This window comes from Lethenteron reissneri, chromosome 10 (genome assembly GCF_015708825.2).
Source record: "Lethenteron reissneri isolate LAM-NWPU_2019-01 chromosome 10, ASM1570882v1, whole genome shotgun sequence".
Classification (NCBI taxonomy): Eukaryota; Metazoa; Chordata; class Hyperoartia; order Petromyzontiformes; family Petromyzontidae; genus Lethenteron; species Lethenteron reissneri.
In genome coordinates this window covers 13,812,885-14,101,242 of record NC_083788.1, presented here as the reverse complement: position 1 = coordinate 14,101,242, position 288,358 = coordinate 13,812,885, and the positions used below count along the sequence as shown (strand labels likewise).

At 52.2% G+C, this 288,358-nt stretch overlaps 1 protein-coding gene across 1 annotated transcript; it reads right to left on the bottom strand.

The window, feature by feature from the left end:
- Positions 1–67,693: 67,693 nt before the first annotated feature.
- Positions 67,694–241,420, bottom strand: CA10 (carbonic anhydrase 10). The gene is made up of 10 exons (XM_061549546.1): positions 240,525–241,420; positions 237,624–237,780; positions 217,750–217,833; positions 139,323–139,465; positions 89,418–89,603; positions 86,847–86,942; positions 85,908–85,980; positions 82,233–82,387; positions 71,842–72,016; positions 67,694–70,593 (listed from the first exon to the last, which is right to left on the bottom strand). Exons 2-10 carry the CDS (start codon positions 237,685–237,687, stop codon positions 70,571–70,573), a joined length of 999 nt encoding a protein of 332 aa, XP_061405530.1. The 5' UTR covers positions 237,688–237,780; positions 240,525–241,420; the 3' UTR covers positions 67,694–70,570.
- Positions 241,421–288,358: the final 46,938 nt, after the last annotated feature.

Genomic DNA, 288,358 nt, shown 5'->3' with positions numbered 1-288,358 from the left:
GATTAGCAAAAGCTGATATATTTTCCAAACAAATAACTAATGAGGTGGTGTACATGACTTTTAAAATCTCTATTCTGCCTCCTGTGTAAAAAAAATGTCAATCCAATCAATAATTAAGGCCACCCCATGTCTTTCATACGAGTGGACACTCATTAATAGGCCGAGAACACCATATATAGAGGATCGCAGAGCTTGGGAGGGTGAATTTGGCGCCAGCTCACTGCTTGTGGCTGCCTTTCCCGCTTGTCTGTGGTTCCTCGCGCCTCTAGAGTCGGTCTCCCTCTTTATCATCATTAGACCTCCTTTGCCAGTACCAAAATGTAATAATAGGGTTTTCCCCTTATTTTCTGGCAACAAAACTGAAACCTTTTTACAAGGATTCATGTCTGCACTAACCACAATACTTGCAGTCAAAATGCAAACAAAAAAACACTGATAATATATGCATTGTCCTTGAAACTGGTCCACACCAGGGACGGCTCTCTTCCAGAGCGAGCGAATGCTGTGCGCGTCACAAGTCGCAATGATTGTCTTCGACTGAACCACGCTGGTCAGTGCGGGATGGTGAGGGAGCTCGGACCACTTTCGATTTCACTTCGCCACCCATGTTAACCGTGACAAGAGCACCAACTCGCTTCACCGGATTCTTAGCGCGGGGCACAAATCACTTCACCACTGACACCCCCCCTCTTCCATTCAACACCCGCACTGGCCAGTATGGTGAAGTATGGTCAAACAACCCCCTGTAGCGGACATGGCATGGGGAGGCCCGCATTGACAAAGGGCTGCACGTGCATGAGCCAAAGTGCAACTCTACTCACCACTACAAACACTATCGATCCATTTTGGAACAGTGTTCTCTGACCGCATGCTAAGTCCGCCCCCGCCACTACTCTGGCAGTTCAGCCAAAAAGTTCACAACAAAGACGAGGGGGTGGGGCAGTGCAATGATATTAGCGCAAGCAGCAGCAGCATAATCTGTTACGACGCAGCCCGATAAGGACGACACGTGGACAGGTCGTCCTGCAGTGTCTGCAAGTTGTGGTTGGGGGGCTACATCGCGTGAGTAATGGCATTGTCGTCGGTGACGGTGGGGGGGGGCATAGGCTGCGGGAGAATCGATAAACAACTCGGCAATGGGTTTGCTGCATTGCTCTGTGCTAAAGCACCGCAAAACCCGCAGCCTATAACACCTGTTGTTGCTGGTGATCGTTCAACTCAAGCATGAATCAGGCTCAAAGCTATACTCTGGTTCTTTCGGTAAAGTCACGTCATTAATTTTTTGTTTATTCTGATTTTCTACCTCCGTGACTTTACCGAAAGAACCAAAGAGTGTGTGGAGTCCTGCAGTCACGAAAGGTTCGAATCAAGATCGGCGCAAAGCTGCTGAGCTCATACGAGACCGGGCAAATTTTTGGGCAATGCCATGTGGTCCATTGGCTCTATGTACACGCACATAAATACAAGTAATGTAATGTACAGATATTTATCAATCCTCTGCTGGATGGTGCAGGTTGGTGATGTGGGGTGGGGGAGGATCAGAAATGGCTCGCCACTGAGGTGAGAGGCTGTTCAACACGCGCTGCGCAGACAATTTGCCACGACTCCTCCGCGTACGCAGTATATGCACAACGAGCAAGAACTATCTCCTCAAACTATTCGACCCGCGTGAAATCCAATTCGGTCTAAACAATTAAGATTGTTTTTCTCTGCTGGGGTATCTTCACCTGATTTACCTTCGACTCCTTCTTACACATAAAAAATAAAATCCCCACGAAAACCGACCCCATTGTGTTGCCTAGTCTCGGAGTCTCACTCCGTTTGAATCGTTTGCATTTTGCCAGCTGCTCCGCTTGCAGAACTCATGCGCATGAAATATTAATTCGCTAAAAAACGTCATTGCACAATGCTCAATATATTTGTGCCAGCATCCACCCGGGGATAAAGTCGGCATGTGTAAACTTTTAATTGAGCTTACGATGGCTTATTTAGCTCAAACGATCAACACCACAGCATAAGACAGTGGATTGAACCCGGCCGGCGAGCAGAGTTCGATTTCTAGCCAAGGCGACTCTTGCAAACGAGTTCTCAGCGGGTGAACGAGAACAGGGTGCTTCACCATTTATTTTACCACTCATATGGGACTATCGTTTTAAAAGGAAAAATAACGGATAATACACTGTAGAATGATAACAAATGTAATGCTAATAGCTTCAAAAAGTCTAAGTCTCCACTTGTTCGCCGTCATTGTTAACACGTGCCAGGAATCTTCTCCAGGTGGTCTCCAGAGCCCGGAGGCACATTCATTGTGGTGTTGTTGCAAATTCTCGGAAGTGTTCACATTTTTTTGAAGCACCCCCACCGTTCTGCCACCTGCCCTGGCCAGCGCGAGGAGGTGCGTGCAGGAAATGCCCGGATGTTGTACGCGGAGAGACAAAGGACGCGAAGGAGACCATCGCTCGCTTATTTGTTTTGTGTTCTCCACGATGACCGCTCATTATTATTTTGTGTTGTGAAATGTGATCAAACAAGCCACGAAACCAACGTGGTATGATGTTGCCTTTACGCAGCAGTGAATTGAGGGCTGTAAATTATGGTAACCAAATTGAAGGTGTGAGTTGGGAACGAGGAGGTGGAGATTGCGAGTGCATGTCGGCAAAGCAAGGGGAGAGAGGCGGTTCTGGCCTCAGCTTTAACCCAATATGACTCAGTCGGGCCGGCTATTTACAAAAATAGCTGAACTGTCAAGATATAGAAACCCCTTGGGTTCACGAAATCGACAAACTGAGCAGCCGGCTACGAATGTCAAGGTTCTGTCTTCAGCGTCAGGGGCTGCACAGAATTTCATTTCAGTTGGATACACCAGAATCACAGCCAAAAAGCACGTCAAGAAAATAAAATGAGTGCGAGTGCGAAACAACTAAACATTTTTGGCAATTTTCAAGCCAATTAATTTTCGCTTGTGTGAACTTTAGTGCAACTTATTTACACTACGGTGCACAATCCCAGAAGAATGCAAATGGTGCTGTTGGTGTCACGTGACGGGACAACAATCTTCCAGCAGCCCCACTCTCACGGTGGTGCATCGTCATCACGCAGCACAGAACAATACCCGGAAGCAGACATCACAGAACCGCTCCTGAAATGTCTTCAAGTGACATTGTAGCCAAAAATCTGTCCTATCTATCTATATAGGACAGAGTCTATATAAATACATATACATTGGAGTACGCGTTAACTTTTAGTTTTACTATCGTCAACTTATTAACAATGCTGATAATTTATCCAGGAAAGCTTCGCGGAGCATGAACTCTTGTTCAGGTGACGTTTGACCAATACCAAGGTAGCGTTGTGCTCCAAGCAGGAGGAACACGGGGAGGGGACTCCGATAAAGTTCATCCCCAGGTCGACACTCAACACCGCCCTCTCCTGGACACATCTGGGAGCCTCAGGCCTCCTCTCACACCAGACCACTCCTTTTGGTCCATCAATCCGAACTCCAACCCTGATAATTATGCAGAAATAACCCAACCGGTAATGGCTATCCATTGTGATTTACATGCAGACATTAACCCCCCTGTGGCCTTCGCACCCGATTGGTTCACAAGTGATGACATCACATGTACCCCCCGTCTATTTGAGACCGACACAGGAAGAGGATTTCTCCACAACTCTGGCTCACGCCTGATGATGCTCGTTGTAATTACTTGCAAAACGTCATACACGAATTGTAAACTTCGTGGGTTTCCTCTCCAACACACGAGTGTGCTGAACTAGTAACTAATTGGCATGTTCTGTTCACGTGACAAACCTTACTAATTGGCAATCTAGCCCAAAAACCTCTTATGAACCCTGATTAGCTTCTCACATATAGCGCAATGAGGCCGGTTGCATGCAGGGTGATCCGCATCTTATTAAAGCCACCGTAGAACATATGGGTTTAATGAAGCTTACGCATCTGCACCACCACCATGTGACTTTAGCCCCCCACCCAGGTTCACGCTCGTTAGCGCTGTAGGGCGAGATGTTGACTCCCTCGCCTGGTATGCAGGAGGACGTGGGTTCTATCCTGCGGTCGTGTGGATTTTCCTCCGGGTCCTCCGGTTTTTCCCTCCACATTTATAAACATTTAGAGTATTTGGCTGCTATAAATGTCCACGTGGTAAGCCGCCACTGCTACTGAGCTATCATTTGTGGCCAAGTCACTGCTGAAGAAGCTCAGTGGGCCTTGCCTGGTAAAATAAAACAAAATCACAGTTTACGGTGGCCCCGCACACAACAGATCTAACCCCCACCCCTCTCCAGGACGTGCAGCCAGGCCTGGTGCGAGCTGAAGGTTCGGAATAACAAGATGCCTCAATTGCACGGTCGGCAATCGAGGCATGTTGGCTACGTATGGTGCGAAAGAAGTTCAACGCACGTACGTACAACTTGCTTTATCTTTGCAGAATTCATACGCGGACGACGCCCACCCAGACTGTGCACCCATCGCAATTTCGTTCACATCCAGCTTCGAATCGAGGACACGGCCGACACCTCGGCCCCACCAAGCTGGACGTCGGCGAGGCTCATCGTGCCGTGTGCCGCCTGAGAGTTCCTCAAAAAAGGGGTTCGCTCGAGGAACCGCGTCAAGTCCCCTTCGCTTTGCCCCAAGGCACCATCACACGTCCGCCGTGGAGTTAGTTCGAGCGCTTTCTGTTGTTGTTAAGAGTTCTTACCGAGACATATTTCAAACTGGCCTTTATCTTGGCAGATCAAACGTTTACACGTGACGTCCAGAAGAAACTGATCAACGAAGAAGCTGGACATGACCAAAATAAATACGATTATGCAAAACAGCGCAGAGTGGCAATGCTTTAAACATGTGTGCAGTGCAGACAAATGCTTCCCGAATAACAGTTAATCGCACTGAAGCCTCTTTGTAAATGCCGAGACTGATGGCAATATTACGCGAGACAATGAATGTTGGACTTTATGCGCGCTACAATCTGCAATGTCATAATATACAGGCATGCTGCTGCAGATCTCACACGTGCAGATTTATACAGCAATTGATATTCAGCCCAGTGTCTATTCACTGCTGGATGCAGGCCCGCCGTGGGTGTTGCTGCATCATACTTCACCGAGCTGGCCAGAGCAGGTTGGTGAGGAGTAGCCCAAGATGGGTACACAGGCAAGGATATACGACGAGAGTCAAATACAACGACACGTGAAGCTATAAAAAATATATCCACAGCTTCGCATCAAACTGCGATTGAGATGTGAGAGGAAACAAGGACGCGAGAAGCGATGGGGTTTGGGGATCCACACACAGACGGCGTGAGACCCACGCGAGGCGTGCACTCGGTACAGTGTACTCCAGCACTGCGGGTCTCTGTGCGAGTCGGTGGGTCTCCGTGCGAGTCGGTGGGTCTCCGTGCGAGTCGGTGGGTCTCTGTGCGAGTCTGTGGGTCTCCGTGTGGCACGTCTAGGAGTTTGAAAGTTTTGGTTCTGACCGAAAAAACACTGGATAGGTGAAGGACGTAGTAACGTGTGTCAGTGTGCATTAGAGATGAACTTGGCCCAATGAATCACCCACAAAGTTGAAAGCGGAGGTGACAAGCGGTCTTGGTGTAAAGATCACAGTGATGAGTGGAGACGTGGATTTAGCAAATCCCAAGTGGTGTTGAAAGTTGATTTGTACCTGTCAGCAAAGTCTATCAGAGGTACAGAGGGAGCAGCTACCCGATGTTTCCGTGTAGATGAGATGAGAAACAGGATTTGTTTCCGTAAAACGTCCTCTCGTCATTCTTCATTTAGTATTACAATTTTCGATGTGAGCTTTGAAGTTGGGATGGCACTTAAGTCGGATGCCAAGAGGCTTGTACGAAGCAACATCTCGGTTGTTGTGCTGCAGAGAGAGAGAGAGCGGCTCTGGACGGCACACGAGGTGGGTGGCCAGCACCACGCCCGGCCGTCTTTGTCTCTCTAGTGGCGAAGGTTTACTACACACATCAGGTACTCATTTAAGCCTGCGTCGACCGAGGGGAGGCCCAAGACCGGTTCAGATGATCATCACTGTTATTGGCCACGAGCGGTAACCAAACTTGGGTCACCGGGTTCGTAGCGCAGTGCGCTTACCATTGCGCCACCGCTCCCCGCACACGCACACACTCACCCACGTGTGCATGTACAACACGGATGCTCTTACTAAGCAAGTGCTCCCAGATGGATCATATTTCCCACCACGTGTAGCAAAGTTTCTGGGTACGATGTTGCATTTTAAAACCGTTCTCTCTTTCCTGAAATTTGTGATGCTGGAATAATCCAGAAAGAGAGAGAGAAATTACCAATTCCTTCTCATGTATATTTTATAGGTTCCCAGGGCAGGGCTCCCGAACCCCGGGCTGAAATGCCAAGCAGACCTAAATTACAATCGCGCTCTGGTGCATCTTTAATTCATGACATTTTTGTATGTGTGTACGTGCGTGCACGTCTGCATGCGTACACTCACAAACGACAACAGAATGTGTGTAAGGAACGAAACAGTTAGACTTCTCCACAAATCTGGCTGTCGCCTGATGAAGCTAGTTGTAATTACTGGAAAAACGTCACTCAGGTTGTAATGTTGTGGCTTGGCTCTCCAACACACCATTGTGCAACGCCATCGATTTTTGCTTGTGTAAGGAGCCGTGGTTTGTTCCCAAACTGATGATCAACAAACGGCAGCGTTAGCTCCCAGAGCCGCTTACAGCGCACCGCCGGTGCCCACACAACAATAAAATTGAAGCATGGAGGGGGGGGGGGGAGCTCCTAATGAAGTGCACGCTGTCCCAGCCAATTCTGCCACACTTCATCACCACGATCCTCGCCGAGTTACAGTTGCGTGCACGACCGCTGAATTGGGTAAAACACTTGTTGAGTCATCATCATCATGAGTCTGAAAGGTTCTCCCCACGTTGTTCCGGGGTTTTGGTCCCGTTCATGAGCCGATCTCATCACTCCGATGCCTGCGGTCGCCATGCTTTAGTAATGGGTTCATTATTTCTCTACAATTGTCTTAGAAGGCCTTGGTTTGTGAACACTTATTTTACTGCATCGGTTTCCGATGCATAAAAAAGTATTTTCATCGTCCTCAAAACCCAGGCATGGTGGAATGAGATCATGAGAGGGATATAACCACAAAAATCACGAGAAAAAAGTACCTTTTTGACGCCGAGTCAACTACTGAAATCAAAATACACTTCAAAACAACAAATTATTGTTGTTTGACAGAGGCGCTCTCCTTTACGCGTTAACTCAAGGGCACCCCCAGTAGCAGCTGTCCCTGTGCGGCACAAACCGACTCGGCACCCGGCCTGCCGGTGGGGGCATTCATCTCCAAGTAGTGTGGGGGGGGGGGGGGGGGATCGCCGTTGCGTGCAATCCCACGGCTGGTGCACAAACCGGTGATAGGCCTCGGCGTTGATCCGTGGAGCTTCCCTCTGCAGGAGTTCAAAAGCATTCCATTGCCCCGGGCCTCAAGAACGAGAACAAACTTTGCCTGTACGGCGGCCCTCCTTGCTTCCACAGAAAATGTCGAAAACCGTATCGCAGACGAGTGCACGAGCTGCACATCACGACCGATTATACGGCACACCTTTTACATTTCCCGTTGCTAATACAGAGTATATCAAGCCCGCATATTGAGGTCATCTTGGCCTCTAAGCCAGGACCGGTCAAACCTTAGCCGCTGCTCTCATGGCGATGAGAAAGAGGCAGCTGTGGTAACTGGGTTCATGGCTCGGGTTGCCACCCGTCCTGGGCTTCCCAGGACAATCCTCCAGCCCACCCAATATGGATGTTTGGGGGCCTGTGGCACTCCAGTTGCCGGGGTGCGCAGTACGGTGGTCTTGACCACTCTGCCAACGCTCGCCCTTAACTCGGTACAATCAAAAGCATCACACTGGACTATCTGTGTGCTGTAAAAAAGTGCAATTGCTCCAAACATCAGCTATTTTATACTTCACATACAAGTGGCTATTATACACGAGGCGGTTTTAATGGCGAACGTGTGGAGTTTGTTATCTGTGCTTTTGCACCACTGCCAACGTCGTAGTAGCAGCATCACCACATTATTTGTTTTCTTAAAATCATATTGGTCCGTATTCAAAATAAGTTTAACACATAGTATTTAAAATCATATTGTTTCCCTGAATGAAAGCCTGCCCACTCTCGGGCTTGCTGGACCATTCTTCACTGCGCTGGTCAGTTACGTGACCCGGATTTGAACTCAGGTGCCCAGGTTCATCAGATAGTGACAGTCATTTGCAATGATGACTGCCGTTGCGGTGATGGCTAATTAATGAGCCGTCTCCCTCCCAGGGAGAGACACGGGAGGATGGATTGTGCAATGATAGTTTAACTTTTCTTATGCCAACAATTATTTTTATGGTCCAGAAATTAAATCTACACCAAACGACACAAGAACAATCATCACTCACCCGCATGTATTTGGTATTACCAATCCCCCATCAACACTGGAATTGTTGGTACTACATGGAGGGTAATCTTATGAATATGTAGAGTATTTTATAGTTTGTTAACAATATTTACCTGCATAATCCCTTGACATGGAACATCTCATTTGCAAGTGTGTCCAGGAATTTGATTTCATTGAATCGAGTCAAGCACAGGTGGAAAAGCTCTCCTGGCAAAACAATTGCATTATTATAATTATTACAACTCTAAAAATTAAGTCATGTAAATTTGATCATAATTACTTAGAAGGGAAAGAGCATGGAAAACGTCTCAAAGTGCAGTCAATTACTGCCTTTCATTCACGCAGGCATATTCAGGTTTGGTTTTAATGTCGGGTAAAGGTCGAGGGTTGTGGTTTTGCCATCTTCAGACCAATTTTAAAAAAACAAAAAACTCAGCCACTCTTGTTGTGGGGAGCAATTTGCAATTTGCGAGTGGAGTGAGACCCCAGATGCACCTTACACGGTGGCAATGAGAGAGAGAGAGGGAGATGGAGCGAGGGAGGCGGCACTGAAGAGTATTAAAATAAATGCAAGGACAAAGAGCTATGTCCATGTTTGTGCAGCCTATGAGACTTTGTGTCCAATATGCAGGGGGACCCCAAGGGAAATCTGTTTGGATCCAAAGGCGATTTGACCTGTTGTTTTACAGACATTAAATAAATAAATAAACCTGCCAACATGTGGCCGCTCAAAAGGATTTCCCAAATACCAGCACTGGTAGCCCTGCTGGCGTTACCTACAAGCACAAGAAACATCCACGGAGTGTAACTTTAGCCAAGCAGCTTGTATTCAAAGGCAGGAGGCCTTCATCTAGCAGCAGACGGACACAAAAGGGATGCAAGTTGTAAGTTATTAATACTCAAATTTATATTCGGGGGTTTCACTGTGGCAGACAGCCTTCATGACTCGGCAGTAGAGCGAGCGGAACGCAATCAGGAGGTTGCAAGTTCACATCCTGGTTGGCAGTTAACTCGGCTCATCATTTCTGCAGGGTCGATACATAGGTACAACTTTGTGAAGAAGTCAACAGTGGTTTTCCTATGAATATCTTTGCCCTCCCTCCCCACCATGGCTTTCACTTTCACAGTCATTCATCCTAAAGGCACCTAAATAATCTGACTCTGCAAGCCTTGGGGTACAGCATGGAACCCTAAGAATCAATAAGCCCAAACGGAGGTTGGAATTTTAGAAACAACTCGATTTCATTATCGGCACAATAAAAAGTTTAGGTATGATAGCGGCAAGCGGTCTCGTGCTGGTTTGTGTTCATGCGTCCGTTTTTAGTCCGAGCCAGACTCCGTCATCCTCGACTCAAAGAAGATTTGTATTTGCCTTTGGGGAAATAATTTAAATGAGGGTGAACATGCAGGCCTTGAGATGAGAAGTATATAATATTACAAACACAGGGCTGAGCCAGTGCCAGGGAATTTGAACGGAGGCAACATGTTTCTTTACATAACAAAGTCACGTTTAACGTTGTTCTTGTTGTTGTTGTTGTTGTTATTACACTTGTTTACCCAGGAGATGAAGGTCTCCCCTCCTGCCTTTGAACGCAAGCTGCTGCTTCGCTAAAGTTACACTCCGCAGGGCTTCCTTTGTGTTGTCGGAGCTGACACTGGCTGGTAAGGCGACCAGCATCATTATTTGGGAATTCCTTTGAGTGGCCAAATGTTGGCAGCTTTAGTTCTTTAATTGATATCTGTGATTATCAGGCACCAAAAGCATGTTTACCCAGGAAGGCCTCACAGGCTCTAGACGCTTCTGTCAGGAGGGTCCTGCCACGTCTGTCGCAGTTGGGAGTGATGCTCCTGCTCTGCGTAATTACAATCGAGTAATTTGAAGGTTGTTTTCAGCATGGCCATGTTTTGGCCAGTACCATTAGGATCATTTGTTTTTAGCTTGCACTAAAGTAACACTGGGCTTGGTAAATCAGATTGCTTGCCCGAGTCTGCACAGCTCAATATATGAACTCTCTATATAACAGCAGGAGGGCAACTCCCAATAAACGCCGCTTGACAAATTTCAATGACATCACAATGTAAATTGTAGCGTAATTTAACTAACGTCATGGGTGGCAGTGGTGGTAAATTGTCAGTGACAAGCTGCACCTGAGCCTTGGTCACAGCGGCAGGCTGCCGTAATTAGAGGCATCCCATCAATTTGGCAACCGAAGGGGGGCGAATTGTCAAGAGGCGGAGCTGTGCGACGACAGAGACACGTGGAGTGACATCACGATGACCAGGGCAAATCGAGTCTTCTCTGTCGCATGGACCAAATGTTGAGAGATGTATTCCAAAATAAAGGGGTGTCGTGTTGTACGGCATTGCTTCCCATCGGCTAGATGTGTCTTGTGCATGCATAATTACTCCCCGTCTCATGGACTAATTATATCGTGCCGCACACGCAGACGCACAAAACTTCCACGGCCGAACACAGCGCGAGAGATCCCAGTCTTGCGTACGGTGGCAACGCATTCAGGAGCCGCGTACGGTGGCAACGCATTCAGGAGCCGCGTACGGTGGCAACGCATTCAGGAGCCAAGTGCTGCCGCTAGCCACGACGAGAGGGCTTCAGCAGAGAGAGAGTTCGAGAGAGAGTTTTGTCCATTCTCCCTCCTCCTCGGTTGAAAGAGCACAGATTAGTGGGTTCACTATATGGTCCATAATTTTGGCTGCATGACCACAATTGTACGAGAGTGGCTTGTCTTTCATGATCCATTCATGACGGAGATGTGGGCAACGGTGTGTTGGTGCTCTGACGATGCGGTGGATGGCTCCACCGGTTTCGTTGAGCGAGAGAGACGAAGGGTGCCCCTTGACTTTGGCTGCGTGCCATCGTGTCCACATTATTTCCACGGACCGCAAATGGTAAAATGCAGCTTCCACGTTTGATGGTTTGATAGAATAGAAAGGGAGAGACGCCAAGGTAAGCGAATATTTACAAGATTAAGCGTTGTTGTATAATTGGTGGATTTGTGTATATGCTTGTACGTATCATGCCTGTTAAGCTCAGCGTATTCTCTTCTTTTCACTCAATAGTCTAGGAACAGCTATTTAACAGTTTTCACACACACACACATCGGACATTTAACAGTAGCGACAAGGCAGAACCCTTTCTCAACCCATTGTCAAAACTCGACCCCCCCCCCCCCCACAGCACGTTGGAGAACATGGTGTGGGGGGGGGCTGATTTCACATCAGCACGTTGCAGCGGCAGGGTGGTGAAGGAAGGAGGGGGGACCAATACCACCGATTGTGTGTTGGTTTTTGAAATCTGGCCACCGGGTTTATAGCGCAGTGGCAAGACCACTGCGCCACTGCTCCCTTCCGGGTAGTAAATAGGGCGCCGCGGTGGCGACACGTTTACTACCTCGCCTGGTCTACAGGAGGTCGTGGGTTAGATCGGACCCTGACGCCTGCTGCTGCTGTATATTTGGAGTCTTCGTGTCTCTCTCCCTGTGGTCACATGGCTTTTTCCCCTGGTCCTCCGTTTTCCCTCCAAATGTTGAATCGACGTGCGTATTTCCCTGCTATAAATTTCCACGTGATAAGCCACTTCGTTGAGCTATCATTTGTGGCCAGGTCGCTTCTGACAAATAGCTCAGGGAGCCTTACCTCGTAAAACTAAAATTGTGAATAGATATTTAAAATACGTAACGGTAAAGGTGCAGCCCTGCAATATCTCGCTCAGGCCACTGCTAGCGGAAGGGCCTCCACTCAAGGGAGCTGTGGAGCCACTCTAGATCGTGTCTGGGCCTACCCTTCCATACGTCTTGGAAGAGGAATACCCACACCTTACCCCCCCCCCCAAACGGCACCTGCCGATCAAAAACTGCACACACGCGGAGTTAACGTCCCGTAAGAAATCGAAGAACTGTAAGCTGTTGGCTATCCGTGCTATATTGATGTAGGTCATTGTAATATTCGAGCAGAAAGGGGTCTAAGAGTTCAGCCTGGATAAAGATGAGCTCAAAAACACGAACTGGAATGAGGGTCATAGCGTGCGCCTGCTGTGTGCCAGATGACACCGGAGGCCGATGATATTAAACCGAACTCTGCCACCCAGGGGCTGATGAACTATCGGCAACAAGGCAGACGTGAGAATTGGTCAATCGCCACGGCGACACGTTTCACCCGACGAGTGCGGCCCCGCAAGTGGACCGGCTCACGTCACTGCTGGCAGAAGGGCCTCCAGTAAAAGGGGGTTCAAGATGGCCGGCCCCTCCGCAGGAGATTTGTACAAACATTCAACGATGGCTCGGAGACGTCTCAGAAGGGGTACGGCTACCCATACAGGATTCTTCAAAACAAATGTGAACACTTCTGAGAATTTGCAACAACACCACGAGAAATGTGCTGACTCCGGGCTCTGGAGACCAGCTGGAGAATATTCCAGGTACGTGTTGACAACGATGGCGAACAAGTGAAGACTCTTTGACTTTTTGAAGCTATTAACATACATTTTCTATCATGTTACAGTGTATTATCCGTTTATTTCCATTAAAAACGATAGTCCTATATAAGTGTTAAAATTGTTTGTTTAAAGCAGCCTGTACTTTTTACCCCACCGCCACACGCAACCTGCCGATCGACGAACGTGTAGCGTACCAATGTACACAGCTGGGAGGGCAGCGGGAGGGCAGATTCGAGCATCTGCTGTACAGGGAGATCGATCTGGTGGCTGGATTTTGTCCTCACGGTTACAAGATGGCACAACCTTGTGACATCAAGCCCGCAAAAAAAAGCTGTCATGAGCAGTGCTTTTTCTGATATGGTGCCAAAGCATCTAAAAATATAAAGAGCTCATATACATGCTTCTGTCACGTTAATATCCATAAAAATTGTCAGCGGAATAAGCGGCTCATTTAGACAAAACAGTGAATTGAACACATTAACAGGGCCCTGGGTGCACACGATATGCTGCAGAGCGACGGTGACCCACGAACAGTGAATGCAGGAACCAGAACATGACAGCAGATGTCACCATTTGCTGGAAACATGCTCGAGTCACGGCATGGGGGCTCGTGTGTGTGCTTGGGCCGTCCGTCGGCTTCGTAGTAAACACAACCAAGTCTCAGGATTGGAAGACGAACACTTTTTCGTCATGAATTTTAAAGCAAAACTTTGGGGCTGGTCACCAAAGTCACCCGACGTCCGCTCACCGCTCTGACCTGGTTTTGGAGACGTGTCGCTTGCGACAAGTCCAACTCATCCGTCTCCAAAGCGCGGCGGTGGGGCTGCGTGGCAGTCGAGTGGACGTTGAAGACCCCGGAACATCGGCAATGACAAAGCCAGACACAATACGAATATGGATTGTGAAGTCAGATTTACCGGGCAACGTTATTGTCATATATACTTATAAAAAATTGATTAACAGCTAATACGTCCCCTTCATATATGTCCCTCCACGCCTTTTTTTTTTTTACACAGCCTATCGGCCCCCGGCCTTCTGGAAATGCAACATTTCAGCAGCATTGATTCAACACGAGCAAAACTCCAAACCAGTTTGGACATTCAGCGTCACAAGGAGCATCCACTGAACACGGAGAGTGCATCAATTGGGTATTAATTGATGCTCGTACGGGGTTAAATCTGCCTGGATCAAGATGAAACCCAATTCAGAGCCTCACAACTCTCCTCCCTTACTCTCCCATTCATTCACATCCCGGCTCCAAAGCGGTACTCAACGTGGATCCAAGACATCGGCCCGAGGGAGGTGGCGACTCACGCTTGAGACGGCTCCAGACTTCCGGCTCAATGTGCAGGGTCTTGGCTCAAGGTGCAGAAGAGTCTCAAGGGGCTGTAGGCATGAGAGGCTGTACGGTCCTGGATTTCTCCCTTCATTATATTTCACGCCGCGACACACCGCGTGACTGTTCTACAATTCACCCGTTTACATCACCTGTACATGTCCCGAAGAGAACCACCGAACACCCAAGAAGCTTTTGTTTGGCTGGACAGAGGAGGCTAAACGGGGAAATGATGGGCTTGAGAGATGGTGCGGTACTGATGATGCGGTACAGAAAGATGTGAAGCTGAGAGGACTTGCCGATGACTGGTACACCTCTGAGAATGAGGCTCGTGAAGCATGCTACTGGGCAGTCGGAGGCAGTCGCACGCTAACAACAGTGGAGGATGGAGGAGCGAAGCTCGCAATGAGCGGAACGCCGGGCGGCTGAAACACCAGCAATTGGCACAGTAGATTGCACAGGTGGTTCATCAATGAAATCACGTTTTAATTTTTATGTAAATATGTTTAGATTTTAATAATTGAAGCAAGGGTGGCATCACTTCTGGTGGGAAAATCACAGAAGCAATGCCCACAGAAGTGACGCTAGTTCAATGTCACGTTTTCGGATCAATCCGAAACAATTTCAGACTCACAAAAATGTTGTATCTAGACCCAATTTTTAGATGTGTTTGATAAATCAAAATATCGGGAACATTCCCTACTGCAATGTGATTTGTGTGTGTGTATCTGATACAAGCTGTAATAGCTGCACGGCACACATTGAGCAAACCGAGGGGATTTGATCGCAAACGAAATAAAACGCACCGTGCGATATTCACAACTAAAATGTACCATGGAAAGTTTTCTTTTTTGCAAAACAAATTAAAATTTCAAACAAATCATTTTGGCGAGGATGATGTATCGATCGCGAGCCCACAGTCTGTGTTCTTTCGTGCCGGCATTTTACGCTAAAATGGCATTACTCATTAGGTGTAGCATTCTATATTTCTTTACAGAAGCCACTTGTCGATATATAATTTTAATTTCATTAAACTGCATGCGACTCTTTTGAATCGTTTGCTCATTGTGTTGAACTGGGATGTTTTCACACTTACAAACATATAATTGGCCACCTGCATTGCAAGTTTACATTTATACTGGGGAAAAAACCCAGTCATGCATCAAGAGCTCATCATGGACACTCGTTCTGAATCCCCCTCCATCATCTCACCACTGCTTCCTCTCTTCGTCGAGGCCCAGCAGTTGTTGCAGTGGACACCCGGTCCTGAAGGGCCACTCCTCATACCGTGCCATAATCACCACCACTACCATCTCTGGCTTTAGGTCTTCCCCTCCTTACACAGCTGACACATCTTACAAGGACAACTCTCACAGTGATATTGCAAAAATCCCAAAACAAAAATGTGAACTTTCACTACTCATCATAAAAATCTGTCAATGTAATAATGGTGCAGGTCAAAATCCTGCCTCTGAGACTCTCAAATATGTGACTATCCACTCTACAATGTCCAGGTGTTCAATATGCTCATGTAATATTGTCTGTCAGATCATAATGACCATGCCTAACCATTTCAGTGCCTACAAAATGCAGAAAGCGTACTCTGCGGTATCTCAATTCATTACAAATTTACACGGTACGCACAGCGTTTATCGAAATCGGCACAGAATATTCCTTTAGGCTTCCCTAGAGCAAAGATTACATATCCGTAATGCTTATGATAGGTTGAGAAATTCTTTGTCATTATGAATTATTTATTTTTCTCTCTTTGCCTTTCCAGATATTGATCTATTTTGCGAACTAGGGTGCATATCCTTAAAAAAAGAGGTTCCTTGCGTGTAACATTTGGCAGCTCACTAGTATTGTATTTTTTAAGTGGCGAGGTGGACGTGTGAAGGAGACATTATCTGCTTGTCTATTTTGTTCATAAAATTCGGTGCAGTTCGTCAAACTGACATGCAAGGGATACATGCAAATATAATGTTCTTCTCATCTAATTTCATATTTCTGGCCTTGCTTTTATAAAGACATTACAAAGTATCTCTCTCCCTCATTCAATCCTGCTTGTGGGCTATCGTCGTCACGAGATGAAGCGGTGCTCAGCGGTGCACCGTCGTCATCATCACCATCCGATGTCTGCAGGCATCTAACCAAAAAGAAGTTCATTAAACCCCCCCCCCCCCCCATCGCACGTGAAGGACTTACAAGTGACGCCATCACATCTACCCCTCTATTTAAGGAACGAAACAGGAGGATTTCTCCACAAATCTCGCCGTCCGCCTGGATGATGCTAGTTGGTATTACTGGCGAAACGTCGTACTCAAATTGTAAATGTTGTGGATTTGCTCTCCAACACACCGGTGTGCTGTACTAATGACGAATTGGCACGTTCTGTTAACGTGACAAACCTTACTCTATTGGCTGTGTCGGGTGTTGGCGGGTTTAACAACACATTTATATTTACGCGATCCAACCCAAAAAACCTCTATTATGGACAAAAGGAAGTTCAAAAGTCAATTAACATAGCAGCTTTTATTGTGCAGTCCTTAGTGACCAGGCTGAGACCATCAACTTCCTGCACTGGACAACCCTGCTGTAACTGTAGATGGCTGCCTGGATGACGACCCAGGACCTACACAGCGGGTGCCGGCTCAGTGCTCAGACTTCCTGAGCCGCACCGTCACCTCCATCACCGCCCCCCCCCCCCTACATTTCAAGGGTTGATCCATTGAGGAGGCCGAGTGGCCAAGGTGTGTTCCACCTGAATAAATCCATCCTGCTCAGCCGTCATCAGGAATGCAGCGTGGTAGCACGGTTGGCGATGCACCTCCAACTAGCATGGTTGGCTACGTACGGTGCAAAAGAAGTTCAACCTACATACGACATGCGTGGCAGCATAACGACGATTTGCGCTGTCTTCGAATTTATACATGGCACCAGAGCTGGAGTCTAAATTATACAAATTCATGAAATATGAATGCGCACGCATCATACAGTGCATGAAAGAAGTGGCCTTAACTGGCATATGCATGCAGTACAAACGTACAAAGGCGCTGCATTCTGTGGGAATGGTTGCAGCTGTTGAGGGTTACAAAAAAGAATGAATCACAAAAGTGCATCCCACTGTTGATGACCCCTCATTTGCACTCGGCCTGTGGCCTACAACAAGCCATTCGGTGTGTCTAGCCCATTCCATACCTCTTATCCTTGTAGAATGTGCAATTTGCCAGTTTTAGTTTATGGCTCACGGAGATCTGTTTATTTATATATTACGGTTTACCCAGGAGAGCCTCACCGAGTCTCATGACTGTTTTCAGGAGGGTCCTGTGAAATGTTCGAGAGGATGCTGCCCCTGTGTGTAAACCCAAATGTAGCCATCTGCAGGTACATTTGTCAGCACTGGGGTTGTCTCAGCATCGGTGTGGTTTGCTTACGCCTGGCACATAAGCAATCCAAGCAAATATATACACATATATCGTTTTTGCCGCAAAAAATAATAATGTCATCAGTAAAGTGAGAGATGTTGTACATGAACACGGGATGATTGTAATTCCTGCGTTTGGGTAAAGCAGTGCAAATACAACTGCGCGTGAACAATGGATGCATGTAATTCCTTCAGAGAACAATGGACGCACGTAATTCCTTCAGTGAAGAATGGATGCATGTAATTCCTTCAGTGAACACTGGATGCATGTAATTCATTCAGTGAACAATGGATGCATGTAATTCCTTCAGTGAACACTGGATGCATGTAATTCCTTCAGAGAACAATGGACGCACGTAATTCCTTCAGTGAAGAATGGATGCATGTAATTCCTTCAGTGAACACTGGATGCATGTAATTCATTCAGTGAACAATGGATGCATGTAATTCCTTCAGTGAACACTGGATGCATGTAATTCCTTCAGTGAACACTGGATGCATGTAATTCCTTCAGAGAACAATGGATGCATGTAATTCCTTCAGTGAACAATGGATGCATGTAATTCCTTCAGAGAACAATGAATGCATGTAATTCCTTCAGAGAACAATGGATGCATGTAATTCCTTCAGTGAAGAATGGATGCATGTAATTCCTTCAGAGAACACTGGATGCATGTAATTCCTTCAGAGAACAATGAATGCATGTAATTCCTTCAGAGAACAATGGATGCATGTAATTCCTTCAGTGAAGAATGGATGCATGTAATTCCTTCAGTGAAGAATGGATGCATGTAATTCCTTCAGTGAACACTGGATGCATGTAATTCCTACAGTGAACGCGGTAATTTTATCGAGGCACAAGTGCAGAGGAGTGCTTCTGCGTGCAATGTGCCACTTAAATTGGCGTGCAAAACCATTGAGGGCATTCTGTGAGAAAGTATCGCCGTAATTCTTAGCATATTGGTGGGCGAGCAGCCCTTGTTGCGAACCGACAACAGAGTTATTGAAACCGGTGTTTCTCGGTGGGGTGCGCCAACATTTTTGTTTTTTGTTTATGAACAGCATCTGGCTTGAAATGGATGTAAGCGGCACATGACTAGCTCAAACACACGCTTGGGGAATGTAAATTAGAGGTGAAGTTTTACTTGTGGCATCTATTTAATTAAACACAATGAATTAACATCTGCGTGAGAATATGTAATTGTTCCAGTATTTTTTCTTCGAATTATAGTAAAAACATTTTTTTTTACACAATGGTTGCCTTCTACCCTGCATCAAAATGTAGATAAGAATGATTGGCGTAAGTGGAACGTGTCTTGTGAGCTGTGATGTGTGTGCATAAATCGGAGATAAGGCAGTCATTTAAAGTGGCTGGATGTTCACCACTGGGTCAGTTTGTGCAAAGCACATGGTCCAATTTTCACAGCGGCCCAATAATTTCTGCAGAGGATTACCAAAGCGTGCCATTTGCTCCAGAGTAGACATTTAGAGCCCTCTGGTGAAAGCAATTTTCACTGTTAAATTTAGAAATATTAGAGAATACATTTTAAAATAACAATCGTAACTTTCCTCAAAAACTGTATGTCAGGTCTCCTTACAAAGAGAATAGATACGTGAACTTATGTTGCAAAGTAAACGTAACATTGACTATTAACGAATTTAGTGTGCTTATGTACACTAAGATACATTATTCCATCAATTGTTCATTCAGTGTAATACGCAAAATCGTGTCAATATTTTAAACTTATTTGAAGGCAGTGGAAAAGCTGCGGTTTGTGATCTGCACTACGAATCCGGTAGCCAGGGTTAGATTCCCGGCCATGGCTATCGTCATCAGTGTGGAGTGAAATCTGAATCGGTGCTACACCACACCTCATCACCAGCCCGCACTGACCGCGTGGGGTCAAAGTAGCAGACAGCCCCGTGACTGACACAGTTATGGGGAGGGAGGCCTTCGTCCACCAGTGGACATGACAGATGGACACAGGGCTGCTGGACACGAGTGTTTGTTCTATAATTCATTAGCTGACGTTACCTGGCCCGGCGGCTGTGATGGACGACCACTGGGGGGGGCGGGCGGGCTCCGTGCAATAAAAATGTGACGAGAGGATAATGACATGCTGTTAGAATTGATAATGTACAGAAATCGTGGAGTAACTTGAGTTGACCACTAGGGATAACATTGACATGCATGTTGCTAAGCATTGTTGTTGAATTGCCTGGGGCTCCAACCGTCAAATTGTGAGACGTTGACGAGACAAATACTGTAACCGGGCAGAAAGGTGTTTGTTTTTGTTGACACAAAGCAATCTTCCGCGATTAAAGCCTCGCCGCAACACAGCGACGAGCCAGCAAGGGCCGCGCGCAGGCTGGACACGGCACCTGCGGCGACACCTCGACGACTGACGCCACCTCTCTTTCGTCGCTTCGCCCTTCCGGCTGTTCTCAACTATCTCACCACATTTCAAATTTCGTACACGCGGCTCTCTCCCCTATTTCGTCCGATTTCATCCAAAACCTTCCACGGCGTTCGCGGCACGCGACGTCTTTTTCGTTCAGACTTTGAATCGAAGCCGTTCAGCGAGCATCTCGTATATTTGTGTTTATTCATAGATTTTTAATGTTGTACTTATTTCGGGGATTATACTGTAAACAATTAAGTTATTTTTTGTACCAACAGTATAATACTGCTAGTGCTTTCATATTCGTCCATGCTCTAATCCCTAACCAGACGAAAAAGTGCAAGATTCCTGCTGTGTGCGTCTGTCGCTCGGCTGGCAGTCGATGCGAGTTGCGGGTAACTGGAGTCCGATCTGCCTAGTCCGGGTCGAGATCATTCTTTAATCGTTACATAATCGTTACATAATCGTTACATAATTATGATATAATCGTTATATAATCATTATATAATCGATATATAACCATATTCTTGGTTCTTTCGGTAAAGTCACGTAGAAGGGTAATAATACAATTAAACAATAACGTTCCCACGATGTTTCGATTGCAACACAAGCAATCATCATCAGGTGTGAAAACCACAGCAAGAACATTTGAAAAAAGTGGCGGTTTTGTGTTGCAATCGAAACGTCGTGAGAATTGTATTGTTTTATTTATTTTATTTCCCTTCTACGTTACTTTACCAAAAGAACGAAGAATATAAATCCCTGCAGTCACGAAAGCTTTACATCGTTATATAATCGTTATAGAATAATTACATAATCGGTCGCCGATGTCGTAGTGCCACCACGAGGCCGGCCTCCCGGAGCACGCAGGGCACTGCCACTTACCTACAATGCACCGCGCCTCTACCCACAATGCAGCGAACCCTTGCCCAGAATGCACCGCGCCTGCTCTCATGACGACCCCCCCATCCCCCCCGCTGTGCGATGCCCTCTCGGGCGTGGGGGCCGAGGAGGGGGGAGGGGCGAGGAGGGGGGGGCGAGGAGGGGGGGGCGAGGAGGGGGGGGGCGAGGAGGGGGGAGGGGCGAGGAGGGGGGAGGGGCGAGGAGGGGGGGGGCGAGGAGGGGGGGGCGAGGAGGGGGGAGGGGCGAGGAGGGGGCGGGGAGGGGCGAGGAGGGGGCGAGGAGGGGAGGGCGAGGAGGGGGGGGGGCGAGGAGGGGGGGAGGGGCGAGGAGGGGGGAGGGGCGAGGAGGGGGGAGGGGCGAGGAGGGGTGGGGCGAGGAGGGGGATGGGCGAGGAGGGGCCGAGGAGGGGGGAGGGGGGAGGGGCGAGGAGGGGGGGGGCGAGGAGGGGGGGGCGAGGAGGGGGAGGGGCGAGGAGGGGGGGCGAGGAGGGGGGGGCGAGGAGGGGGAGGGCGAGGAGGGGGGAGGGCGCGAGGAGGGGGAGGGGCGAGGAGGGGGGAGGGGCGAGGAGGGGGGGGGGCGAGGAGGGGGGGGGGGCGAGGAGGGGGGAGGGGCGAGGAGGGGGCGAGGAGGGGGAGGGGCGAGGAGGGGGGGGGGCGAGGAGGGGGAGGGGCGAGGAGGGGGGGAGGGGCGAGGAGGGGGGGGGGAGGGGCGAGGAGGGGGAGGGGCGAGGAGGGGGAGGGGGCGAGGAGGGGGAGGGGCGAGGAGGGGGGAGGGGCGAGGAGGGGGGAGGGGCGAGGAGGGGGGAGGGGGCGAGGAGGGGGGGGGGCTCGATTTACGATCAATTTGGACTCATCAGGCATTGGTCCAATGTTCTCCCCTCCGCATCTCAACATATACATGAGGGGCCGTCCATAAATGACGTCACGCGATTTTGGATTATTTTTGACCCCCCCGCGCTCGTCACGCGGCGTCATAAAAAGTCAGACCCCCCCCCTTAAATATGACGTCACAAAGCTCTGCCCCCCCCTCCCAAAAAAATTAAACATGCTTCAAATCGCTTTAAATTATTGTCATTGTAGTGTGTATTTAATGTGGCGCTGCACTCTGATGTTGGAGGAGAAAACATTTATTTAAAAGTCTATTTAATTAAGTAGAACGTGTTGTCTATATTTATTTAAAGTTGCGCATTTTGATGTGACGTCACATTTCTCAACCCCCCCCCCCCTCGTCACACATCGTCACAAATGTCTGCCCCTCCCCCCCTAGGTGCGTGACGTCATTTATGGACGGCCCCTAACCCTTGGCTGAAGTGCTGACGCCCAGGGTGCCTGGGAAGAGAACCTAAAGGGGACATTTTTGAGTGGCTAACCGCCTCTTGCATGGTGTGTGTGTGGTATGGGGGCCTCTCTCGGGGCTCCACGGCGGCTAGGAGATGCTAACTACCTTGCCTGGTATGCAGGAGGTCGTGGGGTTCCCGACCCTGATGCCTGGTGAATATTGGAGTTTGCATGTTCCTCTCCACGTGGTTGTGTGGATTTTTCTGAGGGGCCCTCCACGTGGCCGAAATTTCGTGAGAATTATTTTATTATGTTTTATTTTTATTATTTTATTACTTCCCTTCGACGTGACTTTACCGAAAGAACCAAGAAGATGAATCCCCTGCAGTCACGAAAGCTTTAAATCGAAATTTAATGCTACTTTAATTAAACATAAATCTAGAACTAATCATTCAGAGCCTGCAGTAAGAGTCGCTAAATATCAAATCTTTAGGTGTTACTTAGTAATTATATCCAAACAAACGAATGTTCTAGTTATGAAAAAACAGTTTTTCTGCATTCAGCCAGACAGGCTGCCGTCTGTTGACCGGTCTATCTACAATAGCAGACCGTGGTTGCGGCTGTAACCTCGCTCCCAAGCTGCTGCTGCTGCTGACGTGTGTGTGTGTTTGCAGCCTATCGCATAGGATTGCCTAGCGCCGACTGACCGGCCGATAGGCAGAGTGATAGACGTAGCACTGGCGTTATATTCTAAAAATAGATCTTCGGTTGACGAATGACGACCGAAAGTCAGTATCAGTTTCGACCGAAACCGAAACCAGACCGAAAGTAAAACATTGACTTTCGGCCGAAACCGAAAGTTTGCCGAAAGAGGCCATTTGCCAACTTTCGGCGCCGAAACCGAAACCGAATTTCGGTCGCCCTCTAACGTACACCACTCCATTGTAGAATATGGAGGTATACACCGTACATTATAAAATCCGTTGACTTTTCCGTGACATTGGTAGCAGTGAGCGGACACGAATGGGGTTGTGCGCATGCCAGGCTGAGAGGGTTTGGTATTTCTAGGCGGCTAGAGTGACGAGCAACCTCTTGAGCTTTTTGTCAGAACACTGGCGGCTGATGGAGAGCATCGACTCACACCCGAGTGCTTCTGTAACAAAACATTGTTTGTTTACCGCCGTGCCTTGAGGCCAGTTCATGACACACCCCCACGGGATTGTGCTCGTGCGCGTTAGTTGTGCGAGATGGCTTTATTTACAAAACCTGCGCAGAGTACATTGGTCACGTGCGGGTCATGTAAACAATGCTCGTGCGGTGAATGGATGTGTTATTGGTCTTGCACGATGCACCAGCCCTCCATAAAGCACTGCAGTCGAATTCAGACCAATATCACTCATATGAAACTATAGCCAATCAGAGTTGTGCAACTGCTGATGGTCACGTGATTGCCGGCACCTTCGTTAGCAAGGCACAAATAATTAACATTTTTCATACAAGAAATAAATCAATTTACTGCCACGGCCTCGGTAAATCAAGAAATGCACCAAGGGTGCGTAATTCGGAAGTAGGTCAACCCCGCGGTCAGCGGGGTGTCAAGGTGAGGTTTGAGTCGATTGCCAAGCTGGGAGTTGTCTCGGAGAGCTGCTTGCGATGGTTAAATACCCTTCGAAAATCGCCGCCCTCGAGCAGACACGAGCATTTGTCCAGCGCCGAGGTCAACTCGGAATGGACTGCTTGATGTATCAATTTTAATGGCTTGTTGCCAATCATAATTTTACAATAATTGCAATTACTGTCAGAGTGAATACGAGGCATTGATTACCTTTCTTTTGGACAGTCGTGAACGGAAAATTCGATGACAACATTGAGGTCACTGAACTGTAATGAACACAGTCGCCACCGTCCAATTAATAATTCCAGTAATTTAATAATATTTTACATTGAGTCTCCGACGTGGGATTGCTATGTGGGATGACAGGAACTCATCGATGAAGCTTCAAGCTTCTTGCTTCAAGTTCTTTCCATCCTGTCTGACCTTGCTCCTCTTCATTGCATCCGCTTCTGAGAGGAGAGGAAGATGTCGGAGTTTCGACCGATTGGCATTCTTTTTTGGAAATATTTGAGGTTTGCAGGAGTCGTGTGAATCGCGTTGGCAGGTTGAGGTTTGGCGGTTGACGGTGTCGGATGTATGTTGGTTCGTTCCCGGAGTTAAGATGTTGACTATGCTAAGGGAATGATTCTCAGGGTGTGGGGTGCAAATGTGACTTGTTGCTCAAATGAGCATTGGAGGAGGCGGTGCTCATCTCTCGTTGACAGCCCTGAGCCAGTGGAGGACAATCCGCATTGGTGGGGGCGAGTCCACGTAACACAACCACTGCTGACCTCCCGACAACGTGGTACTCATTTTACCAAGCCTGGTGGGATGATGGGCTGAGACAACCCAACCACCCACAACCAGGTGTTGAACTCGCAACCTTCCCATCGTGAGCTGCTCGCTCCACCGCCGGGCCACGTGACCACCAACGAGGGGCATCGTTCAACAGCGTGAGGACCTATCACTGGCACCACTCGCTGTGCCCTGGTGATCAGCAGTGATGTGTTCGCGTTCTCTGTGTGTGTGCGGTTCACTTTTGTTTCACCCTCAAGCATTTATTTACGAAACGCATGCTCCAAAGAAACACAATTACGACGTGAAAGTTGGACCTCGAGATTCATTTAACTGGATTTTTGTTAACAATACTGTTAAAAAGCCAGCAATTGAATGTGAATGTGTGTGCATCTGTGGCATTGTGGTCTTTAATAAGCAGCATTGTCAGTAAAATAATGATATAACTGTTTGTATGTCGCCGTGCATTCAGTCAAAGCTAGATATAGCTAACCCCTTGGGAGAAAGGCCACGTGTGCTGATAGCCAAAGGAGTGTGCTTGCATCAGAAGTTGCCCTTTACCTTCCCCCACCAGTGTAAAGTAAGAATGTATTGCTTATATCAGGGTTTAGTTTATATCCAGCTTCTGCTGCAAGAAAAAAAACTATTCAATGAATTGTACACTCACGAAAATATATATTGCACGACATTTCCCCCCCTTTTATTTTGTGAGGCACTGCGTATGCATTTTCATAACAATTATTCAACATTCACGTTGTTCCCAATGTAACCAACCCTGCCTATGCACCGTACTCAAAGCACAATGTCCAGACTATGATAAAAAACACACAATCGGGCCTGGGAAGAGGATTAAGGCGCAGTTGCGTTGCCACGCGCACGCGTCGGTGAGTCCAACCGCCCAGAGCGTCTCATGCAATTGATTGCCTTTTAAGCCGCGTAAAAATCACAATAATATTGAGTATAACGCCCCAATAATTTGACCGCTATAGTCCACAATGCCCTTTGTAATCGCTGCGGCAACATCGTTACATTAAAGAAAAAACATGATAGAGGAATTTAGCAGAGCGTGCTCATTTAAAGGGCATCGATTTTGTGTCTGCGAGTGTGCCGCTTTGCTAGATGCCTCTTGCTATGGCTTGGTCGGAAAATTTCCCACGGGAATTTTCCTGTTTTCGGATTTCGGAAAAGCAGGTGTCTGGGAGGAGAGAGAGGGCATTGTGGTCACTCGGGAGGAGCTACTTGGTAACAAAACGTCTCTGCTCGTGATGCGGACCGTGCCGGCGAGAGCAATTCTGCCCATCCAAGGATCATTGCTCCATAAACCTTATTCGGAACGGTGTTGCAAGCCGAGCGGCCGTTAGGAGAGACCGACACTGCCCTTTGTGTCCTGTGGTAGCATCATTACCCGACTCGAAAAGCAAAAGAGGACAGTGGCGAGTGCTGTAATTTAGTGCTGCTCAATCACTCTCAAGGGCTAATCTACTCAACGCCGCCACCGATGCTTCCTAATCCGAGATCCACAGAATCTAAGCTCCCAACTCCGACCTCACCTCCTTCTCGGTGGATTTCCAAGATTCGATTCCATCTCACGAAGCTGCATTTGAAGCGATTGGGCACGTTTTTACCCCCCGCCATCTCCCGCCGCATCTGTCCACCCAACAGTAAAGGAGTGCACCGTAGCTGGTGAATCGGCAGGCCACGTGTGGTGGGGTACACGTGTGGTGGGGTACACGTGTGGTGGGGCACACGTGTGGTGGGGCACACGTGCTGTGGGGTACACGTGTGGTGGGGTACACGTGTGGTGGGGCACACGTGTGGTGGGGTACACGTGTGGTGGGGTACACGTGTGGTGGGGCACACGTGTGGTGGGGCACACGTGCTGTGGGGTACACGTGTGGTGGGGTACACGTGTGGTGGGGCACACGTGTGGTGGGGTACACGTGTGGTGGGGCACACGTGTGGTGGGGTACACGTGTGGTGGGGTACACGTGTGGTGGGGCACACGTGTGGTGGGGTACACGTGTGGTGGGGTACACGTGTGGTGGGGCACACGTGTGGTTGGGTAACACGTGTGGATTCTCACGCATCTTCAAAGACATCTGGCCAGCGTGGAAGAGTAGGCCAAATAACCTCTCGACTAGAAGGGCTCTTCAGAGCTCTGTCTAGTGGAAGCTCTTCTGCCAGCAGTGGCATAAGTGAGCATTTGCTGGGCTGTGCCTTTACCTTTCGCTTGTGAATAAGAAAATAAATAAAATTGTCTATACGTTGCACCTCGCCGGTGCATGATGAATTATGGTCTCTGACCCTGTAAAGAATGTCTGTATGGAGTGCGCACACAATAGTCCAACTGAACCAGTGTGTGCCTGTCTTGACACGTGGGTCAAAAACTGACAACAATGACAAAGAAAATGGAATAAAGCCTGAAAAGGCACACCTGGACAGATGCATGCTGGGAGTCGCACTGAGAGACAGAAAATGGAACACATTAATCAGGAAACATATGCACATTAGAGACATCACATTGCCTGTCATGAAAGTGAGTGGGCTGGGTTGGAATGGATTTGGCATTTGGGCAAGATTGGTGATGGAATAGCAGCCAAAGAAGGGTGTGCACCTGCTGAGAGGATGACCACCTCATGTGCAGGAGAGATATGGTTGCTGGCATCACAAAACTGTACGAGATGGTGTCAGCGTAGATAGGCCTTCATCCAGAAGTGGATAAACCATGGCTGATGATGAACAAAGTTGATGCTGCAAACCTTCGCTATGTGACAGCAGGTTCTTCAATTGGCGAGCTTCACCGTGTTGTTTGGTACACCGCTACGCATTTTGCAAATGTACATAAAGAGCAACCGTATTGTAACAGGATTTCGGTTGGCTTTTTCTTTTCGTTGATGTGACGACATTTCCACATTTTCCTTTTGTCGTTCCAACCCATCGACAAAGTCGACTGCAAGCTTTGAAATCCTGCGGTGCATGACAGACACAATCTGCAGCTGAAGTGGTTCTGGAATTCAACAATAAATGACTCACTACTACTCTTTGGTTCTTTCGGTAAAGTCACGTATAAAGATAAAATAATAAATTAAATAATAGCATACGATGTTTCGATTGCAACACAAGCAATCATCATCAGGTATATAGACAGACATATATGTCTGTCTATAGTTTTCTGGTTAGATTTTTGTTGCTATTTCATTTATACCTGATGATGATTGCTTGTGTTGCAATCGAAACATCGTATGCTATTATTTAATTTATTATTTTATCTTTATACGTGACTTTACCGAAAGAACCAAACAGTAATTCCTGCAGTCACGAAAGCTCCAAATTTAAGATCGACTCACTACTATTTCAGAATGTTGGAGGAAGCGCTGTTAGCGAGCGCCTCTGCAGGCTGGCACGGCACACGTAGGGGTGGGTGGCCAGCACCACGCCCGGCCGCCTTTGTCTTCAGGACCGGTTCAAATACATGAGCTGGAATCGAACTCGGGTCACTGGATTCAAAGCGCAGCGCGCTGATCACTAGCATCCCGCTTCCCACAATGATGAGACACAAAAGCTGCACTTGAAGTGGTCCTCACGAATAAAATGAATTACTCGCTAGTTTCGAAGACAAATCGTGCACACACGCGCGCGCGCGTACAGGCGCGTGCGTGCGCGCGTGTTGCCACTTCAGTTCCAATTTGTACGGGGGGGCATTGTGGACGTGTGCACATGCACACGCGTGCGTCATTAAGACATCTCGAGTCTGTTGACGATGTGCGGCCACTGGCCACGGTGACCAAATTAACCGCCGCGGCCTCCGTGCCCCGCTCCGCCTTCAAGCCCCATTATCCTGACGCCTCGCGGTAATTTATGTGTTCTTCACACGCCCTGTCAAAAATAACAAACAACAAATCCGCGATCTCGGTAACAGAGTACTAACAGCTTCACGTTTGACAATTCTCTTTCCTGCAAACGACAACTCGATGGCGATGTCACAATTTTCAGAACCATCCAACCTCCGTGGGAACACATCTCTCTCGACGATCAAGCTGACATCATGGTGGGCAGCAGCTCCCGTGTGATCGCACGCGAGGGATGAGTTTCGAATTTTAAAATTTCAGACTTTGGAGTAAGAAAAAAAATGACATTAACGACAATGTTTTGGATTTTCGGGTAATTTTACATGACATGGTAATTGAAGTTGTCTTCGCATGAACGAAAGCGATGTCACCCGATGCTAAGTGACGGCAAATAGTTGTTTTGTTGTGAGAGCGAGGTCGTGACATCGTGCGAAGTGACGAGATTTACGGTGAGATGACATTTTCGGATAAATCAGAAAGGAAGGAAACGTCGGGACAATGCAGAGTGCGGCATCGTGGCCCGAAATTAATCCAACACATCTTCGACCTCACCCCCGCCTCACGCGGTGAATTTTAAACCAATTTGCGACTGCGTGTTGGCGCGTGCCTGGTGCCGGCTAATGGAATCTCACACGTGAATCCGCTTAAAAACCGCTCTCATCTCCCGTGTGTGTGTGTGTGCAGGGCCGCAGTGATCACATTCACCCACCCCAGAGAAATACTTCTCCCGTTTCATTGTTGTGAACGTTACAAGAACAAGAAAGGCAATATGGTTACTTTGCCCCTGCAGAGTAGCACGGTTCAATTTGAGTGCGCTAATGTTTGGTTAAAGAAAACCAGCATTAGCTGTCATTGTCAACAAATGTACATTTCAACACATTTGCCGCTGCATGCTTCTTTCCCTTCAGGTGACTGACAAATTTATGCAGCGGCAACTTCCATCTAAAGGTTGCTGCCTTTCATTCCACCGTTGTACCGGGAGATTGTAGGCCTCCACAACTGTTGGTCAGCCAAAGCCTTTGTGACAGGCGACTTCACGAATAAAACCACACTCAAAAAACCCAGCAGTTGCAAGGGAATATTTGCAAAAGAAAAGTAACTATCGGTGGATTGGCATGGCAAGGCGAATATAATAACCTGCAGGCACTGGAGTTCGCTGGGTAGAGAGACCCAAGCCCGGGGCTTTTAGAGGTTGTGCCAGCAGATGACGGTGATAGCAGCTGCTGCTGCTGCTGTGGTGGCAGAGTTTCAAGAGTGAGTCAACTTCAACATGCAGAACAGTTTTGCGGCACCCAACGTTGAAAGATGTACAACACCGTACTTACAAAAGACAACCTATTTTTTGTATTTTATTGAAGTAAGCTGGTCACGATAAAATTAATGGTCCAACTTTTTACGTCAAAGTTCCAAGGGAAGAAACAGAGTGGAACCCAATGATGTAAAGTGTGGGAGGAATGTTGATGGTAATTTTTGACTCTTGACCCAAACAGATTGAAAGGAATGTCTAACCTCGAGGGCAACCAATGCTTAAGAGTGAAATGTATTTGACATCAAACATTTGGAATGTTGACATTTCTTATTAACCATCCAATTTTCTGGAAAGAACAGTATAACTCGATTAAATTCCCGTGTGACTGTTTTACATGTGCAGAGGAGCATAAAGTGAAAGTTACAAATTGTAAACGTTGAGATATTTAAAGTTGAAAAAAGGACATTAAAGGACATTTTGGTTACGTTGCATGGTAACACAATGGAGAGTTTTTTTTAGTGAACAGACAATCGATCCAAGGAGGACTGAGATAGAAACAAGGGACCTGGCGAGCCTTGGAGGGGACGAAGCAGCGTGCTGCATGTCACTGTGTTGGCAACACCACGCTGTGTCTACGTGACGAGCGTTATCGGTATATATAAAAACACAAAGCTACAGGTATTCTGCCAGGGGAGGTGGTGGGGGAGCCGTGATTGTTTTCCCTCTGCCTTGCTCCGGTGCTCGAATTGGACGTAGCGTGTAGCCCCAGCGGCGAGGTGCTACCCGGTGTTGAGATCAACGCTCTAGAGACCCATGAAGGACGTCAGTGCCCTTCGTGACAAGAATGCCAATGACAAATATACAAGTGGTGGGGGGGGGGGGGAAACACACACACGGTTGCGCATGCAAATATTGGTCGAACTCGCGAGCATCTACAAGTTACCCGAGCCGCATCTGCGACCAGCCCCGTGGTACCAACACAAATGGTTTTCACCTGCTGCCCTCCCTGTGTCTCCTCCCCATGATGGATCCTGGACACGGTCTCACTCGACCGCAGAGGAACCCTTGACCCCTTCGCAGACGCAAAGCGCAAGCACACGACGCCTGCCCGATCGATGCGTGGCGGGCCGACCGCTGCGCGCCGTGGCGAGCGGCTGGAGGAGGAGGCGGAGGCGGCGGCCCCGAGGAGACGCCGGCCCAGTTGGTGGGCCCTCGCACACGCACAAACACACAGGCCATTCGTCACCACCTCCACTCCCACCAGTGCCATTCATCGACCCTGCCATTGGTCGATGAATGGCAATCATGTATACATACGTACAGAATTCCACAGTATATGAATATGGTCCCTGCAATCCATCGAGCTGTGCTGCCATCTGCTGTCACCCCATGCCTATAACACCTGACATGGACTGGCGATCACCTATTCAAGTACGAGCCAGGCCCCCACCTGCTTAGCCTCCGATATCCCACGTGATCTGGTACATTCCGCGTAAATAGATGGCAGGATATGCACCCACAGTCAGTATCTTCATTTGTCTGCATTGAGGTTTGATTCAAGCGTTGAGCTTTGCAGTTTTTAATCAAGGTTTCACGACCAAGTGAAGATGATGCAGATATAAATATCATCATGTGTTTTACAATGAGCTGTTTTTGGGTAAATTAGGGATTATCATTGCAATGCAATGAAGCAAATAATGCTAATTAGGGATTTAGAATGTATGCCAATGATTACAATTCTGTGCGGGTCGCTAGCCCTTGCAATATCCACGTGATTGCTTGCGGTAGCTAGGCTTAACATTCACTTTAAATTACCGCGCTCACAGTCAAATCTCCCCGCAAGCGCCCGACCTCGATGGATCTCAGAAACTCGGCAGGTTTGAGCCTGGCAAGGGCTGTACTGCGCTTGTATGTGGGTGACCCCCAGTGCTGGCCAGGTGCTGTAGGCACGGGGCTGTGGTGGGTTATTCTGGTTTCCTTCAAGATGTTGAACACTAATATTTGGGATGTAGCCAAATATCCTCCTCTTGCATGACCCTCCAGGAAAACAGATATTGAGACGTAAAGGTTTTGTGGAAAAATAAATAATAAACCATGGTATTTTTTTTATATCAATATGATGAGATTTGCGAAAGCGAGTTTTACAATACCTGCCACTTTAAAATGTCTAATTTTCTATGCTCGGAGAAATAGCCCTGAAGCACCAGATCAAAAAGTTCCTCCAAATATTGTTTGCTGGCCTTGGGAGGATAACCCGGAACCCACGTGCGCTGCACCAACTGCTGAGAAATCAGCTGCACGGTGATCCTGACAGTTTCAGGCCAGCCCTATGCAGGCATCGTTAGTCCAAGAGAACAAATCTGTCCCAGAGCTGAGGTCTTGTGACTGCATCATCGATACTGAGAAGGCGAACTGATTAACAGGCAAAGGGCAACCATCGCCCAGCAGAGACCGTTCTGCGCTCCGCAGGGTAACGCGGATCGATCGCGCCGTCCGTTGCGGTGGTGCACACATTACTAATTTGTATCTCTACCCCGTAGTACATAGGTGGGGAGGGGGGTACAGAGCAATGGGTCTCGCTGCGCTCCCCTCTGCTGCCCTCAACGTCTACTGCACTGGTCTACTGTGCGCATGGTGGCCGTCACCCATCCCAAGCGCCGTCCAGGCTCAGACCTACTTAGCTTCTCAGCTCTAATGGGATCGACGAATTGCGGGTGATTTGGCCATTAGGCAAATTTTCTTGTTTATCTGTAAACTACTAAATCGAGTCTGGCATCTCTTTATCGTGGCTACAAAAACGAGATGAGTCCTTGCCTCTGATGCTTTGAGCAATATATCACTTTTTGACTGTCTCTTGAATTCAATTACCATCCAATTAAACGTGAGTTCATGGGTCTGCATCTCATCCAGCTAGAAAAAAAGTGGCTTCATTTGTCACTCGGCTTTGGACCGAGTGTCTGCTTTCAACGCAAGGTCCCGACGTGTCCGCTGTGGGGTAGTGAAGGGGCTCGATCCACACATGAGACACTTCAAAACCAGCCGAGATCCAACGGCTTTTCCCCCACGCTAAGAGGAAGAGTCGTCGTCTGCGAAAAAAAACCACGTCAACGTAAACATCAAAGATCTCGCGCACGCGTCAAATTGGTGTCTTGTGATGGGTTCTGTACAACACCGAGGCATTCTGAATTCGTGCTTTCGTTAATAAACCAACACGAACGCGACGACATCATTTGCCGGGTTAATGACCGCAGTGTGTACGTGTAAAGAGCGACTTCCGCGACACGTCGTGTAGAGGCTACTTCTTCTTTTATTTCTCACACTGGGTACAACACAGGCCAACCTTATTCTTCTCACTCTGAGTACAACAGTAGATATCAACGTCTCTACTGGCTACACAGCCGATCACTCGGCGTGGTCCCACCGCCCTAACTCGGCCACGCCGCTGGCTGGCGGCGTGACAAGGACGGCGATGGAAACCCCGCAGGAGATCTTCCACGTGGCTGGACGACGGAGAGAGATGATGGCGAGCGGCGACGCAGTCCGGACCCAAGAATCCACACGCGAACCCCGAGCCACGGTCCGCCCACCCGCCCTGATATCTCCCCAGGCATGGCTAGCCCCGCCTCCGGCAACGCCCTCTCGTGGAACCTTCGAGCAGGTTCCCGGAGCATTTCGACCAACCCCACCTGTTCCCTTTGCCCCAGATACCTCTGCCTCTCCGATTGGATGTTGTCTTAACCGTGCCCGTACCCGTGCTACCCTTTCCCAGCCAGTAGGTGTCATCATGTCATTGCATATGTATGTTGAACTTTTTTCTCACCGTACATAGCCAACCGTGCTAATCAGAGGTGCGGGGGAAGGATAACAAACTAACACACAAAGAGCAGTTCTAAAGAAATGAGTTTTCAATGATGTAAGGGTTGGGTGTGGATCCCTGTGATATCATGAGGATGGCCTCAGAGCTATTTTACATCGTTTAGCCAAACCAACTCTATCCCCTCTCGTATATTACAAACATTTCGAATCATAAATATATAATTTACAGCCCTTTGCCAGCCTACTGTTGGATGGATGCCTCTCCACATGTGTTGGCCATAGGGGTTGTTTGACTGTACATCTCGACAACGATCAGTAAGGCTTTGGTGAAGTGAGGACCCAGACATTGATTGAGATGAGATTCACCGTTGATGTTAACCATGTGGCCCAGGAAGTGAACTCGGTTCCCTGAGTTCACAGCATCACGTGATCACCACCACCACCCCACTGGGTGCATCTGTCTGCGCCAATTTGCACTGCAGGGAATTGAATCGTTAGCTTTTATTTAACATTGATTTTGTTAGCAATATTTTCATTCCCCACGTGATCGTTTTTTGGGATGCTTAACTTCACTGCTCTACTCATATATTCTGATAGAGTTCCATAACTCTGTTGTTCATACCAATCTGATGTTCATAAATGCCAACATTATGGCATGCAGTGCATGCTGCGGCGGTGTAAGGGCCACTGCGCTGGACTTGCAATCCAGAGGGCGCCGGTTGGACGCCGTCTCTCTTCTCGTGGACATCTCACGCGTGCCTCGTTGTGTTTGGGTTGTGCTTCTACGGGGATCTGGTGAGAGATGTTGCTGTCAAAGTTGGCTCGCTTCTCATTCCTCAGGTAAAGCTCCGTGCATACATTTAAATTGGGATGGTTCTTAGGGACTGAGGAACGCCGTCGCTTTTACTTAAACGTGCATCCGCACTTGAAGCCGCGGTAGGGCTGCTCTTCCTTGCATGGCTACACGCTCATTGACACGAATCAAATGTTGGGGTATTTGTGATTAGCCATGTAATTAACCCCAATTAGGCGCAGTGATTTGCAAAACATGCCGCCGCCGGGCGACGCACACCCGTGCGTGACTGCGCACGCGGCGGTAGATTTAACGTTGCCGTGAGTGGCTGCCAGGCCACTCAGAGGCAAAGGTGTTGGTCCAATTTATTTCGTAGATCGCATGATGTAATTGCAAATGTATTTCTGATATCGACGCATCTGTTTAAGGCGTATATTTAATCAGCAATTCATTTTTCTCTGCATGCACTGTTCAAATGATATGCTGATTATGCTTGCGAATTTAACTATCGAGTCGCCGACTCGCCGTAAGAAGATAGGAGCTTACAGTCGTGATGCTACGAGCGATCTAATATCGATGTGCACTTTAACCATCTGCTATTAACGTCGTAGGCATCAATACTGCTTTAGACATTTCGCAACTTGAGTTGGATTCCCGGTCACGGCTAACATCACGTGGTATTGTGTGAACCACTGCACCCCACCAAACTGGCCAGCCTTGTGAAGTATGGTCAAACGATCCACATTCAGCCCTTGATGAACGACGGGGATGTGATTACTTAATTCTGTAATCATGGTGAAATTGGTTGAAGTATTACTCTGGCGCAGATGGAACTACACACCTGTAATGATATATGTTTCACATGGCATGGGTGGAACCACGCACCAGTAATCATCTAGGGTTCACATGACATGGGTGGAACCACTAGTAATTATCTCGGTTTCACATGACACGCGTTTCTTCAGGGCCAGAGAGAACCAACTAAGACTAATTTATTCAAAGCGCAGCACGGGAATGTGAGAAAATAAAAATGTAAAACCGTTTCACCCACCAGCAGCAAGGGCAGGGGCGAGCGTGTTGACCATTGGCTCTGAGCCTCACAGAGATCGGCCTGTGTTGTCAAGCGCAGGGACGGGAAGCAAAGGAGCCACAGCCACTGTGGAAGTTGGGGGGGGGGGGTGCCCTTCTTCATCTCGTATCTTAGGTGTACAGAGCGCCTTATCCCCAGACCCAGGACCTGTGCACTCACACTCAGCAGTACCGGCAAGCGCATGCCAACTGCAACGAAAGGCGCCCGACTCTGGAATCGAACCGAGGCTTCTCGTTGCCGTGAGGAGGCTGTCGTCGCTCGGCAGTAACGAAGTGCAGGGAGACGCGCACGGAACCGCGACCCACCACGTGTCGATGTTTCAACGATTCAAAGGCGAACGTTGAAACAAACGGAAAGACCAAAAGAGACTCCAATATAAATTACAATCAAACATCAAATGGCACCACATCTAAAACACGACGCTGCTATTTGTTTTAATGACTACGTTGCAATGTTGAGTTACAAACCCCTTAGATCAAGATGTGTGTGTGTGTAGTTGCATGATAATTAAAAGCGTGCCTCGGTATTTTGTAACGGGGATAATGATGCGTCGCATCGAATTCTCACCAATCACGTCACGCTCAGCTCGCACAACTCACCGGCACTTACCACTCACCTTGCTCCGCTCACCGGAAGCACTCCGTCACTTACCACTAACCTGGCACTCGCCGTCCGCGACATGTCACGCGATCGCCTGCTAGTTTCAGGTAATTAAAGATGATATAAAAGGGGGTGACAATTTGTGATTCGACGCAGCGTGACACCACACCAATTATTGAGTCAAGTGCGTGAGCAAAAATGCGCGGTCGCATTGCATAATGTGACCAATTCACACTGGGCACAGCGCCGCGTATCCTGCACGAGGAATTCACGATCCCCCCGTGGTCATCCCTCTCTTAACCGTTTGCATCACAAACTTTGAAGTCGAGTCCTCCTCCACTGCCATTGTTGCATCCCACTCAATGATATTCCACTCCTCCCTTTTCTGTCGTGTTGTTCATTCATTACTCGAGTCGTGTCTTCGTTTCAGCAGTCTATTCGTGTATTCATTCATCAGGAGGTTCATTCATTCACAGCTTTGAAGCAACAGGCATAATCTTGTATTGGCATGGCTGGCCCCAATTACCAGTGATGGGTACGTGGCGTGGTGAAGGATGTCCATACAACGCCCACGATCCGCACGGGATGGGGGATTCAACAGTGGATAAGAACAGAGCTCTCGCCATGTCACTACGGCTGGCTGGTATTAGTTTGGTTATGCTTATTACGTCCTTTATGATAATTATTGTACTATTATTCCGCTTGTTCACCCAGGTACGTCACACAGAGTCTCACTACACTTTTTCAGAATCAGATCAGAATCTTTATTTATTCTGGAAGAATCCGATGAGCTATGAAGCTCTTTTTCACAGATGCCCAGTATGGGCGGGTCAGCAAGTTGCATCAACAAACAATACAGAAAAAGGGTCCTTCCAGGGTTTTACAAGTAAGGCGTAATGATTGCTTTCCAAATTTAGTAATTTTCTGGTAATTGTTTAAGTTTGGTAAACATGGGATCTTTAACGTCCACTGTGAGGACGCAGGCGTGTTTTTGTAAAGTTAACGCAGTACGCCCGCAGTATTAACCAGGGCGGCCGCTGGAATTCGAACCGTGAACCTCTTGCAACGAGAGGCAAACGCAGCGCCACCACCTGGGCCACATCACCGCCCACGTCACCTGGAAGCGTCGACACGGGAACGTGCTTATAAAATGCTCGCAGTGAAATCCGTTTTTTTCAGTTGACATATGAAGGAACATTAGAGGTGAAAAACAATAAAAAAAAATCGCTGCAAGGTGACTGTCACAGCGGGTGAGAAATTGAATAAAATCTATAACGCAATTTCAGATAATTAGATGACAATGTTAATTCGTGCCGCCGCGCGCGTGGGTGATTTCGCGACGTCGCAGTACAGCAGCGCTCGCCCTCGGTGACGTCTTTACCTCGGTAGGCTTATTCTACAACACAAGCACAAACAACAACAACAACAATGATTTTCCTCGAGACGTGACACATTCCCAAGAAGGTAATGGGTTATCTGATCATTTGGTTTTGCAAGTGCAACACTTTGTCGACATATCTTTGCTTTAACATGATGATTAGTCACAATTCAGCTGTCAATAGAAGCATGCGTTATGCAATCACTTAAAACACTTGCAGGTTTTTTTCTTGATGGAGTCTCAAATGAACAAAGCTATCAACCCGTTTAAAAACACAAACTCTAGGTAATTTCCACAAACTGCTCAACTGTGACGCTCATGTCATATTCAGTAAACTGCCAAATATTCAAGCGAGGGCCACGGATGGTGCCTCTAAAATGTACTTTGCTCCCTCTTCATACCACGAGCGACACATGTGCCGAGCGCGAGAAGCGTCGCATGCCGCTCTGATGTTGGGCCGCGCCGAGAGGCTTCTCAGCACGGCGGCTGCTCGGGGGGTAAGTCCCCTCGCTCAGCTCGAATCACCCCCCTGGGCCTGCAGGCCGGGCACAGAGAGGCGACCACAGCGCCGCTTGGCACTCAGCGCGGTCCTGTCGCTTGCTACTGCGCCACCCCCAGCAGTAAAGCCCTGCCCTGGGTTGCCCTTGGGCATTGGTGGTAATCAACGCGACATCGGCAACCACGTTCGTATTACGACCCCGTTTGTTTGATGGCTTCTGCTGCACGGGATATTTTGCACCGATTCACAAGACAAACGTTCCAGATGAGGTGCGCTCTGACAGCTGTGGCATGTATATGAATGTTTTTCTATTTTTTTTTCTATTTGACACGATACTCATGATGGCGTCGTCGTGGAGACTGCACATACATGTCAAACAAAGGAGATAAGCAGACAAGATGTGTCCTCTCCACATGAAAGTACAGTCGTATTCTTTATACAAGCCATTGGCCCCATGGCCTTGTGGGAGTCCATCAATGCAGCTGCATTGATTCAGTACAAGCAAACTTTGGACTGGAAAACTCTGCTGTGCTTAAATTTTATTTTCTCTGTTTTATTGCTTATATTTTCTACAACTGTCGAACGACAACCCATATCGGAAAGAGGGTCCTTGCCTGTAACATCTGGCATTTCAACGGCATTGACAGAAGCCTGACTATTGATGAGTGACTGTTGTGTTAAAATCGGCCCGGAGTTTGTCTGTATTAAATAAATGCTGCTGAGATGATGCACTCCCTGAAGGCCGTGGGGCCGATGGGTTGCATAATAAAAGTTTTTTTTATATACGTGGAGAGACAGACATACGAAGGAGGCATATTGTCTGCTAATTCATGTCGTTTATTTGTATGCAGCTATTTTTACTCTGCATTGTAATTGCTTAATTGTAGTACAATGTTTGTTTTAGTATTTTATTGCTTCTGTAATTGGGTGAGCTGGCTCCCTCTTGAATATGAGACTCATCCTGGTGTCTTGACCTCTCACGGCTGGTTCATACAAAATCAACGTGCATTACCTGAAGATAACATCGACCAAAGTAAAGCCTATATGTTAGGCACTTTTTCAGTACTGGGTGGTTAAAATGTACATTGACAATATAAAACCAGACTATGTTGTCGAGTATTTAGCAACAAACGTATTATTTATTTCAAAAATGCTAATTGTGCTGTTGCTTTGACTCGGCATGGGTAAACATTACATAGCGGTGCAATCCAAAAGTGCATGTCCTTGCTGTTGATACTCAAACCGTGTTTTTTTGTCTAAGGCTGTTGGACCCAACTTCGATCAAATCGCGACTTTAAAATCAGTTTGGCACGTTGCAGTGACGTCACGGTGACGTTACTCCCACGTCACCATGCCTCCCTAACATGGGTGTCGCGGCACGGCTCATCACCATTTATTTAAATGGGCTACGCTTCATTAAACATTGTAAAAAATTTAGAGATCACCCACTGCGCATAATATATGCTAGATGTATACTATGAATATTCTTTACAAATCACATTTTACAGCAAACTTACATATATTACACGATCTGAATGGACATTCCCAGCAGTCCTCGCGGTGCATTCGTGCAGTGCGGAGGCCGACGTCCACCCCACCGCCCTCGCTGGGCAGGTGGGGCGCAACGTCCGCCCCTTCCGCTCCCTCCTCCACCGCGTCGATCAGCTCCTGACAGGCCTCCGCCGACCGAATGATCGGCCCCTCCGCGCTAGCGACCTCTCCGAGGGACATGGCCAAACTGCTGGCTCTCCGCCGCACGGAGTGAACCCGCACTCGCCCGTGTACACCACCACCACCACCGCCACTCACGCCAACGCGGCGCACAGCTGCACGACCGCGCCCACACCTGCGGGCGATTACATCCTGACACGCGCACACACGCTGCGGCTCCGCGCTCACTCCTCTCGCAACGCGTCTCTCCACACGCAGTCGCTCCACACACAAATCACCGACACCACACCGATGCTCTGTGCTAACTTTGATTCGCGGCGCAAATACCCACTACCTGGGGGAATATTTTTCGAGAAGAGCCTCGCCTACTGCTGAACAAGTGCCCAGTCACTCACGCCTCCTACCACGTACCTCGAAGCTGTACTCGCGGCGTCGCACGGACGCGGTGAGAGTCGGGAGGGAGAAGGACGAGAGAAAACTTCACCTATCACTGCCTCGTAGCGGCACTCGCTGGCATCACACGGATGCTGCGAGTGGCTCGAGGAGGCAGGACGGCAGGGAGTGAGTCCTGGCGGCCCAGAGGTTGAAGACAAGCGACCCAAAATCGTCTACTCTTTTATTCCCTAAACTTCAAAGGCCCAGGGTGACGTCGTACCGCGCAGCCGATCGTGCGCGTACTTGCGCCGTCGCTCCTCTGGACCTTCTCTTCCGTGGCCTAATCCCCTCGCTCCAAAGGGCCGGGATGGCGTTTGTACCGCGCGACCAATCGTGCACCTACCTGTGGTTACCGCCCCCCTGTTACCGTGTCCTCCGTCGACTGCCGCGGTGGCGGCTCCGGGCACCCATTGTACCTCGTTGCTCAGTAACTGGAAGGGCGCCCGGCTGGCGAACATACAGCCTGCGAGTGTGTATTCCGTATGAGGGCCAAGATGGGGGCGGCAGTGGTGCTGCGATTCTCCTGACATCATGCTCTTCTTGCTTAATATTCCACCCTCAGTCCCCCCCCCCCCAATGTCGTGAATAACTTATTGTGGTTGGCCCAGTGAACCATTTCTTTCTGCGCCCATACAACTTAAGCCAATTTAGGGGCACCGCAATGTTACATGTCCGGCGGGGGTCGGCCAATCTCCTGGCACCGGGAAACCGTGGGACTTTCCCTCTAGGGGCCCTTCGGATTAAAACCCGATGTGCCAGGCAATCCCCCGCCAGGACACTACGTGGGTGCGCTGCGTGTGTGTGTGTGCGCTGCGTGTGTGTGTGTGTGCTGCCTGTGTGCGCGCTCAGTGTAGGGGCCAGGGGGGAGACGCGGCGCTTGCGGAGTTGCTCCATGGAACCACACATGGCATTGCTAGGCAGGGAGCCATACATTTGTAAGTATCCGCGAGGAGCCTAAACAGTGATGCACCTAAATTTTGACTTAAAATTTTCGTGACTGCAGGAATTCATATTCTTGGTTATTTTGGTAAAGTCACGTAAGTAGAAAAAAAATACAATTAAAAATAAAATAATAAATAAAAAAAAGAATTGAAAATTATAAAAGCAAAAAACCCACGACGTTTCGATCGCAACACAAGTGGTCTTTGCTCTCCGCCTGATGAAGACTGCTTGTGTTACGATTGAAACGTCGTGGGTTTTTTGCTTTTATAATTTTCAATTTATTATTTTTATATTATTTTGATTCTTTTAATTGTATTTTTTTCTTTCTATTCACGTGAATTTTCCCGAAAGAACCAAGAATATAGTGATGTGCCTGATCGTTATCGTGGCAGGCGCAATATTCGAGCTGTGTGCGTCCCGGTTGTGTCTGCCCTGAAGGTTATCGTGGACCCTGAAGCTTCAGTTTTCAGTTTCATGTTCATTTATTTGGTATAGCCTTGTGAGCCATTCGGCTCTTGAATCGGGTGCAACCGCAACAAACAAAAAACAAAAACATGAACAAGAAAACATCTTAAAGTGACTATGCGCAAACAGAAAAATCCAGGAAAAAACTGCAAAGTCTTCCAGAAAAAAAGCACCGTACACCAACGCTGTGCAACAATCCCAGTGGGATGCAAGTCAAACAACAACAACAACAACCACAAGACAACTTATATTAAAGGCATCATTCTAACTCCGTACTAAAACAAATAAACATGGCTAAACCAAAAAACTTTTCGAAATCACCAAAATAAAGCCATGAAAGCGATGTAACAGAAGCAAGGGGCAGTCTCTTGGATCGCTGTCTGCGCCTCGGTCTGTCTCTCGACAGCCCCATAGCGAAGGACGATGGACTTCCCCTTCCCTTAAACACCCAATTGTTGTTTGTTGTTGTTGTTCTCAAGCTTTAGGGAGACCTACATCTTTGATGTTGTGTGTCCCCGGAGAACTACTGCTGATTCATATTTTTTTCTTATTAAATAAAATATTAAGTTTTAACATCAAATCGCAATGAAACATTTCCTCTGTAGTGTAGCCAGCGTGAAGAATGAGAGTGCGCGCGCCGTTCACAGTTGCATTATGAAAAGACTTCCTCCATGAAGATGTAAACAACTGTGCAGTTGCGCGTACAACATTTCTCGGATAAAAAGGCGTTTAAAATACCTTCTCTCTACGGACATCAAAATCACTCCCTTTTTTTCTTCTTCCTGTGAGCCACTTGCAACAACCAAACGCTGCACTCCTTCCGCTCATTCACCACCAACAAACGCACAATTGCACCTACACAGAGATCCCGGCATACGCTGCATTCCCTGCCGCTGGTGATAATCGGGTTCGCAGATCGTGGCCCATTCCGGGTAGGGTGGCACCGACTAAGCGCCCGACGTGCGCTCAGACTAGCGCACATCGCGCCCTCTCTCTCTCTCTCTCTCTTTGTTATACATAAGCACAAAGCGTGCACAAAGGTTGATCACAAGGGAAGGGCAAATTAAAATGCACACCTCTCTCGTTAGAGGCACGTTGACCTCGTCACGCTGCCTTGCCCACGCGATGCGCCGCAGCAAACTGCGGCAAGCCGCGCTCGTCACGTAGGAGATGTACTGAAGAAGGCGACGCAGCCGTTTTGAAAGTGCAACTCACGCCGGCGACTTGGCCACACAAAGAGAAGCTGTGTCGGACCGTGGGGAGCAATGTCTACTGTAGCAACAAGGCCCAGGGTCTGGCCTGCTCTTAGAAACACGACGATAAAGGCGATGCCCTTATCAGGAGGACGTTATCCACCTCCACAGAAGAATGAATAATTCCTCGCGCTGCCATTGGCCCTTTACATCTCGACCCAAAACCCATCGCCGGTCTCTCCACCACCCTCTTTTCTTTAGCTCTGCACTTCCCGCAAAGAGTTCCTTTTTTTTCTTTCACCACGAAATAATTGGTGGCGATGACACTCATCGTCAGGTGACACGGGCCTCCCTTTTATCTGATGACGCCCTTGTGTTCCACAAAAAGGCAATACCGTGACATTTTTCACAAGAGAATGGCACACAACCCTTTGAATTTTTTTGTGACCTTTTAACTTTTCAAATCTAAGTATCTGTCCATTTGTTTGTTTATTTATTTTTTGCCGCCTCTTTGTTGATATCGATCTCAGTTTTATTTCTCTATCGTACGCAGCGGCTTCCCGACCTGCGGAGAGCTCTCGGTCGTAACATCCGTCGTCTTCTCGACACTTCGTTAGCGCCCAATGTGTTCATAACGTCGATTAAATGTGTGCCTGTGTGTATATATAAACAACAATTCGGAGCGTGCATGATATTCTTTTACATTGCAACGACTGTTTCGCTTCAAAGTGAGATCTAGCGGTAAATATTTTATGTCAGGTGTCAAATCAATCGCGGCGTGGATGGCGAACCCCCCCCCCCCGCCTGCAAATCCACGTTGTTTTGTTCTCTCATCGGCCGGTCTGTGGAACCTTTTAAAAAATGACCGCGAGGACCTGGACACGCATGGGCACTGGAGCCAAAGTGGCCGAGGCCAGCGAATGGGGGGGGGGGGGGGGGGGGTAACGACGATCCATCGATCCACCGGAGTACCGGATTCTCCGGGTTATAAGACGCTCCGGAAAGTAAGATGCACCCCAAAGTAAGATGCACCCCAAAGTAAGATGCACCCCAAAGTAAGATGCACCCCAAAGTAAGATGCACCCCAAACTTGAACTCGGGGTCGAGGAAGTTGCACAGATCTGGTCTCTGGTCTCGCACACGTGCACGCGCGCGCACACAGCTACCAGATTATAAGACGCACCACTGACATTTGCTTACAAATACCGGGGGGGGGGGGGTGTCTTGTAATGCAGAGAATGTGGTATCCGTGGCTCTCCGAGCTCAGCTCCAGATAGACAAAGTATTTTAATTCGTATAATTTAAATATGAATTGCAAAATACTAAAAGCAATGTAATTTAGTCACATGTCACCAATTACTTTGAGATGTGTAATAAGGATACCAATTACAAATTGCTAATGTAATGAAGTTACACGATTTATTATACAGATCATTGAGCTACCCACTTAACCTGCCAGGCAGCCGCGGCGAGGCTGCTCTGCCCGCCACGATGTTAAACAATCCAATCGTAACCCCGACATGCGACGACTCATCGTGAGATCAAACAAGACGGTGGAACACGTGGGACACACACTGGAACACTCGCGCTGTTGTGAAGTCTGACGTCTTCTAAACAAATGCGTCTTCTTCTCTCGTGCTGCTTCTCTTGAGTTTGTTTTTTTACCAGGTGGGGCCCACTCAGCTATGTCGCTCGTTTGCAGAAGTGACCTGCCGATCACATAGCAGGCAAATACTCTAAGCGCATATTACTCAATGTGGAGGGGGGGGGGGGGGAACCGGAGGACCGGGAGAAAACCCCACGCGGCCACAGGGAGAATGTGCAAACTACAAATATACAGCAGGTGTCAGGGTCCGGGTCGCACCCACGACTTCCTGTATCTAGGCGAAATAGTTAACATCTCGTCAATTCAGCGTAGCCGCAGGCCTCGTCCTCCAGTGGAACACTTTCATCCGAGAGCCTTAAAGGCAGCCCCGGGCGAGGTTGTGCGGCGCTTCAGGGGTCAGAACGCTGAGTTAGCCAGGGTTCGAACCCGTGTTGCGGAGACCTGCGATTAACCCGGGTTCGCAACTGCAATGATACCCATGCAATCAATGTGTGCTCACGTGAAGTTTATTCTTTGAAAAACAAAGCGACTTAATGGTCTCAGAGCGGTCGCTAACGTCTGCACACAAAAAAACCCCGCAACATTAAGAGTATATCACTAATTTTAACATATTCTAGCTCTGAAAACGGAACGCGTTCCGTCGGCGTGTGATGAGCACATCTTGCAGGGCCATATGCCACGACTTGGTGTTGCCCCAGAAGTAGGTCAGTACCAGCGCCCTTGCCTGACACAGCGTGGTGCACTGCTTAGCTGCGAGCGTTCTGCGCGGCAATGTGTGACAGGCTCGTGACGTCACGCCGCCCGCGCACGTGGCGTGCGACTGTGATCGGAACAGCACCGTTGATGTCTTTAGGTCTCTGCCAAAGCGTTGACGTCTATACGGTGAGACATCTCATTACACTTTACGGAGAGAATACAAAGATTCAATTTTGAAATGCTTCATCTCTTGTTGCAAATGCTGACGACTCTGCACCCCAGCGAGGCGATTATATCACAACCGTTACTCAACCTTACTCCCATTTTAAGGCTCTCTGTAAATTTCAATATTTCCTGGAAAAAAACCCAATTGGCTGAGACGTTCAATTATTACATTCCTCTCAGTAACAATAAAAATCGTGGCGTTTTATTTCAGTAGAGATTTGCTCTTTTAAATGTGCAATTGTACAATACCGACATCACCGGTTAATTTAGCGACTTAACTCCTCGCTTGACAAGACATTCCACCAAGCTAGACAAGTCGCTGTCGCATTAACGACGCAGCCACGGCAGTGCCACTGTGGCCATGCACTACAAACTAGGGGCTGTGTGTGCCACCCACCGTGGTAGCCTGCGCTCCGTCAACGGAGGAGGAGGAGGAGCAGCGACACGACACGAACTCTCTCTCTCTGCTGAAGCCCTCACGTCGTGGCCTGCAGCAGCAGCAGGCCGTGGCATCCTGGACGTGCTGGTGGTGTGTGCAGGGACGTGCTGGTGGTGTGTGCAGGGACGTGCTGGTGGCGTGTGCAGGGACGTGCTGGTGGTGTGTGCAGGGACGTGCTGGTGGTGTGTGCAGGGACGTGCTGGTGGTGTGTGCAGGGACGTGCTGGTGGCGTGTGCAGGGACGTGCTGGTGGTGTGTGCAGGGACGTGCTGGTGGCGTGTGCAGGGACGTGCTGGTGGTGTGTGCAGGGACGTGCTGGTGGTGTGTGCAGGGACGTGCTGGTGGTGTGTGCAGGGACGTGCTGGTGGTGTGGGCAGGGACGTGCTGGTGGTGTGTGCAGGGACGTGTTGGTGGTGTGTGCAGGGGAGGAACGGAGGAATCCACAGGATTTAGGGCTCTGCTTTTGGTAAACAAGCTGCATGCGATGTTCTCATATCGATGTCTGCCCTCCTCCCTCCTTCCTCCTCCTTGTCCACGTTATATTAAAATGAAGCTGCAACACCGTGCCACTGGCTCTATTCCTGTGCGGCACACAAATATTACCGCCGTATAGGAAGCGTCATGAAGGAAAAAAAACAACTCCTGAAGAAGCTACAGAGATTCACAAAGTTACATTTTACTCCCAATCTTAATTGCATCACATTGGTGTTTCAAATGCTCGATCTGGCAACATTCTAGCGTAGATTTCGATTTAAAGCTTTCGTGACTGCAGGGATTCATCTTCTTGGTTCTTTCGGTAAAGTCACGTAGAAGGGAAGTAATAAAATAATAAAAATAAAACATAATAAAACAATTCTCACGACGTTTCGGCCACAACGCAAGCAGCCGTCCTCAGGTGAAAACCAGGTCCGTCGAGGCGACAGAGTCTGAATGAAACAGCACACGGGCTTGGAGCATATATATAAGCTGGGCGCATTGACAAAGGAATTTGCATATCAACAGGAATTTAGCATATTTATGGGAAATGCAGGAATGTGATTAGTACTGCATATGCATGTGCATTATGCAGGATTAACAGCATCAAAGGGAGCTGCAGTTACTGCTGCTGCAGCAGTTGCTGCTGCTGCAGTTTCTGCTGCTGCTGCAGTTGCTGCTGCTGCTGCACTTGCTGCTGCTGCTGCTGCACTTGCTGCTGCTGCTGCACTTGCTGCTGCTGCTGCACTTGCTGCTGCTGCTGCACTTGCTGCTGCTGCTGCAGTTGCTGCCTTATCCATTTTAATATAACACTATGTATTATTCTACCCACCCTAATGTGTATCATACTGCTATATGTTTACTGTACAATTACGACACCATACATTACTCTGCACACTGCACCATGCCAGTGAGTGGAACGCGGTCTGAAAGTCACCGTTAACGTGAACACAATCAGTTAAGATCCGAAATGGTTTATTACGTCCTTCCAATGATTGCTAAGCCAGAATCCATCTTCTCGGTTGAAATTGTCTCTGTGTTTGTATATGTGGATCGCCTCATGAACGAATCTCTCATGATAGCCAGATGGCTTGCAGAGAACCTCTGTCTTGGAGAAGTCAATGTCATGTGAGCCCACTGAATTGTAACAGTGATCTGCCACGGCTGAGGTGTTTGTCCTACCGTGTTTCAGGTCTGCCTTATGTTCACGGATGCGGTCCGAGACATGTCGTTTGGTTTCTCCAATGTAACTGCTACCACAGAGGCAACTTAGTTTGTAGACGCCAGGGTACTGTATGTCTGGAACCACATCTTTTACAGACGGGACCAGATCACGGATTTTATGTACTGTGTTGAATCGGACCTGGATCTTGTGTTTAATCAGGATTTTGGAGATCTTTTTTGTGACCCCAGCAATGTAGGGTAAGGTGATGGTCTTGAAAGGCTCCTCAACAGGATCCTTCTTGATGGTTGGAGTGATGGCTTTGCGGATTGTGTAGTCGGAGTAACCATTAGCCTTAAGAGCTTGGCGTACGTGTTTGAGTTCACTGGAAATGTGTTCATGGTCGGAGATGCATTGGGCTCTATGATATAGAGTCTTGATGAGGGAATTCTTCTGGGATGGATGGTGGTGGGAATCCGGTTTTAGATAAGCATCCGTGTGGATGGCTTTCCTGTAGACAGAGTGGCTCATTGAACCATCAGGTCTCCTTTTGATTAGGACATCCAAAAAGGGTAGCTTGCCATCATTTTCGACTTCCATGGTGAATCTGATGGCTGGGTGTATGGAATTGATGTGGTCGAGAAATTGGTCTAGAGCAGGCCGGCCATGTGGCCAGATGACAAAAGTGTCGTCTACGTACCTCTTCCATAAGGTCGGGCGTAGAGTGGCAGTCTGGATGGCGTCCGTCTCAAATTTCTCCATGAAGATGTTGGCTACAACCGGAGATAGGGGGGAGCCCATTGGGGTGCCCTCAATTTGCTTGTAGAAGGTTCCATTCCAGGTGAAGTATGTATTGGTTAAGCAGTGTCTCACCAGGGGGGGTACCCCAGCATTCAGTCCTTGATGAACCAAGTCTTCAATGATTGCGATGGTGTCAGGCACAGGCACCTTGGTGAACAAGGAAACCACATCAAAACTGACAAGCAGGTCGTCTGGGGACAGGGCAATCCCCTTGATTGTCGATACCAGGTCAGTAAAGTTTAGTACTGCAGAGGTGGTTTTTCCAGTGAAAGGCCGTAGGATTTCGGACAAAAAACGAGCCAGTTTGTAAGTGGGGGAGTTGATAGTAGAGACAATGGGACGAAGAGGTGTATCTTCTTTATGTATCTTTGGCAAGCCGTACAATCTTGGTGGCCTGGCTGCAGAAGGTTTCAACGAGAACTGTTTGGTCTGATCAATTAATGCGGTTGAAGCAGAAATGATGTTGTTGGTTTTGGAGACGAGGCTGTTGGTGGGGTCTCTTTTTATTTTTGTATAGCTGCCATCGTTGAGTAGTTCTTGAATTTTGTTGTTGTATTCTATTTTGTCCATGATGACAGTGGCATTGCCTTTGTCGGCTGAGAGGATGACAATGTCATCCCTCTTTTTTAATTGAGCTAATTCAAAACGCTCATCTTTGCTAATGTTGCTAGCTGGCATCTTAGCATCTCCGACCATGAACACATTTCCAGTGAACTCAAACACGTACGCCAAGCTCTTAAGGCTAATGGTTACTCCGACTACACAATCCGCAAAGCCATCACTCCAACCATCAAGAAGGATCCTGTTGAGGAGCCTTTCAAGACCATCACCTTACCCTACATTGCTGGGGTCACAAAAAAAAAAAAAAAAAAAAAAAAAAAAAAAAGATCTCCAAAATCCTGATTAAACACAAGATCCAGGTCCGATTCAACACAGTACATAAAATCCGTGATCTGGTCCCGTCTGTAAAAGATGTGGTTCCAGACATACAGTACCCTGGCGTCTACAAACTAAGTTGCCTCTGTGGTAGCAGTTACATTGGAGAAACCAAACGACATGTCTCGGACCGCATCCGTGAACATAAGGCAGACCTGAAACACGGTAGGACAAACACCTCAGCCGTGGCAGATCACTGTTACAATTCAGTGGGCTCACATGACATTGACTTCTCCAAGACAGAGGTTCTCTGCAAGCCATCTGGCTATCATGAGAGATTCGTTCATGAGGCGATCCACATATACAAACACAGAGACAATTTCAACCGAGAAGATGGATTCTGGCTTAGCAATCATTGGAAGGACGTAATAAACCATTTCGGATCTTAACTGATTGTGTTCACGTTAACGGTGACTTTCAGACCGCGTTCCACTCACTGGCATGGTGCAGTGTGCAGAGTAATGTATGGTGTCGTAATTGTACAGTAAACATATAGCAGTATGATACACATTAGGGTGGGTAGAATAATACATAGTGTTATATTAAAATGGATAAGGCAGCAACTGCAGCAGCAGCAGCAAGTGCAGCAGCAGCAGCAAGTGCAGCAGCAGCAGCAAGTGCAGCAGCAGCAGCAAGTGCAGCAGCAGCAGCAAGTGCAGCAGCAGCAGCAAGTGCAGCAGCAGCAGCAACTGCAGCAGCAGCAGAAACTGCAGCAGCAGCAGCAACTGCTGCAGCAGCAGTAACTGCAGCTCCCTTTGATGCTGTTAATCCTGCATAATGCACATGCATATGCAGTACTAATCACATTCCTGCATTTCCCATAAATATGCTAAATTCCTGTTGATATGCAAATTCCTTTGTCAATGCGCCCAGCTTATATATATGCTCCAAGCCCGTGTGCTGTTTCATTCAGACTCTGTCGCCTCGACGGACCTGGTTTTCACCTGAGGACGGCTGCTTGCGTTGTGGCCGAAACGTCGTGAGAATTGTTTCATTATGTTTTATTTTTATTATTTTATTACTTCCCTTCTACGTGACTTTACCGAAAGAACCAAGAAGATTCTAGCGTAGCTCCACGGCACGGTGACCCACACCACGGTGACCCACACCACGGTGACCCACACCACTCCACGGTGACCCACCCCACGGCATGGCGACTCACCCCACGGCCTGGTGACCCACTCACACCACGCTGTTAATGTCGCGTGTCGGGCACCATCCACGTGGGGACGAGCCACGTGGCCCACCCGTCCGGTTCAAGGCTCCCCACGGCGCATCGCCACCTCCCGCAATCCGCCCAACTCCTGCGCGTGAGAACGATCCCGTCGCTCCATCTCCCACAGTGGCGGTCCCGACTCTGCTTAGAGCGACGGCCACCGGCCCCGAATCTCCTCGCGCCGCTGAGCTGCCGTGTTCCGGAGAAACAATTTGGGGCCGACGGACTAAAATACAAATTTTATTTTAAAATAAAAACGTGAAGTTCTACAAGGGAGATCGGCTGATGCCTGCGTTCATCCCAAGTGCTCCCCAAACAACGCGCGTTGAGTCCGCTCCGCGTTGTGTTCGTGCCTGGAGTTCGTATTCGACATTCCTGTGACAGAAGAAAAGAGTCGATGATTGGAGAGTGCCCTTTAAGGTAGAGAGACGTGCGCACGGACCACATAAATTATACTACGCTCTCTATTACCTCTTAATTATCCGTTAATTAACAGTGACCATTAATTAACGTGCGTTGTGTTGTATTTCATTGTTTTTATTGGTTATTACATTAATGAAACGTGAGTAATAGAGCATAATGACATCGCAACCTACGGGTGATTCACATGTAATTAAGTTAAACAACGTAAACTGCATTCAACATGAGGTCGTGACCTAACCTCGACACTTCATTGTAACTGAACTCTCACCTTACACGTAGCCCAACACACACATTGCAAGACGCGAGAAACAAAGCTGAATTCATCCATAATTGATCGGTATTCAGTTGAAGTGTCCATCCCACACACCACGCCCCTGCTCGCCAAGCGGAGTTGAGTGAACGTGAGGGACACAACGCGCCACAGGCGCGCTGCTCGGCCTCGCTGCGTCAGCCGATCGTCAGCAGCCGTCGAGACGCGGCCACGAACGGTGTCACGCGCGAACCTTCAATCGCCACCGAAGGAAAACGCAAAGTGCACGCGAAGGTTTGTCCCTTGGGTCGCCCATCTAGAGGACTCTGGTCTACCAAGCTGGCTGTTTGGTCTCATCCCACACTGCGTTCAACCACCACACTGCAGGTCACAACAACACACTCACTCACTCAGTCACCCACCACACAGCAGATCACAACAACACACTCAATCACCCACTCACTCACTCAGCCACCACATTGCAGATCACAACAACACACTCACTCAGCCACTCAGCCACTCACTCAGTCAGCCACCACACTGCAGATCACAACAACACACTCACTCAGCCACCAGACTGCAGATCACAACAACACTCTCAATCACCCACTCACTCACTCAGCCACCACACTGCAGGTCACAACAACACACTCACTCAGCCACTCACTCAGCCACTCAGTCACCTACCACACTGCATATCACAACACACACTCACTCAGCCACTCACTCACTCACTCAGCCACTCACTCACCCACCACACTGCAGGTCATAACAACACACTCACTCACTCAGCCACCACACTGCAGGTCACAACAACGCTCTCACTCAGCCACTCACTCAGCCACTCAGTCACCTACCACACTGCAGATCACAACAACACACTCAGCCACTCACTCACTCACCACACTGCAGGTCACAACAACACACTCACTCAGCCACTACACTCACTCAGCCACCACATTGCAGATCACAACAACACACTCACTCAGCCACTCAGCCACTCACTCAGTCAGCCACCACACTGCAGATCACAACAACACACTCACTCAGCCACTCACTCACCACAATGCAAATCACAACAACACACTCACTCAGCCACTCACTCAGTCACCCACCGCACTGCAGGTCACCCCACTCCTCTTTCTGCTTCTTCCTCCGCACTGCTCCGCTCTGAGCCGCCACCCATCGTGTCTGCCCCCGAGCTCTCATCACAGCCGTGCTCAATTCAAGACACGGAGTCGCGACTCAAATCTTCAGTTATTACAACTTTCATTGTGCTGCTTATTGCTAGCCAAGTGGAGTTTCGGGCCCTGCGCTCAGCAACTACTTATAGCATAAAAAGCAACCCAAAGTTGTAAGCCACATTAAATATTAAACAAACCTAAAAACCCCGGCAGCTGGTCACGGCGAAGCTCCCAGTGAGAACATTGCATCCATCAGTGGGGCTGGGGGGGGGGGAGTTGGTTTAGATGTTGGGATTGTCGACTGATTCGAGAGACACCGCATAAGCCCTCACGAGCACGGCGCCCGCAGAGACTGCAAGTCTCCCACGCGAGAGCACACGCACATTGATTTTGAACGTTGCCTGAGCTCACATTTCCGGAACGCGCGCGATTAATGGGATTCGTGGCAGAGGTAAGAGAACGGCAGCAGCAAGCAGCTAAACAATCTCGACCTTGTCACAGAAGCTGACGTTGTGTACAATGGCCCTCCTTCATACCCTGGCTTGCAGTGTCAGCCTTCAGCGTTACCGCGATCTCTCGATTCTAAGGCCCAATGAGGTGCTCGAGTGAACCAACTAAACATGGAGATACTCTCAAGACCTCGACATTGGCATCTAGCCAAACGCAAAAAGAAGGAGAAGAGTCGATTACCCCTGCTCTATAAATAATATCAATACATCATTTTATTGATGAGGCAACCCTCTGGTATTCATGGTCTATTCATGGGGAGCCCCCCCCCCCCCTGGTAGTCAAGGCGTGGGGTCTATTCACGGCGTCTCGTGCGTGTGAGTGAGCTGGCTGCAGAGGCCCCAACAGGTCCCCCCGTCACGCGCCAGGCAGACGCGCGCCTCTGGCAAGGGCAGACGGATTCCCGTGTTCAAGTTCAAGTTCATTTATTAGGTATAGCCCTGTGAGCCATTCAGCTCTTGAATCGGGATAGGAAAGTCCACAAGTTGTAGTGCCGTAAAGCAACCCACGATTTGTATTCACGAGGACACCCCGAGAATCCCTTTAGCATTCGCTGGAGCTGTCCACAGACATTGGATTGAAATCCAAACCGAGGCGGCCAGACGAAGCGCAGACAAGCAGCGCATTTGTCACAATTAGGAAGAAAGATTTCCGGAAGGAAAATAAAGTTTATTCCCAAACCTTTCACGTTGTTTGCAAGTTATGGTTACGCACTTTCCAACTTTAATATGATATTTTCGGCTGAGATATTATGTCCTTACCGGAAAAATAAGTGCAAATAATGTATATAATATATACATTTAGCGTACAAAGAGGTTGTATTTGTTGTTTAAGTTCGAAGATAATTTCAGCTGTGGTGACATGCAACGACACTCTAAATTACTTGGACACATTTGACTGCCTTGTGGAAGTGTTCTTGCTTGGGGTTTGACAATGTCTTGCATCCGATTTCTGAACGCGAAGCAATTTCACACGATGCAATAGCGAGCGGTTAACATGACATCTTGGATTGCCAGCGCTACGAGCCTGGCCACCTGAGTTTAATTCCCGGCCAAGGCTCACACCAGTGGCGAGTGATATCTGAAGCGACCCCCCTCCCTTCCCCTACCCCCAGCGATCAGCGAGGTCAAGGATGGCGAACAACCCCAATGACCTTGCTCGTTACTGTGGGTGAACGGTGGCGCAGTGGTTAGCGCACTGCTCTGTAGACCCGGGCCGCAGCTAACGGTAGCGGGTGATACCCGAACTGGTCCATATCGCCAAGTGCACTAACCCGGCACCGACCATCCTGGTGGAGCATGGTTAAACAAGTGCCATGCCCAACACAATGTGTTGAGGCTTTCATCGAGCAGTGGGTTGACAACGGCCTGTAAATTATTATTTTTCAAGATAATTCTTATCATTATTATTCAAAGAGAAGATTTACCCACACGTGTAAACACTCGTCGTCCACGTGAGGGTGAAGCACACGTGTAAACACTCGTCGTCCACGTGAGGGTGACCCACACGTGTAAACACTCGTCGTCCACCTGAGGGTGACCCACACGTGTAAACACTCGTCGTCCACCTGAGGGTGACCCACACGTGTAAACACTCGTCGTCCACCTGAGGGTGACCCACACGTGTAAACACTCGTCGTCCACGTGAGGGTGACCCACACGTGTAAACACTCGTCGTCCACGTGAGGGTGACCCACACGTGTAAACACTCGTCGTCCACGTGAGGGTGACCCACACGTGTAAACACTCGTCGTCCACGTGAGGGTGAACGGCTGGCGGCGAAGTGTTAACACGAGTGCCTCGCAGCAAGAACCGCCTGGGTTCGATTTCCGACTCGTACGTCTTTCTGTGCCAAGTTTGTGTGTTTGTATGTTTGTGTGTATGTTTGTAAGTTTGTAAGTTTGTATGCTCTCTCCCAGTTCTGCCTGGGTTTCCTGTGTGTCTCTGGTTTCAACTCGTGGCTAAAACAACAAACAACCCCAATACTGAAAATGAACTTACGAAGCCTCACAGTACACATTATCACAGACATTCATCAGGAAGCCACTACACTTTTAAATCTCGATTAAAAACAAATTTCTCTAGAGCTGCTTCTTGTGTTTAGTTTGTTGTCCTTCCCTCCCGCACACCCGATTGGAACGGTTGGCTACGTACGGTGCGAAAGAAGTTCAACGCACACGTGTTTTTTTATTACGTAAAGAAGCAGATGATGCGTAGTGCTCCGAGTAGAGAAGTCTGTGGAGACGGCTCGCGAGCACGACAGCTGCGGCTCACCCTCTGCGGCAGAGCCACGAGAGGAGAGAGAAGAGCCCCGTCCAGCTCGCTCGTACCCCGGGTACGGGACGTATCGTCTCGTACCCGGTTAGTTGGTGGCTGTGCTGGCGCGGTACGGGACGTATCATCACGTACCCGGTTAGTTGGTGGCTGTGCTGGCGCGGTACGGGACGTATCATCACGTACCCGGTTAGTTGGTGGCTGTGCTGGCGCGGTACGGGACGTATCATCACGTACCCGGTTAGTTGGTGGCTGTGCTGGCGCGGTACGGGACGTATCGTCTCGACCGCGCCAGCACAGCCACCAACTAACTCCTCATATTCGACGAAGAGATGACGATATGAGAAGTTTACGTGGATAGATGGTCATTTACAACGCTTTACAATTCCACGCAGGCCGAGTAAAATGTAACTCCTTTCATGGATAGCAGAGAAAAGCGGTTGAAAGTAGTGTAACCATACATCCCTTTTATTTCTGTAACCAGAATGTAAGTGCGAGAACCGATCAATTGTTGTGGGGGGTTTTTTTTCCCTGAGAACCTGGCTGTCTTGAAATTAGATTTTTATTTTTACACCACTGGAGTACGAGAAGAAAAATAAAATAAAGAATCTCTGAGGCTGCGTTTTATGCAGACATGAATTTCAATTACTGACAGGAGCATTCGGGAGCACCTCTCAAATTACCCCCCCCTCCCCCCACAGTGACTGAGAGGCAAATGTTTAATTCAAATGAGGCATTCAGTTGAAGGGATAGCACACGGGACGCACAATCCACAAGACACCCGCCTCACACCGCGGTTGTGTCTCTCTTGGGGCCGCCGTTCACAACGGCCCCGACTCAGCCCGCTCAGCAGTCGGATCGGGCGGTGGCACCACGAGGAGCCGGCTGTTCCACCCTCGTGTCGAGCGCGGCGATGACGCAGCGAGGACGCAGCGCTGCCTCCAGGAGCCAGGGGATGCCGCCAACGTCGAGCGCGGACTGCCGGCCGCAACGAGAGGGCTTCGGGAGAGCGTTCGTGCCGGTCTGCGGTCCCTCCTCCACTGAAGGAGCGCAACTGCAGTGGGTTGCTGTAGGTCCACAGTTCGGGCTCTGGTGGGGTAAACTCGTGGGTTACTCGCACCTTGTCCAAGAGGTCTCGACAGCAGGAAGAGACGGCCAAAGTCCTCTCTGGGGGACACTCCAAAGCTGCCACTAGCACAGCTGTCAACCCCCTATCAGTGCCCTACCTCGTTACAGACCAATTCAGACCTTATTGGTCACCCCGTGCCCCTTATACATCTCAACGTTCATCCTACAAAGTCCCATCACAAGGGAGAAACACAAACAAAGAGACATTTCTTGTTGTTGCCCGTATTGCAACGGCTGTATGCCGTAAGGACCTGAAAACTCAATGTCCCTGTACAAGAAAACGGGTGAAGCGTGTGGGTTGACACGGTGTGCACGAGTGGAGAAATATATTTCAGGGCTGCATTTTGATGCAATTCAAACAAACAGCCGATGGTTGTTGATGTTGATGCATCATTTAGAGTTTGTTGGTGTGACCTTTGACCGTCATTGTGCCTGTGGCCAAAAAGTCAACCTTTGTTATTTATTTTTCACAATCTTTCATGCAATCTTAACTTTCAGATTCTAGCACATCTCTCTGTCCATTAAACGGCAGATGAGCTGCTAAATTCCAGGGTCATCGATGGCCCATAACCTCCATCCCACTGAAATAAATCACAGCAATGAGTGAGCGACGCCGATGATGTTTCGCATAACAAGCCTTATCCACTTGTTGCAAACACGCGGTCAACAACAGGCTACATGTTGGCATCACGGCAATATGCGCACATTGCTCTCGAGTTGAAACCCAGCCCGAATGCCACGATGTTGCACAATTCTACACTTTAACACATGGGGTGACAGTTTAATTCTTTGGGCCGGAAAAATGAATGCAATGCAATGTTACGTGGGCACGTGTGTTGCCGCCGCGTCGTTCAGTGGCACACACTCCAGTGTAATAGAATGGCGCCACAGAATGCGTGTCATCGCTCAACGTCGTGTCAAACGATCTTGCTGCAGCTCAACTGTAATAGGTGTGCAGTCGGTCCCACTTGAGAGCTGGCTGGCACTGTGCATCTTCACAGGCCTCAGATAAAAGCAGAGCAACCAAGAGGGCAGCAGAATCTTAAAACGAGAGGATATTAATGAATAATTAAAATATGTCAACAAAATTGAAATAATAATATTTTATTAATGGCGGTAAATTATTTAGATGAAGTCAGCGTGGGGAGACTTGAGTTTGATGTCACAGCTCTCCGCGCCACCTGCGGTACGTTTATTCCGCACGTACGCCGAGTCGTGCCACGTCAGGGACTTGCAGGCCTCCTGTGAAGGTGGTCGCGCTGCTGCTGCTGCTGCTGCTGCTGCTGCTGCTGCTGCTGCTGCTGCTGCTGCTGCTGCTGCTGCTGCTGCTGCTGCTGCTGCTGCTGCTGCTGCTGCTGCTGCTGCTGCTGCTGCTGCTGCTGCTGCTGCTGCTGCTGCTGCTGCTGCTGCTGCTGCTGCTGCTGCTGCTGCTGCTGCTGCTGCTGCTGCTGCTGCTGCTGCTGCTGCTGCTGCTGCTGCTGCTGCTGCTGCTGCTCTCGGATGCGTCGGTCTGGCCGGTCCGAGTTCTGCTTGTCACGTGGTCCGACATTTCGCTCCACGTACTGGGAGCATCTTAAGTTCCTTGGTTGAGTTAATATTATTATATCACTGAACTGTGATATCTTGCAGTTATCTAGCATGCTATCTCCATGATACAATAGACTGGCACCAGCAATCCCAACTTCATCTTTTGCACAATAATCTACACAGAGAGATGCACCGCCCAGCAGAATGCGTACACCGCCCAACGCTGCATCGAGTTGGCTTCATCATTAAAATGTTTCCAAAATGCTATTCTCTGGAAACACACAAACGTACACAAATATAATTCCTCGAGCTATAGAAGAACCCCTGTTTGCAACTGAAATATAATGTTGTTCTGTGTTTGTTACACTGTTTCGTGCTGCTTGGTGTACATGCACAGTCGTGGCCTCTTAATGGTCATGAGGCCGGGCGCAGTCGCGCACAGCCACAGGGTTCCTTACGAGCTTATTTTCCGTAGAAAAGAGAAAATGACAAGGACAAAAGATCTGGACAAAAAAAACACCACACGCACACACACAAATGAAAATACTAATTTGAGACAGGCATGATGTGTCATGCGTTTTTCGGAAGTCACAACAATGGTAGTTGTACGAGGATGACCAAATACCCACAGGCATGAAACTAAAGTGGTAAGGAAATGATTCGGATGCAAAGAGGTCTGAAGCCTCGGGATGAAACTCGCTGTCCTGACCATGAATACATTGATGCGATTACACGTCAGGGCGCCCCACCGAGACAGCAGAGCGTCTTGTTACGGGAGAATTGACACCATGAGGACATTAAATTATCGAAGACATTGCTTGGTAATTAGTTTTATAGTTGATAGGCTATGCTTACCCACCGAAAGGTCCTTTCAAATTCCCAATTGCTGATCCTCCCCTAGATGGAACACGAAAGGACGCTGCTGCTGCTGCTGCTCTAGCTTGGTGCAAGGTTAGTGTTAGGGGTTTGTGTTTTAGGTGTGGGGTTAAGGTGAAGGTTCAAAGTTCGTGTTTGGGTGGCGGGTTTGAAGCGGTGAAGGTAGCAGTGCCCCAGGCCACGGTTTGGTGCCTCGCCTCTGTGGGGACAATACGTCTCAGTCGTCTGTGCAATAATACAAAAAACAAACCTAACGCCTTGTGATATTTGTAAAGTTACGCACATTTTTTGCCATTTCCGTTCGTAAAGCCGCTTGTGAGAATTCCATTTGTGGAATGACTGTTAATTAAAAATGGGTAACGCGACTTGAATCATTGCAGCGGTAAATGCCATTTTAAAGAGCGTGCATTTGATTCCTCTCCCTCGTGTTCTGCACAGCGCGACCAAAGTGGACTTCTCGATCCATTCCCATTGTACATCGTTCTGGTTTGTTTTATGCCGACGCGACTTTTCCGAGAGAACCCAAGAGTATAGTTCCGGTTGTTTCGCCTTATTTACGTGTCTTGTTTATAAAGTATCCCGACTTTTGTTCTGTGCAAACCTTCCCTTCCCATGTACAAGGTGCTGGCTACCGTCGTATCAGCCACAAAACGGAGCTTTTTAGCTCAGTGAGCCTAACGCAAAAGAATCCGGGTGCCTGATTTAGTTTTTACAATAAATATGAATGACATGCACAGCGCTTGGCAAAATAATAGTATGAAATGCGCATCACCAAATTGTATAATAACTTGTATCTATTTAAAATAATATTTTGTCACGTAATTAAGCGCCATAAGACACGATGTGTGAAGGCGATCATTTTTAGCCTAAAGCTGATTTCAGGATCACACTAAAAAAAAAACCCTGCAAATGTAAAACGGAAAATCTTGCCAGAGTCTCGACACGTGTGACATTCACACGTCGAAGTTTCAACTCGCCTTGTCAGACACAATACTATTCTTGATAATATATTCATGCCAGATTTAAATTACACTACTTTGCCCACCCCTTATAATAGGCACGGCACACTGTAAACGATCGCTGTGCCCACTTCCGCAGCTGTAACGAATAAGCGAAGTTTGTTGTCTGCGTCAAATGAATCGTGGGCGGACATAGCGGTAGACATGGTGAGGCTCGACTAAGGGCACGCTGGTGAGTAGAACACAACGAAGCTCTCACGGCACTTTGTCAACTCACTGCTGGATGAAACCCTCCCACTGCATGTGTCGGTCACGGGGGCTGCTCAGTGCGCGGTGGTGGCGTTGGGCACCAAGACACGGTTCAAGTATCACTCGCCGCTGATGCTGGCCAAGAATCGCGCTGTGTTCCACCGGGTTAATAGCGCACGCCAACACCGCGCCGTTGATGCCACGATGGTGAGTATACGGTCGCGGAATCAATTATAAATCTCTCACCCAAGTTGAACGAGAGGATATGCAGCATGGAACGCGAGCGTGGCGTCTTCTCCAGCTCCTCCAGTTTCCTCCCATATCAGCCCCAATTCTCATTCAGTGGAATTGGCCAAATGCCCAAAGAAGGTGCCTCCCGTGTGTTCTCGTGTTGTTCCGCTCGTTGTGTTGACCATCGTGTCCAACGTTTCGCTCCGCATGCTGGGAGCTTCTTCAGGGGCTGCGTATTCAATGTGACGCGCTGGGAAGGGAACGGTGGGCATCGTGCCGATGAAACGAACGAAGCGAGCGCGTTTCCACTCGGCAGAGAGAGACAGACACACCAGCAGCATCATCATCTTCACCGTCCGTTGTCAAGTTGAAGAGCGAGTCCTTATTCGTCAGCAAGTAGTCAGTGAACGACAATTACACCAGCGGGGCGCTGTGCACGGCGCTAATATCGCCTCGGGGAAGCAAGCCCGGCACGGAGTTGTTTGACTTCGTTGAATTTGTTTTCCACGGCGGAATTTTACATTGATGAATTGCGACAAAGCTAAATCCCGGCCGTACAGTGTTTCAAGAGCGTTCCCTTGTAGTACAGGAGAGGCCTGCCACTTTGATGGATCAGTTCGCCCAAATGTTTCGGTGTTTCAGGCGGACGTAGGAGCAGAAGAAAATATATAAAGCCTCTTCACGTGACTTGCAGTTTTTTTCTGTTGGTTTTTGATCCAAAGACTCGGCTGAATCAGTATTCTACGGGAGCGGACCCACTCCCGAACGATGCCAGGGCCGCAGAGTTTCAAAGCGCTCGCCGACGCGTGGGCGACAGCGAGTGAACGAGCGATATGAAGCAGATAGATGCTCCGCTCCGAGCGTTGTTTTGGGCATTTTTAAATGTCCACGTCTTTGCCGCATTTACGAACGCGGGCGAGAGTCGTTGCGGGCAGGAGGGGCAGGGGGGGCAGGGACCCCGCGCCGTGGCACGGCGGCCCGCGCACCGCACTCCGAACCGCGAGCCTGGAAGAGTTCGATTCCCAGGAAGTTCCATCCTTGATCCTAGTTCCTCCGTTCCATCAATCTGCCCTAGTCAGCATGGTGAAGTACGGTCAAACTGCCATGGCTGATACGGTGTGGGGAGGCTTAACATTCAGCAGTGGATCGACAAAAACCTGAAATATTTAACGTGGGGGGGGGGGGGGGGGGGGTTGCGGGGAGGAACGAATTCGTGGCCTTTTTGCACCTTCCCGTGATGCTCTACGGACTTGTCGGCTCCAGGAGCGGCTCGCGGCGTCAGTGCAGGAGGAGGCGGGTTGTGTTTGTGTGTGCGCAGTCGCCCGGTGACCAGAGCAGGGCCCAGGATCTCGGTGCTCCGCCCTCTGAGCCACTCGGCCACCGCGCACGTTCAGCTGTGAGTTGGAAGGCCCCGTTTGTCTGCGGCTCAAATCTCATTTCATTCTCGCGACCAAATGAAACCTCCCTTACCCGTTGAACCGCTTATTATTAGCCATGACAAGCAGGTGGCTCTGGGGAAGACGAGTGGCTCGTGTTGAAAAGGTTGTGAGTTCAACTCCTGGTTTTGGGTTTACTCAGCTCATTATCCTTCCAGGGTCGGTTAAATTAGTACCACCTCGTGGGGACTCAACCCTCGCCTTAGGAGTGTGGCATTTCCACCAGTGACTCAGGGATGTCAACAGGCCATAAGAAGCAACGGCATCGACACTCATTTGAGCAGCAGGACATCGCCACGACTATTGTCAGAAACGCTACAGGAACATCACTTGTAGAACACCCGGAGCTCTGCTGCTGAAGAACTGCCCACCGCCAGAAGGTCTTGTGGTCGCAGCTGCACGAGCGGAAACCACTTCGCCGCACACGCCTTGGGAGGACTCCTCCACTGAATTGGAGGCGCAAGAGACGATTTTATGGAAGCTGCGATTGTGGTCTCCATTCCTAATAGGGCTGAAGGCAAAGGGGTTTTCAAAACGAGAAACGAGGAGCTGCATTGGACACCGTTAATTAAATCTCTCTCCCTCCCTCTCTTTCTCTCTCTCTTTTTCTTCCTCTCACCCCTTCTCTCTCCCCCTCCCTTTCTCTCTCGCTCCCCCCTCTCCCTCCCCCTCTCGAACCCCTCCTCCACGCGCGACTCGGCTACGCGGGCTTGATTTCCACGGAAGGGGGAAACATGCATTACCCTTGGCGTGTAGTCCATCCCATCAGCGCAATCGCACGCACGCCTTTAATGGTCCGGTCCGCGAGAGTGAGAGGGCTGCCTTAATATTTTAATTTAATGAGACGATGGCTCCTTTAGTGGCTGCACGCTGTGAGTAATGAGTTTAGACCGAATGTGCCTCCGACTGCACGGCAATGCAGCGACTGCATCGTGGACTGAGCGCAACGCTAATTGGGACGGCAGTGGTGGCGGCGGCGGCGGCGGCGGCGGCGGCGGCGGCGGCGGCGGCGGCGGCGGCGGCGGCGGCGGCGGCGGCGGCGGCGGCGGCGGCGGCGGCGGCGGCGGCGGCGGCGGCGGCGGCGGCGGCGGCGGCGGCGGCGGCGGCGGCGGCGGCGGCGGCGGCGGCGGCGGCGGCGGCGGCGGCGGCGGCGGCGGCGGCGGCGGCGGCGGCGGCGGCGGCGGCGGCGGCGGCGGCGGCGGCGGCGGCGGCGGCGGCGGCGGCGGCGGCGGCGGCGGCGGCGGCGGCGGCGGCGGCGGCGGCGGCGGCGGCGGCGGCGGCGGCGGCGGCGGCGGCGGCGGCGGCGGCGGCGGCGGCGGCGGCGGCGGCGGCGGCGGCGGCGGCGGCGGCGGCGGCGGCGGCGGCGGCGGCGGCGGCGGCGGCGGCGGCGGCGGCGGCGGCGGCGGCGGCGGCGGCGGCGGCGGCGGCGGCGGCGGCGGCGGCGGCGGTGCTGGCGGCGGCGGCGGCGGCGGCGGCGGCGGCGGCGGCGGCGGCGGCGGCGGCGGCGGTGGTGGTGGCAGTGGTGGCAGTGGTGGCGGTGGCGGTGGTGGCGGTGGCGGTGGTGGTGGTGGCAGTGGCGGTGGTGGCAGTGGTGGCGGTGGTGGTGGTGGTGGTGGTAGGCGCGGTGGTAACATTCGTGGCTCGCAGCGAGAGGTGCCGGGGTTCCTCCTCCTCCTCACTGTCTTGAGTCTCGACGTTCTGTTTGGGCTTTCTCTGGGTTCTCCAGTTTGCTTCCATCGCTGATAAAAAAATTAAACAAGCCCACACAATGTAACTGGTATTTTACAAACATCCAAATGATGAAAATGTACCTGCAAATTACTCAACGTGCATGACACAATAACAATATCAATGTGCATGACACAATAACAATATAAATGTGAATGATACACACAATAACAATATCAATGTTAATGGGAATGACATACAATAACAATATAAATATGACATAATAATAACAACATCGGACTCCTAATTCGAAAACTTGGCAGGTGCCTCCTGATTCGTGAAGATTTCTTAGGCAAACGAGCGAGGTGATAACAATAACAACAACAACTAAGCCTTGTGCACGAACATCACCCTGACGCTTCACGCTGATGACCGATGTGCGCACAAAGAATTCGGTATTGGAGGCAAGAGCTGGAAAATCTGTTCATGAATACAATGCGATTTTAAATTCAATGTGTTTATTTTATTCTGGCCCTGCCTGAAGGCGCACATTTCTACGACTTCGCCGGCAATGCGAGTTTAAATTCACGAACCCACCCACACACGTGCGTATGTGGCACACACACGTGCCACATACGCACTGTGGGTGAGTGGCACTGGGAACTGGGTGAATCGAGTTTGATTTTCGGTCACGAATAAGAGGAGCGAGTTTTGCCTCCACTGGTCCTGGACATCTGCGTTGGTGAATCCGCGCTGGTCATAGTGGGGGACGGCGGCTGAACAGGTCCCGCAGTGTGGTGGAGTCCTCCATCCAGCAGTGGATTAATAAACGTGTAACAATTAGAGTGGTTCTTACTCTTCAAAATGCATCTCATAAATGGGATTGTTTCTTGTTGTTGAATTATGCGTACGTGTGACATGTTAGCCTAATCGAATGATGTTTAGGGGTCACTACCATGGTCCTTATTTGATATACCGTAAATCCTATATAAATTACGTACTATCGATGGAAATGTATCCCATTCAAAATGTTGTCTGAAAGGAAAACAAACTGTTGGAGGGACACGGAGTGGGGTAGAATATTGAAAAAAAGGAATGGGGGAGCTGGATGGAGTGTTTTTGTACAAATGAATCTGTGTACATGCAGAGTGACACTTTCAATCCATGCACACTACCCCGTGTACTCGGAGCACTGGGAATAATTACTCTTTTACGTAAAAAGAATAATAATAACAACAACAGCAATAAGAATATTATTGTGAGGTTTTTCACATTCTCTAGGATGTAAATAATATTCGGTCGAAAGAATGACATCAACAGGAGCACAAATTGAAATGTTTGAGGAATTGTAAATCACCCGTGGTTAGTCTTCTGTATTCGTTACTCCCACCTCTTTGGTGTCGCCATTATTATAATTGTAATGTCTTCCGAACGTCGTCGTCTTCTTCTTCGGTGGCAACGCAGCGCAGCCACGAACGATGGGGCCACTGTCGGGGTGAAGAGGGGCCCAGGAAACTCGAGGCGTGGGATCTTTAGAAGGAAAAAAAACAAGTACTGTGGTGTGATTATTTTGTTTTAATAATGACCCAGGTTTGCATTAAATTCACAAGAAGAGCAAATGAGTAATGTGTGAGACAGGGAGTTGACTGGATGTGACGTCAAGCAGACACTGTACAGAGGACAATTAATTTTAATTGCTCTCAATATCTGAGAATATGGCAGAAATTTTGGTGAGTTTTTTTAAAGTACACTTCTTCAAGAAAATAATTCTAGCTTTCTAATATGCACCACTTCTTCTCATGTGAAATGTGTTAATTGCGGCAGTAAAAAAACGAGGATTGTGCAAGCGACGGCATAATAGAGAAACAGCAAATTGGCTGCGGGACATTTCGCACTGCTCACTGCTCCACTCAGTCCGAGTGCCATGGTCGCACGGCACTGCAGCTCACGGACTCGTTACAATTTCCAGATGGACTTTTCGTCTTTCGCAATAAACCGTGCAGGCCAGCTGAAGCTACCGACGAGCCGAAGGCCACAGGTTTCTTGCGACACAATAAGTCGAGAAACATGCACATGGATGGACTATCATTGGCATTATGCATACGTCTTGCGATTGTCAGAGTGCAGTGACGGCCCTAAACCGCTCTATTGTAGAACAACTGATGGTGCCGCGAAGTGAGGCTTAGATAGCCGATCGGCATCACTTACGATGGGTGGACGAGAGACTCCGTGCCTGCCGAGGTGGCTCTGTGGCTCAATGAGGCTTGGAGAGCGCTGAGCTGGCGCCACCGCTGAGATCCCGGGCGGAGATTGGGGCTGCAGCCGTCTGCGATTGAACCTCAACCCGATGACGAAATGACATGCGGATTTTGGTTAAATTTAGCTGCATTCGAGCGATGTGAGAATTGAGTATTTCGGTGTTGTATTGTCATGCAAAGCGAGTGGGAGGAAATTGCTGCCCCCCGGTGTGGAGAAGAGGTCACTTGAGAGGTTTTCAGAAGCAGTTCTGTGACATTTCCTTCCATGGACCGTTCTCTAACGTGGGGTCTCGGAGAGTTCAGAATCGACCCTTCACCTCATGGTACAGAAACCCCGTTAAAGTAGAAGTGCTGTTCATTCACACAATGCAATAGCTGGCATTCAGACAAGTGTGTCTTTTTTACCGTATAAACATTTGTATTTAATTATGTTCACATACGGGGTGTGAGTAAACAACCACCTGACTTTGATTCCGGGCCACGGCTGACAAGGTGGCGAGTGGCTTCTGAACCGGTCCCGGGTTCTCTCTTCATGAAACCGTCACTGCAGCCTAGTGAAGTATGGTCACCCCCCCCCCCCCCCCCCACACACTAGTGGGGAGAGCCTTCATCCAGCAGTGGATTGACCAAGGGCAGTCAATGGTAATATATCGTAAGGTCTGTAAGCTGTGGACTAAGAGCAGCTGACAGTTTCTCAGTTCAATAGTTAAACAGGAATCTGGATCAGAATGGTTCACAGAGAATACAAATTCTCCCCAATTTTTTATTCACCCTAAGGTGACATTGTCTTCTCCACCTGCTTCCCGACACTAATAGGTCCACAGTGCGGACATGCTGTGTGTGGGTTTGTGTGTGTCCAGGGTGTGATGATATAATGCAATTTAACTTCACAGGCCATTGCTGCAGACATCTGACCCATCGGTAATTAAAAAATGGTTAAAAAGGTAAAAAAGGCACTTTAATGTAAGCAACCATTCCAATTTTTTCCTGCAATTATCATGGTAATTTGTATACGGCCACGGTAATTCAGTCCTCGACCCTTAAAGCCGCTGTATTCGTTGTTTGATTTCATGCAAACTGTAAACGCGCGCAGATATTCGTTAAGATGGGGAAAATGAAAAGAGATGCATTATCAGGGATGCCAAGAGTGTGCCGTCCCATGCCACGTTCCCGGCCAGATAAGCAAACACCTCGTTACAAATCACATTTCGCCTCGAAGTGACGATGCATTTTGAGATTCGATTTGAGTTTCGAGCGCGTGCCGTCGGTGCAAAATCTCCGTAGGGCGACGACGCCGACGAGAGGCCTCGTCCTCTTCTTGTCCCGCGCCGTTAGATTATTTATTTAGATTATTTATAGATTATTTATTTAGATTATTTATAGATTATTTATTTAGATTATTTACAGAATTTGGCCGCTGTGAATTTCCGCACGATAAGCCACTTTGTCGCGGTATCATTTGTGGCCAGGTCGCTTCCGAAAAACAAGTTAATTCCTCAGCTGGCCTTACCTGGTAACCTGGTAACTACATTTTGTTTCTATATTTGTTTATGTGATTTGTTTACCTTTCTTATACTTTGCACTCCGATCGTGTTTTTGGATTGTTTGATGTTGTAACCTTCTGACCCCGTGCCTCTACTGGACATCTGTGGCAAAGAGCTTCATAGCTCATCGGATTCCTCCTGCAGTCTAGATACATATGGCGATTCTGTTAACGATCACGGTCGACGTCTTCGAGAGCAGTGGCCGACCTACTGCCGCCGTGCTGAGCGACAGGCCGCTTGGGAGTGGCGGGTGGGGGCTTCGTTGACTCAGATGTGACGACGCTTCTGAATGCGTACGTCTCGTCTCTAATGATATCCACCTACAAGAGGGAAATCGTAGATTTGTGTTTTGTGCTGCTGTGCGTGAACAAACGGGGAGGGGGGGGGGGGTGCTGAAAGGGGGGGGGGGGTGTGACATCCTCATTGGGTTGCCGTGGAACTCTAGCAAGGTCACGTGGGGCTCACGCTGCCGCCCTTTGCCAAACATGCTCCCGGAGACCTTTAATGTCCACAGAGCACGCAGGGCCGCTCTGCACTGGCTCATCTGCAGGACGAGAGATTACGGTGAGAGATGTGAAACCTCCAGCACGCTGCCGAACCCTGAGCAGGGTGGCTTCCAAGCGCTCGCCTGTTATTGTGCCCTGCCTACCGCGCCTCTCGACCGTGTGCCTGCTGGCTTTGTACCAGAGTTCTAAGCAGCAGTGCAGTTCGTCAATGTTGAATTCTAATAGACCGTGCATATGGAATCTTTCGGAAAGCATTTTTAATGAAACACTCATAACAACGTGTTATTGTATTGTTCCTTCACTTATGTAACTCTGCATTTAATCCCAATCGTTGCGATAACGTGCTTTGAGATGTTTCACCCCCCCCCCCATCTCTGCAATTGATACAATGTATAGATTAAAATAACCAACATCAAGAGGTGACTTTTACGGCAAAATAATAATGCGACGGAAAATTAACTATCTAAATCACAAAATGTCAGCAAACGCACAGACATCAAATTAAATGTACTTTATTTCCAGATAAATTCATGTCTGATTAATAGTCCTGAACACCACTGCAATTCAAGTCAATATACTTAAATGGACTAGACGGGAAAACAAAGAAACTGTCAACAATTGGCATACTTTGAAAATTAACGGAACAACCGCTCGCCGCCCACGCCCACCATAACTAAATAAACAAACGCAAAATATACTTCATATCAAAGTTATCCAACTGACCGAAAGCTTTTCTAGGCTGCAATTGAAAGGAAAAAAAAACCCCAACGCAATACTTTGATATATTAAACTGGTCCATGCAATAATGTTCCCAATATCTGCTTATTCATTTCGACACATAACAGAGTATTTGCCTGTCTCTTTCAATCCTTGCGGGTGGCCTGCCTATTCAAGGGCTCGCTGGGCTCACGCGAAGCCTTCACGCAGCCTCCAAGCGTTCACGAGCGCAGGCGGCAGCGCTGGGGCTAAACGATGCCGCACGCCACGACGACCACCGTCTCGTCATCGCGCCTGTTCCCCTCGGGCACTCGACCTCCCCGACGTCGGCATCGCCGCACACCGGTGACGCGCGTGGCGAAAATAAAACAATGAAACGACGACGGAGTAACGCTCGAGCAATTCAGATAATAATATCTTCAAGATCATCGCTGGGGCTGAGAAGCGGACACAGCAAGGACGAGTCATACAAGCTGCTTTCCAATAAATTGTGCAGAGCATGGTAATAGAATTCTGCAAAATCACCTGCTTTCGACATTTTTCTGCAGGAGTAAATGAAAGCCAATCCATGGATGTCCGTGGGGTCGGATACAACCTTACACACAAGTGCCGCCTGATTGTTTTCATTGTCAGTGGCTTTGCGGAGAATGGGCCAAGTGACCAAACGTGTATCTCCTTGGCAGGCAATGGAGCAGCACGAGCGGTGATCCACGCGTCTCTGCCAAGGCCCCAGCTCGCTTGGCTGGGCCAGTCATTGCGCTGCCCGTGCGCCCCCATGCCCAGACTATTTTAGTTCCGACACTTTATGTGCGCCACCGAGCACACCCCCATGAGGCTGCAAACTGCAAACTGTTCATGTCATGCCAACAGAGACGACGACGACGACGACGACAATAACAACTTGTGCAACTTAAAAACACATTTATAAATGACAAAGTTTTGCCCATTGCTTTGTACTTGACAGGGTCCGAATGAATTCAAATTAGGTCCAAGAGGCTTGTCAGCCATTGCAATAGAATTATTTTATTTAGTTTAAACCACACAAACATATCTGGTCAAGAAAATTGCTTTGCTTTGTAGGCTGAGCCCTTTCTTGAAGAAGATTCTACTTTGGCTGTTGAGTTTGAGTGAATGGGCAAGTGTGGACTAAAAAACAAACACACTTTTAGGCAACTGTCAAAAAGCGATGAACTTGACGAGCTCCGTAACTTACTTCCGTTACCTCCGTTCCAACGCGACAACCTCTTCGCTCGACCTCATCTGCGATTGTACACAAGGCAGAAGCCGTTGGCCTCAAGCAGCCACCGGAGCGTGTCGAATGCTACCTATGCCTGAACCGCAGCCTCAAAAATGAATGCACTGGCCACAGAAGCTGAGCTGCACATTTTTTGTTTGCCAGAATATATTGATCAATAATTACCACCGCCGTCATTATCCACACGACAATAACCGCGGCATTCACAATTTGCGCGCAGCCGAGCCGTCTCGGGAGACCCCCCCCCCCCGGGTGGCTCGCACGCCGCCCGCCGGGGAGCGGACCATGAGCACGTGGGAGCGGACCATGAGCACGTGGGAGCGGACCATGAGCGCGTGGGAGCGCAGCGCGGCCCCGTCGCGACGCTTCCTCCCTCCGCTCGCCAGCTGGGAATAAAATAACAATGCCCCTGTGCACCCCTACCCCATACCCCTGTCCCCCACCGTACATATAACGTTGCATTCCCGAAGTTGGTCGCATATGCACTGTGGTCTAAGTGTACATCTACACACCACACGTGTGAGTGGAGGCCCTGGCGAGAGTGTGTGTGACGGGATGTGCTTTACGCAGGCCCAGTCCCCCCAGGCAGCAAAGGCTGTGACAGAACTCTTTGACTGAATCAGCTCGAGTGTGTGTGTGAGTGCGTGCACGTGTGTTCGTGTGTGTGTGCGTGTGCGTGAGTGTGCGTGCGTGAGTGTGCGTGCGTGTGCGTGTGTGAGTGAGTGTGTGCGCGTGCGTGCGTGTCCGTGTGCATGCGATGACCGTGGGCCCCCAGCAACCCCGCGTCTGTCCGCGCTGCAAGTGCACGCATCGTGCCGGCTCTCGCACCGTACCCAACGGCAGAATGCAGTCATTAGTCCGGTAAAGGTCCTTTGAAGTGGAGAGCGCACTTCCTCCTCCCTCGGATTGTCTGCTTCAAAACGCCCCTTTGATGCGCCTTTTGTCAAGCAGCATTTGTATTCGAAGTCGGGAACTTTCTGCCTTCATTACCGCCGGGTTTTGTGAATCGTTCCTGGCATCGTGGAATGGCACCGGGTATTTCAGCGCCGTGGTGGCGGTGGTGGTGGTGGACGTCGTAGCTGTCACGAGACTCGTCGCCCCTCCTCTCCCCTCCTCGCAACGAGACTCCGGTGATCCGTGTCTTCGAGTGGCGTCTTCATGGGCGCGATGGGTCCCCGTCGGCCGCGGTGGCGTCGCTTTACGAGCAAGTGTCAGGGACAGTGCCCTGGCACCGAGTTTTCTTATTGTTTACGAAATGTACACAATTACAGCCGGGATTAGCTGTCGTATATATTTTATCTTTTAGCTCTGTAAAATCTTTTTTGTCCAGTATTTGTAAATTGGTGTTCTGCCTCAACAACATTCAAAGTGCTGCAGTCAAGGCCGTTGCTCACATCTTCATTATTTCAGAATCAATTCATTAACTGCAAGAGAAAATTGACAATTAGTGCATTTTCACTCTTTTTTAAATTAACTTTCTATGAAACATCGGATGTGTTTAATTTAGCTTAAATTCAGTAATTGAATAATTTGACATGCAGTATAGATGCAAAGTTTTAATTATGTTTTAGAGCTTCAAAGCTCACGATGTTTAATGGTTCAATAATTGACACCTTACTACCCTAACAGTATCCAATTAAATCATGTAGCCAATTATTCATGGCAATCAGCACAATTCTCAATACATTTCATTTTCTATTTTCTACCTTAACTTTTATTGCAAGCAATGTCCTGGATTTGGGTAAAGACACACCACAGCTGCCTTCATTAAAGCGTGCGCTCACCTCCAGCGATGACAGGATAATTCTCTCACATCTTAACCCGTGATTAATTAAAGTCTGATCTCGCTGGTGGCAAATCCAGGATTAAAAGTAGATAGGAATTAAGTCCACTCAGATCAACAGCTTGACAACAACGTGACAGATCGCCTGTGCGTGCACACACACGCAAACACACACACACACACGCAAACACACACACACACACGCAAACACACACACACACACGCAAACACACACACACACACGCAAACACACACACACACACGCAAACACACACACACACGCAAACACACACACACACGCAAACACACGGACAATGAACCTACATTTCGACTTAATTCGCTCTTGGGCGAAGGTCTACTAATTATTCCGGCATTGCCACGCACCGGGGGGTGGTGGTGGGGCCAGCACCATGGGCGGCCAGCGCGGCCCCCGCCACACTCACGTTCACCCCACGCCCCGTGCCGTTGTTCACTCGAGGAGAAAGGTTGCGCGTGCGCTACCCAAACTACACCGCTTCGGTTTGAAGCGCGCAACATTTTAATTCGCAGCACGAGGAGAGGTGGCGCCTGAGCTCGGCTCAACCTTTCAAGGCTCTACGGGCGCACGTCTTGGAGAGGTCAACCGGCTTCAGTTGAGGCGGGCCAGAGGTGCCCCACGCGCGCGCGCGCGAGAGAGAGAGAAAGCCGCGCTCCGCGGAAGCTGCCTTGCTGCGGATCAAACCCCAGAGCGGCGGTGGGCAACGCTGGCGAGAGAGAGGGAGACCGCCGCCCCGAGGGACGGCGGCCACGGCCGTTCCAACCCGCTCGACCGGTCGCGCGCCGCCGCGGCCTCGCGGTGCCGGTCACCACCAACGTCGCGGCGTTTGGCGGTGGCCCCCGTGGCGCGCACCTCTGTACTGCAGCTTCTGCGGCTTCTTGTTGGGGCAGTCCTTCCCGGGCTGGCTGAAGTTGATGTTGGTGCGGATGCATCGGTTGTTGAGGCCCTGCGTCGGGCGCACGTTGTCCGACATGCTGTGGAAAATCTGCGACGGCTGACTCTGGCTCAGGAGCCTCAGCGAGTGCATCTGTGGAGGGCGAGAGGCGGGGGCATGGAGAGCCCAAGGATCACCCCCCTGCACAGAGGGCCCACTCTTCCGCGCAGGGCAGACAGCTTTGGAAGAGCTGGGAGTACCCACGGTTTTACCCCACCACCCACACGCAGCTTTGCCGATCGACCGCGTGAACGGTTCACGCGGCTGGGTGGGCCGAGGCGGAAGAGCGGATGAAATGAGCCTGCGCCGTAGTGGAGGGGAGCGACATTTCGAGCAGCGCACGGCGCGTAATTGCCGGAGCACACTTAGACATTCACGGTACAAGAGGAGGTCAGACGGCTTTCACGGAGGAATGTTAAGAAGTATGCTCAGGCTCCTGCTAATTATTTTTTCAACATATAGTATATGCTTAATACTGACACACACACACACTTACTTCTGTATTATTAACGATGGACTTTCATTTCAGCCAAATAGCTGTAAATGCTAATTTCACTTTCACCAGCGCTCATTATCAAAACATTGCACCACCAGCTCACGATCGCTTGACACTCGACGCAAACGTCACCTGTAACTAACTCGCGTTATTATTTCGTACAATACACATTAGTTCAGTATTTTATAAGTTCTATAAAGTATCTATACTTATTTTGGGCCCACATCTGGTGGAAAGGGCATATTAGCATCGGGCAGTTCACCAGCATTAGTTGAAGCGAGCCTGCCTCGACTGACGAGACACCGAATGTCACAACCGGTCCCGAGTTTTGCTTGCGTTGACCCAACGCTGCTAACATCACGTACTCCCAGAAGGCCGTGCGGCTGATGGGCTGTGTAAAATGGAAACTTTGGTTATTAATGCGGAGAGGCGTATGGTCTGCCTATTTATTTTGTTACAGAGCGAGGTATCATTGCCGGAGCTGTCTGGGGAGGGGAGGGGAGCTAGAAAAGACTGAGAATCATGAAGACGCCGACTTGTGACTCACCACCGCCGCTGCTGCCGCACGGTCCGCGCTCGCCGCTCTCGGGGAGCGAGAGGCGCCTCGCAGGGGCCAGGAGGGCCAACGTCAGACGGGCCGGATTGACCGAGCGTTTACATTTGTAGTGACTGTGATTGTCACTGTGTGGTGCCGGGCTTACAAAGCCACGGCGGATAATGTGTTGGCATTATGTGAGGCCCGCGTGCTGGACGTAGTACCACCAGCCCTAGCGGGGCTTGGGTGAGCGCTGGTCAGCGTGGAGGCATCGCGTGCAGTGTGCGGTGCGGGCTCCCGGTGAGGGAGCGAGAGGGAGTGTCAGCCAGCCAGGGTTACATTGGGGCATGATACGCTGGTTGACCTGCCGACACGTGACCGGATGATATTGGAGGGGGGCCACCGGTGGACGGGGGCCGCTGGGCGGTCACGTGGTATAAAAGAGCTCTCGGGAGCCTTCGGGAAAGAGCTCGAGAGATCTAGAAGGTGGGCGGGGCGAGGGGTGGAGCCAGCCCCAGCCCAGGCCGATATAACGGGGCCCCATGAGGCGTTCGGGGTTCTTCCTGTTGCTGGTGATGAAGATCCACGTCGGGTTAAACAAGTCTCTAGCCACGCGGTCCGGGACCCTGGTCCGGGCCGGGATAGTGAACCGTGTCTAGTTCTGCCGTAGCGTGGCTAGATGGGCATTCAACACCCAAGTGTAAGTTTTTTTATGTTATGTTGAGTTGGTGTAATAAATAGTGTTGCTCCCAAGACAACGTCTGCAACTCAGTTGGACTCGCTACACGTGGGAGGAAGCTGCCGGATCGCGAGAAGTGGCTGGCGGGCGGGCGAGCAGCTCGGGGCGGCCTTCATCTAGCAGTGGATTCATCATGGCTCACCACGATGCGTGTTTCCGTGCCTGTATCTGGAGCCGAAGGACCGATATTATGTTAATGAGTCAACGCATTAATTAGTTTATACCAGACTCCTGCTATTCACTAATTTCTCAGAAATTTAGGGCAAGACAAGAAGATGGTCCCGGTTTGTCCAGATAAGGCTGCGATGTTATTGTGGGTGGGCCACACACAAAGATCCCCCGTGCAGCCTTCAGAGACTGTTGGGGAAAGTGTTGTTAGCTAGCACCTAGTAAGACTGGCAGGGCACACGAGGGGGTGAGTGGCCAGAATCACGCCCTTTGTCTCTCTAGTGACGATGTTTACACATAGCACCAGGTACTCATTTGAGGCTGAGTCGACCTAGGGGACGCCCAGGGCTCGTTCGGATAAACGTCACCGGTGTTGACCGTGAACAGCAATTGAGCTCGGGGGTTGCCGGGTTCACGACGCAGTGCGCTCAACACGACGCTACCACTCTCCACACACACATACACACGGCTAGTTATTAATTTAGAAAACAATATTGCATGGCTACGATATTGCCTTTTTGTGTTGCACAACTGTTTAAACAATTTATTTATTCATGTGAGCCTGCAATAATAATAGGTTTAATAAGATGCTCCCAAAATAAATTGTCTGCATCTGTAACAACTTTAAAAGTGAATGTGCAGTCCACTGATCAATTATTGAGCCTCCAGACGGGAACAGACGCCACTCAGCGCCACGCTTGAACACGGGGAGACTGCATGGACTCGACTTTGCTGGGCGAGTCACAGGGACGACAGAGGCAGCAGCGAGGGTTGGTGGATCACGCACGGATGTTGTGACACCCGTCCTGTGGGTGTCAAGGAGGTTGCCACCCCCTGGCTTGCCAGGCGGCACGGCAGAGTGTGGACGCCACCTTTTCCATCTGTTAAGGCATCGAGTGTTGCCCCCTCGCTTGTATGGGTTTTCTTCAGGTGTTCTCGTTTTCGCCCTACACGTCAACGCCCATTACTTGGCCGAAAACATCTTCATATATAGAGGACCGCAGAGCTTGGGAGGGGGGGGGATTTGGTGCCGGTTCACTGCGTTGCCACTGCTGCTGCTGCCGCCTTCCCGCACGTGTCTGTGGGTGCTCCTCCTGGCGCCTCTAAGAGTCGTCATCTCTCTCTCTCTGAGAGTGGCGAGCGGACACTGTTACGGCGGTGCAGCGTGACAATTATTATTATTATTACCTACTATAATCACCCAGAAATGTCTGTCCGTCACGTGCGTGACGTCACTCCACATGAGGCCCACCCCCCTCATTAATATTCATGAGTGGGTGGATTTTTACACTAACGCAGAGGAAGGTCGAGCTGAATATAATAAAATAAATTACGCAGCACAGTGCTACATCCGTGCGTGACGTCACTGAAAAGAGCCCCCCCCCCCTTCATTACACTAACGCACAAGAAGGTCGCGCACTCCACATGCCACACTCCTCCCCTCATTAATAATTATGAGCGGGTGACGTCACTCCACATGCCGCACCCCTCCACAATAACAATGAGGGGTGACGTCACTCCACATGCCACACCCCTCCCCAATAACCATTAACGGGTGACGTCACTCCACATGGGGCAACCCCTCCCTCATCAAAAAATTTTATTTTTATTTTCTATCAACGTGACTTTACCGAAAGAACCAAAAATATTAATATAACAATCATGAGCTGAACAATGTTTCTATTGAATACAGGGTGTTTGAAAAGATGGACCCAATTTCAAAGCAGTATATTTCACGATGGCAACATGTTACAATTACACAAAAAGTTACAAACGGTTTCATGAGTTATCAAGTTTTACTAACCATTTTATAAATGCTCTATGTGGCCTCCACCTGCTGTACGGACAATATCGAGACGATAGTTGAATTCGTCCCAAACGCCTCTCTTCTCACGTTTTCCTCTGAGCTGCGTGGTCGCCCTGTGCTCTTCCCCGCACATCAACAGCCGGTTTCCTCGAATTGTCTGTACCAACGACGAATGCTCTTTGACATTGGCGGATCAACGCCAAAACGCCGTTGAAACGCACGCCGCACCGCAATTACGGATTTAGTTTTTCTGAACTACAGAACGCAAAACGCCCCTTGTGTGTTGCGGGGTCGCCGTCTTGCGAATGACTGAGGCTAGGGGCTGTTTGTGCGCTGGGAGAGGCATCGAGCGGTCATCATTAGAAACGCTATGCCCCGCCCTCTCTATGCCCCGCCCTCTCTATGCTCCGCCCTCTCAAGTGGTAAGAGTTTCATTCATGGGCGGTTCGTGGTTGCAGAGATATAGCGATTTCAAATCGGGTCCATCTTTTTTACACACACTGTATTTCATATTTATTGCAATATACACCCGTCATTGAACGGGCAAACATGCAAGATTTTAGTAGTTGTATAAAGAAATTAACGAATCTGTATAAATGCGGCGCTTTCTGCAGTCCCTTCAAGAGAACATTCAACATTCAGGCGAAACACCCCGGCAGCACAAACCAGGGTGCTCGTCAAGAATTCACCAATTAGAAAACAATTATATTTCGATTTAAAGCCGTCCTCAGGTGAAAACCAGGTCTGTCGAGGCGACAGCGCTGTCGCCTCGACAGACCTGGTTTTCATCTAAGGACGGCTGCTTGCGTTGTGGCCGAAACGTCGTGAGAATAGTTTTATTATGTTTTATTTTAATTATTTTATTACTTCCCTTCTACGTGACTTTACCGAAAGAACCAAGAAGAAAAAAAACAATTCTAATTAGACTGCAGCTTGAGCTAGGTTGATAACACCATAGACACGCGCGCGAGTGTGCTTGTTAGTCTGGAAATTGTATCGCCAAAGAGTTTAATGTCTCTAACCCTCCCACGTGGTGTTGGCCGTGGTGCTGGCGTCGTATCGAGGTCTGACGGAGAGCGCCGGCAGTCTACCACGAGGTCTGGGCTGCGGGGGTTGCGATTGCCTCTCTTGTCAACTGTTGAGGACGATGGCGAGTGGCAAACGCTTCATAATTCACACATCCCCAAATATTGAACCTCGACGGTCAATATCTTCGAACGGATGTCTCGTTAGTAACAGCTTCCCCAGCCTTGCACGTGACGACAGCGGCGGTACCACGTTCACGAGCCAAATGTCAATGTCGAGGTCTTGCTGGCCACGAGAGGGCTTCAGGTCAGTGGCATACTCAAATGATGTGCTCCCGAATTTGGGATTAGTCTGACAAATCTGAAAATTAAACCTAGATACAAAATGTTTTTTGGATGGTGCAAAAACACCAAAACGCGGCTGTGTAAGATTTTTTTCGGAAATCGGAAATGACATCGATAATACGACGACCCTTCCACGGCCTCCCCACCCAAACTGGTGTCGTGACGGCAGACGGTGAGGTCACTTTCGTTGGCGTGCAAACGCTTTAAACACACAGCGATGTAACGCACGGTCTAAAAATCAGAATGAAGAGTCTCACATTTTTTTAATCCATGTTTTAAATGGTAAACTGCATCCATGATTATTTTTTTCCAGACACCTAAAACTAAATTGTGATCCACAGTGGTTAAAACTACTAAACAGCGCATCTCACGGTATATAAATAGAAAGTTTATATACATTCAAAATCAATAATTTAACAAAGTGGCACAACCAATAAACGATCGCACATTCCAACTCACTTGTCAGATTCCTGCCAGCTTGCTTGGAACACCTGGCTGCAGTGCTGAACCAACTAAGTGATTGGCAATTGCATACACAAGTGCTGTTTGGCTTTACAGTGCCAACACAATCATTCCTTATTACCTTCAAGGATTGGATCTCATCTATATTTATTAATTTTTGGGGGAATTTTTTTTTCTCCCAATTTATTTTATTAATAAATCTACATTTCAAGGATGGAATCAAAAGCACCTGAAATAATTGTACATTTTGTATCGGCCTTGCAAACGGCTAACCCCCCCCTCCCCCCGCCTGTTTAGATTTAATTTACATTGTGGTTGCTCATTAGTCATGATGGTTATTTCTAAATTTATGCTAATACATTGCTTGTGTGCATCCCTGAATGGTGCTGCAATTCCTGGAGCCGTATGGCACAGATGCTGCCTGCAAGGTCGCGCTTGTCATGCAGAGTGTGCGGGCAGACGCCCCGCCTGGCACACCACCATCACGGCACCCCCAGGGGATCGTTGGGTCAATTGTGAAGCTTCGAGTCGCTCGCAGAAATCTTCACATTTATGAACGCGTTTGTGTCGGATTCAGACACGGTGACGTGGAGATGGTGCGAAAGGGCGCGCACACACACACACGCAAATATGAACACATTCGTAAAATAACGCTGCGTGGCCTTTACAGGAAGAATGTATGACGGGAGACGTTATAGGCAATGGCCCTTCATGGCACATACCCACGTGTGTGCTCTGGAGAAGAGACATTGCTTGAACGCGCGTTTCGTTTTTTTGTTACATTGCCAGATGACAATTTTAAAACGACGCGTGCATTATATATTGCATGGACGTATATTGTTGGTGACATTTTTAATGAAGCCTTTTTATAGAACATGAAGCAAGATACATAAATGTCAAAAACTCTTTAACTCGAGAAAAATGTTTCCCCCCCCCCCCACCTCCCCGAGAGAATGCGAGCGAGCGTGTTGGTCGACGAAGTCTGCAGAGCCTCTCTTGCCTCCTTGCGGCACGCGCGGCGAGACGAACGCAAACCCAGTTCCATGCCGTTTTCACTCCGTCCGCCGGACCGTGACCACCAACAATTTGCCGAGACTCCGCGGACGCAAACGGTCGATAGCGATACAAATGCAATGGGGCTATCACCGCTATAGGATTAGCACTGGAGGAAGAGTCTTTTGGACGACAAAAGAAATTCTTAATAACCCAAGATGCAACTGCTGAAGCCGTGTCGAGCGCCCAGGGGCTTGTTTGTTTGACAGCGGAGTGATATTGAAAACCAACTTTTCTCTTGAATGTTCTCGCTCAACGCCAGATCCATGGAGGAGCTTTCCCGTCTGGGAGTGACTCAAAGTGGCGATTGATCACACAGCAATCAAGAATGCTTTAACAAACGTATGAAGCTGCGTTTCCTCTCAACTCCGGAGCTCTTGTGAGCAATATGTTGGCTATTTTAGTGAATATTTATATGATCGGTTTTAAAAGGTTTCGATACATGTTTTGTTCTTGGAAGTCTCTTTCCAACTACTGAAGAGTTTTAGGCTTTGGTTTGTGGTGAGTATGCATTCGGCGAAGAAAAATAATAATATTAATGAAAAACATTTTGAATTGTTAATTCAAAAATCAGCGCTGGCATGAAAAAAATATAAAATCTGTAAATTATGCTATTTAATGAGATGCAACCGAACTCTGTCAACAAATTAACGATAAACAAACGGGGCTTCCGCGGCCAGAAAAAACCCCATACATAATTCATGACGCATTTTACAACAGAATATTCGCGTACGCAGAGCACAGTTAAAGCGACTGCAGAGCATCAGACATCTGTTGAGAATAGACTCCCGCTGATAAAAAAAAAAACTAATTGGGAAGTAAATTAGAGTGGCAACCAATCTTCGGGTGTTTCATCATAAGCTCAGGAATTGTTTTACGTGTGTGTGTAGAACACATAGCGGGCAATATCCAGGCTTACCAATGAAGCGTGCCCAGGCCTGAGCGTGAATGGCACTCAACCTGCACTCGGCCTTGCAGAGTGCAGGTTGAGGCCTTTCGACGACGTTCAGTGTGGGCGGGGCCCCGCGTCTGAGGCTTCTGAGCACGAGGGACGACTGTGCGTGCACTGGAATCTGAAGCCGCTGCTTCAGTAGAAATGCACCTCGAACGCCACTCGCTCGACGGCGGTGGCGCGTGCGGAACATCTTTTGCAAAAGCCCGTGGCGATGTTTATTGCCCCAGAGTTCAGTCTTCGTGCACACAAAGACCCCCACACCGCCCGACTTTATCATCTTTCGACAGGCCGTTTGGACGAGTTCTGTCAGCGAGCGCCTACAAATGCCCGGCATGACAGCAGCGCTGTCATGCCGGGATCTCGGGGAGGGCCAAGGACCAGGTGACGATATCCGTCACCGATGTTGGCCACGGGCAGGATTCGAACTCGAGTGGCTGGGTTCTCAGTGCGCTGCGCTAACCGCCACGCTACCGCTCCCCACGCTATGCGCGGTCGCACAGCACGAAGCGATGCACAACTCACACGCACCCGCGCCTTCTCAGGCGCTTGCTGGCACTCGATGCATCTGCTGCTGCTCGTCATTCTTGCTCAATGGCTGTCAACCTGTCCACATTCCCATGCCTGTGGAGCCAATGGATGAAAAAGCGATCCAAGTCTTGCATGCCACGTCTTACATACTCGAGTGGTAAACATTTTGCCCAAATGCACAAGAGTGGCCATTATGGACCGTAGAGCAATGGCTAGAGCACGGGTTAGGCTAAGACTAGTGAATTGATTGCACTATGTATGTCTATATATATTCAGATGGTACACGGTTGGCTACGTACGCTGCACATTGCAGGAGCTCTTCACCACAAAGTGTCAGAGCAGCTCGTAAAGCTGGGCTGGGGGAGCTGTGAGCAACGCTGCTCTGACCTCTCTGGCGAGCTTAACTTGTTCAGCTAATAAGGGTGAGGCAAGGTGAGGGAATATGATCGGCAGGCGGTCCGCCCATGCCGAGCCGTGCAGGCAGCGGCATGGGCGCCCGTCCGAGATGCACGCACCTCGTGCCATCTGCCTAGAAATCTGTCCTGGCAAAACTGCCCCAGAGACAACATTTGGAATTATAATGAAATAAATTCACAGCCTTTTGTCAACCCACTGCTGTGTCGCTTGTTGGGGGTGTTGTTTGGCCATGCTTCACCACGCCCATCAGCGCGGGTTTGTGCAGCACTGGCACGGGACCGACTGAGACACCATCGATGTTAGCCTTGGCCAGGAATCGAACTCGGGTCCCCGGGTTCGTAGTGCGGCGCTAGCCACCACGCCAACCGCCCGGTAGCCCTCGTAGGCTGAAATTGATGTCACTGCAATCAAAGTCGACGTCTTCTTGGCAACCTCACTCGCTTTGTTTACAATTCCATTTTCGCACGTCCATTTGTCGATGCGTATCCCGTTGCATTTCTCCGTGGCGTCTCGCCGAGCGACGAACCTCTGCGGTCTCTCTCTCTCTCTCTCATGTTTGTCTTGCTTCCTCCTCCCTTTCCATGCTTTCCTGCTTTGATATTCCAGGACAATTCCTCCGCCACACCGCCCTCGTCGCGCCTGCGCGAGCGTCGTCACGCAGGCGTCCGGTAACCCGCTTGGGGGAATTGGGGAAAGAAAACAAATATAAATAATAATAATAATTCTAACGATCGTCTTGCAGCTTGGCCGGGTCTCGTGGGCCCCAGGGCCAGGCGGCCGCGTGCTTGCCGCGTGTGCCCGCCCGCACGCCTCCGCGCTGCCCATCACCACGGGACCTGGTGGCCACCCTCGCGTCACAGCGAAGAGTGCAGTTGTTGTTGCTGTTTAGCAAATGATGAGCAAAGGATTACTGCCATGTATTCAATTAGGCGTGTGTATAACCTTCTTTCAAAATAATAATCACGCAGTGTAAAGTATTTGAGGTGCATATTTATTGAATTGTGTGCAGCGGTGGTGCAGTGGTTCGTGCACTTCCTGCACTGACTAGGGTGGTGTAGTTTGATAAATGTACCCCCATGACCAACACTGCTTTGGAAGGCATTCATGCAGCAGTGGATTGAGAAAGGGATACAACTTATGTATTATTATTGTCATGATTCGATGTTTTCTGATGTGGATGCAGCACGAATAAGCAGAGGCATGGAGTGGAAGTGGCAACCTGCGCCTGGGCAGGTGCTGTCACGCAGCAGTGCCCTCGCCTCGTGCCACGTGACGCCCGCCTTGTGCCACGTGACCCTCGCCTCGTGCCACGTGACCCTCGCCTCGTGCCACGTGACCCTCGCCTCGTGCCACGTGACCCTCGCCTCGTGCCACGTGACCCTCACCTCGTGCCACGTGACCCTCACCTCGTGCCACGTGACGCCCTCCCGTGGCTGTCACCACGTGGCTCGCGTCATTCTCCACAATAACGCGAATGATCAGTTTCATTAAAGTAATCGGATTATTCTTCTGGTGATCGGTCCGATTACTCAACTCAACACGTAAGAAAATAATTGGGGGGGGGGGGGGGACATCAAGTTCCACCTCTGCTTCCATGCGTGACGCTGGATGGACGGTAATGGCCGGAGCTCAGTGACGTAATTGGCATTACTGGCAGCATCACGCCCCTACAGCACTCGCCCCTACGGAACGCGCCCCTACACAGGCCCCACGCACCTTCATCGGCAAGGCAACGACGATGTACGGGCGCGCGATGGGAGGGGCCGTAGCGGCACGCACCTGCACGCGGGTGATGTACGTGGGCTTGTTCATGATGATCCAGGTGACGGTCTCGTGGCACGGCGGCGTGGTGAGTGAGCCGTCGTACGTGATGTAGCTCTGCGTCTCGGGGTAGACGTCCTCCACCGAGAGCTCGCGCAGCAGGTACGCGTCGTCTGCACCACCCACAGGTCAATCAACTCTCAACGCGTCAACAAAAAGTTGCGTTTTCAAAAACATTCACATTAAGTGGCAAAGCACGAGCGGTGTTCTTGCGTTCAATTATCACGCCACCCGTCTCCGCATGCAAATTAGCGCAGCCTTCTGCTTGTACATTTTCTTTTTTAAATAAAATAAATGCCCACCGAGACTGCGTCAAACTTTGTACAACACGCAAACAGTGCGCGTGGAGCAAAGTGGTGTTGACCCAAGGCGACTTCGCGCGTCCTCCTCTGCGCTCAAACACCGGCACGCACGCCGACTGAACTTTGCCACAAACGGAATGCTCCCTTTCACAACGTACGGCATGACAAACTTCAACATATACACATACATACGTAATCGTTTTAGATCACAGTTGCAATTGTTTGTGATGGCCCACACAATTCCGTTTTTAAAACGGATTAAAGCTCCAATTACACTCTCCGCTGAAAGTTTGCAACGTCCATCAAAACTGCTGCGAGGATGAACGTCGAGGTGGTGGATCGGAGCGTGCAGCGTCACCGATTGTTCACTTTGACAGCGCGAAACGAGAACTCCGTCAAGAGTTAAGCGGCACCGCAGGAGACTCGGTTCATTGCAACACACGCACCCCCAGCAGCACACATGCACCCCCAGCAGCACACACGCACCCCCAGCAGCACACACGCACCCCCAGCAGCACATACGCACCCCCAGTAACACACACGCACCCCCAGCAGCACACACGCACCCCCAGCAGCACACACGCACCCCCAGTAGCACACACGCACCCCCAGCAGCACACACGCACCCCCAGCAGCACACATGCACCCCCAGTAACACACACGCACCCCCAGCAGCACATACGCACCCCCAGTAGCACACACGCACCCCCAGTAGCACACACGCACCCCCAGCAGCACACACGCACCCCCAGCAGCACACATGCACCCCTAGCAGCACACACGCACCCCCAGCAGCACACACGCACCCCCAGTAGCACACACGCACCCCCAGCAGCACACACGCACCCCCAGCAGCACACGCGCACCTCCAGTAGCACACACGCACCCCCAGTAGCACACACGCACCCCCCAGCAGCACATACGCACCCCCAGTAGCACACACGCACCACCCAGCAGCACACACGCACCTCCAGTAGCACACACGCACCCCCAGTAGCACACACGCGCCCCCAGTAGCACACACGCACACACAGCAGCACACACGCACACCCAGCAGAACACACGCACCCCAGCAGCACACACGAACCACCCAGCAGTACACACGCACACACAGCAGTACACACGCACCCCCAGTAGCACCCACGCCCCCCCAGTAGCACACACGCACACACAGCAGCACACACGCACCCTCGGCAGCACGTACACACAGCAGCACACACGATGATCCTCCAGTAACTGAATTGCATTAACATTGGCTGCTGACATTTGGGTTACGCCCATTTCAAACCCTTATAAAGTTTGCCTTTGGAAGCGAACCGCTTGTGTTGCGATCAAAACGTCGTAGTTTATTTATTTATTTGTTTTCTTTGAACCTATCTACGTGACTTTACCGAAAGACCCAAAGAATATGAATGCCTGCGGTCACGAAAGCTTTAAGTTAAGAAATTACCCAGAGTGCCAGAAATGCCCCTGAAGGCAAACAACTCCTCACAACGTCTCGGCAACTGCGCGGGTTGCTGCGAGCGGCCACGCACTGGCTCCGCTCGCCCTCCCCGCACTTGCACGAGCATCGTTTTAATTAAAACTGCTCCTCTTCTCAGGGGTTAGTAAATAATAATGAAATAACGCCACAAAACCCCCCAAGGCTTAACCATATTTTAACAGTCAATTCTTTTCACGGAAATGATCTACTGTACATATTTTTGGAACTTTCTTCTGAGAGGGGCGGCAGAGAGACAGGGTGACGGCGTGTGTGGAGTCGCCCATCTGCGCTCGCCACCTGGCAAATCATTTTGCAAATTGTCAACAAGGCATCTTGAGAAGCCATGCAAACATTTGGCTTTGTTCTCGACCGTGGGCGTTGACAGAATTCGAGGCACCGACTTGGATTGCGCCTCGCGGCTTGCAGATCCTGTGGCCACGAGCGCAGCAACTCACTGCGGACGGCACGCGTGCCTCACGAATCACCAGCGCGGCGGGAGTTAGCGGACCACGAGGCAAAGAGGCGAGATGATTGGGAACTGGCTGGGAGAGAACAACTCTTGCAAGCGGGGCCGCATGTACGGTGGATTGTAAGCGGCACTCACTGTGCCCTTCCCCTGCAGCAACAACATCGTCAGCCCCGGACCGCCACCGATGCCACAGTCAATGTCGCTCGTGCGCGCGAGCCCATCGCTCGCTCCGTCTCTGTGGCGGTCGTTCCGTTCCTGTCACCACCTCCGTCGCCAATCTCGGCTATCCGCCGCGTTCGCCGTTGAGCCGTTTCCGAGCCAACCCCTTCGCCGTTCCCAACATTCAGCGGGCGACCCCTCGCTTGCTCGCATTGTTCCCCGATCCGTGCGCCCCTCCCCTCCGTTCCTGGGTGGAATTCCCAGCGTGCATCTCTCCACACTCACGTCGTCGACTCGCCAGCGTTTTATTCAGTTTTTATCCGTCGCCGACGTCTGTGGTTCTGAACCATATTCCTCGTCCGGGGCTGCGTGTCCTGATCAAGGCAGATGCTCCGTTGCTTTTCTTGATCAACGTCAGTTTTACAAAAGCACCCAGCCGCTCTCACGCGCCTCTTTAGTTCATCATGCATGATGAATGCAACCGTTACACAAAATGAGATACACATACGCTTATGCTTGGACGTAATTTTGCTAATATTCACAAAGTGCAGAGAGAGCCTCAACCTTGTTTAGAAAGACTAATTGTAAATTTGTGTATTTAGTAATTTTCCGGAACATAAAAAACAAATTGCAACATACATTAAACTCAACAGAATTTTTCATAGCCTTCAGCTGCAATGACTGTATCACACCGAGAGAAAAGCAAGCTTCTGTCTGCGACCTTCCCCGTGCGTTTCTCAATCCATATTTAACGCGAGCCCTCTGAATTATTCACCTCCATCTCCTCGGTGGCCCATCCACCGTGATGAGCTACAGCAAAGCTGTAGCTCAAGGTAGCTGCTGGTGATCCTCCTATAACAGCCACCCCCACGCTCACAATCGTCACAGCCATCTCCTGCTGCTCACATGAGCGGCGAAGACAGCCCAGAGCCAGCCGTGGGAAATCCACATTCCTACAAAGCGCTACGCATGCTATCGGCGCCAGCCGGTCGATAGGATGAGTCAACCCCCCCCTCGACCAGGATGTGAACTCGCAACCTACTTGATTGCGGGCCGCTCGCTCTGCCGCCCCGCCCGCCTGCGCTAGGCGGGCGGGGCGGTGAATTGGCGGATCCGTGACGGTCAGACACGCGACGCTGGGACGCTGTACCGCACCGGCGAATTATGTCGTCAAGCGGGGGATGAGTGGACGCGGGGTCGTGCGTGTGCGATCGGCTTACTCTTGTACGTGATCCTCGTGATAGTGTCTCGGTTCAGGAGTTTATCCAGAAACTGATTTGGAGATTCTGACACCTGCAACAGAAACAGACAATACGACTGCATCTCACAAGCACACTCGCTCGCACGGGCGCGGCCAATAAGCGGCGACTAAAGACAGCACGTGTCATCATTGTTCACGGCACCTTCCAAGTGTCAGTGGGGTTATTGACACGGCTAGTTGGGTGTCACAATTAATATTGATTCTTGAGCTCGCGATACAATCATTGAATATCATGGGTAAGAATTAATGTTTGTTGACTTGTGCCTGTCGTATTTGACCCCCGCACCCACTAGAGGCGTAACACGCACGGGTAATATAATGACATTAAACTAAAGAAACCGTTGTTGCATCTGTCTCAACCGGAGTAAATCTATTCTGTCTGGGGCTCGAAGTTGACCATTTACTTGTAGAGAAAAATGCGCAGACGGTAAGCCCCCCTCTCTCCCTAATTATATATTTATATACAACCCCAACTCAAGGAGGGGGGCGTCGGTGACGTCACCACGCCGCCCAGCTGTGTGGTGAGCCCCCCCCTCCCGCGCCAGGTGCGTGACTGCCGGCATTGGCCACCAACACCCCCCAGTGTTGCATAAACACGACCCGCAAATGACTCGGTTGGGACTACGCACGCGGGGGGACATCGCCCCCCCGCCCCCGCCGACTGCGGAAACTTGGCAGGACCCTCCTGATAAAACGGAAAGCGTCTTGAGACTTTGCGAGGCTTTGCTGGGTTAAGAAGCGTGGTGCTGGTGATTGTAAAACGACCTCCGGCCTTCGGGGGCGAACAACGCCGATCGAAGTGCAGCCGGCGACCCGCGGACGCGCGGCATCGACATCCAACCCCGCGGTGGGCCACGTGACGCGGGCAGCCCCGCAAGGCCACGGGCACCCAACCAACCTTGATGAATATGGAGACGGCGACCAGTCCGTTGGGGTTCCGCGCAGCCTCCGACGCGTTGGGATACAACTCGTGGTTGTAATGGATGAGCTGAACCTGCCGAGTAATGAGACGTGACGTGCGGGAGGCATCAACAACAACAACAACAACGACGACGACAACAACAACGCCACGGATCTATAAAAGGTCCTCGGTAAATGTCAGCCCTTGCTTGGCTGCGGGACGCTGGGGGTGAGTGACGCGAGCGGTGGTCTCGTCTCGTTGCCCGCAATCGTCCCCGTCCCTCTTCGATGGCCGAGACTCACGAGAGCGGCTCGCATGCTGGCACCCAACTCCCCCCCCCCACGCCAGTTACGGGAATTTTGTGGGGCAGGGGGGGGGGTCATTTTCAATCAAGAAACCCACTCTTTTGTCCGGTCTCGTTTGCATTGTCTTCACCCCCCCCCACACACCCCTTCCCCCACCATCTCATGTGTATACTCCTGGCCTCCGTGCCACGTTCGTCTATAAAGGGTCACATTTGGATCTCATTTTCACAAATTGCACGTGATCAACCCTCGCGAGAATTGCGTCCTGTGCCGAAATCGCCAAATCTCGTCACGTCACAGAAGCCGAGCCGGGGTTGAGCCTGGAGAGGGTTTGGATGGGCGACCGCCGTGTGGCGTACGGGCGGTGCTGCGTTGCAGCAGAATCCATAGTTATACTATACTACGCTTCCAGCGTCTATGGCTCTCCACCTGCACCAAACCACACCAACCGGCGCAGTCAAACGACCCAAACAAGCCGCCCGGCTTATCTGAGTCGCAAGGGGATTTTCACTCGAGCCCGCTACACGCCACGTGCACCGCTCGGAAGCCCATCGACGCACGCATAACGAGTGAAAGAATGGGCAACGATCGATGCATCGCAACGTACTGTGGTGCATCATGGGAGAACGGCGAGATAACCCCAACATATAGAACCACAGAGCTTGGGCAATTGTTGGGAGCGCCGCTTCTGTCTGTCTGTCTGTCTGCCTTGCCGCTCGTCTGTGGTTTCGCACGCATCCATGCGCGACAAGCGTGCTCGTTACAAATCCTACCGCAGCATTTTGACATGAAATTTGCATGACTGACACTTAATTAAAATACAGTAAAGTTATCATAAGAGTAGCATTAGCACGGGCTTGATGTAGCGGGAGACGGGGGGATATCTATACACGCAGTTCAGTGTTTCAGCCGATTCATGATTATGTATGTAGTTGGGTTGATAGGCCACAAAGTGGTGACTTGAAATACGGAGGAGGAGGAGGAGGAGGTTGGGGCGGTTGAGGTGTAAAATGCGGAAAGTCGCACCTGGAAGTCCGGAGGGCAACGGCGGGTCAAGGTCGTGCAGACGCGTTAATTTGTGTTATTGCGAACATGCCATGAATATTGCGATTGGTGTCGCCAAAGGCTCTAATTGTGATTGTCGCACAATTGCGGGGTGAATTCACGTCCTCCTTAATTGCGGCGGTAATTTCCCGAGGCCTCGACGTGCGCGCACAGCGGCGCGGAGCGATCGCCGGGCCACGGCGGCGGCGGCGGCGATGCCTCGGTCGCGTTACGGGGACGCCGCTCCTCAATTTGGCCATTCCACGTGAACACGAACGGACGATTGAAAACGATATCATGATCCTCCCGCAATTTTTTTGACGTAACGCTTTTATTACATAAACAACATCGGGTTTATGGCTACGAGCTGACTAAATTATGCATAAATAACCCCCTGGGAGACCATTTAGAGTAATTAAAAAAGACAACTACGCGGGTAAAATGGAATGAACAGCAATAGTTAAAGGTCAGAGGAATGGCCACTGCTGATAATGGCTGTGGGGAAATCGTGGATGAGACACGTTCCGTCAAACGCAAGGCAGGCGGGCGGCAAATGGATTCATCCGTTTAGGCGTTTGTCGAGGATGTGCAGTCCTTTAACGGCGAGGCGATGTGAGACACGAGCAGCTGTCAACACGGGGCGTCAGATTGTGCGGTAAATTGCAGGTGCGACGCAGCCTAATTGCTGACATTCACACGAGAGCATCATCGCGTATGCATTTGCATTTATAGTGCATGATGTACGTTGCTAACGCGCCTTTTAATGATCGCAAGATTTTTTGTTGTCTGCCCCCCCCCCCCGCCCATGCTATGCTGATTGTGCTATCGGCGTCATCATCATCATCATCATCATCGTCGTCGTGAGATAAGGAGATAACACGGAACTGGCTTCTCGAATCCATTCAAGCGGCCTCCTATCCGCACCAAGGGGTAGCACGTTCTCGCTGGCACTGCCAGAGAGAACGACGATCGTCCCTTGACAGTAACTCCGATGTTGTCGGTTCCGGGAGGTGGATTAAGCGCAAACCTCACACCTGTGCAGTCACGAATGGCCGCCGTCACGCCATCGACTCGCTAACCACCGCACCTCCGATTAGCACGGTTGGCTACGTACGGCGCGAAAGAAGTTCAACGTACGGCGCGTGCACTCCTACAACAACACAACACGCCACGGACGAGAGTGAGACGCGCGAGGCGTGTCCGTTCCCGATGGCCGCACCTCTCCGGGGAACGCCTGCCCGTTGAGGAGGTGCTCCGAGCCCTGTCTGTCCTCGCTGCCGAAGTGGATGCGGACCTCCTCCAGGCGGTGGTTGTAGGTCATGGGACCGCCCGACACGTTCACCAGGTGCTCCTTGTCCAGGCGGAGCGAGATGTACTTGCCCGTGTTGTACATGGTGCCGCTGATCTGCACGCGCACGCCGACACACGAGGACGCCGGCTGGGTCGACGACCGCCGAGCGGCGTTCCAGGCGACCCGGCACGTGTCCCACCCCCCCGTGCCACCCCCCCCCCCCCGTGCCACCCCCCCGTGCCACTCCAAGGTAGCAACACCCAGAGTGTATATACATATTACCTTGTAAATATTCAGTTGCTTTCAAGTTATTTAGTGTTAATTTAATCTGTTGGGTGTTAATGACGTGTGAATGTAATTTTAATGTATTAATAATGCGTTGATTAATTATTCGCGGTTCCCTAGGCATTCCCTACGAACGGGAAGGATCTTCTCGAAGTTGCTCCGGCCCTCCAGAGGGTTTCTTTCACCGCCCAGCCACGTGTGACGTTTGCATCTCGATTACGAGCAGAATGACGCGAAAGCACCCTTGAAAAAACATTTCTAGATCCAGGAATCAAGAATAAATTGCACCGCGACGCTTGAAGCTTTGCTTGGCATGGCGGGCCCACGGACGCGCCTCTCACAGTGCACTTTGTGCTAAACAATATGACGCGCTGGAATGTGTTGTTGTTGCAACGCGCTCATTATTGCTGTTAATGATGTGGCGCACCAAGTGAACGCACGCGGCGCAAGGGAAAGTAGCGCACGGCAATGCGCTACTTTATTTACACACAAAAAAACAAACGGAGAATACAATTGCCCCTTGACATTTACCGCCGCCGAATCCACCGCCGAGAGACGGGCGACACGAACCAGGTGCACACAGCGCTCTGCCCCGGCCACACTGGAGGTCGTCCGCACAGCGTTTTATCTTCCACCCACCGATGCCTACGCAGGCAGGGATAAGGGAGGGCCTTCTGGGGCTCTTTCGCGCTCGTTTCTGCGCGCGAGCATCATCATGGATGCCCCCGCGTGCTCTGCTTGCTCGGGGCGGGCGAGAAATTGAGCGAGCGAGTGAGCGTCGACCCACGCGCGCATCCCTCTCGACAGCGAACACGGTTCTTGCAGACAAACATGACTCATGCGATTGCAGCGTGCAGCAATGTGCAGCAGCAGCGTGCAGCAGCGAGCAATAGTAGCGTATAATGGAACACCGCCAATCATGGCAAGTGCAGAGGCACATGCAGCTCATTGCCCAGGACACTGGCGCACAAGCGACTTGGCTTTGAGGCGAGACGCGTGTTTCCCTTTCGTGGCCTGTTGCGCGCATTGCTTGAGCGCCGCTGCTTCTCGCAGGAAATCGTTGCTCTCCAGGTGCGCTACATTCTGTTGGGCGCTGTTGTTACTTGGGAAGCCAACAGCCTGGCGCGTAGCAGCTTGCCGTTGTTTTGTGTTCAAGCTTCTCATATCCCCCCGAACAGACTACTTCGGATGACAATGGTTTTGCTGAGTTGATTTGAACAACAACAACTATAATAAGTAGGCCATGCTAAGGAGCGGCTGGTGTTGTGGCCACGCGCTCTGCAGCTCCGAGCTTCTCTCTTCCCTGTGCAGTGGCAGACAAATGGCGAGCAGCGAACACTCGTGGCCGTGCAGAGGAGAAAGATGACGATTCCTGTTGCTGTTGTTGCTGTTATTATGATTCTTCTTATTTACCCAGGTATTCATCAGCGGGACTCTATTCTCCAGGAGGCTCCTGCCAAGTTGTATCGCTGTGCAGGTTGCTTTGTGCGATCCTCATCGAGTGTTTCGCAGGTAATTATTCGTCATTGGGATGTTTGGCCAACGCCGGTTCACGCCGCGTTGTTGTTGTTTGTGTTCGCTGTGGGATGAACACGGATGAAACCCACGCAGAACAGGGGGAGGAGGGTGGAGAGAGCATCCGTGCATTTAACCGGAGGTGAAATCTTTCCCGAGTTCTCGCCACCGGTTAAACGCGATAACCCCGCCCGCGCAAGATCGACGTTGCCGGTGAAGGAAACGCAATGAGGCTGGCACCGAGCGCCGTGGCTGTTTGCCGGCAGACTCCAGCAGACCGCTGCCAATTTGAATGCCCGCGACGTTTGCCAGCGGCGCGTGCTGCCTGCCCGGCGGCTCACGAGCGAGGATTCTCGGAGTGCGCGCGCGCATTCATTTAAAGGCAAAGCGCTACTCAAGTTTTACAAGCCAATTTAAAGGCTATAATGTAAACACAAACACATACACGCGCGCAGAGGATAAACATCTGGAATTGCTTTGCTGCGCTTAATTGTTGAGGGAACACGAGGCACCACTTCTCGTTAAGGAGAGCGGCGAGGTTTTTACCCTGCGCCTCAATCGGTGCGCGTTAAGCGTTTCCCTTAATCACTCCCACGTCCGGCGCTCTGCCAATGTTCGACAGAGTTTACTGCGATTCCCTCGCAGGGAAGGGGGGAGGGAGGGCTGCTCTTTTGCAGACCGCGCGCGTGCATTCACGTGGCACCTCGCTCCTGCGTGCCCAAGTCCACTCCTCCGCCTTCCTCGCGCCCTGAGCAGAGCGCCACGTACCCGGGAACGACTCGCCGAGTCTCAACACTACTGAGACTCTACTAGACATCCCCATCGGCTTCCTCCAGTATAAATAAATACTTTGATTCTGAAGACTCGTTTTCAGGAGAGACCAGCTGCGTTGGGATGTTGGGCGATTTCCATGACTGAGCGTTTTTCTTTTCAGCCCCGCACCTCCGATTAACACGGCTGGCTATGCACGGTGCGAGAGAAGTTCAACGAACGTACGCACAGCCGGTCGGGGGTGGCCGCACGAACCGGCGATCTAGCAGAGATGTCGCGAAACTCCCTCCCCATGGTCAAAATAGTGTGGGCAGAATAGTGTGGACAGCGTAGCGTGGGCAGCGTAGCGTGGGCAGCGGAGCGTAGGCAGCGTAGCGTGGGCAGCGTAGCGTGGGCAGCGTAGCGTGGGCAGCGGAGCGTAGGCAGCGTAGCGTGGGCAGCGTAGCGTGGGCAGCGTAGCGTGGGCAGCGTAGCGTGGACAGCGTAGCGTGGGCAGCGTAACGTGGGCAGCGTAGCGTGGGCAGCGGAGTGTGGGCAGCGGAGTGTGGGCAGAAATGCTGCCTTGGGGCAGTGATCAGTCCTCGCGATCCAGAGGTCGCTGGTTCGATTCCAGACTCCCAATATTTATACTGGAGGAATCCGATGAGCCAGAAAGCTCTTTTTCACAGATGCCCAGTAGATTGCATCTCCCGGAACGGTGGTGACACACAGGGCAAGTGTATTCAATCTAGCGCCTGTGTGGACCCATCGGTGTTCGTGGTGCGGGTGCCGTAGTTGGCGAGCGGCAGGTCGCACGTGGTGGAGTAAAGTATGGGTGCTTCCACCTCGTCTGGGACGTATGGACAGCGTGGAAGAGTAGGCCAAATACCCTCTTCTAGAGGGGCTCTATAGAGCTCCCTCCAGTGAAGAACCTTCCACCTGTAGTGGCGTGAGCAGGAAATTGCAGCTTCACCTTTGTATACACGATTTAGAGACTGGAAGATTCCACTCCACTCGGAAATGGGAGAGGAATTTTGTACGTTTCCGGGCGCTGGCCAGGCTCGGCGCCTGATCCCGGCGATCCCTCGTAGGTCACTAGGTCAAGCCGCACGTTTTAATCGCGGAATGAGAAACTGTACACTTTGTTGCCAGACGCGGACAGAGATCCACGACACACAGAGCGCCTCGTAAAATCCGCGTGTCCACAAGACGGAGGCCGCCAGTGAACGAGTTAAACGCACGCGCCTCGTGTCAACACGAGCGCCCGCGTTTACACGGCAAACACGGACTTAATTCAAGCTAACTGCGCAGCTAAAACATTCGATAGCGTGCTTCATCGAGCGGAACTCATGGGCCTCTTCGGAAGGGGAGGAGGCTTGCAGACAGCAAATTGCAAAGAGATGTGCCCCAGCATGGCCATTCTATCAGCAACAGCAGTCTTCTGCAACACGCGACTGATATTGTGGTAACAAAAAGGAAAACTCAACGCATTTGTCAATAACACCGTGCGGCCTTAAAATACAATTTTAAAGTCATAGGCGACGTTTCGGCGATGGTCCTTTTTAATAGCACATTCCCAGGCATGGCTAACATCAGTGACGACTGATATCTGAACCAGCCCACACCGACTAGGGTGGTGAAGTATGGTTAAGCAACGGTCGTGACCAACAACACAGCAAGGGGCGGAGGCCTTCATCCACCAGTGTTGACAAAGGGCTGGAAACAGTAATAATAATACAACGTTATTTCAAGAATCGCATAATTGAACGCAGCCTAGAAAACCCTGAACGTTGCACCACTCACACAGTAATAAAGCAGGGCAGTGTCACGCACACAAATGGAGGGTTGCACATTTACATACAGAGTACGGTGGAGTATTTGTAAATGTTCACATTAAAAAGGCTACACTCCATCATACTGCAGACAATGCAATAGAGAATGAAATATAAAGCAATGAAAGAAAAGAATGCCTGTCGATACATTTCCAGCGTCGTTTTCTCTCCGTTTTTCACGCCCTTTCAGAAACGCGCACGGCGAGAAACGCCACCGAAGCAGCGAGCGAGCGACCCGCACCGGAGATTAGTGCGGCCAATAAAACCCCGACGACCGGTGGCCGGCATGACGACGCGATGCATCAACATCCATCCGTATCTCGAGACCAGCTCGAGCCGCCCGTAAATCACGTGGCTGGTGTGTGGCCACCCCCACTGAGAGCCCCTCCCGCCTTCCCGCCGCCCAGTGTGAGGACAGATGCCGCTGCTACTCCGTGGAGCAGCAGCGGCAGCAGCGTCGAGGTGCTGATGTGGCCTCCTCCTCCTCCCTCTCCCCCTCCCCTCCTGACCTCTTGCTCCCGTTTCTCCATTCATTCTCCATCCGTCTCCTCTCATTTCCCATTCTTTTTTCTTCTCTCTTCCCTTTCCCGTTCCCTTCTCTGTTGCAATTCATCTCGAACATTTGACGTTCCTCCCCCTCTTCCCACCACTACCCAAACAGAGGGAGACGCGGTCTAAATAAGATGGGGTGGCTCCAAAAGTGAGAGGCGTGGAGCCACAATAGGAATATGTGGGGGGGGGGGGGGTAATCAGGAAGGGGTGGGGTCTAAAGAGTAAGTGGCAGTGCCTACAGATGATGAACTTCGCCGTTGATTGAAGGTAATAGACACGCATATAATCAAATAGATGCAGCATACATTTCGTGCTGTAGATGTAGCCACAGGCCAATGAGTTTGTATTATTATTATTATAAGCCTAGACAATTGAACAGCTTCTTCTGGCAGACCTTTACTTAATTCAGTCTGCATGCCCGAAAAAAAAAACGTAATCTCCCTTGAATTTTAGTGTCCATTAAAAATGATACCCATCCTCTACGGCTGTTAATTAAAACCCACACACTGTATTGTTGTACGCGTAGCCAAGGGGGCAGTCGATATCGTCGATTAAACTGCCCAATTATTGCGCGCGAATTTTCAGGAATAAAACCCAACACTTGGCACGCTTCTCCATCGAGTCTCAGCATTTTGATGTTTCAGAAAGGAAAGGTTGCATTGTATTATCATTTTGTTTTAATATATATGCAAAACAACAACAAAACAACCCGCGTGTTAATCGACTCTCGGCAGAGCATCAACTGGCTTTGAATATCCCGATATCTCTGCTGATGAAATACGTGAAGACAAATGAAAGAGCAGTGCGTGTTTGCATCGCGCGCCGCGCCAGAACGAGATGTTTATATGAGCTCCGCTTCCCTTTGAAACCCGCCGAGTGCACGGGAATCTTTGTTGAAGTCTTCTGCCGTGCTACAGAGTTGTGTCAAGTGCTAACCCTGCACAATTTGAACTTACAAAGGCAAAAAAAAGATGATGAATGCATTCATAAAGGATATCAGCGTGTTTGTAAGAACGTCCAATGTCCAGTCACCGGTTGGCCAGTTGATTTAATTCACTAAAACATTTCCACGTTCCTACTCGCATCTTTTTGCCAATTAAGGAGTGTCTCGATGTGGCAGTGTGTAAATGAAAGCAACAGTTTTTAATGACTGCCATTATTATCTCTGTAAGGTATGCGACTTCAGAGGCAAGCCATTCAAACTCCGTCTCCACGTGGCCAAAACACAGATCCCACGGAAAACCCCGCACACACACACACAGGCACCAACACACACACACACACAGGCACCAACACACACACACAGGCACCAACACACACACACAGGCACCAACACACGCACACACACAGGCACACACACACACACACAGGCACCAACACACGCACGCAAATATACACACACACACACGGACCAACACACGCACACACACACACACAGGCACCAACACACGCACACACACACACACAGGCACCAACACACGCACACACACACACACAGGCACCAACACACACACACACACAGGCACCAACACACGCACGCAAATATACACACACACACACAGGCACCAACACACGCACGCAAATATACACACACACACACACAGGCACCAACACACGCACGCAAATACACACACACACACAGGCACCAACACACGCACGCAAATATACACACACACACAGGCACCAACACACGCACGCAAATATACACACACACACAAGATCCCCCGTATAGCCTTAACAGACTGTTTGGGCAAGCGCTGTTAGCGAGCACCTATGAAGGACGGTACAGCACACGAGGGATGGGTTGCCAGCACCATGCCTAACCGCCTTTGTCTCCCCAGTGGCGATGTTTACACAACGCACTAGGATTCATTTTGAGGCTGAGTCGACCTAGGGGAGGCCGAGGACCGGTTCAGATAATCATCACTGGTGTTGGCCGTGAGCGGGAATCTAAGTGGGGTCGCCGGTTCATAGCGCAGCGTGCTGATCACTGCATTACCGCTCACCACATACACACAAACACATGCACACATACACACGCACACAAACATACACACAAACGCGCACACACGCACACACAAACAAAAAATGCACAGACACACACAAATAAACACACGCACACACACACAAGCACACACACACAAGCACACACACACAAGCACACACACAAGCACACACACACACAAGCACACACACACAAGCACACACACACAAGCACACACACACAAGCACACACACACAAGCACACACACACAAGCACACACACAAGCACACACACACAAACACACACACACAAGCACACACACACAAGCACACACACACAAGCACACACACACAAGCACACACACACAAGCACACACAAGCACACACACACAAGCACACACACACACAAGCACACACACACAAGCACACACACACAAGCACACACACACAAGCACACACACACACACAAGCACACACACAAGCACACACACAAGCACACACACACACAGCGCGCCTGCGCCGGGGAGAGGAGAACGCCGCCTCCACCAGGGCAGCGCCCTGAATCGTAACGCGATGCGCAAGACCTTAGCTGCAACCCTGAAATTCAACATAATACTGCACCAATTTTGTCAGCGTCGGACCAATAAAAAATTGTTCTCCATCTCTCACATTCGCTCTGTCCCCTCTTTTCTCTCCCGTGTTACCTCTGGTTAAGGTCACGTCCCATAAGGACGAAAGTCCTATGAGCCAATAACAAAGAATGCTGGAACCCATATACTGTGCCCTAATTTGGTGTGACAGGCATGCGATCGTGTTGCTGCAAGAGAGCAATGCACTGAAAGTTCCAGATAAGCCTACGGTGGGGATGAATCGTTGCAGTGAACACCAGAAAAAAGAAACAACCATCTCTGTGGCAATGCGCCCTCTTAGAAAAAAACACCACACAAGGCAATACAAGCTTGTTCTTGGTCTTACTCTGCTCGCTACACGACCGATATCATGGTGGCGATTATCTCCGGCTTACAGCCCCGAGCCTATGGCTCTACAGGATTGACCACCGTTAGCTTACCCACAAAGCGGTACCTCTTTTATTGACCACGGAGGGACGATGGGCTGAGCCAAAGCCCCAAGCCAGGATACTAACTCATAACCATTTGATTGCGAGCCTCTACCGCTGAGCCGCCTGTCCCCACGATCTTCAAATTTCAAGTCCACGTCCGTCAAATGGCGCAGAGATTCCTGCCACATGTCCATCCCATTCCTGATGGATGAAGAAAATGACAAAACACAAAAACCCACCGCGGAATCCCGATGCAATAAAACTCGGAGAAAGGAGCAGACGGCACGAAGCCTGCCGTAGTTCGTCAGGTCACACATCTGTCCGTGAGCAATATCTAATGGGGCACACCGTGACGGAACAATTTTAATCCCCGTATTGCTCATTATGAACCAGTGATATACTAACATTGCGTTACTGTGCTGAAGGGGAAATAAAAGGTAATTATATTGTTTAAAATGATATGTTTCTTCAATGTCATGATGGCTGTTATTATATTACTAATTTGCTTCATGCATATATTTTATATAAATATTAAACCGTAATGTAGGCAGTTTCAAAACAGATGTGTACCTACGTTCGTTTGCATAATTTTTAAACACAGTGCATGCAATAAAAATAATTATGATAATTTACGGCTTAATGTCAATCCACTGCTGGATGAGGGACTCCTGATTCGGTAACAGGTTTATTTGCCATACTTCACCACGCTAGTCAGTGGGGGGTTGCTGAAGGGGGTGGGAGATGAACCGCATTCTAAGCGATCGAAAACATCAAACTATGATTTCAATATATCAATATAAATATCAAGATGTACATATATCGCGTGACAGCCTGCTTGCTAGACTTAACTTAAAAACGGAACGCGCTAAATCAGCACCCAAACATTTCAAATCGACGTTCAAATCACCGCGTGCGGACCGTACATCCCGAGGGCGTCACGCGAACCGCCCTTTAAGGGATCCTCACTGCGGATACTTGCGCGAGAATCCCTTAAAGGGCGGTTCGCGTGACGGTTTGCGTGACGGTTTATGTGACGGTTTGTGTGACGGTTTATGTGACGGTTTGTGTGACGGTTTACGTGACGGTTTATGTGACGGTTTGTGTGACGGTTTACGTGACGGTTTGTGTGACGGTTTACGTGACGGTTTGTGTGACGGTTTGCGTGACGGTTTGTGTGACGGTTTACGTGACGGTTTACGTGACGGTTTGTGTGACGGTTTGCGTGACGGTTTACGTGACGGTTTACGTGACGGTTTACGTGACGGTTTGTGTGACGGTTTGTTTGACGGTTTGTGTGGCGGTTTGCGTGACGCCGTCGCTCACTCCGGCGCTGGTGCAGCAGCAGCAGCAGCAGCGAGGGCTCGGAGCGCGCTCGCAGTCTCTGCAAGGCGACACTTCTCTGCGGTGTTTGCATTAAGAAAACAAAGGCTCCTGGCTTAAAGAAGCTTACGATGACACGGTATCATTTCTCTTTTATTATTGTAATAATAAAAAGAAACGTGCCATTTTAACCGTAATTTGCGGCACATTTCCGTCGACATGCAATATTTGAGCATTCTACGGCTTTGGCAGAAATTCACGGAATGTTGAATCGCTCTTGTGGTATCGTTTGTGGGATGGAATGGAGGCGTCCACACGTTATTGGCTTAACTTGTTTTATCGCCGGCCTCGTCCTCAGCCTCGGTCTTGCGCCTGAGAACGGCTCAAGGTAAAAGCGATGCAATGAATTCCCCGGCACACGCCGCGTTAATAGATTCCTGCGCTCTCCACAAAGAGTCTCATTCTGAATGGACGCGCGCCCAAACACCGCGAGGCAATCAACGTTGGGCATTGCTTTGCGCCACGACACGCAGGCAAATGGTTCAAGCACACGAAGCAACGTCCTCCTGAAAGTCTCGGAATATCATCCGAGGCCTTTTTCTGCTGGGATTTTTTTGTTGTTTCAATAATAATAAAATTTGTTTTTCAATTCGATAAAATAACAAGCAAGATCGCCCAAACCGAACACGTTCGCCACGACCCGCACGAGGAGTGACTTCACACAGCAGCGTTTGCCCTGGACCCAGGGTGGCCGCGCTCCCCGTGCCACCACCGCCGGCGACGGTGCTGCTCGTGGCCCACGTGGCCCACGTGTCCCGCCTCCATTGCCGAGATGGAAATCGCATTTCGATTTTTGTCCCCCCCCCCCCCCAACTGCGTTTAAATTGTGGCATCCTAGCACGGGACGACGTGTCCATTCAGATCCCTCGCAGAGCAGAAGAAGTATAAAGTGTCAAGTTGTAATGCGCCGACGCCGCCGACGCAGTGTCCGCTCCTCGCTCTCGTAGAGAGGGGGACGACTCAGGGGCGCCATGATCACGACGAGGAGGAACCACGGACACGAGACGGAAGGCAGCAGCGGCAGCCACCACGCGCTGAGTCGGCAATAACGACTGCCCAAGCTCTGTGATCCTCGATATATTCAAGATGGATTATAGCCAATCAATGGGTTGATCTCCCCATGTATTTGACAACGGGCTGCAGAAGGTGATATGCCGGAATGACTTCCCAGATACCTTCCAGTGACCACTTCCCCATGCGCCCTGCTACGGGGATGTTCATCGCACGGGGCAGTATAGTCAACCTTTGTAATTCTCACTCCCTGTAATATTTGCCAATTTAAATGAAAGCCCAAACACGGTTTTTGTGCAGTCATTTGGCTGGGTACCATAAACTTGACACGAGTGAAAAACTGATCTAACCACAGTTGGGTCGGCGACACCTGGATTAGAAAACCAGGCTTCTCAGCTGTGCTCATACTGCTCCTTCTCCCACTTCCTGAGCTACCCAGCCACCTCTACGCCTGCACGTGTACACACGTGTACGTAGAATAAAACAACAGATGAAAACGAAAACCCAATCAATACATAAGTTTTTAAAAAAACCCCACGAGGTTCTCGTATGCATTCGTTACTCGCATAGCGGGGAAGGAGCCTGCATCATTTCGTCTCGTCAACAGCCTGAGAATGAATGGGCGGTGCTTCGCTGTGGAGGCGATATTACTCCCACGCGGGATAGATTCATTGCTCATCGCAGGCAGGGAACGTTTGCCCATTATTCTCATAAAGGTTGTGTGCACAGTTTCTGCTAAGTTCCTCCATCACCGACAGAACCGCGCTTCGTCTGACATTTCTTTCTGTTTACAAACTAATTATTTTCATTTCGCCTATCGCCACACCGGCACCCGTCGCCAAACATCCGTCACGCCCTCTCTCTGTTCAGATTCACATTTGAATATGAAGGGATTAACATCGGCTATTTCACAATGTTTTTCGTTACAGTGGCCTTCTTGATATTGCCCGTGTAGATAATTTTCTTATTTCAATGACAAATAAATTTAAATTACCAGGTTTTCACAATGTATGTTGTTGTTCTCGACTTAAACAAATGCTGCTGGCTTGCCAGATCGTATTGGCAGTAGCACGTGATTCGATTATGAACTAATTAATTGGCTGAAAACATCTTAATGTAAAGAGGACTGCAGAGCATGGGGCAAATGTTGGTGCCGGCTCGTTGCCTGGCTGCCTGTCCCTTGTGTGTGGTCCCTTGGCAATTGTGAAATGCAATTGACACGAACGATGCGCTGTAAAACCAAACATTATTATTAGTATCATTACTCTGATTGACAGGACCCTGTTCAGCACAAAAAACAATGTTATATACAAACTCATTATGCGTTGTTGTTGTTGAGCATTCTGGGTAAAATTATATACATATAAGCAAGACTCAATTCTGTAACCTACATATTTATTCAAATATTTTAGTCCGTCCGCATGAATTGGCCAAGGATTTTTTTCTGAAGCAGGCAGCTCAGCAGCGCGAGGCATCCCTCTCTCACACACACGCCCCGGCAAACACACGCGAAATCAACCAGCCACACTCATACCAAGAAGACAAAGATACCACGCATAGCCTGAACAGACTGTTGGGGCTCGAACTGCACACGAGAGTGTGGGTGGCCAGCAGCACGCCCGGCCGCCTTTGTCTCTCAAGTGGCGATGCTTACACATTGCACCAGGTTCTCTTTTAAGGCTGAGCCAACGCAGGAGGCCTAGGATTGGTTCGTATATTCGTCACCAATTGTATCGGTGTAACTGGAATCAGTAGTAGCGCAGCTCGTTAACCACGACGCTAACCAGCCACGACTCCAGCGTGTACACAAAGACAAAGATCCCCCGTATAGCCTGAACAGACGGTTGGGGCAAGTGCTGTTAGCGAGTAGCACCTATGAAAATCGAACGTGCACACACACACACAGCCACATGCTGCTGACACACATTCCTCTTCTTTAATTGCAGGACTTTCACTCGGCAGGCTGGGTGACCCTGGCGGTTGGCAATCCTGTTCACAGGCTAAGCGCCCCAATTACCACTTTGATGGAGCCGCCGCCACCACCGCAGCCTCTCTCCACGGGACCACGCGGGGCGCACAGCCGAGGCAGCAACAGCAGTAACTGCAGCAGCAACAGCAGCAACAGCAGCAGCAACAGCAGTAACTGCAGCAGCAACATCAGCAACAGCAGCAGCAACAGCAGCAACAGCAGCAGCAACAGCAGCAACAGCAGCAGCAACAGCAGCAGCAGCAACAGCAGCAGCAACAACAACAACAGCAGCAACAGCAGTTGTGTACAAACACTTTGACAGCCCAAAGCTGAGTAGTTTCCAAACAAAAACTGGACATCAGTGAAAAAAAGCTTCATAGCTCATCGGATTTCTCCACTATAAATATATATTCTGATTCTGAAAAAAATACCGCGTAGAACATTGCCTATTAAATGTACAATCATCTTTAGGAACCTCACAAGATGAGTTGACAAGTTGTGGCGTCTGGCGGGTTGATCTTTAATTGGCAGTATGCGTACAGTGCACATCCTCTCAGATGCAAGGTGATCACATGGCTGCCATAGTGGAGAGCGAGGCTGTTTGCGATGGGGTTAAATGCGGGTACGATCGTGCATTTGGCATCAGGCCGTGAGATGAAAAATCCAATGGAATTCCCACAAAGCCGTGCCACACCGCATCAAATAGAACGCGCTGCAGAAGGTGATATACCATAACTGCTGGACATCGAGGAGGCAGAACAGCAGAGTGTGGACTCGCATCGTCTGCCCCTTCTGTATGGGATAGAGGGTTGCCCCCTCGCATGTGTGCGCTCCGGCTTCCTCTCTCTCATGCACAAACACTCGCTCGTTGGTTGACAACATCTTAATCTAAAGAGGACCCACGGAGTTTGAGCAATTGTTGGCGACAGCTCACCGCCTGCCTGCCTTCCCGTCGGCGTGTGGGTCTCCGGCGATTAAGCGATGCAATTTGCGTGACACGACACGAGATGAAAACTAAACATTATATAATATTATTAGCTGGCATTCAATTCAATTTGTTTTCGATGTTGAATTACGCCGAACTGTGTACATCCAAACGTAATGAGGTCTTGTGTTGTGCACAGTGACAGAGCTGAGCCCGTCAAGCCGCCGCCGCCGCCGCTCGTGAGAAACTGGTTCTGTCGCGAGCGGGTGACCGGACTCGAACCCATCGCGACTCCCAGAGGCAGCGGCTCAGCGCGCTGACCCCAGGGTCACCCGGCCATCTCAGGGGACCTTCCTCTTGCAGGCAACACAAATAAATAAATATTAGCAGCAAATCCAACATGGGGCTTTTGCTGGCAGTGACGTGAGCACCAGGTGAAGGGTTGACCTTTAAGAAGAAAACAATTCGCTATACATACATAGAGATGTACACCCACACGCACAGAGCCGACTCTAAATAGTTAAACACGCGCAAGAACCCACTGGAATGACCCCCCCACCCCCACCCCCGCCACCTTCAGGCAGGTGGAGAGGGCGGAGGAAGAAGAGGAACATAAAAAGGCGCCATCTGCCCATGGATATTAAGGATCCCCAGACACTCCTCACAAGAGCCTGGCCATTGTGTGCCCGTGTCAAGGCCACGTGTCTCGCCCGCACTGAGCGAGGCAATGGACCCCAGAAGCAAGAGGAGGAGGTGGTTCTGGTTGTAAACAGGCAGCTGGCTCTGTTCGGCACCGACATAAATAAGCAAATGTGCCTCCTTCACGTATCTCCCCGTCCACGTGCAAAAATTCACGCGCAATTGTTTGTTGTTGTTACACATCCCATCAGCTGCACGGCCTTCTGGGATTGAATTTGGGTGGTGATGCGGCCGAGCGGTCGCGCGTTCGCCGCTCGTTGCAAAGGTTTTTGCGGCTTCGGATCCGGCAGCCCGCCCTGGTCAATGCTGCGGCGCGTGCATCCACCGCACAAACACTGCGACGGCGACGTCTGCTTCGCTGCGGACGTCGCAGATCCCGTGACGTCGCTCGCAAGAGTAGGCCACGTTGTACCGGCGTCATGGTCGAGTTTTGGCGAATTTGAAATAAAAAAGAGACGCGTGCCCCATGGTTTCAACTGTGGAACTGAGCGGATCGAACCGGCCACCTCTGAAAGTCCAGTTCGATTGCCAATTAGAGCACGGAAGCGTCCCCTGTAAACATTGCACGTGGTGTATTTTCCTCGTGGGGTCATTGAACGACGTTTATTTTCGTCTTGACATTAATTCACCCAGGTAGCAAACACTGTCTCTCTGGTAAGGCGTGGCCTGCATCAACAAGTGACAACCATCGCGGGACAATTTAGACCTAAACACACCAAGCGAGAGATACACAAATCTCGAGAAACAACGCGAGATGTACACACGACTAAACATACACAAATCTAGAGATACACACAGCTAAAGATACACAAAGCTAGAGAAACACAACGTGAGATATACACAAGACTATACACACACAAAACTAGAGAGAGATACACAAAGCTAGAGATACACAAAGCTAGATATACACAAGACTAGACATACACACAACTAGAGATACACAAAGCGAGAGATGCACAAAGCGAGAGATGCACAAAGCGAAGATTCCAGTTGCTCCTCTTAATTACCGCCAATGCAGCAGCTGCATCACCGTCATTTAATTCACGTAGAGGACCCATTCTGCAAAAAGTCTCGAGACTTTTTGTGCGAGGGGGCAGAGGGAGCGAGCGAGGGGGCAGAGGGAGCGAGCGAGGGGGCAGAGGGAGTGAGGGGGCAGAGCGAGCGAGGAGGCAGAGGGAGCAGAGGGGGCAGAGGGAGCAGAGGGGGCAGAGGGAGCGAGCGAGGGGGCAGAGCGAGCGAGGAGGCAGAGGGAGCGAGGGGCAGAGGGAGCGAGGGGGCAGAGGGAGCGAGGAGGCAGAGGAAGCGAGGGGGCAGATGGAGGGAGTGAGTGAGGGAGCAGAGCGAGCGAGGAGGCAGAGGGAGCGAGCGAGCGAGGGAGCGAGGGGGCAGAGGGGGCGAGCGAGGGGGCAGAGGGAGCGAGGGGGCAGATGGAGGGAGCGAGCGAGGGGGCAGAGGGAGCGAGGGGGCAGATGGAGGGAGCGAGCGAGGGGGCAGAGGGAGCGAGGGGGCAGAGGGAGCGAGGGGGCAGAGGGAGCGAGGGGGCAGAGGGAGCGAGGGGGCAGAGCGAGCGAGGGGGCAGAGGGAGCGAGGGGGCAGAGGGAGCGAGGGGGCAGAGCGAGCGAGGGGGCAGAGGGAGCGAGGGGGCAGAGGGAGCGAGGGGGCAGAGGGAGCGAGGGGGCAGAGGGAGCGAGCGAGGGGGCAGAGGGGGCGAGCGAGGGGGCAGAGGGGGCGAGCGAGGGGGCAGAGGGGGCGAGCGAGGGGGCAGAGGGGGCGAGCGAGGGGGCAGAGGGGGCGAGCGAGGGGGCGAGTGAGCGGCGCCTCCGCCCGTCGTTCCACGCCGGCCTTGGGACGCCCGCATCGCGAGTGCCACGCCGAGGCGGCGCGGGCTCGCCCGTCGTGCCGTGATGTGTAAGGCGTCGTTAAAGCAAATGTCAATATGAGCGTCGCTCGAGCGCACGACTGGGAATGAGAGGGAGCGAAAGGTGTTTGGGTTTGTGGTAAGCCGCAGTGGGTTGTGCCCTTGTTTTAAGGCCGTCATTTTAATTCGTTGGCAACGCACCGCGCCCAAGGGGTTCACGTGAGTTGCTGCTGCATTGCGATACAAAGTGGCCGAATGTCTATTCGCACTGAGCCTTTAAAACGTTGAGTTTGGTCGAACTACCGCGGCGTACAGACACGCGGAATACGAGCCCCGATTTTGCGTGACGCAAGTACCGAATTGCGTTCTTCCCTCGTCACCGACACTCGGACAACGACGCCGTGGTGAGAACACAGCACGGTGGACTCGGCGGGCCGAGTTCGATTCTCACCCACAGCTGAAGGTGAAGTGACGTCTGAACCGCACCTGATGCTGTTTGCTGCTGACCGCTTAACAGTTTAGACCCCGCGGCCTGTGCTCACCAAAACGATTCCAATCGTTGTTAATGTACACATCTGATAAATTCGATATTCGAGGACAAATCGAGTGCTGAGTTATGGGACAACCTGCACCTATTTAATTGTGTAAACACAGCGCTCACCGCAGTGAGCCATTCCAGCACGGGCCACGGCACTTGCCAGAGCTTCCAGGGGCCGTCGTTAAGGCGAAGCTAACACGGCTCACCGGCCCCAATTACCGGGGCACATTAAAAAGACGTTAATTCACCTCAGCCAATTGAACTTTACACATGCACCAGACCTTCACTAATTGGAAGAGAATCGGTGGAGTCTTTTGCACAAAGGGAGTTTAATAAGCTGGAAGGAAAATGACGGGGCTTATTTATCTTTAATTAAGAAAGCCGAGGACTTTGAAGAAATGGGCTCGCCTTCTTGGTTCTTTCGGTAAAGTCACGTAGAAGGGAAGTACTAAAATAATAAAAATAAAACATAATAAAATAATAAAATAAAATAATATAATTTTTATTATTTTATTACTTCCCTTCTACGTGACTTTACCGAAAAAACCAAGAAGATGAATCCCTGCAGTCACGAAAGCTTTAAATCGAAATGGGCTCGCCTCAACTCCCGTCGTTGGGGACCCCTCCTCACCTGGCTGCATTTCTGCCGGTGGGACAAGCGCCGCCCTGGCGAGCAACGAGGCGAGGGGGATTCCTCGAACAGAAATTAGGCGCTCCTCGTTGTGCCGCGCATTGAACGAATTCATAGCATACTAAATACACGTTCTAATTACACGATCTAATTACGCGTTCCAAGTACACATTCCAAATACACGGCAGAGCCACGGCGTTCACGGGGAAAGCGATGGCGAGCGGCGTGCGCTACTGGGACGTGCTGTTTTTTCATCAGGCAGGCCATGGTTTTTTTCTATCTCGCGGTGTTGACTTTTCCCGATCGGCCTCCGGTCCACCGCGCTTGCCTGCAACGCAGCACGTCACCTCTGCGGTGCCAACATGCAGATGTACCTATTGTATATTGATCTTTTTTCGCGTCGTACGTGGCACCAATCGGAGGTACGAGAGCAGGGCTTTAGACATCTCCGTTAACGAGGCGGGCTCCACGCCACCAATATTCAGTTTCTACCTCCCCCCAACCCTCGCCCCCTTCGGCCCAACCTTGCTGGTGTCAAGTGGAGGCGGTGGGGTTAATTAGCGGTGCGACGCGCAACGCAGGGGCACGGAGCCAGTGGTGCCCAGAAACCTCTGCGTGGAAGCCTCAGGGTAGGCGAGGGAGAATATGAACGCTGCCACGCACGGTGCGGTGAATCATCTCGGTGTCTTCCCTCCCCCATAACTGGAAAAAGATGAACCCGTTCTAAAATTGAGTTTGCATCAAATTTAGTCGCGCGGAGCTTGAGAGACCATGAATTGCATCCAGCACCCGGCCAATATAGCAGGTTGCTCATGAATTTTACAGTGAAGGCCTTTTCAACGGGTATGGGGTGTCTCCACGGAATGAAATGTAGCTCATCATCATCATTAGGCAAACCAGACGTGTCAAGGCACACAGCAGGTAGCTGCAGTGAGGGCGGCAGACGGCACCACCAATCAACACACACGCACAGCAAATCTAACAAGGTCACAGGTATTTTAATTGACCTGCGGTAGAAGTTTGAATCATTACAGGTAAAGGTGACGGCGTCACCAGAACAGCAGCGGTGAGGAAGCCAACGTGGGGTGGCCACCTTTTTGCACGGAGCCAACCCGGACGCGTCCCGCAGTCAGCCCGAGTCCACCGCAGCCCCGTGCGACGGATACCCTGCTGTGAGCTTCAACACAGTGCCACCCGATCTGGGTGCAAATCAATGCCCGCCACCCGGCCACAGATGCCGATTCCCGGGACCGCCCGGGTTGAACCCGGACAGGGGGCGACCCGAAGGCGAGGGGGGGGGGGACGCCACCTCAAAGTGCCCTCTCGGCAGCTCGGTGTGGAGTGCCGCGTTGTGACAAGGGGACGATGGCAGGGGTGATGGCCGGGGTGATGATTGCGCAGTCCGGAGGGAGGGAACTGGAGCCAAGGACGCTGAGTGGCGTTTCAGTGATGGGAGGTTATTCCTTGCTCCTATTGGAGAGGCACCGCTGTTTATATACAAACATAATAAACAACATAGGGCTCATGCTCAGCCAACTATTGATTATCTGGGTTAATCGGGGCGGGAGGGGGATCAGTTAAATCCAAAACAGATGTGGTCACGAGGGCTCCGAGCCGCAGACTCTCGGCAAGCGAGAAGCAGTTCATGACTAAACCGGTGACGTGCGTGCGTAAAGACATGTCGCTTATTTATTTAGTTTCACGAGCACGTTCTCGTTCAAAACCCGGGTGAATAATCTGGTCATGGAAAGCCGAGCGTTACCCGTGTCACACAAAAGAGAGCACCCGCCTTGACGCAGGACCCACGGGAGCCACGTGGGACACAGCCTAAGCTAGGCCCCGAGGGAAAAGCGCTCCGAAATGAGGCTTCGAGTAGCCTAGCGATTAGCATGCTCACCGGCGGGCCAGTTCGCACGGAGTCAGCAGCGACAATTCCCATAGGCCACCGGTGTTTAACATATTATTATTATTATCAGGCCACCACTGCTTCTCTGTGGGGTATTACCAAAGCTGCAAAGCTTGGCATTTCAATGCCTACGACAGGAGTGGAAGAACCATGGCTTCCGAGCCGCATGTGGCTCACTGGCAGTTCAAACGCACCTTGACGAGAGACGCTGATGATATTTAACTTTTCATAACAACTAACATTGAAATGTAAAATCTGCGGAAGCCGGAGCGGCCCAGGGCACTCACCCCACGCAAACAGAAGCAGGCATGAGCACTCCCAGGGCGCTTCTTCACATTCTAAATCCCAACCAACAGTGTGACCACCACCCCATGTGACCGCCCCAAGTGACCGCTCCTTGTGACCACGATTTGTCACGCGAGTCTGATGGCTCTTGGTCATACGAAGCTTTTGGTTTGTGGCTCGTAGGGTCAGGTAGTGTGGTCACTCTGAGCCGATGACATCACCACCTATTTGTAAGGGGAGGCCATCGCTCGCCACTGTCACTGTCCATCATTCATCTACGGAAATCGCCTCTTTTCCTGTGGAGCTATGATAACAGTTTACCTTTAAAATGACACGTGGTAACGGACTCCAACCATAAAGGAACGATCAATAAACTCATCCAAATGCTGTCAACAGCAACCTGGTACAGGTGGAGGCCAGGTGGGATGGGATCGACTGCTCAGGCTAAAGTTGTTCTTTTGCCCCTGCACACCATAGCAGCCTCTGCAAGAACCAACCACATTATTTGGGGATTCTGCTACTGCAGTTGGGCACAAGTACAAACAACAAACAACTCAACACATTCGTCAATAACTCTGCGTGGCCTTAAACGGAAACAAATGGATAACATGTGATGTTTCAGGCAATGGACCTTCTTCACAGCACATACATAATGGACTGTTATGTGCGATGAAGAAGGCCAATTGCTCACAACGTTGCCTATTATATACGTTTCGTGTTAAGGCCACACTGTTATTGACAAATGCGTTGAGTGCTTTGTGCAATAATCAAAGCTTAAAGTGCCCCTGTATTTCCATGATCATCAGCATCACCGTGGTTGCAGATCTTTACAAACACCGCCAGATTATACGATGCAATGTTTCGCGCTGTGCTGTTCACAAGCAGCGAGGAGTGCGTGGATATTTCAAGTTGAACTACGTTCACGGTCACTGGTCTTCCATTCCGAAGTAGGAACAATTACTTTGCGTTTCGTCTCCAATAAAAGCAAGTCAAAGTGCTTTCCTGCTCAAACAAGCACCGAGGCGTTTTACTGAGTCCCAATTTACAGCCCTGCGCCAGAGGAGGGAATTCCACATTCCTCGGGCGGGGACCAGTCTATCTAAAAGGAAAACCACTGTTGACTTCCCAACAGAGTGGAACCCATTTTATGGACCCAAGGAAGGATGATGGGCTGAGTCAGCCCCCCAGCTGGGATGTGAACTCATACCCGTCGAACTGGGAGCCACCCCGCCAAATTTATGACCAAAGTGGGGACACAAATGGATTGAGCTACGGTTTCCCAACACAGGCCTCTGATTGGACGGAATCTAACACGTGCAGTGTATGTCGTCTTAAAACGCATTCACTGCACCCCCAAGGAAATGATTTGAGAAAATATGACGGGCGCTGTAAAGTTTTATATTCGGAAGGACGCCCCACATTTATTTTGCCATCCCAACGATTATTCCCCCAACATTTTCTCGAAAAAACAGCACTTGTTCAAATAAAAAAAGAAGTGAATCGGAAACCCGGCAACAACAACAACTACTACAACTTACAAGCGTTACGCGCCCATGACAAACGCCTCGGGGTGCAGAAGTAGCAGCGTTGTTCATCAGACATCGTCGGCAGCGTTATTTTTCGTAACCCTGATGCTTTCCCGGAGGGTGCACCGCTTTATTGAAAACCAAATCCACGCCTCATTCAACTACGGAGCACGGCAATTTTTAAGCAGCGTGAAGGTCGGACAAAACCACGCTGACATATCTCACACAAATGAGAATTGCAGCAAGTGGGTGCACGTGAACATCCTTGCGACGGAGATTATTACGGGTCCCTTGAAGCCTTACTTCCCGGAAGGTTACGCGCAGTAGAAGAAAGCCGGTTGGTGCAAGATGAAGCACGACACTTGAAAGACTTCACAACTAGTTCTGTGACAGGGCCAGTGACCGACACAGGGTAATGCACTGCTTTGCCGTGAGACCTCTGAATGGGGGCTTCGTCTCGTGACACGATGCTGATGGTACGATTGTAATATGATGAAGAAAAAGCAAAAAAAAAGACAAACACGGACGGCTTAATTTTCCATTTGTATGTCCAGTCGCAGTAGGCCCAGCCAATGCTAACCATCTCATCAAACTTGCAGGTAGAGAGGAGTCTTGTGTAAATTGCATTTATGACAAATGAATGTATTAACATTTACACCAAGCATCTGGGACGAGTGCATGGGGCTTCCGTGAAAAAAATTAATCCGGCGACATTAAACCAGAGAGGGAGAAACCCACTTGGCTCGCCTATTAGCGTGAACTTAAAAACAATTTACATGCTAATTATCGTAACAAAAAAGGTTGACTCTCCAAAGGAAAGGAAGGCAAACGCGCCCCGCACTTCATTCCATTACAGGGAATCAGAGCTACATAATCCACACGTCACCTGCCTAACACTGCACGCAATCTCATCCTCACTTTCCGCAGCAAATTAATTATTTTGTTGAGACAAGGAGGGCGAGGAGCGAAGAAGTGGGGGGTGGGGGTCACAGAATGTTGACCCTGAATTTGGCTAATGGCCAGAAGAGCGCCCTGCGCTGTGTTGGCGTGGGGGCCGCCTGTTTGACTCAGGACTCATTTGTCCCGTTTATGCCATTTCGCTCGGGCAAGCCCGGCCAATTGAGCGGCGGATGCTTTGACGGCAAGTCGCAGTTCGTGATCGTCCCACTGTGGCCGAGTTGCGGTCGTGGCCCAAGTCGGCCCTCCCCACCGGGACCCAGGTGGCCCCTACCGCCCCACCGGGACCCAGGTGGCCCCTACCGCCCCACCGGGACCCAGGTGGCCCCTACCGCCCCACCGGGACCCAGGTGGCCCCTACCGCCCCACCGGGACCCAGGTGGCCCCTACCGCCCCACCGGGACCCAGGTGGCCCCTACCGCCCCACCGGGACCCAGGTGGCCCCTACCGCCCCACCGGGACCCAGGTGGCCCCTACCGCCCCACCGGGACCCAGGTGGCCCCTACCGCCCCACCGGGACCCAGGTGGCCCCTACCGCCCCACCGGGACCCAGGTGGCCCCTACCGCCCCACCGGGACCCAGGTGGCCCCTACCGCCTCACCGGGACCCAGGTGGCCCCTACCGCCCCACCCCACCATGACTGCTGAATAGTTTAACGGAGAATTCACTAAATGCGGATTCCAAAACAATGAGGGAAGGTGGGAAAACGATCGTGAACTTAAAAAAGCAAAAAGAGGCGAGTTGCCGATCGAGGCGCACTTAGTTGAGATGGGCAGAGAAAAAACATTAAATTTAATTGTCTTTTGATAATTAAGTTTTGTTGCACAAGTCGCTCGCTGGTCTAACTATTAACGCTGTTTTAATATCGCATTTTCCACGGAGCATGATTAAATTCATGAAAATTAGATTTAGCCCCGCACTCCTTTAACCCTTTCTCGGGCCGATCGCCTGCGACCGCGTGATCGAAACGGCGCTCCGGGTGGAACAACCCCACGAAGAACTCGCAGGAAGCGGCGCACCGCACGTCGCTGGAGCACGCGGTCGCTCGGAGCACACGAGTCGAATGGCAGGGGGCGAGCGGAGTCAGATGTTTACAAACCTGGCCAGTCGCACGTGGCAACGTAGCACGCGACAAGTGCTGCTGTCATGGCGATGTACGCGCGTGCGTGTTAATGAAAGAGAAGTGTAGGCAGGACAGATTTGTTTTTCTTTCTGGAAGGTAAAATTTTACTTTTGAACACGAGGTGTCCGCACCCCCTCGAAGCGTGTCCCGTGCTCACATGCCACGTTTGTGGTCCATTTACAGACGCCCCACCGATTTCTAATGACCCATCTCTGACTCGGGATTAGAAATGACCGCAGATTGTGTGCACCTTTGAATTTCGGAATCAAAATGAGAGTGGCTACGTTGAACACATATGCGCATCGAGATTGGTGGGCTACATGGTAGAGGCTTCGAAATGAAATGTTACGTCCTTTATAATTTCTCCGTTATTTAGTGAACAACTCACACCTTGGAACACAATGGTCAATAACACTGACTTAATATAAAAAAATATATCATAGGCGACGTTCCAGGCAATAGCCCAAAGCACAACATTCACAGCGCTGTGAAGACAGGCCACTGCCCAACACGTCGCCCATTATATTTGGATATTTTAAAGCCGCTCTGCATCATCGAACAACGTGTCGAGTTGTCCACGCAGCAGCAGCACCCACCAAATAATACATTTTATTAGTGGGGTATCTGCAAACGAATCACCCCATGCTGTTGGCCTCATGCGCGTGGCCTTGATGTCGCTTGGATCTTTATTCCAAGCACTTAAGAGTTTCAAATTCACCGGCAACGCGGAATGTATTTTATCCGCATCCCATGGCATTTCGAAATCGACGGCACGCGGCATCCTGCTGCTCTCTCTCTCGGCCTCCTTCTAATTAAACTTTCAAAATGGCATTTCCAGATGCGCCGCCGCGCGCCGCCGACAATTCGTCGTTTGCTCCGACGGCGGCGGCGCGGCGCGCGCACGGCCACTTCCCTGTCTGCCTCGTCGCAGCGCCCTTCCTCCACTGCACGTCGGGGCAGCGGCCGCGTGCCCGAGGAGCTTCTCCGGCCGCGGGACGCCACGGCAGCGGGCCAGCCCGAGACGTGCCCGCAGAGGCGCGCGGCGCGCATCGGGGAACGCCGCGAAGCTTCGTCACCGATCCCGAGAGGCTCATCGTGACTTAGCGCGCTCTGTGGCCCCGCCACTCAAATGTAACACGCGATAGGATTCATGAGTATTCATAACGGGTGATGGATAACGTATTAAACCATTGGCCCAGATAACATTTACCAACATTTGAAAACGGCATATGAATGTTCAATGGTTAATATCTGTTTTAGATCTGACTGGTTGGTCCTGTGAGGTTATTATGCAAATTCAAGGAAGTCGGGTCAGTGATTCTGACTTCCTGGATTGTTCATTCTGGCTTTGTGGAGTTTGTCCCGATGATGTTTCACGCAGTTCCAAGCGACACGTCGCGTATTTAATTGCTAACTTTATCTGTGGGGGTCGTTCTTCAACTCACGAATGAGATAAACACAAATAATGGGCATATCAAACCCTCGTGCACGCAACGATTTAATTTGTTTGTCCAGGTTGGTTGGTGGAGGCTTCCTAATGAAACAGATTTGGTTATATTATTATTCGGCCTAGCCCAATCATCAATAATGATTCACTACATGCAATTAGTTGATAGATGAAGTGGCATCAGAAATGTTAAGCGAGATTTGAAATTAAACCATGATTTGTCTTAGTAATGTGCAATAGCCTCGCGTATCTGTATAAGAGCGACAGCGTGGCAAGAACCAGCAAGAACTTACATTTCCAAAACCAATTGGGACAACGTTGCTCCAACAAAAGTCCCCGTGATTGTGTCTCTACTTGTCACCGTCGACTTTTCTTGCATCGCGCAATCCACAGCGACTCGATGTTTTAGCCGCCGTTCCACGGTCACCATTGCTCACAGCTATATCTCGAGACAATGCACGATCTGGTAAGATCCCAGAAGCTGAGCAGCGTTCCAGCTGCTCAGTCCTTGGATGGGTGACCGCGTGGGCTTGCCAGGTGTTGTAGGATTGGGGCCACGAGGTGGCCGGGCAGTGTTGAGTGGCACTCTTCTCATGCGCCTGGTGGGTTTTATCAGGGTTCTCCAGTTGATGAAATGAGGAGGGCGAACAAGGGCACGGCGGAGTTCGTCTGGAAACCAAAGTCGATGGTGCAAAGCGACGCACGAATTTGCCCGTTGAAGCGAGCGTTCAATCAGCGCTCACCGCCAGCCGAAAACCGTGGAAGAGCAGCGTGGACACTGAGCACGCGAGTGGACGGAACTGCGGAAGTCGAGCAAAGAAGCAGAACGAGAGACGCCTGCTGGTTCCCCCTCCCACGAGAAGTCAAACAAACACTCCTTCGTGGGAATGGCCAAACATCCCGCAGCTGCAGCAAGACCCTCCTGGGCAACAGAGAGTCGCGAGGCTCTGAGCGAGACTATGCTGGGTAAGCAATCGACGTTGCTATTATCACCACCACCTACCACCGCCGCCGCCACCACCACCGCCGCCACCACCACTGCCGGCATCATCACCACCACCACCACCGCCGGCATCATCATCATCAATCATCCACTCTCGTTGTCTCCACACGAGAAGTGCAGTCTCACGTTCGCCATTAAACACCTCTAGGCGCACCGCGAACATTCCCTCTTCAACGATCGCTATCGATACCCCCCAATCCGTGCTCGGCGCTCAATGCGCCAGACGTTTTGCTCGGCGCTCAATTCGGCCCCGAGGGGGCTCACGGGGCCCATCGGGGCTGCTGCCCTTTGCTAAATCCCTGCCCCATTGAATCGGGGATGAGTGGCCGTTTCCCTCGACGGCGCGTGACCTCCGCCGCCCGCCCCAACCCAGCCTCCTCCCCACGAAGCCCTCACCTCCAATCCTGTCGACAGCTTCACGTCACGGCTTGTTACCGTTTTTTTTAACATTGTCCTTAACATTTCACTGCCGCTGTAATCGTCACGTACATATAATTTCCATTGCCCCTTTGAGTCGCTATATGGGAGCTGCTGCTGCTTTTGCTGCGGCGTGATGGTCAGCAGGCTCGACTTGCAATCCGGAGGTCACCGGTTCGACCTCTCCGAGCGCGGCGGTTGTAACAACGGTGCCGCTTTTCTGAATCCCCCCCCCGCCGCCGCCTTTGTCCACCCAGCGGCACTAACGGGGGCGCCATAGTCGATTGGCAGCTCGCATGTGGTGGGGTAAGGTGTGGGCACTCCCACCTCTCCCCGGGTGCCTGGCCAGCGTATACGAGGTCACAATACCCTCTGAGAGGGGGCTCTCTTTAGAGCTTCCTGGCAGCGGAGGCCCGGCCGCCAGCAATGGCGAGGGCGAGCGCTTGCAGGGCTGCGCCTCTACTGCTACGTGACGCGATGCCCCGTGCCACAACGTGCCCATCTCCAACGCTGCGGCGATCTCAGCTGCTGACCTCATCGACGCCGTCACCGGTGGAGACGAAAGGTCACCGTAGACGATTGGTCGACTCTCGCCAAAAAAAAAACCTCAACGAAAGCTCACAAGTCTAAAACAGATCCAAATTCATCAAATAAGCCTTAACGATGCTGTGTTTATTGGCGGTTGTTGTTTTTTCTACTTTCATCCGAGAGCTTCGGAGCGGCGAACCCCGAGGGATTCGTCCTCCGCACCGCGGCGAGCCGGGGCCCAGTCACGTGCCCCGTCCACTCGTCCGCTCGCTCGTCTCCTCCTCTGACCCTCGAGAGAGGAGAGCTCTTCAATTGATTCATGGATCCGTCCGTGTAATTTTTAAGAATTCGAAAATATGATATTTGAAATGTTCAATTTACAGGCTTCTTCTCTCCTGATTTCCCAGGGCTGTCTCTACATTCAACAAACGATATGACCAATAAACTAAATACCTCCGTCGTTAGGTCTCGCGGCTAAAATCTGAACATTTTGAAATATGACTCAGACAATTCGACGAGACACACGCGTGCCCCTGCGTGTGGGTTTTCGTCATTTGCATGCAAAGCTCGCTGCCCGATTAAATACCAAATATTCTTCTGAGAGCGCAGCCTGTTAGCACAAACGTGACCCTGTCTTAAAGAACGATGGAAGGAAAAAACAAGTGTAAAGTAAGTTGATATCATCGCATCGTTGCCACTGTCATCGTCGTCATCGTCGTCATCGTCGTCGTCATCGTCACCACGGCCGGACGAAGGCCTCCCCCAAGTCGCGGCTGTCCCTCGCGGCTCTGCGACCGACGGATCGATCCGCACAGAGCCCTGCACGTGAGCCGATTCCATCGCACCATCTCCAAGGTAGACGTGCTCTCGGACACGTCCCATTGCACCAAGCGTAACCACTCAGCATGCGTCATTGCGCAGCATCCACCGGACATCTCTGAAAAGGAGCTTTAGAGCTCATCGGATTCCTCCAGAGAGCGAAATGAACCCACCTGCGAGCTGGACAGTTTCCCTACGAAACAAAGAACGTCGTCTTCCTCGTGGTGACCTACTGGCCTTTCAGCTCCATGTCAACAAGCCGCATGCCTCTCAACGAGCTCACCGCTTCCGACCTTCTCAGCGCCATCAGCAGAGCCAGGCTTGCTGACACACACGACTACAGGGCTGGTTTTTCCAAACGTAATCGACCGGGGTACTCCCTCTACACAATGGGGGTCTATCAGCCCAGTACACAATGGGGGTCTATCAGCGCAGTACACCATGGGGGTCTATCAGCCCAATACAAAAAAAGACAGCGTCGCTGCACAACAACGCCGACGCCACGCCACGGCACGGATGGCCGCCTCACCGACAGAGCACAGAACGCGACTTCTCAAGAACGTCGAGAGACAAAATCCCGAGCGGTAATTCTCCAAGCTGTTAAAAACGCAATAACGCTGGGCACGGCTGGGCTAAGTAATGAAGGCGAAGCGGCCCGGTAAAAGCCAGCGGATCCAAGTTGAATAAAAGTTCCACGTCGTTGTCGGCGGCCGAACGCGTCTTTGGATCCTGGTGCGATCTCCCCCCCCCCCCCCCCATCGAGCCCGAGCTCCTCCTCACGCATTTCCTTTGCGATATCAATTTTGTGTTTCGTGATTTTGTTTTAATATCTCTGCACAGGACGGATGCGTTCAACCGCACGACCCGAAATCAATAGGAGGGGATCGATTTTCCTCCACGCCGCGTCGTCCCCGCCGCACAAGGAAGGACATCCGTACAGCTCACGCAGGCCAAGTGAATACGTTACGCTGCGCTATATTTATCGGTTTTTCTCGGGATGAGCGGACGCTCGGTGGGCTGAAGGTTGGCTTTAGCAGCGGCTTGTTAGCTGAAAGAATCAAAATAATAAAATAATAATGATGAGTCACTTTCCCAGGAAAGCCACAGCGAGGAAGTTCCTGCATTGGGATTCTTGACCGACACCAATGATATCATGTTCGTGCGTTTTTATGCCTCGGGGAGATAACCGAAGATCACGGGAGAACCCCATGCAGAACGGTTCGAGAACGTGTGCACTTCGCACGGATCGGCGCCTGCCCGAGTTCAGGAGTCGAACCCAGGCGCGTCCCGCTGCGAGGCGCTGCGCGCGCGCGCCAGACGCGTGCACGCGCCAGGATCCGCCCTGCGGCGGCGCGAGGAGGCACCTCGCTGCACCTCGCCCCTCGCACGCTGCGTCGGGCGACGTCGCCAGGCACGCGCGGGCCAGCCAGGACCTCTGATTGGACAATCGCAATGCGAAGGCAACGGGCGATACACGCGCCGGGCCTGGCCACCCAATCGAGTGACGAGGGAGCAACTTTGCAGGCTGCAGGTGGTGGAGCGAGCAGCCATCGGGGCCCCATGCCGAGGAGTCAAGGGGGCCCGTGGAGGGGGCACAGCATACGGCTCTGCTCTGCTGCCCCTCCCCCTCCATCCCCCCCCCCTCCCAGCTGCCCCCCCCCCCCCACCGCACCGCCTCCTCGTGTTGTTTCCACACTGGGGCGAGGAGCAGGCGAGTGGTGCTGGGACGCTGCGTGGGCTGCGCGGTGGAGAAGGCGCCGATGGAAGACGCGGCCCTCACAGACGCCGCAGCTGCCCAACGAATCCACCGGCCGCCTGACAATTACCCAGTGGCCCCCTGGAGGATTAAACGTGTTCCACGAATAAATAGATAAAGTACGAATTCACAGCGCGTTCACCGCTGCACCAAGTCCTCCGCCACTACTCAAGTGTCGGTCACGGAGGATCCGTGACCATACCTCGCCGCGCTTGGCGGGGAGTTGCTAGCCACTTGGCGCCCCCACGGTGGCCGCGTCGTCGTTGGCATCGGCGAGCGAGCGAGCGAACCGCGGGGTGGCGCGCTCGCTCGCAACGCGGTGCCCACTGCTGCTGCTGCTGCTGGGATGTTCGGGGGGCCGAGGGGTGGCCTCCAGCCTCACCGGCTGGGAGGGCCCAGTGCTGGCCTCACTCTGCACTCGATAGGACTCGGAGTGACTCATGGTCCAGCACTCACCGATCCACCACAGCCACTCGCTCACTCACCCGCGGTCAGACGCTTCCTGATCACTCTTCTATCGCAACTACCGTGGTCACCGTTCTCTCCACCTCCTCCCAATAACAACAACAATTTCACGGAAGCATCAAGAGGGCGCACACACAACCGCCACAACGGACGGCTGTGCGTGGCCCAGCCCGTCGCAGGCTGCGCCGGGCTCCCTGTAGGGGCAGCAGGGCGCGAGACGGATTGCCTCTCATCATTAAGAGATCCGCGTCGGGCCGTACTGCTGCTGCTGCTGCTACTGGCCAACGCTCTCACCGGCGGAAGGCGACTGGGGAACACAACACGAATCACCGCCAGCGTTTGCGCCGAGCATCGCGTCGGCCACACCAACGCCGCGACCTAACGCGTCGTTCCTATTATGCCCATGACTATTATTATCCATCCGTTCGTTCCTTTGTTCGACCAACGCCCCCGCCTATTGAACTTCCATTTGCCCGAGCTCCCGATTCATCTCGTGCGGAATGAGAGGCCAAACGGGCCAAGCGCGCCACCCAACCAACCTACGACGCGATCGGGAACGCTGACGGGTGATGACTACACCGGCAGGCCGATGCACCTGGGGAACGGAGCGCGTTCATTACGCCGGAACGCGCAAGAGAACAGCTACCCCCCCACCCTAACTCAGTTAATCACGCGGACACAACGCTGATTATGTCAATTTCACATGCAGGGCATAACGGCGCGTTGTTGTGTGCAGGCCAGCGCGTTAAAATGTCAACCACCAACATGGCAGTGTTGGGATTAGATCGTCAAATAATTACCAAGGCGGGAGGGGGGAAATCCATCTGTCGCGAGCAAAGGGCCTGTTGGTGCTGAATAGAGGTCACGTGTAGTGCAGTATCAGACACAGCAGCCCAGGACTTGTGTGTGTTTTATATATATAGACATGAATTGTCCAAATTTACCGAAAGAACCAAGAAGATGAATTGTCCACTCAACGTGCCTCTCTACCTTGGCTTCCACGGAAAACGCCGCGATGGAGCGAGGCCTCTTGAGCGGTGGTCCAGGGGGTCGTGCTCGCGGCTTTGGCTACGACGTTGGGCGTCCTGGAAGTGGCCCGTCGCACTCTCGGTGCGAGGACGACGTGGTGACGTGGTGACGATGTGACGTGGTGACGTGGTGACGATGTGACGAGGTGACGATGTGACGAGGTGACGTGGTGACGTGGTGACGTGGTGACGATGTGACGAGGTGACGATGTGACGATGTGACGAGGTGACGTGGTGACGAGGTGACGTGGTGACGAGGTGACGATGTGACGATGTGACGATGTGACGTGGTGACGTGGTGACGAGGTGACGTGGTGACGAGGTGACGATGTGACGAGGTGACGATGTGACGATGTGACGAGGTGACGTGGTGACGTGGTGACGAGGTGACGAGGTGACGATGTGACGAGGTGACGTGGTGACGTGGTGACGAGGTGACGTGGTGACGTGGTGACGAGGTGACGTGGTGACGTGGTGACGAGGTGACGTGGTGACGTGGTGACGTGGTGATGAGGTGAGGTGGTGACGAGGTGACGTGGTGATGAGGTGAGGTGGTGACGAGGTGACGAGGTGACGTGGTGACGAGGTGACGTGGTGACGAGGTGACGTGGTGATGAGGTGACGTGGTGACGTGGTGACGTGGTGATGTGGTGACGTGGTGACGTGGTGATGAGGTGAGGTGGTGACGAGGTGACGTGGTGATGAGGTGAGGTGGTGACGAGGTGACGTGGTGACGTGGTGACGAGGTGACGTGGTGACGTGGTGACGTGGTGACGAGGTGACGAGGTGCCGCGGCCGCAGCGTCAGTCCCGATTAGTTCCTCGCCCCCGACCCTCTGCCCGAGCGTGAGGTCGTTGACCCCGGGGATTCTCACACGAGGCAGCAGCAGCAAGCCCAGTCGGCTAAATGTGCAAACTTGTATCTGGCAAATATCGTGACAGTGGTGCGGGAGGGGTCGAGATGGGGTCGAGCCCCCCCCCCCCCCCCCCCCCCGTTTTGAGATCTCAACATTTGTGTTTGTTGTTGTTGATATATACCAGAAAAATTCACGGAATGTCATTCTCACCAAGCTTGAGGGTTCGGGACTGTCCCCCTTGGGAGGTTTCTGAAGTGGCTCCACGGACCGTTTGTTTTGTTATACTAAAGATGATGCCAGGATCAAAAACTACGCTTTCGTCTTTTACTCACTCCTGAACATTGCACAATTGTTCATGTATGTATGTATGCACACACACACACTGACACACACCAGTCAACACGTCCTTTCTAGAAACACCGTATTCTGCAGATGAAAAGATGCTTGGGCATGTAAGACTCCGTCCAACATTTCTTCTAAAATGCAGAGGGAAAGTTGTGCGTCTTTTAACCTGGAGAATACGGTAACTATGAATCATTCACTGCTGGTTAAATGCCTCCCAACGCATTTCGGTAAATGCGATTGTTTGACCATACTTCACCAAACCCGCGTTCGCTCAGTTTTTATTTGTATTTGGCTGCTATAAATATCCACGTGATAAGCCACTTCGTTGAGTTATCATTTCTAACCAAGTCGCTTCTGAAAAAGAGATCGCTCATAGGGGCCTTACATGGTAGAATAAAAAAGTAGGTGTTCGTGTAGGGTTTAGGATTAGCCGTGGTTGGCAATCCAGCTCGGATAAATGGCCTCAAGCACCTCGCCCGAGCCACGGCGCCACCAGCCGGCCCGCGCAGACGCAGGGCGTCGTCTCCCCACGTGCCGCTCCGGACCGACACGTGCGATGACATTTCCACGCGAGTTGCAGCGTTCCCGGAGCGCATTCGATGGTCGTCTCTCTCGCGTCCTCTGTGACAACGGCAAGTGGCGTTGATTGATTGTGCCCCTCGTATCGCGCCGCGGTGAGCGACGCCGCAAACAAAGGATCGACGCCCCAACGATATCACTCTCCTCCACCACCACCACCACCTCCCCCCACCCACCCACCCCGCCACGTCTCCGCTCGCACGCTCTCTGCGACGATCAGATTTCACACTTAAAGGACAACCGCCTTTTGATAGCAGCTCGAACAAAACTGACAGCGAGGACTTTATCGTTGAAACGATTTGGAGTTCACAGAGAAGGCGAGAGATAAGCGGGAGCCCATATTTGCATTGCCTGGGCAAACAGATCACTTTGAGTTTGTTGTGCGAGGGTAAATCACCGGGGAGCCTTTGAGGAGTGGTTTATTTTGCTTTATTTTCTATATAAAGACAAAGATCCCTCGTGTAGCCTCCAACAGACGGTTGGCGCAAGAGCTGTTTGCGAGCACCTACGAAGGCCGGCATGGCGCACCTACCAAGGGGTGTTGCGGCCAACACCGCACCCGGCCGCCTTTGTCTCCCCAGTGTTAATGTTTGGTATACACTGCACCAGGTACTCATTTTAAGGGGTGAGTAGACACCGGGGAGGCCCAGGAGTGGTTTAGATATTCGCTGTTAATGCTATTGGCCATGAGTGGGAATCAAACTCGGGTTGCCGGGTTCAGAACACAGCACGCTAACCGCTACACCACCGCTCCCCGTATACTTTTTTATATCCACACATGCACGTGCGTGCAGATATAAACATAGTGCTTTTTTATACATCTGCCCACCCTATAATGCCAGAACGTTTTCCAATTGGAAGCGGGGAAGATTAACGGTAACTGGCGAATTCAGAACAATCGTTTTAAACGGAGCATTACAGAGGGCCAAGGCACTCCAGATATTAAAGTGATTTTTCTCATCGCACATTGCGCCCAGACACTCTGCTCTCTGCCGAGATCATTAAGCCGTGAATCGAAATCCAGTTCCTACGCCGCGCCAAATTTGTCCCGAATGCAGGGAAACACGGACGGCGACAAATGTCCGCGAGTCGTCTTCTCCGCCCGTCGTTGCCGCTGCTGATTCCCTCGTTGCGATTTCAAACCGCGTGCCTCGTGACCTACAAGCGAACGGCAAACCGCCAGCCGATGCCTCTCCTGCCCCGGGCAGCAACATCAGCACCTTCGCTTACGGCGCCGGAGCCTCCTCTGCGAAGGCGGTTGGAGTGCTTCCTGCCACTGCGGCAGTGGGTGGGAGAGCGGTGGAAGAGCGGTGGGAGAGCGGTGGGAGAGCGGTGGGAGAGCGGTGGGAGAGCGGTGGGGGAGCGGTGGGAGAGCGGTGGGGCCCCGCGGACCTTTGCCGCCGGGGGCCGGCGCTCTGTGCGACGCGCCCGTGTCTCGAGCGTCGTTCGCTATCGTCCACTTTCTCGCTTCACATCACCCACCTATGCCGAATTTCCCAACGACCGGACTGCTCCGACCTTGTTAGCGGTGGCAACAAATCGGCCACTAAGTCCGAATGAGGTTTGTTTAACAGCGATTCGATGGTTTTTGTTGTTTTTGTTCAAATGTCCCGTGACAAATGTTCACCCGCATGTAACAAAGTTTGTTGGTTGAACAGATTTTAGGACAGGACACAGAAAATGTGCGCAGTGGGTCAGCGCGCTGCGCTATGAACCTGGCTACCCGAGTTTGATTCCTGGTCACGGCTAACATCAGTCGCTTGTGATACAAGTACCGGTCCAGGAATACCACCTCACCAACCCACAGTGACCAGCGCGGTGAAGTATGGTCCAATAATCCACACCACAGACAATGTGGAGGGAAGCGCTATTCAGCAGTGGACTGATAAAATGGCTGTACATTCAAATTACCACAACAAACTAAACGAACCATTAATTATCCAGTTTACATCGACAATGCAAAAAACGACCTGTCAGCAGATTAAAGTGCTAAACTGAGCTTCTATTGGTTGTACAAAAATTAGATGCATTTTTAATTTGCATTGTGATTAATCAGGTTTCAATTACACTTGTGCATGTGAAATAGCATGCCTACGCACGCACACACACACCCAGGAAAGCACATACACACACACTTGCACACACATACAACCAAGAAACACACACCCAGGCAAGGGCACACACAAATAAAGACAAAGATCCCCCTATAGCTTTAACAAATTGTTGAGGAAAGTGCTGTTAGCGAGCATCTGCGAAAGCTGGCACGGCACACGAGGGGGTGGGTGGCCAGAACCACGCTCGACCGCCTTTCTCTCCCCAGTGGCGATGTTTACACATCGCACAAGGTACTAATTTGAGGCTGAGTCGACCTAGGGGAGGCCCGAGACCGGTTCAGATAATTGTCACCGGTGTTGACCGAGAGCGGGGATCGGAACCGAGGTCGGCGGGTTCGTAACGCAGCGTAGCGTTAACCGCTGCGCCACCGCTCCCCACCGCACGCACACACACGTGCGCACAAACACCGCACGTGCACGGGGGCGCGTGCGCCGCGCGCTCGTTCGACGTGCGCGTTTCGCAGCGCCTCACATCTGCGCCCGCCTGCCGGGCATCCCCACGACTTGGCAATAAAAAGTAAGATTCATGTTGCGCTGCGCACATCGGGGATCAATTAAGCCAGGCCAATACCGCGGCCCATATGCTTGCTCGCAGACGCTGCGGCTTAACCCCTTCGGGCGACCGCCGAGCTGCGGGCGCTGGCGCCGAGAAGTCGGGACGCGCGACGCGCCAGCGCGGCACCACCTGCAAGCGTCGCAGAACAAAGCAGCACGAGAGGTGGTCTCGATCCGCGTCCCACTCGAAGGCTCCACTCCGGGAAATACGGAACGTTGGGCCAACGTTGAGCCAACGTTTGCGTGTCAACGGATGGCAACGATGTCCCGCCGTTGCACGCTTACTGGGACGCCACCGGCCGCATCAAAGTCGTCGCGCCAGCAGCACAGTCGCACACGACATGCTCCCCTGGGAAGACCACGGGGGTCGTGCACTGTGTGCAGCGGTGTGACGACGTTCGGGATGCGTTCCCAACAATCTTCCTTCCGATATCAGGAATCCGCTGGAGCTCGGCACTTTTACATCAACATTGTAAACTCATTTGATCGAACTGTTATTTGTGTTTAGTTTGTTGTCCGTCCTCAGCAGCTCCAACGAGCACGGTTGGCTACGTACGGCGCGAAAGCAGTTCAACATACTTACATTCGAATTAAAATCTCTAATATCTACAAATTTAGCAACATTCTAGGCAAACGAAATACTGTACATTTATTTTTTTGTTTGAGATTGATTCAAAAACACGATGTCACAGGAAGTGACTTTCAATGTCGAAGGGCCATTGCCTGAAACGTCGCCTATGATATGTCTTCTTTTTAAGGCCACACAGCGTTAATGACAAATGCGTTTGACTTTCATGAAATCACTTTCTGTGCTTTTCCCCGCCAAAAGTGACGTTACTTGGCGTCAGGTGACCTCACTATCGTGATCTCATTAAGCGTCTTACTTTAGCACGTGGCGAAAAGCATCTGAAAAATAGCTAAAAGATCTATTGTCCTCAACAACAACAAAAATATCATCAACAAATCCTACGTATGAAAATGCCTTGGCTGAGATTGCACACCCGGGGTTACAAAGTGTTTACACTTGGCGCACGCTTCCACAAATCGCTGTTTGAGACAGGGACTAACCAGCGTCGATTGACATATGTTTGTATTAATGAACTGGGATAGGGATAACAAAAATACATCGCACCTACCGTGCATTTCATATTTATCGTAGGAATCGATATTTACCCGGCAAACTAATGTGAAAATAAAAGAACGTATTGTAATTTTCAGACCGCCACCTGGCCTCCGCCGCAAATCTTGGAATGCCGGTGGAGTTATATCCCCCCGTCATAGCCGCCACGCTTCCACGCGAACTACAACGCACATTCTTAATTTCATTTTGCAATCTTGGACCCTGGATGAGCACCACGCATTTCCCCTGCTTCGTCACGTGTGTTCGCGTGTACGTCGCGTGGGCGTCACGTGTCCGTCACGTGGGCGTCACGTGTGCGTCATGTGTCCGTCACGTGGGCATCACGTGTGCAACCGCGTGGGCGTCACGTGGGCGTCGCGTGTACGGGGAGGGTTAATGGCAGAATGACCTCAAAACAACGAGGGGACATTATATATATTAAATATCTATACTTTATTGCACGGGGACAAATGACACCCAGCAAAACACATGTAATGTCATTATAATTTTATTTGCGGAAGTGTTTTTTTATGGTTTAATTTAGTTTTCTGTTGGGAGTTTAACCGAGCCCATCTGTAACCGGTTAATGGATTCGTCGCAATGTTTATTGGTTAGCGAGGACGATGTAGGAGTTATGCACCAATATAGGGCCTCGATGCATCTGCAGTCTATTTCCTAGCCCATTGCCAGGTGTCATGTCAACTCGCTCAATGCCAGCAGGGCGTCCTGAAAGTCAATTCTCGATACGGTTTGGGCAAGATAGTTGATGTCCAGTGCCTGTGGCTGAGTTCACGCAAGGATTTTCCCGATTGTGACATCTCCGAACCCAAGCAGGTTTTGAGCCTGGACAGTGCTGGGATTGGGTGACCACCGGGGCAGCTCTATGATGCAACAACAATCGTTTATATCCTTCTGGAGAGTAGAAGTCACAAAATAAACAGGTATAAGCTACTCTCAACAACGACGCAAATGAATGTTTAGTATTATTATACATTTGCTTCGAACTGGGACCCATATCTTAAAGAGAGGGTCCTTGCCTGTAACATCGACACTTCACGAGCATTGGCTAAAGCATTCCTGACTGATGAGACACTGTGTGTCGAAACCGGCCAAGACTTTGCTTGCATTGGATCAATGCTGCTGAAATTATGCATTCTCTAGTTAACGAGATGCGTAAAAAAATGAGATAATATTTTTTTATGCGAAGGGACAGATGTGTGAAGGAGATATATAGTCTGGCTATTTATTTATTTATACCCCATGACAGCTTGTCAAAGTGCTGCGTTGCGGGCAACAGAGGGCAGTGAAGCAAAATCCCCGGTTGTTGTTGTTGTCTAATATATTGCTTCTCCACGTCCATCAACCGTGCCCCCACCAACCCGCACTGACCAGCGTGGTCAACTATGGTCAACGGGTTGTGCACAGGAGCGAGACAGCCATAGCGGCTTCGCTGGACTCCGGGGGAGTTCCGTTGGCGTGGGGAGGCCTTCATCCAGCGGTGGATAGAACGTGGCCGATGATTAAATCATACCAAATTGTTTAGTGCAGCATTTGGCTTTGCGTAAATTTACGTCAATTAAACCGAGTATGGTGCGACCTTTGGAAGCCGTTTTTCTTAAATAATGAATTTGATCACGAAATAAAATTGCTGGGAGAGTGCAGAGAAGTCTACCAACAGCAGCACAATAAACCCAGCAGACAATGCGCCCCTTTCACAAACCCGTCCCTCCAGATAACAAATGAAAGTATCAGATTGTGTAGTTGTTTGCATTCCATCAACCACTCGGCCTTCTGTGGAGCGCACAATGCCGCCGAACTGCCAGAGACCCCGGGTCCCCTGCGCCTTCGTCTTCGCTGCAACACAAACAACCCGAAGGCTGCGCAGTGCCTCGTGCACCTTGCCACTTAACTCACCACTGACATGGCGCCGTGATGAACGCGCTTTCGAAGTAAATTTGGACTACATAATTTCAAGAGGCTGCGTTGCAATAAAAGTCCCCGCGTAGCCCCCCGCCCCTACCCACCCACCCCTGCTCATGTCCGTGGATAATGAGGCGGCGTGAGACCGCTGACAGCATCATCTACATTCGCAAATCACTTTCAGCGGCGTGGTTTATTCGCGCGATTATACGAACAGGGCACGGGCTCACCGCGCCCGGTGCCATGCGCTCACGAATGGAGTGGGCCGAGTTTGAACCTTGGCCGTGGTTAACGTCGGATAACATCGGCGACGGTGTGAGGCATGGCTCACCCCCCCCCCGCTCACTGCACCACCGTCTCCCCCCTCCCCCACACTTCAGAATCAGAATCTTCATTTATCCTGGAGAAATCCCATTAGCTGTGGAGCTCTTTTTCACATCACACGTGGAAAGTAAAAACCACACTTCACTGATCGGCGGTGTGAAGTGTGGTCAAACAACTCCGTTGGCTGACACGGCATGGGGAGGAGGCCTTACATTTAGGAGTGGACTGCCAAAGTGGAAAAAACCCATAATGATATACGTACACGTACAGTAATTTACATTTAGCTCCTAAATGTCGTGCCATACTCATTAATATAATGTACAGAGCATGCATGTACTTTAGACACTCATAATAATAATGAGTTATTACATATTTACTCCGCTTTTTGTCAAATATAAATTGTATAGACATTGAAGTCCTGATTGAAGTGCAAAACGCTTTTTGAAAATCAACATCACAAGATGCGATTCGTACAACATGAAAACCACCTTCAAAACGCCTTCAATCTGTTCGTCTGTTACTCAGAAGAGCGGCATGACTGTACATCTGCTACGGAGTCGTCGGTGCTGCAGGCATTGGCATGTTTCTTAGAAACCTGCCGGTTTTGAGTAACCGTCCCGGTGAAGCTTCTGCTAACGCATCTGGTATCGCAGACAAATTAGCTGATATAACACCGCCCACGAGTCGCAGCTCGTAGAAACTCTTCCCTCATTTGACGTGACTCGTGTCTCCTCGCAGGCCCGACTCTGGCGACGAGACCCGCGAGGTCGAACCCGGTCGCCAGCCAGTGCCCTCGCGAACAGAAGCTGCAGGCTGATAACACCCAAGGGCTGACGAATGGACCTCGACGACGAGACGTGGGCATTTGTGTGGCGTGGCAGATGAGGCGCGGAATGAAATCCTCACGAATGTCGGGGTTTGTGTTTGGGTGCGGGCGGAGTGGGCCAGACGGGCCGGTGCTACGACTCCGCTCACCACGACTGCGCGGCGCCTCTCGGTGCGAGCAGAACTCCTGAGAAGGAGGAACGCGCGCGGCTCATTCCGCGGTTGGAGACGCGGGTTAGGAATGGAGGGGAGGGGTGATGGAGGGGGGGCACGGCCGGCTGAAGGTGGAGGAAGCCGGACCCACCCCAGCCCCGGAGTAATTGGCACCAACAAGCCCGTCCACTCTGGCGAAAACATTTGGGTTAGTGGAGCGGCGTCGTTAATCACGGCGACAGGCAGCGAGGGAGCAGCCGGGGGCAGGCGCCCGCTCCGCTCAGACGCAGCGACGCCTCCACGCGGAGACATCTCCCGCACAACGCCGACGACCGCGACGCCGCTCTCAAGCTCTCTCAACGTTTAATTGCAATTCACTCGCACGGCATTTGCGACCTTTCCGGCAAGACTACGTCCGGCACGAACCGGCTGCGTGGCCTGCCTAATTGTTAACACATCTAAGTGTGCGTTTGGCCGCGTGGTGCGTACTGCTGGGTAGGTCACAGATTCAGAACGCACGCGTGTGCATAGTGATGGGTAGGTCACAGATTCAGAACGCACGCGTGTGCATAGTGATGGGTAGGTCACAGATTCAGAACGCACGCGTGTGCATAGTGATGGGTAGGTCACAGATTCAGAACGCACGCGTGTGCATAGTGATGGGTAGGTCACAGATTCAGAACGCACGCGTGGTGCGTAGTGATGGGTAGCTCACAGATTCAGAACGCACGCGTGTGCTTGCATCACCACGTCCGCCGTGCGTCAGCTGACACCCCATGTTGGACACCCTTGCAAGAGAGACGCTTGATGTCAATGGTTTTTCCGTGTGAAATATTTTCATTAAACCTATTAGCGAAACTAACTCTGTGTGGCGGTGGTGGCACGCGCACGGAGGGCGGTGGGGGCGGCATAAGTGGCAATGGACCCCCCCCCTCCTCCCCTCTGAATTTGCTGAGATGGCGGTCGTAGGCGACAGGCGACGTTTGAGAGTCACCACGAGGAGCAAGGCGGTCATTAAACAACTGCCGCACGGAACGCGGCAGTCGCGCGCATCGTCGTCATCATCGTCGTCATTTCACACGAAAGCGTCTCGGGAGCCATGCTTCTTGCTCGGTGCTCACTCTTGGTCGGAAGAAGGAGGAGACAACAACGACGACGACTTTGCTCGCTCCGAACTGCTTCGCTGCGGGGGTGCCGCTGTGGCGGGCGACGTCGCCAGATCGCCGCAGGCGTCGGCGCGCAGTCACGAGCCACTCGGCTTCCAGAGCGGCTCGTGGCTGAGTAGTCGACGAGCAACGTTGGGCCACGTACGGCGCGCACGAAGTTCCGCATGGCGTACGTGCGGTGGGCGTGAGGGGCGGCGAGGAATCGGCGGCGCTGCGTTGACGCGACCATCGGAGTCCCCCAGGTGGCGCGTTGCGCCGCTCTGATTCACGCCGCGTTTGTTCTCCACGCGGGAGACTTTTTAGTGTTTTGCTGCTCCCGCCGGGGCCCCGACGTCGGTAGGCAGCAGTGGGTGAACGTCACCGCAGCGGGAGGGTGACATCTCGACCCCGCAGTCCACAAAATCCCCCTTCAGCAATGTAAGCATTGGCCTCGCTCACCGCGTGGAATGCATTGCGTATATTAAAGAGGTATTTCATAACATGAAATGGAGGTTCGTATTTAATATGTTGTTTTATTCGGCCCGTGTAAATCTGCGAGTGGCATTCCGTTAATCGGGACCCTAATGCGTGTGCGATCTCTGCATTTGACAAAAATAAGGCAAAAAGCACGATAAGAGAGTGCCAATGTGGTGAAATAAAATTGAGTTTGGTTTAAAAAAGAAAAATCCCACGTGTGACCACGAACACGGGTAAATAATTAGCTGAACAAAGTGAACCCAGAGCCCTGCAGATCTCCTGTGTCATGGAATTCGGAGATAACACGAAGCAATTTTAGCCCAGGAGTGGAGTGGTTAGCGCACTGCAACATACGAATCCTGAGACCGGAATGCAATTGCCGGCTACGGCTAACATCAGTGGCGAGTGATTTCTGAGCTCGTCCAGTCTGGGTGCTCCCCTTCCGACCGGCGTGGTGAGGTATGGTCACGCAACCTCCATTACCGGAACGTGTTGGGAGGCTTTCATCCAGCAGTGGATTGCAAAGGGGCATACATTACTATGTTATCGTTATTTTTACACGAGGCATTTTCACTGTGGCAATGTGCAGCGCTTGCAAAGGGCTGCACATTGCCCATGTATTGCATACTGTGAAGGTTTAACATTTTAACTGCAAGCGCCGCGCATTGATAAAATATGATTCTATACCCTCGGGTACTGAGCTGTGCAAAAAATAATTCGCCATCGGGCGCGTTCCCTACCAAGCTCGTTCTCCTCCCATGCACCCCAAGGCTCAGACGCAAGCGCAGGTTCAGGTTCACGTCCTTCCAAAAGCACACACGTGACCGTGCACACATCACGGCCTTTGTGCATTTGCAAACATGCAGCGGCATTTCCCAAAGAAGTGCATAGTTGTTTTTTTTTGGTCTTAGACCACCATCGACATACACAATTGGCAGTGTGCTTAGTAGACAACCCAGAGGAGGCTGAGGGCTGGTTTAGATACCTATCAACAATATCGGCAGTGAGCGAGAATCGAACTCGGGTTTGCTTGGTCTGCAGCACAGTAATCTGACTACCACGCCACTGCTCCAAAAACGCACACGCACACACGCAACACGCACACATACACACACACGCCACACGCACACACGCACACGCCACACGCACACATACACACACACACGCCACACGCACACACGCACGTGTGCACACACCAGGGCATAGGGGGGATGCTTAATCAGTTGCCTCTGCAGCAAGCGGAGGTATTACTCACAAAATTCCCAATATAATATACTAAGCAAATACATTCTACCCATTCTCAGCCCACCAATAGACGAACGCCCCCCCCCCCCTCCCCCACTTCATGTCACTCACAGGGTATTTTGACCATACTTCACCACGCTGGTCAGTGCGGGTTGGTGAATGAGGTGGTGGGGAGGGGGTTGGTGGTTGGTAGCGGAAGGCAGGACCAGCTGTGACATCACTTTACCCCTGAGGATGTTAGCCGTGGCCGGGAATCTAACTCGGGTTGCTGGGCTAAACGTGCAGTGCGCCAACCGTTGTGCCACCGCTGCCCCCCCCCCCCCCCCCCCGTATTCTTACTCACGAGATGCCCAACCTAATGACGGTGGAAGTGCAGATGGGGCTGTAGGCCGCAGCCAGTGACGGAATGTGATCCCTTCATGAATTATGCATAGATGCAAAACGTGCAGCTCCGCTAATTTATACACTAATCACCTGCAGAGAGAGAGGGGGGGGGACCTTCACATTAAATCCGTTTCTTTCTTTGCTCCTCCGCTCGCTTTTGGCCCACACAAATTAAACCGATAGATTTTTTTTCCGCCAGTTTAGGAAATGAAGATCATAAAGAAAAAATGTGCATTAAAACAGGAAAAAACCCCACCCCCAGCATAACGTTATTAAATTGTTACAAAACTCCAAGGGAATTCGGGGGAAAGCTATGTTCCACCAATAACAAAAGTAGCGAGGCACATAAAAGACGCCAGCGCAGTATTACGAAATGAACTGCACGGGGCGGACTGTCTCTCTGCACGAGTCGACGCCTAGGTCCTCCGTTCTCTCTGCCAGTGACCGGCTCGCTTCCAACGCTCTCCTCACAGCGCTGCCCTCTTCCCCATCGCCCCCCCCCCTTCCTCTAAAACACGTGGCCAGCGCACGTGGTCCGTGGCGGACCGGGGCCATGGCTCATCGTCGACGAGTCCCCCCACGACCGGACTCAGGGCCCGTGGACTCAGGGCTCTCCCTCCGCGCTGCTGGCCTGTCTTGGCTTGGACGATGCTCAACACAAATCTAAACTCACCATCCTCGACTCTGCCCCGTCACCTCTTTAGTTGCTCAGTTCAGTTTCTGAAGAAGTTCTCAACACGTCGTTATCATGATTAATGATTACGCTTGTTTACCAAGTGCGGCACATTAGGAACGGACCACTTTTTAAATTATTTCCTCGTGTAGCAAGGGAGTAAAGTGTGGTTTGGTCAAAGTTCTTATGTGCTGTGCGGTACATCAATGCACGTGCGTACACCAGCATGCGATGACTGAGTTGGGCCTGTGGGTGGCTGGCGGGGTTATTGATCAACCGGACTTGTTCACCAGTCACGTGGTTAATGGCGACTCGGTTGAGGATTGCTGCGTGTGACACACGTGCTGTTGCATTTTACAGATGGACCACAATAAATGTATTTGCCCTCGATTTGCAGCACCCGCCCACGTCCGTCACAAGGAAAGCCTCGCCGAGTCTCAAGACTATTTTCAGGAGGGTCCTGCCTGAGGCGACAGGCGCCGCACCTCGCCCGCTAGGAGCCGCTCGCCCGCTAGGAGCCGCTCGCCCGCTCCGCCGTGGAGATGGATTGTTGTTGAGACTGAGCCGCGAGTCGGCGGGGGGGGGGGGAAGAGAGGCGCCGGGGTGAAACAATCACCAACATCGCGCGGCACCACGGCAGCTCGCGGCCACGGTCTGGCTCGGGCGCTGGGGGTGACAGAAACGTTCCTTTCAATTACAATGGGAACATCGCGCGGCTTAGAGCAGGAGTCGTTGTTGTTGTTGTTGTTACAATCGAGACGACGCTGCCCTCCCGCGTGGCCTCACTCGGGCGAGGCAGATAAGATGTGTTTACGAGTTTAACACAATTGACAGCAAATGTTAATTTCTCTGAACCCCTGGCCTTCATTTGTCCTGCTTAAAACGAACGTGCACCGGAAACAAATACGTTTGGAAAGCTCCATTAAAACCAGCAGTCAAAGCACCATGGGTGGCTATAAAGTTAGTCTTCAGAACTTGGCAATACATTTAAGAGCCCTTACCCTGCCCCGCCCCTCCCACGTTGCCTGTAACAATGTAACTTTGCCCACGTGTATGTTGAACTTCTTTTACGCAGCCAACCGTGCTCGTCAGAGGTGAAGTTCTAAAGTACTCCGCTGAAAGTCGAACGGTCAGGGGCTCTTTAGGCTCCGGGTGCTGAATACGGCGCGCCATCAATGTTCACGGGGAAAGCCGCCCGCAGTCACACACGAGGGAGCGCGAGGAGGACATCGCTGGGATCTCTCCCGAGCAGCGCAATGAGAGAGCAGCGCCTTCTTGGCTCGTTCCAAAAGGATGTGAAGGCGACTTCGTTTCACACGCGCGCACACAACACCGTTGCCTTCCACACGGCTACATGCGCCGCCATGTTTGCGGACCGTAAAATGTCAGAGGCCCTGGAGCCAGAGATTTGAATGTGGGGACGGCTTCCTCTGAGCGAGCAAATCAACGCGCTTTGTACTCGAGCTGTGGCGCAGTTTGATTTTAAATCTGATTCCATGCCCGCCCGCCCGCAAGCCTCTGCCCCCTCCCACCCTTCCCCCCACGATTATATTTATTTATTTGTATACACATTTTTTTACGATTTCACCTTTCAATTCGGAGCATTCCAACAAATGCTCCCCGTGGCATTACCGGAGAAATACAATTACCAGTGTGAGAGATGAACTCCACAAAGGACGAGGCAAGCCGAGAGCCGACTCCACTCTCGTGCACGCAGCATGAGCGAATCCTGCCACCTCGCAATTTAGGAAAACGAAACACAATAAAAACCATAATCTCCTGCTATGACACGCATGCAAATGCCGCGTATTTGAGCGAACCATCTAATTAATATTGCGCCAATAACTTCGCCAGGGCTGGGCTGCCGTGAGGTTATAATTCAAGATTCATGACAACTTTAGGCCCTGATCTGCTTCAGGCCTAGTGACAGCCACTATTCAGTTCAACGTCACAAACGGGGAGACGCGTCGCGTCGGTTACGCAGACTAATTTGTCAACACGACTGCCCAGTAAACGTGCAACGCTGTCCCGCGCTCGCGCCCCTCACGCACGTGCCCACAGGCGCACGTGACCAACACTGCCCTGTGGCAGTTTGACCTCCTCCAAGGGTCCCTGCCTCCGTGACAGATGCAGAGTCACGGAGGCTCGTCAGGAGCGAGATCACAGGGCGGGCTCACCCTCGCCGAGCGCCACCGCACGAGTGCAGCCCCCGGTATCGTCAGTCCGCTGCTGGAAGCAGTTTCATTTCATTTCAGTTTCATTTATTTGGTATAGCCCTGTGAGCCATTCGGCTCTTGAATCGGGTGCAACCGCAACAAACAAAAAACAAAAACATGATCAAGAAAACATCTTAAAGTGACTATGCGCAAACAGAAAAATCCAGGAAAAAACTGCAAAGTCTTCCAGAAAAAAAGCACCGTACACTAACGCTGTGCAAAAATCCCAGTGGGATGCAAGTCAAACAACAACCACAAGACAACTTAGATTAAAGCCATCATTCTAACTCTGTACTACAACAAACAAACATGGCCAAACCAAAAAACTTTTTCGAAATCACCAAAATAAAGCCATAAGCAATGTAACAGTGACCATAGGAACTGTGACCAAAATTTCACAATAAACGTCATAAACAACATGTACCACCAAACCCTGTAGCCATAGCTGGCTGCATGAGTCAGAGATATTTGACCATACTTCACCACGTTGGTGGCACCAGTGGCGAGACGTTAACTACCTCGCCTGGTATACAGGAGGACATGGGTTCGATCTCACCTTGACGCATGCTGCATATTTGAAGTGTGCATGTTCCTCCCATGGTGGCGTGGATTGTCTCCAGGTCCTCCGGTTTTTCTCTCCACATATTTAAATCGACAACATGCGTTTAGAGTATTTGGCTGCTGCTATACATTTCCACGTGATGATGAGCCACTTCGTTGAGCTATCATTTGTTTCCAGATCGCTTCTAAAAAAGAGCTACATAGCTCAGTGGGCCCTAACTTGGTAAAACAAAAATTGGTGTTGGCGATGGTGGGGGGGTAGAACAAAGTGAGTCTCGATGCACTGCCCACAACGGCTACTACACCGGTCTATTGTGCGCATGGCGGCGGTCACCCATCACAAGCTCTGTCCAGGCCCAGCTCTGCTTAGATTCCCAGCTCTGACGAGATCACCTTCATCGACCAGCACTGACCAGCGTGGTGACGCGCGGTGACGCATGGTGACGTGTGGTGACGCATGGTGACGCATCCTACACGTGCTACGCGGCGTAGGAAAGCCTTCAATTTAGCAGTGGATTGACGAAACAGGCAGTGCATTTACACCATTGGAACCTCATTTGCCAGTAAAAAATATGATGATTGTTTTTTTACCCTTTAATCTGGCAACAAAACTGACACCTTTTTTTTACAAGGAGTCATGTTTGCATAGACCACAATACCTGCAGTCATAATGCAAAAAAAAACACAACTCTGATAATGTATGCACTGTCCTTGAAGTAGATTGGTCCACACCCGAGACAGCTTTTCTTAGAGCCTAGTCTCACATGGTGTTGGACCAGATGACGCCAAAAGGCACCTTTTGGCGTCATCTGAAAAGGCGCCTTTTGATGTCATCTGGTCCAACACAATGTCAGACTAGGCTCTAAGGAAAGCTGTCTCGGGTGTGGACCAATCAACTTCAAGGACAGTGCATACATTATCAGAGTTATGCTTTTTTTGCATTATGACTGCAGGTATTGTGGTCTATGCAAACATGACTCCTTGTAAAAAAAGCGTCAGTTTTGTTGCCAGATAAAAGGGTAAAAAAACAATTATCAGGCAGTGCATTACTATTATTATCACGCGCAAGGAAAGAAAACGGATATAGTTTACACACATCTCAGATATGGGGCAATTAGTCCATTCAATCTATCACCACAAATAGATGACTTGACGAGACAGAATATTTTTACTTGGATAATTAATAATCCATTTGGATGGAACATCTTGTTTGTGAGGGTGTCCAGGGTGAAATAAAATATATCGTCACGTGAATTTCACGCAAACGGCGAATAGATCTGCAGTACGTCGCACGCACTCACACACGCACACACTCTCATTCACGCACACACGCACTCACACACGCACACTCACTCACGCGCGTACTCCCACACTCACACTCACGCGTGCACTCACACACTCACGTACGCACTCCCACACTCACTCACTCACACACTCACTCACACACTCACAAAATCACACACTCACGCACACACGCACGCACTCACTCACGCACTCACACACTCACGCACTCACACATACACACTCACGCACTCACTCACTCACACACACACTCACGCACTCATACACTCACGCACACACTCACACTCACGCACTCACACACGCACCCACTCACACACACGCACACACTCACGCACTCACATACACACACACGCACCCACTCACACACGCACACACTCACTCACACACACTCACTCACGCACACACTCACACACACGTAAACACTCGCTCACTCACACACTCACACACGCGTCGACAAAGCAGTGGAGGACCAGGAAGGAGCGCCGGCGCGTTAATCCGTGAATGTTAGCGAGCGGAGATTCACTGCGACTCTCGCGTGAGCAGCCGCTTACAGCCGGCGACGAGAGACCGCGCTCAGTCCTGGCCAGCAGCCTTGGAGGGCTTCACTCGCGATCCCGAACCCCGCCGCAAATCATCCACACGACCACCGACTGATCGTGGGCTCGGTATTTTGTCAAGCAACGAAGTCCCCCAGATCGCGCGCAAAGTTTAGTCCGTTGCAGGCGAAGCTGCCGCGCGTCTCCTGCCACGACGTGGGCGGAGTCACCCGGAACGAGCGCGGTCGTCGTGGGCACCGCGCGCTCCGCCAGGGGCGCAGCACGCGGCACGGGCGTGCGCGTCGCGTCCACGGCTCGGGGAGCCTTCGTCATCGGCAGCCGTGGTCTAGCCACTGCTGGATGAAGGCCTCGCCAGGTCGACGTCGCCTCTCAAGAACCCCCGCGATGCGACGATCTGTCGAGCGACTAGCACACGAACCGATGTCATCGCTCCACCTCCTGGAGCGGACATCCCATCGGACGCGTTCCGTTCCTTGACCGTCACTCAATTCTGATTTGAAGCTTTGTGACTGCAGGAATCTATACTCTTTGGTCCTTTATTTTATTTTATCTCTACCTACGTGACTTTACCGAAAGAACTAAAGAGTATGCGTCACGCAATTATTAATCGTGACCATCGTCCACTTCGTTGTTTAAACACCGCGGTGTGGATGACGGCTCTCATCCATGCGTCTCTCTGCCTTCCCAATGTCATTCCAAGCATGCGCCTCGCCCCGGCTCTCCAAGGCCTGGTTGTTCTCCTCGATATGTCATTCGCGTGGACGCAATCCATCTTGGGCAGCTGTGCCGCGTCCACACGTTCGGTCATTGTGAACAGGACACGTGCTCACAGGGGATGACAGCCGATGGACAAACGAGGGACAGAGGCGACCAACCCAAGGGAAGGAGCATGCCCACCGCATCGGTGAACAGATTTAATTTGGAAAATGCCATTTTTCTGTTTTAATATTTTCTTATTATCACGATGGTATCTGTAGACTATTGGACACGTGGCATTGCCAGCATACGGCAGGAGAAGGGGGCGTGCTGTGTGTTTTTGTCTTTTTTTTAGCACAGATATTTTTTTCATTTGAATGCTGGTTTTCACCGTGGGGAAATTGTTGTTTGAATTGTATCTCTGTCAACGCACACACTCACGTAGACACACGCGCACGCACGTAGACACACACACACACACACGCACGTAGACACATACACACACTCACGTAGACACATAGACACACTCACGTAGACACTCACGTAGACACGCACACACACGCGTAGACACTCACACTCACGTAGACACGTACACACACACACTCACGTAGACACACGCACACGCACGTAGACATACACACACTCACGTAGACACACACACACTCACGTAGACACACTCACACGCACGTAGACACACTCACACGCACGTAGACACACTCACACGCACGTAGACACGCTGGTGGGCATGCTGCAAGTGACCTGCAATGTGGCACTGTGGAGGCAGTGAAGGTTGGTGGATCACTCACACGACGGTTGAGGCTCCACCAGGGCACATCGTCTCATCAGCTGAGGTGTGCAAAGTCAAAGCGATTTCTGTTCGAATGAGCATTGGGGCATTGGTGCTTGTCTCCTGTTTACAGCCATGAGCCAGCCGTGGAGATTCCACATTCCTATGGCGGGGGGAGTGCATCTACTTTAGCACAAAGTGGTGCCTGTTTTATCGACCGTGAAAAAAATGATGGGCTGCTAAAAAAAGTCCTCAAAATCAAGCGGCGTGATAAAGACACGCGATAGTTAACGTCAGTACCTACCGCCTACGGAAGACGCGTTAGAAATCTGACATGTACGACGCTTCGTGTATGGACTCGAGACGCATTCCGAAGCGACGCGAGGCGATGTGGCTCGCACCGATTTGCGCCGCGTGCCTATCCCCCCCCCCGACTGCGTGGATGAGTCAACGTCGTTGCCATTTACAGTGCGTGGCCTCTCCCAGGAGACGACTCGAGACGCTTCGCTTTCGCACGAAGCGAGAGGGTCGGAGAATCCCGACGGCCCGGCGGGCTTCATCATCACCGCGCCCCGCGACAGCCTCGCGCCATTCACCCCTCGCCGGGGGTGGCGACCGCACGGCGCCGGCCCTCGCTGAGTCTCAGGCGAGGCGAGCGAGCGAGCGAGCGGCACTGCGCTGATTCAGCGAAGTCGCTCGCGCGTTTCACCAATTCGCGAGGGTGGCTAAAGGGGGGCCTGGAGCCCCTTACCTTCCTGCCGCCCGTGTTGATCTTCATCGGGGTCAGGAAAGGGTCAAAGATCATCCGTCCCGTCTCCACGTCCACCGGCGACTGCCTCTTGCCGACGGAGCACAAGTTCCAGCCGGAGTTCACGAGCCCCCAGAACGCCGGCCCTGTGGACAGAGAGAGAGGGGGGGGGGGTCGTGAGGAGTCTCAGCGGGCTGACTGCGCGCAACCAAAACCGGACGCTTCGCGCGCCGCGTTCGTCTCCATGAAGCGCCATCGTTGGCACTTTTTTTACGAGGCGCTGTAAAGGACTCGAGAGCATGGCGCAGTGGTGGGGAGCCTCTTAATTAAGCGACGAACACACAGCGCGTGCGTTGAAGCGGTGTAGCGCGGTGTGCAGCGCTTAAGCGGTGTTCAGTGTTGGGTGGCGCACTCGGGAGGCAGACGGGTCGTTTGATCTCCCGCAAGTTTCTGAAATTCCCTCCACCACCGCCTCTGTGCGTGCAGCAGCAGCGGCAGCAGCGTAACCACAGCACGCGCGGCGCGCTTAGTGGATAGGCGGTGAGGTAAAGTGTGGGTACTCCCACCTCTTACAAAGTTTCTGGGCAGCGCGGAAGGGTAAACCGAATACCTCCTACAGGGGCTCTCTGGAGCGCTCTCTCGTGGAGGCGTTTCTGCCGACCGTGACGGGAGCGAGCCATTGCAGAGAACAAAAAGATTGGCACGAGTTGTGTGCGCGCGATAATGGCGCATTCCCGAGTCATGGACATTTACCCATCAGCTGTGTTTCAAGTTCTATTTCATGAGGACGATTCCGCTTGTTTAGCCAGGAAACGGATGGCCGAGTCTCAAGACTGTTTCAGGAGGGTCCTGCCAACTTGGTCGCGGTAGGGGAAGGGGGGGGAGGGTGGCGATGGTTCCGCGGTCTGTGATCGGCAGCGGAGTCGTTTGCAAGTCAATTACGCAGCGCCGCGATGTTTTTGGCCAAGTGCCGGTTACTACGTACGACTGTTGTAGGCTTCAGCTACAGGGGGGGGGGGCATCCAGAGGCAGAACAGGCGGGGGAGCAGACGAACTCCGCACATTTGCAGCAGTGACCAGAGGGTGCATGGGGAGGGAGCGGGCTGCACAAGATGTAAGAGACACGGGCCTGGGTGAGGCCGGACACCACCGAACGGTGCAAAGGGCGTGCTTGCGTGAGCAGCAATATCCTCCCCTGAATTCACATTACGATTGTGGCAGGAGGCGGGGGGGGGGGTGCTATGATTAGGGACAGTGGCGGGGGCATTGAGAAAAAGGGCAGCGAGTTGAGGGCTGCAGGTTTTTTGCCGAGAAAAGGTGCGGAGAAAAGGGAGAAGAGAGAAGGGAACGGGGATAAATGTTCAGCCACGGCCCAGCGGGGAGCTGACCTCCGACTCGGATGTAAACAACATGTCCGAGGCTGTGCAAGACGGTCCCGAGGAAAGGCATTATGAGATAATACTGTATTAGAAGGGAGGGGGTTGGGATTGAAAAAGAAGATTTCAGATTTCATGTTGTGATCCGCACTGACCTGTGTGGAAGTCAGGTCATACAGTCGGCGCCTGATGGCGGTGGTTGTCGTCTCCAACGAAACGTGTCTGTATGCGTTGTCAACATTTTGCTTGTTTTCTATAATATTCCAGTTGTGTTCATAAACCAAATTGGCACATTTGCCCCACGTGACAACTCGACGTCACTGGCTCTGTCGGGCGGTGACGGGCTACAATGGTTAAACTTTGTCATTATACCATGATACCATTATACCCACACAACGATCAAACCGAAAAGAAACGAAGGACGAATGTTCAACATCATTATAGCTCCTGACATACGGCGGCGACACGCATTCACGATGACTCGAGGGCCAAAGATGACGAACCATTGTGCCCTGGCGATTCAAATTTGTATTATTTCGAGGGAGTCACTTTGCTGTACACGGCAGGAGCCCTGAGAAAGAAGCATCCTGGATGGACGGCTCGCTGCTCGCCGTGGCAGGAGAGGACGACTCCTGGCCAGGCCCCCACCACGACGAGGCGACGCTCTCCGCTCCGCCATCCTCCTCGGGCGGTCCTTTGGCACGAGGACGGCTCGAGAAAAATAGAGCTCTACCAGAGGTCACGAAGGTTAAAAGGAGTTTGTGTTGTGCACAAAAATCCCAGCTCATGAATTATTCACGGGCGTTTTCACGAGAACGACGCTGCCTTTGATTTCTTTGAGATGTTTGCTTGTGGAAGTGTATCGCTTTTTTCTGTTTGGGGTGGGTTTTTTGAAAAGTTATTTGCAAGGCTGTTTTTTTTACGCCTTTATTTAGCATTCTTTAAATGTCAGCGAGAATACGTGAGCCGTTGCCAATCGGTTTGGAACATAAGCCGATTCCTCTCGCGACATAATGGGTCTTTTTCTGCCTCTCATTTGATAAAAGCCACTAGGGACTTACTTCTCAAGATAACAGCTCAGAGTTCTTCACGATACCATCTTGAAAGTTATACCCAAGTCAAAAAAGTAGGTCTCGTGTGTCCGTGTGTGTGTATATAGTACATGCATAATACATATACGCACACTGCCATCATATAAATAATATATTTACGGAATAGAGACACGCATAATTAATCTGTAAATGAAAAAAAACCAACTGGATTTTCTGAGAGCGACACAGAGACACATTTTTTACTGCAGGGCAGATTACAAATAAAACACTGCGATTGCGGACAGCGCGTGACATCACGTTCGTATTGCCATCTCGGTCTTTCTCAATGTCGTCCAGACCAGTTCATGTAATTTTAAAGTACGTTGAGCATGTGTTTGATAAATGTACGTTCATATTGTAAAATGTGTTTATAGTGAGCTCAGTGTTTGAAACTGACGTTGTTTTTTTTCTCCCCGCGAACTGGAGAACGGTGGCCAACGTTAGGAACTTAAAAAGCAGAAAACACAACCCCCACACATCGCGCGGAAATGGAAGCGAGAAAATGACGCTCAAGCGAGCTCCACTCTCGAAAGGGCTGGAGATGAATAAAAGATGAACACTGTGCCCTAAATGCCATTGTGACGACTCTTATCTCGAAATCAAAGGGCTCTGGGTGCCACGGGACGAGTGAGCCGAGGATCGCGACGCCCTAATCCCGGCGCCTTTTCCCCGCGCGCGCCGCCGCCGCATCCGCTGCTATAAGGCGGCAAATTGTTTTGATTTTCACGCAGGTGGCGCAAAGGGAAATAAAATCAAAGCCCGAGTAAACACAGAAAAACGCAAATATTTCACCAACAAACACGTCTTCATTCATTTGTAACAAATGGATTTCGTTTGTCGTCGAAATCCGAGATGCGATTCATGAATTCTGCCGCGCTCCATGCGAGCCGTGCGCGTCGCGCCCGACTTGGCACCACCACCACCATCACCACTTCCTCCTCCACCAACACCTCCTCCTCCACCTCCTCCTCCGCTTGCGCGAGGCTTCAAGCCAATAGGCGCGAGGCTCCACGCCGATATTCCCGTTGGCGGGCGCCCTCTCGCTCCCTCTCTCTCCCTCTCGCTCGCTCTCTCCCTCTCCTGTTACGGAAGCGCTCGTCCAGCGCTGACACGAGTGAGACGGTGACCTTAAAGAGATGCAGAGGGTCACAGATTACCGTGACCCCTGACCCGACTCGTGCGCTGTCAGTCACGCGGCGGTGGCCGCGAGGGATGAGGCGCGGCGCGCGGCGCGGGTTGCGAGCGGGTTGCAAAAAAAAGTAAAAAAAACACCCCCCAATCCCCCAACCCCCCTGAAATGTGTAAGAGAATTGAACCGTGGGTTTAAACCAGAACCTCTTAGCGTTTGGTTTGACAATTTGCCAAATTGATGTAACGTTGTCATATCTCTTGTTGTTGTTGTTGTTTGTTGTTTATTAGTTCCCGCACCTCCCACACACACAGATGGCCCTGCACACAAAGACAACCCACTCCCCGTAGCGTCTCACAGACCGCCAGGGCGAGTGCTGTGAGCGAGCAGCACCGATGAAGACCGCCACGGCATGCGAGGGGCGGCTGTGGACAGCGCCTGGCCGCCTTTGTCTCCCCAGCGCTGACGTTTACACACCTCACCAAGTACCCATCGTCAAGCTGAGTCGACTCTATCAGGAGGCCCAGGACCGGTTCCGATTTCCGTTACCGGTTTAGGCCACGAGCGGGAATCGAACTCGGGTGGCCGGGTTCGTGGACAAGGGGGTGGGGGGGCGTGAACTCCCCGCGTCGCCGCTCCCCAGGGCTGCGTGCCCGCGGCTCCGCACGCAGAGAGCCACGCGGCCGGCGGTCACGGTCTCCAAGAGAGTTGCAGCGAGTTCACCCGCCGGCCTGCAGCGTTGCTCACGGCACGGCACGGTTCCTACCGCTAGGCCAGCAGCGGTCGCGAGTCGACAGGAGGCAGCCGCTCGCGAGTGCCCCGAGCTGCACGGGCTTCCGCAGATTTCTTCCTCTTTCAAATCGACGATTGTGTTGAAACTATTACAAATGACCACGCCAAATTATCCGAGTTTTGTGTGTCCATTGGACTGGCAGAGGGCCCGCACGCAGCTCGCGAGGCGCAGTTCGGCCATGCCTCTCGTAGATTCACCTCGCCCCAGCGATACCACCACTTGTTGCGATGCAATAAAACAAATAGCGATAACAACAATTTCAACTTGTACTGGGCTGCGGTCCACCGCACAGTAGACGCTCGCCATCGAAGAGAGGAGGAGGAGGAGAAAAACTGAGCACCCCGAGAAAAGCCACACATGCGAGGGGGCAACACTCGATTACATAATGATGGAACGAATCGAGTTCCCATCTCCTGGCGGGTCAGGGTAGCGATGAGAATCGATGCTCCGGAACCCCACCCCACCACCACTGCTCCTCCTCCGACGATTCGTCACAATTCAGTGACGATTCCATTCGATTACCGAACTCTCTGCTTACCATCGCGGTGAATGGCGGCACAGCAGAGGTAGCGCACTAACCCAGAGTGCGCAAGACGCGCACGTGGACACGCGCACACGCGCGCGTCATTCCACGCGAAATTGCGACCTCAACGACCGAGTCTAAGCGACGCGTGGGTTTCGCCTCTCCCGTAGGCGGCGTACGAACCGCGGGGATCGTGGCGACCCGTCCCGTGGGAGCCGAGCTGCCGGCCGCGTGGGCCACAGGACACGGCGCCCTGACACTTCGTCAAACTGCAGAATGAACCCCCCCCCCCCCCATTCTCTCTCTCTCTCCACGCTCGAATGTTTTTGTTTGCGTTCTAGTTTTTGTATATTACATCCGCGGTGTAAATGTTTTCTCGCGTTTTGTCGGGCAGCCGCAAGTCAGCGAGCGTAGGAGGCGGGACGCCGTGGAACGTGGGGGGGGGGGGGGGGGGGGAGGGTGCAGGAGCCACCCGCACGGCCCGCACGGCGGCCCAGCGGTGGCCGCTCACGGTTGGAATGCAGCGGCCGCCCCGATTATGACTGCGGCCGTGATAACCACGGTAATACATAAATAACACCGACGCAAGGTGCCGTCCACTTCGCCGTGGACGCGAAGAGAGCCCCTGAAGCAATTCGCAAGTCGCAGGCCGTTGCGTGTTGACGACAGGCGCCAAACGTTCCTAAATTAGAACGTTTCTCGCGAAGCGACTCAATTGGGACGACGCACAGAGCGGCAGTAATCATCGCCTCCTACCGGCAGACTGATTGGTGCCCCAGGTCACTCTTGCAAACGAGAGCTCCTCGATCCCCGGTCTCGCGAGTCCTCGCCTCGTTCAACGAAGCCGCCTTGAAAGCCGCGACGGAGGGGCCCGCGCCGCTCCCCAAGGGGTCGTGGCCGCGACGCTCCCCAAGAGGTCGTGGCCGCGACGTGGAGCGGTGGCGGGCGGCAGCAGCGCCGCCGTCGTCGCCGCCACCAGCACGTGGCGGTGTCGATGGAAGCGTGGGAGGGTCGCGGGCAGGGGGGTGGGGGTCACGGGGAGCACGCCTCGGTGCTGCGGCTCCACTGACGCCAAGCCTCGTGCGATACATCGATGAAACGTCGAGTCTCACCGAATCTCCGCGCACCGCCTGCAGCAGCAGCGTTTACCTGTGAGTCTGTCTCCTGTTCACATCGCTTCTGTCATCTCACTCGGAGTTGATATTTTAACAGTGGGCGGGGGGTGGGGGGGGGGTGCAAACTCCACGGCTGCTCAGGGGCCCCAGTGGGGCTCCAGCAACACTGTTGCAGAGCACTTCGGCACCTCGTGGTGCCGCGCTGATGCGCCTCACCCACTAAGGTCAAGGGTCTCTCCGCGCGGGGCCTCGTCAGCTGTGAAAAAGTTAAATACACGGGGGTCCGTAAATGCATCGGCGCTAAGAATAGAGTTATAATTAGGCTGCAGTTCGAAGTGCGCGGTTGAAAATGTGCCAACATGATTCTCATGCCGCGTACTTTCTTTGGTCGTTTTACCGGCAACTCGAAAACCCCGAAGTGATCCTCAACAGCGCGGAACCAGAGGCACTGGAAACAGCCGCGGCTGAGATGGAGAGGCAATGCTGGCTGCCAATACCGCCAGCACTTCCTGAAGAAGTGCACTGGGTTCCTTGTCGCCTGCGGTCACCGTCAGATAAACAAATTGTTTATCAAATGCGACCGACTGACAGGCAGCAGTGATGCAGTGAGATCCAACGGTGGAGCGGTTTGGCGTAATTCGGAGTCATCAGCAGTGAGCATTGGTAACTATGCCGTGCCGATGAGACCTAAGCGTGACGAAACCGGTTCAGTCGTCTCACGTCTGCACCACTGCTGCTATCGGTGACATTTGCTCAATTGTATTGTGAAGTGACACAATTGTGAAGTGACACCATCAATGTGATGGCTATTGCCCGTGTTGCACAGAGCCTTCCGACACCTGTTAAGTGTGAAACGTTACGGCGTATTCTATCCCCAGCCTGCACGAGCATTGTGGGTTTTTATTTGGTTATCGTCGTCTACAAATGTGAGCACAGCTAAGAAGTTGCCGAGCATCAGGAAGTCTCGTGACATCTCGAGACGATGTCTCCAGAGTCTTAGAGGACGCGTGGAGGATGAGAAAAATGTTTCTCTCAGGATAAAATCTTCAGGCCGCCAAGTGCCTGTTGCGTGTTTGTAGCGCGCCGAACTCGGTAACCCGAGTTCAATTCCCAGCCACGGCTAACATCAGTGGCAACTATTGGAAACGACCCTGGGCCTCCCCGAGGTTGAGTGAGGTATGTAAGCATCAGCGCTGGAGAGACAAAGGCGGCCGGGCGCGATGCTGCCCCCGGCCCACGGAACGTCACTCTGGCATCGACAGGTGCCTCGCTAACAGCGCTTGCCCCAACGGCATGTTAGAGCCTACACGGGGAATCTGTGTCTGTGTAGTGTCAGCGAGCTCGTGATAGAGTCGACTCAGCTTGACGATGGGTACTTGGTGAGGTGTGTAAACGTCAGCGCTGGGGAGACAAAGGCGGCCAGGCGCTGTCCACAACCGCCCCTCGCATGCCGTGGCGGTCTTCATCGGTGCTGCTCGCTCACAGCACTCGCCCTGGCGGTCTGTGAGACGCTACGGGGAGCGGGTTGTCTTTGTGTGCAGGGCCATCTGTGTGTGTGGGAGGTGCGGGAAGCGTGGGCAGCGCCGAGCGTGGGCAGCAGCGCTCGTGGCGCAGGGCGCGTGGCGGAGGCCCTGTGCGGGCTGCGCTGCGAGGAGACCGGCGCACTTTGGAGCCATCGAATAGCGCAGCTGTCAGATCGCTTCAGCGTCAAAGGACAACGTCCTCCACCGCCTCCTGCTCCTCCTGCTCCACCGCGTCCAGCCCTTCCCACTCGCAGCCCCTCGCCCTCTGCGCCCCCTCCCCCACCCCTCTGCCCTCTGACCTCCACAGGGGCCCGGCCCGCAACGATCCTCACAGCCCAACACAGAACACCACAAGGGCGTAATTAGGTCCCGTGATGGAACTGTTCAATAACGAACTGTGCTGTCGATGCTGCATTGCCGCGTGGTTGTTTAGAGCGGTGGCGCAGTGCTTCGCTGATATTCTAAGGCCATTTTTGTTTTCAGTCAGAAGCATAGAGTCAAATATTATTGTGCCAAATTTCACCTTTCGGTGCCCTACTATAACACCAGTAAAATGGAACCGAGTCACTCAGTCACACTATAACTATACATACTTAACACCTGTACATAATATATACATGTCCAGCATGAAGACAAAGATCACCCATATAGCCTTAACAGACGGTTGGGAAAAGTGATGTTACCGAGTAGCACCTATAAAGGCCTGAATAGCACCATTCCCTGCCGTCTTTGTCTCCCCATTGCTGAAGTTTCCACACCGCATCAGGTACCTGACCCAGGGGAGGCCCAGGACCCGTTCAGATATTTGCCACTCCTGTTGGCCATGAGCAGGAATCGAACTCGGGTCGCCGGGTTCAGAGCGCGTTGCTCTAACCGCTGCGCCACCGCTCCGCACGCGCACACACAGAGCGATTGGCTTTAGCGACATTTCAAAACAGGGCCCACTGCTGACTTTTGACGAGCTCTGTGGCTGTCATGGATGACGTCCGTCAGCGACAGGGTGAACATTTACAACAACAAAAACCCCGCCACAAAGAACAACAACAACAACACCATCACGCAACCCGTCAGTCGTCTCCTCTCCACCCTGTGACCCCCACCACCACCACGGCCACCCCCACCACCACCACCACCATGGCCACCACCACAACCACTACGGCCACGCGCTCCCGGCTCCCGCGCCGCGGCGAGACCGCCGCCACCTGCAGGGGCATCTGGAGACGTCCGAGAAGACGCCGCGAGGCGAGGCCAGCGTCGGCCCGCCGGAGCCCTCGACGGTCTCCACCGATGGCTCGCGAAAGACGTCGTGTTTCACTCAATCACTCACGGCCCACGCCCCGCGAGCAGCGTGATCCGTGCGTGCGGGAGATTTCGTTTTGTTGTTGTTGATGTCCCCCGCTGGTTTAATGATTCGCGGAGCTCCTCACTCGTCGAGGGTCGCCACTCGGGACCCACGTGACCGCCAGCCGACTACTTTAAGGAGCGATTAGAACGCAGGACGCATTCTCCCTCTTCGCCCCCATTCAATGTCGCCAAATGCTTACACGTGTTGCGTCTCCTGATCAATGCGTGAACGTTCCGCTTCACGTTGTAATTTCTACACCCTATTTCATGAACGAAGGGCGTTTAGCGGGTCGAGCGCTCACCACTGTGATGGCTTTCTGGAAATAAATGTTGAGTGGTGGAAATTGTTTGTTTTCCATTGGGCCGCTGAGCGCAATCGATGTCTCTGGAGGAGCGACCCGGTGTGTGAAGGTTCGCGGCACGGGAATAGACTTTAAAAAAATATTCATGAAATAATGAAATAAAATGAACCTCTCACGACATGAAAATTAATTTTACTCCAAATGATGCCGTAAAGTTCCGGAACCCTTTGCTCCCTAATTCTAAAAATGACCCCACACGCTGAGAAACTCTCGCACATTTTTTTGATTTACGCCGAGTGGTGAAACGCCCGCGGTGTTGGCACAAAGAGCGCGAATGACGATTTTAATAATTATAATTATTTATAATTATTAAAATTATTTCAATTATTTAGATTATTAAAATAATTTTAATTATTGATATTGTTAAAATTATTTTCATTATTTATATTATTAAAATTATTTCATCTTCTTGGTTCTTTCGGTAAAGTCACGTAGAAGGGAAGGAATAAAAAAATAAAAATAAAACATACGTGACTTTACCGAAAGAACCAAGAAGATGAATCCCTGCAGTCACGAAAGCTTTAAATCGAAAATTATTTCAATTATTTCAATTATGAAAATAATTTTAATTATTGATATTGTTTAAATTATTTTAATTATTTATATTATTGAAATTATTTTCATTATTTATATTATTTTTATTATTTTTATTAGCAGCCGCCCACAGCTCAGAGGCCTCTGGGAGCGAGCACGCCGTCCCCATGTCCCGACCATTTACCGAAACATTCCACCGGGAAAAAAAATCCCTCGAGACGATGGAACGTCTCGTTCGTCGGGGCGGTCCGGGGTTTCGACTGACGCATACGATCAACGTGCGTAGCTCTCGAGCAATGCAACGTATACAAACAAATCAATATATAGTTTATGCATCATGCATGCAATGAATAACACACCCAATCGAACACCGACGGACGAATCGCCTAAAGGCTGTCGTGGACGCTGCGTGCCGCCGGATCGCGCGGGATGCACTCCTCGGCGTGGAGCGGGTCGCGAATTCTGCGCGAGGGAATTCGCGAATGGGAGACCGAGAGAGATCGAGGCCGACGGCGCCTTCCTGGAGAGAGGGAAGGAAAAGAAGCCCGGCATCGAGCAGACGCGCTGGGCGGACAGCGCGCCACGACGGGCCGGGGTTCAGCGGGGAGGAGAGCGCAGGAGCGTTCACCACAGGCGTCGATACCTCTCGGCGCTTAATGCGCATTGGGACAGGGCATGTGCCGCGCGCGCACGGATCGATGGAGTAATGGGTATTTAACGTGCGCGCACACACGAGGCACGCCCCGGAGACGAACGGGGCTAGCGTAGCAGCGGTGTCGAGGCGCAGGGGCGGATCAGGCGCCGGGTGACATCGCCCGGTAGCCGTGCACGGTGCGTCCGTCGGGTTCACACGCAGGCGTGAAGGTTTTGTCGATTCGTGAAAATGAGACGCGACGTACAAGCTCACGTTCTCTTGAGCAAGCGCGGCGAACAAAAAGTGTACAAACGAAACTGGAAAATTTGTAAACTATAAATGAGAGACGAAAAAACGAATTAATAATTGCTTTGTAAGTGAGGAGAGGAGGGCGGCCACACAAGCACCCCTACACACGAGCACACACACCAGCCCTCCCACACCCACTCCAGCACCCACACCAGCCCTCCCACACCCACTCCAGCACCCACACCAGCCCTCCCACACACGAGCATCCACACCAGCCCTCCCAGCACCCACACCAACCCCCCCACACACGAGCACACACACCAGCCCCCCCACACACGAGCACACACACCAGCCCTCCCACACACGAGCACACACACCAGCCTTCCCACACCCACCCCAGCACCCACACCAGCCCTCCCACACACGAGCACCCACACCAGCCCTCCCACACACGAGCACACACACCAGCCCTCCCACACACGAGCACACACACCAGTCCTCACACACACCAGCACCCACACCAGCCCTCCCACACACGAGCACCCACACCAGCTCTCACACACACCAGCACACACACCAGCCCTCCCAGCACACACACCAACCCCCCCACACACGAGCACACACACCAGCCCCCCCACACACGAGCACCCACACCAGGCCTCCCACACACGAGCACCCAAACCAGCCCTCCCAAACACCAGCACACACACCAGCCCTCCCACACACCAGCACCCACACCAGCCCTTCCACACACGAGCACACACACCAGCCCTCCCACACACGAGCACCCACACCAGCACACACACCAGCCCTCCCACACACCAACACACACACCAGCCCTCACACACACCAGCACACACACCAGCCCTCCCACGCACGAGCACACACACCAGCCCTCCCACACACGAGCACCCACACCAGCCCTCCCACACACGAGCACCCACACCAGCACACACACCAGCCCTCCCACACACCAGCACACACACCAGCCCTCACACACACCAGCACACACACCAGCCCTCCCACGCACGAGCACACACACCAGCCCTCCCACACACCAGCACACACACCAGCCCTCACACACACCAGCACACACACCAGCCCTCCCACACACGAGCACACACACCAGCCCTCCCACACACGAGCACCCACACCAGCCCTCCCACACCCATGCGGCACCTCCGCTCGCAATTCGGCCGCCGGACGTTTCGCGAAAAATGTGATCTCCACAGGTGACCTTTCCGGCTATTCAGTTTATGCTAATGACGCCGTTTACAGGGATCGCGTTAATAACGCTTTGGATCAAATGTCGCCTCCCGCGAGGCCCAAGCGGTGGCTTCCAATGGATGTAAATGTTTGGCTTCCCGATCAATCACTAGGGAGGCGGACGGAGCCGTTCACAATCTTCGCCTGGCTCTTAATGAATACTTGCATGGCCCTGATGAGTTCTCGACGCAGCGCACCCACCACAAGGCAACGACGCCCTCCCATTGACCCCGTGAGGGAGCGATCGCTCGGCCGAGGAGAGCTACGCAGCTTGCATTCGTCCGTTCTGTAACGGCTGTGTCAACAACAAACCAGGTGGAAGTGACGACCCACTCGCGTCACAATGCGGTTGGGCTCATCTCCTCTTCACAGCCCTGACCCCGTGGCGTAAGTTCCATGTTCGCATGGCAGGGGCCAGTCTCTCCAGAGGACATCCACCCGTGACGGCGTGGCCGGCAATCAAAGCGTGGTTCGACCGTTCGCTAGCGCAGTGCGCTCACCACCGCACCACCGATTCCCGATTCCACCACCCCCGCCCTGCCCTCCTCCTGGGGCAGCTCGGATGTGCCAGTGGGCACGTGTCCTCTGGCGGGCGAGCGCCGCACCACGACACCTCGTCACTCGGTCAGCCCCTCTCTCTCTCTCGGCCTGGTGCAGCCTCCTCGCGCCGTCGCTGAGCAAGCTCTCCAGCCAAGCGATGGCGGTGCTTGAGATTGGGGTTCAAGATGTTTGTTCAGCGGCTCAAATGAAAACTCGCTCGGTTAATCACGTGTCCGAGATTCACATTTCTCATTCGGTCGTCGAGAGAATTACGAGTCGACGATGCTTTGTTCTAATTCTAGATTTGAAGCTTTCGTGACTGCGAGGATTCATACTCTTTGGTTTTTTCGGTAAAGTCACGTAGGTAAAGAATAAAATAAAATAAATGAAAACAACTAAATTAAATCACGACGTTTCGTGATTAAATGTTTTGTTGTTGTTTCTGGGGGCACGTTTGTTCATCCAATCGTGATCCAGGGAGCTCCGAGACGGCGCGGTGACGACTTTACCAGCGGTGAAGGGGAGGGGAGATCGGCATCACGACCAAAAGAGCTGAAACGGTGCGATGCTCAAGCACCGTCGTTTAATAAAAACTGTCACGACGCATTCAAACTCGAGTAGACGAGGATAACAGGCGTCTTACACATTCATTCAGGAGCTTTCAAAGCGATTACTGGCGCGCTTGTAACCCGATGACAGCCAATGCTTTCACCCGGACGTTTAAATTCTACTCTGTCGCGTGACAAAGCGCCCGCTGCTGCACCACGCGGTGCTGTGGCGGCTGCTCCATCCCTACAGAAGTAGCGCGAGAGGGCGTTCCTCGTGATGACAAGAGAGCGAAAAGAGATCATTACAGCCGTCCAAATGAAAAGCAGCAATACACCGACCTGCTCGTGCATGCCGGTACAAATTACAGTCTCGTAATTGGTCGAATCATAATCCAGTAACTGCGTCGATGAGAATTTGAATAATTCGTATAAATATTTATGAGTGCGACCTGTTTAACTAATACGTCGAGCAGGTGAACACGACGATGTTAAACTGAATACCAGAGTGGTACTTAAATCATCTGGTTGCCACCATAATGAGCGATGCACTTTAAATAAATTAGCATGGCATGCCGTGGAAAATGTGGTGTAAATGTGCCTCTTAGTTGCAGCGGATTTCTTAATCTCTGCAAAACATTTCGTAACCGCTGAAAACGAACCACGTGCCGCTTTGTGTGTGTCCCGCGTCCTTCTGCGCGGTGGGTAAACATCACCCGCAGCTGACGCGGCGCGGGCACGCTTTGCGCGTGCTGGGAGTGACATTATAAAGACATGCTTTTGCATAATTGCTGAGTGCTCTTCCAAATAAAGTTAGTCTCGGAAATAAAAAAATGTTTACAGAGCTCCGCGACGTATTATTTTTTTTATTTGTTGCCAAAGTGAATTCACCCGCGCGCCACTCGCGGGGCGAGCAACGGGTGGGTCGGTAGCGGCTTCCTGGCGCCGGTGAGCCGAGACGATCGGCGCGAACGAGAACGGCCGCATTGGACGGCGAGGGCCCCGCGTCCCGGAGAGGGCCCCGCATCCCAGGGAGAGGGCCCCGCGTCCCGGGGAGAGGGCCCCGCGTCCCAGGGAGAGGGCCCCGCGTCCCGGGGAGAGGGCCCCGCGTCCGGGAGAGGGCCCCGCGTCCCGGAGAGGGCCCCGCGTCCCGGAGAGGGCCCCGCGTCCCAGGGAGAGGGCCCCGCGTCCCAGGGAGAGGGCCCCGCGTCCCGGGGAGAGGGCCCCGCGTCCGGGAGAGGGCCCCGCGTCCCAGGGAGAGGGCCCCGCGTCCCGGGGAGAGGGCCCCGCGTCCGGGAGAGGGCCCCGCGTCCCAGGGAGAGGGCCCCGCGTCCCAGGGAGAGGGCCCCGCGTCCCGGGGAGAGGGCCCCGCGTCCGGGAGAGGGCCCCGCGTCCCGGAGAGGGCCCCGCGTCCCAGGGAGGGGGCCCCGCGTCCGGGAGAAGGCCCCGCGTCCGAGGGCCCCGCACACGGGCGCCCAGGGCACCGCTCGCTCCATGGCGCCCGTCTCACTGCCCCACGACAACCGCCGTCCGGCGCCGCGACGCGCTCTCGGCTCGTTGTTCGGGGCGATGTCCGACGTTCCGCTCCGCCTGCCGGCAGCTTATTCGGGGATTAGATTGTGCAGCGCAATTGCCCGTGACTGACCGTTTCCATGGCATCCAAATGTCTCGTGACTGATTGGGATCGTCTCCCCACAGTGCCGCCCTCTTCCAGTCTACCCCCTTCGCCTAAAATACAATCTTCGCCTTTCCCCCGCATCTCTGGAGGTGTGTGTTTATATTTTATTACAGCGTCGATGTGAGATCGCGTTCAGACGTGTTGCGAACTCACGAACTGAGCTGCTCAATTCAGTTCCCGGAGAAGCCCCCAGCGCGTTGAGCGAAACGTCGGACGTCGTCGAGCGCTCCGCGTCATTGCCACCGTCCACCGCCCATCCTCGCAGCTCCCCGACACAGCGCACGGGGATGCTGGGCCGCAGTGGTACACGCACCGCACTTCAAACCGCAGGACTCGAAATCTACTGCTACCAACACCGTGACCTGTGAACTGGTTATTTGTTTTTTTGGAAACCCCTTCACCAAACCTGGTGAAGTATGGTCAACAACGCCCATGGCCTTCATCCGGCAGCCCACTGCCAAGGGCGGGACATGGTAAGACGACGGGAGCTTTCGTCACTTCACAACGATAAAACATTGGCTCGCGTGCGTGGTCGTGCTACACGACGGTCCGTTCGCTCTGTGCAGCGATTACAATCAGCGGGGCGAGAGGTGGAGAGGGGGCAGTGGCGACGAGCCAAGGACGTTTCTCCCCCATGAATTCAACTTCAAATTATGCGAGCCAAAACCTTGAGCACAAAGACGCCGAGTCCGCAGCCTCCGACAGAGACCCAGGGCGAGCGCGGCTCTGCCTAGCGACCTCCTCCTCCTCCTCGCCCCGAGAGCGGCGATGACCCCCGGGACGGGGGGGGGGCATAGCCCGCGATCAAAGCCCCCTGCGTGGGGATGACCTTCTAGGAGGAAGACGTGGTGCCGCCTCCTCCTCGAGGGCTCTTTGCGACTTCCGTGTCGTTCGTCAGAGCGCGACAGCTGCGCGCGGCGACTTCTCGCCCGATGGTTGCGTGCTAATGAGGGACGCGAAAGGCAAATTCCAGAAATGTGGTTTAAAAAAAAAGATAATTAGGTGGAGAGTCGCTGCTGGGGTTGCAGGTCCACGTCTCAATAAACATGAGCGACCGCGTCTCCACGGGCACGGAGCGGGGAGGTGGGGGGGGATACAAGAACATTCAGCTCGTTCGTGTGTTTCTGAATGGCATAGTTTATGTAGACATTTCTAAATAATGGTTTGCATCTCTTTGCAGATCCACTGCTGGACGAAGGGCTCCGAACGTTGCGTCAGTCTCGGGGGTTCTTCTTTTTGACCGGATTTCAAGGGCTGGTCCAAAACCGATTCAGGTATCAACTCGCTACTGATGGTCGCCCGGGTTATTGGCACAGTGCGCCAACCACCGCGCCACCACTCCGCCCTGGCACGGTAGAGTGACGAGATGCGTGTCCCACACAATGTGCTCTGTCAGCCCCGCATCACACGGAGCTCTCCGCTGCTAAACACCTCACCACGAGGGACGCGTTTTCACCGGGGGCAGTCTGGGCATTGAGTTTGACCCGGGCAGTCTGGGAATCGGCGCCTGCTGCGTTCGGGTGGCAGCAAATTGATTTGCACTGAGATCAGTTGACATTGCCTTGCACTTTACGACAGTTTACAGCAACAGCTGTGATCGACCCATGCTTGACGGGAACACACGCGCGGGTGCGTCCCGTGGATCAGGTGGCAACGTGTGGAGGCCACGTCCACTCACTGCCCTTACCGCCAATCGCAGAGCACGCCGACACTTGCTCCCACGTGGCCCGCTGACTGCCTTTCCTTGCTAATGTGTTCAAATATTGCACGTGGGAGATCCCTCGATACGGACCGACATCTCGTTTAATCTTCACTTACAACTTTCGTGACTGTAGGAATTCATATTCTGTGGGTCTTTCGGTAAAGTCACGTAGATAGGTTTCCAATTAAATAGCAAAAATCTACGACGTTTCGATCGCAACACAAGCGGTTATTTTGTTATTTTATTTGAACCTATCTACATGACTTTACCGAAAGACCCAAAGAATACGACATCTCGTTTGTGAGCGTGTCCGCACGGTGTCAATTCCCACCCCCCGCTCCAAGTCACGAGGCCCCCACGGGGCGCGCGCGTCTCGACCTCTCGGGGTGCCCCCTGGAGGTGGACGGGGCGTCACTCATGCCGAACAGCTGCTGCTGGGTAGCCATTCATGTGCCAATTCAACATCTGCGGGCGTGTAATTCTCATCAGGCCCCACGATGTAATAATGTGCAGTCTCCAACCCGGGTCCACTCAGTATCTCTGTCTGGACTCTCTCTCTCTCTTTCTCTCTCTTTGTGCTGTTAAGGAAGAAGGTGCCATTGCCATAATTATCGCCGATTATATAGTTTTACTTTGAAGGCCATATTGTATTTGATGAAAGTGTTGAGTGTTGTTGTGACTTTGTGCACCACCACTGCCAAAGCAGCAGCAGCAGGCAAGGTGTTTTACTCATGCAGCACTCTGCAGTGCATGCATTCACGTTGAACACCGCAAACGTGAAACTTCATATGTCCACTAAACAAGGACGGACCGCACTTCGAAAACGGCCCTGCACCACAGAACGCACCGCCACCCCTCCCCCACCGTACGTTTTATTCGTACGCACACACATTATGACCAAAACATTTCACCTCCTCTGCGGAATTTTACGAAGTAATGAAAAGAAAGGATGCGTTAATAAATCTTAATTACTCATAATTGGTTGTGCTCCCTTCGGATGGGTTTCAGTGCGTGCATTTGAGCCTCTTTCTGACATAAACAAACCACCTCTTTACAAATTTCTATTTGACCGTCTTGCTCTTTCCCTCCCTCCCCAGTGCCACTTGCGCCCTCAAACCCAAACTGAAGGAGATAGTAAAATGTCGGGCTGTAAAAAAATAATATGTGGCAGGTAGTAAATTAAGCGGCGAGCAATGATTTTGTTATCATTTCCCTTGCAGGGCTCGGCCAAAAATATTATCTCACTAATCATTAACTCTCGCTGCCGTGGCGTGGCCTCACTCGGTTCAATGGAATTTTTTTCCCATTGGGCGAAAATTACAATACGCTCACCAGCTTAGAAACCAGGCTACAGTCTACATTATAGACTGCCAGTACGCTCACCGAGGCTAAGAACCAGGCTACAGTCTACATTATAGACTACCACTGCGCTCACCGAGGCTAAGAACCAGGCTACAGTCTATATGATAGACTTCCAGTACGCTCACCCAGCTTAATAACCAGACTACAGTCTACATTATAGACTGCCAGTACACTCACCCAGCTTAATAACCAGGCTACAGTCTACATTATAGACTGCCAGTACACTCACCCAACTTAATAACCAGGCTACAGTCTACATTATAGACTGCCAGTACACTCACTCAAATTAAGAACCAGGCTACAGTCTACATTAGTGGTATTTTTTGTTTTTATTATTTTTTTTAGATTATTATTATTTTTATTCACTTTTATTATTACTATTTTCTATCTACGTGACTTTTACCGAAAGAACCAAAGAATACGACAAATCCTGCAAAATATCGCGCAACCGTTTTAACTCGTTGTTCACGTGCTAGTTACGGGGGGAGGGGGGGGGGGAGACTGTGCGGTAGCGACCGAGGGATTGCTCTTCCGCCTCCCTTGCGTTCATCAGACATTGAATGCGACTCCTGTGCGCGAGTTTGTTGCTTACACTTTACCAGAGGCACAATAAAATGCCCCCCGCCACCCCCACCAAGGCAGCTTTATAGAGACCCCCGAATGTTTAAGTTCGCGTCAATGAAGCGGTTAAATCTCTGCCGTGTGTTTCAGACGCACACACAGAGAAAAAAATATATCAGGAGCATCCTCCAGACGAATCCCAGCGAAGTCTCGGGTTCTATTGCCGCACACCAATTTCTTTTTGCAGCATACATTAAACCGAATTATATCTCGCACTGCGCGTGGCCCCGCTTCCCTCGCACCCCCGCCCACGTCCAATACTAAATATTGCATGAATCTGCTGAATAATGTATGGCTGTGAACCCAATCTGATGTCCGTGTGCACAAGTGTTCCTCCAGAGACGGACGGCTCGTTTTAAATAATGCGCGAGCGGCGCCCGTCGCTCGCTTTAGGCACGCCGCTGATTAAAGGCGTTTAAAGAGGTGACATTTTTCACCGTGTTGCCGTTCCAATTTCGTGTTTAATAATGTTTGATTTCTAAATTATTATTTTGGTTTGTTTACGCCTTGCTTTGCGAGATCTTAACATGGCCGCAATCCATTTTTAAATAACGACGACGCACGTGGTGAGCACCGTCGTGGTGACCACGTGGTGAGCACGTGGTGAGTACCGTCGTGGTGACCACGTGGTGAGCACCGTCGTGGCTAGGAGATGTTAACTACCTCGCCTGGTACGCAAGAGGTCGTAGGTTCGATCCCGACCTTGACGCCTGCTGCTGTATATTTGGAGTTTGCGTGTCTCTCTCTCATCATCACCACGGTGGCTAGGAGATGTTAACTACCTCGCCTGGTGTGCAGGAGGTCGTGGGTTCGATCCCGACTCCGACGTCTACTGTATATGTATAGTTTGCGGTGTCGCTCTCTCTCTCGTCATAAACACGGTGGCTAGGAGATGTTAACTACCTCGCCTGGTATACAGGAGGTCGTGGGTTCGATCCCGACTCCGACGTCTGCTGCTGTATATTTGGAGTTTGCGTGTCTCTCTCCCCGTGCTCGTGCTGTTTTTCTCCGGGTCCTGCGGGTTTTCCCTCCACATGTAAAGGCTTGTGTTCAGAGTATCTGGCTCATAGCAGTGTCCACATAAGCCACCATTTGCGGGCAGGTCGCTTCTGAAAAAGAGCTACATAGCTCAGTGGGCCTTACCTGGTAAAATAAAATAAATATAGTTTCGTTTAGTTAGTAGTTTAGTTAGTACTTTAGTTTCTATTTTAGTTAGGTTAGTTCGAGGGCCATACGCGGGAGCGGTCAAGTGACTGTCGCGGGAACGTGCGAGTTGGCGACAGATTGGGACGGGAAGCCTCCATCCAGCAGTGGAGTGATCAGAGTCAACGTGGGGCGGTGGAGCGGTGGCGCAGCGGTTAGCACGCTGCGCTGTGAAGCCAGCGACCCGAGTTTGACTCCCAGCCACGGCTCACATCAGTGACAGTGATATCTGAACCGGACCTAGAGCACCCCACTTGGCCAACTCACACTGACCAGTCTGGTGAAGTATGGTCAAACAACCCCTACCATATACATGGCGTGGAGAGGCTGCCATCTAGCAGTGAATTGCCGAGACACATGTGGAGGTCTCTCTCTCTCTGCGCACGCATATGGACAGAAACAGGCTGCGCGTTCGCTGCAATCAGGCCTTGATTACAGCCGGGCCTGCACATGTCTCCGACAAGGAAAATAAATCTGCATCCGTCACACCACATCCAGTATACCGCCAAGCTGTGGTCACCATTCACGCGCCTACTCCAGTTCTGACAGCGTCCATTGAGACATTGGGTCCCGGTCCCAGCGCTCTGAAGCCCCAACTCGGGCACCATTTGCCTTCTCTGTTGTTGTTGTTGGTGTGCAACTCCAGAGACGAGCTGGGTGCACGAGCGGCCGGCGAGCGCAGCGCAACGCGATCAAGTCCAACGCTGATTTCGTTCCACGAGGCGAGAACTCACAGGTAGCGAGGCAGTCTCGTTTTAAAGAGTGACCTGGATCACGCGCTGAACAATATCGACTCATTCAGCTCGCGATGCGATCGTTGCATCTCCAGCGGTCAGCACCAGGCGCAGCTGAACACCACCACCAGCCAACGACGGACGTCACTACTTCCACGGGACACACGTGGCAAACTTCACGATAGATTGTTTTTATAACAAGGAAATGCAAGGCAGACACATTCCGCATCATGGCCCCTGCATGTGCACTCCACGTCTGCCCTGTGTGGGTGTTTGAGCGGCGCAGGGGAGCCATGCGGCGAACACGCGACACTCGCCACGTCGCTCCCACGTCGCCCCTTCCTCGCCTGCCCCCCCCCCCCTCGTGTCCCGGTGAAGCAGCGATGCAGGGGTCAGGGATCCAGAGGCAACAATAAAATATATAAAAGACGAAGAAGCGTAACGTCGCGGAAATTTTAAAATGAGCAGCTGTAAATTCGAATGCCCCGCTGGCCAGGACAGTAGCGCGCGGCCTCTTCTGCAAGATCGCGGGAAACTTTCATCGCATTAAAAAACAAGGCATCCGACACAGGCTGAGCATCATGACATTAATAATTCATCAGCCGCAAAGTTTATTGGCATCTGTTGACAGGTTGGGAAAGTTTTACGGGGTTATAAATTCAGGTGCATCGGGCGAGGGAGTTGGGGGCTGCGGGGACCGGGGCGGCCTCCCCCCCAGTCACGTGCCGGGCTCTGCGCGAGGCTAACCCTTTAATCACAACACGCGCACATCAACATCTGCAACTGTCTAATTATCTCTCTCCGTCTATATTTTATTTGTGTGGTTGACCGGGTGTGAGATTCAGTTTCACGACTGCAGATACGTTGTCGTGTATGTGTCACCGTGTGCGTGTGTCACCGCGTGTTTGTTCGGCGGGGGTCAATCGACGTCCGCATGGACACTTCTGCCAGCGAGACGCTGCATCGGTCACCTCGTGTACAAAATTATTCATCTGCAAGCAGGGCCGTGTTTACTCTCGACCCCGTGTTTACTCTCAACCCGTGTTGACTCTTGACCCCGTGTTTACTCTTGACCCCGTGTTGACTCTTGACCCCGTGTTTACTCTTGACCCCGTGTTTACTCTCGACCCCGTATTTACTCTCAACCCGTGTTGACTCTTGACCCCGTGTTTACTCTTGACCCCGTGTTGACTCTTGACCCCGTGTTTACTCTTGACCCCGTGTTTACTCTTGACCCCGTGTTTACTCTTGACCCCGTGTTTACTCTTGACCCCGTGTTTACTCTGAACCCCGTGTTTACTTTTGACCCCGTGTTTACTCTTGACCCCGTGTTTACTCTGACCCCGTGTTTACTCTTGACCCCATGTTTACTCTGACCCCGTGTTTACTCTTGACCCCGTGTTTACTCTGACCCCGTGTTTACTCTGAACCCGTGTTTACTCTTGACCCCATGTTTACTCTTGACCCCGTGTTTACTCTCAACCCGTGTTGACTCTTGACCCCGTGTTTACTCTTGACCCCGTGTTTACTCTTGACCCCGTGTTTACTCTTGACCCCGTGTTTACTCTGACCCCGTGTTTACTCTTGACCCCGTGTTTACTCTTGACCCCGTGTTTACTCTTGACCCCGTGTTTACTCTGACCCCGTGTTTACTCTTGACCCCGTGTTTACTCTGAACCCCGTGTTTACTCTCGACCACGTGTTTACTCTCGACCCCGTGTTTACTCTGACCCCGTGTTTACTCTTGACCCCGTGTTTACTCTTGACCCCGTGTTTACTCTGACCCCGTGTTTACTCTTGACCCCGTGTTTACTCTGACCCGGTGTTTACTCTTGACCCCGTGTTTACTCTGACCCCGTGTTTACTCTTGACCCCGTGTTTACTCTTGACCCCGTGTTTACTCTGAACCCCATGTTTACTCTTGACCCCGTGTTTACTCTCGACCCCGTGTTTACTCTAAACCCCGTGTTTACTCTGACCCCGTGTTTACTCTAAACCCCGTGTTTACTCTGACCCCGTGTTTACTCTCGACCCCGTGTTTACTCTAAACCCCGTGTTTACTCTGACCCCGTGTTTACTCTAAACCCCGTGTTTACTCTGACCCCGTGTTTACTCTGACCCCGTGTTTACTCTTGACCCCGTGTTTACTCTTGACCCCGTGTTTACTCTGACCCCGTGTTTACTCTTAACCCGTGTTTACTCTGACCCCGTGTTTACTCTTAACCCGTGTTTACTCGGAACCCCGTGTTGATGACACGCATGGACACGCAAGAACAAATGAAAAAATTCAGAGAACGTGGCACGGAACGCCAGAGCAGGATGCGGGCGCCTTCCTTTAACGTCGCGAGACGCAGACGACACGAGGAGGAGGAGGAGGCCTCTCGTTGGCGACGCTGATTGTGTTAGCGACGCACCTCCAGCACGTGACGGAGGGGCCCAGGCGGGAGGCGCTCACACTCACAGCGCAGTCCGCGAGGGCCCGCTCCAGCTGGGTGCTCCAGCGCGCTCTTGGCGCACACGTCTCTGCATCTCTCCCCGAGAATGGATCCGTGCATCATTTATGACGGGGGCCAAGGACCACCGAGGGAGACGGTGGCAGTGGGGGGGGGGTCCAGTTTTACAATCCCGTCAGTATTTTCCCATTTACATGTAAATTATGTGGGCATCAATACGCAAACGAGGCAGTGTATGTCGCCTGCATCTGCTGGTTGGCGCGATGAACCTCGCGCCAACTGCGGCATCTCGAAGAAGGCCACGAGCTGCCTATAAAAGAGAACACGCAACGCCTGCAGGCGCGGTGATAGACACCTGTGGTGATAGACACCTGTGGTGATAGACACCCGCGGTGAGAGACACCTGAGAGACACCTGAGAGACACCTGCACTGAACCCGCGTGCTCCAGCCGCCCACTTTCTGACTTCACGGACACGCTCCCTGTAAAAGAGACCCTTCCATTTCCGTGAACAGGAATTCACCAACGTGGATTAAATGTTACAATACGCGCAATATATCTAAAACAAATATAAACGTAAGAATGAGGGATATGTGACATGGGCACAGGTAACATACAAATTGTCCAAGGTTTGGCGAAGACATTTGGCGGTTCATGTTGAGGATTACCGCACAGTATGGCCCAGGTGACCGCTCAGCGGTACAGGGGGCAAGTGGCTCACAATTGTCGGGTTAAGAGTTCACATCCTGATTGTGGAGGGTAGGGGGGATTGGTTGACTCAGCCCATCATCCCTCGAAGGTTGGTAAAATAAATACCGCTTTGTAGGGAAGTCGAACAGTGCTTGTCATATTTGTAGGCTTGCACCCCGTCATATAAACGTGGAATTTCCACCACTGGCTCGTGGCTGTGAAAGCGAGATGAGCACCACTGCCTGAATGCTCATGTGAGCAGGGAAGCGCTCTGACCGCCGTCTGAGCAGGAAACCGTCTTCATTGTCTCTGCGTGACCTCAAATCCCACACTCTCAACTTGTTCCAGCGTGACGGGCAGGGCTCCTGGCCTGCGCATTGCTGCCATTGGTGGCATCAGCTTGATGAGCTGAACCTTGCATAGTGGAGGTAGTAGCCATGTAAGAGCGGCCCTCGAGATGGGAAGGGAAGAACGCCACTTGCGGGCGTTTGATGGGAGATGGGAAGATGGGAGATGGGAAGATGGGAGATGGTTTGATGGGAGATGGGGAAGATGGGAGATGGGAAGATGGGAGATGATTTTATGGTTTGATGGTAAGATGGGAGATGGTTTGCTAGATGAGAAGATGCGAATGGGTTTGATGGGAGATGGTTTGGTGGGAGATGTGAAGGGAAGAACGCCATGTGCGTGCCGTGCGGGTGTTTGGATGTCCGCGAGAGGGGTGCGCGATCTGTCAACTCTCGACTGCCAGGGATCAAGTAGAAAGACTTTCACCAACGCGCGTTGACCAGCGCGGTGCAGTATAGTCAAACAGAAGAGGCCTGCTACATGAGGGTGGTTTGACCAAACCTAATAATGAGTGTTTGGCTTGTTGTGGGGGAACTCCACACAGAGTGATTCAAGAATCAACTGCTCTGCCCCCATCTCCTCCAGGCCACCACACAGGCAATCCCAACCCTGCAGCACTTCCTGTCCCAAAGCAGTCTCCAACGCGAGCAATCACCAGGCCCAACCCTGGCACTGGACATTCAACATCGGTGATCGCTCCCTCCTCCCCCTCCAGGGATGACAACTTGAGAGTACAATCCTGGGGATAGACAAGCCGAGCTTGGGAAATCCCCTCCCTCCCCTCCTTCCCACCCCTCTTCAGCCTCCCCTCCCCCCGGCCTCCCTCCCTCTCCTCTCCTCGCTGCCTCCCTCCCCCTCTCCTCCCTCCCTCCCCCTCTCCTCCCTCCCTCCCCTCTCTTTCTTCCCTCCCTCCCTCCCCTCTCTCCCTCCCCTCCCCCTCTCCCTCCCTCCCTCCCTCCCTCCCTCCCCCTCTCCTCCCTCCCTCCCCCTCTCCTCCCTCCCTCCCCCTCTCCCCCCTCCCTCCCTCCCCCTCTCCTCCCTCCCTCCCCCTCTCCCCCCTCCCTCCCTCCCCCTCTCTCCCCTTCCTCCCTCCCCCTCTCCTCCCTCCCTCCCCCTCTCTCCCCTCCCTCCCTCCCCCTCTCCTCCCTCCCTCCCCCTCTCCCCCCTCCCTCCCTCCCCCTCTCCCCCCTCCCTCCCTCCCCCTCTCCTCCCTCCCTCCCCCTCTCTCCCCTCCCTCCCTCCCCCTCTCTCCCCTCCCTCCCTCCCCCTCTCCTCCATCCCTCTCCCCCCTCCCTCCCTCCCGTCATCAAACCACACGTGGCCCGCGGGCGACTAATCGGCCTCTTTCCTCCGTGCAGCTGCCCGGAGCCCCGCGGCGGCTTCCCTCGAGGCTCGCGCGGCGCGTCGCGACCCGCCAACCGATTCACGATTCGGCGGCGTCCGTCTGTCCCCGGCAACCGGAATAATGAACGCGCCAACTTCACGGCGCCGATAATGTATTCATTGAGCACATTTAGTTTTTTTTTACATACACACATATGTATCGAATTTTGCACATTTAGCAAAGAAATGTAATTATCCAGCTGTCGAGACGAGCGGCATGCAGACGATGACAAATGTCACGTGCCAAAGGATGTAGGGCACGCAATTTAGCATCTCGCAAACACTAACAAATTAAAATTAGCCAATGTTATTATCGCGGCCATTGCCTTCTAAGCAGGCATCAACTCAAGGACGGAGGCAAAGGAAGCACGAATCCAGTGACAGGATTCGCACAATTTATTTCCTTATTTTATTTGCGTCTTCGCTCTCGTGCCGGCCACACGCTGACCGCGCGGGGTGGAGCTGCCCTCGTGCACGAGGTCGGCCTCGCCACGCAGAGTCCTCTGACCAGGGGGGGCCCCATCCCCAGAGACTCCCATCGCTGCGCCCGTCGCATCTCCGGGCATCAACTCGACGCACGGCGAGAGGAGGTTTGTTTTTGTGTCGCCGGCACGGGCGGGTTTCTGCGCGCGGAATCTAATTGGTGCCGTGATCTTGGAATGCTCAGAGCGCGCCGGGACTTTCTGTTTGTGCTTTTTGCGCTGTCAGAAACGTCGATTTTGCCGGCGGATAATGGTAGAGGCACAAAGACCACGCACCTCCATTCAGACCACGCCCTCCACTCAGACCACTCAGACCACGCCCCTCCACTCAGACCACGCCCCTCCACTCAGACCACGCCCTCCACTCAGACCACGCCCTCCACTCAGACCACGCCCCTCCACTCAAACCACGCCCCTTCACTCAGACCACGCCCTCCACTCAGACCACGCCCTCCACTCAGACCACGCCCCTTCACTCAAACCACGCCCCTTTACTCAGACCACGCCCTCCACTCAGACCACGCCCTCCACTCAGACCACGCCCTCCACTCAGACCACGCCCCTCCACTCAAACCACGCCCTCCACTCAGACCACGCCCTCCACTCAGACCACGCCCCTCCACTCAAACCACGCCCCTTCACTCAGACCACGCCCTCCACTCAGACCACGCACCTCAACTCAGACCACGCCCCTCCACTCAGACCACGCACCTCCACTCAGACCACGCCCCTCCACTCAGACCACGCCCCTCCACTCAGACCACGCCCCTCCACTCAGACCACGCCCCTCCACTCAGACCACGCCCCTCCACTCAGACCACGCACCTCAACTCAGACCACGCCCCTCCACTCAGACCACGCCCCTCCACTCAGACCACGCACCTCAACTCAGACCACGCACCTCCACTCAGACCACGCCCCTCCACTCAGACCACGCCCCTCCACTCAGACCACGCCCCTCCACTCAGACCACGCCCCTCCACTCAGACCACGCCCCTCCACTCAGACCACGCACCTCAACTCAGACCACGCACCTCCACTCAGACCACGCCCCTCCACTCAGACCACGCACCTCCACTCAGACCACGCACCTCCACTCAGACCACGCCCCTCCACTCAGACCACGCCCCTCCACTCAGACCACGCACCTCAACTCAGACCACGCCCCTCCACTCAGACCACGCCCCTCCACTCAGCCCACGCCCCTCCACTCAGACCACGCCCCTCCACTCAGACCACGCCCCTCCACTCAGACCACGCACCTCAACTCAGACCACGCCCCTCCACTCAGACCACGCCCCTCCACTCAGACCACGCCCCTCCACTCAGACCACGCCCCTCTACTCAGACCACGCACCTCAACTCAGACCACGCACCTCCACTCAGACCACGCCCCTCCACTCAGACCACGCCCCTCCACTCAGACCACGCACCTCAACTCAGACCACGCCCCTCCACTCAGACCACGCCCCTCCACTCAGACCACGCCCCTCCACTCAGACCACGCCCCTCCACTCAGACCACGCACCTCAACTCAGACCACGCCCCTCCACTCAGACCACGCCCCTCCACTCAGACCACGCCCCTCCACTCAGACCACGCCCCTCCACTCAGACCACGCCCCTCCACTCAGACCACGCACCTCAACTCAGACCACGCACCTCCACCCAGACCACGCCCCTCCACTCAGACCACGCCCCTCCACTCAGACCACGCCCCTCCACTCAGACCACGCACCTCCACTCAGACCACGCCCTCCACTCAGACCACGCCCCTCCAACTCAGACCACGCCCCTCAACTCAGACCACGCCCCTCCACTCAGACCACGCCCTCCACTCAGACCACGCCCCTCCACTCAGACCACGCACCTCAACTCAGACCACGCCCCTCCACTCAGACCACGCACCTCAACTCAGACCACGCACCTCCACTCAGACCACGCCCCTCCACTCAGACCACGCCCCTCCACTCAGACCACGCCCCTCCACTCAGACCACGCCCCTCCACTCAGACCACGCCCCTCCACTCAGACCACGCCCCTCCACTCAGACCACGCACCTCAACTCAGACCACGCACCTCCACTCAGACCACGCCCCTCCACTCAGACCACGCCCCTCCACTCAGACCACGCCCCTCCACTCAGACCACGCCCCTCCACTCAGACCACGCCCTCCACTCAGACCACGCCCCTCCACTCAGACCACACACCTCAACTCAGACCACGCCCCTCCACTCAGACCACGCCCCTCCACTCAGACCACGTACCTCAACTCAGACCACGCACCTCCACTCAGACCACGCCCCTCCACTCAGACCACGCACCTCCACTCAGACCACGCCCCTCCACTCAGACCACGCCCCTCCACTCAGACCACGCCCCTCCACTCAGACCACGCACCTCCACTCAGACCACGCACCTCCACTCAGACCACGCCCCTCCACTCAGACCACGCCCCTCCACTCAGACCACGCCCCTCCACTCAGACCACGCACCTCCACTCAGACCACGCCCCTCCACTCAGACCACGCCCCTCCACTCAGACCACGCCCCTCCACTCAGACCACGCACCTCAACTCAGACCACGCACCTCAACTCAGACCACGCACCTCCACTCAGACCACGCACCTCCACTCAGACCACGCACCTCCACTCAGACCACGCACCTCAACTCAGACCACCCACCGTCACACACTCACAGCCAGGGCTGTCCATCGGGGGGTGTGCGGGGCCCGGGGCAACTCGCACCGTGTGGGCTCCCCAATGACACCGTAACATCGAAGTGTCCCCCCCCCCACCTAAGACACGGGGCCCTGGGCGGCCGCCCCGATTCGCCGTGCCCTCGGGGACGGCTCTGCTGACCACCGAGGGTGCCTCCTCCTGCTCCAATGAGCATCGAGGCGGTGCTCATTTCATGCTTCCAGCCACTGTTGACTTTGCCACACAGTGCTGCTCAGTTTGTATCGACCCCAAGAGGATGATGGGCTGAGCCAATTCGTGACCCAAGATTTGAACTCGCGTCCTTTCGAATGCGAACCGCGAGCCGCGAGCCCCTCCGCCGATCCACCTGGCCACACCGTCACAACACAAAACAAATAAAAAGCTCCACACGATACTTCTCCTTGTGCAGGCAGTGCTGAGTGGCTTCGTGTTACATGCGCCTGTGCACTTCCGCCAGCGCAGTGTGGCCAACGAATGTGTTTAATTAGTCTGGCTCAGCTGAAGCCACGTCGGGTGAATGACTCACATCTCCCGAGTTACCCAAGGGTAGAATACGTCTCCCCCCCCCCCCCAAACTTCGACCCCCCCTACCCCCCATCGACAGACACGAAGCTTGCGACGCAGAACACCCCACTGACATTCATGCTCAGGAGCAAATTCAGATTCACAGCAACAAATTAAATAACCTTCGCCGAGGTTTTAATTTCACACCGGCACTTAGTCATGCTTAATTATCGCCTAATTAAATTAAGCTCACCTGATTATTTACATCGGTGCGGTAACTGCAGCCGTGCAAATGGCAGGTCGCGTTCCGTGACGCGGAGGAGGGGGGGTGGGTGGGGGTGTCTCCCCCCTCCTCTCCCCAGGCGTCCGGCCTGCGTGGCAGGGAGGCGCCGCCTCTACCCCAGCAGTGGCAGGGGCTGGCAGTTGCGGGGCTGCGCCTCTCACGGCGGCGACTGCACTGCTGTGACTTTGCGCACGGGAGGCGAGAGGCTGGGTTGGTGATGATGACCAACACGTGACACCGTCATCGGCCGCGTGGCAGCGCCGTGATGAGACTCGTGCCTGGCAGCACGAAGCGCCTGGGTTTGAGTCCCGACTCGTGCGACTTTTTGTCTGCACGGCGTTCCTCCGGTTCTCGGGGTTTTCCCCCCACAGCCAAATAAAAACAACAACCGCAGACAGTGGAGCTGGTATTGACCAAACATCCCCAATGCCGAAACACTGCCTGCAAAACACTCGATGGGTGTCACACGCAACGCGGCAGCAGCAGCATTGCCCCTTGCTGCAGAAGCAGCCCCATCGTGAAACAGTCTTGAGACTCGGTGGGGTTTATCTCAGGTAAACAAGCACAACAACAACAACAATAGCGTCTGAGTCGAGACGCGATTGCTTCCCTTCGCTATTTTTTTCTTGGTTATTCGCTGCGCAAGAAACCTTCGAAGAGTTTAAATGAATGATTGTTGCCCTACTTGTGTTGCCAAGGTCAGACATGACGAGAGTCGGGCTTGGTGCCAGTAGGCGGGAGGCGCTCACAAGGAGCAAGCACGGAGCCCTGATGCTCGGGACGCTCCATCCCCTCTCTCTCCAACGGCAACCGCACACACACACACAGCGTCCGTAATTGAAAGTTGTCTCCGTGTTATTACAACCGTGATCGTGTGAGAAATACTCTTGCTCTCTCTCTCTTACGCGTGTCATGTTGTTACTACAACGTCACCATCTCTAGAGGGCACACGGTTAAGCGTCTTCCGTGGAGAACAACACCCCCTCACCTCCCCCCAGGCCTTCCTTTGCAAACATGTGTACGAAATTATTATTTTTTTAATCTGTCATTTTAAAATCTTAATCAGAAGTGCTCTGCTCCGTATCTATTCTTAGTGGGCTCGTCAGCACGGCTAATTGAGTGATTGATGGCTTCCTCTGCAATCCACGGTGGCCTTAATGGGCACATCTCCCACGAGGGTCGTGCCACATAATTGGGATAGCACCCACCAAACACCACCACCCACCACCACCACCCACCACCACCCACCACCCACCTCCACCACCACCCACCACCACCACCCACCTCCACCACCACCCACCCAACACCCCCGCCGCCCACCACCACCACCACCACTTCCACCACCACCACCAAAGATGATTGCTACATTGGAGAAACGAAACGTCATGTTTCTGATCGTGTCCGCGAGCACAAGTCAGATCTGAAACACGGAAGAACTGATTCTTCGGCCGTTGCCGATCATTGCTACAACTCGGTGGGCTCTCATGAAATTGTATTTTCCGAGACCAAGGTTCTCTGCAAACCTCCTGGCTACCATCAAAGGTTTGTACACGAAGCCATACAAATATACAAACACAGACATAATTTCAACCGTGATGACGGTTACAAACTGAGTAATCATTGGAAAGATGTGATTAACCATGCAAAAAAGATTTAACTACACTTATTTGCCAATCTTATTTGACAGACAACCATTACTGTTTTACCATGTTTAGTGGTGGTCTCCCTGTTACAGGTTGAGTCACAAACCGCACCTCTCCATAAGGCTCAGCCTTTGTTATGCAGTCTATTCTTAGTCTCAAGCCTCACCTTACCATCTATTTATATATATAAAATCGCGAATCTGTCTGTCTGTCTGTGTGTGTGTCGCCGGACCATACGCACTTTCATTGGACGCCGGTTGCCTCTGCCAACGGCTAGCGACGCCTTCGCTGCTTTCATTGGACGGCGGTTGCCCCTGGCAACGGCTAGCGACGCCTTCGCCAAGGGCTGCAGTTTCATTGGACGGCGGTTGCCCCTGCCAACGGCTAGCCACGCCTTCGCCGCTTTCATAGGCTCCGTAATTAATTAAATAATTGCCATTACACAGTATTGTTGGAGCGCTGAGGGGGGGGGGGGGAGGAACGCCACCCGTACCCTGCCTCTGCCGGGTGGCCAATTTTGGCGAGCCCGCAGGCTCTGCACGCCACTAGGCCTCGACACCCACCACACCACTCTGAGGTAAATTAATCAAAGTTTATCGTATTCTTCACTCCACCCCCACCACAATGTGTGCAATTAATATTACTTTTAAACCCAACGCGCCAACAATCGATTATTTAAATGTTCACTGTACAAATAGTCATTAAGCTGGGTTAGCGTACTGCCAGTCTATCATGTAGACTGTAGCCTGCTTATTAAGCTCGGTGAGCGTACTGCTACTCTATCATGTACACTCTAGCCTGCTTATGAAGCTGAGTGGGTGTACTGGCAGTCTATAATGTGCACTGTAGCCTGGTTATTAAAATCGATTCTTTATATGTTATTTTTACAAATAGTCATTAAGCTGGTTGAGCGACCCCAGTTCGATTCCAACTCACGCCCACCACCGCTGACGATTATTTGAAACGGACCTAGGCCTCCCCTAGGTCGACTCAGCCTCAAACGCGTACCGGGTGGCCAATTTTGGCGAGGCCGCAGGCTCTGCACGCTACTAGGCCTCGACACCCACCACGCCACTCTGAGGTAAATTCATCAAAGTTTATCGTACTCTTCACTCCACCCCCACCACAATGTGTGCAATTAATATTACTTTTAAACCCAACGCGCCAACAATCGATTATTTAAATGTTCACTGTACAAATAGTCATTAAGCTGGGTCAGCGTACTGCCAGTCTATCATGTAGACTGTAGCCTGCTTATTAAGCTCGGTGAGCGTACTGCCACTCTATCATGTACACTCTAGCCTGCTTATGAAGCTGAGTGGGTGTACTGGCAGTCTATAATGTGCACTGTAGCCTGGTTATTAAAATCGATTTTTTTATATGTTCTTTGTACAAATAGTCATTAAGCTGGTTGAGCGACCCCAGTTCGATTCCAACTCACGCCCACCACCGCTGACGATTATTTGAAACGGACCTGGGCCTCCCCTAGGTCGACTCAGCCTCAAACGCGTAACTGCTGTCGTGTGTGAACATCGTCACTGGGGAGACAAAGGCGGCCGGGCATCGTGGATCCAAGACCCGGGCGAAGCCGGGTAGTAAAGCTAGTATTAATAATAAAGATGCGGCCCATGCCCCACCACCTTCTCCAACCATTATATAAACGCAGTGGTAACTCCTGAAATTTCTCATTTACTTGATACAGCTGTCGTGGCTGTGACGGTACCACCTGAAGAGGAAGTTTGTGTTGCCTCCGAAACGTCGTGATTTTTTTTATTTTATTTGACTTTTTAATGTTTTTACCTACGTGACTTTACCGAAAAAACCTAAGGATACGAAGATTCCCCCCCCCCCCCATGGTCTCGACAGACTTTGGAGGGGAAGTGCCGTTAGGGAGCGCCTTTGAATGAGGCTGGCAAGGCACACGAGGGGGTGAGCGGCCAGCACCACGCCCGACCGCCTTTGTCTCCACAGTGGCGATGTTTACACACTGCACCAGGTACTCATTTGAGGCCGAGTCGACATAGGGGAGGTTCAGGACCGGTTCAGATAATTGTCACTGGTGTAGGCCCTGAGTGGGAATCTAACTCGGGTCGTGAGGTTTGCAGCACAGTGCGCTAACCGCTCCATCACCACCATCCACGGGCCCCGCCACCTCCATCGATCGTCGTCGCCACCTCCACCGCCCACCACCCTCACATCGCCCCCACCGCCTCCACCACCACCACCCACCACCACCACCACCCTCACATCGCCCCCACCGCCTCCACCACCACCACCCACCACCACCACCACCCTCACATCGCCCCCACCGCCTCCACCACCACCACCCACCACCACCCTCACATCGCCCCCACCGCCTCCACCACCACCCTCACATCGCCCCCACCGCCTCCACCACCACCACCCACCACCACCACCACCCTCACATCGCCCCCACCGCCTCCACCACCACCCACCACCACCACCACCCTCACATCGCCCCCACCGCCTCCACCACCACCACCCACCACCCACCACCACCCTCACATCGCCCCCACCGCCTCCACCACCACCACCCACCACCACCCTCACATCGCCCCCACCGCCTCCACCACCACCACCCACCACCCACCACCACCACCACCACCCTCACATCGCCCCCACCGCCTCCACCACCACCACCCACCACCACCCTCACATCGCCCCCACCGCCTCCACCACCACCACCCACCACCACCCTCACATCGCCCCCACCGCCTCCACCACCACCACCCACCACCACCCTCACATCGCCCCCATCGCCACCACCACCACCACCCACCACCACCACCCTCACATCGCCCCCACCGCCTCCACCACCACCACCCACCACCACCCTCACATCGCCCCCACCGCCTCCACCACCACCACCCACCACCACCCTCACATCGCCCCCACCGCCTCCACCACCACCCACCACCACCACCACCCTCGCATCGCCCCCACCGCCTCCACCACCACCCACCACCACCACCCTCACATCGCCCCCACCGCCTCCACCACCACCCTCACATCGCCCCCACCACCACCACCCACCACCACCACCCTCACATCGCCCCCACCGCCTCCACCACCACCCACCACCACCACCCTCACATCGCCCCCACCGCCTCCACCACCACCCACCACCACCACCACCCTCACATCGCCCCCACCGCCTCCACCACCACCCACCACCACCACCCTCACATCGCCCCCACCGCCTCCACCACCACCCTCACATCGCCCCCACCACCACCACCCACCACCACCACCCTCACATCGCCCCCACCGCCTCCACCACCACCCACCACCACCACCACCCTCACATCGCCCCCACCGCCTCCACCACCACCCACCACCACTACCCTCACATCGCCCCCACCGCCTCCACCACCACCCACCACCACCACCCTCACATAGCCCCCACCGCCTCCACCACCACCCACCACCACCACCCTCACATCGCCCCCATCGCCTCCACCACCACCCTCACATCGCCCCCATCGCCTCCACCACCACCACCCACCACCCACCCTCACATCGCCCCCACCGCCTCCACCACCACCACCCACCACCACCCTCACATCGCCCCCATCGCCTCCACCACCACCCACCACCACCACCCTCACATCGCCCCCACCGCCTCCACCACCACCCTCACATCGCCCCCACCACCACCACCCACCACCACCACCCTCACATCGCCCCCACCGCCTCCACCACCACCCACCACCACCACCACCACCCTCACATCGCCCCCACCGCCTCCACCACCACCCACCACCACCACCCTCACATCGCCCCCACCGCCTCCACCACCACCACCCACCACCACCACCCTCACATAGCCCCCACCGCCTCCACCACCACCCACCACCACCACCCTCACATCGCCCCCATCGCCTCCACCACCACCCTCACATCGCCCCCATCGCCTCCACCACCACCACCCACCACCCACCCTCACATCGCCCCCACCGCCTCCACCACCACCACCCACCACCACCCTCACATCGCCCCCATCGCCTCCACCACCACCACCCACCACCCACCCTCACATCGCCCCCATCGCCTCCACCACCACCACCCACCACCACCACCCTCACATCGCCCCCATCGCCTCCACCACCACCACCCACCACCACCACCCTCACATCGCCCCCATCGCCACCACCTCCACCGCCCACCGCCCACCACCACCACCCTCACATCGCCCCCATCGCCTCCACCACCACCCACCACCACCCACCACCACCACCCTCACATCGCCCCCATCGCCACCACCTCCACCGCCCACCGCCCACCACCACCACCCTCACATCGCCCCCATCGCCTCCACCACCACCCACCACCACCCACCACCCTCACATCGCCCCCATCGCCACCACCTCCACCGCCCACCGCCCACCACCACCACCCTCACATCGCCCCCATCGCCTCCACCACCACCCACCACCACCCACCACCCTCACATCGCCCCCATCGCCACCACCTCCACCACCCACCACCACCACCCTCACATCGCCCCCATCGCCATCACCTCCACAACCACCCCACCACCATCCACCCACCGCCACACAGACCTTGAGGCGGTTGACTGTTGTATTTACTTTCTCAGCACTCATTTGACGTCCTTGTATTTTCTATTTATCATTCGACTTGGTTGGTTTTTTTTGCCTTGGAGGATGTTATTAATCACAGTCGTTTTGTGACCAAAACAAAATTGCAGGCAATGCCAAGCAGTGCCCCTGCACACCGCACGCACTCACGTGGACATGCTCACTGCTCAATCGAGCGAACTTCCATGCTGAACCACGAGAGAACCCCTTAAGTTACGCTAACAACAACAACTATCACAACAATCACAACAACAATCACAATTCATAGCCCTTGTCGATCACATCGACTGCCAGAAGAAGGCCTTCCCATACTCGAAGTAATTAAATATCCACTTGTTCCGCACCACCGCCACTCTCGGAACACGGGATGCAGGGGCTGCTCGGACTCACGACTCAGTACAATGGACTCACGACTCACCGCAGTGGACTCACTACCGTGGCACTTCAAGACGACGGTTCTCGCAGTCACTAATGTGAACCCATCTTACTGATGTCGTCAAGGAGCATCAACTCTCATGCCAACTCCGGCCATCTTCACAGCAGCGACTTCTGGCTCGACATCGACCAACGACGGCGTCCACTGCATCGCGCGGCGCTTTCAGATGCGCTTCGTGGCCGTCTGGAACGCTCTTCCTTCCGATATTAGGAGGCCACTGGAGCTATGCGCTTTAAAATCATCAAGATTGACAACTCGTTTCTTTAGAATTGCTTTGTGTGTTTAGTTTGTTGTCCTCCCCCCGCACCTCCGATGAGCACGGTTGGCTACGTGCGGTGCGAAAGAAGTTCAACGCACTGTACATACATATTCTGACCTGAGAATGCTTGACACCGTTTCAAGCGAAACGTTGAATATCGAATTGCTCTGTTTGCTCATTACAATCGTTCAACTTACCAGAGGATGAGCTGATGCAATACTAACTGGCGCGTTGTTACACGCTTGTACACCGCGCGAGGATTGTATTTGTTTGGCTGTGTCGGGTGGTGCAGGGTTACACGACAACAACAAACGTGCCCAGATCGTTACGTGGCCTTACCCGATAGAAATAAAAACAAATCTATCTCAAATCGTTGGTGCAGTGCGTCCGCCGTCGAGCTCGACACAAAGCCGCCCGGTGCACGTCGCGGTACTGCGGTGAAGACCGTTCAGGCCTGGGCGTCACAGCGAGTCAAAGGTCGGGCATCTCGCACTCACGAATTGGCACGAATGCCAACGCAGCGCACCGGGGTGACCGCCTCGCTCCGACCGGGTGAGCGGCAGCCCGCGGCTGCTGCTGCTGCTGCGGCTGCAGCGGCTGCTGCTGCGCATCGGAGGCGCAACTCGGCAAGGGCCGCCACACGAGGCGACTCCTCCACCACCGCCCTCTGCTCCCTCCACCGCCCCTCGCCCCCTGTTCACGGTCGCACTCACAATTTCACGATGCGCGACGCACGTCCCGTGTCTGTTGCGAGTGGCGGAATTCGCCCCTCGGCCCTCGCCCCACCCCAACGCCCCACGCCGGCACCCCTCCGTGCCCACGGCGCTCCCCGTGCTGACGGACACGTGTCCAGCCGCGGGTGTTGGGGCAGCCCCGCGGCCTGGGATTTAAAACCCCTCCCGCTCTCTCCGCCGAGAGATGGGCTGTCTCTTCCTTGCGCAGGGATTCGTAACGATTTACACGCGCGCGCGTTTAGGGCCAGCAGTGATCTCGGCACTTGCAGAATCACACCCAGGCACGCGCGTCCGTGCGTCCGTTCGCGTGTGCGTGTGTGCGCGTCCGTGCGTGTGTGCGCGTGTGTGCGTGTGTGAGCAAGTGAGCCCGTGTCGCACACCGCGACTGACATTCGTTCAATCGCATTACACAGCTCGGTGATTAAAACAAAACATGTGCCTACACTCAGCGGTTCGCTTGCGGTGACAACAACAACGACGACAACAACAATGACGACAACAACAACGACAACAACTACGACAACAACAACGATGATAACAACAACGACAACAACAGCAACGACGGATGCTGCAGCTCAGAGGAGCGTGTTAGCGGGCAAGACACGTGACCGCGACTCCCGATCACGCGGGGCTCTTCCGAAGCAAAGGAAGGGGCGGCCGATCTATGAACGAGACGACGGACAAGACTGCGACGTTTGGCGTAGAAATGTCGCCCGTTCGCATGGTCGCACACGACTGGCCGCTTGCCCCGTCCCACAGTGGGCCCTGCCTCACACTGTGAGTGAGAAACATCCGTATTGAGCACGTGCTTTGTTTCCCCCCCGCCCCGACACGATTTATTGTGAGGTTATTGTCGTAAAGCCTCGGCAAATGGAACATTCGTAGCAAGCACAAGCTCCCCAAAACGACCCTGTATAACACACACACGTGCCCGGCACGCGTTAAATTTCATTTTTATTACATCGGTAATGCAATACGTAATCCTTCGTGGGAAATTGCCCTCACGCGCTTTGCGGACAGTCTGCAAAAAATCCACGGCGGATCGCTCGATACGATCCGCACCACCGGGGGGAAGGCGTCCGTCAACCCCCAAGCGCTTTGTGTTCACCAGTCGACTATCGCTGGGTGCTGCGTGGGCAGTGGGAGAGCAAGGGGACCCCGAGACGTGAAAGGGGCCCACAATGCATTTGGTATCCTGGCCAGGGGTGGGAAGTTAGCGAAAGGGCTCGACCCACGGCATCCTTAGGGGGGGCCGTGCGCGACTGACTCTCTCTCTCTCTCTCGGCGGGGCCGCAGGAGAGACGGTGCCACCAACTCCGTCTCAGGACAACTTCAGGGCTTTATACTTTTGAATAATCTAAACCGCATTGCTAAAAGTGACTCCAAGACAGCATCGCTTGGGATAGCATAAGCTGAAGAATACGTTAACTCTGTTTAAAAAATAATGATGATGGCTTCTCTCAACAGTGTAGAAGATGGGGCAGGGGGAGTGGGGGGGGGGGGGCGAGGAGTGGAAGCCCACGGAGCATTGGGACAAGAGACGAACCATGCCAGGCCCATCCTGGAAAATCCCGGCACGGCACGGGTCTCATTTATCATGGCCATGGTGACAACCACTCTTCATTCATTCATTAATTCGTGCCTCTGCTTGTGACCTACATTGTGACAATGCCCCCACGGAAGACCCAGCAGCACTGCTGACGTAAATAGGAGTCTTTGTTCTCCCCATGATTTGAGCTGCTCTCCATAATCCGCACCTTAGGCCAGATCCAGCCCTGCTTGATTTGAGAGATTTGACAAAATCTGGTTCTGGGCAGCAGCAGTAGCAGCCTTTGGCTAAGGAGCAGCAGCTGCAGCACCCTAGTTAGGAGAAGGATGATGTCCTATGTGTCTGAAAATTCAGCCACACTTTTAATATCCCAGCTTATAATAAAATGCATCCAATTCTCTCATGCGCTTGCCGACAGATGCGCACTTACATTATTTACTGCCGTACACTTGTATATATTTTGCAGGAGCGGGGCAACCACATGTTCAATTTAAAATAGCCTTGAACACAGAATTCCGTGGCTGGATGGATTGACTCCATTCGTTTCGAGGGAGGACAACTTTTTTGGGGGAAATTTACATTGAGCGATACATAAAAATGCAACTCATTCGTCAAGAACGCTGCCCAGAAAAGAAAAGTAAATATCCTAGGATGACGTTTTGTGCAGTGACCGTTCTTCACGGAACAGAGGGATAGGCGAGATAGTCGACGTCTGGGAATGTATCACTACATAAATTGCATGCTGCGGTAATATCGAATTCCTCATGAACAGGGGACTATGGCAGAAATGCAGATGTACTCATATCACTGCGCGAGGCTTGGTATACATCATAATAAAATATGACCACAGTGGTCACAATTACTATCCCTTGTAGAAAAACAATTATACAGTACCACCAATATTTGCAAAAACTAAACGGAAAAGCAGACAATGCGTCTCCTTCACGTATCCATCGCTCCCCGTAGAAACAAAGACAACGCGTTTCGTGCACGCGCCACGCGCCACGCGACCTTGTGGCTCTGCGTACATTGAGCAGCACGGATTCAAGGCGAGCAGCGCTCTGCACCGTCTCACCAGTCCAGCTCGCCCGGAGCAATGCTGGGTGGCCTGCCGATCTCACTGGAGGACAAGGACCCTCTCTGATTGTGTGGCCCTCCTGCATCTTCATATCTCCTTGGAAAAGGGCTGTTTGGCTGCAAGAGCCTTACCTGTCGTCTCAATACATAACTTGCACGTAGCCAATGGTGGATGGGTGGGGGTGGAGGGGGGTGCCCAGGACCAATTTGGAAAGGAATCAAACTCTCTCACCTGCGGCTGTCGGTCGGTCACATTTTCTCACCCACAATGCAGTGCTTCAGGAATCGTTGATGTTTTTTTGCACAATGCACAAAGGCCGGGTGATTTTTCTACCACACGCGGATGCGCGTTGCTTGAAACTTAGAAATCGAATTCGCGCTACCCATTAAGCGTCACTGTTGTCTCCCGGGGACTGCACACACGACACACATACACTCTCCAGTTTAACACAAATGATACCCAAGTTGCATTTTGGACATCTTCCAAATACAGCATCTTTGGGGGAATGCTGTTTATCGTTTTGCCTGTTTCTGTCTCACATTTATCGCTGAAAACAAGGCATGCATCTAAGTGCCTGGAGAGTTAATGCACCGGTAAGCTGTATAACCTTGGGCATTTGTGAATGATGCATTTTGCTATAGCAGATAATTTTCGAAAGGAATGCAGCCCTGATAGACTTGAGCATTGTATTTCAATTTAAATGCGTACTTATGTATTCAATTAATTTCCAATGTACTCAAAGTCAAAGTGATTTCCTCCTCCTATGAGCATTGAAGTGGTGCTGATCTTCAGTTATCATTCCTGAGATGGTGGTGGAAATTCCACTTTGGTATGGCGGGGGTAAGTGTCTCCACAGGAACAACAATACAGACTTCCCCACAAAGTGGTACCTATGTTTTCGAGCCCGGATGGATGATGGGCCGAGTCAACCCGCAGCCAGATTTTGAACTGGCGACCTTTAATCGCGAGCCACTTCCCCTACCGCTGAGCCACGCGGCTGAAGTCGAGGAAGCCTGTCATTGGGATTCATCCCCTCGGTGACCGGATGGTTGATGGAGAGATATTTGCAGAAGGATTCTGTCTAACACGATACCCTCTCAACTCGCCATCCATCCACGCATCCATGCATCCATCCATCCCAGTGTCTCAGGAAGCGCCTGATGAACACAAATGTAAGGTTGAGGGATGGTTCGATACAGGGCCATTTTGTCTACGCAGGCATTTCAGGATGAAGGTCAGAGGCCGCAGGGTCAATCCACAATTAGATATCCTGCCACTTGGAAAGTCCACGGAAGGTTAAACTCTGCAACATCACTACGATAAGCAACAACGGAGCTCACAACCCACTCACGCAGTATACAAATGGCATGATTTACTGCACATGTCGAATATTTATGCCTGGCCAACTCACTCTAAAAACCGCGTTTCTCGCAAAGACGATTCCAGTGAGAGATGCAGAATTATCAGGGCATGCGTTGAAAGAAATCATATACAATTACGTAAGCAAAGTATTATACATTTTAAAAGCTCCACACGTGTGTCACCGGGCTAACCAGCTCACTCTCTAATTGCGTTTTTGCTGCAAACCCAGTGAACAAACCAGATAAATATTAATTGCCGCGCATTATTTTGAAAGTGGGCCAATTTACGGTGGGCGCATAACAATACCAAAATGTGTTTTTAGCATCGTGTACATTTTCAATTTGCAAGTCAGTTAGTTGCACATTTTAGTCATGTAATGAGAGCTGAAAGTTGGAAGAAATAAAAACTCAATTCGCCAGACAGCAGTTCCTTCCATGGAGACCCCGTGGGGACTCCAAGCTCGTAATGGAAGGGTGCTACGTGGGGGGAGGTCACGCGGAGGTCACGGGAAGTCCCGCGCCTTCATTCCATGACCAAATCTGCCCCGTGCGGCCTCAACTCTGGCCCCAACCCTTTTGGCCCTGATTAATTATTCAGGTGCAAGTCGACAGCAGCCGGATTTAATGCTGACTGATTAAAGCCCCCGTTTCGTTGCGTTGAGAATCGCTAAACAACATACTGTACATTTCACATGCGAGCGATGGGCACGATTAGAGCAAACAACAACAAAAAGTGTCATCACCGGAGGCGATGTCTCCTCCGCCTTTGTTTCCTGCAGAGTTTAACTCCCCCCGTCCTGGGAATTCTGGAAGGATGCGACTGGTACACAACATCCACTTTTAAGTAATGAGATTCAAACACATTCAGTACCCCAGCATAAACTATTAAAATTCGCATTTATATTCAAACATCTGCCCAGAAAGGATTTCAAAGGAGGCTAAGAGGATGGTCTGCGGTCTCGCCGTGCCGCCCGCTTGGTGACGAACGCATTTGGGAGGCCCGCAGTGCCCTCTGGGAATTGGCCCCGTGTGTGGCACCGGCATTCATAATCCATTCGCGACATGTTCACCATATTGAATTGTATCTCTCTCTGGAGTTGTTTTGTTCTGCTCTCAATGATGCCGCTTTGTGTGGCATTGGCAATGAAACGCAATTACTTCTCACTCGAATTCTGGCAGCAAGCGGCACACCACCCCGTGTCAGCGGATGGCCCTGGAAGATTACGTCACAGAATCTACTTAAAAAATCGCTCCAACAGCCTCTTTGTTCACACCAACAAGGGCGCGCATGCAAGCCGTGCAGATCGTGTTCACCGCCGTGTCACGCGAATCAACATTTATCATGCTCGGAACTGGCATTCAGACAAATTCAGTGGTGACACACGAAATATCAGCATGAAGGGGGTGCATCTGTGCGGTCGTTTGCGATCGAGCTAAGACCATCAACTTGAGAACCCGGTTTAAATGACGGGCTGTTGAAACGAGGACTCGAACCCAGGTTCCCGTGCAGTGCCATCCATGTGACCCGGCCATTCCCCATCACTCACTCCGTTGGGATGAGCCGTCACCGGCGTTGAGCGCACAAGACAAGGGTGCTTGGCAGCAGCAGCAGCAGCAGCTCAGGATTGGTGGAGGGCGGAGACAAATCAATAAAGTTAATAAGGCGGCCAGGGTGGTGGCACGCAGTGGTAACACTGCAGACTAGTCGATGCAGATGACACATCGCAGCAATAGCGCCAAGCTTGGCAGGACCCTCATGAACAAGAGTATTGAGACCCAGCGAGGCTTTCCTTGGTAAACAAGCGGAGCAAAATGAGCAACAGCTAGTTCATGTTTGTAAAAGCACTATTTCTTGCCCATCATGCACTGGGTTACTCTGAAGCCCGACGTGGTTGCATCAATTCAACAGACACTTCATGCAGCCACAGACAAAGAGTTGAGCAGTCCATGACGATATCGCGCGATGTCAATACCAAACAAAGGCCGAATCAAGCCATCAGCAGCAGCTGACAATATTTCGCCGGGCAGAGCCTCGCTGGGCACGTGGTGAAATATTTACGGACAGTGGTTGAGGCATGCGCACAGCGCACAACACGAATCACAGATCATAAACCGCTTTACATTTTGCACTTTGTATAATTAAACAGCAACGCCACTACATTCAACGTACAAAAGAGATAAGCCAACAAAAATTGCATCCTACCCATATCTTTCCTCCGCGTAAAGAAGAATAGAATTATTCTCGAACCAATGCTGCTTAATTTCCAGTAGTTTCAGGACAATGATATATATGAGGCCTTAGTTCGATGCAAAGCTCTAAATGTAATACACAGCACGCACAAGATTGCGTGATCAAGCATGCCACGTGTTGAGCAATCCGATCTCTCAAGATTTTGCCACGCACTACTGCTGCTCCTGCTACTACTGCTGCTACTACTACTACTGCGGTTGCTGCTGCTACTACTGCTCCTGCTACTACTGCTCCTGCTACTACTGCTGCTACTGCTTCTGTTGCTAATGCTTCTGCTTCTGTTGCTAATGCTTCTGCTCCTGCTACTACTACTGCTGCTAATGCTGCTACTCCTGCTGCTGATACTACTACTGCTGCTACTCCTGCTGCTGCTGCTACTACTGCTGCTACTCTTGCTGCATCTCCCGCTACGACTGCTGCTGCTCCCGCTGCTGTTGCTGCTGCGCGAGTTGATGTCCCAGCCACAGATGCGAGCTTGTGAGGCAATGCCTCGCCGCGCCCACCAACACGGCCACCCGGACCACAAGCGGCAGGGCAAACCGAACCGTTTGAAAGCACAAATCTGCGTATTTTTTAAGATGCAACGCTTCTGAACCTCATCGCGATGACTTTGATACTGAACAGAAAATGTACTTTGACATCTTTTTTACAATAAATATTGTATCAAACAAGTGACCGTCATAGCATTTTAATGGAGGCGCTAATTGCAACCAAATGAGAATGTAAATGCCGATTGAATGCATTACTTCGTTAGGTATGTAAATACGGCAATTAGAGAGGTCTGCGTTGGCAATAAACACACAGGCAACACTGGCCAACTGAAACCTGTCACATCTTCAAAAGCTTTAGAAACGACTTTTAATCCAGGAGCACTTCACAAGCGGCGCACTGCGAGTCAGTTAAACTCATTGTCCCTCGGGGCTGTCGAGATTCATAATTCGGTTCAAACCTCACCGCAAGCCTCATTGATCCCCCCCCCTCTCTCTCCGTTCTCTCAATTAGCGTCTACACTTCCTATGCTGTCCTCTCCTTAGCCGACGACTTCTTTATTTAATAATGTGGCGACGCACGCCGCCTTGATTGGCACCGTGTCATCACGGCTCTGGAGACACGTGGGGGAGTTCAAGTCCTCGCTCATCTTCCTCCACGCGAGGACGTCGCGGTGGGGGTCGAGGGGGGGGGCACCGCGGAGATTCCACAAAGTCGCCCGGAGCCACGACACTCGGCGCAGTGATTTTGTTTCCTTCAGCGTTGCACGGAATTACACGTCCAGAGAATTAGCGAGAATCCGGTGCGGCGGCGGAGGCGGCGGGCACGCAGGGAGCAGGCCCCTAATGGAGAGAGATCGGGAATCTGGATTACCTGCCTTTCCTGCTTAAACGGCAGCCGATACGTTATCGATCGGGGAGGCACTCAATGCCCGTGCACCTCTCAGCGCAATCATCATTCGCGGTTGCCCTGCACGTCAAAAGCGAGCCCTGGTCATGCGGGGAGCGGCGTCGACTCGGCGTGTCGATCCCCGCAGCCCGAGGGACTGACTGCCGTGCCGGACCGACCGAGTCCTGGGACGAGGACTCGACGACAAATGAGTCATCGTCGTCGAGGTCATCGCTCGCTTCCGTCAATTCATCAGCGATGATGGGGCCGATTTCATTTCCATCGCAGTTGTCTTTGTAGGAGTACAACACTACGTCTTTGTCGAGGCAGCGTCATCGCTTGGCTCGATCTTTGTCATTCCTCTTCTGGATTACCCCCCCCTCTCCCCCCGCTGCGTTACGTAGTAAAATGTGTAAAAGTTAATACGATGTAATATTTGACGAACGATTAGTATTTGTCAACCACTTTTAAACGGCAGACGCCGGGGGCTTCCGGCTCCCGAAAAGCGGGAAATTCCCCACGCGGTGACGGGGTCTGTGATTGTGACGTCACAAAGCACCGCCCACTCCGACTATTCGGACGAATCTCAATCAAACGCATTAAGTTGGCGATGCTGCTGCGTTGGAACTGGTGCACGATTAACAACAACAACCAACTCAACACATTCGTCAATAACACTGCCGCTTTCAAATGAAAAACATGGAAGGAGTTACGTTTGGGCAATGGTTATTTTTCATAACACATCAAGGAAGCTCACTGCCACGAGTCTGTGAGCCCACGTGACCCCGTGGGCTCACAGCCCACGTGACCCCGTGTGAGTCCACGTGACCCTGTGTGAGTCGACGTGACACTGTGTGAGCCCACGTGACCCTGTGTGAGTCCCTGTGTGAGCCCACGTGACCCTGTGTGAGCCCACGTGACCCTGTGTGAGCCCACGTGACCCTGTGTGAGCCCACGTGACCCTGTGTGAGTCCCTGTGTGAGCCCACGTGACCCTGTGTGAGCCCACGTGACCCTGTGTGAGCCCACGTGACACTGTGTGAGCCCACGTGACCCTGTGTGAGTCCCTGTGTGAGCCCACGTGACCCTGTGTGAGCCCACGTGACCCTGTGTGAGTCCCTGTGTGAGCCCACGTGACTTTGTGTGAGTCTTTCTGCCTCCGTGTGTGCATTGCGAGCGCTCTCCGCGGGCGCGAGCGGTAGAGACCATGGCTGTCCTCTCAAGCCAGCTGCAGCAGCGAGAGATGTACGACTTGGACGCGGATGTGTAGTTGCAACTCAGCCCGCATCCACTCGCAGGAAGCGGGAGACCATCCCAGCGCTGCGATGCGATGCACGTCGTGCGCCTCGTCTGTGGAATTGTTCCGGGCCTCTTTGTGATGCTCGAAATATCAAATCGATCAGTTTTGCTAATCGCCAACATTGAGCATCAAACCGCACACACAAGCACCCATATCTGCCACGCACCAGCATATCCCGCCAACACGTTAAACCACCATTTAGTTTACTGTTATATTTTTAAAGCAGCCTTATGCATACTAAAGTAGCAGCCGCACGTTACACACACACACGCACAGGCCGAATGTTTTTGTTTGAACATTCGGCCACTTAGGATTCAGGAGAAATCAATGCGAGTGTTTAGGCGATGGGGTGGAAGAGACTTGGCGTGATGGTGATGGAGGTTTGGCGCTGATGCGTTGGGGAGGTCGCGGCTTGCGAGGGGAAAGTCGCGGACGACGCAGCCGCCAGATAATTACACAGCAGGAGCCCCCCGCGACTACACTGAGCCCCCACCCCCAGCCCTCGCCACCCCCCCGCGACAACACTGAGCCCCCACCCCCAGCCCTCGCCACCCCCCCGCGACTACACTGAGCCCCCCCCCCATCCCTCGCTACCCCCCCCCCCCCCGCGACTACACTGAGCCCCATCCCTCGCTACCCCCCCCCGCGACTACACTGAGCCCCCCCCCATCCCTCGCTACCCCCCCCCCCCCGCGACTACACTGAGCCCCCCCCCCATCCCTCGCTACCCCCCCCCCCCCCCGCGACTACACTGAGCCCCCCCCCCCATCCCTCACTGAGCGAGCAGAGCGAGATGGCTCTCCCGGAGCCGGCGCAGCTCGGAAGGGTTTCCGAGATATGGCGCTGCTACGACTACGATGACTACCTCGACTACCTCGACTACCTCGACTACCTCGACTACGACGACTACGACGACTACGACGACTACGATGCTGCTGATGCTGCTGCTGATGCTGCTGCTGATGCTGCTGCTGATGATGCTGCTGATGATGCTGCTGATGATGCTGATGATGATGCTGCTGCTGATGACGCTGCTGATGATGCTGCTGATGATGCTGCTGATGATGCTGCTGCTGATGCTGCTGCTGATGCTGCTGCTGTTATATATCGTACGAACCAATAAACGCATGAGAATGGGGTTGATGAGCGAATGGATTGGGAGGAAAATGCAAAAAAAATCCACGAGAGCAATATGAGCAAGAATGAATGAAACGCGGCATTTTAAAAAGAGACAAATATCGCTGAGTTACAACGATCGAGTCTACGCATGGTCATGTCCCATAAAAACGAAATTCCGCGCTAATTACATCGACCATTGCATTGCCGAAAAGAAAAAAACAGTTCCGAGCGTGGTAACAAGTTGTACGCATTCTGTCCCGAAAATTCCGTGCCTTGAATTTTTATTTCATGAAGAAATAATTTATAACACAAACTGAACATCCATCGGTGAGCGGTGGCGCAGTTGTTAGCTGGCGCGCTGCACTACGAACGCAGCCACCTCGGTTAAATCTCCAGCCACGGCTAAGACCAAGATGTCATCACGGCCAACGCGTTACGCCACCACCACGCGTGCTACCCGCCATCTGATCCCACAACTGCGGCGCAGGAGACACAGAGCCACCTCCGAGACCTGCCCCGACAGTCTCCCAGCATCGAGCATGAGATACACTCACAAAGAGATCTACAGAGATTCACACAGACACCCACAGGCTCACACAGAGACCCACAGACTCACACAAAGACCCATAGACTCACACAGAGACCCACAGACTTACACAGAGACCCATTGACTCGCACAGAGACCCACAGACTCACACAGACTCACAGACTCACACACACACCCACAGACTCACACAGCGACCCATAGACTCACACAGAGACCCACAGACTCATACAAAGACCCACAGGCTCACACAGAGACTCACACCAAGACCCACAGACTCACACAAACACCCACAGGCTCGCACAGACCTATAGACTCACACAGAGACCCATAGACTCACACAGAGACTCATAAACTCACACAAAGACCCACAGACTCACACAGAGACCCACAGGCTCACACAGAGACTCACACCAAGACCCACAGACTCACACAAACACCCACAGGCTCGCACAGACCTATAGACTCACACAGAGACCCACAGACTCACCCAGAGACCCATAGCCTCACACAGAGACCCATAGACTCACACAGAGACTCATAAACTCACACAAAGACCCATAGACTCACACAGAGACCAACAGACTCACACAGAGACCCATAGACTCACACAGAGACCCATAGACTCACACAGAGACCCATATACTCACACAGACACCCACAGGCTCGCAGAGAGACCCACAGACTCACACAGAGACCCATAGACTTACACAGAGACCCACAGACTCACACAGAGACCCACAGACTCACACAGAGTCCCACATACTCACACAGAGACCCACATAGTCACACAGGCACCCACAGGCTCGCACAGACCTATAGACTCACACAGAGACCCACAGACTCACATAGAGACACATAGACTCACACAGAGACCCATAGACTCGCACAGAGACCCATAGATTCACACAGAGACCCATAGACTCACACTGACACCCACAGGCTCGCACAGAGTCCCACATACTCACACAGAGACCCACAGCCTCACACAGAGACCCACAGACTCACACAGAGACCCACAGCCTCACACAGAGACCCATAGACCTGCTCTAACAGTCTCCCAGCATCTGACCTCACCAGACTCGTCCTGGGAGGGTTGCCACCTGCCGCGGCTCGACCCAGAGGGTGCAGCAGTTGGCCTCTGTGTTCGGGTGGCAGGAAATGATTTGTACCGAGAAGGGTGATCTCGGTGTGCCCGTGTTGAACTTGAGGCCAGTAAACGGTGTTCGGTGTTTATAGACCTCGTGCTGACTGAGACACGTGTCCGGGTTTGGTCGACTGTGGGAACGGTGGCGATGGTCAGAGCTGGAGAGACAAAGGTGGCCAGGCATCATGCTGGCTACTCCATCACCCTGTCGTGTGCCGTGTCGGCCTTCACGAGGTGCTCGCTAATGCCACTCGTCCCAATAGTCTGTTAAGGCGACACGGGGGATCTTTGTGTTTGCGTGGTGGGGCACACGTGTCGTCGATCTGGGAGATGGTGGACTACGCTGAGATAGAGCCATTGCACGAGACACCCACGTGGCATGGCACTGAGCTGCCCCGCAGGCATTCAGGCGACTGACTTCATGCGCGAGGTCTCCGTGACAACGTCCCAACGCGCGACCCTCCTGGCCACGGGTCCTGCCCCCCACAGAGTCAGCCCCCCCCCCCCAGTTAATCAACAAACCATTCCGAGTGACGAGCTATCTAACTGACCGCTGGGACTCAGTCTACGTACTGGTCGCAACACGACGGCACACAACGGCCCGTTGCGTCGTGTATGCCCGGAGCAGCGAAACGTCGATAGCACTGGTCAACAAAAAAAACACTTTTTTCTGGCTTGGACTTTTGCAGCTGTTTTACACTAATTTCAGGGTGCTGATTCCAAATCTGATCTCAGATTTGCTCTATCACATCTTATTTTTATGCTATCGGCATACCCCATTTTCATTGATTTTACCCGAAATTAACTCTGTCACTTATGATTGCAAGTTGTTGCGAGTCAGTGACTGCTTTAGTGTTAAAATATGGTGCTGTATTTTTAGGATAGTGTGTTTATAATATCATTTTATGTCGATATCCACATTTATTTATATTTTTCTTCTGCAGTTTTTATTGAAAATGCAATATTTGATATCTCAAAAACCTGATGTGATAGACAAAAACTTGGAATCAGCACCCCAAAATTACCTTAAAACCGTTGGAATACCTTATGCCAGAAAAAGTGTGTTGACCAGTGTAATCGTCGATAATCGATTACAACTCGAGGGGTGGGGCTCAACGAAGAAGCGAGCGGCGCTAGGCCAGGGCATGGCCGGGCAGGGCAGGGCATGGGCAGGGCATGGCCGGGCAGGGCAGGGCAGGGCATGGGCAGGGCATGGCCGGGCAGGACATGGCATGGGCAGAGAAACGGGCGACCCCACAAGAGGGGTTCGCCACTCCGCGCGTACATTCCAACATCCTCTCGGTGCGGCCGAAGCTGCCGGAGCGACCAAAATACAAAAATAAGGAGGAGGAGGAGGAGGAGGCGGTGGGGGGGGGGGGCACTTTCATAAGGGGCTGGAGAACAGAGCGAGTTTGAAGTTGCTGCAATTGTGCTCTCTCCGTGTCTCTCTCTCTCCGTGTCTCTCGGGTCACCATTTGCTTTGTGCGGTCGTTCCATAATGTTTTTTTTTCTTCCGTTCAACGGCGTTTTAAAAGAAAGGAATAAAAAGGTCCTTGGGAGGAAAGGGCGCGCCGCGCTGCTGTTGTTCGCCCCCGTCCCAATTCTCGCTCCAGCCGCCCCTACAACGCGCCCCTACAACGCGCCCCTACAACGCGCCCCTACAACGCACCCCGACAACGCGCCCCTACAACGCGCCCCTACAACGCGCCCCGACAACGCGCCCCTACAACGCGCCCCTACAACGCGCCCCTACAACGCGCCCCGACAACGCGCCCCTACAACGCGCCCCTACAACGCGCCCCTACAACGCGCCCCGACAACGCGCCCCTACAACGCGCCCCTACAACACGCCCCTACAACGCGCCCCGACAACGCGCCCCTACAACGCGCCCCTACAACGCGCCCCTACAACGCGCCCCTACAACGCGCCCCGACAACGCGCCCCGACAACGCGCCCCTACAACGCGCCCCGACAACGCGCCCCTACAACGCGCCCCTACAAACGCGCCCCTACAACGCGCCCCTACAACGCGCCCCTACAACGCCCCCTACAACGCGCCCCTACAACGCGCCCCTACAACGCGCCCCTACAACGCGCCCCGACAACGCGCCCCTACAACGCGCCCCTACAACGCGCCCCTACAACGCGCCCCCTACAACGCGCCCCTACAACGCGCCCCGACAACGCGCCCCGACAACGCGCCCCTACAACGCGCCCCTACAACGCGCCCCTACAACGCGCCCCTACAACGCGCCCCGACAACGCGCCCCGACAACGCGCCCCTACAACGCGCCCCCTACAACGCGCCCCTACACGCGCCCCTACAACGCGCCCCGACAACGCGCCCTACAACGCGCCCGACAACGCGCCCCTACAACGCGCCCCGACAACGCGCCCCTACAACGCGCCCCGACAACGCGCCCCTACAACGCGCCCCTACAACGCGCCCCTACAACGCGCCCCGACAACGCGCCCCTACAACGCGCCCCTACAACGCGCCCCTACAACGCGCCCCTACAACGCCGCCCCTACAACGCGCCCCTACAACGCGCCCCTACAACGCGCCCCCTTACAACGCGCCCCTACAACGCGCCCCTACAAACGCGCCCCTACAACGCGCCCCTACAACGCGCCCCTACAACGCGCCCTACAACGCGCCAGACAACGCGCCCCTACAACGCGCCCCTACAACGCGCCCCGACAACGCGCCCCTACAACGCGCCCTACCAACGCGCCCCTACAACGCGCCCTACAACGCGCCCCTACAACGCGCCCCTACAACGCGCCCCTACAACGCGCCCCGACAACGCGCCCCTACAACGCGCCCCCTACAACGCGCCCCGACAACGCGCCCCTACAACGCGCCCCTACAACGCGCCCCCTACAACGCGCCCCGACCAACGCGCCCCTACAACGCGCCCCCCCCTACAACGCGCCCCGACAACGCGCCCCGACAACGCGCCCCTACAACGCGCCCCGACAACGCGCACCCCTACAACGCGCCCCCTACAACGCGCCCCTACAACGCGCCCCGACAACGCGCCCCCTACAACGCGCCCCTACAACGCGCCCCGACAACGCGCCCCTACAACGCGCCCCTACAACGCGCCCCTACAACGCGCCCCTACAAACGCGCCCCTACACACGCGCCCCTACAACGCGCCCCTACAACGCGCCCCCGACAACGCGCCCCTACAACGCGCCCCTACAACGCGCCCCTACAACGCGCCCCTACAACGCGCCCCTACAACGCGCCCCTACAACGCGCCCCGACAACGCGCCCTACAACGCGCCCCGACAACGCGCCCCGACAACGCGCCCCTACAACGCGCCCCCTACAACGCGCCCCTACAACGCGCCCCTACAACGCGCCCCTACAACGCGCCCCTACAACGCGCCCCTACAACGCGCCCCTACAACGCGCCCCTACAACGCGCCCCTACAACGCGCCCCTACAACGCGCCCCTACAACGCGCCCCTACAACGCGCCCCTACAACGCGCCCCTACAACGCGCCCCTACAACGCGCCCCGACAACGCGCCCCTACAACGCGCCCCTACAACGCGCCCCGACAACGCGCCCCTACAACGCGCCCCTACAACGCGCCCCTACAACGCGCCCCTACAACGCGCCCCTACAACGCGCCCCTACAACGCGCCCCTACAACGCGCCCCCGACAACGCGCCCCTACAACGCGCCCCTACAACGCGCCCCTACAACGCGCCCCTACAACGCGCCCCTACAACGCGCCCCTACAACGCGCCCCTACAACGCGCCCCGACAACGCGCCCCGACAACGCGCCCCTACAACGCGCCCCTACAACGCGCCCCTACAACGCGCCCCTACAACGCGCCCCTACAACGCGCCCCGACAACGCGCCCCTACAACGCGCCCCTACAACGCGCCCCTACAACGCGCCCCTACAACGCGCCCCTACAACGCGCCCCTACAACGCGCCCCTACAACGCGCCCCGACAACGCGCCCCTACAACGCGCCCCTACAACGCGCCCCTACAACGCGCCCCTACAACGCGCCCCTACAACGCGCCCCTACAACGCGCCCCTACAACGCGCCCCTACAACGCGCCCCTACAACGCGCCCCTACAACGCGCCCCTACAACGCGCCCCTACAACGCGCCCCTACAACGCGCCCCTACAACGCGCCCTACAACGCGCCCCTACAACGCGCCCCTACAACGCGCCCCTACAACGCGCCCCTACAACGCGCCCCTACAACGCGCCCCTACAACGCGCCCGACAACGCGCCCCTACAACGCGCCCCTACAACACGCCCCTACAACGCGCCCCGACAACGCGCCCCTACAACGCGCCCCTACAACGCGCCCCTACAACGCGCCCCTACAACGCGCCCCTACAACGCGCCCCTACAACGCGCCCCTACAACGCGCCCCTACAACGCGCCCCTACAACGCGCCCCTACAACGCGCCCCTACAACGCGCCCCGACAACGCGCCCCTACAACGCGCCCCTACAACGCGCCCCTACAACGCGCCCCTACAACGCGCCCCTACAACGCGCCCCTACAACGCGCCCCTACAACGCGCCCCTACAACGCGCCCCTACAACGCGCCCCTACAACGCGCCCCTACAACGCGCCCCTACAACGCGCCCCCTACAACGCGCCCCTACAACGCGCCCCGACAACGCGCCCCTACAACCGCCCCTACAACGCGCCCCTACAACGCGCCCCGACAACGCGCCCCTACAACACGCCCCTACAACGCGCCCCTACAACGCGCCCCTACAACGCGCCCCGACAACGCGCCCCTACAACGCGCCCCTACAACGCGCCCCTACAACGCGCCCCTACAACACGCCCCTACAACGCGCCCCTACAACACGCCCCTACAACGCGCCCCTACAACGCGCCCCGACAACGCGCCCCTACAACGCGCCCCTACAACGCGCCCCTACAACGCGCCCCGACAACGCGCCCCTACAACGCGCCCCTACAACGCGCCCCTACAACGCGCCCCTACAACGCGCCCCTACAACGCGCCCCTACAACGCGCCCCTACAACGCGCCCCTACAACGCGCCCGACAACGCGCCCCTACAACGCGCCCCTACAACGCGCCCCTACAACGCGCCCCTACAACGCGCCCCTACAACGCGCCCCTACAACGCGCCCCTACAACGCGCCCCTACAACGCGCCCCTACAACGCGCCCCGACAACGCGCCCCGACAACGCGCCCCTACAATGCGCCCCTAACGCCTGTGTGGGGTGGGGGCCGCGGGCACGCCGCTGCCACTCGCCGTGGCCTGTCAAGGAAAACAAATTAATTATAATAATAATTATATCTCTCATAGGCGACGTTTTGGCAAATGGTCCTTTTTCATAGCACACACACAACGGTCATTGTCCGAGAGGTCGCCTATTATAACGTTTCCTTTCAAAGCCGCAGTGTCGTTGTTTACGAAAGTGTCTGGGTTTTTGTTGTTTATTGATGTTTTTGTGCGTGTGCACCGCTGCCAACGCAGCAGCATTCATTGTGAAGAGTTACTCGCAAGCGCTGACTTATTCCGTCAGACCGGAATGCTCAAAAGTAAACTCCGAGCACTCACTGGAATATCCAAAAACCTCAACGAACGACTTTGGCTGCCATTGCGGCCAGCGTGGCCCAACTGCAGCTGCTGCTGCTTCTGCTGAGAACACCACCAGCTGTGTGCCAGCGTGGCCCAACTGCAGCTGCTGCTGCTTCTGCTGAGAACACCACCAGCTGTGTGCCAGCGTGGCCCAACTGCAGCTGCTGCTGCTTCTGCTGAGAACACCACCAGCTGTGTGCCAGCGTGGCCCAACTGCAGCTGCTGCTGCTTCTGCTGAGAACACCACCACCTGTGTGCCAGCGTGGCCCAACTGCAGCTGCTGCTGCTTCTGCTGAGAACACCACCACCTGTGTGCCTTTATCACCTCTTGATTCTGCCTCCTGCAACTCTCTCCCCTGCGGCCTCACCCAAATCATTCATCTCCAAACTCCGGGTGATCTATATTGCCACTGGCAGACTTCAAACAGATCACCCCTAATTACGTGATCTCTCCACTATCTCCCAATCCACTGAGCTCCCAATCTAATTTAGGATCAACTTCAATATTCCACTCAATTTCGTTGAGGTCCACCATGGACCCACCCCTGCCTACCTCTCCCTTTCATTTCACTCCTCTCCCTTTCATGCAAATCTCCGATCCAGCAACCAACGCATTCTATCAAAGCCTCCGATCAGCAGTCGCTCTGTGGGAGGTCACTCCCTCCTCTGCTGCCCCCTTAGTCTGGAATGCTCTTCCTATGCCTGTTGCTGCCTTCACCTCTTCGTACCAGTTCAAGTCCAGGCGTATGTCCTTCCTTCACCTCTACCGCCCGAGTCTTCCTTAAAGGAAGTGTGTGTACAGCACTCCTCTCCATGCCACGTGGCACTTGCACTTTGCACAGCGTCTCGAGATGCATTCAGACGCCGTATAAAGACAAATTGTATAAAACGGCGACACTCAATAAAGTCAAGCTGTCACGTGTTAGTCAAATTACGAAAGCACGTTTGGGGAGAGAAATAGCAACTTCTCTTCGTAGTGGTGTGTGAAGGGCGCCAGTGGCCGTGAAATTGTGTGGCAATAACGGCGCCGTGTGTCGAGGGCATGGAAACAAAACAAAAAACGGGAATTTGTCAACACAACAAAATGAACTTTAATCTCTGGAGGAAGGCCCCTCTGGTCTTGAATCTACTTTATAACCATTTTAGGTCTGACCTGAGCCGAGCTGAATAAGAACACAAACAATTGCAACAAATGAAAAAAAACCTGGGCAGAATGTCGACTTCCACCAAGGCCAAAATCAAAGGTTAAAGGTGCAGCCCTGCAATCGCTTTGCTACGCCACTGCTGACAGCAAAGGCCCTCCGCGAGGGAGAGCTCTCCAGAGCCCCATCCTAGCGGGGTAATTTGGCCCAACGTCTGGGGAGAGGTTGGCGGTTACCCACTCTCTACCCCACCACACGCGGCCTGCTCATCGATCAACCGTGCGCGTACCCAGTGACAGCTCTTCAAAGGTGGTAGTGGGGGTGGAGATTTAAGAAACTCGCTCACTTGCTTTAGCTGCCTCACCGGGAGATCGAAGCGGCGACCTGTGGATTGCAATTCCATGGCCCTAGCCACGACGATCTAACGAGGCTGCCTCTGAAACGCTCATGCGCTCCTCGAGCACGGAGACAGCCCTCCCCCGAAGAGACGCACTCACCTGGGTGCCAATAACGCTGAGCAGGTGTGCAAATTACCAGAGGTGAATAAGCACATTTGCTTAATAGGCACTATTAATCTCCCCGGCAAATTGCGTGCCGTTAAGTCGCTAAAGGTACGCGCTGCAGAATTTCACCCGAAATGACTCCCTCACCCCGGCGAAAGAGCCGGTGGGAACAGGAAACCCGCTGTACCCAGAAGACACCGCGGCCGCCCGTGGTGTCGTCTCTCGCCTGGACGTTGGGCTGATGAAGCGATGCCCGAGATTGAGACCGCGGCTGACACCACTCTGGGGTCGCGCAGACAGCGTGGGCCAGGGTTCACGGCGACTCAACAAACCCCGCGGGATTCTCGCACCTGCGAGATACTCGTGGAGCCAGAATCAGAAGCATATTTATTTATACCGGAGGAATCCGATGAGCTATAAAGCTCTTTTTCACAGACGTCCGTTAGACGTCTGTGAAAGGATCAGCCTCCCTCCCCACCCTTCTACCATTCCAAATTCTAAGAGCACGGCAAGCAATAGCGGATCGCATCACTACGCATATTCTGTTCAGCATTGAACACGTCCTGAATGCTTGTTTAGCATTGACCACGCCATGCCCCCTGGCCGTCACGCGACTGGGTTGCATGGACCACTGGAGCAAGCACAGATTGTGTACGTCACACTCGCTCGTCAAAACCTCAAGTAGGCTTGGACAGGGACTGTTCCGAACAGGACACTTGATATATAACAAAAAACACACGCGACAACATCAAAGCAGAGTGCGTAAACTCAACGGAGCCAAGCAAATTATTTACATCGTGAACGAGAGAACACGCGCAGGCGATTAGCACGATTGGCTGCGTACGGTGCGAAAGAGGTTCAACATACGCATTGTACGTACACAGATCACACCGCTCGGGGTGGTGAGAGGGCCTTGGGCAGGACGCGCGCGTCACGACTGCACGGGACGATGGACAACGAAACGCATCGGAGAGGCATGTACACCGGGGATATGGAGCCATCGAATGAGCTCATGTGAGGGTGCGAGGTGGATGAACGTGAGGCGTGTCGGTGACAAGCCCAGATCAGAGACGTCACGTGGTGTCACGTGGTCAGATTTGCCCGAGGTGGTATCACTTTCGTGGGTTCCGATGTGATCCCCGTGGCCAATAATCGCGAATCACGCGGTGACCGTTTTGAATGAGTGGGATCATCAAACAGTGAACTCTCTTTGGCGGCATGCATCGCTGTATCGGTGACAACGAGAGTCCTGCGATCTGAAGCGGTACGAATGTCTGCTCTAGCCCATGGATTAATGACAGCAGTTTGTGGAGGCCTTCATCCAGCAGTGGATTAGCCATGGCTGATGATGACAGCGATTTGTTGGTGTTCTATCCACACATTTCAGTTTCTCTTACTACCTCATCAGCGTAGTTCGCCTCACTCTACTCCACGACAGGAAATCAATAAATTATACTGGTAGGAACCTCCTGGTTACACCAGCCCACAGAGGATTATTGTGTCCGTCCGTCCGTCGTGCATCCAAAAATGGGAGGGGTGGGGCTGGGTGGAGAGGGGAGGGTGGGGAGGGGCTGGGTGGGGAGGGTAGGGAGGGGCTGGGTGGGGGTCGGGAGGGGCTGGGTGGGGAGGGGCTGGTCACCCCGTGGTGCCCTTATAAAACTCAACGTTTAACCTACTCACACCGGCTTGTGCCCGCCCTCACAGTCGGCCATATTTGTGGAATACACCACGCCGCCGTTGACCCTGGCCATTGACCGAGCAATCCAACGTTCCGACCAGCTCCCTCCGCAGGAATGTGTTTAAATTAATCTTTAATCAACAACGATAGCTCAAAGGTGGCTCGTGGGGGTGGGGTGGGGGGCTCACAACGCCGTCGTGAGCCACAGTCGGCCCCTCCCGGACCCGGGGCCCGAGCCCAGAAGAGGTGGAGAACAAAAACCACGGCTCATGGCTCCCTGGTGCCGCGGGGCCTGATGGCCTCGGGCAAACGCCACTCCCTGGACTCGTCACCACGGCCCGCCCGCCCGCAGGGCAGGACCCCCACACGCCCAGCCCGCCGTCCCACCCTGCAGAGCGGCGGTCTTCATTGCAAGGTCCGCGGGACACTGGCGGCCCACGGTGGCCTTTAGTGCGGCCCCCGACAGTACGCAGATAGTGAACACCCCCCCCCCCACATCGTCGTGCTGCTGTCAAACCCCAGTGGCTTGAAATGTGTGGCGGCCAAAGTGCCCCCGCCCCCCCCCCCTGAGAATGAGTGGAGAGCACCGCTGCTGTCGGGGCACGGGCTCGACCTGTGGACGAGGCGGCGGGGTCACCAGGGGGAGACGTCTCGGGGCAGTGGTGGCGGTGGTGGTGGTGGTGTTGGTGGTTTTGGTTGGTGTTGTATATGTTGGTTATGAAAATTTGTTATGCTGTATGCGTGCGTGGGTGAAATTATTATGTTGTATATGTGGGTTATGAATATTCAGTGGAAATAATAATAATTAAATGAAATTTGGCCAAATGTGTAATTATCCGGAAATATGTTAATTTATGTAATTACGCACATTTTAATTATGCCAATTCGAGAGGTAATCGTATTAATTATGCGAGTGGGTGTAATTATGATAGCGCAAGTCGTTATGATAACCAGACCCCGGTTCACCCCGTTATCGCTTTAACATTTACTGAGTATGTATTAGTGTGTTTATTAAGGTCACCAAGTTCAAATCTCAACGCAGAAGCAGATCTTATGCATAGATTTCAGGAAAGAATCACACAACCACTTCTGTATTGATCAATTTATTACTAATTCAACCTTAACTATGATATAGTATGCGAACTCTCAATCCCGGAACGTCAATACGGCATCAATACAGTATCATCAACGATTGTCTGATTTCACTTTGACAACGGCACATGGATCCCGCATAACGCGATGGTTGTTAGTGAGAGAGAGAGTCGTTAAAACATGCAAATACTATGCTAAGAAAACCTTAACGTTAATGAATGATTATACTCAATATTGTTCACGCAGTACCGCACTCCTTATTGATCATACGCAACCCTTATCACGTTGTTAGCACCTTGGGTCACGGAACAGTTGAATATTCTGTAGAGGATGCGAGTACGTGCGGCGATTATGACTGAAAGATACTTGAAAGATTATACGGCGATAAAAAAAAAACACAATCAAAACAGTTACTATTCTTAAAGGCACCAATCTCAACAGATACATCGGCAGGTTATCTCAGAACGGCTCGGAGTAAGGGCCTGCGACGGTGCTCCTTTTCCGAAGATCGTTATCTTATACCAAGTTTACTAATTGGGGACCAGATCACCTGATAAGGATCCGGTGGGCCACCACTCCCCACGTGAGCGTGGCTCGGCGGAAGGAGGTGCCAAGAATCAGTTCGTATTGATGGATCTGTTGGGAATTTATGCGATTAAGAGTACAGCCCACTAAATATTAAAGATAAAAATTAAGAATACTCTTATAACGACGGATGGCCACCACTCGGTCTCGTTGTGATGCCTTCCCAGCCACGGATGACTTATGGGTTCGAGTGTGTTTGAGTGGTAAGAGTTGTCTTGAATAGTCAGTGTTCGGAGTCGATTCTTTATGTCAAACAGACGCCTGGTGGTCGTGTGGTGAGGGGGCGGTGCGCGTCATACGTATCAGGCGCTCTCCTGTCACCGTGGTGAATTGGCTCGGATGGCTGTTGATACGCTGTCGCAGTTCGGAACCCGGTCGGTAGGTGGCGCCCACAACTCGCTCGTAGCGTGCAGCGCTGGATCGTCGCCAAGTCGCGACGCTCACCACCGGCGGCAGCGGAGATCTCCGGCGGCAGCAGAGATTGACGAGCTGAAGATGAGTCGAGCCGACCCGCTGGTCGCAGCTCGCTCCTGAGTCGACCCTCCCGGTCGAGCTCGCTCCTGGGTCGACCCGCTGGTCGCCCTCGCTCCTGAGTCGACTCTCTGGTCGCACTCCTGAGTGGACCCGCTCTGGTCGCACTCGTTCCTGAGTCGACCCTCCCGGTCGAGCTTCTGAGTGGACCCTCCCGTCGCACTCCTGCTGAGTCGACCCTCCCGGTCGAGCTTCTGAGTGGACCCTCCCGTCGCACTGGTTTCCAATGTTCAGGATCCGTTCCTTTATGCTGAAAAATCCCCCTGGATCCCGCCCACAAGGCGGGGCTTCCGATTTTTGCTGTGTCAGGATCTGTCCGTAGGCAGGTGTGTCCATGTGTGTGTCCGTATGTCCTTGTGTGCATCACTGACGGTATATTCCGTTGTCAACTCCCTCCATAAAACCCACGAGCAAACAACCAGATGTTACAAATTGTCTCGAAGTCGTCTCTCTGTCTGGGTGCAATTTATCTCTTGTCTGGCCTTCTTCATGAACCCAAAACACAGACGTTACAAATCGTCTCATAGGCGTCTTTGTTCGTGTTGCACAACCTGGAGGGGGGGCAACACTCTCTCCGACCCGGCGCACAAAGAAATGGTTAAAAGTTTTAAGTTAACATTTGTCCCTTACTATTTCACAGTTATGATTCTGTATGTAACCTAAGGTCTGTCGTTTCCCATCGTGGTTCCCGACCCAAGTGTAGGTGTTTCCCCGAGCGTACACACACTCCTATCCCGCGCTGCGGGGATACAAAGACGGCCGGGATCTCCCTTTCTCTCCGACCCTGGGTTTAACATTGTTTTTTTTTTATTATGTATTTATATTCGACCTGGTGGTGATTCATCCCGTTATCCTGGCTTTTCCATAAGTTTTACTTTGTCTTTTCATGCATATACTTATTACTATTAATTTATTTCCGATATCTTAGGTTAAGGGGTAAGTTTCTTGATCCTAGGAATTCGTATTCCTTGGTGCCTGGATGGTTATATAAGCGGAATATAGTTTACGGTGAATAGCGTTAACATTGATGTTATGTGCGATATTATGTATTGTGATGTCTTTAACTTAACTTGTTTGTCAGGGCTTTACTGACACGAAGTTGCATTCCATGGTCCGCAGTCTTTGCCCCACCCTATCTCTGCTCGCCGTTGTTGTTGCCTGCCGTTAATTCAAGGCCTCATTAATTTCCGTCACTCCTGAGTAGGTGAGGGCGGTTGAACCTTGGAGTCAGTTCTGGTTTTTGTCTGCCTGCTTCTTCTTGTGTCCCCTGACCCCGGGAGTTATTATTCTACTTTATGGCCTGTCGAAGCCCCACTCGCTGTTGCTGGGCTGGTGTTGTTCCCGGCTTTTTGCTTACGTTTGCAGTTCGCCGTGCTCTTGATTTCCTTCCCTCTTCAACCTTATATTGACTATTCGCTCCTGTCTGGGTGCGATTCAATTTTGACTTAGGAAGGTTCTGATTGTCATATGCTTCGGGTCGAATTGTATAGAAAGTATTGAAGTATGGAAATAACATTTCATATTGACTTAATAATGGTGATGGTTCAGTAGGCGTAACTTGTGGCCTGGTTTAATTGGAGTGGGTGTGAATATCGATAACTTTAGCCTACCCTGTTGTTAAATTCCGACTTTAACGTTACTTTAATAGCAATACAGAATAATTGAGCTTTTTGTCTTAACTAGGCGAATGCGAACTTCTGGTGACCCCCGCAGCCGTGTTGTTCAGCTGGGTCTTGTGCCTTGAGAGATATACAACCCTCTTTTAAATCACCTCTCCCCCTGTGCAACCTTCTGCTCTGGGAGTGTTTATTCTTGATTCCAGGTCCAAGGCCCCCTCACATCCAGACGCGCAGGGTTGTTTACATCAGCTCCCCCCCTGTGCACGTGTTCTAACTAGCTCGGAATTCCTGAACACACAATCAGTGATGATTCCTGGCTTTCTGTGGTTGTGATTTAGACAAAGGCGCCTCTGTTTCTTCCATTGCCTTTGAGTCGACACTGCCCTATTATTTGCCCATGTGCTGAGGTCATAGAATTCGTTTTGACTTCAGTAATATTAACATTCAGTATTGGATTAGCAAATGGGCAATGGTTCATTGATGTAGCTCGCAGCCTGGTCTCCAATTTGAGCGAGCGCGAGGATCGATAATTTAGCCTACTCTGTTGTTGAATTTCGAATTTTGACGTTACTTTAAAACCATGCAGGATGATTGGGCTTTTGCCTTAACTATGTCTGGCTGACACTCCCACTGTCTCTGCCGCCTGCACGGGTGACATGTGCCCGTTCATCAGGCCTTATCTTCCCTTGAAGCAACGTTGTAAATTCTGCCATCCTAGCCCTCCTCCGGTTCATTACTTAACAACACCTGGTGTTTTGCAGTTTGCTGCGCTTGGTGTGTTTCACTCATTAAAAAAAACAAGTAAAAAGATAATATATAAAAATCATCAAATATTATTAATCTCAATTATGGAAGAAGGGTTAGTATACAACATTCCGCCCTTTTAAAAATGACCAGTGGTCAAATGGCCACGGGTTATTTTTAAAAAAAATGTATACCCTTCTTCCATCATGAACCATCGATTGTCCTCAAGTTTTGCTGCTATTCCTTACAACGCGCGCGTACGTGTCACAACTTAACATGGTTATTTTGAATTGAGCAAAGAAAATTAAACAAGCGTTAAACATCGATATTGCGTTACATCGGTTCTGATACATCATGACTCCGACGAATATTCATTTTTGTTTTTGTTAAATCCTGGGAAACGCTAGGTAGCGGTTTCGAACGCATTTATGCGTTACTTTCCTCATGTTGCCTCGTTCACCACTTATCACTTCGATAATTCGATCACGGTTTTCGGGGTTCGTTTTTGTAGTTTCTTCTCTCACTCTCTGTGTCGTGGGAGTGTGTGGTGAAAAATTGTGCTGCACATAACCAGAATTCGCGCACCCGACCCACTTTGACCCTTGGTTCGAGGCATTCGCTCTCTCTGCGATTACATGCACATTTGCCGAGTCCGTGTGTCGATTTAATTCTGTCCCTCGTAATGTTGCCCTCTTTGTTTTTACTAGTGTGTTGGATTTCAACACCATTCCCGATACGTCATGGACATTCGTCTCCATTTTAGCACTCCGATCCACATAATTTTTGGTTTCCCTTGGATATTTTCCATTCAAAGGCTCATGCCTGCGCTCCTCAGGGCGTGTCCCTGCTGTCTGTTTTTGTACTGTCCGATCACGCTTCAATGCAACCCTGTCCTTGTATTCGATCCGCGCGTCATTTACGGGAGCACTGTCCACGTTTTTGCCCGCCCTGTCACTTGCAGCCTGCCTGTATTTCACATTGAGCGCCGGGTTTAACACCTCGGCGGGTGTGGCGCGTATGGGCTGCCCGCTCTCAATCACTGTGGATGGTTCATCACGTATTTGGACCGTATTCTGTGTTATTCCTCTATTCCCTCCTGGTATAGCCGGTGGAGGAATTGGTCGGAATTGTATCGATTGTGTTTGACCTCCCATCCTGCGATTCTCGTGAATGTTCGCATCCATACCTCCGCGGTATGTGTAACACCTTCCCGCTAGGTGGTTATCTTCCCATCTCTGTGCGTAATTTGAACCTTGCGTGTGTCGTGGGATGGGGTGTTGATATGGTTCTGTTCTGAACCTCCCCCTCCTACGATTCTCCTGCACCCTTGGCCCAGTGTTTTTCCCATTTGGGTGCCAAATTTTTCCTGGATTGTTACTTCGCCATCCCTGTGGGTAATCTTGACCTTGCGCATGTCGGGGCATGGGGTGTTGGTATGGTTCTATTCTGAACCTCCCCCTCCTGCGATTCTCCTGAATGTTCGGCTTTGTGCCGCTCTCATTCTCGTGCCAACCTCTCTCTGGGTTATTTTGCCATGTGTGCGTGCGTTTCTGCTGCTCTCTGCATGGTGGGACTGCTCGGTGATTTTTATTCCTCTCTGAGAGGCTGGGTTCCTCATCCCTCTCCCTGTGTTCTGGATCCGAATTATGATTCTTAGCTCTGTATAACCATGCCATGTACGCCTTGCTCTCTATGCGGCGTAAGGATGCGGTTTCTGGATTCAAAACCATTCTCACCCTTTCTGTAATCTCTGGGCTCAAGGATTCAAAAAACATATTTTGAACATTTTATCCCCTTCGTGGTATTGATTCACATCGCCTGCGTAATACGCTCTTTTAAATTGGACGAGGTAGTCACGTGGATCTTGGTCCATGCCCTGGGTCATCGATTTTACAGCATAAAACCCCTCAGTGAGTGTCGAATATTCTCCAAACTTCCGAATCACTGCCAGGCTCAATTGTTTAAAATCATTTCTAACCTTGTGTGGTAGTGACTTTACCCATGGAATAGATTCTTTATGTAAGGTCCGTTTCAACAAACTCGCTTTTTCATCCCGTCTCCTCAGCCCTCTAATCATTGCCTCCTCTTCCACTGTCGCGATATGTGTGTGGATATCCATAGTCTTATTGTGGGGGTCAAAATCGGGAATTCTGACTAGAGCCTTGTCCATCAACTTAAGGGTTTTACTGGTGAACAGGTATTCCGAAAGTTGATTGCTGACAGCGTCATCATCAAACAAGTTATCATCAGGCAATCTGTCACTTTGGTCTGTGCTGTGTCTCCTGTGTTTAAGTGGTGTGCATTTTCTGTGTGCGCGCCCAGTGCCGTGTCGCTCGTGTTGCCATTTCCCTTCAGTTTTTGCCTCTGCCCTTAGTGTACCATGTCCTGGCGATTTTACTTTAACTTTTGTGCGATCAATCCCTGGACTCTGTCCACGTACCCAAGAGAGTGATTTGATGTTACTTCCATATTTATTTTGTGGCTCAACGTCTGTGAGTTTCGCTGGTGTCGCGAGCTTTGACTTCTCCTCCCTCTCGAGGGCGTCTGCTGCTTCAATTTGTTGTTCTATTTGTTCTTCTATTGTAAGGACTCTTCCCTCTTGGTTTGGATCTAGGGCCTTCGTGGTTTCGGGCGGCTCAATTGAAAGTTCCTTTTGCGTTACTATCGGTTGAGTTGCCTTGGCTTCATCCGAGGGTAATACGCTCTTGCCCTTGGGTTCTCCTTCATCAGTTTGCAGTTCGTCGGTTTGGCCTCCAGGGGGCGGTATATACTCCATGAGGGGACGGTCTTTCGGTGATACTGACTCTAAGTCGGCTTCCTTTCGGACTTCTCTCAGTCTGTTAGTCATTAGCTGAGTGATTCGAATTCCTGCGGGGAGCTTGTCTTCGTTCCTGATTGTCGTTGATAGGTCGTCGAGCTCTTGTGTTATCACTTGGATTCCCGTGGAGTCTCTCATAACGTCTTCATCTTCTGAGTCCCTTTGTTTCTCCGGCATTGACTGTGCCCAAATTTGTCGGGATTCAAGGTTCACAATGGGTTTCAGGCGATTCAGTAGTTCGATCCCAAAAATCAGTTCTTTACCTGGGTATTGTACGACATATAGTGGATGGTTCATGTTGATTTTGTTGAACGTCAACTTCGTCATAACTTTGCCCAATGGTCGCATGTGGGTCCCTTCACATCCTGAGTAGGTAAGTTTACTTGGCATCATTTGTAGTGTTTCATTCTTCCTCTGGAGGGCAGTCTGGAGTTCGTCAAATAATTCTCTGGATATCATGGATATTTCTGCTCCAGTATCACAAAGGCCCTGGCTGGTCAGGGTGTCTTGCAGTATTACTTCCACGTGGACTCGTCCGACTGGTCCTACGGGAATCAATTCCCCCAGATGGTACCCTTTTCCCTCTGGTACCACTTCGGTGATTGCTTCGAGGCTTCTTGTCTTCTCTACGTTCACTTGGGCTACCTTTGCTCTGGGTGTGTCCTCCTCTTGTGTGGGTATAGTTGGTATTCTTCCCTTCGCTACTTGCATGGGAGTCTTCATACTCCCTAGGAGCTCTTTTTCCATCCTAATGTGGTGAGCATATCGATTCCTGTTAGCTAACGGTGGTCTATGCTCTATTGCTGGTGGAGGCGGCAGTAGGGGACGATATGGTGACTGGTTTGGTGGGTGTCGGCCTCCGCGGTGTAGGTATGGCCCGTCACTCTCTCCTCCTCCTCCATAATTCCAGCCTCCGCCCTCTTCTGCATTCCATGGTGGTGGCGGCTGTGGGTGCCATGTTCCTCTGGCCTCGTTCCTCCTCTCACGTGGAACGTTATTCAGCGTGTTGTGGACGGGTGTTGATTCTATTGGGTTAGGCGCCCTCTCCTGGGGGAATTCATGTTCACCCCGTGTGGCGCTAATATTATTCCTTGGAGATTCGCTTCCCTCCAGATCGAGGCATTCTTTATCTCTGGTGACGATGTGGGTTTTGGCTATGCCAGTGGTTTTCCGTCCGTTCACCCAGGCCGTGTGGGCCTTGCTTTCAATCTGGCGTAGGGAGGCAGTCTCGGGGTCCAACATCATTCCTACTATTCTCACTATTTCAGGTCTCAATGATTGGAAGAACATCACTTTTAAGACTGTCTTATCTCCCTGGGCATTGTCCACGTCCCCTGCGTAATATGCTTTCTTAAGGCGCAGGAGATAATCTCGTGGGTCTTCGTCTACACGCTGGGTCATCAACTTTGCCGCGTTCAATCCCTCGGATAGTGTGGAGTATTCCCCAAATCTCTTAACTACTGCTCGGCTCAATTGTTTAAAGTCACTCTTCACCCTATTTGGCAGGGAGGCTACCCATGGTCTGGCGGGTTCATGTAGGCTCCTTGATAATAAACATGCCTTTTCTGCTGATTTACCCAGACCCCGGATCTTAGCCTCCTGTTCTACTGTAGTTATGTGAGTGTGGATATCCCTGTTTTTGTTATGTGGATCGAAATAGGGAATTCTCACGAGTGCTTTGTCCATTAGTTTTAGTGTCTTACTGTTAAAAGTGTGTTGTTCGTCATCAGTGGTGTCGGTTCCTGAGGAGTGCTCCCTTGAGCTACCCTTGTCTCCACTATCACTGTTGTCATGTGTCCCGTGTCTGTGTCGTGATCTCCCTCTGTCCGAGGATTCGTATCTGTCCCGTTGCTTGTGTCTCTTGTTTTCCTTATGTGGGTCTTGTGATTCGTGCTTGTGGGTTGGTGTGCGTGATCTCCTTGAGCGGTGTCTATGTGGTGAGTGTTTTTGTCCTCGACCTTCATGCTGCCTACTACGTGTGTGGTGCCTGCTAGGTGAGGTGTTGAATTTATGTTTGTCTCGTGCTTCATGGTTATCGGGATTCCTGTCTCTGGGATTTTTGGTGCGGGTGGTTTTGCGTGGGTGATTTTTACATGTCATGCGTCCCTCTGGTGAGCTCTCTCTGGTACCCATGTCGTGTTGGTCATTGTCAGAGGAGTCAGTGTTAGATGAGCCGTCACCATCACGGTGGCTCTGCTTAACATAACTTTTGTAGTGCCTTTTGCACCTGTTACGTGGGTCAACTTGGCTCGGTGATTTCTGCTTATCCCATGGCTCATGCTTGTGTGATGTGCGTCTCTCTGGTGAGCTCCTGTTATCCGTGTCGTGTTGGTCATTGTCAGAGAAGTCAGTGTCAGATGAGCCGTCACCATCACGATGGCTCTGCTTAACATAACTTTTGTAGTGCCTTTTGCACCTGTTACGTGGGTCAACTTGGCTCGGTGATTTCTGCTTATCCCATGGCTCCTGCTTGTGTGATGTGCGTCTCTCTGGTGAGCTCTTGTTACGTGTGTCGTGTTGGTCGTGTTTGTGCGAGGTGCGTTTCTCTGGTGAGCTGTCTCTGTCATCTGCATCATGTCGGTCATACTTGCGTAGCGTGCGTCTGCCTGGTGTTCTGTTTATGTCATGTTTCCCGTCTTGCACCAGCTCCGCCCTTTCCCGCTCTATCATTACAGTGTATCCTGATGACTTAGGGTTAATTATTTGTCTCTCTCTAACGTTGGGGTGGTCGGCCTCATGTTTTCCCGTTTGTATTATTATTTCCTCTTCTCTCTCCTCGATTTGCGAGGGTGTTACTTTATCAAAATTGCTTTGCATAGTAGCCACACTCATTGTGGGATCTGGCCCTGGGCTACGTCCCCGTGGCTCGGAGTGTGGTAAATTGTTACTCCCGTATGTGTCCTGTGTATCAACGTCTGGGTGTTTCACTGGTGCATTTAGTGCGGATTCTTTCTCTCTCACGAGGGCGTGCAGACGCTCTACCTGCACCATTAAGGACAGTTTCTCTTGTCTCTCCCTTTCAAATTTTTCCTCATTCCATAATCTTTCTCTGTCTGTCTGTGCGAGGAGATACGAGTCTACCCTCGCTATTTCTGCAATTTTTACGTCACGTTTGGCTTTGCCACATTTCATCACGTCCTTAAGTAGTTTCCTTCTATGGGCCTTAACATCTTCTGTATGGCTCCCCTCCCATATATCTCTCTGCTCCGTCTGCTGGCTAGCAGTCCGTCCAGTACGTTTTAACACAAATTCCCGATATTGTTTTTCCATAGATTCCATCTCCTCCTCAGAGGTCCACTCTGTATCAGTGTTATGCGTTGGTGTGTCAAACTCAGAATGTTGTGGATCCTGTGCCATCTCTATTATGTAGTGTGGTTAATAGACTTAAGAGTGTATCTTAATTCTAACATCTCATGTGCGTCGTGAGTTACTCTAGAATTCCCTTTCAGAGCACATATAAACAATTGTATCACAGGATGCGTCAGTTTAACTCGAGCAAATAATCTCAGCCCAGCTGTCTTTTTTATACTCTGCTACTCTGGTACCTCCCTTCAGAGCGCGTTTTGTTTGTATACCCCCGTTTACAATCACAAGGCAACGTTAGTTCACAACACTTTGATTAACACATCAGTGATTCGTTCCTGAATTCATGCATAACTGTCTGCGAGAGATCCCGGAGACGAGCCCCCATTATGTTGTATATGTTGGTTATGAAAATTTGTTATGTTGTATGCGTGCGTGGGTGAAATTATTATGTTGTATATGTGGGTTATGAATATTCAGTGGAAATAATAATAATTAAATGAAATTTGGCCAAATGTGTAATTATCCGGAAATATGTTAATTTATGTAATTACGCACATTTTAATTATGCCAATTCGAGAGGTAATCGTATTAATTATGCGAGTGGGTGTAATTATGATAACGCAAGTCGTTATGATAACCAGACCCCGGTTCACCCCGTTATCGCTTTAACATTTACTGAGTATGTATTAGTGTGTTTATTAAGGTCACCAAGTTCAAATCTCAACGCAGAAGCAGATCTTATGCATAGATTTCAGGAAAGAATCACACAACCACTTCTGTATTGATCAATTTATTACTAATTCAACCTTAACTATGATATAGTATGCGAACTCTCAATCCCGGAACGTCAATACGGCATCAATACAGTATCATCAACGATTGTCTGATTTCACTTTGACAACGGCACATGGATCCCGCATAACGCGATGGTTGTTAGTGAGAGAGAGAGTCGTTAAAACATGCAAATACTATGCTAAGAAAACCTTAACGTTAATGAATGATTATACTCAATATTGTTCACGCAGTACCGCACTCCTTATTGATCATACGCAACCCTTATCACGTTGTTAACACCTTGGGTCACGGAACAGTTGAATATTCTGTAGAGGATGCGAGTACGTGCGGCGATTATGACTGAAAGATACTTGAAAGATTATACGGCGATAAAAAAAAAACACAATCAAAACAGTTACTATTCTTAAAGGCACCAATCTCAACAGATACATCGGCAGGTTATCTGACAGAACGGCTCGGAGTAAGGGCCTGCGACGGTGCTCCTTTTCCGAAGATCGTTATCTTATACCAAGTTTACTAATTGGGGACCAGATCACCTGATAAGGATCCGGTGGGCCACCACTCCCCACGTGAGCGTGGCTCGGCGGAAGGAGGTGCCAAGAATCAGTTCGTATTGATGGATCTGTTGGGAATTTATGCGATTAAGAGTACAGCCCACTAAATATTAAAGATAAAAATTAAGAATACTCTTATAACGACGGATGGCCACCACTCGGTCTCGTTGTGATGCCTTCCCAGCCACGGATGACTTATGGGTTCGAGTGTGTTTGAGTGGTAAGAGTTGTCTTGAATAGTCAGTGTTCGGAGTCGATTCTTTATGTCAAACAGACGCCTGGTGGTCGTGTGGTGAGGGGGCGGTGCGCGTCATACGTATCAGGCGCTCTCCTGTCACCGTGGTGAATTGGCTCGGATGGCTGTTGATACGCTGTCGCAGTTCGGAACCCGGTCGGTAGGTGGCGCCCACAACTCGCTCGTAGCGTGCAGCGCTGGATCGTCGCCAAGTCGCGACGCTCACCACCGGCGGCAGCGGAGATCTCCGGCGGCAGCAGAGATTGACGAGCTGAAGATGAGTCGAGCCGACCCGCTGGTCGCAGCTCGCTCCTGAGTCGACCCTCCCGGTCGAGCTCGCTCCTGGGTCGACCCGCTGGTCGCCCTCGCTCCTGAGTCGACTCTCTGGTCGCACTCCTGAGTGGACCCGCTCTGGTCGCACTCGTTCCTGAGTCGACCCTCCCGGTCGAGCTTCTGAGTGGACCCTCCCGTCGCACTCCTGCTGAGTCGACCCTCCCGGTCGAGCTTCTGAGTGGACCCTCCCGTCGCACTGGTTTCCAATGTTCAGGATCCGTTCCTTTATGCTGAAAAATCCCCCTGGATCCCGCCCACAAGGCGGGGCTTCCGATTTTTGCTGTGTCAGGATCTGTCCGTAGGCAGGTGTGTCCATGTGTGTGTCCGTATGTCCTTGTGTGCATCACTGACGGTATATTCCGTTGTCAACTCCCTCCATAAAACCCACGAGCAAACAACCAGATGTTACAAATTGTCTCGAAGTCGTCTCTCTGTCTGGGTGCAATTTATCTCTTGTCTGGCCTTCTTCATGAACCCAAAACACAGACGTTACAAATCGTCTCATAGGCGTCTTTGTTCGTGTTGCACAACCTGGAGGGGGGGCAACACTCTCTCCGACCCGGCGCACAAAGAAATGGTTAAAAGTTTTAAGTTAACATTTGTCCCTTACTATTTCACAGTTATGATTCTGTATGTAACCTAAGGTCTGTCGTTTCCCATCGTGGTTCCCGACCCAAGTGTAGGTGTTTCCCCGAGCGTACACACACTCCTATCCCGCGCTGCGGGGATACAAAGACGGCCGGGATCTCCCTTTCTCTCCGACCCTGGGTTTAACATTGTTTTTTTTTTATTATGTATTTATATTCGACCTGGTGGTGATTCATCCCGTTATCCTGGCTTTTCCATAAGTTTTACTTTGTCTTTTCATGCATATACTTATTACTATTAATTTATTTCCGATATCTTAGGTTAAGGGGTAAGTTTCTTGATCCTAGGAATTCGTATTCCTTGGTGCCTGGATGGTTATATAAGCGGAATATAGTTTACGGTGAATAGCGTTAACATTGATGTTATGTGCGATATTATGTATTGTGATGTCTTTAACTTAACTTGTTTGTCAGGGCTTTACTGACACGAAGTTGCATTCCATGGTCCGCAGTCTTTGCCCCACCCTATCTCTGCTCGCCGTTGTTGTTGCCTGCCGTTAATTCAAGGCCTCATTAATTTCCGTCACTCCTGAGTAGGTGAGGGCGGTTGAACCTTGGAGTCAGTTCTGGTTTTTGTCTGCCTGCTTCTTCTTGTGTCCCCTGACCCCGGGAGTTATTATTCTACTTTATGGCCTGTCGAAGCCCCACTCGCTGTTGCTGGGCTGGTGTTGTTCCCGGCTTTTTGCTTACGTTTGCAGTTCGCCGTGCTCTTGATTTCCTTCCCTCTTCAACCTTATATTGACTATTCGCTCCTGTCTGGGTGCGATTCAATTTTGACTTAGGAAGGTTCTGATTGTCATATGCTTCGGGTCGAATTGTATAGAAAGTATTGAAGTATGGAAATAACATTTCATATTGACTTAATAATGGTGATGGTTCAGTAGGCGTAACTTGTGGCCTGGTTTAATTGGAGTGGGTGTGAATATCGATAACTTTAGCCTACCCTGTTGTTAAATTCCGACTTTAACGTTACTTTAATAGCAATACAGAATAATTGAGCTTTTTGTCTTAACTAGGCGAATGCGAACTTCTGGTGACCCCCGCAGCCGTGTTGTTCAGCTGGGTCTTGTGCCTTGAGAGATATACAACCCTCTTTTAAATCACCTCTCCCCCTGTGCCAACCTTCTGCTCTGGGAGTGTTTATTCTTGATTCCAGGTCCAAGGCCCCCTCACATCCAGACGCGCAGGGTTGTTTACATCAGCTCCCCCCCTGTGCACGTGTTCTAACTAGCTCGGAATTCCTGAACACACAATCAGTGATGATTCCTGGCTTTCTGTGGTTGTGATTTAGACAAAGGCGCCTCTGTTTCTTCCATTGCCTTTGAGTCGACACTGCCCTATTATTTGCCCATGTGCTGAGGTCATAGAATTCGTTTTGACTTCAGTAATATTAACATTCAGTATTGGATTAGCAAATGGGCAATGGTTCATTGATGTAGCTCGCAGCCTGGTCTCCAATTTGAGCGAGCGCGAGGATCGATAATTTAGCCTACTCTGTTGTTGAATTTCGAATTTTGACGTTACTTTAAAACCATGCAGGATGATTGGGCTTTTGCCTTAACTATGTCTGGCTGACACTCCCACTGTCTCTGCCGCCTGCACGGGTGACATGTGCCCGTTCATCAGGCCTTATCTTCCCTTGAAGCAACGTTGTAAATTCTGCCATCCTAGCCCTCCTCCGGTTCATTACTTAACAACACCTGGTGTTTTGCAGTTTGCTGCGCTTGGTGTGTTTCACTCATTAAAAAAAACAAGTAAAAAGATAATATATAAAAATCATCAAATATTATTAATCTCAATTATGGAAGAAGGGTTAGTATACAACATTGGGGCCTCATTGACCGCGCCGCGCGTGCCACGTCCGAGTTGCCGGCACCGTCCAGAGGCGTCCAGAGGCGGTGCCGGCCCACATGGGGGGGGGGGGGGGGTCCTGAGAAGATTTTTCACTCGGGCGGCGCTCGGCGATTTATTTAAGTCGCAGTGGGATGCCACAAGAGGTGTGGCGACACGGGAGATGTATCGGGGCGGCGAGAGAGAGAAGCATGTTAACCCCAGTGGCTTCATTCTAAATAATTAAGTGTGACGGGACGAGATACCTGCTGACAAGATTCGGAGATGATAATTCTACTTTCTGTGTTTAATCGGCTTGTGTTTATTTGGGTTCTGAATGAGGGTTGAGATTTGGTGATCCACTTTCGTATGAACGCCTCTAAGTTGTTGGCTCCCCGAGTGGTTTGATTGGTTTGCTCACGCGAACCACAACCACTGCCATCTGAGTGAAAAATTAAATTTTTCAGAATTCACAGATCATTGTCAATCCACTGCTGGATGAAGGTCTACCCACACCGTGTCATCGTGGGAGTTGTTTGACCATACTTCACCACGCTGGTCAGTGCGGGTTTAAGGACGGGACAACCCAGGACCAGGCTACGAATCACTGCTCGCTGGTCTTAGCCATCGCCAGGAATCAAACTCGGCTCACCGGGTTCGTAGCGCAGCGCATTTGCGAGTGACAATCAATCAACAGTTCTCCTTTCAACGCCTCTCGATTGACAATGTTGAAAGATACATTTACTTCGGCAAAACGCAAAATCAGAGTGGTATAGTTCTACACGAAACACCAAAAAACTGACGGGAAAACCCCTTCTGAGCGTTTTACAAAATCGGAACAGATATTACAGGAATCCAAACTACACTGAACAGGATGAGACAGACGAGGTTTAATATCAGACGCAATGTGACTTTCTGCGACGGGCTGACCCCACTGCTCCGAGCGGCAGCGACCACCAAACTACGGGTGGCAAATGATGACCTCCTCCTCCCTCTCCCCACTCCTGGCCCTTGTAGTCTCTGGTAATACATCGTGGTCTCACGTGGTCTATAGTAGTCTCACGTGGTGTCACGTGGTGTCACGTGGTGTCTCGTGGTGTCTCGTAGTGTCACGTGGTGTCTCGTGGTGTCTCGTGGTGTCACGTGGTCTCTCTCGTGGTGTCACGTGGTGTCACGTGGTCTCTCGTGGTGTCACGTGGTCTCTCGTGGTGTCACGTGGTGTCTCTCGTGGTGTCACGTGGTCTCTCGTGGTGTCACGTGGTCTCTCGTGGTGTCACGTGGTGTCTCGTGGTGTCACGTGGTCTCTCGTGGTGTCACGTGGTGTCTCTCGTGGTGTCACGTGGTCTCTCGTGGTGTCACGTGGTCTCTCTCGTGGTGTCTCGTGGTCTCTCTCGTGGTGTCTCGTGGTCTCTCGTGGTGTCACGTGGTCTCTCGTGGTGTCACGTGGTCTCTCTCGTGGTGTCTCGTGGTCTCTCTCGTGGTGTCACGTGGTCTCTCGTGGTGTCACGTGGTCTCTCGTGGTGTCACGTGGTCTCTCGTGGTGTCACGTGGTCTCTCTCGTGGTGTCTCGTGGTCTCCAGCTATGTTCGAGTCCACAGACCACTCACTCTTCCCTCGCTCCCTGCGCGTGTCCACGAGTTTGTAGTCGCTCCAGTTAAACGAAGGCTTGAGGCCTATTTATATAATTTAGCCGTCTTATTTTATTCTGGCATCTCACAGTTTTATTGTTTTGTAAAAAAAAAAAATTCGCACTTGATGTATTTTATTATTTCGTGAGTGTTTTTAGAACATTTGTCTTTGTAAATGTTTTGTTTTATCTTCACTTGTGTGAAGTGCCTTGAACCGTGTGATATGAAAGGCGGTCTATAAATAAAGACGAGTATTATTATGATGCTCGGATCCCATGCTCTAATGAATAGATCTCTCTCCCTTCCGGCAAAAGTGTTCATGTCGACGATTATTCCTTCGCCAGCATCTGCGTCGCCATGGACTGCATGAGCTCATCCTCACGGACCACGCTCACATCCTCACTTGACGTGGTCTCATCTTGGATTGCTTCGCACTTTGTCCGGATACAAAGATTTTCTTTTTTTCAAGAACGCAAGGGGACCCACCCCTCGGTGGCAAATGGCGACTCACAGCAGTGTTTGAGCGTGCGTCCCCGACACCCTGGCACCGCACTGGTAATAGGTGTTGCGACGCCTCGGAGCTGACACTGATCCCTCCACCCCCCCCCCCCCCCCGTATATTCAATCTGCAGGACCTCGTGCCTGCTCCTGAACAACGTCTCTCGTATCTGGCATTGACCTTCCCCAGCTGCTGCTGCTGCGGCTGCTGCGGCACGCGTCAACGCCTTCATCGCTCAGGTCGCACAAGCAGTAAGGCCCCTTCGTGCATGTCAATGCGTTTATTTAATGCCCCGGTTAAATCATGGAACTCTCTCATCTATAAACTCCACAAAACCCTCGTCTACAAACTCCAGCTAATTTAAATTAACGACGTCTCTGCTGCTGCCACGAATGTGACCTCTGGCTCCCAATCCAATCCCGGATCAACTTCAAAACTGCCTTCAACCATGTTCAAGATCCTCCACGGACTGGCACACTCGCCACTCATCTCTCCCAAGTCACTCTACTCTCTCCTGCAAGCACTCTCCACTCCAGCGACCACGGCTGTTTGTCAAACACTATATTCAAGCTTCATTCAGTGGGAGGTCATCCTTCCTCTTCATTCAGTCGGAGGTCATCTGGAACTCTCTTCGCCTGCCCATTCCTGCTGTCAACTCCCTGCCCCTCGAGGCGTTTGGCCTTCCTCCTTCTTCTCCTGTGTCTGTCGTCTACAGAGAGTGTGTGAGTGTACACATTCTTCTAAAGAGAGAGTGTGTGTGTGTACAGCTCATTTTCCCCTGCCATGTTCATGCTCCACTCTCCTGCACAGCCTCCCGGGAGGCTGTTGGGTTTAAAATCGGTATAAATAATTCCCACTCGTATGGAATTAAACCAAAGCTAGGCAGTAACGGCAGCAGCAACGACAACAAGAATGAGAAAAAAACCTGCAAATTAACTAGGGCCGCCGAGTTAACGCGAGCCGGACTTGCCTCGGGGCTCACCCCCCCCCCCCCCAACGCACCAGCAGACGAGCGCCACGTGGCGCGCGCAGCAATGGAGAGGAGGAGCGTCGTCGTCGTCGTCCGTTGTGAGCGGAGAAAGAAGCGACGCGGCAAACGAAACATTGTGAAGGTGACCCCCCCCCCCCCCCCCCCGTTCGTTAGCGGTGCGCCCCGCGCAGTCGGGGACATTTTCCGTCCCTCGCCAGCGCTGTCAGCCGTGGCCGGCAATGTGACTGAGGCTGCCAGGCAGGTTCACCCTGCGGTGGCGATCAACCACAGCACAGCCACGCGACTCCGGCTACGGCTGCTTCGACATCCATCGTGCAAGTGGCACGATGGTGACAACACGGTGGATATTCAGTCGGTCGTCAGTTTTTATATCAGTTCTTTGATACTTTTTTTTTATGCGATGCTCTCTGATCAAAGCTGCATTTTATATATATATACACACACTGTGACATGTTCGCATGCTCACAGTAATGTTTTTGAACAATGCCTCATTTTAGGTTTGATGCCAGACATAAAAGTATTTGACTACAAATTTTTTAAATGAAAGTTTCAAATTGAGGACAATTTCGTTAAAAACGCATGAGGAATATGCAATATAAATTTGAAAACTGCACTTAGCTTTTACCCAGCCGCCACCACATTCAGTCATATTTTTAGTTTCTACACTGAACGTGTTGAATATAAGATATTTAAAGCCTGCAGATGATGTTTTATAGTCGCTGCTTTTATCACCCTGCGAATGCGTGAGGCGGCTCTGCCTCCACTACTTAGCAGTCGTTGCTGTTCTTCACCAATCCGAGACAAAATGAAAGTGCCAGACGTCGCTTTTAAGCAGAGATCTTTTTTTTAATATAAATCGAGATTAAAATGCAAAAATGGAAATCGCAGCAGCTGCACAAACGTGACCTCTGAGGGCCTGAGAGCAGCAAATGCTCTTACAAGGCGCTGCAATTCCGCGTAAAAAAATGTGTAAAATAAATAAATAACTAACTGCCACCGCGAGATAGCAACGCTGTGGGCGTGGCCGTCATTGCTACGGATGACGTCACCACCCCCACCGCCAATCAGCTGCCACAAACACAACCCCATGCAACATGGCCAGGTATGTGGCTGAGGTCAATGTATTTATGCTTTTAATGTTCATTATATTCGTTCTAGATGTTATTGTAACTATTATTGTTTTTATTTATTTCATCATTAAGTTATGTTATGACTTATCAGCAGAATGCTTTACTTTTTGGAAATTGACCTACACATTGTCCTGACCACCCCTAAGTTTGTAATAATTATAATCTCAAAATAATTACCGCATTTACATCAGGCTAAGCCTTAAATCCCGCAAAAGGAACCCGTGAACAAGATTGAGAAGTTCAGAAATCACCAAACTTACAGAAGCACACGTGGTGGTGGTGAACACGTCGGCTTTAGCGACCAATCCTATTAAGATCGCCTGATGAAGCTGGTTGTAATCACCAGTGAAGCGTCGTGCTCGGACTGTAAATGTTGTGGCTTTACTCTCCAACACACCGGTGTGCTGAAGTAGTCACCAATTGGCACGTTGTGATTACGTGACAAACCTTTCTGATTGGCCGTTTCAGTTGGTGGTCGGTGAACGACACATTTAGATTTACGCGATATTACCCATAACACTTAAAATAATTAGACGTTTATAGCTCCTCACACCGGCCAATAGCATCATCAACCCGCTGAGCGACTTCCCAGAATGCCCTTCGCAGCTTCTCAGATAAAGACCTAAAATGCCCCATCTGTGTTTGTGGGGTTTTTTATGAGGAATAATGGTATTGTAAATATTCGTGTTATAATTATGGCATATGTTGTTAAATATCGGATGAAAAAGAATAGGTGATTAAAAAGTCGTAACTTGACGTTTCACCGTCTCGATTCACCACCCTCATGGAATTGGAGTTCTGAGAAAGTCTCAGCTGACCACATTCCTAGCGCTGTACAGTTCGTTCTGGACCCAGCTCTCCAGCATGAATATTTCACAATCCACATCACCTGCTGCAAACCAATGGTAGGACTACCGATTTAAAACGCCGTATGCTGCCGTGGTGTGATGGGTCAAGCACACCGGGCTTGCACACTTAAAGGTCGCCGGTTCGATTCCATGTCACGGCGCAGAAGTTGAAGCAAATCACGTCCCGCACCCCCGCCACACTCCCCTCCGCCCCCGTCGCTGTCCCCCCATCAGTCTAAATGTCTTCTGGAAATCTGTGAAAAAGAGCTTCATAGCTCGTCGGATTCCTCCTGCATAAACAAATTCTGACTCATAATCAGAATATTTCTTTATAATATAGAAATCCGATGGGCTGTAAAGCTCTTTTTTCACAGATGTCCGAGAGGGGTTGGTCAGAACGTTAAAACAACAAACCGTACAAAAACCACGATAGGAGTGCAAAGCATAGGACAGTTACATGGGTACCAGTTAGTACATCGGCAGGTCACGTGTGGCCGGCGTGGAAGAGTAGGCCAAAGCACCCACTTGTTGAGGCCCTCTATGAGCCCCCTGTAGTGAGAACCCTTCCCTTTGCAGTGGCGTGCGTGAGCAATCAATTTCAGGGCTGCACCTTTACACATGTCGACATGCAGGAGTCTAGTGGTTCAAGGTGTCCGTGCGGGTTACCTGGCCACACGACATTGTTTACACGACAGCCACGCGCACGCACCTGGAACGAAGTTTCCATTCGGGATCTCCTTGTAGGTCCACCAGTCGTCTTGTATCCTCTGGGAGCTGTACTGAGCTGCGGCGCCTGTGGGCGCGCACACGACACAACCACGGAGAGGGTGGGGGGGTGAGGAGGGGGCGAGGAGGGGGTGAGGGGGGTGAGGGGGGGGGTGAGAAGGGGGTGAGGAGGGGAGACCTTTCACTCGAGCCCAGCGCCCTGGCCCTGCCACGCGCTACTCCGCTCTCGCTCGTGGCAGCGTGGGGCGAGGGGATCAGCGGGTTTTGTTTTGTTTTGCCAGCGCCGAGGTCGTCTGTGCGTTGCACACCGCGTGTCTGCTCCATCGCGGGGGCGTTGCCCCGCTGCTTCCCCGCTGCTGCTGCTGCCCTGTTGCCCTGCTGCTGCCCTGCTGGAGTTCAAGTACTTGTCGGCAAAATGTCGAGATAACCAATTAAAGGATGGCTTTTCTGTCTCTCTCTTTTTTTAATGAGGCACCTTTATCGACGCAGGAATCAACAGGTGAGGACGCCTGCTTCTGTTCCACATCCACGTTCACCTTAGCAGCCCGCGGCAGCGGTGCGTTGCGTTCATCGCACACACACACCACACACACACCACCTGCACACACACACACACCACACACGCACCACCCACACACACCACGCACACCACACACGCACCACACACACACACCACCCACACACACCACGCACACCAAAAACACCACACACACACCACCCACACACACTACCCACACACCACACACGCACACCACACACACCACACACACACCACACACACACCACCCACACACCACACACACACCACACACACACACCACCCACACACCACCCACACACCACACACGCCCACACACGCACCACACACGCACCACACGCACACCACACGCACACCACACACACACCACATACACCACACACACCACACACACCACACACACCACGCACACCACACACACACGTGCGCGCGTGCCCGCAACCATTGCGCTGTAGTTGGCTTCTCAATTCATTTGTTTCGTGTCTCCATTTCGCAGGGGACAGCTTTGAGATTTACGAGCAGTTTACACACAACGTCACAGCCCGAGTCGGCTTACACGCTGACGACGCGATCCGATATTAAGTCACGATTCACATGCACCCACACAGTTTCCCCATCTCAAAGCAAGCCGACACAAGTTAGCGAAGTTAAATATGCAGTCTGTTTGCTGCCAAATACACACGTGCCTTGCTGCTATTTAGTCAACACACACACATAGTACACATTCAGCAGCAGCAGCAGCGGCACACACGCTTGACTGCGTACAATGCACAGCGGTGCATTTTACGTGGACGCTTATGAAGCAAAGTACATACACTTAGTGGTTCCTCAACATCGCAGTGACAGGGCCGGTGGTAATGCAAAGCTCAGCAATCCCCCCCGCCTGTCCCCCAGCCAATTTCCCGCAACGCAGAAATGCAATCTAAAACAATTCCCCCAACGCGAAGATCAAGCTTAATTGAGACCCGGCGGAGTCGCTCGCTTCTCCTGCAGGTCTGCGTGTGGCCGGCAATAATGTGTCCGCTGCAGACCATGGCACTGGATCGCAGCCAACTCATTGCATTGGCAAGTCGCCCGCTCCACACAACCCCCCTTCCTCCACGTCTCTTCCCCAACCGTGAGCAGAAAAGGAATTTCACCGATGCGAACTTGGGCGAGAGTCCCGACAGCAGGCCGGACAAGGCGGCATTGTGCGATCGCTGCTGAAGGCCCATTAACTCAAGTATTGACGGAATATTTTGCGTGGTGTGTAATTCGCATTGTACATCACTATTTAATGCCCTTGTCATTTTCATCGTTATCACCCTCGCGCCGCGGAGGGCACGCGCGTTCCTGGAGGGGGGGGGGGTCGAGCGCGCGCCCGTGCCAATCGGGGGGGGCTCGCCCGTGCCTTGCGCCCGGGGGGGGGGGGTGAGCGCGCGCCCGTGCCTTGCGCGCGTGCCGCGTGACGCGGCGCCCCGCGAGCAGCGCCACCCGCGTGGAGGTGTGCGGCGAGCGGACCCAGCGCCCCTGCCGCACGTGGCGGCACCAACACCAACACAGGCGCACCCCGGGCCACTCGGGCGGGTTTCTTTATTTGTTTAAAATCGTGGGACTCGTGCGACTCATGCGGGGCAGCCTTGGGGGCGGGGGAGGGTGAGCACCACCTCCTGTCGGACAGAACCCTCGAGCCGCGAGTCGGCGGCACTCGCCGCTGGCAACCTGCGCGCGCTGCGGGAGGGCGCGCGTGCCCCGAGCTCCCCACGCGGGACTCCTTCTCCTCCCCCGCGGGGCCGACGCCGAGGGGGCTCTCCCCGGTCAATGCAGGGGCATAAAGTATGGTGCACACTGCCAGGTGAGTCACGCAGAAAACCCCGCCGTGACAAAGTATATTTACAAACGATTTGGTGATGTAGCTGCGGTGGCAGTGAGGTGCACCCAGCAGCAACAACAACAACACGCGTGTCGATACCACTGTGGCCTTTGAAGGAAACATTTTTACGTGACGTTTCGGGCAATGGCCCTTCTTCATAGCGCACAACGTCATGCCCGATTGGCTAGATTGCTTGTACATTCTCAACACATCCTGCCTCGTCTGCGGTCTGCTCGAGTGGAGACTCCTCTTGGGTCTCCCCCCCTCAACCCGGTGCGCCGTGCCGGCCTGAACGGGCTCCTGCTCACATCAGTCGCCCCAACGGCCTGGGGCTGTTGTGTAGGCGACCGCGCACTCCGCCCCGTGTGCGTCTGCACGCCCTGCGCGTTGCAGTTTTGTTAAGAGGGCTACGGAATCAAAGCGCCTTTGTTCTTGGCGCCCTCGGCAAGGTGATGCGCGGAGCCGGGCGCTCGTGGTGGCGACTCACAGCGGCACCCTCGCGATCTGCCACGGGCCTGCATAGCGGCTTCGCGTGAGATGGCGGCGGCATGGACAGTCCATAAAGCAGTAGATTGATCATAGCGGCTGCTGCTGATGATGGCAATATGTTCCAGGGGCTAGTAGAGGACGAGACTAAGCAGGGACTGCTGATGAGAAGGCTTAGCTCAAATCTCTCCCTCCCCGCCCCCCCCCATGATCTCGACCACTGCGGATGCCCCGTGGGACACTGGACTAGAGAGGGGGAGGGGATGAGCGGTGTTGCCTTGGTTATCGTTTCAGTTAACAGGATTCCTTCTTTTTTATTCCGCACGTTGTCAATCCATTAATTAGTTGATTGTTCACCGCGCGCGTGTCGCTGGGTGCGCCGTTGTGCCCGCGGCACTCCGCCACGATCCACCTGGCACCGCGGGAAGTTCCCCCGTGTAGAATATTAAACCGATTCTCGCGCTGATGATGCGTGCACGTCGAAGCACGCGGGATAAGAACTCGATCGATATGGAAATCACGAGCCGGTGTTACACTCGCAAATGGAGGAGGCTCGTGAAAAAAACGCTCCTGAGCAGTTGGAGGCAGTCGTCCTCCAACAACAACGGAGGGCAGAGGAGCAACGGATAATGATTACATGCGGCAAGTTGGCACAGTAGGGGGCACAACTGGTGCATCTGCCAGTCATCTCAGTCAGCCAACCCATGGCACCTGCTGGGTCTGTCCCGTGACCTCCTGTCGGCGAACCTTCGACACATCACGTGGTGGCCTCAAAGTGCACCTAGCCTGGCACTGGCGCCGTGGTGACGTCACCGCCACTTAGTGGCGATGGCGTCGCTGTTGTTGTGGAGCAAATTAAACAGCCAGCAGTGCAGAGGAGATGGGACACGTGTATAAGACGAAGGAGGATTAGCAGGTGACCCTGATTTGTGATCATTTGTTGACTCCTGGCAAGGGACGTGGAAAGAGGGGTGGGGAGATTCAGATCCCGCGCGGTTTTCACACGGAGTCGTGACCCCGTGAAGATGACCCTTGAACCCTTAACCAGGCCTAGGGGGACCGCCCCAGCCAGGAACCCATCTACATTATCATTTACATCATCATAACCATAATCTACATCATCATCACCCTCATCATCATCACCATCATCTACATCATCTACATAATCATCATCACCATCATCTACATTATCATCCCCATCATCTACATCGTCACCATCATCTACATCATCATCACCATCATCTACATCATCATCACCATCATCTAAATCATCATCATCATCTACATCAGTGGTTCAAATCCTGGGGTGCACGCACCCCCTGTGGATGCGAGATGCCCTTTCTGGGGATGCGAGACACGGCCAAATTTCACGGACACGTAAGGAAACCTACTTTGTCTCATCAAACCCTCTGTAGTTATTAATATTATTACATTTTTTTACGATTGAGAACCAAAGGGGTGCATGGCTACAGGAAAGGTTAAGAACCACTGATCATCATCATCATCACCACTACCATCATCTGCATCACCATAATCTATATCACCATCATCGACATCATCGCTATTATTATTATCACCTACATCACCATCATCACCATCACCGTCATTACGGGGCGGTGACGCGGCCCAGCGTGGGCCGTGTCCGTGGCGTTTCGCGGAGCTTCGCGGTTAGATTCCGGAAGGCCGCCATGGCTAACACTGCACGCGCATTGCACCGCAACATAGCACGCGCCGTCTGGTTCACAGTGCACGCGAGGGCACCCGTGGAAGAGTCGGACCACTGTGTGCCGGCGACATGGGTCCAAGCTTGCCGCACGTGAGAAAATTACTCAATTGGGAAAACGCGCAGACCGATCTTTTCCCCCCACTGCCTACCGCAAAAACTTGGCAGGACCCTCCTGAAAAAAGAGTCTTGAGACTCGGCGAACCTTTTTCTGTTATAATATATGAACACTACATCCCAGCAATGCATGACGTGATATGGCGCCTCACGCGCGTACGCAGCACAAGTCCTGAGCGCCAATGGGACACGGAAGCAGTTGCATAGAGGACTCACGTGGGGCAGCAGGAATCGTCCGTCCTGACCCCCCCTCAGACCCCCCCCCCCCCCCCCCCCCACATGCCGCCCCCCCACACCGGGCTATGATGGCCCGTGTCCCGAATTCCTGCCATGGACAAATACATTTACAAATTGTTTGTCGATGCTAGCCTGCCAGTCGTGCAGCAGCAGCACGAGTAAGAAAACAACAAAAAAGCGTTCATCATAAAAATCGCCTTGAATGGAAAATCATGTGAAGAATATTTCTTTCAAAAAAAATTTTGACAAGAAGCCATGTATTGGGCAACGGTCCATCACAAGTCAGGACCTGTAGCCTAAGCGTTATGGTATTTTAATTAGTAAATGTGTTGCTGGTAAAACGTCGATAGTGGTTATGTGCTCGTGGACGAGGCTACTAAAGCAAGGGAAATAGGTCAATATATATTCTTTAAACATTCTCTGAGAAATGCGATAATGCAATTCTGTACGTCATTAAATACTCCACAATACTAAAATACTCTAAAACATCCATACTAATTATGGGCAATGAGTCTCAAGAGAATAAAATCGAAACGGTAGAAGAGACGGTGGCGTACTTAAGCACTTATATATATTGTAACGTTCAAAACTTACAGGTTAAAGTCTATTGTGTTGTTGATGTAGGCGAAGTACAATGGAGGGGAGGGATCAAGGTAGGGGATCGTTATGGGGTGGGGGGGGCAGAAGCGAGTGTGGGGCACAGTGGCGAGGGAGGAGATAAACGCGAGGAATGACAATTAATCTGGCGGTCGGTAAGCCCTAGTCACCCATAGTCACCCCTCGTCACCCCTAGGCACCCCTAGTCACCCATAGTCACCCCTAGTCAGCAGTGCCGGACTAAGCTAGTGCGGGGCCTGTAGCATATGTTATAAAGCGCCCTAAATAAAATAAATTAAACACATAAATGTTAGCTTGCATAGGAAAGTAATTGTATTTATTCATTTGCTATACAGCCATTTATACGACAAATCGCTAACCTTAAACACCCAGTCGTTCATAAAAGTTGAATGCAGTATAGTACTATAGTAATAGAGCAAATACAGAATCACTGAACCGGAGTTGATAGCTTGGAAACATTTAGTGCGGGGCCCTTGAAAGTGCGGGGCCCGTAGCACGTGTAGCCACTTTTGCATCTAGGATGATCCGGCACTGATAGTCAGCCCAGTGAATAACCTGTTGCTACTTAATGGCCTGCATTTGTATTTCAGACCGGCATGTGTGCAAGCGCTCGCCACAGAGAAGGCCGAACAACTGCACATACATCACCATTGCCGTGTGGCCTGCCAAGTGCCACGCATCGTCGACAGCGGCATCCTTGTACCGACGAAAGATGACATCGGTCGTTGCATAGCTCAACGCCCATTCGTTAATCGTGTGGCCGATTACACCTTAATATATAGAGGACCGCAAAGTTTCGATTTAAAGCTTTCGTGACTGCAGGGATTCATCTTCTTGTTTCTTTCGGTAAAGTCACGTAGAAGGGAAGTAATAAAATAATAAAAATAAAACATAATAAAACAATTCTCACGACGTTTCGGCTACAACGCAAGCAGCCGTCTTCAGGTGAAGAATGAGACACTACCAAACTAGGAGCTTATATATAAGCTGCATTGGGGGTTGAAGAGCGCCTTAACAAAAAGAATGTGCATGTGAAGAGGAATTTAGCATATTCATGGAAAATGCGTAGGCGTTGGGCGGGGGGGTGTCAAAGTCATATTATGCCCATGCATTATGCAGGATCAGCAGCAACCAAGGGGGGTGCAGGGATTAGCAGTAACAAAGGGAAGGAATGTTAATGATATGTAGCTGCAGTTACTCAACAACCACGTAGAAAACTAAAGTATAAACTACATAAAAAACTAAAGTATAAACTGCATCGCACCATCAGTATACTTACTATACTCTATAATAAGCTGAGTTACTAACAGCAAGTAATACATTACCATTCTACCTCGTAAAAATTCTATAATATGCTTCCATCTAGACCTTATTCTCTTACATCACACGAGCATATACCGTACTATATACTGCCATAGATAAACCCAACATTAAATTATATACTGTATTGCTGTAAACCAACCTATATCTTATACATTTAATATAACACTATGTATTATTCTACACACCCTAATGTGTGTCGAAATGGTTTATTACGTCCTTCCAATGATTGCTGAGCCAGAATCCATCTTCTCGGTTAAAATTGTCTCTGTGTTTGTATATGTGGATCGCCTCATGAACGAATCTCTCATGATAGCCAGATGGCTTGCAGAGAACCTCTGTCTTGGAGAAGTCAATATCATGTGAGCCCACTGAGTTGTAACAGTGATCTGCCACGGCTGAGGTGTTTGTCCTACCGTGTTTCAGGTCAGCTTTATGTTCACGGATGCGGTCCGAGACATGTCGTTTGGTTTCCCCAATGTAACTGCTACCACAGAGGGCAACTTAGTTTGTAGACGCCAGGGTACTGTATGTCTGGAACCACATCTTTTACAGACGGTACCAGATCACGGATTTTATGTACTGTGTTGAATCGGACCTGGATCTTGTGTTTAATCAGGATTTTGGAGATCTTTTTTGTGACCCCAGCAATGTAGGGTAAGGTGATGGTCTTGAAAGGCTCCTCAACAGGATCCTTCTTGATGGTTGGAGTGATGGCTTTGCGGATTGTATAGTCGGAGTAACCATTTGCCTTAAGAGCTTGGCGTACGTGTTTGAGTTCACTGGAAATGTGTTCATGGTCGGAGATGCATTGGGCTCTATGATATAGAGTCTTGATGAGGGAATTCTTCTGGGATGGATGGTGGTGGGAATCCGGTTTTAGATAAGCATCCGTGTGGGTGGCTTTCCTGTAGACAGAGTGGCTCATTGAACCATCAGGTCTCCTTTTGATTAGGACATCCAAAAAGGGTAGCTTGCCATCATTTTCGACTTCCATGGTGAATCTGATGGCTGGGTGTATGGAATTGATGTGGTCGAGAAATTGGTCTAGAGCAGGCCGGCCATGTGGCCAGATGACAAAAGTGTCGTCTACGTACCTCTTCCATAAGGTCGGGCGTAGATTGGCAGTCTGGATAGCGTCCGTCTCAAATTTCTCCATGAAGATCTTGGCTACAACCGGAGATAGGGGGGAGCCCATTGGGGTGCCCTCAATTTGCTTGTAGAAGGTTCCATTCCAGGTGAAGTATGTATTGGTTAAGCAGTGTCTCACCAGGGGGGGTACCCCAGCATTCAGTCCTTGATGAACCAAGTCTTCAATGGATTCTGGCTCAGCAATCATTGGAAGGACGTAATAAACCATTTCGACACACATTAGGGTGTGTAGAATAATACATAGTGTTATATTAAATGTATAAGATATAGGTTGGTTTACAGCAATACAGTATATAATTTAATGTTGGGTTTATCTATGGCAGTATATAGTACGGTATATGCTCGTGTGATGTAAGAGAATAAGGTCTAGATGGAAGCATATTATAGAATTTTTACGAGGTAGAATGGTAATGTATTACTTGCTGTTAGTAACTCAGCTTATTATAGAGTATAGTAAGTATACTGATGGTGCGATGCAGTTTATACTTTAGTTTTTTATGTAGTTTATACTTTAGTTTTCTACGTGGTTGTTGAGTAACTGCAGCTACATATCATTAACATTCCTTCCCTTTGTTACTGCTAATCCCTGCACCCCCCTTGGTTGCTGCTGATCCTGCATAATGCATGGGCATAATATGACTTTGACACCCCCCCGCCCAACGCCTACGCATTTTCCATGAATATGCTAAATTCCTCTTCACATGCACATTCTTTTTGTTAAGGCGCTCTTCAACCCCCAATGCAGCTTATATATAAGCTCCTAGTTTGGTAGTGTCTCATTCTTCACCTGAAGACGGCTGCTTGCGTTGTAGCCGAAACGTCGTGAGAATTGTTTTATTATGTTTTATTTTTATTATTTTATTACTTCCCTTCTACGTGACTTTACCGAAAGAAACAAGAAGAGGACCGCAAAGCTTGGGAAATTGTGAGCTCCAGCTGGCCACGCGATCGCCCACGGTTGAACGCGTGGCCACCGCGGCTGGGTGGACACAGGCGGAGAGGGGGGGGGGGTCTTAGAAGCTTGCCCCATTAATTCCCCTGCTGCTCCGGGAGATGGAATCGAACCGGCGACCTCCTCAGGGTCGTCGGGCATCAGTTTGAGCCGCCAGACAGCAGTCACTTGCCCCGTCTCCCATGGTCACACGAGCAGCAGAGCGAGAGGTCAGTGGCCCGGCCCACTGGCCCGGCCTCCTCGTCCACGGCCCAGAGCAGGCTTTCAAGCACTGCCGAGCAGACTTTCAAGCACTGTCGATGTATTCGTACAGGGAATACGAGTAATGATTTGATAACGCCACTCATTTCAAGATGATCCTCACGTCATTCGTTCACCGTTATTGACAACATGAAGAGACTTGTAAACCACTCAAGTCAGTCACATCACCTGGGGTGTTTCCCACAGGCATCCTGCTCTGGGCTCACTGACTAATCCCATCCCAGTCGCATTCCCATCTATTTCAGTTTTTGCTTTCATGCAGCCCTAACAATTATATTGCTGTTGTGCTGCTGGGGTCACGTGTCAGCCCCGTTAAACATTCTCCCAGCATGCAGTGCTCCACCCTGAGTTAGAGTCATCGACTACTCGAGTAATCGAATCAGCCAGCGCGGGTAGACGACTTGGGTAAGTCGAGAGTTGACACATTTTGTCGAGCCTCGCTAATTGCTCTCTTGACCTTGTAGGCGCCACTTGAAAATGAGCAAATGAAGGTCAATTATGAATGGGCTCGAGACCTGCCCTTTAGAACTAATTTAATAACCACGCTTCCGCAGTTTGGTGCTATCCTACAGCGAGCCTCTTTCATAGTTCACCTTCATTACACCGCGTTATTCAATGGTGCATCTCCGTTGAAGAACACAACGCTACAAAACCATTACAACGTACAGCCCTATGATAATCCACTGCTGCATGAAGGCGTTGCCTATGCAGTGTTAGTCGCGGGGGATTGTTTGACCATACTTGACCAATCTGGTCAGAGTGTGTTGGTTAAAGAGGTACAGTAGCTCCACGACTAGTTCAGATATCATTCGCCACTGATGTTAGCCGTGGCCAGGAATATGACTTTCCGAGTTAAAATTATTGTTGTCAACACTGATTTAAAGTGTTTTTAAGCTGATTCAGTTATACATTATATTACTTTAAGGATACAAGCGTGGTGATGCATTTTCTTGACTGCCATTTTTAGAGTTAGTGATTGAAGTCACGTGGCCGAGTTCACAGTGGATTGCGTTAACCACTGCACCACCGCTCCCCAAAAGAATGTATAATCCCACAATTCCGTTATTCGCCAGGCCGTGTGGGCTAGACAACGCGTCCCTGATTGTGAGTGTAGATCAAAGTGGGGGTGGCGTGTGTCCACCTCCACTCTGAACCCCGACCACTGTGAGAACGGCCGCTATTGCGTCGAGTCCCTGATGCAGCCTCTTCCTCCCTCACCTCGCCTGACCCCTCGCTCCCGTTTCTCCGACCCTTTTCCCATCCTTTCTCTTCTCCCTTCGCGCCATTCCTTTTGTCTTCATCCCACGCATGTTATCCTTCAGTCCTCCCCTCCCCGTGGCGTGCCACGGATACAAAGTTGCTTCGTGGATAATTAATTTTCCGAGCTGTAGAAACATTGTAGACGTCTGCATTAATTGCAAAGCCTATAAATAATGTGGGGCTTTTTTCGATAGAGCCATTCGCGCAAATTCCAATCTCAACACGCGGAACGCTGGAACGACAATTAAACGTAAAAAATGTTAACGAGAAAGAAGACAAACAGAGGCAAGCGTAGGGGAGTAATCATCGTGCGCGAGGCGGGCGACAGCAAACACAACAACCACTCAGGGACACGTCTGGGCTCAACACCTTGTGCCAAGATGACGCCGCAACAAGAGGAGGCGCACTGCAGTAACGAACTGGTTAGACCTCCAATGCAACCAACCACCTCCATTGCAGCCAACTACCTCCATTGCAGCCAACTACCTCCATTGCAACCAACGACCTACAATGCAACCAACCACCTCCATTGCAACCAACGACCTCCATTGCAACCAACCACCTCCATTGCAGCCAACCACCTCCATTGCAGCCAACTACCTCCATTGCAACCAACGACCTCCAATGCAACCAACGAGCTCCAATGCAACCAACGACCTCCATTGCAACCAACGACCTCCATAGCAACCAACCACCTCCATTGCAACCAACTACCTCCATTGCAACCAACGACCTCCAATGCAACCAACCACCTCCATTGCAACCAACGACCTCCATTGCAACCAACCACCTCCATTGCAACCAACCACCTCCAATGCAACCAACGACCTCCAATGCAACCAACGACCTCCAATGCAACCAACGACCTCCAATGCAACCAACCACCTCCATTGCAACCAACCACCTCCATTGCAACCAACGACCTCCATTGCAACCAACGAGCTCCATTGCAACCAATCACCTCCAATGCAACCAACCACCTCCATAGCAACCAACCACCTCCATTGCAACCAACTACCTCCATTGCAACCAACGACCTCCAATGCAACCAACCACCTCCATTGCAACCAACGACCTCCATTGCAACCAACCACCTCCATTGCAACCAACCACCTCCAATGCAACCAACGACCTCCAATGCAACCAACGACCTCCAATGCAACCAACGACCTCCAATGCAACCAACCACCTCCATTGCAACCAACCACCTCCATTGCAACCAACGACCTCCATTGCAACCAATGAGCTCCATTGCAACCAACCACCTCCATTGCAACCAACCACCTCCATTGCAACCAACCACCTCCATTGCAACCAACGACCTCCAATGCAACCAACGACCTCCAATGCAACCAACCACCTCCATTGCAACCAACCACCTCCATTGCAACCAACGACCTCCATTGCAACCAACGAGCTCCAATGCAAACCAACCACCTCCATTGCAACCAACCACCTCCAATGCAACCAACCACCTCCATTGCAACCAACCACCTCCAATGCAACCAACGACCTCCATTGCAACCAACGAGCTCCATAGCAACCAACGACCTCCATTGCAACCAACGACCTCCATTGCAACTAACCACCTCCATTGCAACCAACGACCTCCATTGCAACCAACGACCTCCATTGCAACCAACGAGTTCCATTGCAACCAACGACCTCCATTGCAACCAACGACCTTCATTGCAACCAACGACCTCCATTGCAACCAACCACCTCCATTGCAACCAACCACCTCCATTGCAACCAACGAGCTCCAATGCAACCAACGACCTCCAATGCAACCAACCACCTCCATTGCAACCAACGACCTCCATTGCAAACAACGACCTCCATTGCAACCAACGACCTCCATTGCAACCAACCACCTCCATTGCAACCAACGACCTCCATTGCAACCAACGACCTCCATTGCAACCAACGACCTCCATTGCAACCAAAGAGTTCCATTGCAACCAACGACCTCCATTGCAACCAACCACCTCCATTGCAACAAACGAGCTCCATTGCAACCAACGACCTCCATTGCAACCAACGACCTCCATTGCAACCAACGACCTCCATTGCAACCAACCACCTCCATTGCAACCAACCACCTCCATTGCAACCAACCACCTCCATTGCAACCAACGACCTCCATTGCAACCAACGACCTCCATTGCAACCAACGACCTCCATTGCAACCAACCACCTCCATTGCAACCAACGAGCTCCAATGCAACCAACCACCTCCATTGCAACCAACGACCTCCATTGCAACCAACCACCTCCATTGCAACCAACCACCTCCATTGCAACCAACCACCTCCATTGCCACCAACGACCTCCATTGCAACCAACGACCTCCATTGCAACCAACGACCTCCATTGCAACCCACCACCTCCATTGCAACCAACCACTTCCATTGCAACCAACGAGCTCCATTGCAACCAACGAGTTCTATTGCAACCAACTAGCTCCATTGCAACCAACGACCTCCACTGCAACCAACCACCTCCATTGCAACCAACGACCTCCATTGCAACCAACGACCTCCATTGCAACCAACGACCTCCATTGCAACCAACCACTTCCATTGCAACCAACGAGCTCCAATGCAACCAACGAGTTCCATTGCAACCAACGACCTCCATTGCAACCAACGACCTCCATTGCAACCAACGACCTCCATTGCAACCAACCACTTCCATTGCAACCAACGAGCTCCAATGCAACCAACGAGTTCCATTGCAACCAACGAGCTCCATTGCAACCAACGAGTTCCATTGCAACCAACCACCTCCATTGCAACCAACGACCTCCATTGCAACCAACGACCTCCATAGCAACCAAAAACCTCCATAGCAACCAACGAGTTCCATTGCAACCAACGACTTCCATTGCAACCAACCACCTCCATTGCAACCAACGAGCTGCAATGCAACCAACGACCTCCATTGCAACCAACTATCTCCATTGCAACCAACGACCTCCATTGCAACCAGCTACCTCCATTGCAACCAACTACCTCCATTGCAACCAACCACCTCCATTGCAACCTACGAGCTGCAATGCAACCAACGAGCTCCATTGCAACCAACCACCTCCATTGCAACCTACGAGCTGCAATGCGACCAACGCAGCAGCTCCCTTGAATGAACAGCAGCACAAATAATCGGTGGTGATGAGTTAGCGCGTCTGCCGTCATTTCTGGGTTTCTCTGAACACGTCACCGTGTGAATCTGGAGACGAGCAACATCTGGGTGACGCTGAGAAACCCCCCAGCACAACGCAATACGCGTGGCCGGCCGGGGAAAAAAACGAGACGCTTAAAGAGCGACACAGAAACGTGTCCAGTAGCGAACTTACAGCATCTTTCCGTTCTGCAGGTGCATTGTGCTCCTCTCGTCTTAGGTCACCATCACAATGATATTGTGACCGAATGACAACAGCAGCGACACGGTGATAGACGACTGTGCACCGGTTTCGTCCTCATTGGGACTCATCAGCACGGTTTAATAATGAAACCCATCTACAGTTGTCTGTCACTGCATCACTGCTGCTATTAATCGGTCATATTTGTTAAAAGTTATTTTTCGTTGTGAACAAAGACAAGATGATCACAATGCACTTTTTTGTTGGCAAAAAAGAAGACGTGGCCGATGAAAGAGCCGCAGTGGAGAAGCGTGCGTGCCCGCGCGAGAATCTGCCACGAGTCTCGATTTGAAGGACGAGCAGCAGCAGCAGGAGCTAGGAGGAGGCAGCGACAAAACTTGACCCACGGGAAGAGATGTATCGATGCGGTTTTTTTTATTGTATTCGTTTCGTTTTTTTCTCGCAGACACATTCGCCAATTTGCAAGAAAACTGCGACCGCCCGGGGCACCCTGGAGGTTTGGCAAGGGGCTGAGCGGCGGCGGCAAGAGCGGCAGGTGCACGTGGCACCGCACGTGGCACCGCACATGGCACCGCACGTGGCACCCCACGTGCCCTCTTGCTTGTTGTGCCGCCGGGCACAGAGGGTCTCGCAGTCGTAGGCGCACGGGCCCACTGGGGTCATCAACGAGGGCTTGCAACTGGGGCTCCCAGCAAGAGTGTGCCGCGTGGCCACTATGGAGATGAGCGGGCGGCCGCAGGGGTTGGCCAAGCAACCACAATGTAGGATCACAGAGCTCGGGCAATTACTGGCGCCGGTTCTGACCGTCTTCCCGCCGCTTCGCCCGTGGGTTTCCACTCCCGCGCCTCCGTGCGCGAACTGTGCACGTTACAAAAACCCTACAGCGTTTGTGAGATGCAGTTTTGATCAATGGCGCGAGGAGGGGGGGTGGGTATTAACAAGTGTACAAGATTAAGGGCTGGCTGCTGCACGCGTCTGGATCTGCACTAATTGGCAGAAATCACTCCCCGCTAACCACCGTTTCCACTCCCCCACCCTTCCTTCCACCCCCAAGCCAGTTAGTAACACAGAGCTGAAACGATATGCATGATTAATTATAGCATTATTCAGGTTGAATCTTTATTGCGTGTGGAGTTGTTAATATGAGTATAACAAAAAATAGTTCCTTTACAGGAAAATGGCAAGTCTATTAAAGAGAAGTAAAATAAAATAGTGAATTAACGAGTGAGTCTAGAGTCAATACGTCGGCAAAAAAATGGGAAGTGATCACAGCACAACCGTGCACGGTGCCAAAACCAATGCCATCCCCTCGCTCCTCCGCACCTCGACTCCGTGACGACCCCCGCGGCTGCGGCGAGCGTTTAGTGACCCCCCCGTGCCGCCGTGGACACCCAAAGCGGGCGCAGCCGCACGCGGCCCGAGCAGCCGCCGCTCGCGCGCTCTCCGGCTGGCTCCGAACCGGGGGACTCCAGCAGAGCCCCCCCCCCCCCCCATCGAACCCACCCCAACACCGGGCACCTCACCCCCCCAACAGGCAGCACCTGCGCCCGACCGCCACCCGCCTGAAATCCAGCAACTCGCTCACTGCCAGCAGCAGCAGTGGTGCGGGCACCCTGGCAGCCACGGGACGCGCGCGTGGCGCGAACATCCACACCGGGCGTGTGTGTGTCTGTGCATGCGTGCGTGTGTGTGTGCGTGTGTGTGTGCGTGCGTGTGTTTGCGTGTGTGCGTGCATGTGTGTGCGTGCGTACGTGCGTGTGTGTGCGTGCGTACGTGCGTGTGTGTGCGTGCGTACGTGCGTGTGTGTGTGTGCATGTGTGTGTGTGCGTGCGTGCGCGGCTGCCGTCTCTATTACACTACTGGTGTATATGTGCTACGAAGAAGGGACAAGACGGGCCATTGCCTGAAACGTCACCGATATCTATGCATTTTCATTTTAAGGCCACAGTGTTGTTGACACGGAACCCTTGTCGAGTGGTTTTGTGTCTAATTCCGCTGTGACGCGTGGACCACGCATTCGTTTCCGCTTCGACGCCAAACGCACGCATTACGAGAACGCACGCGTTCATTCAGAGCTTCGCTTCGTGGCAGTCAAGAGATTTAAAATACGCCGATTACTACCGCGGGCTCGCTCCACGTACGTGTTTGTTCGTGTTCTCGTTGTGGCAGCTGTGCAGGTTGCGACGAGGCGGCCCCACGCTCTCTTCTCATAGCAGTGAGGGTATTTATTTATCAGCGGTACGTGGAATTCGCCCGCTCCAATTTGCCCACAATTACCCAAGCGAGTAATCCCTATCATGTAACAGCGGCCACGCGGGGAAGGTGTGGGGCTGCGAATGCTGGGACCCCAGCGGAGGAATTGGCCCAAAGTTTACCCCCTCCCCGCTCCCCCTCGCACTGCAGTTCAATTACAGGTGTCGCCGCCACGCTCAGAGTCGCGGCTCTCAAAGGAATCGGCGAGAATGCCTCGGGCACCGACAGACTCGGAGCTAATCGCTCGTTTTGTAGTTCCAGCCGGCTCGCCGTGCCTCACTCGGAGCGCTTCTCGCGTGGATGGTGTGGGGTGGGGGGGAGGGACGTTCACAATCCTAACAGCGGGACCCAACGTGACGCGCGACTTGAATATTGCAAACAAACAGCCCCCCCCCCGCTCCCCCACCCAACTCGGGGGAGCCCTGCTGGGCTCTATTAGTAATCCAGCCGCCGTCGGCAGACGCGCGCGCGGTCTGAACGCTGCTGCCAACGCTCGGCTCGCGTGCCCACCGCCCGACATGCCACGGGATGCTGCCGCGCCCACGATGCGTGGATTACCGACGCGTCCGATGGGACAGCTCCACTCCTACGGTCCGAACAAAGAGTCCCGATTCCGCATTCTCGCAGAGCGTCGCCGCGTACGCGCGGGGAGGGCTGCCTCGGCGCTTCGTGACATTGCGACACCGAGTATCACGCGGAGCCGTGCCGATAACCCCGTCACCTGCAGACGTCCACGCTGCAGACACGGACCCGCGCTCACTGCTCAATGGGCCAGCGGCCATTCACACGGCGGTGATATCGCGACGACCGTTGTCATTCTCTTGCAGTCGCCACGTGCAGATGGCAATACGTTAAATATGCCGTCACGTGACTCTGCTAATATAATGCACTTTAAAAAGAGGGAGGGAGGGGGAGAGGGGGAGAGGGGAGGGAGTGGATGGAGGGAGGGGGGGAGGGAGTGGATGGAGGGAGGGAGGGGGAGAGGAAGGGAGGTAGGCAGGTAGGGGAGGGAGGGCGAGAGGGGAGAGAGGGGACCACACTAAAAGATGTACCCAGATGTGCAATCTGACACTTGTTTGAAATTCAGCTACGCTTGCCCCCATGATACGACATTAGCATGTGCGGTGGAGCAGAGGTGTAACCAGCCGGAGGTAGACGGGGGAGGAGGCGGATGTGGGGGGGTGTGTGGGGGGGTGTGGAGGGGGGTGTGTGGGGGGGGTGTGTGGGGGGGTGTGTGGGGGGGTGTGTGGGGGGGGGGTGTGGGGGGGGGAGTTATCACTCGACAGTTTTGGACAGCCGTTAGAAATGCCACGGGCCATTTGAGATTTTTCACACGCGTACAAATCCTAAATAAATTACGTATCATTCCCAATGCATTTTATATACGTCATATTACTTAATGAAGACATTTTTTTTATGCGCAATAAATGTTGTATCGTGGAATGATTCGAACCCCGGTGTTTGTGTGATTGTGTATTTGTTTGTTTGTATTTCTGGGCGCGCATCCGCCACTGATGATGGCCCCTCGACAGCTCGTGAGGATTTGCGGCACATTTTGGCTCGAGATGCCGGGGAGGGAGTTCGTGGTGGCCGCTCGCTTCCGACTCGAGCGCTCAATGCTGCAGCCTCTCCCGAGGACCCATTGCACACGGCATGGCACCCATTTGCGCCGTGCGTATGTTTATATAATTTGGTGCTGATGCTGCTGCTGCATTGGCAATGGCGCAAAAGCACCAACATTTTTATATTAACGCATTCGTCAATACCACCGTGGCCTGGAAATAAAAAAGAGATATATAAAGTAAGTGAGGTTTTGTGATGTGCTATAAAGAAGGGCTATTGCCTGAAACATCTATATAATCTATTTTTACTTTTAAGGCCAGCGTGTTATTGAAGAATATGTAATGCGTGGCTACAGGAGGCTATGGCCAATTCCACCGTCACCGAATTACAGCAGGGAGTACAAACCGTGAAGATGGCAACAATTGTCACATTCACCGTCGGGGCCCTTGGGTGCGAGTTTCAAATCGTGGCCACGGCCAACGGCGGCGACGTGGCTGCAACACGGCGCCGTGAACCCGATTTACTATTCACAGCCACGGCTAACGTCAGTGGCGAGCGATGTCTGAAGCAGTCAACCCATTCTGACCATCTCAGTGAAGAATAGTCATGGCTGGCGCAGTATGGAGGAGATCTCCTTCACCGGCGATGGAATAACAAAGCGCTGTGAGTTATTATGGATTTAACATTTTCCTGCACAACAGCCTGGCACGGAGCGATGATAATTATGAATGTACACCTGGCTGCATTGTCCTTGTAATGTTATTGCCGTGCAATCAATCACCGAGCGACACACACATATATATGACGTATTAACCAATCAACATCACCCTGATCAACTCACTGCTGGATTGGTCAACAGTCAATCCATTGCCTCCTCAAGTCGCTGCCAGCTTTCTCGATCCTGCGATGGATGCAACAATCCACCCAGCACCTCCACATGAAGCGATTTCACCCCGGGTATGTAAATATAGAGACAAAGATCCCCCGTAAAGGCCTAACGGACGTTTGGGGAAAGTGCTGTTCGCGAGCACGTATGAAGGCCGGCACGGCACACGAGGGGGTGGGTGGGCTACTCCATGACCGACCGCCTTTGTCTCCCAATGGCGATGCTTACACATTGCACCGGGTACTCATGTGAGGCGAGTTCACCGAGGCACCGGTTCAGATAATTGTCACTGGTGTTGGCCGCGCTAACAGCGACGCACAGTGCACACACATCAACACGACTAGCATGCACACACATCAACACGACTAGCATGCACACACGCGCGATGTTTGGGTCGTTCTAATGCCATGAATAATAATTGTAATTGTCGAGAGTTACCCACTGGGTAATGTGACATTGGGGTGTGTGTCTATATATACAGTGCTGTACACAGTTACATAATGACCTATTTTAATATTGTCACGTGCTCGGTTCTAATAGGATGGGCAACCCGCAACATTTGGTGAAAATGTCCGAGCCAGCCTACATAGAACGCGTGTGAATTGTAGTGTTAGTGGGGAGCGGTGGTGCAGTGGTTAGCGCGCTGCGTCTGCGAACACAGGGAACAGAGTTCAATTGCCGCTCACAAGCAGTATCAGTGGCGAATATTTGAACTCGACCTTGGCCTCCCCTGGGTCGACTCACCCTTGCACGAACACATAATGCGGTAGTATAAACATCAGAACTGGGGAGACAAAGGCGGCCGGGCGTGGTGTTGGCCACCCACCCCATCGTGTGCCGTGCCGGCCTTCATTAATGTTCGCTAACAGCACTTGCACCAACAGTCTGTTAAAGGCTATACGGAAATTTTTCAGAAATGTATATTATAATTATTTCATTATAAACTTAAGTAATATAAATAGCAGAGCCCCCATACGCGACATATCCTGTCACCCGCGGCTTCATCAGCAGATAACGCGACTATTTTGAAAAATAGCAGATAATGGGACGATTCTGAAGCTCCAACTCCATCTTATCGGCACACAATAAGGAAGTCGTCCCGAAATCAACAACGCAAGGTGGGGGGACGCGAACAGTCACGGATAATTGTAGGAGGAAGAACTCAACAACACCCGCGGAAAACCGGAGTCGTGGGGTGACGTCCTGCTGTACCAACAGGCGCGCGCGACGTAGGTGGACTATGCAAACAAATCTCACCTGCAGAGCCCAACAGCAGGCTCGTGTGGAGCAGCAGCAGCAGCACTTCTAGAGAACATCCCATGTTTGCGTCCGATGCGGTGCATCAACTCCAGAGAGAGTCCCCGTCCGTGAACGCGATTTAGCTGCGTTCCGTTAATAGGTCCAGCGCGATTATCTGCAGGGCAGCAAGGAGATAGAGAGAGGGGGGAGAGAGGGGGGACAGAGAGAGAGAGGGGAGAGAGAGGGGGGGACAGAGAGAGCAGAGAGAGAGAGAGGGGGGGGGGGTTGGAGAGAGAGGGGAGAGAGAGGGGGGGGGACAGAGAGAGAGAGAGAAAGAGGGAGGGGAGAGAGAAAGAGAGAGAGAGAGAACCGTTTCGGTGTGGAACGCAGACCGAAGTGAAACTGCGTTCACGACGCCCGATCTCCGGAGCAAAGCGCAGCGCCGCTGAGCCGGATTAGCAGCAGCCCGTCATGCGGCACCCAGCCTCGGGAATGGGGGGCGGAGGTGGCTCGGAGACGGGAGTGCAGCGATGGATTCTTGAGTGCATCTGTGCGGAGTTGTTTTGGTTGTTGAGTATCACCCGCAGGTTCGGGTTCGTTGATGCAAAAAGTGGCCACACAGCCCAACCAGACACACGCGACTGACAAGCAGCCTCGAGACTCACCAAGCAAGGCATGCCTGGGTAAGGGCATACTTATTATCATCATCATAAAAGACACCACACGTTTGCCAATAAAACTGCATTATATGCAACGTTTCAGGCAATGGCCCCTCTTCAGAGAGCATAGAGCAACGCCTGCACCTCTCTGGCCTCTATATGATGTGGAGGACCATTGCCCGAAACGTCGCCTATATTGTTTTTTTAAATGTCCAAGGCCACAGTGTAATTGACGGATGTGACGAGTCTGTTCTTTGTGCACCACTGCCAACCGAGTGAATTACAAATAATTCACAATTATTATGGAATATCTCCCGGGGCCACCCCCCCACCTCCCCTCGACAGGGAGGTGGGGGGGGGGAAGTGGGGGGATTGGGGGGGAGGTGGGGGGATTGGGGGGGATTGGGGGGGAAGTGGGGGGGGTTGATTGGGGGGAGGTGGGAGGGATGGGGGAAATGGAGGGGGGGTTATTGGGGGGGGGGTCGGGGGGATGGGGGGAAATGGGGGGGGGGTTATTGGGGGGGAGGTGGGGGGGATGGGGGTAAATGGGGGGGGGGGGGTTATTGGGGGGGAGGTCAGGGGGATGGGGGGAAATGGGGGGGGTTATTGGGGGGGAGGTGGGGGAGATGGGGGGAAATGGGGGGGGGTTATTGGGGGGGAAGTGGGGGGGATGGGGGGAAATGGGGGGGGGGGGGTGATTGGGGGGGAGGTGGGGGGGATTGGGGGGGGAGTGGGGACGGGTTATTGGGGGGGACAGTTTCGGATGAAATGAAGTCTGCACCTGCTTATTAAGTGATGCTCTACTAATGCACGCACGAAGCACATCAGTGAGTTTTAATTACGAGCCCCTCAGTGCGCATACAATTACCTAATATTAGTCGTGCGAAACTCTGCAAAGCGGATACTCATCAAAAGACGTTGCTCGTTAGCTAGTCGCCGCTAATGCACGCGTCTTGAGTTCTGCCAGTTCACGTTCAACACATGTAGCCAATTAGTGAAGCACGAGTCCGTGACCGGCTGATCGCATCGCTCACCGCCACGATCGGGTTGAAGGCGCGTGCGGCTTCTCGCAGTATTCTACTCTCCAGCGTAACAGCGCCCTTGGTTTCATTACAACTTTGGAATAATAATAATAATAACAACATTGATAATAATTTCCTCTGATTATTCAGGTTAAAACCTCAAGACTATTTTCAGGAGAGTCCTGCATTGGGATCGTTTTGGCCGATCCCATGAATTGAGACTTTTGGCTTCACCTGGGAGGAAACCTTCGAGCCCGCGGGAATCCCAACGCCACGGCACCCCAGGGGATGACAACGCTCCAGGCTCCGCACAGATTAATTGAACCCAGATTCATTGATTCGTTGAACGCACTTTGCTGTACTGCCATCTCCTGGCCACCTAAAAGCTCTGCTGGGTTCCTTTTGGGAGTTCCACGCATTTGCGTGATCCATCAACCCTCGCCACGAACGTGCACCACACGCATTCGCTCACTTCATGCGCAGCTACATATTTACATCAACATAAACAGCCATTCTCAATCCACTGTTGGATGAAGGCGTCCGCCCAAACCACAGCCATCTCCCACGGCCCTGCGACGTGAGGATGAACCCAGCACCCGCGCACCACGAGCGGATTTCGCCGCTCCATCTCCTCGGTTCACGTCCTCTCGGACGCGTTCCATTCCTCGGCTGCCGCTGCTTCATTCTGCCACCCTCCTAGCGACGCGCCCTGCCCAATTTGACTTTCCTTCGCAGTTTTGGCTCACGTCTTTCGCCTGCGTTTGTTCTCCAATCCGCGCGTTCCTCTAGCCCTCGCTCGACGTAATCCCCGTGTATCCTGTTTCTACGTGCCGCATATTTACAAACAATCAATATCCCCATAAACGTCCGCATTAAATCCCTGCATACACTGAAAATATCCGACGCCGGGCGTGCAATACGCCGGCCGAATACCACCGCAGTGGACGCAGCGCACGCGAACCTACACGTCAGCTCGTGTTGTAGGAGCTAGGAGGAATGATTAGGAGAGATTCATCCAGCAGTAGATTGACTCTGGCCGCCGACGGTGCTAACAAGAGTCACGCGCAAGCACACGCACACGCGGGCAGGCGCGCAGACAGCGACGCACGGACGCGCGCGCACTCGCGGGCACGCGCAGCGGCACGCGCTCCTCTCTCGGGCAAGGGTCGCGACGCTCCGTCAGGGCGCCCAGTCGTGACGAGTCGCGACAGACTGCAGGCAATCCTCGCTTTGCGCACCTCGCAGGCCGTCCGGCTGGTGGTGACGACGACGACGGTGACGACGACGACGATGGTGAAGAACTGGAGAGAGGAGGATCCACTTTTGCAGGCGAAGAATGCGATATTCTCTCCGCTTGCGCTTTTGCCGCTTGCAGCTGCTGCTGATGCCGCCGCTGCTGCTGCTGCTGATGCCGCCGCTGCTGCTGCTGATGCCGCCGCTGCTGCTGCTGATGCCGCTGCTGCTGCTGCTGCTGCTAGCAGCGACTCGTTATCCGCTCACCATGCTTCCTGCCGCTGCTGCTGCGCTGTGCGGGGCGTGTGCCCCGTGCGTCGCCACCGACACCGCCGCTGGAATCGTTCCTCTCGAGGTCCCCCCCCCCCACCCCTCCCGCGCCGAGGGCTCCGGCTACCCGCGCCGCTCTCCGCTGCTGCTGCCGCTGGATGCGCGGAGCTCGCGCGCGACGTGCGAGAGATTTGCATCAGACGCACGCGGACGCGTTTACCACACGGTCTGTCGTCCAACTACACGGCTTGCTTTGTATATATGACGATATATAGCGTGCAGTGCTTGGGCGAGAATTACATTTATACTAGGTGTGTCACCACTATATTATTTACACTATGTAATTGTAACGCACCCTTTATATATTTATTTTATAATCTAACACGATGCTTGCAGCAGCCGATCGTTGGCTGGAGACCGCGACCACCGTGTGCGCGGCGCTCTTTCTTTCCGTGCTCTTCCCTCGCTCGGCCGTTCCCTTTATTATGAATGGGCCCTTCTCTCTCTTCTCTCTCTCCGTCGTAAATTTTCGTCCGGTCACTCCAAAAACTCCGACGCGGGGTCGCACGGCGCCAACGCTTTACCTCGCGCGCTCCGAGTTCCACACCGCTCCGCTCGCCGGAGCGCCCGCGTGTGCACGCGCGCGCGTGAATGCGCGTGCGTGCGCGTGCGTGACTGTTTCGCCCCTATAGCCCCCCCACCGCGTAGCATCCCCCATAACCCCCCCCCCCCCCCACATAGCCCCCCCCCCCCCCCAGCCTCCGCCTGTCTATGTTGTGTGGGTGGGTTTATTTGGCCCGGACGATCAATCATCAGCAACTCAAAAATAAATTCGGCGAAGAAACGAATGAGAGACTCCGCCGCCAACACGAGGGGCCTTGACCAGACGAGAGTGTCACTCCTGCGTTCGCCTTCACGCCGGCGCCGCGCCTTAATCATTATTCAAACAAAACATAACTCGGCTCATTCATCGACGACACTGGCGCCTTGTAATTTAAAAAAAATATATAACAGGCGACGTTTCGGGCATTGGGCCTCCTGCGTAGCACATTCATAGAGAGGCGAGAGACGCAGGGTGGACGATCGGAGTTGGAGACCGCACTTGCTTACACCATGGGGCCTGATGAGACATTTATTGCAACGTTTACTAATCTCCAGTTTTATCAAAAAGGCGTATAAATAGTCAGACTCGCAGTAGCTATTGAGCCACAATCAACCCCTCAAATTACATATGAAGTAATTCGAATTAAAGGACACGTGCGACATGAATTAAATAAGGGGGGGGGGGTGGTGAGTGCGAACAGTGACGGGGACACGTGGAGTCACCGAGTCTCACCATCACGTGCGTTCGGCAGAAGCGGTGGAACCAGGGGAACAACAACAACAACCACAACAACCACAACAACCACAACAACAACAACGGCTGCGGTGGCGGTGGTACAAGCCAGTAAACCAGTCGCGAGAGAGGGAGCCTCCTCCCTCGCGCACACCATTACAACCGCGCTGGCGCACAGCATCGCAACAACAACAACAACCAGAGCATCGTTCTCACGAAAACAACATCCTTAGTCCAACGTATGTCGCAGCCGCGATGTTCCCCATGACATTATACAAGATCTGGGAATTGCATTTGGCCAGCTGCGGTGCTACGTGTCGTCAGTTGCCTTTGTGCCTTTGTACGGAGGCTTTTGTATTTTTTGGTGCTCTAAACGTAACCACGCGCGAGACGTTCTCCTGGCGGGCGAGCTCCGCTTCGTGCCGCGCCCGTCGCGGACTCGACGCGGCTGCTGGCACGAGGCCAACGTCCTGAATCGACAGCTCCGACCCGAACACCGCGCGCGCGTGCCCCCCCCCCCCCCGCCAGAGCGCCACGCGTGGTCAGACTCGGCGCTGGGACAATTCGTCACCAAAGTCGATTCGTCGATCAAAAAAAGCAGTGACGGGCCACTCACCGCCTTGGTCGTCGATTGCCAGAGTCCCATTACAAATGGCAACCGGCCACACATTCTGCACCCTGAAGGCGGGAAACCCCCCTCCCCTGTCTCCAATATGCCACGCTCAGCGTAACGCGACTGCTTATGCAGATTACACGGCCAAGCCCTGCTCGTTTCACCTCCCGTCCAGCGGCACGCGTCGTAAAAAACGAAGCGAGACTTTTTATTTCGCCCCCCAACCATCTTGGTGTGGTCTCGTGAGTCGATTACTCGGACTAATTGATGATCATCGGTCGAGTAACCCATGACTTAAATAATCGATGACCCCAGCTCGATTTAGAATGCAACGCCCTTCGACCGCTTCCCATCCCATTCGCTCCACCCGCTCACCGTGCTCGCGCTCTGTAACGCCTTCTACCTCGGCCACGTTGGCATTTCCCTTTTTATCTCGAAGCATGTATTTATCTCTTCTTGGTTCTTTCGGTAAAGTCGCGTAGAAGGGAAGTAATAAAATAATAAAAATAAAACATAATACAATTATTCTCACAACGTTTCGGCTACTTGCGTTGTGGCCGAAACGTCGTGAGAATAATTGTATTATGTTTTATTTTTATTATTTTATTACTTCCCTTCTACGTGACTTTACCGAAAGAACCAAGAAGATGAATCCCTACAGTCACGAAAGCTTTAAATCGAAAAATGTATTTATCTATTTCGATATCTCTTTCAAATCGGTATCCACCTCTCCCTGATCCTCCTCCGCCGGGGACTCACTCGCGCGTCCCGTTTAGAACCCCCCGTGGCTCCTCGTTGCGCGGCTTGGTTCATAATCCCTCAATTACGCACCGCCGCCCAGCCGCGCGTGTTACAAGTCAGCTACATTGCTGCCGGCCTTGCAACGCGCCGTAAACACCGGAATCAAAGAGCGGAACAAATGCATTGGGGAGGTGAGGGCGGGCAGTTTGAAGTGTGGATCACTCAGCCAATAACTCCCCCAGCCAGCCAGCCAGGAGCTCCCTCCCATCCACTCGCCCTCACCCCAACTAAATACGCGAGCAGAACGCGACGTCGCCTTACACATATCTTTCTCCGCATGAAAATATCGAAATACAGTATAACGTAATTCTAATTCTTTTACAGATCCCATCAGCCACAAGGCCTTGTCGGTGTGCTTATTTTGTGTCTGATGAGCAGTTAGAATGATTTAAACCGATGCAGGCGGACTGCCACATATATCGGCAACGGCCCTCACTGTCTGATACGCGAGACAGAGCCATGAGGAGCTCGCTCACCACCTACTCGTGCTATCCCGACAACAGCCTAAGTGGCGGTGGCGGCGCCTGTGCCAGGCTAGGTGCACCTTGAGGCCACGTGAAGAGTCGAAGGCACGCTGGTGTTGACTGACTGAGACGGCTGGCAGGTGGACCACTTCAACCACTTGTATTCCCCTACTGTGCCAACTTGCTGCGTTTTAACCGTCCGGCGCTCCACTCGTTGTTGTGAGTGTCGCTCCTCCACCCTAAACTGTTGTTAGAGGGCGACTGCCTTCAACTACCCAGGAGCGTCTTTCACGAGCCTGCTCCTCAGAGGCACACCGATGGCAGCAGCCATCGGCAAATCCACTCAGCTCCACGTCCTCCTGTACCCAATCAGCTCCGTCTCCTCTCGAGCCCGTGCCGCGCCCGGTTAGCCCCCTCTATCCGGCCAGACAGAGGCTGTTTGGGCACGCGGTGGCTGGGCACGCGGTGGCTGGGCACGCGGTGGCTGGGCACGCGGTGGCTGGGCACGCGGTGGCTGGGCACGCGGTGGCTGGGCACGCGGTGGCTGGGCACGCGGTGGCTGGGCACGCGGTGGCTGGGCACGCGGTGGCTGGGCACGCGGTGGCTGGGCACGCGGTGGCTGGGCACGCGGTGGCTGGGCACGCGGTGGCTGGGCACGCGGTGGCTGGGCACGCGGTGGCTGGGCACGCGGGCTCCGTGACCCAGCCAACGCAGCCGCGCCTGCCAGGGGAGCTCACGGCTGAGGCTGTGTGCAGAGCTGCCCACTCACCCTCGCACTCACCCCTCACCTTGGCGCTTTGCCACGGTTCATGTTTGTTTGCAATTTGCTCTTCAGCTCTAACGTTTACCACCGCCTTAACGCCGTAAACTCCGCTCGCTCCACGTGTGAGCCACCTTCAAGGCCGTTCACCTCCTCGTCCAAACGCCAGGGGTTGTCTCAAGCATCACAATTCGAATCAAAACATCGCTTGTTTTGTTGATGCTGCTGTGTTCCCAGTGGTACACGAGGGCACATAACAGCCTCGATACATTCCTCAATAACACTCTGGTCTTAAAAGCAAACGAATAATACCTTCTTCACAGCACACAGAGAGGCCAGAGGGGTACATTATTGTCATTTATTTTCTGTGGGTCTATGTGTGAGTCTATGGGTCTCTGTGTGAGTCTGAGGGTCTCTGTGTAAATCTGTGGGTCTCGGTGTGAGTCTGAAGGTGCCCGTGTGTTTCCTGTACATCTCCGTGTGAGTGTATCTCAGTCAATTACAATCAGTCTGGTCATCGATTTAATCGACGGATCGTCCCAACTCGGAAGACAATACAACAGCAACAATGGACAGGAACTTATTTCGCAACATTCGGAATCACGTCGACTAAATGTGTATTGTGTATCGCACTCAAAACATAATTTGGCCAACGTCCCAATGTCGCAGGACCCTCCTGAGAACGAGTCTTGGGACTCGGTGAGGCCTTCCTGGGTCAATAATAATATAATTACAACTCAGAAAATGTAATTTGTTGATTCCCTCCCCCATCCCATTGATGAGAAAGAAGACAAACAGCTCATATCACCTCGCAGCGAACAAAGCAGTCACTTCGCAACGCCGTCGTGGATATTGTAATAACACATTGCCTGGTGATTCTGCTGTTGCGTTGGCAGTGACGCACGTGCACATTGAACAACAACAAGAACACTCAACACGTTCGTCAATCGCACTGTGACCTGAATATAAATAAATAAAGCTGATAATAGGCGACGTTTCAGACAATGGCCGTTCGCAATAGCACACGTGTGCACGTGCGTGTGCTATGCAGAGCAGCCATTGCCCAGCACGTCACATGTCACAGGGATGTATTTGTCATTTGAGGTCACAGACACACAAAGACACACTGTGTTGTTGACAAAATGCGTTGGGAGATTTTGTTCTTGCTGTTGTTTTCCTCAGATACATAGTAAGGCTCTTAAACACAATGTCACGTGATGGTCACATGCGGTGGCTGTGTGCGTGTGTGTGCGACCCACGTGCGTGTGTGTGCGACCCACGTGCGTGTGTGTGCGACCCACGTGCGTGTGTGTGCGACCCACGTGCGTGCGTGCGTGCCTTTCATGCCGAATTGATTGCACATCGATCGGATGTCTCTACCCCCCGCCCATCTCTCTCCCTGCAACGGGGATGAGAACACCGCCAGTCTTGTTTGTCGAGTGGATATCTGCCGCGCTGCCCTTGCTTACATCCCCTCCTCCTCCTCTTCACTGGCAAACGCCTCCCTTTGCTCGGCCGCGTTGTGCAGTCGCGGTCCGGGCTGCGAGCAGGGGTCACGTGGAGGGTCACGCGGAGGGTCACGTGGAGGGGCGCGCGCGCGCTGCGCTGGTCTGGAGGTGCGACGAGTGAAGCAACCACGTGTGGCCACGCGGTCTCGCGTGGCGCGAAGGCCAACGAGGTGCGGTGGCCACGCGCGCAACAAGAGCTGATGCCCAACATTGGACGAACGTCGGCTCAACGTTGAGCCAACGTTGACCCAAGGTTGAGCCAACGTTGACCGAATGATCCATGTTTACCGGCAATACATTATTTGGTGATCCTGCCGCGTTGGGAGTGGTGCACGAGCACAAATAACAAAACCAAAACGATAGGCGACGTTTCGGCAAATGGCCCTTCTTCACGGCACATAAATGCTAGAAATGTAGGTCTGCATTAAAGCATTCGCCATTACCACCACAACCACCACCATCACTACCACCGCCATCACTACTACCGCCATCACTACCACCACCATCACTACCACCACCATGAACCACCACTACCACCACCATCACTGCCACCACCATCACTACCACCACTACCGCAACCACCACCACCACTGCGGGAAATCCGCGTCATTTCATGCAACCTCCTCGTCAGCCGCCGTGAGACGAATGTCGGCAGTGACGAGAGAGAGAGAGAGGAGTGAGGAGGATGAGAGGGCAGAGGAATCGAGGAGCGCGTTGCCCGGCAAATGCGGCCACTTGCAGTTGCCGCGTTCGCGTGGTGATGCACGTGTGTGTCTGATGCATGTGTGTTTGATGCGTGGTGATGCACGTGTGTCTGATGCGTGGTGATGCATGTGTGTCTGATGCGTGGTGATGCATGTGTGTCTGATGCGTGGTGATGCACGTGTGTCTGATGCGTGGTGATGCACGTGTGTCTGATGCACGTGTGTCTGATGGCACTCGCTCGCTACACGTCCAAGGAAAGCGCAACTAATTTAATGATGAATAAAACACACACGCACGAAACCTACCCCCGGGTATGGCCAATTGTCATACGATGCTGGTTGCTCCTTAAATAATAGTGTGCATTTGAGTCACGTTCTTACCCGCGCGTGTCTGTGGGTGGGTGTGGCCGGGCGTGGTGCTGGCCACCCCACCCCCGTCGAGCGCCGTGCCGGCCTGCACAGGAACTCGCTAGCAGCGCTCGCCCCAACAGTCTGTTCAAGGCTATATGGGATTGTCTTGTCTTTGTGTGGAGCGATTGGTGGCGCGGTGGTTAGCGCATTAGGCTACAATCTTGCTCACCTGGGTTCAATTCCCAACAACGCAACAACAGTGGCGAATTAAACCTCGGTCACCTCGAGGTCGAACTGAGCCTTGCATGCGTGACTGGGTCGGGGTGTAAAACATCGACAGTGGGGAGACAGCCGGCGGCAGTGGTGGTAACGACACTACCCCTCGACAATGGCGCACCGTGGCAGCCCTCACTAGGTGCTCGCTAACAGCACGTGCAGCAGCAGCAGCAGGGTCGGCGCGGCTGGAGAGGGCGCGTGGACACACTCGCGGACGCGCCTAATCGCCCGTGTAACGTTTCCTGCGCGCCACAGTTCGATGCCTTCCCGTTAACGGGGCACGTTCAATTTGCCGCTGTAATTGGCCCTCTAATTGGTCAACAACCCCCTTCGGTTTAACTCAGACGTAGTAAATAAATAAATAAAGACGCAAACAAGCCGCCGCGGCTTGAACGAGCGGATCGAAAAGCAGCAGCCCCTGCGTGCGCGGCGTGCGTGCAGCACAATAATCAGATGACGTATTTATACTGGAGGAGCAGATGAGTTATTTATACTGGAGGAATCAGATGACATATTTTTACTGGAGGAATCAGATGAGTTATTTATACTGGAGGAATCAGATGACGTATTTATACTGGAGGAGCAGATGAGTTATTTATACTGGAGGAATCAGATGACATATTTTTACTGGAGGAATCAGATGAGTTATTTATACTGGAGGAATCAGATGACGTATTTATACTGGAGGAGCAGATGAGTTATTTATACTGGAGGAATCAGATGACATATTTTTACTGGACGAATCAGATGATGTATTTATAATAGAGGAATCAGATGACGTATTTATACTGGAGGAATCAGATGACGTATTTATACTGGAGGAATCAGATGACGTATGTATACTGGAGGAATCAGATGACGTATTTATACTGGAGGAGCAGATGATCTACTTATACTGGAGGAATCAGATGACATATTTTTACTTGACGAATCAGATGATGTATTTATCATAGAGGAATCAGATGATGTATTTATACTGGAGGAATCAGATGAGTTATTTATACTGGAGGAATCAGATGACGTATTTTTACTGGAGGAATCCGATGACGTATTTATACTGGAGGAATCAGATGACGTATTTTTACAGGAAGAATCAGATGACGTATTTATACTGGAGGAATCAGATGATCTACTTATACTGGAGGAATCAGATGACGTATTTATACTGGAGGAATCAGATGATGTATTTATACTGGAGGAATCAGATGATGTATTTATACTGGAGGAATCAGATGATGTATTTATACTGGAGGAATCAGATGATGTATTTATACTGGAGGAATCAGATGATGTATTTATACTGGAGGAATCAGATGATGTATTTATACTAGAGGAATCAGATGATGTATTTATACTGGAGGAATCAGATGATGTATTTATACTGGAGATGTCCCGTAGAGGCACGGCGTCCGCACAAGGGTGGTGGCGCGTTCCTGATGCCGCTCGTTGTAGAGATTCACGGTTCTTATCCAGCGGGCCGCCCTGGTTATTACTGCGGTGTATAAGAACCACAATAACGACACTACTACGCGCCGTCAGCGTAAAGACGCTGAAGATCTCGTGATGTAATTCGCAAGAGTCGGCCGCTGTATGCCGGCGTCAGTGTCCGCATTTGCCCAATTAAAATAATAATGACACCGCAAATGACCGAGTTGGGATAACGCAGAGGCAATCATCGCCCCCGACTGGCAGGCCGCTGTCCCGGGTCACTGGGCCCCCCGCAACAGGCAGGCCCGGTGGCCCCCCTTTTATTTTGTTACAAAAAAAACATTGGAGATGTGTTGACATCGCCATTCAGGATTGACGAACGATGACTGGAGCTGGGGGAGCAGGGAGGATCTTCCAAACAAAGAGACGAGAACAGAAAGAGGTTCTCCCGACGAGTTGGGATGAGACCACCGGCGCCTCTGGCTGTCACTCTGCCTGCGTGGGTGTCTACCGGCATGGGTCAATGCCTTCACATATATGGCCCGTGGGCATTAAAGTTTGGGATGTTTAAATTTTAATTAGAACTGATCTTGCCCGTTCTGCATTGCCGAGGACATTTCAGACACCTGCACCAATTAATAGTATTGATCCGAGACACGGCAACGATGTGTTCAAGGCGACCCGCTTCTGTGCATCAGCATGCCCTCGAGATGTGCATTGTGGTCTCGTTGTCTGAGGTCACAGTGAGCTACAGCAGGCAGTGGACGTTGGCGACTAAACTGTGCTGATGAGTCCCAGTGATGACGAAACCGGTCCCCAGTCGCCTACCGCCACGGCGCTCAGAACAACTCACATCCTTGACATCGTGGCTATAGAACGAGTCGCCTTGCGTGTGATGGCAGCAGCAACGCGTTCGACGGCGCCATTGTCGAGGTCTGCTGCAGCTGCTGGCCACGACGTGAGGGCTTCAGAGAGAGAGAGTTCGTGTCCCTGCTGCTCCTCCTCCTCCCCTGTTCAAGGAGCACAGGCCCACGGTGGTTTACTCCGTGGTCCATAGATTGGGTCACGTGGTCACGGTCGCACAGCCGTGGACGGTCTTTAATGTCCCGTGTAGCCTCTGCGCAATGCGCTGCTCTCCCCAGCGCCATTCTTTGTTGTAATGGAAATGAACTGCAGCGTTTATTGAAATTATCAATCACCGGAGCCTCCCACCGAGCACGCGGCAGTCACGTGACGTTGCCGAAAGGCAAAGCCCGCGGTCGGGTTGTCGCCGTTCCCACATCGACGCCGCGCCCTGACCGACAGATCCACAGAGGGGGAAGCCCCCCACCCCGCCCACCCCCACCCTGCCCCCCTCCCCCATTGGCTGCTGCTCAGCACTCAGCAGTGACGTCACAGTGGCCCCTCGGGAGCGCGTTCGCGGTTCGGATCGGGAAGGTCGCCCCGGTTATTCGGGCGGGTGCGTTAAACCGTCGAGATGTCACGCGGCGCCTGCTGCGCCGTGGTCGTCAATACTCCCGTGGTGATGGCAACAGCAACAAACAACCGCAACGGAAAACGAAGTCATCGATCACTCTGCCTCGAAAGGAAACGTTTATCAGTCCGTTATTTATTTCAGGCAAGGATCGTTGAGCTAAGACGATCTTTACCAATATTACAGGCGACTTTGCAGGAGACGTCCCGTCTTCATGCGTCAAGGTGACGTTTCGGGCAACACCTCGTATTCATAGCACATGAAGTTCCATTGGACGAAGTCACCTATTTTACTCTTTATAGGTGCATGAAGAAGGGGCATTGCCCGAAACGTTGCATACAGTATTAGAATGACAGCGTCGTTATTGACGAATGTGTCGAGAGTGTTGTTGTTGTTGATTGTGATTGTGCACGTCATCACACGCAGCACGTGGACACACTAGAGACAGCACACGCAGCACAGATTGATTTGGATGGTGGCTGGAAAAAAACAAATACGCGAACTTCAAATAGCGCTCGCGGTGTCTCACAACACGTGCGCAAGAATTCATGTATCAATTTACATACAGAGCGTCATTATCTCTTAATGAGTGCCACGTTAAACGCTGTACGTCGTCTTTTTTTTCTCGCGGAAATTCCGTCGAGCAGCGCAGGCCCGCAATTAGAACGAAGCCCTTAAGATTAGCAAACATACGCACCTGTATCAATTAAAGTGCGTTAAGCACTGCTCATTCTCGCTCCAGTGTAAGTCGGGCATGAGCTGTTAATGTGAGAACATCAACACAAAGGCGCGCCTGTAAACAGGATTTACAACAACAACAACGTGGCTGTTGTCGCGAGCGGGGCGCTAATGATGACAATTACATCACTGAGCGACCCGCTAAAGACGAAGAACACCCGTGTAGTCGTACCGCAGTGCTGGGGCAAGTGGTGTTAGCAAGCACCTATGATGGTCGGCACGGAATGGGGGGGGGCACCACGTCCGGCCGCCTTTGTCTCCCCAGTGACGATGTTTACACAGCGCATCAGGGACTCATTTGAGGCTGAGTCGACCTATGGGAGGTGCAGGGCCGGTTCAGATAATCGTCACTGGTGTTGACCGTGAACGGGAATCGAACTCGGGAAGCCGGGTTCGTAGCGCAGCGCGCTAACCACTACACTACCTCCCTCCACACACACACACAGTCACACACAGTCACACACACAGTCACACACACAGTCACACACACAGTCACACACACAGTCACACACACACAGTCACACACACACACAGTCACACGCACAGTCACACACACACTCACAGTCACACACACACACTCACACACACAGTCACACACACACTCACACACACAGTCACACACACAGTCACACACACAGTCACACACAGTCACACACACACACAGTCGCACACACAGGCACACACGCACACAATCACACACACACACACAGTCACACACACACAGTCACACACACAAAGATCAAAGACAAAGATCCCCCGTAGAGCCTTAACAGACCCCCACCCCGCCACCACCACCACCCCGCCACCACCACCACCCTGCCACCACCCCCACCGCACCACCCCCACGGCTCTTCACTGTGGCCTCTACAGGAGGAAGTTCTACATCAGCGCCTCTCTCTCTCTCTCTCGTGTGGGAGGAAGCGCCACTCGTGGGCCATCCCCGCAAGGCGTGAGACCGCTGCAAGATTCTTTACTCTGGAGCCCTTCACAAGTCTCGCTACGACACATTACTGTATGCAAACATGCATATTAATGAAGGCCTGGGATGATATTCATTTATCCCTGTAAGCAGTTTGTAGTTATTTCATTAAGAGGTTCGCATTAATTAAATTGGAAGATGTTTGAATACACATTTAATTTTAACTCAATTTTAACCAGATCAGCAGTGAAAAAAGAGCTAAACCTCCGTTATTAAGTACCTTCCAGAGGACGGTAACAATCATGAATTATCTCGGCGTGAGCTCTGCTACTTGTGGCGATCTGCAGATGAACAGCTAACGATGACAATCCCATGGAAATCACTGCAGCATTACTGCGAACGTATCATGAATGCCGTTTTATATTTACACTAGCTGTACTACCCGGCTTCGCCCGGGACTTGTATCCACCACGGCCGGCCGCCTTTGTCTCCCCAGTGGCGATGTTAATACGCCACACCAGTTACTCGTTTTGCGGCTGAGTCCCTCCCTCACCACTCTCCCTCCCTCACCACTGTCCCTCCCTCACCACTCTCCCTCCCTCACCACTCTCCCTCCCTCACCACTCACGCACGGCCGCCTTTGTCTCCCCAGTGGCGATGTTAATACGCCACACCAGTTACTCGTTTGAGGCTGAGTCGACCTAGGGGAGGTTCAAATAATCGTCACCGGTGGTGGCCGTGAGCGGGAATGGAACTCGGTTCGCCGGGTTTGTAGCGCAGCGTAGCGTTAACCACTACACCCACCGCTCCTCACACACCACACACGCACAGACACACACACAGACACACGCAGACACACACAGACAGACACAGACAGACACACACACACAGACACACAGACAGCACGCTAAGCACTACACTACCGCTCCCCACACACCACACACAGACACACACACAGACACACAGACACAGACAGCACGCTAAGCACTACACTACCGTTCCCCCTACACAACACACGCGCGCGCGTCCATAGGTACACATACACGCGCTTGCTGCAGACACACACGACTTTCAGGGTGCATACGGCAGTAAACGACTGAAATAATAAAGCGGCAATGCTGCGCGAGGAACGCCTTAGACCTGCAAGACATTTGTGTAATGAGAGCGTAAACACACAAACACATACAAACACATACACACACATACATACACACACATACACACATACACACACATACACACAAACACATACACACACACACAGACATACACATACACACAAACACACACATACATACACACAAACACATACACAATACACACAGACATACATGCAGACACACAGAGACACACATAACACACATACATACACACACATACATACACAGAAACACATACACACACATACATACACACACATACATACACACAAACACATACACACACGTACATACACACATACATACAGACACACAGACATATACATAAACACATAAAAAAACCCACATACATACACACACAGACATACACACAAACACATACACACACATACATACACACATACATACACAGAGACAAACACATACACACAAACACACACATACATACACACAAACACATACACAATACACACACACATACATGCAGACACACAGACACACACATAACACACATACGTACACACGCATACATACACAGAAACACATACACACACATACATACACACACACATACATGCACACAAACACATGCACACACGTACATACACACATACATACAGACACGCAGACATACACATAAAGACATACAAAAAAACCGACATACATACACACACACATACACACAAACACATACACACACATACATACACACATACATAGAGACACACAGACATACACATAAACACATACACACATACACATGACCCGGCTTCGCCCGGGACTTGGATCCACGATGGCCGGCCGCCTTTGTCTCCCCAGTGACGATGTTCACACACGACAGCAGTTACGCGTTTGAGGCTGAGTCGACCTAGGGGAGGCCCAGGTCCGTTTCAAATAATCGTCAGCGGTGGTGGGCGTGAGTTGGAATGGAACTGGGGTCGCTCAACCAGCTTAATGACTATTTGTACAAAGAACATATAAAGAATCGATTATAATAACCAGGCTACAGTCCACATTATAGACTGGCAGTACACGCACTCAGCTTCATAAGCAGGCTAGAGTGTACATGATAGAGTGGCAGTACGCTCACCGAGTTTAATAAGCAGGCTACAGTCTACATGATAGACTGGCAGTACGCTGACCCAGCTTAATGACTATTTGTACAGTGAACATTTAAGTAATCGATTGTTGGCGCGTTGGGTTTAAAAGTAATATAAATTGCACACATTGTGGTGGGGGTGGAGTGAATAGTAGGAAAAACTTTGATGAATTTACCTCAGAGTGGCGTGGTGGGTGTCGAGGCCTAGTAGCGTGCAGAGCCTGCGCCCTCGCCAAAATTGTCCAGCCGGCAAAGGCAGGGTACGGGTGGCGTGCCTTCCCCCCCCCCCCCCCCCTCAGCGCTCCAACAATACTGTGTAATGGCTATTATTTAATTATTTACGGAGCCTATGAAAGTGGCGAAGGCGTGGCTAGCCGTTGGCAGGGGCAACTGCCGTCCAATGAAACTGCAGCCCTTGGCGAAGGCGTCGCTCGCCGTTGCCAGGTCCAATGAAAGCGGCGAAGGCGTCGCTAGCCGTTGCCAGGGGCAACCGCCGTCCAATGAAAGTGCGTATGGTCCGAAATCCACACACACACACACACAGACAGACAGACATGCACGATTTTATATATATAGAAGATTCCAAAGCAAGTTCGAACGTAAACCTCTCTCTCTTTCTTTCCCGGAATATATATTTACTTTACGTGTGAAGTGTCATCTTCAATCAAGTGTGATCTTGTTTTTGCGTATTATAAAGTTTCACGTTGAGCTAGGACCCATGTCTAAGAGAGAGGATTTCAACATCTTGCAGTTCAGCAGTCATTGGTTCAAGCCAGCCTGACTCTGCTGATGAGACGCTGAATGGCGAAACCTGCTCAGATCCTGCTCGGATGAACCCAATGCTGATGAGAAGGAAAACATCAATCTCGAGTGGCCGTGTTGCTGATGGAATGTAGACAGGAAAAAAACACTTCATAGATATTGGTAAGAGGCTGTTCGTTTTCAAATGCGGCAAACCTCCGTCAACTCGTCGGGCAGATTGGATGGGGGTTTTACGGGGGGTCGGGTGGGGGGAGGACGCAAGGGGGGGCGGGGCAAGGGGATACCGGGGGGGGGGCAAGGGGGTGTGCGGGGGGTGCGATCAACAAAGTGAGTGAGTGAGAGAGGGAGACATCCAGACGCAGCCTCCCGGGGAATCCGCGAGGCTTGCGCCGGAAGCCGCTGGCTTCTGCTGAGCGAAGTCTCGGGGTGACATCCAGTCTCGCGTGGCTGGCTGCCTTAGCAGCCTCCCGGTGCGAGCGTTTAACCACCACCACCACACTGTGTTCAACCACCATCACCACACTGTGTTCAACCACCACAACCACCACACTGTGTTCAACCACCACCACCACCACACTGTGTTCAACCACCACCACCACACTGTGTTCAACCACCACAACCACCACACTGTGTTCAACCACCACACTGTGTTCAACCACCACCACACTGTGTTCAACCACCACACTGCAGGTCACAACAACACACTCACCCACTCACCTACCATCCACTTAGTCACTCACCCATCGTCTTCCTCACCCACCCACCCACTCACCACACCCACCCACCCACTCACCCACCCACTCACTCACCCACCCACTCACCACACCCACTCACCCACCCACTCACTCACCCACTCACCACACCGCAGGTCACCCCACTTCTCGTTCTGCCTCTCCCACCACCGCGTGCTCCCCCAAGCTGCTACTCTTATTACTCAGCGCCACTCTGATCGTGCTCTTTGTTACTGGCCATTCGTGTATGCCCTTGGACCCTGCGCTCAGCAACTGCCAATATATATAATACAAATATTTAGTGTGTATAGAATACAAATATTTAGTGTATATATAATACAAATATTTAGTGTGTATAGAATACAAACGTGCATGCTCTCTGACAATCGGTGCAATAACAAGTGCATGTTAATGAGGCTAATGCAAGGGGAAAACTTTTTTTTTAAATAAATCTTATTCATATGCGCCGTAAAAGGAACGTGTTTCTGTCATGGCCACTGCGCGTCTCATTCTCGCATCGTCCCCGACCTGTTGCCGTGTTGAGAGCCGAGGGGCCCCACGCTGCGTCGGGCTGCTGCCTCGCTCGTGGTCCCCGCACGGCACCTACAGACACCTCGCGCCGTCCAGTAGCTCGAGGCGATGCTCACAATATCGCTCCCACTACCTGGTTGGCAAAACATGACATTGTATCGCGATATACGTTTACATAATAAACACATCGCCTGTTGACGGTCATACCAGACACAAGTTGACGTACAGATCGGTGTCGATTCCCTGATGAGTGAAGGCGTCCCCGTTTCGTGCGAGTGATGGGGGTTGTTTTGGCCATACATCACCACGCCGGTCACTGCGGGTTGGTGAGGTGGGGGGTGGCCAGACACATCTCACTGCCGATGTGAGCCGCGGCCTGGAATCGAACTCATGTGACTGCGTTGCACAACATAACGCACGAACTGCAGCGCGAAACGCCCGTGAGTGTATAGATATATTTGTGTACATATCCATAATTGTCTCCACATTACAACGAGACAGAATGATGCACTGCCTTGCAGAATTCCAAGAGAGAGAGAGAGAGATGCGATTTATCCCCTTGAGCGAGAGCGGCTAACACTGCGCGTCGGAAATAGAACTTAAGAGCAGAAAGAAAGAAACTCTGAGCCGCTTGCTGTGGGGAGAGCCTCCAGGCTGGATGACGTCGCGTTAGCTGCGCATGGCTGAATCTGCTTGCCTAGCCGATGGGTGTCAAGGCGGCTGCTGCTGCTGCTGCTGCAAATGCCCCTGTTTTCAGTTCCAGTTTCATTTTTTAGGTGTAGTCCTGTGAGCCACGCGGCTCTTGACTCGGGTGCAGCCGCAACAAACAAAAACATGAACAAAGAACATCTTAAAGTGACTGCGCGCAACAGAAACATCCAGGAAAAACCATCCTGCACTGCGTCTGTCGTAGCAATCCGAGCCGGGTTTCCACATCTGCTATCCATCTGGGCGGCAGAGTGGTGGCGCAGTGGTTAGCACTCGCGTCTCACAGCAAGACGCGTCCGGGTTCCATTCCCGACTGGGGCGCCTTTCTCTATGTTCTCTCCCCCTGCTCTGCACGGATGTCCTCCGGGCTCTCCGCTTCCCTGCCAAAGCTAAACAACAACAACCACAGCAACACACGCACACACAATGCAACTGGTGCTGAACCAAACATGCCAATGGAGAATAACAACCTGAAAATGACTCAGTCGGGATTAACGATAGCAACGTCGTCCCGTGCTGCGGAAACGTGGCAGGACCCTCCTGAGAAACCCAGAGTCTTGACCTCTCAGTGAGGCGTTCCTGAGTTGACAAGGCCTCTGTGCATCGGCTCCGAGTGGTCCACGCGGCGCGTGGAGGCGTCGCGGTGCCTCGGGGCGACACGGCCTCGCTCCCGCGGGGGACGACACGGCCTCGCTCCCGCGGGGGACGACACGGCCTCGCTCCCGCGGGGGACGACGCGGTGGGGGCGACATCGCTGCTGTGGCGCGCGGGGTTCCCCGAGGAGATTCTCCCGACTGCTGCGTTACTACATTGTCACGTGCCCATCCCCTGCTCTCCCGACTGCTGCGTTACTACATTGTCACGTGCCCATCCCCTGCTCCCCCGACTGCTGCGTTACTACATTGTCACGTGCCCATCCCCTGCTCCCCCGACTGCTGCGTTACTACATTGTCACGTGACCATCCCCCTGCTCTCCCGACTGCTGCGTTACTACATTGTCACGTGCCCATCCCCCTGCTCTCCCGACTGCTGCGTTACTACATTGTCACGTGACCATCCCCCTGCTCTCCCGACTGCTGCGTTACTACATTGTCACGTGACCATCCCCCTGCTCTCCCGACTGCTGCGTTACTACATTGTCACGTGCCCATCCCCTGCTCTCCCGACTGCTGCGTTACTACATTGTCACGTGACCATCCCCCTGCTCTCCCGACTGCTGCGTTACTACATTGTCACGTGACCATCCCCTGCTCTCCCGACTGCTGCGTTACTACATTGTCACGTGACCATCCCCCTGCTCTCCCGACTGCTGCGTTACTACATTGTCACGTGACCATCCCCTGCTCTCCCGGCGGGGACTCCGGGCAGCAAGGGGAGAGTCGCATTTGGGGGGATTTGGCGTTGCGCCCCACGCTCGCCTTGCCGCGCGGACGCTGCCGCTGTGAGCGGTCGTGGCGGGCGGGGGCCGCGTGTGTGCGTCACGGTGCCGGCCGAGCCAGGGGCGACGAGGGTCGAGATGGGCCTCCCAGGGGCCTCCCAGGGGCCCTACCAGAGGCCCTCCCAGGGGCCCTCCCAGGGACCCTCCCAGTGAACCGTCCCGCCCTGCGCCGCCGCACGCCGCACGGACCACCGCCGCGCAGCCGAAGTGAAGACATCCCGGCCGCGCGCTCTGGAGGAGGACGGTGGAAATGGATATTCGATGCCAGAGTCTATAATTGATGGGGGGCGGGGCGGGCCTGTCCCCGGGGCATCTCCTGCACGGGCATCTCAGCTCGACACGTGACGGCCTCACGCACTTCGCTCTGCGGGACGATGCACTCTCTAAACGAACGTTGTCAAACTATATACCGTGCAGTGTATACATCACAATCTATAGATATAACGATAAAAATAAATTACCATCTTTTTTGATGGGATGTGGTGTGGTTGATGTGATGTGTAAACAAAAACACTCGTATATTGTCTATGTCTGCTTGTTTATTAGGTAGCATTCCTCACGATGACAGTAATGATTGTGTGATTTATCTTCTCTGCCGCATTCGGGATCTTACAAAAGCTGTCGCCGGGCAGAGCTGGGATGAAGACCAAAAGACTCAGCACAGTGCGGCCTTAAAGGGGACATGGTTGCAACACGCGACATTTTGAGCAATGAGCGCTTCTTCAGAGCACAGAGAGGCCAGAGAAAGAGTCAATACGAGTTGGAGACTGCACTCTGACCTCTATCTGTTAAGAAGGGCCATTGCCCGAAACGTCGACTTTTATATATGATTTTTTTTAAGACCACAGTCTTATTGACAAATGTACCGAGTTGTTGTTTGTCTGTTAATTGCCTTCGTGCAGCCACTACCAACGCAACATCAGCAGCATCGCCACCACCAAAAAACTGAAACAATTGTGTATTGTTTGTTATGATGAAGACAGACGAATGCGTGTGTACGTGTGGGAGACTCGAAACCAACCCCACCCACTGCCGTGCCCCACGTGGTCTCCCTGCCTCGCCTCGAACTTTCTCGCCGCTGAACTCGTATCGAGAGCCGAATGGCTCACAGGGTTATTCGAAATAAATGAAACTGAACTAACTAAATAAATGAATTGAGTGTGTGCACCACAGCTGTCAATCCGTACGGCTTGCTCCGTATTCTTGTACAGGGACATTGAGTTTACAGCCGTTTCAATACAAGCTAACAACAAGAAATGTCTATTTGTTTGTGTTTCTCCCTCGTGGTGGGACTTTGTATGATGAACGTTGACATTTATATGGACACGGGGTAACCAATAAGGTCTGAGTTGGTCTGTAATGAGGGAGGCACTGATAAGGGGTTGGCTGGTTTGGTTCACATTACCAACTTGTGCCAATACGATGCCAAATTAACTTTTAACATAAATGCGTTTATTTACTTTTTTTTATTAAAAAAAATATATTGTGGGATTCGTATGTTAACGGCAATTATTATGTAACTACAGAATTCATATGCCAATGAATATTACTGGTCATGGGACAACTATTTTAACACGTTTAACTCATCAGAGCCCGTGGCGTTAAGTGCAGTCTCCAACCCTCTCTCCATCGTTGGAGAGAGTCACGTCAGAGCTCTCGGACATGCCACGAGACCAACAAGAGACGGGCTTCGATTTAAAGCTTTCGTGACTGCATGGATTCATCTTCTTGGTTCTTTCGGTAAAGTCACATAGAAGGAAGTAATAAAATAATAAAAATAAAACATAATAAAATTATTCTCACGACGTTTCGGCCACACGGCTGCTTGCGTTGTGGCCGAAACGTCGTGAGAATAATTTTATTATGTTTATTTTTATTATTTTATTACTTCCCTTCTACGTGACTTTACCGAAAGAACCAAGAAGAAGAGACGGGCTGCAATGTTCTGCCTCGGAACAACTCGATCCGCGCCGCAGCCTGGGGAAGCCAGCGAAGAGAGCACGCCAGAGATGAGACGAGCAGCTCGATGCCTACGGGGAGGATGCGTGTTCGCGTCTTGAGTGCTTTGGGTACAACTTGACGGACAGAGGCACGCTGAAGGCTACGGACAAAGTGTGCGTAGCACCGGTGGTGACGCAGATGCCAGCAGCCAGGCGCCTCGCTTGTGGGGAACGCCCCTTTGTCCCGCTCCGATTAGGGACGCTCCGTTGGTCGAGGTTTTTAGGACCCGTCCATAAATGACGTCACGAGATTTTGGACGATTTTTTACCCCCCCCCCCCGCCTCGTCACACGGCGTCACAAAAAGTCAGACCCCCACCTCAAATATGACGCCACAAAGCTCTGCCCCCCCAAAAAATAAAACATGCTTCAAATCGCTTTAAACTATTGTCATTGTAGTGCGTATTTAATGTGGCGCTGCACTCTGATGTTGTAGAAACATTTATTAAAACGTATATTTAATTAAGTAGAACGTGTTGTCTATATTTATTTAAAGTTGCACATTTTGATGTGACGTCACATTTCTCACCCCCCCCCCCCCCCCGTCATACATCGTCACAAATGTCTGAACCCCCCCCCCCATGTGCGTGACGTCATTTATGGACGGGTCCTTAGGGCTCGTCTGAAACACACACATTTATTTTCTCTTGCGTATCCGTCTCTGTAGGGTTGTTTCACTCAATAGTTTCATTGTTAAGGGTTTGTATTTGTTTTACTGGGAGTGTGTTGTGTGGTGCCACAGCGACGGGGCCGCTCTGCCGAGCCAGGGAGCCGCCCGGCTTCCCCCACCGCACTGCCCCCCAACACCCGCACGCATCCCCCCCCCCCCCCCCATAGAGCTGGAAGGGAAGGTTACCTGATCGACCGGTTTTTATCCGAGAGACCCTTATCGGGATTAATTCTCACGGTTTCCGGCGATCAGGGAATTGGATGACCTCCCCCGTGCTACGTGGTACCGCGGCGCTGCTACCGGCCTTAATATGGTGTGGTCGCGGCGTGGGGCATTCGGCCACCGCGGTTGAGGCGCATTTCCCCCCACACACACCCCCACGAGTCGACGGGGCAAGCAGGGGAGGCACGAGACAGCATGAATAGCGGGGTCACAGGGGCTGTTGCGCATAGTCATGGGGGGTTGGGATAATTGCGCTTGAGCGCGCAGGCCCCATTGTTAGGAAGGGTAAGGGAGTAATTAGGATGTACGCCGCCAACGTCGCTCACTGATTAGCATATCAACAGCGCCTGGGGACTGCCGTGCGCGGGCTTGGGGTGCACGAGCCCATTGTTCAGCGCAGCATCCCCTTTGGAGGTAGGGAGGATAAATAGAGGAGCGCAGAGGGGAAATCGCTCTCTTACTCCAGCGCCAGGCGACCAGACGCAGCTCGAGCCAGCGACCCGGACGTCCGTGCGACGCACCGAGGCACGCGGTTAACACAAGGATCAGCGGACCGCCGTGGACACTTAACAGTGAGTAAGAAGGGGAATTAGAATCATAGCCGATAAATAGGGAATAGGTGCCGGTTTAGTGGAATAGGCCAGCCTCGTCGACTCACTAATTCAACATTAGTTATCAGGTAATAAATCATTAATAGCGAAGCGTGGTCTCGCGTGATCTTGTCGTGCAGTGTGAGCGTGTGGGAACGCGTGTGGTACCGTGTGTGCGTAAGCTCGCAGCGTGCGTAATCGGCGTCCCCCAGGTGCGCGATCATAGCGTAATCGGGTGCGCTGTGTGCACAGTGGTTCGCCACGTGAGTGAGCGCTGCGCGGAGCTGAGCGCGCGGGTTGCGTGTGGGAACGCGTGTGGTACTGTGTTTGCGTAAGCTCTCGTCGTGCGAAATCGGCGTACCCCAGGTGCGCGATCATAACGCAAGCGGCCAGCAGACGGCGAGCGCTGCGCAGAGCGGCGCAAGAGTGGGTGTCGCGTGTGTTCACTCCGTGTGTGATACAGGTGCGCGATCATAACTTGCGTAGTTGGTGTGGAGTTGGAGTGCACGGAGCGGCGTGTGTGTGTGTGCATACGTTCGTTACATGTCGGATACGGATGCGCATTGGTAACGTGCCGCACAGGGCTATACTGCGAGCACGGCGTTTGATTGACGATGATGTGCGCACGTATGCTCGCAGCGTGGGAGCGCGGCGCGAGGCTGTAACAGTAGGGGCGTCGCATTCGAATGCCGGCGAAACCGTAGCGAGTAATAGGGAGGTGGGGTAACGTAAACGGAATAGGGGATGCAGGCGGGAGGGACCCCGGGGGCCGACGGCCCCCACAAATTGGTGTCGGAAGCGGTACGGACCCCCGCGTTACCTCACGCTAAAATAAGACTAATATTTACCGGCCGGGGGGCCCCTTCGTGGAAGGCATTCGCCCGCAATCTCTTAGGGGCCAAGGAAATTAATGGATGGACGGACGCGCAGGCAGTACGTCAACTTAATATGAATCTTGATGGGCGGGCAGCCGATTTTGTAGAAGCGTTACCCGCGAGCGCACAGACACAGCTAGAGGAGCTGATGCGCCGACTCGATCAGCGTTTTGGCACGCGTGACGAGGAGGAAGCAAAATCGGCCTTAGAGGCGCGCCGGCGCCAACCTGGCGAAGATCTACGTGATTACGCCGAGGATGTGTGCGAGTTAACAAAGATCGCACGCCCGGGGTACGCAGCTGATGTTATTGAGGAACTGGCCGCCGAGAAAATCCAGCGGTACCTGTCTCGCACGGCGTGGTGGCAGCCAGACATGAGCTGCCCACGTCTTCCCTTTAACACCCTTGTCGAGCGCGCACGTAAGTGTGAAAGAATTCACAGCGAACGCGCGCAGCTCCGGGGGCTGGGACGAGAGCGCGCCATTGCGAGCCTGCTCTCGGAAGACGAGGAGGAGGAACAGGAGCTCGCAAGGACGGTAAGGGGCCGGGAAAGAGAGCCTCCAGTGTCCCGCGAGACAACCCCGGGATGGGTTGCCGGTATACAAACGGGTATAAAGGATGTCTCCGGCCAGGTAACCCAGATAGACAACAAGGTAAACCAAGTAGGTGAGAGGGTAACCCAGGTACGCGAGGAAACGAATACAAATATGACCAAACTGCAATCCTCCGTTGAGACCATCCGATCCGAGATGGGGGAACTAGACTCCACGGTAGGAGGGCTAACTGGAAGGATAGCGCGACTAGAAGCAGAGTATGAGCAGCAGCGCACTGGGGGAGGAGGGAGTGGGCAGAGAGCCCACTACGGAGCCGCCACCCCTTCCCGGGCATGTTACATGTGCGATCGCCGAGGGCATCTAGTGAGGGACTGTCCTCAGGTCGCCCGAGCTAGACAAGAGCTAAGGTCAAACACTAAGGCCCCCCTAGAGAGGGGACCACCGGGGGGTGAAATCGACGTAGCCCCGACACAAACAAGCTGTGAGAATAATGGCGAGCGAGTGATCTCCACACAGGTTCCAGCAACAACGCCCACAGAAACGGTGACTCCTGGTGACTGGCTGCGGGAGCTGGTGGCGGGGATCACGGGGGCCACGTCGCTGGTGGAAGGGGAGGTAAACGGAGTGCGTACCCGAATCCTGCTGGACACGGGGGCGGTGGCCTCGCTCGTGAGCGCAGCGCACTGCAGCGCGATCGGGGTCGACGTGCGTCACCTGCAGGCCCCGGACCGCGCGCTGCACACTGCGAGCGGAGCCGGAATGGGGCTGCTGGGGAGAGCCACCCTAGAGGTCCGCATAGGCAGCCAGGTGTGCACGCAGGAGTTCTACGTGTCGAGTGCGTTGTGTCACGAGTGTATCGCAGGCACCGACCTCCTAGAACGGTTGGGACTCAACGTGCAACCCCGCCAGCGATGCGCCACCATGGAGAGCAACGGCGAGCGGATACCGTTCCTGGGACGAGAACCAACCCGCCGCCGCTTTGCACCTGTGGCCGCTATCCTGGCGACGGCAGTCACCATCGGCCCGCTCACCGAGATGCTGGTGCCGGTGGCAACATCCCCCACCGACCCCGCGCTCCGACCATCAGGGGAGGTAATGCTAACTCCTCACCCGGAGTTGGCAAAACGGTATGGGGTTGTGGGATCCGCCACGTTGGTAAACGCAGATGGGGACCGATTGTTTATGCGGATGTTTAACCCCCACAATACCCCAGCGATACTGCGACGGCGCACCCCGATAGCCACAGTACACCCCCTGCACGCACGCCACTCTAACGACTCGGTGTTCGCACTCTGGGCTGAGGACCCCGGTCGTCCTGAGGGTGAGCAGGACCTGGCCTGGCGAGTCGGCCCGACTCCCCGAGCCGAGGTCGTTCCCCTGCTCGACGCGTTACATGTACCATGGGCGGACTTACCTAAGGGAGAGGCCGATCGGCTGCGCGAGTTACTGCGGGAGTATGCCGACGTGTTCAGCGAACACGACTCGGACGTGGGTCGGACCGACCTTGTTAAGCACCAAATTGACACCGGTGCAGCCCGACCCATCAAACTCCCTGCGTACCGAGTGGGCGCACCCGAACGCACCCAGATCAAGGAGGCGGTTGGGGACATGCTTCGCGATAACATAATTCAGCCCTCGGCGAGCCCCTGGTCAGCCCCAGTGGTACTAGTAACGAAAAAGGATGGGTCAACCCGGTTCTGCGTCGATTACCGTAAACTAAATGCAGTCACGCTCGGCGATGCCTTCCCCATACCCCGCATCGACGACACCTTCGACAGTCTCGCAGGAGCGCGGTATTTTTCCACCCTCGATCTGGCGTCCGGTTACTGGCAGGTGGAGATGACGGAGGAGGATCGGCCAAAAACAGCATTCACCACCCCGATGGGCCTGTTTGAGTTTCGAGTGTTGCCGTTCGGACTCACTAACGCGCCCGCGACGTTCCAGCGGCTGATGGAGTTGGTGATGCGGGGTTTGCAATGGGAACAGTGCCTGATTTACTTGGACGATGTGATAGTGTTCAGTAGATCTTTGTCTGAGCATTGGTCCAGGCTTCGAGAGGTGTTCCAGCGACTGCGAGCGGCTCATCTCAAGCTCAAGCCACGTAAGTGTTACATCGCACAACGCGAGGTGGGGTACCTCGGGCATCGCGTCAGCGAGGCAGGCGTGCGCACCGATCCGGAGAAGGTACGCGCCGTAGTGGAGTGGCCACGGCCAAGGAATCTGACGGAGATCAGATCATTTTTGGGGCTCGCCACCTATTATCGTCGATTTGTAAAGGGATTCAGCGAGATCGCACGCCCCCTCACCCAACTCACCTCCCCTAAGCACCCCTATCAGTGGACGGGGGCCTGCCAGACGGCCTTCACCACTCTCAAAGACCACCTCACCCACGCCCCCACCCTCGCTTTCCCCGATTTTACCACCGATTTTATTTTGGACACCGACGCCTGCAGCAGCGGGCTGGGCGCGGTGTTGTCACAGGTACAGGATGGGACGGAACGAGTCATCGCGTACGCCAGCCGGACCTTGAGTGGGGCCGAGCTGAACTATTGCGTGACCCGCCAAGAGTTGTACGCCGTGATTTTCGCATGCAAACAGTTCCGGCCGTATTTGTACGGCAGGAGATGTCGCGTACGCACTGACCATTATGCTCTGCAGTTTCTTCTTACATTCAAGGAGCCGCGGGGGCAGATGGCCCGGTGGTTGGCGCAGTTGCAGGAGTACAACCTGCAAATCGAGTATCGGGCTGGCCGGACGCATGCAAACGCGGACGCCTTGTCGAGGCGACCCACGGTGTACGCCGAGACGAGGGCGGAGGAGGCCTGCCCGTGTTTCACGGGGGGACGCTGCCGGCAGGCAACGGACCCCCGAGAGGCCGCGGCCACTGACCCCCCCCCAGCGAGAGAGAGTGCAGTGTGCGCCACGGAAACCCTCACAGGTGGCACTGAGGATCCCGTCGACCGCCCGGCAAGCGCGGGACCCGCGGCTCGGGACCCGATTGGACGGATCCAGGAGGACGTCGGCTGCGCCTTCCCGGGCCTAAACGACGAGCAGCTGAGACAGACCCAGCAGCGAGATCCGGATCTGGCGGCAGTGGAGGCGGCACTGCGGGAGGAAAAGAGCGCCCTACCAGGACCCTGGAGCGGTTTGTATGCCCGGTTGTGTGTGCGGAACGGAGTGGTATGGGAGTTAACCGAGGCCGGCCAGCCGGGGTGCATCTGTGTTCCTGCCCAGGTGCGACCCCAGCTGCTACGGCTGGTGCATGACCACCCACTCGGGGGCCACGATGGGGAACGACGTACTCGAGAGACCCTGCGTCGCCAGTATCTCTGGCCCAAATTGGCACAAGACGTGGCGGCCTGGGTACAGGGCTGCCGCGCCTGTCAGCAGTGCGGGCCGAAACCGGCACGATACCAGGTACCCCTAAGGCCGTTCCGCGTCAGCCGCACGAATCAGCTGGTTGGGATCGACCTACAGGGGCCATTCCCGCGATCCCATCGAGGCAACCGATATATCCTAGTCGCAGTAGAGTATTTCACCCGCTACCCCGTGGCAGTGGCCATCCCTGATAAAACGGCCTTGGTGGTGGCCCGGGCATTTGTGGAACACTACGTACTTAAGCAGGGGATCCCAGAACGAGTCCTCACCGACCAGGGTAGCGAGTTCGAGGCCGAGTTGTTCCAGGCACTGTGCCGAGAGTTCGGAATCCAGAAGGACCGAACCACAGCGTACCACCCCCAGGCGAACGGGATGGTGGAGCGCATGAATCAGACCTTATCGGGGAAACTCAAACGTATGGCGGCCGCAAATCAACGGGATTGGGATGAACACCTCCCCTACGCCCTTTTCGCCTACGCCACCACCGTACACACGTCGACGGGACAAACCCCGTTTTTAATGATGTTCGGCCGTGAGTCTCGTTTACCCGCAGATCTGCTATTCGGCGTCCCTTCCCCCCAGCCGGAGGAGGGAAGCCGCGCCGTGGAACACCTGTTGGAGACCCTACGAGAAGCCCGAGGCCGAGCATACCCGCAAGGGGAAGCCGCGCATCGGCGGCAGGAACAGGGCACCCGACCCCGCATGGAACCCCCCTTATTCCTGACAGGTGCTAAGGTGTGGCTACACACCCCTCGCGTCGGGGCCGGGCAGGTGGGGAAACTGACGACCTACTGGCGGGGACCCTGGACCGTGGTGCGACAGATCTCCCCCTGGACGGTACTAATTGATGGCGGGGAGAGGGGTCGAGAGACGGTGGTCAATGTCCGCCGCTTAAAACCGTGGAAAGCGGCCCCGGCGAGAGAGAACCCCGTCACCCGAAGGCCCCAAAATCCCGGAGTACCCGCATCCCCCGTGCCCGGGGGCCTCGCGCAGTATATGGGCCCCACGGAGCCCAGGGCTCCGAGGGGCCCCGGGCGGGGCCGGGGGCGACGAGGACGGCGACCCTTAAACCCCACCGCTTCTGAGTTTGTTCCCCAGCCCGCAGGTGCCAGAGGCCGAGGGGAGCCGTTGGAATGGAGGAGGAGACCACCGCCGGAGCCCCAGGAGACGGAGCCGCCACCCCCGAGGCCAGCCACAAGGGCCGGGCGAATCCCGCGGACCCCGCGGCGATACCTCGTGGGGGCAACCCAGGCGAGGTGCTCAAGTCAACCCGGGACGGGGACTGGCACCCCGGGGGGCTATGTGGTGCCACAGCGACGGGGCCGCTCTGCCGAGCCAGGGAGCCGCCCGGCTTCCCCCACCGCACTGCCCCCCAACACCCGCACGCATCCCCCCCCCCCCCATAGAGCTGGAAGGGAAGGTTACCTGATCGACCGGTTTTTATCCGAGAGACCCTTATCGGGATTAATTCTCACGGTTTCCGGCGATCAGGGAATTGGATGACCTCCCCCGTGCTACGTGGTACCGCGGCGCTGCTACCGGCCTTAATATGGTGTGGTCGCGGCGTGGGGCATTCGGCCACCGCGGTTGAGGCGCATTTCCCCCCACACACACCCCCACGAGTCGACGGGGCAAGCAGGGGAGGCACGAGACAGCATGAATAGCGGGGTCACAGGGGCTGTTGCGCATAGTCATGGGGGGTTGGGATAATTGCGCTTGAGCGCGCAGGCCCCATTGTTAGGAAGGGTAAGGGAGTAATTAGGATGTACGCCGCCAACGTCGCTCACTGATTAGCATATCAACAGCGCCTGGGGACTGCCGTGCGCGGGCTTGGGGTGCACGAGCCCATTGTTCAGCGCAGCATCCCCTTTGGAGGTAGGGAGGATAAATAGAGGAGCGCAGAGGGGAAATCGCTCTCTTACTCCAGCGCCAGGCGACCAGACGCAGCTCGAGCCAGCGACCCGGACGTCCGTGCGACGCACCGAGGCACGCGGTTAACACAAGGATCAGCGGACCGCCGTGGACACTTAACAGTGAGTAAGAAGGGGAATTAGAATCATAGCCGATAAATAGGGAATAGGTGCCGGTTTAGTGGAATAGGCCAGCCTCGTCGACTCACTAATTCAACATTAGTTATCAGGTAATAAATCATTAATAGCGAAGCGTGGTCTCGCGTGATCTTGTCGTGCAGTGTGAGCGTGTGGGAACGCGTGTGGTACCGTGTGTGCGTAAGCTCGCAGCGTGCGTAATCGGCGTCCCCCAGGTGCGCGATCATAGCGTAATCGGGTGCGCTGTGTGCACAGTGGTTCGCCACGTGAGTGAGCGCTGCGCGGAGCTGAGCGCGCGGGTTGCGTGTGGGAACGCGTGTGGTACTGTGTTTGCGTAAGCTCTCGTCGTGCGAAATCGGCGTACCCCAGGTGCGCGATCATAACGCAAGCGGCCAGCAGACGGCGAGCGCTGCGCAGAGCGGCGCAAGAGTGGGTGTCGCGTGTGTTCACTCCGTGTGTGATACAGGTGCGCGATCATAACTTGCGTAGTTGGTGTGGAGTTGGAGTGCACGGAGCGGCGTGTGTGTGTGTGCATACGTTCGTTACATGTCGGATACGGATGCGCATTGGTAACGTGCCGCACAGGGCTATACTGCGAGCACGGCGTTTGATTGACGATGATGTGCGCACGTATGCTCGCAGCGTGGGAGCGCGGCGCGAGGCTGTAACAGTAGGGGCGTCGCATTCGAATGCCGGCGAAACCGTAGCGAGTAATAGGGAGGTGGGGTAACGTAAACGGAATAGGGGATGCAGGCGGGAGGGACCCCGGGGGCCGACGGCCCCCACAGTTGTAAAGCGCTGTGAGGCCGGCTGTGAATCGCGCTGTGTATAAAGCTGAGTTTTACTTCCTTACAATGTCTCGCCCATGCTTCCAATATGTATTGGCCAGCGTGCTCGGTGTAGTCGGCACTTTGCTTCGTTCATCATTTCGGTTTTTTGGGGTTTTATTTAATCTATGCTTTATGTAACCCCCCACCCCCTCTTTGCCCCCCCCTCTCTGCCCCCCCCCCCTCTCTCTATACTCCCTCTCGCTCTCTCTCGCTCTCTCATTCTCTCTTTTTTTCATATATTTTTTTACTACGACAAGTGCTGCATCTGCACGCAGCCCTTCTCGCAGTCCAGCGGCCTCCGACGGGTAGCTCATATCAGCATGCAGAGCTCCCCGTCATCTGCCACCGAGCACACGGCCTCCTCCAGCGCCCACTGCTCCTTGAAGGCCGGCACAGCGTGGGTCAGCCGCGCCACACGGCGGAACTCCAGCCACACCCTGGCTCTCTCTCTATCTCGCGAGCTCTGTCTGGACCCTTCCACCAGCCGTGGCACTTGCAGGGCTGCCCCTTTACCGTGCACCCTGTGACACCGCAGGTCGGTGAAGCTGCCGTGTAGCCCCACGCTCGATGCCGCCGCGCTCACCCAACGCCACCAATGCACCCAGCCCCCGATTGCGCAACGGCGGCTGTGTGTCAACTTTGCTTTATCCGGCAGCAACAGACGCACGGTGTGACCTGCTCGTACACGTGCGCCTTTGTTTATATATTTAACACGGAGGCAGATGGGACGGCGGTGTTAATGCCTCCACCGAGGGCTGCCGAGTACCTGCAGAGAATTCATCGGGAGAGTTCATGACCCGGGCTCGAAGGGCCGACCCTCGGTGTCGGCGGCAAGGCACGGGCACGCGGCCACCGTGGCAGCAGACGCGACCATCCCACGTCAGCCTGGGAAGACTGTTGGGGCGAGGGCCGTCAGCGAACTGCGCGCATGGTGCATGAAGGAGGTGGTGAGGCCAGCACCACCTCCCGGCCGCCTTTGTCTCCCCAGCGCCGCATTGATCCGACCCGCGGGAGGCCTCAAGACCGAAAGGCCCACTGAGCTGTGCAGCTCTTTCACAGAAGCGAGCTGACCACAACTGATCGCTCAGCGAAGTGGCCTATCGCGTGGAAATGTATCGCGGCCAGATTCTCTGAACGCGTGGTAATTATAAATGTGGAGGGGAAAACCGGAAGACCTGGAGACAGATCCACACGAGCACGGGGAGAGAGACACGCAAACTCCAAATTTGCAGCAGGCGTCAGGGGTCGGGCTCGAACCCTCGACCTCCTGTACACCAACATCTCCTAGCCGCCGTGGTGGCCGGGTCCGCAGTGCAGCGCGCCAGGCATGGCGCTGCTCACGCCACGTGCAATAACCACGCGGCAGTGACATTCTCCCTCCGATGTGAAGCGTATTTATTGTTTGTTCTTTTGTTGTTGTTGTATTATTATGTTGTTCTCCTGCCTTCCAACATTGGGGTGACCTCAGCAGCAGAGAGCGAGCGCCGGGGAGAGAGGGGCGGGGCTGGGGAGGCGGCTGTGAAGACGAGAGCGAGAGAGGGCACGGGGACACGGGCACACGGGAGCATTAATCACCGACTCCACAGTCTGTCACAGCACAAGACTAATTACCAGTTCACAGTGCACACACACAAATACAGAGGGTGTCCGAAAATGAATAGACCAGAAAGACCATTGAAAGCCGTATTGTTATTCGAGACACTGATATAAATGTAATGTGAACACACGTAATAGACTTATAAGGTTATTTAATGTTTTATGTGTTTTATTAGGTATTCTTGAATTTCTAATCAACTTCTACATGGCGTTCGTCGTTCACTATAATCAATCATTCACTACATTCAATCTACTTCGGCGTTCAAACTCTGAGAAAAGATGTTCCAGCACAGCTGTAGGGATGGATCATGGCACAGCAGCATCAACGATCTTCCTGGGTCCTTTGGTTTCCCAGTGTAGACTTCACTTAAAAACAAAATCGGGTGAACGGAGGGACTTGTCATTATATCAGAAAATTGGGTTTCTCCTGAAAGAGAAAATACCAGTCGATATTCACAACAAACTAAAACTTATAGGATATATTATGGACAATATTGGTCGTGAAAGCCGACCGCGTGTTAAAACAATAAAACGATTGAACTTTTTTCTTGGTCTATTCATTTTCGGACACCGTGTATATACCACAACAACAACTACCACAACAACAACAACCGCCATTCGCCACGAAGCGAAGCGTCGTCAACGTGCACACATATACTGACTGCGATGTGCCTCCTACATACAAACATATTATTGATGCGTTTCGGGTTAAATAATTTTTATTTTTTTTATCTTTAAAAATAAAATCAGTCGCATCATCGCATCGGGGTGGGCTGCAGCGGATGTCCCATCGTTTGTGAAACCTGAGCTCCATGGCTCTGGGTGGTGAGCTGGTCGCGAACTCAGGCCGGGCTGCGCTTGCCGGCAGGAAGGAGGAGCTCGTCCCCATTCAGCCGTGGCTGAGGTCCAAAAAGGAGTTTGCAATCTCCACAGAATGCGATGGCAACAAAGGTCACACATATACCAACAACATCATAGATATTGATTCCGTTGTACATATCTACAGCTGGAATTAGCACACAAATAATCAATGAAGGTAAAGGATCTAATATCATAATCTCCTGATCTCCAACTCGGGTGGAGGCACTCCACAATGCGACACGGGATACGGGGGATGCTGTGGAGATGGGAGAGAGAGAGAGAGACATCAGCACTGACATTGTGGTGCAGTGGTTGGCGCACTGCACGATGATGAGTTCGATTCCCAAACCACGGCTAATAGTACTTCGCGAGTGATACCTGAACTGGTCGTGGGGTCTCCGCATCACCTACCAGCGTGGCGGAGTACGGCCAAACCAGCCCCGTTGCCTGTGACCGACATGGTATAGGGAGGCCTTCATCCAGCAGTAGAGAGTTTGGCTGCTATGTATTTCCACACGATAAGCCGCTTCGTTGAGCTATCATTTATGGTCGACTCGGTGTGCTCTACCTGATAGGCTAATAGTGCACGAAAAAAATTGCCTGTGCACTATTACTAATATGATTACGTCTCTAATGGAGCATGCAACATATGAAAGCTCGCATTGCATATCAATGCGCACGAATCTTGAAACATGGACGTGCACACGCATCGTGTGCAGTATTGATCTGGGGAAGATAAAGTATTGCAAGTCGTGCTCTTGTTGCAATCGTCGTGGAGTTTTGTAAACAAAGCATGCGCAAGCACATGCATCGACACAGATCCCCCTATGCTGGGGCAAGTGCTGTTAGCAGGCAGCAGCTATGAAGGCCGGCACGGCACACCAGGGGCTTGGCAGTCAGCACCACGTCCGGCCACATTTGTCTCCCTAGTGCCGATGTTCACACAGCGCACCAGGTTCTAATTTAAGGCTGAGTCGACATAGGCGACGCCCAAGACCTGCCCAGATATTCGTCACCGATGTTGTTGGACGTGAGCAGGCATGGAACTCAAGTCGCCGGGGTTCACAGCGCAGCGTGCCAACCGCTGCGCCACCGCTCCCCACTCTCCACACCCGGCAGAGCAGCGGGGAGAAGCGGCACAGCAGGAGGCGTCGGGGACCCAACCTCGCGGGCCCTTCCTTGGAGCCACGAGGCCCACCACGGCACTGCCGCCAGCCTGGCGGTGGGGGGGGGGGGGTCACGGTGGGGGGTGACGGTGGGGGTGGAAGCCGGCGAGGTGAATCACAGAGTGAGGAGCACACTCCGTGCCACCCCCGGTGCGCTGGGTGACCCCAACGCGTCACTCTCGAGCCGGGAGGGAATCCTCACCGGGTCACTGGCCATGAGTCGCTGCAGCAGCAGCGGCAGCCACTCTCCACGTGACCCGCTTCGTCGAAGCGCTCCCCAGGTGCGATTTCACAACATTCGATACTAATTATTTATATTTTTAAAATGTTATCATTCATAGCTCGACTGAATTAAAAAAGCCACTACCCCTATATAAAGCATGAAAAAGTTAAATATTCGCTCACTTGAGCCCTTCATAATAAGGCTACACTCTGAATGTAACTGTGTTCATATTACATACCTCACCACGCGCAGCAGCTGGATGTCGGTGTGTGTCAGTGAATGGGTCGTCACGTGGTGCCTGGTGCCGCGGCGGGCACGGGGGCAGCTGGGCCACACCTCGCCAATGCGGTCCAGCGCGGATTTGGGGGTCACTCGCCACTGACGTTTGCCGTGAGTGGGGAACTTCGACTCGCGCACTACTGCGCCACCACTCCCTCTGCCTGTGTACTCCCTGTCTGTGTACTCCCTGCCTGTGTACTCAAACCCGATAGGTTACAGATCCCAGTCAGCTCTGATGTTAGCCGTGACCTGGAGTTGAACTCAGGCCGGATGGGTTCACGGCGCGGTGGGGCCCACAGCCCCAGCGTGATGAAGGAAAGAGGACATCGTTAATATTTATTACAACAATATTAAAATCTCACTTTGGGAAGAAAAATAAATCAATAGTTTCTGTGCGCAGAGAGAGGGGGAAACGAAATTCCCGTCACACTCTTCATGTGCTACCGTCTTCAATGTTCATTACCGAACAAAGGCGAAAAGAAAATGGTGACATAACCTTCACCACGTGCTGCATTTCTCCCCGATGGAATTCACGACATCAAATGTTTCCGAGTATAATCTGTGACCGCAATGCAGTGTGCAGGGCACGCGTGGCACAGCGATTCGGAGGGCTTCGTCTGCGTGAGCGTACCGCACTCCCATGAAATATCCACTTTCATTATCACGATTGTATTATGATGATGCTGCTCTTATTATTACGATTAATAATACAATGCATGCCACGCCGGTATATATATATATATTTATAAAGCGTGGTAAATCGTTAGATTCATACTTGTAATAAGAGACTTGCCAGGGAGTGATGGCACAGCTGCGGACCCAGCAACCACAGTTCCAATCCCAGCCGTGGCTAACATCGATATTTTAAAAAACATCCGAACTTTTCCTGGGACTCATCTTCTTCACAAACCCCGGCGTGATTGAACAACTCCATGGTGCGGAGAGGCTTTCATCCAGCAGTGGATTGACAAAGGGCTGTCAATGATTCTTATTCTATTTCGACTGTGTTTTGATGAGAATGTTTGCACAAATTATATAAATATCATTCATGCCAACCAAATACATGATGCGGTGAATCATAAAATCCGTATGCGCTGTATGATGTTCATGTAAAACCACTGCACCTTTGAACAACGAAATGCTTGATCTCAAAAGGCTGTGATATGAACGCCTCTCTTACCGTGGAGGACTTCGTGTAAATATAATTACAAATAATAAAGAATAATTTACAGTTCTTTGCCAGAAAAAGTATTGTGTGAAATCCTCCCCCACTCTGTATCAGCCATGGCGTTGCTTTGACCATACCTCACCACACTGGGCTAAGAGTAGAGACTGGTGAGAGAGATGTTTTAACCATACCTCACCACACTGGGCTAAGAGTAGAGACTGGTGAGAGAGATGCTGTGACCATACCTCACCACACTGGGCTAAGAGTAGAGACTGGTGAGAGAGATGCTGTGACCATACCTCACCACACTGGGCTAAGAGTAGAGACTGGTGAGAGAGATGCTTTGACCATACTTCACCACACTGGGCTAAGAGACTGGTGAGAGAGATGTTTTGACCATACTTCACCACACTGGGCTAAGAGACTGGTGGGAGAGATGCTTGACCATACCTCACCACACTGGGCTAAGAGTAGAGCCTGGTGAGAGAGATGTGTTGACCATACCTCACCACACTGGGCTAAGAGACTGGTGAGAGAGATGCGCCCAGGACATGGTTCAAGTCCATCAGCTGACGTCCGCCGTGGCCGGAACACCACGACGGTCACAAATGCAGTTTCACCTTTATACAGAACAACATATATATAACATGTACTAACAATAAACTGAAAATCCTCGAGAAATAAATAAAGCAATAACAGTTGGGGGGGGGGGGGCGAGGGATCGTAATTTCAGCACCAATCACAAAAGGCGCACACGACGGCGTGGCGCGTTGACGGCAGCGCAGGGGGATGACAGAGAGCCGTGCCCCGCGGCGTATTCCACGAGGACGCACACATCGCCTGAGCTCTCGTCTCATTGTCGCGCCGTAGTAGATCGCCCGCATCGGTGAGGAGCGATGCACGTCTTCCACGGCCGGGTCACGCCAGGTCAACAACGCGTGATGCGTGAGCATCGCCAAATGGTGCCACGCCTCTGGAATTCCGAAGCCGCTTCCGAATTCAAGATAAGATTTAGAGTTCATAGACTCACCACAATAGTTCATATACTCACCACAACACTTCATAGACTCACCACAACACTTTATAGACTTACCACAACAGTTCATAGACTCACAACAACAGTTCATAGACTCACCACAACAGTTCATAGACTCACCACAACACTTCATAGACTCACCACAACAGTTCATAGACTCCCACAACAATTCATAGACTCCCACAACAGTTCATAGACTCACCACAACAATTCATAGACTCTCACAACAATTCATAGACTCACCAAAACAGTTCATAGACTCACCACAACAACAGTTCATAGACTCACCACAACAGTTCATAGACTCCCACAACAATTCATAGACTCCCACAACAATTCATAGACTCACCACAACAGTTCATAAACTCCCACAACAATTCATAGACTCCCACAACAATTCATAGACTCACCACAACAGTTCATAGACTCACCACAACAGTTCATAGACTCACCACAACAATTCATAGACTCACCACAACAGTTCATAAACTCCCACAACAGTTCATAGACTCCCACAACAATTCATAGACTCACCACAACAGTTCATAGACTCCCACAACAATTCATAGACTCACCACAACAATTCATAGACTCACCACAACAATTCATAGACTCACCACAACAGTTCATAGACTCACCACAACAATTCATAGACTCCCACAACAATTCATAGACTCACCACAACAGTTCATAAACTCCCACAACAATTCATAGACTCACCACAACAATTCATAGACTCACCACAACAGTTCATAGACTCACCACAACAGTTCATAGACTCACCACAACAATTCATAGACTCACCACAACAGTTCATAAACTCCCACAACAGTTCATAGACTCCCACAACAATTCATAGACTCACCACAACAGTTCATAGACTCACCACAAAATTTCATAGACTCACCACAACAGTTCATAGACTCACCACAACAACAGTTCATAGACTCACCACAACAGTTCATATACTCACCACAACAGTTCATAGACTCACCACAACAATTCATAGACTCACCACAACAGTTCATAGACTCACTACAACCATTCATAGACTCACCACAACAGTTCATAGACTCACCACAACAACTCATAGACTCACCACAACAGTTCATAGACTCACCACAACAGTTCATAGACTCACCACAACAGTTCATAGACTCACCACAACAGTTCATAAACTCACCACAACAACAGTTCATAGACTCACCACAACAGTTCATAGACTCCCACAACAATTCATAGACTCACCACAACAGTTCATATACTCACCACAACAGTTCATAGACTCACCACAACAATTCATAGACTCAGCACAACAGTTCAGAGACTCACTGTAACGTTCTGAACTCGTGCTGGACATCTGTGATAAAGAACATCATAGCTCGTCGGATTCCTCCTCCTCCTCCGGTATAAATACAGATTCTGCTTCTGATGAGGCAAAACGTGAATTGTTGTACAGGGTGGCCCAAAAGTGAGGACACATTTAGGGATATTTTATTTATGTTCACAAATCCTTTCAGGCTATTTCACGTAGTTTAACGATTGTTCAAACTAACGTCCGTTAACATGAATGCACGATGCATGAATTATCTTTAGAGATGAATTCAGGACTCTCTTTTTGTTATGACTGTACAGGTGTCACCTATGAACGTGAATCAAATTGCGTTTCATTTAAATTCGTTCCGAGTCCTTGGTTGTCCACTTTCGTCAATGTCATCTGAAAAGGAAGGTGATAAATCGATACTTTAATGATAATAACAGATACAATATCAACTTAACGAATACACAATTAAAATGATCTATTTAAACTCAAATATTTTTCTTTATGTTCCCAGTAAGGCCCACTAAGCTGTGTAGCTCTTTTTCAGCAGCGACGTGACCACACATGATAGCGCAACGAAGTGGTGGTTTATCACGTGGACACTTATAGCAGCCAAACACTCTAAACGCGTGCTGACGTTCATTCTAAATGTGGAGGGAAAACCCGGAAGACCCAAATAAAAATCTACGCGACCACGGGGAGAGAGATACGCAAACTCCAAATATACAGCAGGCGTCAGGATCGACATCGAACCCACGACATCCTGCATACCAGGCGAGGTAATTGACATCTGCACTTATTCTAGCACGGTTGGCTACGTACGGTGAGAAAGCATTTCAACATACACACATCTGGCTCCCGCGGCGCCCACATAAACATATTTGACTGCCAATGTTAAAATAAATGAAATGACCGTGCGTCTGCTGACGTGTATGCCATCCTGTCTGTGCTATTTCAGGGCAGTGCTCTTGACTAATGCGCTGAGTTGCAACTTATTTGCGATCGTGCGCCACTTCTCCTTCTTCCTCTTCGCATGGCTGACGTCGACGTCGAGATGAGATCGCTGGAGTTCTACATCGAGGTGCCTCTCGAGTCGGATGAATGCGTCTGGAGCAGCGGAGTGGTGATTGATTCATCGCTGTGATGACGACGACGACGACGATGCCCGCTCCTTCGTGTGTCGTGAATCGTGCGGTGAGTCGTTCTGAGTGGGGACCACATTCTCCGCACACCGAGCGGAGAGTTTACAATGTTCCATGTGTGCATCGAGAATCAGCATGTACTGCCATGGTTTGTGTGGATGATACAGTTCTCAGAGGTTGTGTGTCCCGTGGTCTTCGCGGAAGATCTCAGTCAGGGATCTTCTGCACCACTGGGATCGCCTGCGGTGAACTCAACGTGGCTTTACAGAAGTGGCCAGCTGGCTTAGAATGTCAGGGCGTGTGTCTCTGGTGCCGTTGGGGCCAAGGGTTCAACTCCAGGAGGCAGCCGCCGGTGATTGAAGCCGGTGATAAAGTGCACTGGGTTTGGCGGTCTCAGGCCGGCCGCTGTTGACTTCACCAATAACCAACCCAAAGCATGAATATTCCGTGCTGCGCTTCAGTGGCCTACATTTCATCTTTGAAAATTAAAATCCGTCTGTCATCTGACAAACATTACCGTCACGTGCAGAGTGGATGAGGAAATGCTGCCCCCCACCGTGTGGACTTGACGTAACTTGAACGGGTCTCAGAGGTAGTTCTGTGATGCGACGGCTGCAGGAAGTTCACTCAAACGAAGGGGGCTTCAGAAGTTAGCTGTAGAAATTAAAATAAGTTTTGATGGCATTATGGCACGGCACTGGCTTTCTAGCCCCGCGGATAGTAGCGGAGTAACCTGTGTTCCCCGATGGGCGCGTGCGGACACGTGTGCGGGACATCAGGCACTGGAATCATTTGATCTGGCGTGTGGCATCTGGCGTTTGAGCCGCTTATCATCACTCCGACTTGGTGTCGCGCTCCATATTCGGTCAAACGCGCGATCGGCTGCCGTCGCGGCTTCGTGAGTCTCCCGCGAGTCTCCGCGCGATCGCTCCGCGTGCCCTCTTCATCTGACGCGCCGGGCAGCGCGGGGCGGCCACGCGAGTCCCTCGTGGCTCGCCGCACGTTCTCGCGTCGCGAGACGGGAGGCGCGCAGCGTCTGCCGTGACATTTACACACTGCTGCCAGCATCGGTGCGATCGGCCGCGCGCACAGACACACGCGCGCACGCTCGCACAGACACACGCGCACAGATACACACTCACACAGACACACAGACACACGGACACACGCGCGCACAGACACACAGACACACAGACACACACAGACACACAGACACACGCGCACACAGACACACGCCCGCACAGACACACGCGCGCACAGACACAGACACACGCGCACGGACACGCTTTCAGACACGCACACACATACGCACACGTAGAGACACGCGCACACAGACACACGCACACACAGACACACACACACGCGCACACAGACACGCGCACACAGACACACGCGCGCGTCACGTGATACCCCACGGACACTGAATCAGCATCGCCCCGCAGAGATACGAAGAGGAGAGGCGCAGCCCTGCAATGGCTCGCTCACGTCACTGCTGGCGAAAGGGCCTCGACTATAGGGACCTCTCGAGGGTCTGTCGAGAGGGGTTTTTTGCCAACTCTTTCCACTTTGGCCACGTGTTCTCGTATGTTGCATTGATGTTCTATGTATGTATGTTGCATTAATGTTCTACGTATGTATGTTGAATTAATGTTCTACGTATGTATGTTGTATTAATGTTCTAAGTATGTATGTTCTATTGATATTCTATGTATGTATGTTGTATTGATATTCTATGTGTGTATGTTGTATTGATATTCTATGTGTGTATGTTGTATTGATATTCTATGTGTGTATGTTGTATTGATATTCTATGTATGTATGTTGTATTGATATTCTATGTGTGTATGTTGTATTGATATTCTATGTATGTATGTTGTATTGATATTTTATGTATGTATGTTGTATTGATATTCTATGTGTGTATGTTGTATTGATATTCTATGTGTGTATGTTGTATTGATATTTTATGTATGTTGTATTGATATTTTATGTGTGTATGTTGTATTGATATTCTATGTATGTTGTATTGATATTCTATGTGTGTTGTATTGATATTCTATGTATGTATGTTGTATTGATATTCTATGTGTGTATGTTGTATTGATATTCTATGTGTGTATGTTGTATTGATATTCTATGTGTGTATGTTGTATTGATATTCTATGTGTGTATGTTGTATTGATATTCTATGTGTGTATGTTGTATTGATATTCTATGTGTGTATGTTGTATTGATATTCTATGTGTGTATGTTGAATTTATTTCGCACCGTACGAAGCCAACCGTGCTAATCAGAGGTGCGGGGGAAGGACAACAAATAATAAAATAAAAAGCGGCTCCAAAGTAATGAGTTTTCAATCGAGATTTAAAAGTGCATAGCTTCGGTGGCTTGCTAATATCGGTAGTATTGGAAGAGATGGCCGTACCAACACGTCCCCCCACCATCGCTGCTGCTAGGTGGATAGAGACAGGGGGCAGGGGAGGCAGGGATTTCATAAACCTGCCCAATGTCTCAGCTGGCTTGCCGCCCAGCTCCACTCCAACGTACAGCGTTCACAACAGAGTCTGCACTACGAAGAGATTCTATTGCTTGACCGAGGTCAGCTCGCTATTAATTCAGCTCAGATTTATACTACAACAACAACAACAACAACCGGCTTTCGCCGCGAAATGGTGGTGATATCACCACGTAATTTGTGCCAGGCTAGGTACACCTGGAGGCCACATCAAGTGAGGAAGGCTGGTCAGTATTTCGTAGGACAAACCCAGGTGTTAATGGTTGACTGACTGAGATGAGCGCCAGATGCACCACCTGTGCCCACTACCGTACCGCCTTGCTGCGTCTTAGCCGCCCGGCGCTCCGCTCGTTGTTGGAGGGCGACTGCCTCCAAACTGCCCGGTAGCAGCAGCAGCAGCAGCCTCCTTCACGAGCCTCCTACGCCACAGAGGCCAATCTTGACACCGCTGGTACCGCCCATCGGCAAGATATCAATGTATACACACACACATACTTGTTTATTGAATGTCACGCGTCTCTGTGCTTCCTCCCTGCTCTCCAAAGCAAAACAAAACCCCATCGATAATTATTTGCGGCAGTACGCTAATGCGAGACGGGGATTTTAATCTCCGAGGTTCAAGTGGCAAGGGCTGCGTGTGTTTGTGCGCTTCACCAATATCCGCGAAGCGAAACAAGAAAAAACCGCCCCCCCCCCCCCTTGTCATATTCGCTTTGGGAATATTTGCGAGAAAAATCAATAACGCGTACTTACGTTTTGCCGAACTTTTAAAGCCATTAATACCGTCTTAGCGCCGACAGCGGCTGTTCTAATGCATGAAAATGAGGGTCAGATGGATTAACCGCTTAGCGCCCAATGGGTGCGGGTCCCCAGATCGCGTCTCCCCACGTGCGCGCGACTCCGCGCCAGCCTCGTCCGCGTGGTCGCCTCGAAGATGTTCCAGACAAATGAGATTCTCCGGGAACGAGGCTCGGTCTCTTTCTCGAAATCGGCCTGCATTTAGGAGTTTTTGTTTGCCAATTCCATTAGTGAGTGGTTAGCATATAGTGGTGATGATCATAATCATTGTTGTTTCAACTTGGAAACGCGCCGCACAATCTTCGCTCGCTCGCTCGCTCTCGTAGAAAGAGAGGAGGGAGCGAGAGAGAGAGAGAGTGAGGTGGGAGGAAAAGCTCCAGACGAGGAGCGAAAAAGCAGCCGCGTGATGAGGCAGTGGTCACGACCTGAAGGTTTTATTATCCCACCTCACTTTTATGTGTTTCTTTCCTTACAAGGAAACAAACATTCTTAAATAATACTCTTTGGTTCTTTCGGTAAAGTCACGTAGGTATGAAATAAATCAGGATGTTTCGGGCGCAACACAAGCGTCCGTCACCAGGTGGGAAAGCATGGTCTGCTGCTGAGGCAGACTGTTGTAAAAGGTTTGAAATGGGTGTAGCCCAAGGGTCATAAAGAAGTGGCCGGGGCTAGTGATGTTAATGTGAGAGATTAGCATGTAGCTGCAGAAAACAAGGAGAGCGGCCTCCTCGACGAGGGAGTACAACCCAACGGGTGTAATCCACAGGGCATGTGAGTATGAGAGTGCAATCCACAGGGCATGTGAGTATGAGAGTGCAATCCAAAGGACATGTGAGCATGAGAGATCTAAGAGAGAGGCATAGAGAGAGAAAGACACACAGAGAGTCGGAAATAACAGCTGACATAGGCAGGTTGGATGGAAACATCGCAGTCAGTTAAGACTTTACCTGCTTAATAACGTCCTTCTAATGGTTGCTCAATTTGTACCCATCCTCTCGGTTGAAGTTGTGTCTGTGGTTATATATCTGGATGGCTTCATGAACAAATCTCTGAAGGTATGTACACTAAACACGGGGACTGGCTTTAAAAGTTGTATAATCTCCTGGAGTTGTAGATGCCACTGGTTCTTCACGTTCTGTAGATGTAGATGCCACTGGTTCTTCACGTTCTGCAGATGTAGATGCCACTGGTTCTTAACGTTCTGTAGATGTAGATGCTACTGATAATTATTCATGTTCTGTAGATGTAGATGCCACTGGTTCTTCACGTTCTGCAGATGTAGATGCCACTGGTTCTTCACGCTCAATAGATGTAGATGCCACTGGTTCTTCACGTTCTGCAGATATAGATGCCACTGGTTCTTCACGCTCAATAGATGTAGATGCCACCACCGCCATCTATTGCGCGGCGGTTAAACTTACGACTCTCGGTCAAAGCAGGCAACTGGACATACGGACAGGTTTGTTCGTATCTCTGAACGTTCGTAAGTCGAATGTTCGTGAGGAGAGGAGTCCTTGCATGTTGAACTTCTTTCGCACCGTACGTAGCCAACCGTGCTAATCGTAGGTGCGGAAAACCACGAGTACGCATCCCGTGGTTGTGTCTCGGCCTCTCGGGGTTGCTCGGCTCGTTCCGTGCCGGACGCTGCGGTAATTCGGCCGAGGCTCCGCGCGCGTGCCACGCTCCGCGCGCGTGCCACGCTCCGCGCGCGTGCCACGCTCCGCGCGCGTGCCACGCTCCGCGCGCGTGCCACGCTCCGCGCGCGTGCCACGCTCCGTGCGCGTGCCACGCTCCGCGCGCGTGCACGACGGCGGCGGCTTCCCCGACGTGACCGCGAGCGGCGCGGCGAAAAGGTCAACGTGAAATGACGAGTCTGGATTCCTTCGGCCCCCGCGAAAGGTTTCCCCCGTTCCCAACTAAATATCACGATGGGAATCAATCAAAATCGCCGACGTCTCCGAAACGCGGCCGCCGTTCCGCCAAGCGATAGCCGCCCCTCGCCGCTCTCTCCGTTGAACCTCCAACGGGTCGCGACGGCATTGTCGCAGTCAAAGTCGCGTGGCGAAGTCGGGGGCGAGGACAGGGCGCGCCCGGGAGGCGGACACGATGACAAAGCGACGCACGCGGACGGGCCGACGAGCAGAGGGGAACGCAGCGACTCAGACGCGATTCGCTCTTCGTTCAACGCCACAACTCCTCGACCTTTGCCGTGAAATGGCAGTGAGGTCGGTGGTTTTTTTTATCTATCTCAAGATCGAGACGTCATCGGGGCCACATCCACGTCTCGCCATCGCTCGCTTCCTCTCCGCCAGATCCACAGCAGACTCACACAGAGACCCACAGACTCACACAGACACACATAGAGACCCACAGACTCACACAGACTCACAGAGAATCCCACAGACTCACACAGACCCACAAACTCACACAGACACACAGACTCACACAGAGACCCACAGACTCATACAGAGACCCACAGACAGAGAACAACATACTCACACAGAGACCCACAGACTCACAAAGAGACCCACAGACTCACACTAAGACCCACAGACAGAAAACCACATACTCACACAGAGACCCACAGACTCACACAGAGACCCACAGACTTGAACAGAGATGCACAGACTGACACAGAGACCCACAGACTCACACAGAAACCCACAGACAGATAACCACATACTCACATAGAGACCCACAGACTCACACAGAGACACACCAATTCGACCTCCCGGCGCGGCAATTTAAACACCGTGAACAGCCCCGCCCCCCTCCTCCCCGCGAGAGCAGTCCAAGGGGGTTCATCACCACGGTGAGTCTATCAGCAGGCCGCGTGTGGTGGGGTAAAGTGTGGGTCTTTCCACCAATCCCCAGGCGTCTGACCAGCGTGTTAAAGTAGGCACGCGAATAAGCCACGCGAGAGGGTGGGGCAGGTGGGGTCCTATCGAGACCCCCTGTGGTGGAGGCCCTTCTGCCAGCAGCGGCGTGGGCGAGCAACGTGCAGGGCTACGCCTTTGCCTACAGTGATAGTTATTTTATATATATACATTGAGAAATAAAACTAGCGCGTCCATCCCTCGCTCGTGGATGGAAATAGCCCCTCTCGCCTCGGTGTTGTCGAGGGCTCGGAGCTTCGCCAATCGCGGCTGACAGTGGTGCACGCTGTGACTGTGTCTCCCCGTGTCGCAGGAGGGACTGTGGCTCTCTCTGAGTGTTGCCGAGGCCCTCGCTCCGAGAGTAAAGCCTCCGGCGCAGATTTATGGCTCTCGCTCCTGCGAGGCTTCGTGTTCGGCGTGCAGAAGGCAACGCAATTGGGCCGACTGTGCGACATCAGCAGATGTTGCAAAATCCTTTGGATCTCGGCCATAATCCGTCCACGTATATAAATGGTCCCTATTAAGACACAAATAATTGCGGAGGCCAACAAAATGAGCACAACCACGCTTGAAATGAGAAAGATAAAATAGCCGATACACAAAACTTATATTATGAGACAATGTGATCAGGCTGCGTTCAATCAAGTCATCCGTATAATTAAACGAATTACTTAAATACAGCGATGTTTCGGTTCAATGGATTAGAGCCGCATGTTGTCTACATAGTTTTTTTCGTGTACACGCTTAAACATCTAAAGTGCTAAAATTATACTTAATTACCTTATACACTTTCATAAGTTACTGGTGTAACCCATCACCACCCCCACCGCCCCCACCCAGAGCCAGCAGGTCAATCAAATTGTCACGCCTTGGGGATGGAATTATATTCAATAATCGATTCACGTTTTGCTTTTGCCCATGATAATTCCATGCATTGTCGTGATTCGGGGCGACGATCCACATTTAATGATCTGTTATATTTATTGAAAATTGCGTGAATGCAGCGTAGTACTTAATACAAGACTGATTTAAATATGAGCGCTGTTTTTGTATTGGTATAGCTCCCGTAACGTGGTCGGTTTTTTTCTCTCGTTTTGTCTTCGCTGTAATTTGGTTACACGTCATCGCTGCTGTCATTTTGGTGACCCAGCTCGGGCCTGCAAATGAGACTCATCGTGGTCTCCCGAGTTCTCACCTGGAGAAAGATAAATAAAACAAATTGAAGCTTTCTTGGATAACAAACGTTATCTTCCACAGCACCAGCTGGGCCTCGGTGTAGACCCAGTTGTAAATCGCTAAATGGGGCCGTGTTATGGGAAATTAATTCAACTGCCAAAATAAAAATAAAAAAACCAAATCGCTGCTCCATTGAAAACACCGGAGGGGAGGGAGATAGGGGCCTTAGAGGGTCAGAAGTCACGTGTGAGACAAAATAAATATTTTGCCAAGAGAGGTAAGGACACTCTAATGGTAAAGGCTTAAATCATTAATGATGCTCAATGGAACATCCTGTAAATCCATAGGGTTACAAAGTAATAGGGTGGTCAGCTAAATACCCCCATGGTTCACAGTGTCAGCGGTTGTAATCAGCATTAATCAAAGCTGAGCGGTAATTAGTCAGTATTAACTTTGCCTGATCCTTAATGGTTTCAAATAACTACTAGCTCTGCTCATAGGAACACAAAGTAATCATTAGCGTCGTTGTGGAGAATATAAGCAACGAAATAAAAAAGCAGGCAATGTCTCCTTCTCAAATTAGTCTTTCAATATAAAAAAAAACATTTAAAGTGTTTTTTTATTCACGTAACACATCGGCCATACAGCCTTCTGGGAGTGCATCATTTCAACAGCACTGATTGAGAATAAACAACACTCTACCGAGTTTCGACACACGGCGTCTCATCAGCAGTGTCAAGCTGAGCTTGAACCAACACTTGTGATCTGTCAGACGTTGAAGGCACATATCTCCTCTAATATATACGGGGTCCTAGTTCGACGTTCAATCAAACAATGCACACACACGAAATAACCACGAGCGTGGTGGTGGTGGTGGTGGAGAATGCTGACGCTAAGCGTGCACAGCCCTCAATTCAGCGCTGCAAACGCAAACCTCGGAGGGGCAGCAGGGAAAGTGCCACCTTCTCTTTACAAACCAACGTCACCCCGACAATATGAGCAGCTTGAATGGCAGCTGGTGATTTAATTAGTAATATGAGCCAACATTAGGATGGGAGGAAGACGGCAAGGGGAGGAGGGGTGGAGGGGGATGATGATGATGATGGTGGTGGTGGTGCAGGTGGTGCAGGTGGGAGCTGGTGCAGGTGGTGGTGGTGCAGGTGGGAGCTGGTGCAGAGGAGGCTTGCGCGCAGCGAGTGACCCGGTGGCCTCTCACGGCACTAATTTCGCCGAATACAACAACGCATCGTTCAGCGGCCGCGGTGTTCATCTCAAGGGCCGGAGGTGTCACAGTGGGGGGGGGGGGAGAGACGCTGCGGGTCGCCGCTCGGACGAGGAGGAGACGGGGCCCGATAGACGATTTGTCAACTCGTGGCGCCGCCGCCGCCGCCGCTCCAGCACGGGAGAGGCAATAATGGAGCGGGGAGGACGATTCTGCAGAGAGAGAGAGGGAGGGAGAGAGAAAGAGAACCCCTCTCGGCCCTCGCAATGTTTACATCGGTCCGGGGATTCGTGCCGAGGATATCGCGCGCGACGTGGATCTGCGGCACGAGTCGCGCGTTTCGTTCGTTCGTTAGTTTTTTCGTCCGTTTGTTTGTTTGTTTATTAAAATCCGTGGCTCCGTCTCCCCTCCGCGCTCTCGTCCGTGCGGGGAGACCCTGGGGGCAGCCGCAATCAGCGCGACAAGTTTCTCTCGCGAGCGGGACACTTTTGAGCGCAAATCGTGTCCGTGCGGCAGGGGTAACCATCTTCGTGGCGGGCTGCTGACGACGGCGATGACTTCGTTTGCAAGATCCCGGAGGTCGACAGAGACTGCTACACAGGGTGGGGTGGGGGGGGGGGGACAGACAATATTATCGATTCGTGGATCTAATAATCGCGATGTTGACGTCGAGAAACATCGACAATGTCGAGCTGGCTGAGCACCGCGGTGGCGGTGCCTCCTCGTGTGCAGTCGCGACTCGGGGGGGGGGCGGGGGGGGGGGGTGAGTCGCCGTCGGTGCCACGGCTGGCTCCGGCTGCCCAGAGACGCACGCTTCGTGACCCTCAATGGCAGCCATTGAGATGGAACCTCGAGGGAGCGAATCGCTCTCCCACGAGCAGGGGTGTCTGCACGTGTGTGTCTGTGTGTCTGTGCTTGTGTGTCTGTGTGTCTGTCTGTGTGTGTCTGTGTTTGTGTGTTTGTGTGTCTTTGTGTGTCTGTGTGTCTGTGTTTGTGTGTCTGTCTGTGTGTCTGTGTGCTCAGTGGGGAGCGGTAGTGTAGAGGTTAGCGCGCTGCGCTATGAACCCAGTGGCCCGAATTCGATTCCCACTCACGGCCACCAACACCAGTGAGGATTATCTGAACCGGTTCTGGGCCTCCCCTAGCTCGGCTCAGCCTTAAATGAGGACCTGGTGCGGTGTGTAAACATCGCGCTGCGTCGTCTCAGCGCCGCCGACTGAAAGT

Bases quoted from the DNA above. Each gene is read 5' to 3' on its own strand.
- CA10 (XM_061549546.1), bottom strand. From the start codon at position 237,687: ATGGGATGTTCTCTAGAAGTGCTGCTGCTGCTGCTCCACACGAGCCTG. The intron at 82,388-85,907 runs GTAAGCCGATCG...TGGGTGGTGCAG, and splicing joins CACGAGGATCACGTACAAGA to ACGACGCGTACCTGCTGCGC. The intron at 72,017-82,232 runs GTGCGTGCCGCT...CGCCCTCCACAG, and splicing joins CGTACATCACCCGCGTGCAG to ATGCACTCGCTGAGGCTCCT.